Here is a 288,358-nt window from a genome sequence, read left to right as displayed (position 1 = left end):
TAATTTTATTATTAAAATTAAGAATTTTAATTTTAATAATTAATTAAAATTATTAATCCAAAAGAATGCAGGAAAGGAGGCAAAAAGGAAGACAGAACATATGAACAAATATAAAGCAAATAGCAAGATGATAGACTTAAAGCTAAACACATCAATAGTTACATAAATTTACATTAAATTTAAATAGACTAAATGCTCCAATTCAAAGGCAGAAATTTTCAGCCTGGATAAAAAAGCAAGCCCCAACTACATGCTGTCATCAAGAAATGCTCTTCAAATATAAAACACAGATAAGATTGAAAGTAAATAAATGTGAAAAGATATGCCATGCAAATAGTAAGCATAAGAAGGCTGGGGTAGGCAAAGATTTCTTGGGCACAGAAAGCATGAACCATATAATATTAGTAAATTTATCCTCCTCAATATCAGAAACTTCTGCTCATTGAAAGACACCATTAAGAGAATGAAATCCAAGCCACATCTAGGAGAAAATAGTCACAATACATTGTGTGACAAAGGATTTTTATCTAGAATATATAAAGAACTCTTATAACTCAATAAACAAAACAATTCAATTTTTTTTAATGAGCAAAACAATTGTACAGACACATTCCAAAGGAAGTTACACAAATGACCAATATAGAACTGAAAAAGTGCTTTACATTATTATCATTAGGGAGATGCAAATGAAAACCATAATGAAATACAACTATAAACCCTTCAAATAAGTAACATTGAAAAGATGAATAGCTTCAAATGTTGGCCAGGATGTGGAGTTACTAGACCATCGTGTACTGCTGACAACAGTGTAAAATCGGTCAACCACTTGGGAAAATGGTCTGGCAGTTTCTTATAAGGGTAAACATATACCTGCCCGGCAATTCCACTCGTAGGTAGTTACGTGAACTCACAAAAAGACTCTGTGCAAGAATGTCCTAGCAGCTTTATTTATAATAACCCAAAATGGGAAGCAACTCAAATAGCCATCAACAGGAGCATGGATAAACAAATGACAGTATATCCATACATGGAATACTACTCAGCAATACAAAGGGACAAACTACTGCTACACACAACAACATGAATGAATTTCAAAAACATTATGCTAAGTGAAAGAAGGCAAACATAGAGTTCATACTATATGAATCCATTTATGTAAAATCCCCCAGGCAAACTGATCTATGGTGACAGATATCAGAGCAGTGGTTGCTTTGGGGCAGGGGTAGGAAGGAGAATAATGGATAGAGTCTAGGAAAAACACACTATGTGTTCCTTTACTCTCACACTCACAATAGTTCTGACAGACAAGCTATAAATCAGGTTCTCACAATGCCCTCCTAGGGTTCAATAATTTGCTAGATTGGCTCACAGAACTTAGGGAAGCACTTATTTACATTTACCAGATTATGAAGGATATAATAAAGGGTATAGATGAATAGCCAGATGAAGAGGTACGTGGGGCAAGGTCGGGGAAGCACGGGCACTTCTGTCCCTGTGGAGTTGCGATACTCTACCCTTCTGGCACATGGCCGTGTTCACCAGCCTGGAGCTCTCTGAACCCCCTACTTCTGGGAGTTTTATAAAGGCTTCATCACGTAGGCGTGATCAATTAACAACTCAATTTCCAGCCCCTCTCCCCTCTCTGGAGACGGGGGTGGGGCTGAGAGTACTAAGCTCCTAATCACAGCTTGGTCTTTCTGGTGATCAGCTCCCATCCAGGATCTCAGCAAGAGTCTCCCCGTTAAAACAAAAGATGTTCCTATCACCCAGGAAATTCCAAGATGTTTAGGAGTTCTGTGTCAGGAACTAGGGTCAAAGACCAAATATTAGAACAAAAGATGCTCCTAACACCCCAATTTATAAGGGCTATAGAAGCTGTGTGTCAGGAACTAGAGGAAGAGACAAATATATATATTTATTATTTCACAAATAGAAAGGAGTTTTCTGGGCTGTGGGCAATCTATATCTTGCTGAGGGTATGAGTTACATGGATATATACACTTGTCAGAGGTCATCAAACTGTAAAACCATTTGTAAAGCAAAAACTTTGAGATCTGAGCATTTTACTGTATAAATTTTACCTGTTAAAAAAATAGAAATAAAAATTTTAAATAAACTTAATTATGTGTGTATTTGGTGGCATAACCACACATAGAGAAATATCCCAAGTGACTTTAAAACACAATAATTTGACTGTACATCTTTAACAGTATATACTCCAAGGACAAAAATAATTGCAAGAAAAAAATCATAATTATCCTTAATTATCCAGCTAATAAATGAAGAAGAACATTACCACTTTGCAATCCCTAATGAATTGTGAATGTGGCAATGGATAGCAGCAGCTGTTAACGTCACAAGCAAGTCAATCAGACATTATGAACTTCCTAGTAAAAGAACACAGCACCACCTATGAAACAGTCTTGCTGAAAAAAATTGAAACCGAATCTGACCAAGCCTCTAGATCTAACTTCAGAGGACAGAAGAGCACGTTAAATAACACCATGCAGATGCAATCTGTAAAATTCATTCGTCTATAGGACACTCTACAGGACAACTTGGTTTCTTCAGCAAACAAACTGCAAGGCAAGAGAGCGAGAGAAGCTATATAGATTAAAGAGACTTAAGTGACATATCAACAAAACCAAATATGTGGACCTTATTTGAATCCTAATCCAAATAAACAGAGAAGGAAAAAAAAGCATTATGAGACAATTGGAACTGTGAATATTGACTGAAAATTTAATAATATTAAGGAAATATTATTAATTTTCAGATGTGGTAATATATTGTAGTTTTTAAAAGAGTTCTTGGTTTTAGAAATACATTCTGAAATTTTTACAGATGAAATAATTGTAGGGGGTTCGAGGGATTTGGGGACTGATAAGGAAAAACATATGACCAAGAGATGCATTAACCTACAGTGAGCATTATTGGGAGACGCTTGGACATTGCATGAGAGGGGAAGTCCGTCACAGCATGAGACTGTCCAGAGCTTAGGGCAGGGAGGGGGCAAGGGAACAGCCAGGGGAGAGGGGCATCAGAGAGGGGGCATAGACGTCTAGACGATGTCTGTCACTCATCAGTACATTGGGGAGTCTCTGGGTCAGAGAACCCGGAAGGGCAGCTTGGGGTCTCATAACCACAAGGCTCCATCTTATTAACAGTCAGCAGACGCCAGGTGAGGTTTCCAGAGTGTGCAAAGCAGGCAGTCTCTAAGTAGCTGAAAATCTGCTTGTTTGGGATGTTTTGAAAACGATTGGATATGTGAAAATTTGAGTTTGGCTCCTGTGGGCTTTTAAGCTAATGGATCTTAGTCTACAGTGAGGAAATAAACAACTTAGGAGCCAATACACAGAGGCCGTCTTTGGCTCATTTATAACAATATATAGCAATATACGATTTCTGAGATTTCCTTCAAAGTAATCTGGGGGAAGGGAAGTGGGGACAGTAATGAAACAAGATTGGCCATGAGTTGCTAATTGTTGAGGCTGGGTGATGGGCACATGAGGGTTCATTAATACTCATTATACTTTTGTATAGGTTTGTAATTTTCTCTAAAAAACATTAAATATTTCCTGGTTTTTGTGACCCAGGGAAGAAAGCACAGCTGTTTCTCTCTCATCACAATCCAGGTCTGAAAAGCCTTCCCAAGAGGCTTGGCTTTCCTCTGGGGCTTGAGAGTTGTTTTTCTGGATACTTCTAAATTTCAGTGATCTGGGAGAGTATCTTGAGCACCTAGTCCCTTGGCAGGGATTCAGCGGGGCGCGAGCTGAGAATGAAAGGGGGGAGCAAGAAGCAGAGGACCAAGTAAGATGTGGGATATATAGGTAGCCAGGAGGGAAAGGGAAGGAGTGAGGCACAGCCCATCACCACCACCAAGGCCAACTTTTCTTTCATTATTATGCTCAAGGTCAAGCCCAGGCAAGGGCACCATAGCAAACCATTCCTTCAAAGAAGTCTGGGAGGGGGACGTGGGTTAGAGTAATGGAACGAGACTGCCCATGAGTTGCTAATTGTTGAGGCTGGGTGGTGGGTAGATGAGGGTACATTAATACACTGTACTTGTATATAGGTTCACTGCCAGCCATAGACTTGCTGTGTAACCTTAGGCAGATTCCCTCCCCTCTCTGGGTCACCACTTCCTCATCAGTGGTCTGACCTCCTCATTTACAGAAAAGGCAGAATGGTTATTTAGGGGTGCAGGGCAAAGGGCTTGCCCAAGGTCATACATTTTATGAGAAATGTTTTTCATTGAGAGATCACCAAGCAGTAGACTTAGGGAAAGAAGAGAGGGCTGATGGAAAAAAAGAGGAACGACGAGGAAAGCAGAGGGGGTCAAAAAACCAACAGAGAAGTTGCCAACTATATTCCCAGCTAGATAAGGAGGGAGAGATGGAGGCATGGGCATAATTTAGAGAAAAACTTCAGTGCAACAACGTAATAGAAATCACCTCATCCCTGCTTGGCTCCCCAAGCCTGACTCTTGAATCATCAGTGAGTAATGGTGCGGAGCCCTGCAGGCAGAGACTCGGGTCTGGATTTGAGCTTCAGTCCTTTGATTTGTTTTCATTAACACTAACAGTATTCCTGCAGGCCCTTCACTTCAAAGCCCTGGGAAGTTGGTTGCGGATGGCCTGCAGCTACTGCGCAGACAGAAGGAAAACAACCCAAAGAGTTGTTGCCACAGGCGGCAGGACGAAATGTTTTGGCTTCCCGGCTAAGGTTCCAGCTATGGAGTCAAATCCTAGCTTCGCCACTTCCCAGCTGCGTAACCGCTGACAAGTTTCTTAAACTCTCAGAGCCTCCTCATCTGGAGGCCAGGTTACTTAGAGTTCCCAATTCAGTGTCCTGGTGAGGATTAAAAGAGCTAATGTACACAGGGCACTTTCTCCACGTTAACCGTTATAAGAAGGTAAACAAGCCACAGTCTGTGGCAAGGAACTCAGATCTGGTGGGAAAGATTAAGCTGGGGACACAAGTGGCAATATTGGAAGGCATAAACTGCTAATGTCTCAAGGCTGGAAAAGATAAAGTGTCATGTGAGTATAGAAGAGAGAAAAGATCATTCTCACAGCCAGAGGCAGGGCAGGCTCCCAGGGGTGGTGACATTTTAGCTGCACTGAGGATGGGTCAAGTTTGGGCAGCAGAGGCCAGATGGCGAGAGCAAGAGAGAGAATAGGAGCGTGAAGAGGCTTCCTGGCAGAGGGAGGTGCGTATGGAAGAGTCAAGACCCCGCTTAGCTGAAGAGTAAGGTCCGCAATGAGACGTGTGGGAGATAAAGCTGAGAAGGGGCTGAGGCTGGCTTCTGGATTAGGCTATTTTGGGTGCAAGGAGCAGAGAGACGCTCAAGCTCGCTTTGAAAAGCCGAGTTATTTTGGAGGAGAGGTGCAGGAATCCCCAGGGAACAGGGGGACTAAGGGTTTTAAGAGTGTTGAGTATTGTGGAGGCTGGGTGGTTTGCTCATTTATTCAACAAAGGGCTACTCAGTACCAGTGGGTACCCAACAGTGGTCCAGGTGCTGGGAACAAGGTCCCTGCCCTTGTGGGCAAATAACAAACATGGAAACACATCAGTAAGATAATTTCACATCGTGATAAGTGTTCTAAAGAAAATAAAAAGCAGAGTAATGGGATAATGACTGGCAGGGGCAAAGGGATCAGCATTGATGGGGGAGGGGACAAGAGGGGGCGGGTGGGGGGAGGGATTAGGAAGGAGCTCTCTGAGCTGTGACCTGAGTGGTGGAAAAGCTATTTAGCAAAGGTCTGGAGGGAAGGGATTGACTGCCGGCCTAGGGAACTGTGAGAGCAGAGGTTGAGGCCAGAATGAAGGATCTTGGACTAGCAGGAGAGGAGGCCGGAGGAAACCAGGTGGGCAGGGCCAGATCATGAAAATATTAGTCTTGTTAGGCTATGGTAAGAGGTTTGGAATTTATTCTAAGAGTGATGGAGGAGATTTAAGTGTTCTAAGCAGAGGAGAGACCTGATCCGTTGGGCACGGTTGCAGGCTGCTGTGCGGGAATACGTTGTCAGGGGAAGGCCTGGAAGCAGGAAGGCCAGTTAGGCTGCTGTCCCAGGGTCCATGCGTGGGATGGCGCGTTCTGGGTCCAGAGAAGCTCTGGGGTCCTTGACAGGGGAAATTTGTGCATCTTGCCAAGTGGGGACCTGATAAATAATTCATGGCAGAACTATGAAATATTCTGTAGCCACAGCCATGGTGCAGATCTGAATACATTGCCAAGGAAAGACATCCCCGGACATGCTGTTTGAGAGAAAAAAGCCTATTGCACAACTGCACAGATATGTTATGAGCCCAACTATGTAAAATTAAATACTCATTTCTGTATCAGTTTATCCACATACAAAGAGACATCTGGGAAGATATTCACTAAGTTGTTATCAGTGCTTTTTCTGAGAAGCAAGGGTTTTTGTTTTTGCTTTTGCTTTTTTACTTTGTTCTTTGAACTTTTCAGAGTTAAAATTTTTTGGGGGGTGAGTATGTGTCATTTACACAAAAGCCTGATTATTTTTGTAAAAAAAAAAATAGGAGTTAGAGAAGGAGGAGGAAAGGAAAGAAAGGAGGGAGGGAGGGAGGGAAGGAAGGAAGGAAAGAAGGAAGGAAGGAAGGAAGGAAGGAAGGAAGGAAGGAAGGAAGGAAGGAAGGAAGGCAGAAAATAAAAGAAAGACCAATCCCTCTGTTCCCCTAACCCTGCTACAGACACACACACACACACACACACACCAGCAACACAGGGACATGAAAGGCAGCTGGACTGACTCCAGATGTGTATCTTCGAGGACATCACCAGAGCTCCGGAGAGTCTCTCGCAGAGAGTATGATTAATTCAGCTGTAACAGGCTCAGGCGCCCAAAGCAAAGATCCTTCACTCCTTGAGAGGCCGGTTTTGAATTTAAGAGACAGGAAGCAGAGCTGGTGCCTTTGAAGGCCCCCCTCCCCGCATATACACACGCTCTGAAGCTGCCAAGCTGCCTTTAACCACCTGTAGAGAGTTGCTACGACATCCATGGGCAGGAGGGACATGTCCAAGTGGAAACAAACCAGAGTGTGGAGAGGGCAGGACACCTGCAGTCCCGAGACCCAGGCTCAGCTGGGTGACCTCATGAAGACCTCTCCGTCCTCTCGGAAGGAAAACTTGGAGCTCACCAGGCAATGGGGTGGTCAGGACAGAAAGAGAAGGGGAGAAGGTGGAGGAGGCGTGCTCATCCGTGCAGCTTAGGGAGCGACTCCTAGGTGCCAGTGATTGTCACCCGGCATCTGTGGTTATAAGCTCCTAGCCCTCCAGATGTGTTTTGTTTGACCCACAGTGTTTAAAAACTGTGAATTAGTTGCCAAGGTCTAAAATTTGGGAGTTTTTGCATAAAAATCTGAATGTCCGGGTTTTTTTGGAAAATTGAGAAAATGCTGCTCCCTGGGCCTTCCTTCCCACAGGGGAACAATCAGGTGGAGCTAAGGGGCACCTTCCCCTTTAGTAGGGTGCTCTCCTGCTGGCCGCCATGACGATCGCTCATCTCTACTACTTTCCTGGGCCATGCAGGCACGTGCCTTTGCTGCCCCTGATATTTAATAGCTGCTTTACTCCTTACACAAACCTATGATGTAGAAACTATGTCCATTTTATGGAAGAGGAAACAGAGGCTCAGAGAGGTTAAGTGACTTGCTCAAGACCACACAACTTTCAGAGGCAGAGCCAGGATTCAATCCCGACTTTAAAGCCTATGCCCTTGGCAGTGGGGCAAAGTCACAGAACCAGGAACCAGTGAGTCATCTCCCACTCTGATGGCCATGGTCTCTTTAAGATTGCTTTTTCCAGAAAGAACTGGTCCTCCAACCTAGGACAGCACTGAGCCCCAGGTGGCGGCCAGCTGGCCCCTGCTGAGTACAAAGGAATGTAGACACAGCAGCAGTGGGCCGGAAGAGTTCTCCACCTATAAAGTGGGGAAGGTGAAGGAACCTAAGGGTTTTTTTTTTTTTTTAATAATTTTATTTATTTATTTATTTATTCCCCCAAAGCCCCAGTACATAGTTGTATGTCATAGCTTCACATCCTTCTGGTTGCTGTATGTGGGACGTGGCCTCAGCATGGCTGGAGAAGTGGTGCGTCGGTGCATGCCCAGGATCCAAACCCCAGGCCGCCAGCAGCGGAGCGCACGCACTTAACCGCTAAGCCACGGGGCCGGCCCAACCTAAGGCTTTTAATCTGTAATGAGACCTCTGTTGCCTGAGGTGGAGCCTGAGCAAAGGGAGGGTGGGCATAATCTGAGTGGGGGGGGCACTGTGCTCCCATTCCCACTTCCATACTGGGACCAGAGTAGCTTTCCTTTTTCTCTTTTCTGTGTCGGGGTTCCATTTAAAACCTCCTTTGGGCAAAAGCGGATTTTGCTCCTCAAAAATAATTTGAAAAAATTTGACATTTTGAGCTTGTGTGGAAAAGCCATGCATATATATTTTTTGTGTGGCTAAGAAGCTATCAACAGGAACTGTCAAATGAGCCCCGTGGGCCTTGGCTAGCCTCTTATCTTCAGCTTTCAAGAGGGGCCTCCTGCTAGATTCACTTTCCTCCATGGCTCCTGAAATGGAATCGGCCCTCCCAGGATGCCAAGCAGGGCCCAAAATTTGTGTTGATTTGCATAAAAAGCTTCACTGAATGAGATTCGCTGAGATTCACTGAACGCAGGTAAGATCCACAGAGTTCCCCAGGGCAATGATTTTCTCTTTGAATTTCATTTTCACTTGAGAAGCAAACACTTCACTTCTCCAGCTTTCTCCCTCCACTAGACCTGCACTCCCTTCCTGTTCCTTATTCCTGCGTGTCACACACACACACAGACACGGATACCCATGCGTGCACACATACACATGTAAACACCTGTACACGTGCATACACACGTGCATGTGTGCACACACATAAATGCACGTGCACACGCACCCAAAAAGCTTTAAGTCACTGAACAAATGACTGTGTTGGTTCTATCACAGATGGATCCTGGAGTTGGACTCTGGCCTGTAGTGAAGTCTGGCTGGGGTGCAAAGGAAAAGCTCTCAGCCCCTTTGCCTGAGAAGCACCTGTCTGGTTTGGGCATGGCAGCATGGGCATCTCCAAGGAGATGTTGGTGAGACCCTGCCTGTGTCACTGAGCCAGCACTGGGGGACTGAGGCCCAGGGGTCTCTGCTGGGACATCGGGAGAGTCTGAAGGCCAGGCAGCTTTGGGGCTCCTGAGGAAAACCCTTCCTCTGTGTTCCTAGGTTGCATCTAGATTCTTGGCAGAGAACTTCAGACATGGTGTCACCCAGACACTGTCACCGGCCCTGCACACAGGGAGTGACTCCAACAGTAAGGAGTCTGGCATCACCACAAGCGATGGGGTGGAAGCATTGAATGGACCCTCCCAGCAGGCTGCAGCATAACATGGAGATATCTGCCACTCATTCAGAGACCCAGACCTGCCAAGACACCTAGATGGCTCTGTCCCTGGGCACTGAGGGTGGGGTGAATGGGATTCCCACCTCACCAACGTGCACCCTGTTCCTGGCTGGACCAGGCATCCTGGGGGAGCTTCATGGGGCTCCCTGCTGGTTAAGGCTCCAAGCCCACCTCTGTCTTCTGGGCGGGGTCCCTCATGCCCCTTCTCTCATTCCATATCATCCCACCCCCAGCCCAACCAGCCCCATTTGTTCTCCTCTTCCTAGCCCCCTCACCTCCTCTGTCTCCTAGGTGTCTGCCCACCCCCACCTTCCTCAGTCCCCACACAGCTGGTGGCCATGTCAACTCCCCTCCAGACCCCATCCCCAGTAATGTTAACCACAACAATAACCAACATTTATTAAGCACTTCCTATGTCCTAGGTACTGTTCTTAATTTCATTTAATTCTCACAAAAACCCCGTGAAGTAGGTCTGATTATTACTACCATTTTATAGATGAGGAAACTGAGGATCGACAAGGTGAAACAACCTACTCAGAGTCAAACAACTTGTAAGTGGACAACTAGGCTTCATATTTGAGTCTGTCTCATATATTTCATACCCCTTCTCCCTACCTGGCATTATATTACACATTTATTGATTTGGCTGTTATCAATCTAGAATGTGGGCTTCCTGAGGGCAAGGACTGACCTACTCACCTCTTCTTATATCAGTGCCTGGCACATAACTGATGCTCAATAAGTATTTGTTAAGTGAATAAATGAATTGATGGCAAAATCCACACTCTATTTTAAAGATTGTTTATTAATTTTCAAAGCAACAATGCACATGGTTAAAAAAATCAAGTACAAAAAGGTACAGTAAAATTTAAATCTCCTTCCTAGACACCCGGTTCCCTTCCTCCAGGGTTACAAGGCTCTTATGTATCCTTCCAGATATTTGAATATTTGAATATTCTCTGCATGTGCGGCTTGTACAAGTATGTATGGAATATATGCATGTGGTATCACACCATAGAAAGCATTCTGCAACTTGATTTTTTTCACTTCATATGTCTTGGAAGTGTTCACATCAGTATATATCTACACAGACACAAATCCTTACGTTATTAACCGTCATGCTGCACTTCATACCCGTCATGTGAGTTCCAGAGAAGCCCTTGGAGACTTTTTCAGGCTGGGGTAGTAAGTGTGAGCTGGCATCATGAATGACTTAGAATCTTGGAGCAGGGAGGGACTTTTGAGATGGTCTGGTTTAACCACCTCATGTTACAAATGTGGAAACTGAGGCCCAGGGGATGGTGATGGTGGGAATAGATATTCCCAGAATCACATAGGGAGTTAATTGCAGATCTGGGGCAAGAACCAGGCCTCTGGAATCCTTGGCCATGCTCCTGCTACCCCAGTCTCCTCTCCGCTTGGCAAGCTCGGAAGAAATCATAGCCAGTTCCCAGCAGACAGAATGCCTGGTTGGGCTTTGTCACCGGCAGTGCCCTCCCAGGCAGGCTGGGGCGAGAGTGATTATGTAGGTCGCTTGGTAATGAGAAAACAGAGCTCAAGCCCTTTAAATGCCGGCTGTTTCATTTGGTCCCAGAAGATTGGATTAGCATCAATTGTCTGCACTGAGCTAGTAGATAAAAGACCCACACCAAAAGGGAACATCGGCCTGTAAATATGAACCAAGGCACCTCACTCTCAGTGCAGCCTCCACTCTGGCATCTGGGACTTCCTGAGCGCATCACAGCTTCCAGGATTCTGTGCCTTTCCCTCTAGTCAGCAAAAGTGGGAATGGGGCTGGGAGGGGAGAACAAGCCAAGAAACAAAGCTGGGGGAGCAAAGAGTCAGGGAAAGGAGTCTCTGTTGGGATAAATGCTCTTATCTGCAGGTGCCTTCTCCCAATGCCTCCCATCCCCATCCTTCAACTTACCCTCCCGACACACACACACACACACACACACACACACACACACGCACTGTGAGCTCCATGAGGGCAGGAACCTAGTACACCTTCTTTGCCATGGTTCCCAATGCCTAGTGTAATACCTGACATGTTAGGTGCTCAATAAATATTTGTTGAAGCAATCAATACGTGCGCACACATACACACACTGCACATTCCCTTCCTCTGGATTATTGTTAAACCATATTTCTACTCCCTCACCTGTCTTTTTCCTTCCTTGTGGCTGCAGGTCCAGCCTCCTCCAGGAAACCTTCCCTCTACTCCACCTGCAACGGCCTCTCCTTTCCCTGAAGTTCTTTTAGGTTCAATGAGGAAAGCAATCACATCTTCCCGACTCCAGACCCAGATGTGGTCTGGTGGGTATTCATGATTTACAGGAATGACGAGACAGAGAGTTTAAAATCCAGACCGTCACAGGAAATCTATGTTGAAAATACAATCGATACTATACAAGCAATTGTTAATTCTGTGCAGGTTTTTATGTAGAGGTAGGGTGCGGTAGTGGAAGGAGCCTTGGGTTTGCCTTCGCACAGACTTAGGCTCAAATCCCTCCTCTGCCGCTTGCTAGCTTTGCAACCTTGGACAAAGGGGTAATAAGATAGGATGATAAGACCCTCCTCACAGGGCTGTAAATACGGAAGGAGTGAGCACTAAAATGTAATCCCACAAGAACAATGATTTTTGTCTGTTTTGCTCACAAATGTATCCCAGCACCTAGAACAGTGCCTGGCACATAGTAGACACTCAACAAGTAGTTGTTGAATGAATGAACACTAGTAGTAATAAAGGTAGCTATGATTTATACCCACTCACTGTGTGTCAAGTTTCATGCTAAGCATTTAATGTGTATTATCTTATTTAATTTTTTTCAGATGAAAAAAATGAGACTAAGCCACAAGCTTCATAGCAAGTCTTCAATGAGGGTTTATTCCCTTCCCTCCCCCCACACATTGTCACTTCTCTCTTTCCTCTGTTGTTAGCCTTGTCTCCCTCACTCAACCCTCAGCTCTTCAGCAACTGCAGTCTCAGTCTTGTCCCTTGAGGGTCCTAACCTCAAGCCCTCTGCTCAGGGTGCATGGTGCAGTCTATACTTACATCCAGACAGGGAGGCCTTACAGGGCCAGACGTAGATGCCCATTTCCCCTGCTCCATCTCTCCCACTGGCTACAAAGCAGCTGCCTGTGTTCCAGCCCTCACTCTGCAGTCTCCTCCTCTGTCCATCACTCTAGCTATTCACTGACTTCCAAGACTTAGGCATTTTTCACCTAGACTAAACCTTTGCCTGGAACACCCTTCCTGTCTTCTTCACACGCAAATGACTAGATATCTCAGGTTAAGGGTAGCATCCTCCAGGTAACCCTCACTAACCCCCCTCCTGCACTGTGGCAGGGACCCTCCTTCTGTTGCCAGGCTCTGTGCATCCCCCCCATCACTCTGTATTGTCATTGCCTGTTTAACTGCCTGCCTCCCCCTACTCCCTCTTACTGACTCTAAGTTCCTATTTGAGGCCAAGAACCTTTTTCACCTGGCCCGCTGCTGTGAGCTCCACACCGTGGTCAGGGTCAGGCACAGAGCAGGGCTCACTAATGCTTTGTGAGTGAATGGTCTACTAGCTGACTTCACGCTCTGCCAGGACCCGCAGTTCTGCTTTCTAGTTCTGGTGCAGTCTGCAGCCCTGCAACCCTGCTGGCAACCCCTTCCTCCTGCTGACCCAAACTCCCAGGTTTGGCCCTTTCTTTCCAGGCCAGGCCGGTTTCCACCAACACTGGGAAAATTCTTCCTTACTAGTTCACAGAGTTTTTCCAGGCTCTTGGGGAAAAACAGAAATGTCTCCCTGGAAGAGACTTAAAGATCACATAGTCCAGCCCTTTGATTGTAGAGAACTGAAGTGGACTGGGGTGGGGGTGGGGGGACTGCCCAAGGTCACACAGTCTGTTTAGGACAGGGATGAGAACAAAACCCAGGTTTCCCAACTCAAAGTGCAAAATCTTTTCTCTGCGTTTAGCTCACGGTACATACAAAGTCAGACAATGAGAATTGTTTAGATGGGATTTTACAATCATAAAAATCAAGACCACACCTTGAATTTGGGATTTTGTAAGTCATTAGCATTATGTCTTCTGCCCCGTTGCGTGTTGGGAAGCAGGATAAAAAACATGGGTAGGACTTATGTGTTTTCACTCTGGCCTCATCCCTGCCGCTAATGGGCAAGCCGTTTCCCCACTGTGCTTAGAGGACAGTGAATTGGACTGTAGTATTAGCATTAGAAGAAGAAGAGTGGCAAATAAGGCTGGAAAGAAAGGTGCAGCCCAGCGAAGGAGAGCTGGGAATGTCCCGGTGAACAAAATGTTGTCTGGAAAGTAGTGGGGAGCCTCTGAGGGTCTCTGAGCAGGAGATGACCTGCTCAGCCAAGGCTGAGCCCCTGGGGAACACGTGGCTAATAAATCTGGGTAGAGAAGCGTTCATTTCACCTGAGGTTGTAACCCTACCCACCTGCTGGGGAGGCTAATGTCCCAGCGTCTCTACCTCTCAGGTAATAGCCATATCCCCTAACGACTCTTATTTCACAAGCTCAGATTTCCTGAGGGAGAGATTTGAGCAAAGCAGAAAGATTCCCCAGGTAAGTCATCAGCAACGTGGCTGAAATCTCCCTGGAGAGCTTTGATGAATGAATCTGCGCCAAGAGGCCAGTCCTTGCCAAAACCTGTCATGGGGCTCTAGGGATCTCACCCAGTTTGTGCTGCAGAGCCTGGCCTTCCAGGAGGGGACAGAGAGTGGAGCCAGAGAAAGGCCGCAGCAGGACCATTTCTTTACCCAGCCCTGTCTGCAGGGAAAAGATAATGCTTCCTGCAGAAGAGCTCAGTCCAAGCCAGAATGTTGTACCACCATTGATGCTTCTGCTACCAACCTGGGCTGTTACGGGGATGACATAGGGAAAAGAATCTTGGCCTACAGAAGGCAGACCTGCCACTAATGGGCTGCATGTCCCTGGGAAAGTCATTTCATCTCTCTGGGCTTCCATTTCTGTAACCGCTGCAGGAAGTATTTGGACCAGTTCAAATACAAAAGAACAAATGTGTTCCGTCTTCCCTTTCCAACTCTGATCAGTTGTTAGTGATTGCCGGATGTGTTGTGTTAAGAATGATTCTGAGGCTACATCCAGAAAAGAGCACAGCATTCTATTAGGTTCTCTAGAAGAAGGAGTAGTCTGTTGTGTTAGTTTCCTGTTGCTATTGTAACAAATTACCTAAACTGTGTGGCTTAAAACAACACAAATTTATTCTCTTACAGTTGTAGAGGTCAGATGTCTGAAATCAGTTTCACTGGGATAATGTCAAGGAGTTGGCAGGGCTGGTTCCTTCTGGAGGCTCTGAAAAGAGAATCTCTTTCCTTGTCTTTTTCAGCTTCTAGTGGCCCACCTGTATTTCTTGGCTTGTGGCCCCTTCCTCCATCTTCAAATCACATCACGCCAATCTCTGCTTCCATCATCACATCGTCTTCTCCTCTTCTATAGTCAAATCTCCCTCTGCCTCTTATAAGGTCCCTTGTGATTATACTTAAGGCCCACCCAGATAATCCGGGATAATCTTCCCATTGCAAGATTGTTAGCTTAAACACATCTGCAAAGTCCCTTTTGCTGGGTAAGGTAACAGTCACAGGCTCTGGGGATTAGGACATAGCTATCTTTTGGGGAACCATTATTCAGCCTGCCACACCTGACATGTGACACAAATTTGCAATCCCTACAATCAGCCTAGAATTAGAACTGGAATAGAATAATGGGATAATTCTAAATTAGTGTGTGAGGCCTGGCGTACGGGAGCTATAACAGAGAAAAAGACTGCATGTGGCATTGTCCCTGATTCAAGAATGATGCCAGCCTCATTGAAATTCCACATCCCACCGCCTTCTCCTGACACTGTATCATTTACAGTGCTCCCGAGGCTAGTACAGTGACTCATTATTATTAGTTAATGAAGCATCTAAGCCCAAACCCAGTCAGCAGCTGAGATAAAGAGGCAGGAAGGAGCTGGACTGAAGGGAGGCCTGTAGCTGGGATGTAGACCGGAGGAGACAGAGGCAGTGCTGGCCTCGTGCATTCATTTCACAAACATCTACTAAGCACTTAGTATGTTCCAGGAACTATGGATACAATAGGAATAAGGGCCACATGGGTGGTCCTGACCCCAAAGAACTTGCAGGCGACAGGGACAGATGTGTACATGAGAAAACCAAGACACCCAGGAAAAATGCTCAGAACGAGGTGGTGTTGGGGAACATGGAGGACAGTCTCTGCCTCTAGAATCAGGGGAGGCTTCCCAGAGGAGGGGACAGTTGACCTGGGTCTTGAAGCATGTCTCAACATTCTGAGGTTGGAAAAGTGTAGGGAAAAGACTTCGGCAGAAGAAACAGGTGCTAAAGGGGAATAGTGACAAGGCGTGGTTTTTCACAGCAGGCTGAGTAAAATGCAGAGATATTCTGGCAAGAGGAAAAGAGGCCCTGAGAAGTTTGCCTTTAGACTGCAGTGGTGGCAAGGAGGTGACATTTGGCTGGTAATGGGAACATGGGCAGACACTGTGGGGGAGTCGGCTTAGGGAATAAAGAGCCAAACCAAACAACTCTCAGAGTAAATTCCGGGGGGCTACAAGGAGAGGCCAAATGCTGAAGTAGTAAAGACAGACTTGGGTTCAAACCTCAGCTCAACCACTTACCAGCTCTGTATCTCTGGTAAGTTCCTTAAGCCCTCTGAGCCTCAGTTTCCTCATCTATAAAATGGGAAAAATCATAAGCACCTGTGAGGATGATCGTGCACCAGGGGCCTTGTCTGTCTGCCTTTCTGCTCTTTACCCAGCATCTGGGAAATGTTTGTAAAGTGAATGAATAATCTCTGGAAAATGCTTGGCAGGCTGTCTAACAAATAATAAATATTTAGTGAATTAACTAATTAATTTTAGGGGAAAACATTTAACGATCATCTGGCCCAGCCCCCATGTCTCGCTGGGTGCTCTAATATTCCTGATAAGTAGTCACCTCCTGTGGAATCACGGCAGCTGGAACCATGGGAAAGAGCCCTGAACCTGACTGGGGGAGGGGGTGGGCTTTGGTTCCAGTCCAGACTGTCACTGATGAACTGTGGTTCTGGGCACACCCACATCCTGGCCCACGCCCTGTGGCTTCCTGCAGGCCACACCCCGACTCAGCTCTGCCTCATTCCCCGGCAAGGTCACTGAGGGCTGAGGAAGGACACCAGGCCATTTTGGCTTCTTGATGAGCTCCATGCCCCTTCTGTTCCTTCTCAATCGGCAGCAACAGAACATCCAGGTCTTTCCATGGGTCTTGCACCATAGAAAGAGCATGGTCTCTGGAGCTATGCCACCACTCACAAGCTTTGTGACCTAGGGCAAGTTTAACCTCTCTGACCTCAGTTTACTTACCTGGATTTGAAACCTAGTTTCAAAATTCTTTAGTGTGTGACTTCAGGAACTTAACATCTCTGTCCTTCAGTTTCCTCATGGTACCTTGTGCATAGTAACACCTCCTCCCAGGGTTACTGTGAGTATTGGTCCCCACAGCTGGTGTAACTAGACTCCCACCCAAAGACTAGGTCCTGCCCCAGGCTCTCAGATGAGTCCTGCTCTGGGCTGTCCAGCTGTTGATGCCACCTGTGCTGAGTCTCCTGAGTCTGGGTACCAGTGTTTGGGACCCCGGGCCTGGGTTTCCCGTCCAGTCTCATGATGGAACCTTGTCTCCTTCCCTGGGGCTGGGAGAGTCCCTCCAGAAGAAGCCTCTGAAGGCTGACCCTTCCACTTCCTCGTCAAGTGTGGGTGGGGCTGGGGGCCTTGGGCTAATGACACATGCCTTCCTCCAGAGAGCACTGGGCTAGGAGAAATAAATATTTTGAAAGAAAAAGCTTTGAAGGGAATCTGCTTAATCCCTCTCTGTCTTTAGATTTCACCTTAATAAGCTACCATTGTAGGATCCCAAAAAGGAAACCCAACTCCAGTCTCGGGAAGGCGCGGACCCACAGACACAGGAGACCGAGCTTGATGCAAACGCAAGAGGTTTATTAAGCGGAGCTCCGGGTCGACACGTATCTCTCGCAGGAGACAGAGGGGTTGACCCCGGACCTTAAAGGGCAAACTCTTATATAGGGTTTGGAAGCACAAAGCGGGAAAAGGTTGGCGCGGTCTTACATGATTGGCTAATTTAAAACATTTAAACAGTTACATTTTATGGCGCGAATTGCTATGGCGCGAAGCGATTATCAGGTAACACACACGCGTCCCCATCTGGACCCCCTCCACCCCGACCCTCCCAAACTTATCCCTCTGGAGCACTCTCTTGTTCTCAATTTTCCCCGAACAGTTTAGGGCGAGTCTTCCATGAATAGAGTCAGTCAGGATCGATAAACGTTCCCCCTTATACCAGGAATCCTTAGGGTGTGGAGGTGCCTGTCTCTAAGGTATTAACTTTTAAATTTTTAATATAATTTACTTCCTTCATTCCCCACTTCTTCTTTTGTCTCTAGTTCTAATCTTAGAACTTAGTTTTCGGTGTCTACTATCAGTGGCTCATTGCGTGGGAGAGCTTGGTAATGGCGTTGGAGCATCATAGCATGCCCTGCATTGACCCTTTTTCTTATGAAAGCAGTAATTCTATTGAAAACACACGGTCCGAAAACTAAAAGTAGACAAAGAATCAGCAAGGGTCCTGCTAGGGAGGATAGTAAGGTCGTCATCCAGGGGGACTTAGTGAACCAGGATTCAAACCAGCTCTGTTGCGCCTCCCTGCTCTGCTGCCTCATGTCTAATCTTTTCTTTAATCTTTGCATTGAATCTCGGATTACCCCTGTGTGATCTGCATAGAAACAGCAGTCTTCTTTAAGGGCCGCACAAAGTCCTCCCTCTCTTAAAAACAGCAGATCTAATCCTCTTCTATTCTGGAGCACTACTTCAGACAGGGAGGTGAGGGACTCCTCTAATTTAGAGATGGACTGTTCTAAAGTCCTGAGGTCTTCATCTATAGCATTGCTCAAGGCAGTTAATCCCCTTTCTCCTGTGACTAAGGCCGTAGTGCCAGTCCCTACGCCCACGGCAACTCCCAGTCCCAGGAGTACAGCCAGGGTGAGGGATACTGGTTCTCTTTTCCATAATCTGGATCTCTGGTCAAATTCATCCTCGAAACTATTGGCAGTATGATAATAAATTCTAGGCACCAACTGCACAAGCACGCAAAAATCCTGTGACGAATTAAATGCGCCAGTTGAGATGCAGGGGGTCAGGCCTGTGGAGCAAGCCCACCACCTATTGGGCCCTGGTATCAGAAAATAACCAGGTGTGGTCGGAAGGCTGACCTCAGTCTTATTACATAGAGCCTGGTAGCCCGGGGGAATTTTTCCTAAGCATAGTCCTGAATCGGTCCCCGACACATCCGTTAGGGTTAGCCGCCCTTCTTTGCCCCAAAGACAAGTCGTGTGGTCTGTGGTGTTATTATAGACCCCCATGGTGGCAATTCCTTCATAATAAGGGGGGCTGACCGCTAGGCATAGCCAGCATGCTTCAGTCATTTCAGGGTTGGAGCCATTTAAGGCGTAGTAAGCTCCCCGTACTAAGTTAAACAGTCTGTGCCATCTTTGCTCAGTAGGTACTGCGGGAGGTGGCGTAGATGGTGGTCGCAGAGCAGATCTGGTGACCATATCTACGGTCCCATTTAGGGTTATGGACTTTGCCTGGGGGGGTTTGGGGCTATTTAACCCTATCGGTCTGCTGGCGGGGGATTTTTGGGACGGAGGGGGCCTCCGATCGGCTAGGATCCCGTTTGGCCCTATTGGTCTGCTGGCGGGGGGTTCTATTTTTAATCTAATAGAGAAGGTCAGGCCATCATCATATCGTTCTTTGTATAATCTTATTCCCCATGAATGACCATTCCCGATCCAGGTTTTAATTGTTTTTCCTTTTTCTGTGAACTGAATGGTTAAGGGGTGGCACCAGGTATTGCATTCTGGGCCCCAATTAGTTGTTCGCCCTCCCTTCCATGTCCACTGACTTATCTGGTGGCTGTAATTTGCTCTAACCCTGATTAAATCCCAAGAAGAGGAGGGTTTCCAATAAGTAGTCCCACTGGTTTCACATCCCCAGTTCTTACAGTAGAAGTCTTCCTTGCCCCCGCACCAGGAGTTAATTGAACGAGGTCTGTGGTAACCGGGGCACACATAAAAGGGCACTGCCTGTAGTTTAGTCCGGCGACCGGGGCCGCCGCACCCTCCGACCCGTCTCGACGACTTAGGGGGTCCCGGAGGGGGTGTGGCCCCCCCGTCGAGCCTTTCTAAGTCCCATACCTCCCCGTCCGGAGCACCAATAGCTAGTTTACAAAGGTCAGGGTATAAGTCTGGCCACCATGTCCAAGGGGGAGCAGTTTTTTGGATTGACCAGGTTATATCTCCTACCTGGGAGACGACCTGCCATGTGAGCAGTTGAGGTGCGTGGGGATTAGGATTGGACGATCTGCTCGCCGTTCCCATGACGCAAACGCAGCTTAAGAGGGTTATCAGTCTTTTCCACCTTCCAGAGATCTGCAGCATTCTGGGGTGCCTTCTTTACGTGTGTGGCGTGAACCCAAGAGGTTATACCGTCCACCTTGACTGCTGTGGGCGTAGTGAGGAGCACCACGTAGGGCCCCTTCCAACGTGGCTCTAATGACCCCGTCCGATGTCGTCTCACAAGGACAGAGTCCCCAACCTGGAATTGGTGCGGGATGAGCAGATCACCAGGCTGGTAGGCCTCTTTTAGCTGGTTCCAGATGTCGCGCCTGACGGCCTCAAGTGCTTTCAAGCGGGCTGACAAAGGTATAGAAGGTATAATGTCAGGGTCATGTATCCCTATTTGTGCCAAAGGGGGAGGGGTTCCATAGAGGATCTCAAAGGGTGTAAGTTTTAAGGGCCCTTGTGCGGTGTTCCGGGCGCGGAACAGGGCAAAGGGCAGGAGGGCTGTCCAGTCGTCACTGCCGGTCTCTATGGACAATTTAGTTAGGGTCTCTTTAATTGTTCTATTCATCCTCTCTACCTGGCCTGAGCTCTGGGGTCTATAAGCAAAATGTAATTTCCAATTGATCCCCAGTTGACTGGCCAGTCCCTGACTTACCTGGGCAACGAATGCAGGACCATTGTCAGATCCAATTACCTTTGGGATCCCGAATCTCGGGAGGATTTCTTCCAATATCTTCTTGGCTACTACAGAGGCCATCTCTTTTCGGGTGGGGAAAGCCTCTACCCATCCCGAGAAGGTATCTACAAATACTAGAAGATATTTATTTCCATACCGGGCTGGTTTGATTTCAGTAAAGTCTATCTCCCAAAAGGTTCTGGGCCTATCTCCCCGGAGTCTATGTCCAGTGCGGTATTTGGTAACTGCAGCATTTGTGAGAGCGCAAGCTCTACAATCCTTATAAATTTTTTCAGCCGCCTTTCTCAAATCTGGTACCTGGTACGGGGAGGCCTCAATAATTTTAATTAGTTTCTGAGGGCTCAAGTGGGTTAGCCGGTGTAGATGTGATAGATATTCTCGCCCTTCTGCAACGGAAAGGTCTTTCTCTTCTTTAGTTAGTTCCCCACCGGAGACAGTTTTGTTGACCTTAGCTCCCTGGAGAGTCAGGACCATAGGTCCTAGTGCCGCCCGCTTGGCTTCCAAATCTGCTAAGCGGTTCCCTTGAGCTATGGGGTCGGTGCCTTTCTGATGACCTGGGCAATGGATGATTGCCACCTTTTTAGGCAAATGTATAGCCTCTAGGAGGCCCAGAATCTCTTTTTTATTTTTGATATCTTTTCCAGCCGAGGTAAGCAGCCCTCTTTGTTTATAAATAGCCCCATGAACATGGGCAGTAGCAAAGGCATACCTGCTGTCCGTGTATATATTCACAGTCTTATTCTCAGCTAACCTTAACGCCTGTGTCAGGGCGATAAGCTCAGCCTTTTGTGCAGAAGTCCCTTCCGGCAAGCTGCTTGCCCACAGAGTCTTTTTCCCGTCTACCACAGCAGCCCCAGCCATCCTCTTACCTTCTGCCATAAAGCTGCTGCCGTCGGTGTACCAATTAGGGGCCCCAGCCCATGGCTTATCCGGCAGATCGGGTCGGGTCCCCGTTTCTGATGCCAGGATGTCGCCGCATTGGTGAACAGGTATTTCATCATCCGCTTCGGGCAGTAGTGTGGCCGGGTTTAAGATGGCCGGTGGGGCAAAGGTAATTCTCTCAGTTAGGAGCAGACTTTGGTAGTGAGTCATCCGGGCGTTAGTCATCCATCGATCTGGAGGCTGTCTGATAATGCTTTCTAAGGCATGGGGGGCTACTACGGTTATCTGTTGGCCTAGAGTTAACTTATCTGCATCTTTCACCAGCTGGGCAGTGGCGGCGATCGCCCTTAAGCAGGAGGGCCATCCACTGGCTACCGGATCCAGTTTTTTTGATAGATATGCGACTGGGCGCTTCCAGGGCCCAAGGGCTTGAGTTAGGACTCCCCGGGCGATTCCCTTTCTTTCATCTACATACAAGGTGAAGGGCTTGGTCAAGTCTGGTAGGGCCAACGCGGGTGCCTCTAATAATGCCCGTTTTAGAGTCTCAAAAGCCTTCTGGTGCTCTAAAGTCCAGACAAAGTTCCCACTTTCCTTAGTCAATGGGTACAGTGGAGCAGCCAGGGTAGCAAACCCAGGGATCCACAATCGGCAGAAGCCGGCTGTCCCCAGGAATTCCCTTACCTGACGAGCGGAGGTTGGGGCCGGAATCTGGGTCACAGTCTTTTTCCGTGCGTCGGTTAACCACCTTTGGCCGTCCTTTAGTGTGTAGCCTAAGTAGACTACTTTTTCCTGGCACAACTGTGCCTTTTTTTTCGACGCCCGGTATCCCAACTCACCCAACTCGGCCAGGAGGCGCTTGGTCCCTTCTTCACAGTCTCCCGGGGTTTCCACCGCCAATAGTAGATCATCTACATACTGTAAAAGAGTCACTTGAGGGTTTTTAACCCTATAATCAGTCAAGTCCCTGTGGAGGGCTTCATCAAACAGGGTAGGGGAGTTTTTAAACCCTTGAGTCAGTCTCGTCCAAGTCAGTTGTCCAACGATCCCCATATCAGGGTCGCGCCACTCGAAAGCAAAAAGTAATTGGCTTTTTGGGTGAAGCCGTAGGCAGAAGAATGCATCTTTCAGGTCCAAGACAGTGTACCATTTTCGTGATGGGGGGAGGGAGCTGAGTAGGTTATATGGGTTTGGCACGGTAGGGTGTAAATCCTGCACTCTCTTATTTACCTCTCTCAAATCCTGGACCAGCCTATAATCATTAGTTCCAGGCTTCTTTACAGGCAGGAGGGGGGTGTTCCAAGGGGACTGGCAAGGAACTAAGATTCCTTGTTGGAGCAGCCTCTGAATATGGGGGCGGATTCCCTCTCTGGCTTCTTTGCTTATCGGGTATTGGCGCACCCTTATCAGGAGGGTTCCAGCCTTGAGATCTATCATGACTGGGGGAATTCCCACAGCCATCCCCAGTCCCCCGGTTTCAGCCCATGCCGTTGGAAAATCGGTCAGCCACTTATTGATATTGAGCAGAGCTCTAGGCTTAGGCTGCTGATGGAGCCGATATTCTTCCTCTAGCTCCAGGGCCAATATCATGGTGGTAGGTGCGGACCAGGATACTGTAGGCCGAGGTTGAGCAAAATCTATTTGAGCTTTCAGCTTGGTTAAAAGGTCTCGACCTAGCAATGGGGTCGGGCATTCAGGAATCACTAGGAAGGAATGAGACACCTTTCCTTTCCCCAAGTCTACTGTCCGGGAAGTGGTCCATGAGTATTGTTTCTGCCCAGTGGCTCCAACAACCAGAGTCTTTTTAGTTTTTAATTTCCCTAAAGTTTGCTTCAGTACTGAATACTCAGCTCCAGTATCGATCAGAAAACTCACAGGGGGTCCCCTCAACAGTTAGGGTTACCCTAGGCTCGGGGAGGGGGCCCGAGCCCCGTCCCCGCTATTCTTCGTCTTTTTCTAAAGACAACACTTTGGGTGTGTCCCTTTTTTTGGGGCATTCCCTTGCCCAGTGTCCTCTCTCCTTACAATAGGCACATTGGTCCTTGTCCAAGGGTTGCCGTCTGCATGAGCCTGGTCGTGGGGCTTTGCCCAGGTTCCCTGACTGTCTGTGATCTGGCCCTGTCGACTCTCTTTCTTTTTCTCTTATCACTGCAGCCAGTATTTTAGTTAGATTTTTTTCCCGTCTCCTGTCTCTCCTGTCTTCCCTCTCCTCAGCCTCCCTTTTCTCTCTTTCCCGCTTTTCCTCTTCACTCTCCCTTTTATGATACACCTTTTCGGCCTCCTTTATTACGTCCCGCAGGTCGTAGTCTTGCAGCCCCTCTAGTCTTTGCAATCTCCTCTTTATATCTGGGGCTGACTGTCCAATAAAGGCCATAATGACAGAGGCCTTCTGCCCTTCCGAGGATGGATCAAAGGGCGTATACCTGCGATAAGCCTCCATCAATCGTTCCAGAAAAACGGAGGGGAGTTCAGTGGGTCCTTGCTGAATCTCTCTTACCTTAGCCAAATTGGTGGGCCGCCTTGCGGCTCCCCGGAGACCCGCCACTAGAGCCCGGCGGTAAGCGGACAGCGACTCCCTACCTTCAGCCGTGTTATAGTCCCAGTTGGGTCGGTTGTGCGGAAACCCTTCTTCCGCCTCAGCTATCGTTGCCGGCTGCCCATTGGTGCCTCGGATGTTCTTTCTTGCTTCCTGTGTGATTCTTTCTCTCTCCTCCGTGGTGAAGAGCGCCTGTAAGAGCTGTTGACAGTCATCCCAAGTGGGCTGATGGGAAAACATTAGGGACTCTATCAGGGCGGTTAATCCGGCGGGGTTTTCTGAAAAGGGGGGATGGTTATTTTTCCAGTTATACAGGTCTGAGGAAGAGAAAGGCCAGTATTGGAGGGGTGACAGCTGGTTGGGTCCCGCAGGAGCTCCGTATTCTCTTAGCGGGAGCGCCACCGTGGTATCAGGCCCGTCCGGAGTAGCTCCGCGGCGGCTTCGGGTTCCAGCGGAGGGACCCGAGCCAGTCGCCCTCCGTCCTGATTGCGATCCTGGAGCGGGGGAGGGGTAAGGGGGAGGCGAGAAAGGGGGCCACTCGGGGGGAAGCTCAATCTCAGGGTAGACCCCGGGGGGGGGTCTCCGACTCCGCTGTTCGAGTTGATCTCGGTTTTTGCCGTGTCTCCGCATCCTGCAGTGCCAGGACTCGGGGGCTTAGTTTTTCTGCTTTTACCCATGGCTTAACCCAGGGGAGTGGGTTCTGCACCAGATCCTGCCACACTGTAATATATGGTTGTTGGTCAGGATGGGACCCCGGTCTCTCCTGGAAAACAATAGCCCTCACCGCGAGAATAACAGTTAGATTAAACGTTCCCTCAGGGGGCCAACCCACATTGAGGGTGGGCCACTCAGAAGTGCAAAAAGCCCGCCAACGCCCTTTTTTTATTTCTACCGACAAATCGTGCGCTCTCGCTCTCACTTCAGTCCAGTGGTCTAAGGTCAAAGAGAGGGGGGTCGTCATAGTCTGTCCCATCCCGTCAAATGAGGTCCACGTAACGAACAAAAACAGAACAACGAACACCAAAAACACACCAAAACATAAACAACCTTGCCCGGTTGGTGTCTCTACAAGCCAACCGATGGCGGTTTCAGATGGGAGGGGTTTTCGTGTCCTCCCTGGGAAAAAGAGTGCCGTTTCTTTTTCCACCTGAAAGGGGGTGGTCAGGCTTTCCTGACTCCCCTTGTCCCTTGGGGCGTCCCCCAGGGTTGCAGCCTGCAGTTCCCAGCACGTCTGCCACTGCAGCCGCTCGGTCCTCACGGCCCGAAGCGGCGGCTGCCCAGATACGGACCAAAACAATGCTTCGCGGCGCCGCACACACTCACACACCCAGTCACTCAGGCTTACCTCCAAGGGGTCTTCGGAGTCTGGGGTGACCGCGCAGATCCCGGACGAGCCCCCAAATGTAGGATCCCAAAAAGGAAACCCAACTCCAGTCTCGGGAAGGCGCGGACCCACAGACACAGGAGACCGAGCTTGATGCAAATGCAAGAGGTTTATTAAGCGGAGCTCCGGGTCGACACGTATCTCTCGCAGGAGACAGAGGGGTCGACCCCGGACCTTAAAGGGCAAACTCTTATATAGGGTTTGGAAGCACAAAGCGGGAAAAGGTTGGCGCGGTCTTACATGATTGGCTAATGTAAAACATTTAAACAGTTACATTTTATGGCGCGAATTGCTATGGCGCGAAGCGATTATCAGGTAACACACACGCGTCCCCATCTGGACCCCCTCCACCCCGACCCTCCCAAACTTATCCCTCTGGAGCACTCTCTTGTTCTCAATTTTCCCCGAACAGTTTAGGGCGAGTCTTCCATGAATAGAGTCAGTCAGGATCGATAAACGTTCCCCCTTATATCAGGAATCCTTAGGGTGTGGAGGTGCCTGTCTCTAAGGTAGTAACTTTTAAATTTTTAATATAATTTACTTCCTTCACCATTAATTCTCGTGGTCCCTCAAGTAAGAGAAGGCAGCGGCTTTCCCTGTAAATGTCTCAGGAGACTGCTCCCTTCACGTCGCCAAGTGCTGCGTGGAGGGATAAGAAGTAGTCTCCCGGGGCTGCGTGGAAAAGGACTTGGTCAGCAGCCACCCCGCCACTGCTCACTGTATTCTCTCTCTCTCTCTCTCTCTCTCACACACACACACTCATATACACACTTAGACATATTCACTCTTACGGTGGGTGAACCCCTCCTCTATTTGTGCGTGACCTCGATCCTAAACCAGAATAACACAGTGGTGAAGTGTTCAGGCTCTCAGTGATCTGGCCCATGGTAGGCATCCCAGCTCTGCCTTTTCCTAGCTGGGCAGCCTTGGGCAAGGTCCTCAACCCCTCTGTGAGCTTCAGGGTCCTCATCTGTAAAAGGGGAAAATAATAGTACCTACATGATAAGGTTGTTGTTAAATGAAATGAGACATGTAAATAAAGCACTGAGCACATGGTAAGTGCTCTTTAAATAGAAGTCCTTGGTATTATTATTGTTGTTGTGTTATTATTATTATTATTATCTCCATGAAAAGGTAAGCTCTGTGAAGATAAGGTCGCTATCTGCCTTGTTCATCACTCTATCCCCATCACCTAGGACAGTGCCTGGCATAAGGTCAGTGCTCAATAAATACTTGGAAAATTGATTAATGTTCATCCGTCTTCTTGGAAGCATGGCTTATTCTCCTCCCATGTGGTTTCAAGAGCCCTCCCCTGGACTCCCACAGCACCAGGACTCAAGACTGATCACAAGGGCTTCCTATGGCCAGACACTGAGCGCAGGGCCTTGTCCTACATTGATTTTCTTGCCTCTGTTCCCCTTATCTTGTGAATTCCTTGAGGAGAAAGACTCAGAGTTCTAACCCAGAGTAAGTACTCAGCAAGTATTTTCTGAAAAACTGGATAATCGAGCAGCCCGCTTTACAAGTGAGGAAACTGAGCCCCAAAAGTTTAACGCATTCACCCAGAGCTGGAGGGGAGCCCTGGTCCCCAGAGGGCCAGACCAGCACTGGGATGGCCCCCATCACTGATGACTCAATGTGGATGGGTCCACTACGGCAGCAGACAGTGAGCTCATTTAGCAGAGGAGGAGAGACCTGGATGCTCCTACATCAGTTCCACAGACACCTGCCTGATCACGTGTGAGGGCGACCTACGCCACGGTGATGTGCTTTTCATTAAAGTGGGCTCCTTCACAAGTAGTTTTTGAAATGTCAATTTTAATTAAAACCCTAATCCTAATAAACACACCATAGATTAAACCCAGCCAGAGCAGCTTCCTGCTGGGTGAACTTCTCACACGCTTCAGTGGACAAAATTGTCTCCGGTAAAAGGGCTTGTTTGGGGACATCCAGTCCACCAGGCAGCCTCACTCAGAGAAGGGCCTTGGCCACGGTCCCCAGCATCGCTGACTCCAGGCTTCCAAAGACACAGCCCAGAGAGGCACAGCTGGATGCCAGTCCCAGATCAGCTGCTGAGACGAAGTTGGTGCTTAGCCAAATAGAGTCAGAGCATCATCAGCATCTGAAGGGACTCTGGAGATCATCCAGTCCATGTCATTTTACAGACGGGGAAACTGAGTCCTAGAGGGAGGAACGGACAGAGACCTGTTAATAGCAGGAACCCAGATCTCCTGCCTCCCAGCTCAGTGCCTTCCCCACTCATCGCCCCAGCTTTACCAACTGGTAGCTGTGTAACCTTGACCAAATCCATTTCCTTTCTGAGCTTCCAATTCCTTATCCGTAAAATTGAAGAAGTTGGACGAGAGCAGTGGTCTCAACCTTGAGAGCACATTAAAATCACCTGGGGAGCTTTTAAAAATCCCAGTGTATAGGCTTACCTGAGACCAATTCACCAGAGCCTCTGGCGTGAGACCTGGACGTGAGTGTTGCATAAAACTCTTCAGGTGACTCCAACGTGCACAGGATTGAGAACCATTTTATGAGTTTAGAATTCCTCTGCCTGGAACCTTCTGTGCATCACATACTCCCATACCCCCTTGCACACACCTACCCCACAATTGATTTGAGCAATTCCTTCTCATACTTCAAGTCCCAGCTTAAAGATCCCTTCATTATTCTGAGTGAGGGAGGCATTACCTGAGTTCCTCCCCTCTCACAGCCTGAATCACACTTCACAGCAATTAGATTTTGTGGCTGCCTTCCCTGTAAATTGAGTCGCAGCAGAGACCGAGTATAGTGTACAGAATCTAAGATGGCCCCAATTATCCTCATCTCCTATACTCATCCCATGTGTAATCCTCATCCCACCACCTTGAGTGTGGGCAGACCCTGACTTGCTTCTAACCTATACAATATGGCAAAAGTGATGGGATGTCAATTCTATGATTAAGGTACATAAAATTGTGATGTCTGTCATGCTAGGAAACTCTCTTCTGCTGGCTTTGATGAAGCAAGTGGCTGTGTTGGGGAGGGCCACCTGGCAAGGAACTGAGGGCGACCTCCAGCCAACAATGAGCTAGGAACTAAGGCTCTTAGTCTTAGCCTGCAGGCATCTGACCCCTGCTAACAACTACATGAGCTTGGAAGTGGATCCTTCCCCAATCGAACCTTCAGATGAGAACCCAGCCCTGGCTGACACTTTGATTGCAACCTTGTAGAGGACCCAGCTAAGCTGCGGCCCGACTCCTGACCCACAGAAACTCTGAGATCACAAATATGTGTTGTTTTAAGCTGCTAAATTTGTGGTAATATTGTTACATGGCATTAGATAATGAATACACTGAGCCTATCTCATTCAACTATTACATCCGTGCCATCTAGCACAGTGCACGGTGCATCATAGATGCTCAAAAATATTTGGCAAACAAAAGATTTAATTAATTAATGTAAATGACATTAAGTCCTTTGAATCTAACATTTGCCCAACTCTTTTTTCTTTCTTCCTCCTAGTGACAAGCTAATAGCTCAAAATTTAATGTCAGCCCAACAAACAAGGGCTGCACTCTCAAACCTTTCACTCTTCAGAGGGAAAGTGGGAAGCAAACACTCTTATTATGATGATAACTGAGCCAGCCTTAATGAAATCAACATGTGGTTAAATAACTGTTTGCTGAGTGTAAATCGTTATTGTTATTGATGGACCGTTTCCTTTACCTGATAAATGCAGTAGAGTGCTCCAGGCAAGGGAGCGGTCATGGCTTTATCAATCCATAATCACTCCACAGCTGCAGAGGATGCCATTGGCCACTGTGAGTTGGCCTTCCGATGACATTTGCCCTCAGTTCAGCCTACACCTGGACTCTCCCACGCAGTCCTGGCTTTCAGGCTTGCTCACGTCAGTTGCTGGAAGCAAACTGCCATGAGGTGCAGTTCTGCCTGGGCATTTATTGCTGCTTTTGTGGTCTGAACAGCAACAGAAACTTCCAAGAGTGAAAAAGCAGAGAGCACGCCCACTTTTTCTGCTAAGGCTACTGCCAACCTCATGCCCTCTGGCCAGTCTCCACGGGGCTGTGACAGGTCTCTGCAGGCTCAGGAACCGTCTATGAGGTTGTCAGACACCCCAGGGTCACTTGAGGAGTCACCCGCAGAGTGTAAGACAGGATCACAAGGCAAGACTTCACTGGCCTCTGCTTGATTTCAGGGCAGCTTACCAAGAACACTGCTGACTGGCAATCGGACAAAATTCAAGTAAATTGAATGTAACTAGGTCTTGAGAACTAGCTGAAGTACTCCTTGGAGCCTGCTGAAAGCACGCTGGAGGTCCCCCGGGAAAGAGTGGAAGGACTTTCTTAGAGAACAAGGGGCAGAGGGACTTGATTAGAGAACATTTATGGCTGATGCTGGGAAGATGGTATGTGGTCAGAGGCGGGGGTAGAGAGAGTTGTCTGGGCCTCTTTTCTCACCCTCACTCTGCTCCTTAGTCTTTTTTTTCCCCCCCCAAAGCCCCAGTAGATAGTTGTATGTCATAGTTGCACAGCCTTCTAGTTGCTGTACGTGGGATGCGGCCTCAGCATGGCCGGAGAAGCAGTGCGTTGGTGCGCGCCCGGGATCCAAACCCGGGTCGCCAGCAGCAGAGCGCGTGCACTTAACCACTAAGCCACGGGGCCGGCCCTCCTTAGTCTTCTTGATTCTCCATTTCCTCATCACCTCTGATTATGTCTCAGGCCAGTCATTGCTCCCACCCACACTAAGCTCTCTGCCCAAAGGCTCTGGATTCAAGGGACTTGCTCCTTCCTCCCAACAACTGGGCCTGCTGAAGGAGTCCTCCAAGGGGACAGGAAGTACTCACAGCAGTAATAGCAGCAATAACAGGACTTCCCATTTTATGACCACTTAGCATGTGCGATGTTCTAGGCTCCTTATGCACATGACTTCTGTTAATACTCATGACAATCAATGAGAACATCTTATTCCTGTCTTACAGACGAGGAAACTGGGCCTTAAAGAGGTCTAACACTTCACTTCATGTCACACAAAACACAGAGCAAGGATGCCTACCTGTCTCTATATGGCTGACATTGAACTTAAAACTCCCCAATTCTCCCACGTCCTCACCTGTAAAATAAGAGTAATACAAGGTATAAGGATTGACACATCATTTATTCATGCAGGAAGAGTTTACTGAGAATTAGGCACTGTTCTAAGTGCTAGAGACACTGCAGTGAGAAAAACAGACAAGCGTCTTCCCTTAGGGAGTGTACCATGAAATTAGTACACAAGGATGTATAATGTTTAAACTGTAAAAAGTGCAATGAATGGTACGCATATAGTACTATGGAAGCATATAATCATGAGAATTGACCAAGAAAAGGCAGTTAGGAATAGATTCCCTGAGAAGTTATGCTTGAGCTGAGGTTAGTTAACTAAGAGAAATAAGAAAGGAAAGACTTTCTAGGTGGAGAGAAGAGCACTTGCAAAGGCCCTGTGGTGACAGGGTACAGGGAAAGTACAAAGGCTAGAAGAAGACCAGTGAGAGCAACAAGCAGAGAGGGAGAGAAGCATGTGGTATCAGATGACAGTAAAGAGAGAAGCCTAAACTGTGCCTGGTCAGGGAAAGAGGCTGGGGTCCTCACAGTGAGCAAGATAAGGTCTCTGCTCTTATGGGGCTTACAGCCTACCAGGACGATTAAAAACAGACAATGAATAAACAAGAGCTTTTCAGATGTCAGTAAAAGCTATGAAGAAAATAAAGTGAGGTGATATGATAGTCAATAATGCTGAACTAAGGAATTCAGACCAACCCTCCAGCCCTCCATCTGAGATCAATAAGAAAAGCTAGACAGTATTTTTTTTTATCTGCTTAAGTGTATCCAAGTACTAATGAGGGTAGTGAAGAGTCACTGGAACAAATTCAGGGGGAGGGAAGTAGGGGGACTTAGAGATGTGAGTCCAGAGTTGTGTCCTAAAGGACTTTGCTGATCCAAATGAGGTGACTGAAAGCGTCCCCAGTGACACATTGCTTTCAAAAGAGCAAAAATTAGACCAACAGCTCACATCTCAAGGGAAACAATGGAAATCAGAAAACAATGGAAGAATGTCGTTAAAACAACGAAAGAAAATACCTGCCAAAGTAAAATTCTAAACCCAGCAAAAATATCCTTCAGAAATGAATATACAATAAAGGAATTTCATACAAAGTAAATTTTGTCTGAGAAAATTTATCACTAGCAGACCTACACTAAAGGAATTAGTAATTTGCATTTTCTCAGGCTCAAGGAAAATATCACATACAGAAGGTAAGAGAAGTCAGAAGGGATGACATCTGAGGCTAAATCTAAATTATTCATTACTGTATAAAGATAATGAGGCTACATTTATATGAAAGTCCAAAATAGGGAAATCTGTAGGGCAGAAAGTAGATTAATGCTTTCTTACGGCTTGGGGTAGAGACAAGGGGAAGGGGCAGGGGATAGCTAAAGTGTTCAGGGTATCTTTTTGAAGTGTTGAAAATGTTCTAAAATTGACTGTGGTAATAGTTGCACATATCTATGAATATACCAAAAACCATTGAATTGTACACTTTAATGGGTGAGTTGTATGGTAGGTGAATTATATCTTAATAATGCTGCTTAAAAAATAAGGACACATTTTTATGGTGTTTAAAATATGCATAGAATTAAAATACTGAACAACAATAGCATATAAGTGGGAAAGAGATAAAGTGTTCTGAGTTTCTTGCAGTGTCAGAAATAAATATATACAAATTTAGATATAGATATAGATACTGATACAGACATTAGATAGAAATGGTCTAAATGCTCCAGTTAAAACAAAAATTGTCAGTCTAGGTTTAAAAAGCAACAACAAAGGCATGTAGTTTACAAAAGCCATATCTAAAATTTAAGACTACAGAAAGGTTGAGAGTAAAAGGATACAAAAATAATAGTAAAGATGTACCATGCAAATACTAATCAAAAGAAAGCTGGTGCGGCTATGTTAATAGCAAGTAGACTCTAAGAAACACTATAGATATAAAGAGGGGCTTTTCTTAACGATAAAAGACTCAATTAGAGAAAAGGGTAATAAATTTAAATTCATATACACCTAATTACATGGCCTTAAAAAATAGACAAGCCATAATCATAGTGGAAGATTTTACCAGCAACTGATTTTTAAAAAGCTGACAAAAAATCAGCATGAATACAGAAGATTTAACAATACAATTAGCAATATCTACCTAAAGGGCAAAAATAAAATTCAAAACTACAGGATATATATCTTTTCAAGCACACACAGAACAATTACAAAAATTGGCTATATATTGGGCATAAGGCAAGTCTCAACTAGTCTCAAAGTTTAGAAATCATATAGAGCATATTCTCTGACATGCCACAATTAAGCTATAAATCAATAACAAGCATAACTAGAAATCTCGATATATTTTGAAAATAAGAAATACATTGCTATATATTCCATAGACTCAAGAAGCAATCATAATGGAAATTAGAAAATATTTTGTCCTGAATGTTAATGAAAATATGACACATTAGAACTTTTAGATACAGTTTGAAATGTGTTTAGAGAGAAATATATAGCCTCAAATACACATGTTAGAAAAGAAGAAAGGTTTAAAATAAACTAATTAAGTATTTATCTCAAAACAACAGATTAAATCCCAAATAAATTCAAAAAAATAAAAATAAGAACAGGAATTAATAAAATAGAAAACAATCATACAATAGGCAGGATCAATAAAGCCAGAAGTTGGTCCTTTGAAAAGACTGATAACATTGATAAACAGCTGGAAAGACTGATCAAAGAAAAAGAGAGAGTAGGAACAAGTAACTGATGAAAAGGGGGATATCACTACATATTCTGTAGAATTAAAAATATGATAAAATGATAATATAAACTATTTTACACCAATCAATATGAAGTAAATTAGATAAAATGAACACATTTCTAGTAAAACACAACTTACTGAAACAGACACAAGAAGAAATAGAAAATCTGAATAGGGCTATTCATAATTCATAATTAAAACTCTCTCTCAAAGAAAATTCTAGACCTAGATGGCTGCATAGGCAAAGTCTATCAAATGTATTATACAAACTCTCCCAGAGAATAGAAAAAGAGGAACTAATTCTCAACTCATTTTTTGATCAAAATACTTCTCAACTCATTTTATGATATATAGTTTTGGTACCAAACCTTAATAAGGATAATACAAGAAAGGAAAATTACAGACCAATCTCACTCACGAACATAAATACAAAAACCCTAATCAAAATATTAAGAAAATGATTCCAGTGATACATAATTAGGATATACATCCTAACCAAATTGAGTTTATTCATGGATGCAAGGTTAGTATGACATTAAAAAATTAGTCAGTATAATTCACTATGTTAACTGAATAAAGGAGAAAAATCAAATGATAATCTCAACAGGGACAGAAAATGCATGTGATAAAATTTATTATCTAGTCATGATATAAAACTTCTAGAAAACCAGCAATAAAGGGGAACTTAATTGAATAAAAAGTATCTAGAAAAAAATCTTAGTGCAAACATCCTACTTAATGGTGAAATACTGGGAGCTTTCCTTTGAGATGTGGAATGTGACCAGGAGCCCGCTATCCTCACTTCTATTCAACATTATACTTAAAATCTTGGCCAGTGTGATAAGATAAGAAAAAAAATTAAAGACATAAGGACTGGAAAGCAAAAAATAAAACTATCATAATTTACATTTGATATGATTATAAATGCAAAGAATTCATAACAATCCATTGATAAATCACCCACATATAAAAATCAATATCAGGGAGCTGGCCCGGTGGCATGGCAGTTAAGTGCGTGTGCTCCACTTCGGCAGCCCGAGGGTTCACAGGTTTGGATCCCGGGTGCGCACCCAACACACCACTTGTCAAGCCATGCGGTGGCAGCTTCCCATATAAAGTAGAGGAAGATGGGCATGGATGTTAGCCCAGGGCCAATCTTCCTCTGCAAAATAGAGGAAGATTGGCAACAGATGTTAGCTCAGGGCTAATCTTCATCACCAAAAAAATTTTTTTTAAAAATCAATATCAGCTGGGTTACAGGCATAAATCCAAAAAGCAAAACAATAAAGCTTTAAAAAGATAACATAGAATAATTTTCCTAAGAGGGAGAAATCTTTTTAAAAGAATACACAAAAAGCACTATTCATAAAGGAAAAGAAGTACAGATTTGACTACACTAAAATTTAGAAACTCCGTTCATCTTATGATATTATTAAGAAAATGAAAAGGCAAGCCCTGCACAGAGAAGAAGAAATCTGAAAAAATTGTAACTGACCAAATGGTCATACTGTGAATATGCAAAGAACTGCTACCAATCAATAAATAAGAGACAACTCAGTAGAAAAGCAGACAAGAATCTTGAACAGGAATCTCACAAAGGAGGTTATCCAAATGATCAAGAAATACAAAAAATCTTCCCAACCTCATTAGTCACCAGAAAACGCAAATTAAAACAATAATGCAACACTACCGTATACATATATGTGATAGCGCTGTATAGCCACCAGAATGGGTAATATTTTTTAAAAGACTCATAATACCAAGAGCTAATGAGAATGTGGACTCTTACATACTGCTGATGAGAGTATAAATTGGTACAACCACTTTGGAAAAGTTTTATTGACATTCCCTATGACCTAGAAATTCTTTTCCTACGTATATGTCCAATAGAAATTTGTGCACAATTGCACCAATAAATACACATAAGAATGTTCATTGTAGTATTTAGTATTTGTAACAGCTAGAAGCTGGAAACAATCGAAATGTCCACCAAGAGGAGAATGGATAAATTGTGACATGTTCATACAATGGAATATTACACAGCAATGGAAATGGATAAACTACAACACAACACATGCAACAAACATGTTGAATGAAAGAAACTGGGCACCAAAGAAAAATAAATACTGTATGATTCTGTTTAGCTGAAGTTTAATATTAGACAAAACCACATTTTGGTGTTTAGGGATGCATCCTTAGGTAGTAAAAGCATAAAAAAAGCAGAGAAATTATATGAGTCAGGGTCCACTCATGAAACAGAGACTACCACACAAGTTATTTTGACAGAGAGAATTTAAAGACTCATCCACCAGGTATTCAAGAACTGAGAAGGCGAAAGCAGTTCACAGAGGTAGTAACTGCAGGAAGCAGCTCTCTGGGGGAACAGAAGAATGAGGTTGGAATGATTAAAACTTAGCAGCTTGGAGCTGGGACTAGCACCTGTGAGGAGGGGGTGCTGGCCAACTGGCAGGTGTCTCTGAAAGGGCACCATGAGATTGCTTCTGTGAGTATTGGAAAAACTACAAATTGGAATCAACTTCTGCTACTGAAACAAACTGCCTTGCTGTGGTGAAGCTGACAGGTACAGAAAGCAAATGGAAAAAGCGAGTTCTTTCTCCCTCTTCCAGGCTTGCCGTCTCCCTCTAGCGCTCCCTATGGTCAGCATCTAAGAGGAAACTAGCTCTTAGAGGAGAGAGGTAGCTTGCAGGGTTTCAGCCTTAGCATCAGATATCAGAAGATTAGAATGGTGGGCTTGAACTGGGGAGACAATAGCTTATTAGCACAAACATGATTATGAAAAGGTCAAGGTAGTGGGTACCTTAAGGAAGGAGGGAGGGGGTCTGCCTGGAAGGAAACATTTAGGGATGGAGGAGAGCTTCTTTCTAGGGTGCAGGCAATATTTTATTTCTTAATGGATGTCTGGTTACATGGGTATTTGGTTTATAATCACTCACCATGCTGTACACCTATGTTCCATGTACTTTGCTGTGTGTGTGTGATTTTTTTACAACTAAAAGAGAAGTGCAATTTTTTTATTGATGTTTTAATAGTTTATAACATTGTGAAATTTTTTGGTTGTACATTTTTCTTTGTCCATCACCATATACATGTCTCCCTTCACCCCTTGTGCCCACCCCCTACCCACATTGCTCCTGGTAACCACAATATAGTTTTCTCTGTCCATGTGTTTGTTTATATTCACATATGAGTGAAATCATACGGTATTTGTCTTTCTCTTTCTGGCTTATTTCACTTAACATAATACCCTCCAGATCCATTCATGTTGTTGCAAATGGGACGATTTTGTCTTTTTTTACGGCTGAGTAGTATTCCATTGTATATATATACCACATCTTCTTGATCCAGTCATCAGTCGAGGGACACTTGGGTTGTTTCCACTTCTTGGCTATAGTCAATAATGCTGCAATGAACATAGGGGTGCATAAGCCTCTTTGGATTGTTGATTTCGGGTTCGTTGGATAGATTCCCAGCAGTGGGATAGCTAGATCATAGGGTATTTCTATTTTTAATTTTTTGAGGAATCTCCATACCATTTTCCATAGAGGCTGCACCAGTTTGCATTCCCACCAGCTGTGTATGAGGGTTCCTGTTTCTCAACATCCTCTCCAACATTTGTTGTTTTTTATCTTGGTGATTATAACCATTCTAATGGGCATGAGGTGATATCTTAGTGTTGTTTTGATTTGCATTTCCCTGATGATTAGTGATGTTGAACGTCTTTTCATGTGCCTATTGGCCGTCTGTATATCTTCTTTGGAGATGTGTCTGTTCATTTCCTCTGCCCATTTTTTGACCAGGTTGTTTGTTTTTTTGTTGTTCAGTTGTGTGAATTCTTTATATATTATGGAGATTAACCCCTTGTCAGATATATGTTTTGCAAATATTTTCTCCCAGCTGGTGGGTTGTCTGTTCATTTTATTTCTGGTTTCATTTGTCTTGTAGAAGCTCTTTAATCTGATAAAGTCCCACTTGCTTATTTTTTCTTTAGTTTCCCTAGTCTGAGTAGGCATGGCATCTGAAAAGATTCCTTTAAGACCAATGTCAAATAGTGTGTTGCCTGTATTTTCTTCTATGAGTTTTAGAGTTTCAGGTCTCACCTTCAGGTCTTTGATCCATTTTGAGTTAATGTTTTGTGAATGGCAATAGCAGATGGTCCACTTTCATTCTTTTGCATGTGGCTGTCCAGTTTTCCCAACACCATTTATTGAAGAGACTTTCCTTTCTCCATTGTATGTTCTTAGCTCCTTTGTCGAATATTAGCTGTCCGTACACGTGTGGTTTTCTTTCTGGGCTTTCAATTCTGTTCCATTGATCTGTGTGTCTGTTTTTGTATCAGTACCATGCTGTTCTGATTACTATTGCTTTGTAGTCAGGGATTGTGATGCCTCCAGCTTTGTTCTTTTTTCTTAGGATTGCTTTAGCTATTCAGGTTTTTTGTTTGTTTGTTTTTTGCCCCATATGAATTTTAGTATTCTTTTTTCTATTTCCATGAAGAATGTCATTGGGATTCTGATTGGGATTGCATTGAATCTGTAGATTGCTTTAGGTAATATAGACATTTTAACTATGTTTATTCTTCCAATCCATGTACATGGGATGTCTTTCCATTTCTTTATGTCATCATTGATTTCTTTCAATAATATCTTGTAGTTTTCATTATATAGGTCTTTCACCTCCTTGGTAAGATTTATTCCTAGATATTTTATTGTTTTTGATGCAATTGTAAATGCTATTGTCTTTTTGAGCTCTCTTTCTGTCAGTTCGTTATTAGCATACAGAAATGCAACTGATTTTTGTAGATTGATTTTGTACCCTGCGACTTTGCTGTAGTTGTTGATTATTTGAATAGTTTTCCAATGGATTCTTTAGGGTTTTCTATATATAAAATTACATCATCTGCAAATAGTGAGAGTTTCACTTCTTCGTTGCCTATTTGGATTCCTTTTATTCCTTTTTCTTGCCTAATTACTCTGGCCAAAACCTCCAGTACTATGTTGAATAAGAGTGGTGAGAGTGGGCAGCCTTGCCTCGTTCCTGTTCTCAGAGGAATGGCTTTCAGCCTTTCCTCATTGAGTATGATGTTGGCTGTGGGTTTGTCATAGATAGCCTTTATTATGTTGAGGTACTTTCCTTCTATACCCATTTTGTTAAGAGTTTTTTTCATAAATGGATGTTGTATCTTGTCAAATGCCTTCTTGGCATCTATTGAGATGACCATGTGGTTTTTATTCTTTGTTTTGTTGATGTGGTGTATCACGTTGATTGATTTGCGGATGTTGAACCATCCCTGGTATAAATCCCACTTGATCATGGTGTATGATCTTTTTAATGGATTGCTGTATTCAGTTTGCCAATATTTTGTTGAGGATTTTTGCATCTATGTTCATCAGCTATATTGGCCTGTAATTTTCCTTCTTTGTATTGTCTTTGTCTGGCTTTGGTATAAGGGTGATGTTGGCCTCTTAGAATGAGTTAGGAAGTGTTCCATTTTCCTCTATTTTTTGGAATAGTTTGAGAAGGATAGGTATTGAATCTTCTTTGAATGTTTGGTAAAATTCACCAGAAAAGCCATCTGGTCCTGGACTTTTATTTTTTGGGAGGTTTTTGATTACGATTTCAATCTCTTTACTTGTGATTGGTCTATTCAGATTCTCCATTTCTTCGTGGTTCAGTTTTGGGATGTTGTATGAGTCTAAGAATTTATCCATTTCGAGAAGTACAATTTTTAATGGAATAGCTGGGGGAGGAGAACAGTGTTGCTGTAGACTGGGAGGTCAGAGGAAACCTCTCTGAGGAGGGGATATTTAAGCCCAGCTTGAATAATCAGAGGGACCAGCCATGCCCAGAGCCATGCACAGCCTTCCAGGCAGAGGGCGCCAGGCACCCTACGGCTTATGCACACAAGCCTGGTGGCAGTGTGCAGGGTGGCCTGGAGGAAAGGGAGGACCAGAGGAAGGGAGGCAACAAGAGGCTGCTGCTGTGGAAATTTTGGGGAGCAGGCAGAGGTGGGCCCGGCTTGGGGGTGGCCCAGGTGGTCAGGTGCAGACAAGGAAAGCACCCAGAGACTGAGCAGCCCTCACCCCCTGGAAATGCACCTTGCCACCTGAACACACACTCTTCTGTCCCAGCCTCCTGGAAAACATCTCTAAGCACAGAGAGGTGATTCTGGGACAGAGAAGCCAGCAGATGGACTGGCTCCAGAGAGAGTCTCTGAGGTTTCTGAACCAATTCCAGTCTTCATTCCTGGAGCTGGCAGACGCTTCCAGAAAAAACAGCAAGATCTGGTCTTGTGCTGTTTCATTTCCTTCTTTCCTTCCTAACTTCCTTCCTCTAGCCTTTCCTTCCTTACTAGTTTCTTGCTCTTCCTTCCTCCTTCCTTCCCTCCCTCCCTCCTTCTCACACATTAACCCATGATCAGACATAACACCCATGTATAAAAACATACACACCCACAGGTCCACCTCCGACACACACATTTTTCATATCTACCCCTCAACACACACAGACACACACACACACAACTGAAACACACACGACAAATGCAGGTTCATTCATACACGTCTCAGATATGTTCCTCTTACACCTACAGAGCACTTCAAAGTTCAGCTTTCAAGTTCATAGCCTCTTTGCAAGTCATAGCAGCCCCATTTTACAGGTGAAGAACTTGAGGCTCATAGAAGTTGAAGAATGTCTTCAAGGTCACAGAGCTGGGAAGTGACAGGGTTGGAACCAGCATTCAGGTCAGCCTGGCTCTGTGCTTCAGCCACACTCTGCTGTCCCACACAATTTGATTGCCCTGCGAAGTGGCTGCACCCACCAGCAGTGGTTGGGAGCACACATTTCTCCATACCCTCACCTACGTTTGATATTATCAAACGTTTTTTTGCCATCTGATGGATTAAAAATGGCATGCCATTGTTTTAATTTGCATTTTAGGGGGGAGCTTTCTCAGAAAAAGAGATTCCTAAGTCCCAATCCCAGCCATTCTGATCTGAGGCTCAAGAATCTGCATGATTTACAACTCTCCCAGGTGATGCGAATTGAAGTTTCGGAACTAGTGTCCTGAGGACTAGTGACGTCCCTTCTAGCTCCATGATTCTGCACGTACGGCCTCCTCCTGGGCTCAGGACTTGTTTAGGCCCTGTCCACACCATCTTTGCAGCTTATGATGCTGTTTTCTCCATGATGGAAGATTTTTAAGACAGAGGAAGTCCTGGCAACTGTGGCCATTTACTAAGTTGGCTCTTGGAGCCATATTTCAGGTGTCACACTGAAGAAATCTTACCCCTCAAAAAGAAGAGACTAATACATGAGAAGAATCATGTTGTTTGCTGGGTACAATGCTGGGCTTGCTGCACACAGCTGCTGTAAGTTCATTTAAACCTCACAACAACCTTGGGAAGTATTATTGTCCCCATTTTAGAGAACTAAAGCTCAGAAACTTAATAATTTGCCCGAGGTCACACAGCCACCAACGGGCCCCTATCCCAGGTCTGTCTGGCTCTAAAGCCTGTGCTCTTTTCATTGTTACCTGCCTACAAATCAGGGTTTCTTAGGAGAGAGAGACCATAAGTGGCCAGTGTCTCCTTTCCACAGGTACTCAAAAGATTCTGCCCACTTCGGCTGCCAGCTCTCTCACCCTTCCTGCCTGAACTGCCCATGTTCCTGACTCCTGGAGGTTTCTGGAAGGTACAAGTATTTCATGAGAAGACTATTATTTTATCTTCCTTAGCATGCAGTAGCTTATTTGTCCAATCCTGGAGAATTTGTTCCTGAAAATATGGACTAGAGGATATGGACTGGGGTATGAGAGAGAGGGAATAAGTTCTGCCTCTGACCATCCCTGATGCTTCCAACTTCTGGGATTAATGTGGAAGAAGAGAAGTAAACTAGTGACTTGTCCCACTGAATTACAATCAACAGTTCAATTTCTTGAGCTTTTTTTTTTAATTCTGGGAAATTTTTAAAAAACAGCGTGTACCAAATAACCAAGTATCAACCTTCTAAAAATGACTATTCAAAAAATTTTTGTCAAATTTCTTCAATTTCTTAAAAATAAAATAAGCAACATATTGCTCATCTAGAGATGAAACCCCCTTGGTTCTCCATTCCAGATTTCATTCCCCACCACCTCATCCCCTAGCCACCTCCATCATAAATTTAGATTATTTCTGCCTAATCCATTTTATATTTATATCTGTAAGTATGTGTTAAATACATGTATTAGGAACCAATACAAATAAAAAATTGAGTTTATTGAAATGGTATCATACTATACCTATTATTCTGTTCCCTGCTCTTCCCCTCTTTATGCTGTACCGCTGAGAGCTCTTTACAAGTTAAGCATCATGTCTTATTTAATCTCTGCATCCCTGGTGGCCTTGTACATTCTGAATGCTCGATAAATCAGGAAGGAAGGAAAGAAGGAAGGAAAGAAGGAAGGAAGGAAGGAAGGTAGGAGGGAAGGAGGGAAGGAAGGAAGGAAAGGAGAGAGGGAGGGAGGGAGGGAAGGAGGGTGGGAGGAAGGAAGGTTAATGGGGTCAGTCTTTTGAGTCAAGTCTTTTGAGTCTTTCTTGTGTGGCTCCCAATCAGAAGTGAGGGTAATTAGAAAGGCATTCTAAGTCCCCTGTATCATGATTTCCCTGACTGAGAACTGTTTACGTCCCATTAGAGCAGACAGCCCCTCCACCCTTTGATCTGCTCGCAGTCCTGTTCTCCCAGGGAAGTCCCAGGCACAGCTTCAAGAAGTTCCAGGCCACACAGCTGCCTAATGTGCTTAGCTCCAGTGCAGCCCAACTCTCGCTGGTCGTAAATCAACCAGCCAAGGTTGAAGCCTGCATTACTCCCTATCTCTCAAAAACCCTCAAGGATTTGGGGAATTAGCTGCCAGTTCAAACACTTGTCTTCCCTCCTTTCCTTCTCCCGCTCTGTCTTTGTCTCTGTCAGTCAGAGCGCCCTTCTCGATGACTCTCTGCCTTGCTGAATGTCTTCTCTCTGAGTCTCTCTCTCTCTCTGATTCAAAACTCTGCCTTTCTTCAGCCCCCGCATCTCCCTTCCTGCCCCATTCCCACTTCCCTCCCTGAGTCTAGCTGCAGCCATAGATCCAGGGTCCCAGCTGGGCCATACATCTCTCCATTACTGCTCTTCTCTCCCTCTCACTTTTAAGAATGCTTTTTATGGTGGCTTCTACACAAACAGCTGTTGGAGCCTGTTTGAGAAAACCTGTGGGAGCAGATGCTCTAGCAGTCCTTCAGATTCTTCTTTCCTCTGCAATCTGAGATGGATTTGAGAAGAAATTCATCCATTCATTAACCCATTAAACAAATATTTATTGAGCTCCTATTATATGCCAGTTACCGAGGTGGACACTGGGAGTATAGCAGTAGGTAAAACAGCCCTTATGGTGTTGACAGTCTAATGGGGGAGGCAGATATAAATCTAATAGCCACTTAAATATACAGCAAGTGGTCATCAATACTATGAGAAAATGGTCCACAGTGCTCTAATAATAATAATAATGTCTATTGAGTGTTTATTATACAACTGGCATTACTATGAGAATTTCAAATACATTTATCTTCACAAAAACTTCCATTATCCTCTTTTACTTAAGATGAAACTGAGGAACAGAGTGGTTAAACCACTTGCTCATGGGCACACAGCTTGTGAGTGAGAGGGCCAAGGTTTAAACATAGGATGGGGATTGGAGGAGCAAGAGAAGGGAAGCCTTTCCTGAGGCTCAGTTCCCTTCCATATACGAATAGAATTTTCTTTCCCAAGATCACATAGAGAATAGAAGGCAGAAACAAGACTAGAATCCAGCCTCCTGGATCCCAAACTAATCCAGTTCTAAAGTCAAATAGGCTAGAGTGTGGTGGCTGGCTCTGTTACTAGAACTATCAAGCTCCATGAGATTTCCCAGAAAAATAAAGAGGAGTATGGGGGTGGGAAGGTGGTGGGAATAGACACACAGATGCATGAGCATCTGCCCAGGGATATACTTAGGGATGGTAAGCTCCTCGAAGGAAGGACCGTGTGGTGTTCTCCATTGCATTCCCAGCACTTAACACAGTGCCTGAAGCACAGTAGGTACTTGATTGTTATTTATTGAAAAATGAATGAACGAATGAGTTGAATTAAATGTAAAAGAATTAAGTGAAAAAGGTAGAACAGATGGAAGCTCCTTTTTTCTTCCAAGCTAGGGGATTATGATTCCAATACTTCATCTCTTTCTGCTCTCATTAACGCCAGCCAACAGGGCGGCGAGATTCTGCCAGGTGTCTAGGTCAGTTTCTACCCTTTCTTTTCAATCTGCATATCCAAAATGTTTTCCTGCTGTTTCATAAAACTCCCTTTTTAATTTTTTTCAGTTTTTGCTGATTCAATTAAGAGCTGAGTTTGATCTAGAAACCTTACCTCTTAAGTCTCTTTTGATAAAACAGTCCCCAGAGTACCCGTCTTTTGAAGCCTCTTTATGAGTTTCAGAGCTGAGTAAAACGCCGATCACTTTCAGGATAATTACACTGGAGCAAACATATTGTTCCTGGAATCTGTTTCCCAATCTGAGTAAACAGAGCCTGGTCTTTTTTATATTCTTATAATATGCACTGCCTTCTCCTTCATTTTTCTCTATGTCTGGAGAGCTGCCTGTGGGTTATTTAATCTTTGGACCAGGGAAGAGGGAAGGACTTGGTTGGGAAAACATCTTCCACAGGAAATTTGGGGCTATGAGGGGGCCTTTGGCTGGACTGACTCTCGGCTGATTCTGGCACACTCAGCGGCTCTCCTGTCCCACAAAGAGGACAGGGAAGACAAGAACCACTCAGCAACCTTAGAAAAGAGTAAGGAACCAAATGTGCCCACCAACTCAAGAAGCTTTAGGCTGAAACAATCAATTAAAGCAATGCCCGCTGTGGCATCTTTTTTTACAGTGATGTGTTGGTTAAGGACACACACAAATGGGTTCTAGTCTCGACTCTGCCACTTAAATTAGCTGTGTGACCCTGGACATGTGACTTAAGCTCTAGTGGCATCAGTTTTCTCATCTGTGTAATGGGACTAATAATAGCATTTCTCTCAAATGCTTATTATAAGGATAAAATTAGATAATACCTTCAGAACAGCGTCAGGCATCTAATCAGTGCCTGACAGATGATGATGATGATGATGATCTGTGACATGCAAAGTACTGTCACATCCGTGCTTGCATTTGATCACATTTCCTTGCTCTCTTGGCAGAGAACCTGCATCAGAACCGTGTTCTTCTGACTCTCAGTGTCTATGCTCGTTTATTCTGGGCCATTCCAAAGGAGTTTGACTAATTCGCTGTGACTCCCAGGACAAGGAGGTGGAAGCTACAGGAAGACAGATTTGGACTCAAAATAGGGATATTTATTTTTAATAGTCAGAGGTATCAAAAAATGTCTACCTTCATAAAAAGGAGTGTGTTTCCTGTCCCTCACGGTACACATGCAAAGGCTGGCCAGCCACCTGGAGAGGATGTTGTAAACGCAGTGGAGAAGTTGGACTTGGTGGCCTTCCAATTCTGAGAGTCTGAGTGTCTCATATGACCAGGAAGTGTCTATTTCTGCCAGCCCTCCACCCCCATACTCCTCATTATTTTTCTGGGAAATCCCATGAGTCTTAAGAGTTCTATTTGCAGATCCAGCCCTTGCACTCCAGCCTATTTGACTTAAGAACTGGATTTTTTTGGGATTCAAGAGGCTAGATTCGAGCACTATTTCTGCCTCTTATTCTCTAAGTGATCTTGGGAAAGAAAATTCTGTAGTTTGTGCCTGCCCAGCACCAACTCCCATTCTCTGGTAACAGTTCGTCCACTTCCCTTTGGGGACCAGTCCTCTCCTACTCTCAGTCCATGGAGTCTAGTGAGATTGTCTCATCTCCATGGTCAGCACACGACCCAAGTCTAACCACAGGGTGTTCCAGCTCCCTGGCTACAGTAATTAGTTCAGGAATGGGCACCTGATTCAAGTTAGACCAATCAGACTCCATCCAAAGACTTTTGCTAGAACTGTTGAGAAAGAGATGCTCTTTCCCTGGAGGCTGCTAAGCTGGTAACAGGCAAGCCTGGATGTTCTGGGGTCTGCCACATGGGCAGAGCTTGCCTGAAAACAAGGTCAACACAGAAGAAAACAAAGCTAAGAGGTGGTGAGAACAAATCCTGATGACATAATTCAAATGCCTGGATCCGACAGTACCTGAAGTTCGACCTACAGCTAGGGTTCTCAGTTATGCTAACCAAGAAATTCAGGTCGTGTTTCGTTTTTAAATTTGGGGTTATTGCATTTATTTATTTGTTTGTTTGTTTGTTTCTCAGATACATTTGACTTGGATTCCTACCACCTGTAACCAAGAGTTCCAGCCAACACCTATCACAGTGCGCTGAAGTGAGGATGGAAGACTTCCTAGAGAAGGTAAGTCTTGAGCTGCAGTCTTCTCTGCATCAGGGTATACCTAGAAAAATCCTTGGTAAAGACTGTTGATTATTTAATGTGTCACTCTGTGCAGAGAACCATTAGGGTCTTAACCAGAGCTATCAATGCCTTAACTAGGGTAAAATTTGGGACCACTTCAATCACTGTCATAGTTTATCTCTTATTCTCAATTTGCATAACTCTAGATTTTACTACCATTTCCAGGAATTACCCCTCCCCCCTTTTTTTAGAGAATGAAATTGTCATTCATCCACCAGCTATTGAAAGCACCTACTATGTGCCAAGCATTATAACAAATTATGTTTGGAATACAAAGGTGTGTAAGATATTAAGAAGCTCACAGTATTCCACTGTGCCACAGTGGAGTCAGCATTTATAGCTAACTTTTATGTAACCAACCCAATGTGCCTGGAGTTTTATTAATTTTTTTTAACTCACAATAATACTTTATTAGTTTCCTATTGCTGCAGAAATAAGCTACTACAAACTTGGTGGTTTAAAACATATGATACAGTTCTGGATGTCAAAAATCTGAAATGAGTTTCACTGGGCTAAAATGAAGGTGTCAGCAGGGCTATATTCCTTCTGGAGGCTCTAGAAGAGAATCTGTTTCCTTGCCTTTTCCAACTTGTAAAGACTGCCTGCGTTCCTTGGCTTGTGGCTCCTTCCTCCATCTTCAAAGCCAGCAGCTTAGCATCTTCAAATCTCTCTCTCTCTCTCTTTCTCTCTCTGACTCTAACACTCCTGCCTTCCTCATGTAAGAACCCTGTGATTATATTGAGCCTGCCTAGATAATCCAGGATAATCTCCCCATGCCAAGATCCTTAAATTAATCACGTCTGCAAATCCCTTTTGCCATGTAAGGTAAGATATTCACAGGTTCTAGGAATTAGGATGTGGACCTCTATGGGGGACCATTATTCTGTTTACCACAAATACAAAGAAGTAGGTGTTATTATTATTACTCCATCTTACAGAGAGAAAAACTAAAGCTTAGAGTGGTTAAAGGAACCCTTCTGATAAGTAGTAAGAACCTTGATTCATATCTCGGGGGTCTGATCCAGATTCCACATGCTTATTCGCTGTATTTTCCCTACCAACTCAAACAATTATGGATTTTAAAGTCCCATAGACCTGGACAAGTCACTTTGTCCTATGCGTTACTTTTGTCATCTGCAAAATGGAGCAAATAGTTTTATGTTTATGAATATTTGAGGTTATGCATGTGGCACCCTTAGCACTGTGTCTGGCACCTGGTATGTGCTCAAGATGTGGCCACCATTCCTGAAACTGTTATTCAAGATAAAGATGGCAGGATCCTGAAGACAGATTCACTGCCTTTGAATGGAGGAGGGGGTCCCATCCAAGGACAAAATGCTCCCCTTTGGCTCAGAGGAGTTGGGTCTCCAGGAACAGCTGTGGGGCTCGGGTGGGGGTGACACTTTCTTCTGGCTTTTAGAACACGGGTGAGAAGACACCTAGCCAGTTTCAGACATCTGGAGGAGCGGGCCTAGGGCCAGACAAGGCTGGAATGTGGGGCTCTCATTGTGGACTGTGGTGAAATGAGCAGATAAAAAAACCTACCGCCCTCACCGACTACTTGCTCAGATTCTTAACAATTAGCATGTCAACTCATCCACTCCAAACAAATTGCTGGCCAGGCCCCAATTGGGCAGAATGCACTTGGGGAGGACCCGCAGACCTCTGCTGCGGAGTGCGACCTCCCCCTCGTCTCCTGCTGGGCTGGTTTGCTGCAGGGGGCGTCTGACAACAGAAGGACAGCAGGATTTATCACTATCCTAACTTGTCCATTTGTCTTTGGCTCGGAGGGAACTGACAGGGGAGTTTGCAGGGACCGCACTGAAGCAGACACGGGTTCTTGACAGAGACACATGGCGGTGATTACATGCAGCGTTAGGCACAGTTACTGCAAGGCGCGGCAGCTCCAAGTCCTCTCCTGAGCACGGTCTCAGATCGACTCTACAGTCTCTTTTGCCTCCAACTCCGTTTATAAATTACATGTGGTGATGGAGAAGGGGGGTGTAGGGGGTGCACAGAGGGCCGAGGGCAGGGCTTCTCTTCCCAGAGGCTGAGATGGGGGTTCCCTCTGTTGTTACAGTTGAATGGGGCAGCCCGGAATGATCATTGTCACCAGCTTCCTGTCCTAGGACACAAAAGCGTTCGTTCCATTCTCAAACATGAGACTCGAACCAAGATCTCCCTCGGAAAGGGAGCATGGTGCCACAGTATGAAGGACTGACAGAGAATTTCCTGAGACGGAAAAGAAGACTGAATTTCAGAGAGTCTCATGGCCATAAACCCCAACACCTGAGCTAAGATTTGAGTCCTCCCCTATCTCTGTCAGGTATTTATCCGGCATTTGCCTGCACAACTTCCTTGACACAGGGGCTCACTACTTCTTAGGGAAGCTTATTCCTTTCTTGGGCAGCTTTGACTCTTAGAAAAGCGCTTCGGATTGAATTGGAATCTGTCTCCCAGCAGCTGCTCTTGATTCAGCCTTTCAGTCTGCTTTCCCAACCACAGTGTTTCTCGGCGAGTTGCCTCTTGTATGAGAATCTCTGGGGAGCTCGTTAAAATGCAGATACCTGGGCCCAACTCTGACCTGGTGACTCAGAATCTCTGAGGCAAAGGCCTAGGAATCTGCATCGATAAGGATGTCTGATCTGTAAGATGAGAGTTGTGGGCCCCTGAAGTGAATTGGAAGGGTGCCCACAAGCAAAGAATGTCCAAAGGGAAAGCCAGCAACCCAGAGGACAAACTTCTCCAACTTGTCAAACTCTGCCAAGATGGGGCTGACTGGGGAGTAAGCCACATTAGATAGGGATGAACTAACCAGGAAATCACAAATAACAGCTAACACTTACTAAGTGTTAAAGGCTTTGGCATAACCCCTCTATGTGTAGGCACTACAATCATCTCTATTTAACAAACAAGGAAACTGAGGCTTAGAGAGGGGACTTGCCAAGGGAATACATATGGAAAGTGGCTGTGCTGAGGTTTGTCTAACTCCACATCCCTGACTGCCATCTGACAGCTTGATGGGAACCCCAGATCTCTTCCTTTATCTCAATGAATGAAGTTGCTGTCATTTCACTGTGGAACCAGTTTTCTTCACCCTTACATCCTAGCAGAAGAGAGATCCCTCCAGGCACTTTTGAGGAGTACTGGCCAGTTCCCAGGAAGACAAGGCTACCTAAGGCTTCCAGATTATGATTCCGGCCTGGGGAATAGTGCAGACTCTCAGGGAGCAGTCTTGCTTCCCTAGGCTGCCCACCTCCCCTGGTCACTCCTGCAGTCAGGCCCACCCCAAACATTTGCAGGGCCTGAGCAAGAGTATAAACAGAGGCCCACATATCACATGTCTGAACAGTTAAGGTAACAAAAGGTAAAAAAGACACATGTTCTATCTTACTATCTTGACAAATGTTCTTTCATTGTGGCCTGAAAGTTCAAGTACAAATTTAGGATTTGAAGGAGCTCTTCCCTGGAACATGGCAATGTGGGAAGAGCAGGCCCCCAGCCCTGGCTCCTGGCATGGCCCCCTTCCCTTTCCACACTCGACTCTGCCGCACACCCTGAAGGCCTCACGGGTATGTGTGTGGACACCACAGCCTGCACATCCCAGTTCTGTCCACATGCCCTGCAAACAGCTGCCCCTTGGACCCCGTAGGGCTGGGCTGAGTCATTTTGGGGAGCTCTGTCTTGCCGTGCCTGCTCGGGTCATGGCCCCTATCCAGCTGCCTCTGCCCCCTGAATCCATTCGCAGCAGCAGCTCATCATGGGAGCTGAGAGGGAGAGGGCTCTGGACGCTGCAGCTCCTCTGGCCACCTGCATTAGTATGCCACTCAGCAGCCTGCGGGCTGCAGTCCCTGCTCTCAGCCTGGCACCAGGCGTGGCAGGGGGGGCTTGGAGCCAGCCCCTCCCACAGTAAATGGAGCACAGGGCAAGGAAATGAAGTCTTGAGCTATTGCTCCAGGCTGCAAATGAGAGAGAGAGAATCTTGTACTTTAGGCAGGGAAGGAGTTCACCTAGATCATGAGATCATATCTGCTTCACAGCCCACCTGAAATTTGCCTATTAAATCTTACTATCTTTGGATTTTAAACATGTTATGATGCATCTCACTTGGGGATGATATCAGCTACAATCCTCCAGGTCAGTGATCACCAAAGTGCCGTCTGGACCAGCAGCATTAGCTTCACCTGTTGTTAGACATGCAAACTCCAGGGCCCCAGTCCGACCTACTGAATCAGAAGCTCTGGAGGGGGCCCAGCACTTGGTGTTTGACAGGCCCTCCTGGTGGTTCTGATGCTCACTGAAGCCGAGAACCACTGATGAAGGTGATACAGCCACCGACTGTTTCGGAGCAGAAGAACAATTCCATGAGCGCCATGTTCACCAATATGTATTCATGCAACGAATATTTATTGAGGGCCAAATACTGTGTTAGGCCCGGGGATTTCAGATAGAGTCTCTGCCCTCCAGTTGCTCTCAGTCAATCTCAGGAGCAGGCAGGTAAACAGACCACTGCAATAGGATGTGACAGATGCTAACACAGGCCTGGTGGAGGACACTGTGCGGTGCAGAAGAGTCAGATAAGACTTCCCAGAGGCAGCTCTGGAGAAGCAGGAATTGTCAGATGCAGAGTGGAGCACATAAAGTTCCTAGTGACAAAGACTCTGTCTTTTTTCTCTTTTTTTTTGTGAGGAAGACCAACCCTGAGCTAATATCCAATGCCAATCCTCCTCTGTTTTGCTGAAGAAGATTGGCCCTGGGCTAATAGCCGTGCCCATCCTCCTCCACTTTATATGGGATGCCGCCACAGCATGGCACAGCAAGCGGTGCATCAGTGTGCGCCCGGGATCCAAACCTGCAAACCCCGGGCCACCACAGCAGAGCACGTGCACTTAACCGCTGTGCCACCAGGCCAGCCCCACAAAGACTCTCTCTTTGACCAAACTTTAGTCAGGCTCCTTTGAGCCCTCTTCTCAACTAGGCCTCCACCTTGGCCCCCATCCTGTCTTTGATCCAACCAGCCCAGTCTTAGCAAAGAATCCTGCTAAGTCATCCCTTCACCTTTGAGATCTGATCACCCTTGATATGTGATCAGATTCCTCATCCCTCATCCTTGGTGTCTTAGCCCTTGACCTGCCTTTAGCAAGAATCCTCTTAGGCCAGTTTAGCAAGAATGCCCCCAACCTTGATGCCCTCTCTTAGTAATTTTCCACCCACTGACCCCTTCACTCTGCTCATTGGCTATAAATCCCCAGCTGTCTTTGTTGTATTGAGAGTTGAGCCCTCTCTCTCTCCCTTATTGCAAAACTCCTATTGCAATAGTCCTAAATAAAGTCTTCCTTATCAGTTTAAGAAGTATCAGAATAAATTTTTCTTTAACACTGGACAGGAGAGCAGTTGTGCAGAGGCCCAGGGAGAGGAAAGAACATGGCCTGGCCCGTTCAGGCCCTTAGTATGGCTCCCACGTTAGAGCAGAGTATGAGTGAGGATCGACCAAGGAGGTGAGCCCGGAGAGGTAAACAGGGCCTGTGAGGCTAACCTGGAGCTTGGGGTTCGTCCTGAAGGCAGTGGAATGTAGGGGGAAGCTTAAAGCAGAAGAGTGACAGGATAGGCTTTTCTTCTAGAAAGATCTCTCTGGCAGGCCGCTCATGGTGAATGGATTGGAGGGCCCAAGCCTGGATCCCCCCGAGACCAGTGAGGAGACTGATATCCCCGGGGAGAAGAGACAGTGGACAGAACTAGAGGAGGGCAGGTGGCTAGAGGGAAGTAGACATCTTTGAGATCAATTTAGAGAGCAGACTGCGCATCAGAATCACCGGAGAGAATTTTTAAACATACACTTGCCGAGGCCCCCATCAGAACCCTGAATCAGAGACTCAGGCATCTTAAGGTCCGTCCCTGGCCAGCCAGCCGTAGCCAGGGCTGAGAATCACTGAGGTAGGAGGTGAAGAGACCGGGCTTGGTGACAGGTTGATGGGGAGGGCGAGAGTGTTGGAAAGGAGAGACTGTGTGTGTGTGTGTGGGGGGGTGTCCCCCAGGAGTCTGTGTGAGTCATCAGAGGTGCCAGTCACTGCACGTTCAGAAGGTGAATCACGGGACTGGACGGGATGGTCAGGGTCTGAAACCTTCATCCTCTTCTTTCTGGGTGTGAAGGAGATGCCGTGTGTTGAGGAGGCTAAACCTCATATATTGAACCATGTGATTAAAGGGGTTGAAATAAGACGCATTCATTCACTCCTTTAGTCATTCAAGAAATGTTTTCTGAGCACCTACCATGTGCTGAGTGCTGTGCTAGGTGCAGGCATACAGTGGTGAGCAAACTTGGAGATGGTCCCAATCTAGTGGGTGAGGCTGACTTTATACAAGTAATGACTCTAATAAATGTAAAGTTACAACTGTGCCAAGTGTCATGAGGGGAAAATACTTAGAGAACACATAATAGGGGATGTGAGCCAGCCTGGGGGGTCTGGAAGTCTTCCCTAAGACAGCATCACCTGACCCAAGGCGCAAAGGATGAGTAAGCATTAGCTAAGCTAAAAGGGGGGAGGTGCTACAGGCAGGACAGCAGGCAAAAAATCCCTAGGCCAGAGGCCATTATCCCCACAAGTTGGGCTCTTCACAGGTATGTGGGCCCAGATTCTCCAGTCTGTGGGGGAAGCCTCTCCAGGTAGCAGCCCCTGACACCCCTTTCATAAAGCTCACATTGGAACTGGCACTAGCAGAATACCCCACGTTTCCCATGAGGGGGTGTTCCCTGGTGGCCTCCTGCAGGCTGGCAGGACGGGCCCAGATGTGTGAACCGAGAAGACCTTGCAGCGAGGTCATCCTGCAGGGAGGTCATCCACTGTCTCCACTGTCTCTCCTGGGAGAAGTGTTTCCTGACAGCTTCTCTGAAGTGATTCTCCTTCCATTTCCATTTTATAGCTCCTTGTTCCCTCCTCAGCAGGAAGCTGTGTCTCCAAAGATGTCAGGCTGACATTGTAGGCTGCAATTACCGTGCCCTTCGCCTGGCTGAGATTTCCTGGTCGTCTCCCACCTTTGGTGCTGCTAAGTGCCTCTGCATTTATTCTATTGCACAGGTATTTAGCAAGCATCCACTGGGTGCTAGGTGGATGGGGATGGATAAGAAGAAAATTTGGGATGGCTTTCCATCACCCAATTCGCAGGTGACCCCACACACCCAATTTGCAGGTGACCCCTCTACAAACCAAATATTTGTAGAATAGGAAAAAGGAAATGGGTTTATGCATATTATTTAAAGCCCTGAAGGTACCCACAACAGAACTGAATATTGCAACCTATCCATCTAAAATTGGTAGGCAGAAGGCAGGAGAGTTAAGTGAGCTAATCCTCATCAATCATATTAAGAAGTCAATAGATAGTCTAGAGTTCATAAATCAAGGAGCACAGAGAATAAAGCTTTGACAAGAACCACCAGAGTATGATGATGAAGAGCATTTAGGTGTCTGGAGTCAGACCTCCTGAGTTGAAATCTCATTTCTGTTGCTTACCAGCTGTGTGACCTTAGACAGAGCACTTAACTTTTCTATGCCTTAGTTTTCCCATCTGTCAAATGGGCATGATAAAGGTACCTACCTCCTGGGGTTGTGATGAGCACTCGTGGAAACAATGTACATGAAAGGTTTAGCACAGGGCTTGGCACATGGCAAGCACTCAATAAATGTTAGCCGAAGCTAAAAGCAGAAAGTTAAAAAAATGTTGGTCTCTGGGGAGTAGGACGGGGTGTGGGGGGAGTTGCTTTTTTTTTACATTCTCTGAATTATTTCATTTTGTAACCATATGCACACATCACATTGCTAAAAATAAAATTTTAAAAAATATATACAAACTGGGTGATTACTATAGCACACTGGACATTGACTAAACTTTTTTGGCTTGAGTGTCTCTGCTCCTGCCAATTCAAACTCCTCCTCCTCCCCTCCCATATTCCTCCTCAGTCTCGCCCTACCCCTCCTTGTTCCCTGGCTTTCTGTTTGTCTTGATTGTCACCCACTCTTAACTGCTCTCAGTAGGGCTTGGTGTCTGTATTAGTTTGTTAGGGCTGCCATTACAAAATACCACAGACTGGGTTTTTTAAACGTAGAAAGTTAGAGCCAGCCCTGATGGCCTAGTGGTTAAAGTTTGGGGCTCACCACTTCGGCAGCATGGGTTCACTTCCCGGTTGCAGAACCACACCACCTGTCTGTCAGTAGCCATGCTGTGGCAGCGACTCACATAGAAGAACTAGAATGACCTATAACTAGGATGCACAACAATGTACTGGGGTTTGGGGAGGGAGAAAAAAAACGAAAAGAGGAGGGTTGGCAACAGATGTTAGCTCAGGGTGAATCTTTCCCTACAACAACGAAAAAATGGAAAGTTATTTTCTCAGAGTTCTGGAGGGTGGAAGTCCAAGATCAAGGTGTTGGCAGGTTTGGTTTCTTCTAAGGCCTCTCTCCTTGGCTTGCAGACGGGTTCCTTCTCTCTGTGTCCTCACACGGTCGTTCCTCTGTATGCATCCAAATTTCCTCTTCTTATAAGGACACCAGGGGATTGGGTTAGGGCCCACCCTAATGTCCTCTTTTTAACTTAATTACCTCTTTAAAAGTCCAATCTCCAAACACAATCACATTCTGAAGTACTGGGGGTTAGGGCTTCAACATATGAATGGGGGTGGAGGTGTGACAATTCAGCCTATAACAGTGTTCTTGAGTCATCCGCTCCCGGGGGCCCAAGAACTTGTTGCAATGGTATTATGAGGCCTAGGGCCAAATATCAGGCACATGTCTGGGGTAGATGGTATCACCTGGGTTTGCAGGCTGTGGCATCTGCCACAGGATGAGTGGCCCCAGGAGCTCCTAGAATGCCCACATCCCTTTCCAAGGCCTCTCTGTCTACTCAGATGGGTGACTGCTCACTGCATGAGGGTCCTGGGATTCAGGGCACCAGGACTCCCCCTGGACTCTGCAGCTACCAGGTTGTGTGACCATGGACAAGTCACTTCCCTTTGGTGAGCCTTGATTTCCTCCTTGATAAAATGAAAAAGTTGTTTGTCCTGAAAGACTTGAATTCTAATCCATACTCCTCCTTCTTCAATCTCTGCAGTCTAGGAACCTTGAGCTCTGGTCTTCTGGCCTCAGAAACAGACAGCAATGTGTGCACAACCCAACTATCTGGGGATTCCTCCACCCCTGATGAGACAGATGCTTCAGGATCTGGTGATCTTCCCTACCCAGCATCTGTCCATCCTTCCTCTGGACATAGGACCCTGACTTGCCTTTGGGGTAGGGTTGAGCAGGTGACCAGACCTAGCCAATGAGACTCAGTTCTGGGATTTTTAGTGAAGGTGTTGGAAAAGAGAAGTCAGCTTCCCCCTGGCATTGTTAGCTGTCATGATAATGTAAACCCAGAGCCCTGTCACCGGGAAAGGGTAGGCTGCCTGAGGACAAAGAATATATAAAGAAGAAGCAGAGTTGAAAGAGCTTCTGGGGTTTGATGACGTTTTTGAACACCTGGATCTTGCTGTGTCTGAAGGCATATCTACCAAGGATTTTTCAATTAAATAAGCCAGTAAATTCCTCTCGTTCTTTTTTCTCTTCCTCTATTTACTTGTTTATTGCCTAAATCTTTTTTGAGCTGGTTTTCTGTTACTTTTTGAGAAAGAATCTTGTCCTTGAACATTGTTTATCTTTAAGAAGTTATTTCCCATGTTTCTTCTTTTTCTTAGCAAATTCCTGTACATCCTTTAGGATCCACCCAAACATCACCTCCCCTGTGACCTCTCCCATGTGTCCCTCAGCAGAATTGGAAGTTCCCTCCTCTGGGCTCTCGTGGTGGCCTGTAAATTCCTCCAACAAAACACTTACTGCATTATATTGTCTTGGCATACTTGTCTGTTCAGATCCCTGTGTTTAAATGCTTGTTCGTCTTTGAACCCCCAGTGCCTGGATCAAGGGCTGGCACACAGTATGTGTTCAGTGAATGAGAGAATGAATGAATATATAACCTGAATCCTTCTGCTGTGGCATCAGCCCTCTTTTTGGTTACTCAGAAGAAAGAGAAACCAATTTGTCACTCTGCTCTACAAGGATTAGTCACAGTTTAATCAACTACAGGGCGGTGTGATATATTTACTGAGCTAAGTAGATGCTAAATACAATTCCAATTTTAATGCTGAATTGTCAGTGTTTTTATGCACTTACCCTATCTCGCTACTCATCCCTGTTGTACTTACTATGGAGGCCACATGGTGCAATTAGGAGACCTGGGTTCTAGCCCCCACTTTCTTCTATGAATTTGCGGGGGCTCCTCATCTTCATAACGAAAAGACTGGAACAGATCAAGAGTTGCAACTTCCAAGGCCCACAAGGGCTATAGTGACAATTTGGCCTCAGTGCCACTCAGCCCAGCTTGTTATGGCCATGCAGGAAAACAGGCCCTGTGTTGCCAGATGTTGCAAGTTAAGAGGAGCTGGGAGTGTAGGTTTTTATACAAAGTGTATGCTTTTAAAAAATATTATGTGGGCCTAGGCCGTAAAGAGTCAGGTACTCTTTTGGAGCCGGCCCCGTGGCGTAGCACTTAAGTGCGTGCGCTCCGCTGCTGGTGGCCCCGGTTCGGATCCCGGGCGCGCACCGATGCACCGCTTGTCAGGCCATGCTGTGGTGGTGTCCCATATAAAGTGGAGGAAGATGGGCACGGATGTTAGCCCAGTGCCAGTCTTCCTCAGCAAAAAAAGAGGAGGATTGGCGTGGATGTTAGCTCAGGGCTGATCTTCCTCACAAAAAATAAAAAGAAAAGGAAAAAAAAAAAAAGAATCAGGTACTCTCATACATGGCCAGTAGGAGTGCAAAGGATTTGACCCCTATAGTGGGGAATTGGGCAATATCTTTCAAAACTAAAGCATGTCTACACTTTGATTCAGCAAATCCTACTTCTAGGAATTCCCCCTGAAGATTCACTTCCACACTACAGAACAAGAAACACACAAGGTATTCATTATGGCATTATTTTAATAGCCCAAAACTGAAAACAACTCCAAATGTCCACCCGTAGGGAACTGTTTGAACCCTGGTTTAGTCACACCCTGGAGTACTTTGCAACTGGAAAAAACAATGGGATAGTTTCTATGTATCTATATGCAGTGATCTCCAAGATTGTTTTCACAAAGAAAGCAAAGTGTCGCACAGTATATAGAAAAGTGCTCTTCAAATTCGAATCCCCCAGCTGAGGACAGAGGGCATTGGCAAAGCCCATTACATTGGCTCTCTCCCCACTCTCTCTGTGGCTGGGGGTAAGGGACAGTGGAGCCCCCAAAGTGTGTGTGTGTGTGTGTGTGTGTGTGTGTGTGTGTGTGTGTTTGAGCCTGTGCATTCCAGCCTCCCACAGTAAGTGGCAGGGACGTGTTTACTGCAGAGCCCCTACAGGGACAGCATTGCCCAGAGGGCCATTGGCAAACCCAACGTCCCATTAGAACAGCCCAGGAGAGTCTTGCTAGTGTAACTTAGCAGAAAGAGTGTTGGACTTGGATTCCAATAGTATTAGGTTCTAATACCAGATCCGCCCCTAACAGCCCTGACGACCTTTCTCCTTCCTCCCACTTAATACAATTGCTATTTGTGTGTTCATTGCTAGAATGCCTTTTCCACCACTAAACCATGAGCCCTGTGAGACTGTGATTGATCTGTTTGCCACCACTGAATATCTAGCACTTGCTATAGTGCCTGGCACATAGTAGGTTCTCAGTAAATGTCTGTTGAATGAATGACCAAAATGAATAAATGGGTGATGTCATAAAGAACTTAGAATAGTGCCTAGGCCTAGTTAGTGTTCAATTACATGTAATAGTTGTTTACTTAATGTTAGGGTGGTGGTGATTACAAGTTGTATGGCCTTAGGCAAATTAATGAAATCCCTGAGCCTTGGTTTCCTCATCTGTATTATGGATGCAATAATACCTGTTTCCAGGTGTTATTGTGAATGTTAACGAGATAACATATGCAAATCATTCAGTGTATGTCTCGGCACATAAAAGATAATAAATGGTGGTTATAACTAGAGAGAAATAGCATAAAATAAATAAACAGAAGAATCAGGTAAATCCCTTGAATGATGTTGCAATGTGCAGGGCAATGCAGAAGAGGCTCTCTCTGCACCTTCCACTGTCCTCTTCCTTAGGGTAGCCATGCATTCTTCTACAAGTGCTGGTTGAGCAGATACTATGTGCTGGGCACCATGCCAACTGCTAAGAGTAGCATCAAAGAATGAGCGATTAATGAACGAGTCTCTTTTGGGGGTGATGAAAACGTTCTAAAACTGATTATGGTGGTGGTTGCATACAAGTCAGTGAGTATACTAAAAACCATTGAATTGTAGACATTAAGTGGGTGAATGAATTGTATGGCATGTGAATTATATCTCAAGAAAGCTGTTGTAAAAAAAAAAGAAATGAACAATAGATCTGAGTCTACCACTTCTCACCTGTGTGACTTCGGGCAAGTCGCTTCACCTCTCTGCTTCAGTTTTCTCTTCAGGAAAATAGGAAAAATAGTAGAACCTACCTCATAGAGTTTTGGTTATGACTAAGAGAGATAAAGTTTGTAAAGTGCTGGCTTAGAGTTTGGTATGTAATAAGGGCTCCATAAATGTCCGCTAACATCATCTCCGTCATCTTTATTAATATGTAAATGCTAAAATAGAAATTACACAAGCAGTATGGGAAAAAGAGGAAGGGGATCTTAGCTCCACTGGGTGGAGAAGGGAGGAGTCAGTGAAGACATGAAGGAGCAGGAGATGACGGCGAAGCTGAGTAAGAATTCATCTGCACAGAAAGATGTGAAGAGTAGCACTGGAAGGCGGAACAGCATGAGCAAAGGCATGGGGGTGACAGACAACATGGCTAAGCTAAGGAACTACTAGCAGTTTTGCACAAAGCACAAGGCCAGCAACTTGACCTTTATTGTGAAGACAATGGGGAGACCACCAGCAAGAAGCAACACAGCAAGTTTGCATAGCAGAATAGTCACTACAGTGGGGAGGATGAATTTTAAGGGATGCAGGACTGAAGTGGCAGAGGAGTTAGGAGACTATGGCAACAATTCAAGTGAGAGATGATAAAGGCTTTAACTTGGACTTTGAGATTAAGGTATCAAGGCCAGGGCTCCTTTGATCATAAGGGACAGAGACTCACTCCTAACTTCAGGGAAAAGGTATATAGCAGGAAACCTCACAGAAGCCGTAGGGCAGGGATCTGGGCAGGGATCCAGGCAGGCATCCCAGAAACCAGGACGGAACTGGAAAGCTTATCTTTGAGCTTTCTCTCTCAGCATCTCTGCTCCTTGCACCTCTGCTCCATTGTCTTCTTTTGACTGCTGCACTTCCTGGGTTACTCATGGTTTCCGCTTTCCCATAACTTCTCCTTGTGGCCCACCCTATTGCTAGCTGAACTTCCACCTTCAGGGACCACCACCAGCTGCCTTCTTCCCTCTATGCCATTTGATTTCAATTTCTGAGACAGAATCTGAGTGGCTCTGCTCATCCTTTTGATCCAGGTCAGGCGAATCATGGGCCATGGGCCAGCCCATAGATGAGGGCGGGGTCCAGTCCACACGATAGAGTTGGGCCATTTGAGGTAGCAAGGCTCTGATCAGGCATTCTTTCTGCAGGCACCTGAAATATGTCTCATATAGTAGGCCTAGACGGGAAGGGATAAATTTAAAATTTATTAGGCAATAAAATCGGCATTATTAGGTAATTGTTTGGATGTGGGAGGTGAGTGGAGTGGAGGCAAGGATGACGTCATGGGTTGGCTCGGGGAACTGGATGATCTCTCAGCTCTACTTTCCTCTGTGTTGGTGCCGTTCTCTGGTTCTCAGGAAGCTTCTCCAGTTGATTCAGTCAAGGTCTCAGCAGAAAATGGATGGCTTTCACACTGGGAAAGGTGAAGAGGGTTTAGTAAGAGGACAATGGGATAGGGTACAAGGTAACCACAAGGGACAGTGCAGTGCCCCGGGGCTAGAAACAGCGGGGTGCCGTCCAGCCCTAGGCCTGGAGGGTGATGGGAGGGGCAGTTATCAGAATCCAGAAAGGGAGGCCTGCCTGACCTGAGCTGTGGCCTTTAGTGGCGGACACAGCCAGCCTGTGGCAACGCCCCAGTAAAGGAGCTGGGAAAACAAACACCCTGACTTGGCTCTTCTCCCTCCCTCCCTCTGAAATCCTGCTCTGGCTCTCCAAACACCAACCCCAACAGGAAGACAGAGAGCAAGGAAGCCCACTGATGTATTCTATGTAGCCAATCCTCTCAACAATCCGAGCTGGAAGAGGCCACTACTTCCCGATAACCTTTATATAAAACCCACATAATTGAAACGCGATTATTTTAATTTGCCTTGGGTAGGTCAGTTATCCATCCTTGGACCAATCACTGTTGCAGAAGGTGATAGTGTGCTCTGATTGGCTAAGGCAGAAGCTGAGGGCGGAGTCAGCTCTGATCCAACCTCCCCGCTAACGCGTGGGAAGTAAATCCCCTTGGAAAATCAGTGTGTGATAACTGACCAGATAATGGGGTTCGTCGACGACTTTTGAGTGGAGGTTTGCTGTTCCTGCTGGACGGACCGGAGGGAAAAGACCAGAGTGCAAAAATGAATGGGTGAGCCCAGCCGTAAAGGAAGGAGCTGCCCGCTCTCCAGGCCTCAGTTTCCTAGCAGGGACGAATCTCAACCTTCTGTGGCTCCAGCGCTCACCAGCAAGTTGTTAACCAACAATTCAGCCTTCTTATCAAGAGTATGGATCCCTCGTTGCCAGTAAAGACCACCAAGCCTTGTTTTCTGAAATCATTCCTTAAAGTTAGACCTAGAGGAGACCTCTCTGGATCCACTGAAGTTTGCTGGAAGGTGCCACCTAGTGGAACATCAGGTGACCTGCCGCTTAGACAAAAAACCTTAGGAGGTTTTAGAGCCGAAAGCCACTGAGCAGTGGTTCGCTCAAACTTGGCTGCAGCCACCTGGGGATGGCTGAGTCCTACCCTCAGAAGTTCTGACTTAATTGGTCTAGGGGGCGGGGTGGGCATCCAGAGTTTTAAAAGGTCCCCAGGGGATTCTATGTGCAGCCAAGGTTGAGACCACTGGCTTATAGAGTATCCAATGCTTGATTTTACAGAGGTGCCCACAGATAGGAGCCACTTTTCCAAGAGTCTCAGACTCCTAGGAAGCCCCCTTTCCTCTGCACCCCACCACCTCTCTATTTGTGTTTTCGTATAACTTTTTTCCTTTGTGCAAAAATGAAAAGTAATTAAACAGGAAGCACTCTCATTTCCTAAGCCCTGATACTTATTTTAGTGGCAGTGTGTGGAGGAAGATGGCTCCCTATGCACCTGATATTTGCATCTGACCCTTCTGACTAATACTCTGTTTGAGATGTACCCACCCAATGATGCAGTATATTTACTCTCTGAGATTTATGGCCTTCTCTGTCTGCTCTTTCAAAAGATCCTACTTGAGGCACCTTCCACATCCACTGTCTTGGTTCAATAGCATTCCTTTATAGTTGGCAGGATTGGTTTAATTGGCATCTCATTGTGGAAATGACAAAGTAGACTCTAAGAGAGACAGGAAATTTTCTGTTTAGAGGTTATTTCAAATAGGCATCCTGCAAATCTTTTCTATTTATTCAAACTAGGAGCTGAAATGCCACTAAATGCACACACTGGACTGAGCCACCTGAGTGGTGTTCCATTCTTCCCTTCCATTGGACTTCCCTTCTCCCAATCCTTGCAAGATTGAGTCTCAGAATTTTAGAATTAAAAAAGACCTCAAAGAGCATCTGGTTCAGCTGCTTTGTTTAATGCAACCGGAATCTATATTTATCTAGACATCTCTAATTCCTGCTACCCCATACACTCATGGACCCATACATGATAAATTTGATGCTCAGAGAATTTGAGCAACCTGTCTGAAGCCACACAGGAAGTTAAGGGCAAAGTCTGGACTGATCCAGCCTGATTAGAGCCAGGTGGGGAAATTTGAGCTCCAGGACTTCTGTTCTCTTCCTCTATATTAGAAATTTGAGAATTGTTAAATGACCAACCTGGTAGAGATAGCAATTTGGGTTATTGACACCAGTGGTAATAAGTTTCCTGAGTGTGGGTTTTAAAGAGGTGAGTGCTTGATTGATTAATTGATTCATTTCCCAAATCTTTGTTGAGAACCTGTTTTGGGCCAGGCACTGTACTAGGCATTGAGGCTATGCTGGAGAGAAAAAAAAACAAAAACGCACAGTCTCAGTCCTTATGGGGCTTATGGTCCATTGGAGGAGACAGATATCAAACAGTCACCCAGTAACTGTAAACATGGTGACTGTTAAGGAAAGGCCTTGCTAAGATGTCGCATAACTGGGGAGCTTAGTCTGTTCAGGGAGATCAGTCAGGCTTCTCTGGAAATGCATGATGATCTTGACAATCTCCAAGGAGAGGAGGAGCAAGAAGGCTTTAGGCTTGCAGCAGACACAGAAGTCCAACACCCGTAGCTTCTTGGTTTTTGCTTAGGATCAAGCAGACCTCTCTCTCACCAGCCTGGAAATTACATCATTACACAGTCACGATTATCCCCATTTCGCAGATGAGGAAACTGAGGCTCAAAGCATCTAAGGAACTTGGCTAAGGTTAAAGAGTGTTGGAGGTAGACTGACACACAGACCAACACCTTCTGACTTGTTGATCTGTTCTACTTTCACACCGCCTCAGCTCAGGACTAGGCCAGCCCAGCCCAAGGGTGTATCCCTTAACAAATGGGGTCAGCAACAAAAGACCCTAAGAAAGCCAAGGTGAGGACATCTAGTAGGAAAGGTTTTCACACCTTCATCAGGAAGGCTGAAGGCCTGCACCTGTCACCTCTCTTCTTGCTGAAGTATGTCTTAGGATACTGAAAGATCTGCCTGTTACTGATGACAAGACAGAAAACTGAAGAGTGAGCAAGAGAATAAACAGCTCATTTAAAAAAAGAAAAGGAAGTAAAGATGGGAAGATAGGGGAAGAGAGGAGATGCTCATCATTCATCAGATGTATGTATTAAACCCTTTCTGTGTGCCAGGCACATCTGTTCCAGGATGTGGGGACACAGGAGGGAAGGAATATAACTGCCCCATGCAGCTGACATTCTATTAGCTCAATAATAAACAAGTAAATAAGCAAATAAATAAGATTATGGCCAAGAGGGATATGCACCATGAAGAAAACACAGCAGGATGTAAAGTACCAGAGAGAGCACTTCAGGTGGGCGGTCAAAGAGGGTCTCTGTGAGGAGGTGGTGTTTAAGCTGAAATCTGAGACCAACAATGGAGGAAGATCAGGGAAAACAGCGTTCCTGGCAGAGACAAGGGCTAATTCAAAGGCCTTGGGGCTGGAATGAGCACAGTGTGTTCAAGGACTGGGAAGGGACTGGGAGTGGCTGGTTTGGAGTGAGTGACAAGGAGAGTGACAGATGAGACTGGAGAGGCCCAGGCCAGAGCCGGAGGTTTTTGCTATGCAACTGAAATCCTGTTCTTATTGGTGTTGGACTTTTATTTCACCTACAAGTACTAGTTATGTTAGGCCAGCATCTGTGGTAAGACCTTTATATACATTATCTCATTTAATGCCCACAATAGGCCTAGGACAGCTCAGTCTGAAGGTAACACTTCTTGTTCAATTTCAATCAATGACCAGATCAGTTTTCCCAGGAAAACAGCCAGAGCTGAGGTGCTGCCCACATGGCTCAAATGGTATTGTCTCAGTAAATGGGATAAAGCCCCAAGAGGATCCCCCACCCCATGCCTGGTGCCTCCCACATTGTAGAAAATGTGGTCAGAGTCCTGGGATTAGAGCTGGGTTCGTGAGCCAGAGTTTCCATTGAGGGCTGACTGGGCCAGTGTGCAGCTTTGATGAAATCACTCAGGTAAGACACAAGAAAAAGCTCAAATCTAATTTCGTCCAGAATCCTCTAGGGAGCTGGAAGAGGGGGTGGGGAGGAGAAAGACACTGAAGATCTTCCCATACATAACCTCAGCTGCTATGTACTTCACTCAACTGGTAATTATCGAGCACCTACTGTGTTGCAGGCCTGGGAGGGGCCACAGCTTAGCTTCACGTGGTTGAGCTGGAGTATGGCTTGAAATCCATGTGCCCTGGCCACGCCAGCTCTGCTGTGGCCCAGGGAGAGGAAGGCACCCTTTTTGTAAATTCTTCCACCTGGAAAGAGCACAGGTTTTCTGATTCTTAAAAAAGAGAAGTATGTGCTAGCAGAGCAGAGTATACCGTGGAGGACAAAAAATACAAAGTTCCTCCTCACTTGGAGCTCACTTTCTAGAGGGGGAAACCAAAAATTACACCTCTTCTGAAGAAAAATCAAGCAAATGGAGATGATGGGGGTGCTCTTTGATATTTTAGATCAGCTGATCAGGGAAGCTCTCCCTGGGCGACATTTGATTTGGTTCCAGAGAGATAGGAGGGAGAGAACCAAGCAAAGGTTTAGAGGAAGAGATTTATAGAATGGCACAACAAATTTGCAAAGGCCCTGAGGCCATCTTCAACTTGGTGCATTTGAGGAATACAGTCACACGCCACATGACGATTTTTTAGTCAACGACGGACCGCACATACGACAGTGGTCCCATAAGATTATACCATATAGGCTAGGTGTGTAGTAGGCTACACCATCCAGGTTTGTGTAAGTACCCTCTATGATGTTCGCACAGTGACGAAATTGCCTAACGACACATTTCTCAGCATGTACCCCTGTCGTTAAGGGATACGTGACTGTATATCAAGACAACCAGTGTAACTAGAAGGGAAGGAGAGAGGGCAATAGCTAGAAGTTGGGTCAGATCATGTAGGGCCTCACAGACTATGGTAAGGATACTCATAGATTATTCTAACATGAAGGGAAGTCATCGGGGAGTTCCCAGGAGCAGGCTGAGCTTCAGGTTTATAAAAGGATCACTCTAGCTACTCCGTTCCTAGCATTGTGCTCCGTGCTGTGAAGGCACATAAAATAATTCTGCAACATTATTTTTTCCTCTAGGAACTTCTGCTTTCCTCAAAGAGACAGGATGAAAATTCAACTACATAAATAACTGTGTATCAACAGCAGTATAAAAAACATTCATAGCAGGGCTATTCATAGCATCATTATTCACAATAGCCAAAAGGTGGAAACAATCCAAATGTCCATGGATGGATGAATGGATAAACAAAATGTGGTATATACACGTAATGGAATATTATTCAATCTTAAAAAGGGATGAAATTCCTTTTTTACATGTTACATGTTACAACATGGAAGAAACTTGAAAACACACTGTGAAGTGAAATAAGCCGAACACAAAAGGACAAATATTGTATGATTCCACTTATATGAAATACCTAGAATAGTCAAATTCATAAAGACAAAGTAGAATGGTGGCTGCCAGGAGTTGAGAAGAGGGGGAGGTGGGGAGTTAGCGTTTAATGGGGACAGAGTTTCAGTTTGGGATGATGAGAAAGTTCTGGAGATGGATAGTGGTGATGGTTGACAACAATGTGAATGTACTTAATGCCACTGAATGGTTAAATGCTTATGTTATGTATATTTTACCACAATAAAAAAAAATTTTTTTAAAGGCATAGGGCTAGGATCTAGGGATAGAAGAGTGGGCATTCTAGGCAGAGGTAACAGCAAGTGCAAAGGCCGGGAGGCAGCAATGTGCCTGGGGTGCTCTGAGGAACAGCAAGAAGGCAAGTGGGCTGGGGCACAATGAAGAGAGTAAAAGGTGAGGGTTGTTCATATATAGCCTTGAAGGATCTTGAAGTTCCTTATAGGAATCCAGTGGGACGTGGGAAGCCACTGGAGGGATTTGAGCAGAGGGGTGAGGCTCTCTGACCTTTGTTAAAACAGGACCATTCTGGCTGTGGCTTTCTTTAATATGAGTCTCATTTGCAAAGGAGGACAAGGAAAGCACCTACGTCACAGGGTAACTGTGAGCATTAAAAGAGGTAATGCATGTCAAGGGTTTAACATGGTGCCTGGCATAGAGTAAATATTCAATAAAAGGTAAACATTACTGGGACAGAAATCCACAGAAAGACAGCAGCCCCCTGAGGAGGAGTTTTGGAGGACTTAATAGAGGAGGTGGCAGTTTAGCTAGACCTGGAAGGTTGAACAAGATTTCCACTGACTTAGAGGGGAAGAGGAGACGGCCTTCTGGGTGAAGGAACCGCGTAGTCTACAGCACATGAAGGAAAACAGCCAGCAACCGGGCAGGGCAGAGAGAAGGAGAGAATGTTAGATCAGCCCTAGCAGGTCACAGCGAGGAATGTGGACCCTATAGCCGAGGTGAGGGGAGCTCTGAAGGTTTTGCAGCAGATGTCAAGATCCCAGCTGTGATTTCAGAAAATTGAATCCCCACCGCTACAAGAACCGGGAGGCAGGAACTGTGGGGACGCTGGTCCAAGGGCTGAGCTAGAGAAGCAGAGAATCAAGAGGACGCATGCGGGGGTGGCAAAGAGGAAGGCAACGAAGAGGGCACTTCGTCCCTTAGCATCAGAGAGGAAGCAGTTAAGTGAAGAGCACTGAGGAGCCACAGGCGTCACCATGGGAGTCCGGCTCCGCGGCCCTGCGCGGCGCCCCGGCGGCCCGACTTTCTCAGAGCCCTAACCACGGTGATAGACACAGTCCTTGGTCTAACGTGATTACGTGTCTAATGTTTCAGCTCCCGGACAAAGGGTCTGTTTTCATTTCATTCTGGTGCCTGGTACAGTGTCTGCATACAGTAGGCGTTCGCTGATGGTTTGCTGAGTTGCTGAAAGGGAGACAGAAACCCACAAGAGGTTTCGAGAAAGGGTTCCGTGAGCTGAGCGCCTAGAAGCACACGTGGGACTGGAAGGCATTCCCACTCCAAGGAGGTTTGGACTTGCGTGAGAAAAGGTCCTGCGGAAAGGCTTCGGTCACCTCACCGCCGGTTTGCAGGGACAACAGATGGGTGGCGGCCGGGGACAGCACTCCACAGTTTACAGAGGGCGTTCACACCTAACGCCAGGAGCTCCGAGAGGAAGAAAACTAGGGCCACCTAGCAGAACGGTGCGCGTGAAGCACAGGTGTGGCCCCATTTCACACCTGGGAATAACAAGTCCCCGGAGTCAAAGTAGGTCCGCCGGTCCTTGCGGCCGAGTCCAGGCGGGTGAGAAGCGACAGTGCCGGGGGCTGCAGGCGCGGAGCATCCGCCCGGGCTCCAGCACTATTTGCATATCCCCGGGGAGTTCGCAAACTCTCGGCTGGAGTCCAGAGCAGAGGTTGCCGGGCTGGGCTTTGGGGTCGCAGGCCCGTCCCAGCGCGCGAAGGTGCACCCTTACCCAGCCCGCACCAGTTAGCGCCCAACTCGCCAACTCCGGACTTTCGCAAAGCTCCCGCGGGCGGGGGAGCCGCCGAGGAGCGGGCCGCACCATCGCGGCCCGAGAGGGGGGAGCGGTCCGCCCCGCGACCACGCCGCGCCCGGGTGGACCAGGGAGAGCCGCGAGAAGACGGGGGCCCGAGGCGCACAGCGCTCGGCAGCCGACACACGGGAGAGCGGCCTGCGGGGCGCGGCTCGGCGGGGCTCGGGGGCGGCGGGGCGGCTGCGACTCCCCCGCGGCGGCGGCGCAGTGGCGGCGCCCGGCTCCCCGGCGGGCGAGCGGCGGAAGTGCCGCGGAGTTGGAGCGGGGCCGGCGCCGCGGTCGCTTCTCCTCGCAGAGCTGCTGCCGCCGCCGGGCGGGCGGGCGGACGCGCGGAGCTGGGGGCGGCGCGGCGGGGTCGGCGGGGCGCGGCGGGGCTGACCGGCCCCGATGAGGCGGAAGGAGAAGCGGCTTCTGCAGGCGGTGGCGCTGGTGTTGGCGGCCCTGGTCCTTCTGCCCAACGTGGGGCTCTGGGCGCTGTACCGCGAGCGGCAGTCCGACGGCACCCCCGGGGGATCAGGGGCGGCGGTGGCCCCAGCGGCCGGGCAGGTGAGTCCCCCAGTTGCCATGGGGTTGGGAACACTCTACCCGAATTCACTTCTAGCCTGCAGTTCCTTCCTCCACCTTCCCCTGTCTGCCTCCTCACAGTCTGTGCCGGAGACTCTTTTGTTCTTCCCATTTATTGGAAGGGAAAATTGAGGCTCCGAGGACAGGGACTTGTCCAGGGCCTCACGCCAGTCAGACAGAGAACCAGAACTAGAAACCAGGAGTCCTCTATTTCTTGCCGTAGATTACAATCCTATCCCCTCACCTCTTCCAGCATCTTTCTCTTTTGAAGGGTCCTGTCAGCATCCCTGTATCCCAGGATGACTCCTTTTTCTGAGATGGCTGGTTCTTCTATTTGGTGTGCAAGTCTTTCTGCTTTTACCCCCACCTGCTGATCCCTGTGTTCCCTTTCCTGTTCAGCCCCTTTCGTGTTTTCCCATCTACCCAAGGAGACATCTGGGCCTCCCTCCTCTCCCCATTGGTTCACCCTCCCTCGTTCCCAGCCTTATTTCTTTCTCAGATCCTGTGGGTTCCTTGGAGGATGCAAAGATCATGCTCCTCTTGGAGCTTCAGGCCCTGGGTGTGGGAAAGGGAGTGAGCTCCTGGTCCTTGAGGGGCCTGCTACCTTTGACCTTCTGAGAGTCCAGAAGTGGGGCTCCGGTGGAGGGACCCCGCAAGTTTCCCAGAGGCTATTTGTGCCCAGTGCCCTGAGGATGGAACAGCAGATGCTTTCCCTGACCCTTCTCAGAGTACCCATGACTCCTTCTGAACTTGTCCAGCCTGATTAGGTGTGGTGGTTCTTGTAGATAAGACTGGGGTCTTAGTTGTTTCTGCCTCCTCTGAACTCACGCAACTCTGTGTGTGTGTGTGTGTGTGTGTGTGTGTGTGTGTAGGGGGTGTCACCCGTACGTATAGACTGATAGCGGAAGCTCTGTCAGGTCACTCCTGCCTCCCAGCTCCTGGCTCATTGGGTGCCAGTGAGCGTGTACATGCTTGAACTGTCTCAGACAGTGGGACATTTCAGGTTTTCTTATGGGATTTCCTTGGTCCCGTGGAAAGTGGACAATTTGTGCATCAGGGTCAAACTTAACTAATGGTTGGCAAGACGAGGGAAGAGGCTGACTTTTGAGATTGATGGTTTTCCTTTCTCTTCTCAGTATCAGGCTGCTGTCTGTGCAGTCTGGCATCTTGAGCACAGAGGGCTCTTTGCAACAGGGCTGACAATTTGAGTGCAGCCTGTCACTCTATAATTGTTGCAAACCATTTTGGAGAGCCTGGTTGATCTTTCTGGTAGATCTTACTGTTTGGAAACTAAAAGCCCCAACTCCTTTCCTAAACCCATGGTTCAAACCTTGACAGCCAACGTAGGTCCTTCTCCCTTAAATTCTGTATCCATATGGGTTTTTCCTTCATGAAATCGCCTTCTTCTATTCCCACCCTGTACCAGCGTCGGGGTCAGGAGGTCAGGGTTCTGTCCTCAGCTCTACCATTAACTTGCTGTGTGTGTCCTTAATCATCTCCCATCTCCCTCTCTGAGCCTCCCTTTCTCCATCTGTGAAGTGTGGTTATTGGTCCAGCTCCAGCCTTCTGTGATACTGTCAATGAATCAATGAGGACTACCATGGCTACTTCTTTTTTCTTTCCTGAGTGAGAAACCCCTTGTAGCATCCCTAGATGTGGGGGCTCCATCCTGGACACAGCCCCAGGTCAAGGGGAGAGCATCCTGCCCAAGTGCAAACTCTCCTTTGGAATCACTATAGCCAGTTCTAAAATAGCTCCTGACATTCTGCCTCTGCCTGGAGAAAGCCCTCGTATTTCATTTGCTGTGGATGCCAGAGACGTCCTGATTTTCATTTTCTGTAGACCCAGATGTGTAGGGAGAAGGTCAAGGTTAACTGCAGTTTGGCCTGAGCTTTCAAAGTAAATTACTCACTTGTGCAAGAGGGAATTGATTGAGTAAGGCAGCCTTTTGGGCAGAGAGAGGGGAGCAACAGCTGGATGCTGCTCGGAACCCTTAACTAAAATGGACAGATAGGCTCATCTGGGAGACTCATCTGGGAAGGTCTAGTTCTTGTTCATTTCTTTTTCTCTGGAATATCATGAAGAGGAAGAGGAAGAAGTGATAAAAGGGTTTGGGGTGGGGGAATGCCAGCTGATTATCCTTGCTTTAAAGAAAATCTCTTTGCCTTCTAAGAGCAGTAGTATGGAGCTGTTTCCCCAGTGGTAAGCTCTTCTAGGTACTGTAGGATTCAGCATTCATCTGCTGCCTTTCAGGAGCGCTCTGCCAAATTTCCACACAGCCCCTTTTTGTTTCACTCTCCTGCAGATGCACAGCACTGGCTTGGCCCCCAGTCCCTTGTTTGAATGTCAGCTGGCCTTGAGGGGAGAGGCTGACTTCTCAGAGCGATGGTGCTCCATCCCTCATCCCAGTGGACTGGAATGTGCACATGTCAGGCTGCTATCTGGGAAATCTGGCATCTTGAGCACACAGAGCTTCCTCGACAGGGCTGACCAGTCCTGAGCTCAGCCTGTCGCTCTTGTAATTGTTGAGAATTATCCCAGAGCACCTTGTTGATCTTTCTGGTGGAAATAACTGCAGAGGCCCTGGAGGGAAGTCTGACAGGACTTTATCCAAATGAAAAATATACTCCTTGTGGGTTGGAGAGAAGTTTCTTTGCGGGTAACATACCCACTGTTTGAGCAGTCCTTTAACTCCTCGATTTCTCCACTGGATTGAAGAGTTTCAGATTAAGAGCCTTTATTGTCTGCTGAAACGTAAGTAACTGTCATGCTAGCTCATCCTGGGTATACCTCTGGAGCTGGGTCGGGCAGCTGATTATAAAGGACACATAATGCTTCTAGGATTTCAGCATTCGTCTGGTCAGACAGCTGGCTTCTTGGAAAGCTGCAAAACCAAGCAAGAAAAGCCAGTCTTGAAACCATCATTTTAATTTGGTGGTAGTGGGGTCCCTCTCATTCCTAGCCCCAATCTGTTTAACATCTTGATGTAATTCTACAGTCTGTTTCATATTCCAGGTTTGGGCACTGGCTATTAAAAACCCATATTAGGAAGTGTGATGCGGTTCCTCCCCATTTCTGAGCCATAATCTCTTGTGAGAAATGACTTCATTGGCTAATAGTGACTGTGGAATAGAAATTGGTGGGATAATGGAATACCAATGACTTTAATTTCCAAGTCTCAAGAGTTTTTCTCATTGTATCAGAGCTGAACTTTGTTCTTAGAACATCCAGAAATCAATACTTTTTTCCTCCTTTTTTCAGTTTTTTCTGGTGCCAGAGCCTTACCCTTCAGAAAGTTAAGTACTATAGAAATACAGCCTTGGAATGATTTAATTTTCCACAGAGGGGCTAGGATCCTTTAGATTGTTAATCACGTCTCTGTCTGCATGCCCAGCTGAAATCTGATGCCACTGGGAAGGGTAGTTGATTTACCTAAGTAAATCTGGCTTCCTGCATTCTTTCTGTCATCCTGGGTTTGCAATCTCCCAAGGAGCCCAGCTGAGGAAGGCCTGGGAACAGAGGCCTGGGTTCTACTTCCCTCTCCTGCCCTAAACTCACTGTGTGACCTCAGAAAAGTGGTTTAACCTCTCTGGGCCTTGGATTCCTCATCTGTGAAGTGAGGGTTTAGACTCAGAAGGGGAAAGGTTAATGTGTGTCACGGTGCTTCCCCTTCCCTGGCTGGGGCAGACATTTCTAATCTATCTGTTTCCCACTAAGGCTAGACCTGGCCTCAGGCTGTTTCTCAACACTGCTATTCAGTGGAGTTAATGGCATATTGAAACTCATTTGCAATGCAGGGAATAGATACTTTGTTAGGACTTTTCCAACTCAAACATCCTGGTGTTCCGTGAGTTTGAACATCCTGGTGTTCCGTGAGTTTGGAAGTGTGTGTTGGGAAGGCCTGGAAAGTAGAAGTGTGTTTAAACAGGCCTCCGTATCTAACTTGTGATAAGGCCACCATTTAGGGATATGTTCATACTCATATGCCTTCTCTCAGGCTGTGGTCTAAGGATGTTCAGCCTTTAATCTGTTGGCTCCAGTGACACAATAACCAATAATGGAATCAGGAATGAAAAAGCTAAGGTCCATTTAAAAGATAACCATCTAGCTTCCTAATTGTACCTTGTCCACAGTTAGCTCTTACACAGAGATGGCATCAAGATCTCATCACTGAAAAGCATCCTGAGACAAACTTGGCAGCCAGAAGTATGTCCCATGACAGCCAAATGCTCATGATGGTGTTTGCAGTGGGTTCTGTATCTTGTATATATCTGATCCTCTGTATCCCATATATGTGTCAGAGCCAGTCAGGGAAGAGTGGATGGGTAAGGCTCTGCCCCCAGGAAGACTTAAATAAGAGTCTTGTTTCTCAGGGAACCACTGTCCTCATGTGCAGTGGAGTGGGGAAAGGAGGTAGCCTGTACAGGGCTGAGTTCCTGTGGCCAAGGAGTGCACTGTGGGAGCCACATCCTCTTCTAGCACATGGCATAAGGTTTGACGCTTGGAAGACAGTCACAATGTGTTTGCTGAATGATCAATATGTGTCAGAGCAGGAAGAGGGCTTCCTCATCTAGTCCGGCTCTCACATTTTGTAGGTACAGAAACTAAGGCCCAGGAGAGGGGAAATCAGTTCTCAGAGGGAGGATTGCAGACCAGAACCAAATTCTTCTCCATGTTCTTGTTCCATTTCGCCATGATATTTTTTCCCTCTACATCTTAGTAATTTGATCCTTCTCTACCATTATTTCCTTTATGAGCCAAGATTATCACTCCCAGTTTTGGAGGCCAGTACTTATTGAGACCAATTATCTGCTGGAACTTACCTGGCTTTTTTGCAGATCCATTTTTGTAAACTTTCTTCCCAAATTTTTATAGTTTTAAAGCAAGTAAAATGGATTAATTTTTAAGGTGGCAAAGGGATCCAGCGGAGGAATAGAGGTATTAAAAGGATGCATAGCCCATGGCACCGTTGCTGCTGTCAATGGCAGACAGAGCTAATCTGAGTTTAAGAGCCACCTCAGATCCTCTGTCAGTTGCAAGTAACAATGAATTCAGCCACGTGGGCTGAAATGAGTAAGGGAGTATATTAGCTCCTGTAATTGCAGTTGACTGCAGGTATGGTGTGATCCAGAGGTTCTGTCCTAGACTGAGCCTCCATGGTAGCAGAAAATGGTTGCAGCTCGTTCTGACCTCATATCCACACCCATAACCTGGAGGAGAGAGTCTGTCTCCTCTAGTAGCTTCTGTGGAAGAGAGAGGAAACTTCTTTCCTATAAACTCTAGCAAGATCTCCTTAGGTATTATTGGCCCAGTTTGGAGCTAATGTGCTCTCTGAACCATTCACAGCTGTCGGGAGGATGGCCTATGCTGATTGACTTAACCCACCCTGGAGCTAGGGGTAGGGTGGGGCCACCCAAATCATAGGAAGAGTGGTTCCCCAGAGAAAAATCTGGGTGCTCTTGTGGAGAGGAGGGGAAATGAAATCTAGGAAAGCCAACATATGTCCACTCCAGAATCCTGCTGATGCAGTGTCCCAGGCAGTCACTCCTGGGGGATCAGATTTGGTCCTCGAGCTAAAACCTCTTTGCCATCCCAGGACTCAGTTTTGATCACTGGACCTGCAGTCTGGAGGTCTGTATTCTCATCTCAGCTCTGCCTCCCATTCCCCTAGATGATTAACTGTGTGGGCCTCAGTTTCCTCCTGGGGAAAGCCTGGGTGCAAACGCTTGCCAGCACAGAGCAGAGGGTTGAGATGAGGAGAAGTTGAAAGCTGCCTTTATTTAATCTTATTTGTGAGTTCTGCAGCCACCTTCCTTTCCCCTCACAGGCGTCCTGAGAGCTGTCTCTCCCCCCCACCCCCACACACACATTAAAAGTCAATTCATTGAAAATTTCTCTCAAGCTGAAAAAGAACTTCTGTCTCTTCAGCTTCAACTCTTTTTCTGCCTGGCCCTCTTAGCTGGAGGAGGCGGAGTGTTCATACTTTGGAAGCTGGAGGAAGCTAAACAATTCCGCTTGCTGTGGAGGGTGGGTGTGTATTTATGAGTGTGTAGCTTTCTCTCCATGTGTCTCTCTTCTCTCTCTCTTATCTTTGGATGATTCCTGTTTGCTGCCCTCTGCTGAGTATAGATAGGAGAAGGAAGGGAAGAAAGCAGGCCCAATTTTTCCTTCCCTTCTGTTTTGAGAGAATTCTGAGCTTTAGATGCTGAATTTTCTTCAGTTTTCTCAGGTGATAAAAGCCACAGCATAAAATGACACTAATAAGAACGATGATGATGTAGATGATGGTAAGGATGATAACGTTAATAATCGTAATAGCAGCTGCCATTTATTTAGCGCTTATTCTGCTAGGCATTGGACTAATGAGCCCTTTACTGTACATCTTGTTAAATACTCACAATTATAAACAGGTAGAAACGAATGAGGGGACCAAGGCTCACAGAGGTGCAGGTACTGGCCTGAGGATGTACGCCTGACAGGGTTGTGGAGCTGGTATCTGAGCCTGTGGGTCTCTGACCCCACGCCTAAGCAGGACAAAGGACCTGCCCCCACCCTGCCCCTTCACCCCCTCCTGCGAGGCCACTATGGGAGCCCCAGTGTCTGAGCTGCGTGGAGAGACTATTGCTTAAAGACTGAACCTCTACAGTGGCCGAGGAGGAACCCACGAGGTCATTTGCTGGTGGTATGACCTTCATGAGGAACCCTTGCCCCACACCTGCTGAAGCCCGACGGGCAGACTGACTCCCTGATCCTCCTAGAGTGAGACACTGTGGGGCGGTGTGTAGGGCTCTAGCTTTGGAGCTCCGCTGCCTGACTCATATCCCTAGCCTTGGGCCAGTCTCTTAACCTCCTGCCAGGAATTCTTGGTCTGTAAAATGGGAACAATGTTGTCTATATTGGGGGGTTCTTTTGAGGGTTGAATGAGTCTCTGTGGGTAAAGCCCTGAGCACAAGGCTTGGTACAGAACAAGTGCTCAGTAAATGTGTTCATGTTGCTGCTTCTGGGAGGTGCCTGGCTTATAGAAGGGACTCAGTTCTTCTACAGTAGGGACTCAGCTTCCTGTGGCAGAGATAGGGAGGGATGCCTGTGTTGTCATTATTTGAAAGGTGAGCAATCTGAGGATAGGTGGTTGTCCTAAGGGCTCAGGGATCAGAAGTTGAGCAGAGCCAGACAGTCTCTGATGGCTGGGGGTGGGGATGAGGTTGTGCATGCACAGGCTGCTCTTTGTATCCCACTCCCTGACTCTTTGGAATCTGAAGCAATTGTTGGAGGTACTTGCCCACTTCCTACCCTGGGAGAAAACCCAGATCCTTTGCATCCTTCTAAGAAGTCTTCCTTGCCACCTCCAGGAAGTATTCTTTGGTCACTCCCGACCCCAGGGGTCACTCAGTAGCCTTAGTTCCCGGAGCCTTGGAGCCTTGATTTCCTCGTCTGCCTCCTTAGATCAGAGGCCCTTCCTGGAAGGTGTGGCCTTGTGTTTCTGCTTCTCCCTCCCTGCACCTGTCAGAGTGTTCTGTGGGCCTCTGGGCCTCCACACACACTACTCCCTTGCCTCTGACACCCTTTTTCTCTGCTACCTGGCCCCTAAGCCTGACTCACCTGCTGGGGCCACCTTGGGTGGTGTTCTCTCCTCTGGGGCCCAGAGCCCCTTATATAAATGTCTCATGCAGTGTAGTAATCGTATTTTTCTGTCCAGACTGTCTGCTCCTAAAGGCAGGAACTAACCTCTCTTTCAGTCACCCAGTCTTCTTTGTCCAGAATATTTGCTGAATGACTGAAGAAGCAAGCGAGTGAGTGAATGATATGATTGGTACTTAGTACCTGCTGGCCGAGTGCGGGAAGCTTAGCCTTGAGGAGTGGTTCTTTTTGAACTTCAGGGTGCTTCAGAATCCCCAGGGAGCCTGTTAACGATGGAGACTCCATGGCCCATGGCCAAGTTGCATGATTGGGCCAGTCTGGGGTGGGCCAAGGATCCACATATTTAACAAATCCCATTGAAAGTCAACCAGAACTCTCTTCTCTTCTCCCACTCCCCAGCTTATCAGCACCCCAGAAGGTAGACCTCGCCTTTGCCAGGGGCCCACTCCACTCTCCTCAGGCGTGCCTCAGGACCTGCCTTTGAACTTCTGTTCCTGGGGAATGTGTTTATCTGCAGTTTCCCGAGTTGCCAGCCAGCACTCCCAGGGGAGCTTTGTGGTTCCTGTTGGTAGTGGCACCTTATCAGATGCAAGCAACTCAGAGTTGGGACCCGGGACCCAGGACCTGGGATCCGGGATGGGCGGTGCACTTTGAAAGTCCCTCTGCCGTAAGTGGGCTGAAAGGACTCTCTGGGGCCCTAGAGTTTTGTTTTCCTCTGATGCCCGCGGTCTGTTGCCCTTCCAGGCTGGGTGCTCTGCCTTCTTGCTGTGGGGGCAGGGGTGAGATGTCTGTACGTTGGGGGTGGGGGTACTCAACTAGGGGCCTCTTTGAAAAGGGATGGCACAATGGAGACCCCACAGACCTCTCCCTTGAGCTGGAGAGAGTGCGAGATTGGGAAGCAGCCCCCCTGATTCCCAGGCCCAGCTCTGCCACCTGATAGCTCTGGGTCCAAGCTCTGGAGCTTCAGTCTTCTCCTAAAATGAGCACAGTGTCACTACTTCATAGTGTCGTTGTGATGGTTACATTACACTGATGAGAAAACTGAGGTGCAGAGAGGTTCTGTGGCGCATCCAGGGCCACACAACTAGGAAGTGATGGAAACAGGCTTCCATCCCATGTGTCTCGGTCTGCACAGCCCCAGGCTTCCTTCTGTTGCCTCGCCACCCACTGGCCCTGTGACCTCGGGCGAGTCCTCCCTTCCCCCGGACATGAGGGGGCCGCAGTGGGAGGTTATGGCTGAGGGCCCCACAGGCCTGGTTCTTAGCTTCATTGTGTTGGCTCTGGAAAGCCTTTCCGTGAGCTGAAGGCCCAGGCGGCAGTGCCAGGGCAGGATTACCACGGGTCCCACATGCTGCCTGGGAGCCTCCCTTGGGCAGCCTCCCAGGAGCCCAGTTAGCCAGGGTTGTGTGTTTGTGCGGGTCTCCCCCGTGAGTTACAAATGTCAGACTCCTGGAAGAGACTGGCTGCTTAGCAGAGGGGGCTGGCGGGGCCGCTGGAGGAGGGGGGTTTCTTAAAGGGAACAGGTTGGAAACATCTGGTGGGGGAGTGTGTGTGAAAATTACTTCCTGCTGCTGAAGCACATTGTATGTGCTCAACTGAAAACTGTTATTTTTGCATGTTTCCTCCTGAGTATTGATCAGAGTTAGCTGCTGACAGTTAAAATGCGTATGTGTGTGTACGTCTATTTGTGAAATAACCAGTTTCTAAATTTGGCACCTAACGTTAGTGAAAAGTTAATGATTCTATTCTTGGGACACCAGGGTCTGTAGTTTGTATTCCTGGTTATTTTATTGATAATAAACCTTTATGGCTGTCTCCTTCAGAGAACTTCTCTTATTATTTTATTTGACCTTTTTATTATTTTTTTTAAAAGCCTCATAACAAAGATTGCTGGTGGCCTATGGGCCACATGTAGCCCAGAGCTATGTTTTATGTGGCTCACCCACTGCTAGACCGTAGATGGTTGAGTGTGTTTATTTTTCAATGTTAGTAAGTTGTCAGTACCTAAACATTGGAATAGTTCACATTTTTACAAAATTCTCATTTCTGGCTTTTGGGGAAAAATTGAAAAGTCTGGCAGCTGGGCCCAGGTTCCAGTATCACGAAAAGTAGCTGGATCTGAGTAGCAGCTGCCCCTCTAGAAAGGCCCAGCTCTCCTGTTGGCCACGGCCCCTGCCACACGTTGGGGTCTCAAACCTGGGTTCTTCACCCTTTCATGTAACTAGCCTGGCCTCTGGAGATGTGTGAGTTTGGGAGCCCTGCTTTATAACCTTATAACCTTCATCCAGTTTGTTCTCTTTATCTCATGGTGGAGGCAGGACAGGGCTTATGGCCCCACTTTATAGATGAGAAAACTGATCAAAGAACATAAGTGACATGGCTAGTCACAGAGCCTGTAAGTTGAGGCTGGTCCTTCTGACTGTAAGCCTAATGCACTTTTCAGGAAAAAAAAAGATGGTTACTTGGAAATATAAATATATGTACCTTAGGCTCTTGAGCAAACTTACTTAAGTTTAAATCCGGTTGATTCCTGCTCTATCTGAGCCTAAGAACCACTTACCTTGCTTCCCTGTGCCTCTTGGTATTCTGAATTTGAGGTCTAGCCTGTCTGGTAAAGTTTGTTCCGGCTGTGTCAGGGGCTGCTGGAGGTTTGGTAGAAACGATGCGAGCACAGGGTCCACTTTGTTTTCTGCCGTGTGCTTGTTGGCATGTCAGGAAACCCCAGAATGTGCATTCCAGTTATCGCTGGAATGTTAGGAGTCTGAAATGAGAGGACAGACGGCCTTCCCAGCAGAAATGGCACATGCCACGTTCTCTTGTCTGAGGGGGCCTCAAAGGCATCTGGGGGCATTTCTGGAAGAGAGAGAACCTGTGTGAGGGCATTTGGGGGCCGCCCAGAGCTAACTGGGTGAGGCATTTCAGCTGAACACAGCCACCCAGGTCTCTGAGTACAGGGCCCTTTTCCAGGGCAGGAGTGGCTGCTGCTCCACTCCCCTTCGGGAACCTTCCGTTAGAGGTTCCGGGTGGCTGCTGGTGTGGCCATGGGGCATGGGTGTGGGGCACAGTTGGTGTGGTGGCCAGTCCTGGGCTGAGAGTTTGCGCTCTCTTTGAGCCCTGGCTCCATGGCAGTAACAATAATGATGATTCCTTTATTGAGCTCTTGCTGCATGCCGTCCACTGTGCCCGTTTTGTTTCTTCAGTGTTATAAGAGCTCTTACTCCGGTCATTTGGCAGATGAGAAAACTGAGGCTCAGGAAGCTTAAGGCACCTCCCAGGCAGAGGAAACAAGACTCAGATTTCTGAGTCTCAGACTTTGCTGTTAACTACCATGTTTTGTTGATGCCTGTGGCAAGTCATTTAACCTCTGTTGGTCTCTGTTTCCTAGCCTGTAAAGTGGGGACAATACCTTCCTGGCATGTGAGCAGAGCACAGAAGAAAGGGACTCGTCAGCTTTCGCACCTGTAACTCTCTGCCCCCTCGCTTTGGGCAGTTGTCAGCAATTGCTGTCCGCTGTGTTTGCTTTCCTGTGGGGTAGGCAGGGCTCTCTGCTCCTGAACGACAAGGGTCTCCCCGTGGAGTCAGCCCATGTGTGTGGGCTACATCTCCCCGTACCTCCCTCCCCACCTGCATCCCGGCTGGGCTACTGCCCTTCCCCTCCCCTGGCAGTGGGAGAGGCAGCAAGGGCCCTGCCAGGGAACAACGGGGCACATTAAGAAGGCTGCCAGGTGCCGAGTCAGAGGTATTAAAGGGACATTTGACTAGTTTTAACTGTAATTGTCAAGCTTTTGTCTCTTTCTCTGTGGCATTTAAGGAGGAGGAAAGCCCGGTGTGGATTTCATCCCTGTGGTGTGTGTGGACTCTGACTCTGGGTGTGAGGGCGCCTCCTTCACCCCTCTCCTATTCTCACCCCTCCTTTATCTCTGTCTGTGCATGTCTCTCTGTCTCTCCCTCCACCCCGACCCCACCCCAGCTGTCTCTATGCTTTGTGCCTCTCTGTCAACAAATATGATGAGAGGTGAGACTGAAGAAGCCATAAGCCTACCACTGTGGAATCCACGATTCCAAGGGACTGTCTTTCATCTTGCCCTGTCTCCCCCAGCCTCATCCTTGCCAAATGGTGAGCCATCTTTGGCTTGAACACCTCCAGTGATGGGGAACTCACTGCCTTTAGCTCAGCAGAGTCCTAGGGAATCTGCTATGGCTCAGGGTGGCTTAGAGGGTTTCTTGAGTGCCCACTACCCATCTTTTCAAGCTCCTCTCAAATCTTCCCTTTCCCAGAAAGTCTTCTCTGATCTTTCCAGTTAGAATTAATCTCTGTCTCTTGGAAACGCTGATGGAATTTAATTTGTACAACTTTGGTGGCATGCATGTTACAGTGCTCTGTTTTGCCATTTCTCTAGGCAGAGGGAAAGTAGTATTGAAGGAGCCTTCCCAGCAGGACAGCCCTTTGGGTGAGGTTCCAGCTGGAGAGAAGGGATCCCAGAGAGCTGCCATGTGGGCCTAGGCCTCCTCTGTGTCTAGAAGTTCCATCCCCAAAGTTGACCAGTGTATTTTTTGTGTTCTTTTAGTCCAGACAATACTTTAGGCTTGTGGACCGTAGGCTCTCTGCTACGACTGCTTAACTCTGTTGTAGTGTGAAAGCAGCCAGAGACAATGCTTAAGTGAATGAATGTGCTGTGTTCCAGTAACACTTGATTTGCAAAGTCGGGCAGCAGACTGCATTTGGCAAGCTGCGGTTTGCCCACGCCTGTTCTAGTCTCTTCCTGGTGGAGGAACTGCCTTGAATTACTATGTGACCTTGGGTGGGTCTTTCTCCTAGGACCACATCTTCCATTACGTGGATGAATGGACTATTATGGGTTGAATTGTGTCCCCCAAAAGAGATGTTAAAGCCCTAATCCCCAGTACCTCAGAATGTGACCTTATTTGGAAATAGGGTCATTGCAAATGTGTTTGGTTAAGATGAAGTCATGCTGGAGGAGGGTGGGCCCTTAATCCTATATGACTGTCTGGTCTCCATGTGAGAAGGGGAGAAACACAGAGAGAGAAGACAGCCGTGTGAAGGCTGAGGCAGAGCTTAGAGTTATGCTGCCCTAAACCAAGGAATGCCTGGGGCTACCAGCAACTGGAAAAGGCAAGGACGCATCCACCCCAGAGGCTGTGGAGGGAGCATGACCTTGCCAACACCTTGATTTTGAACTTGCAGCCTCCAGAACTGTGACACAATAAATTTCTGTTGTTTAAGCCCCCCAATTCGTGGTGCTTTATTATGGCAGCCCTGGGAAACCAGTACATGGACCATTTTCTCATCAGATTGTTTTATGTGTGTGCATGAGTGTGTTTGTGTGTTGTGTTTGGGGGGAGGTAGATAAAACACTCTTTGCAAAGGCAAGGGTAATGTCTTAATCTCTTTCACCTACTTGATTCCTTTTTAATTCACAGGAAAAATCCTCCCTTCCTATGGAGGATTAGTATATCACCCTGCACGTATGTATTCTTTAACTAAAGCCACTCTCCTTGTTAAGAGATGAACCTCTTTTTTTTTTTTTAACTTAGCCACCAGCCTTGAATACCAATGAGTAACACATGCTACATACTGCGTTTTTTTTTTTCTTTAGTGATGTTTTAATAGTTTTTAACATTGTGAAATTTTGGGTTGTGCATTTTTGTTTGTCCATCACCATATATATGACTCCCTTCACCCCTTGTGCCCACCCCCAACCCCCATTGCCCCTGGTAACCACAGTACAGTTTTCTCTGTCCATGTGTTGGTTTATATTCCACATATGAGTGAGATCATACAGTGTTTGTCTTTCTCCTTCTGGCTTACTTCACTTAACATAATACCCTCCAGGCCCATCCATGTTGTTGCAAATGGGACGATTTTGTCTTTTTTTATGGCTGAGTAGTTAGAGACTGCCTTTTACTTTACTGTATTATCTTTTCTTTTTCTGAGTTCTGACTACATTGGTGTCAACAGTTTATTTTTGTTATGGGTCCCAACTCAATTGATTTGGGGGATTACTCTGTGATAGGTACAGAACACGGCCCCTGGCTTCAGAGAGCTCCCAGTCTACAGGGGACATGATCAGGTCCACACGGATGTAGTGCACCAGGCAGAGCATACTTGTACTGCCGGAGGGGTCCGTCAGGCGCTGTGGGGTGCCAGGAGGAGGAGATTGCACTTCTGGAAGGTGGTGACTTTTAAGGTGGCCCCAAGGAAGGTTAGGAATTTAGCAAAGTGTACATACTAGGATTGGGGCCTCTCAGGTGGTGGAAAGGGGGGAACCTATTCCAGGAACAGGGAGTAAGCCAGAGTCACTTAACCTGTAGATGTCTGTTAGTACCTGCAGGGAGGTGAGCACCGGATCACAGAGGCTCTCATTGGGTGGCTGGGGAGGCTGGACTTTAGGAGGCAGAGAAGCCATTGATAGTTTTGGCACTGAGGATGACCTGATCAGAGGTGTGCCTCAGAAGGGTGGATATGGCAATGCAGGAGGCACTGGAGGCCAGGGGACCAATTTGGAGGCTATGTGAGTGCCGGGAAAGTAGATCCATTCATTTATCCACTGTGCCCTGCTGTGGTCCAGACGCTGTGCCAGGTAGTGAGGCCACCAAGATGTGTAATAACTTGCAGCTTCTGAGCTTCAGAGACTCATAATAGTAACTTCTCTGCAGGCTGCTTTTGCCAGGTACAGTGTTAAGCACTGTACATACATTATCGTTATTAATCTTCACAGCAATCTTCAGTGACATACACGCTATAAATATCCCCATTTTATAGATGAGGGCACTAAGCACCATGGAGAGAAAATGTTTCCCCCAAGGTCACACAGCTGGTCACTGATGGAGCTGTGAGTGGCCTGCACCACTACCCTTGGCTCCAAATGGCAAACAGGCCAGTCAGAATACAGCGGGAACTCGCTCTGGTAGCCGCAGGTGCAGGGTTATATGTGAGCACCTAGGAGAGCCAGTTCATCCAGATGGGCAGGTGGGTGAGCAGGAAAGGCTTCCTGAGGGAGGGAATCCTGGCCTACCTCTTTGAAGGTGAGTGAGGTGGTGTAGCCAGGCAGGGAAAGGGATGGGGGAGGGGTGTGGAGCGTGGGGATTCCTGGCAGAGGGGACAGCACAGTCAAAAGCCCAGAGTGGGGAAAACAGCATGGGGTGTGCAGGGTGCCCCAAGTTCAGTGTTGCTAGCCCCTAAAAATAGAGCCGGGGACCTGCCTGGTGGCATAGTGGTTAAGTTCTTGTGCTCCGCTTCAGTGGCCCAGGGTTCTCAGGTTCGAATCCCGGGCGCGGACATACGCACTGCTTGTCAAGCCATGCTGTGGCAGGCATCCCGCATATAAAGTAGAGGAAGATGAATACGGGTGTTAGCCCGGGGCCAATCTCCCTCAGCAAGAAGAGGAGGATTGGCAACAGATGTTAGCTCAGGGCTAATCTTCCTCACACACACACACACACACACAAAATAGAGGCAGGAGTGGGCCTGGGAGAGGCTGGAATGCAGGTGTCCCAGGTCCGTAGACTGGACTCTACCCTGTGGTTCCTGGAGACGTGGAGGGTGTCTGGCAGAGAAGTCACATGACCAGATTTGCTTTCTGATGGGTCCTGGAGTTCAAGAGTTGAAAAAGACCCAGGACGTCATTTTCTCAGCACTGTCAGATATCTGCACGTGATGGCAGGGGAGACAGAGGAGCTCCCAGGACACGACTCCTGAGGCCAGAGCACTCCAAGCACGAGACGTGACTCAGAAGGCTCAGCCTGTTGTTTAGCTGGCATTGGGGTCTGTAGTTCTACTTCATTCAACGTGTCATTTATCCAACAGATTTTGATTGAATACTGAACATGCCCAGGTTGGCTCTCTGCTAAGCACTTGACGTTCCAGGAGGAAAAGACATGGTCTCTGCCCTTGAGGACCAGCTGGGCCACTAGGCAGATAGTTCCAGGGCAGTGGGATGCGAGCATCATTGGAGTGGGCACAGGGCCCCAAGAGCATGGTGGAGGATGCTCGATACCCTTTGAGCCAATCTCCCTGCTGCCTCCTCTCTCCTTGCCGCCCCCCCACCCCCACGCTTATAAGGCCACAAGTTTGCCTGGGTTTGAATCCCAGCTGTGTGACTTTGGGAAAGTTACTAAACCTCTTTGTTTCCTCATTTCCTCTGTTTTAAAACAGTTACAATAATAGTACCTACCTCACAGGATAGTTAGCAGGATTAAATTAGTTCACATGCACAGAGCACTTGGAATAGTGGCTGGCATATAAAAAGCGGTCCATAGATGCTATTATTGTTTCAGGGCCAGAATCCTTTAACCTAAACCCTCTGTATGAGACACATTTGAGGATTCAGAATTAGGTTCACTCAGGAGAGAGAAACCACCCAGTAATCTGAACACAGAACATTTAATATAGAGAATTGTGAACCATGACAGGAGATGGGAGTAATGAAGGATTGACTATTATGAAGTAAAGAGAGCTCTAAATATATTCTAAAGAACATAGGAATAGCAGATAGGGGAGCAGCCACTACCCCTATGGCTGAGACAGAGCACCAAGGAGCATACTCCCCACCCACCATTGAGATAGAGTTCCTAAGGAAGATCCCCTCCCAGGGCTGAGATAGAGTGCTCAAGGAAGGGGCCCCCAGGCTGAGATCTGGACTTTGTTGGAGAGGGCACAGCTGTGCTTACTGAATGGCACAGAAGTAGCTGTGGTGCCACACCTGTGAAAGGTGCTGGGGAAAGCCATTCACAGTGAGGTGTCTCGTGGAAGGCACTGGGTTGCAAAACTGGCCAAGGGAGTGGGTGCTGGGGGAAGCTGCTGGATACCACTGCTCACTGCAGCTGGACAATGGAGAAGCTGTGCTTGCTCAGGAGCCTGGTGCCGGGGAAGCCACTGTGCTGCCTGCCTGGCGAATACATCAGAACCAGGATGAGAAGAAAAACCTTCCTCTGGCAGTGTCTCTCCAGCATCTTCCACTAATCACTGTTAACAACATCATGTTAGCTGGCAGGGGAAAAGTGTTTGAAGGGCCCAGATCCGTTTTTGCATAGCAGTTAATGAAGGTGGATTTGAAGTTGAGAAGCAATAAATCGATAAGTGGCACAAGAATCTCTGATTTAGGAAGGTTAATACAATGCATATATTGTATTACGTAATAGCCCCAGCGGGGTCTACAGTAACTCCCCATAATCGTAACATTATTTTTTTCTGTGGCAAAAATGGAAGAATATTCACACTAGGTGGATAAATAAAGACCATAAGTGGCCTCACATTCATTCAGGTCAAGTTTTGTCACTAAGTGAGTTATAAAAAAAAGTTATGAAAAAAGCTTTTGGATTCTGAAATCAGGACTAAGGGATTGTTGACCCATGTTATTTTCCTTACCTTTCTCCACACAGCAGCCAGAGTGCTCTTTTGGAAATATAAATTATGCCTCTGGCTGTTGTCAGTGGCTTCCTGTTGTTCTAGGTTAAGACTAGCCACCAAGTCAAGGCTGCCTCCCCCAACAGTGCCCTGACTTCGACTTCGTACTGACGTACTGACGGGTGCATCCCCCGCACAGAGCCTTTGCACATGTGACTCTCACGGCATGGAGTGCTTTTCCAGTGACCCGGCCACACACACACAGACACACACACACACAGCCCTTGGCTAACACTGCCTCACCCATCAGATCTCAGCTAAGGTGTCCCAACCTCCAGGGAGCTTTCTGACTCCCTTCCCTTCCACTCCTCAGCCCTCATTCCAATGGGGCTTTTTTCTTTAAAGCATGTCTTAGTTTGTGATTACACAGACTTATAATTAGTGTGATTATTTAATAATTAATAATTTGATAAAGCGCCGTGAGGACAGTGGCTGTGTCTGTTTTTCTCCTTCATTACTTGATATCCCCAGTGCTTTACACAATGCCTGGAATATGACAAATTTGATAAATGAGAAAATGAATGAACAGTCTTGGATTGGATCCTGAACCAGAAAAAAAAAAAAATTAGCCATAAAGGACATTATGGGAACAATTGGCAAAATTTGGATATGGACTGTAGGTTAGATAATAGTGTAGTATCAGTGTTAATTTCCTGATTTTGATGTCCTTATTCTTAGGAAATAACACACAGGAGAATTTAGGAATAGAGGGTTCTCATGTCTTCAACTTTCTCTTTAATGTTTCAGAAAAAAATTTTAGGTAGATGGGGGAGAGGGAGAGAGAATGATAAAAGCAATGTGGAAAATAGTAACAACAAACATGGAGAAAAGATGTATAGGAGTTCATTGTGCTAGTCTTGCCTTTTTTCTGTAAGTTTGAAATTATTTCACAACAAAAAGTTTTTAAAAATTTAGTGAATAGAAATAAATGAACAAAAAAGGAAGGGGATGCTAGGAGGAAGACCCCCCAAGGCAAAGGCAAGAGGGCAGGAAAGGGCTTGGTCCCTTTGAGGAACTCGGAGGAGGACTGTGTAGCTGGAGTGTGGCCCTGGGCTGGGGTAGGAACAGCAGGGATGGAGCTGGGGCCTCATCTGGTCAGCCGCCCTGTCTTCTGAGGAGTGCTGAGCTCTTCAGCCAGCCTTAGTTTAAATCATCTACAGTCCCCCTCTCTACCTCCCTGTGGTGATTTCTGAGCAAAAGCCTGAATGCATGAGTTTAGCCCATCTTGGGTCTTCTGCCTGATTTCTCTGTTAGTCATAATAGGGAAGCTCTCATCCAAGTGTGAGGATTACTCCTTCTACCCCTAACTACAACTTTCCTCTTGTCTGCTTGCTGTTAAACTCACCACATGGTTCCTGTTTTGGTTATATTGCTGTATAACAAATTGTCCCCAAATGCTTAACACAACACACATTGTCTCACAGTTTCTCTGGGTCAGGAATTCAGGCTTAGCTGGGTGGTTCTGGCTCTTGGTATGTTTCTCATGAGATTACAGTCAAGATGTTGGCCACGGCTGCAGTCATCTGAGCATCTGAGTCATCTGACTGGGGCTGTGGGATCTGTTTCCAAGATGGCTCCCTCACATGGCTGTTGGCAGGAGGCCTCGGTTCCTCAATGCCTGGACTTCTCCACAAGGAAGCTTGAGTGTCCTTACTGCATGGCAGCTAGCTTCCCCCAGAGCAAGTGATCTGAGAGAGAGAGCAAGCAGGAATCCACAGTTCCCTCTTTGACCTAGTCTCTGAAGTTGCACATCGTCATTGACACTTTATTCTTAGTTAGAAGTGAGTCACTAAGTTCAGCCTGCATGCAAGGAGAGGAGAATTAGACCCCACCTCTTGAAGGGAGGAGTGTGAAAGAACTTGTGGACATTTTAAAGCCACCACAGTTCCTGAGGGCCTACTGTGTGCTGGGCACTATAGGTGGTTCAAGCCTCCAAGGCATGGATCAGCGTTTTCCTGGCAGAAGTTTACATCTGCTTAGGGAAGTATGACATGCTCTGAAATCATTCATAAGAACCAAGATACTCCATGGCAAACTAAGTCAGAAGGACAGCAAAGGAGCTGTCTTTGGGACAGGTGACACCTGAGCTGGGCCTTCACGGATGAGCAGCTCTTCCCTTGGTTCTTGACCCTGATTATTCGCGCTGTCATGCAAGGATAATGAGTACTGATGGTAGTGTTTGAGCGTTTCCACCATGGCAGGCGCTGTGCCAAGCACATTTCTGTTTGTGAATAGCATTCTTTGGAATTATGCAATGGGGCAGTCCTGATGCCAAGCACTTCATTTATGTTATCTCATTTATTGCTTTGAACTGCCTTATGGGGTCACTATTATTATCTTCATTTCATAGATTACAAGAGTAAGGTTTAGAGAAATTAAGAAACTTATGGAAGATCACACAGCTAGTAAGTGACAGAGGGGTTAAGACCACAGGCACCTGTGGGTTTCAATTCCAGCTCCCCTACTTTAGAGCTTTAGAGCCTTGAGCAAGAGACTTGAACCTCTTTGTGTTTCGGTTTCCTCATCTGTAATATGCATATAAAACTGTTTAATGTTAGCACAGTGCCTGGTGTATGGTAAGCATCAGCCACTACTGCTGCTGTTAGCAGCTCAGAGTCAGACACAGGGCTGTGCTGTTCTCAAGTTCTTTGCATTAGTTTGTTATAAAGGGTTGAGATAAGAGAAGCAACTAGTAACTACAGCTACACCCATTTTATGTGTAGAGATTACAAATTTGAAAGGAAAAACAACTTGTCCAGGCTAAACATGCCAGCAGGTCTTAAATTACTGATTTTGCCAATTCCAGATTTACTTTATTTCCATGAGGATGCAAATGCTTCGAGGGATGCCTGCCCATTCCCCTCTCTGTGTAGGCCTACGTGGTGGCCAAGCTGGGTTTTAGGAAGCTGAACTTGAGTTGGCAACTTTCTTTTGTTTTGTTTTTGTAATTTTTTTTTCTTTATTTTTTTCCCCCCAAAGCCCCAGTAGATAGTTGTATGTCATAGCTGCACATTCTTTTAGTTGCTGTATGTGGGACACAGCCTCAGCATGGCCGGAGAAGCGATGCGTCGGTGCGCACCCGGGATCCGAACCCGGACCGCCAGCAGTGGAGCGCATGCACTTAACCGCTAAGCCACGGGGCCGGCCCAGCACCTTTCTTTAGAAGTGTTTTCCCTATTGAGAAGCAAGGAGCCCCGGGCTGGATTATCAGTCAGGATATAAGTCTGTGCTGTGTGTTCTTGAGCCAATTACTAAACCTTTCTGGGCTCGAAGAGCCTCTTTTACAAGAAGGGCTTGGCAACCCCTCTCCTCCAGGGTTCTCCATCAGAAAGAAGATGGAGAGGGTGTGTTTTGAAAACCATAAGACTCCGGTGCAAGGCTTTGGGATTCCTCATTCCCTTCCAATCATTTGAGGAATTGTGGCTTCTTTAAGCAACTGGAATACAGAAAGGCTGTGTGATGGGAGTTGCTCCTCCCCACCCACTGCCACCCACACCCTCTTTGCTAAAACATTTTTGAGAAAAATCAGTTTTGATCTGAATTCTGAGGATCAAAACAGCCTCCAAACAAAAGCAAGAACCAGGTGGTTCTCTTTTTGAAAATTCAAACCTGATAACCAACTTGGGGGACTTATCTTTTCGAGTTAATCTTTTTTTCTTCTTTAAGGAATTGGCGTTTGTCTCCTGCGCTGGTTTCTTACGGAATTCGTACGAACATTTCATTCACTGTGATCTCCGAGGCAGCATGCACTCTCTCACCACCCGTGGGAATGACAGAGCCGACTTTGGGGATAAAAAAATCTTCCTCCTTTCATTTCCTCACTTTAGACTAAAACTCTTCCTTTTTTAAACTTAAAAAAGGGACTAATTTTTTCTTTTTAAAATTCAGATATGCATGAATGAATTTCTAAAAAAAATTATCACACGTCTCAGTATATTCATTCCCCACCGAGGTGATGAGTAAGTCCTCCGTGAATCATCTGGGGGCACAAAGTGGCAGGAGGGGATTCAGTCAGTTACCTGGAAAGGGGCTCGTTCGCAGAGTCTCTCCTCCATTTTGCTATTGTTGAACGGTACTCCCCAGAAGACGGAAAGGGGAGAGGATGAGAGAAGAGGAGGAGGAGGAGGGGAAATGTCAGAGAGGAGCCTGGAGCTTCAGCGATTTCTGCTCCCCAGCAGTCTGACCTCAGAGCAGTCCTTAACCCCAGAGCCCCTGTCCCACCCCTACAATGAGGATAATGACGGTACTAGCTGTGTTGCAGGGCTGTGGGGATGATTACCTGAGAAAATGCGTGTGGGAAAAATGCCTTGTAAATGCTGTGATACCACTGTTGGTACTGAGATCTGATGGCGTACATGTATAACTTGTGGGATTTTTTAAAATAAATTTTAAAAGAGTTGCTTTTATTTTTAGAAACAGAGTTTGAGTTGGAAGGGAACCTTAGGAATCGTTCAGTACAACGTCTCCCCCTGGGGAGGAATCCTCTCTGCAGCAGCTTTCAAAGGTAGTCAGCTAGTCTCAGCTTGAATAGTTCCAGGGACGTGGAGGTCACCACCTCTCCCTTTTCTTCTTCTTCCTAATCATCCCAGCCCGTTAGTTCTTCTAGATATATGGTATACCAATGATTTTTTCTTTTCTCTAAGATAGACAGCAAAAGAATAATGTCATGGTTAAAAATGAATAAACGTGCCACGGCATGCATTGTGTGGATCTGCCGTCTGTACACATTACTGCTGGAGGTGTGTTAGCTGGTCTCCGAAGTATTTGAATTGCTTGTTTGGGGGGATCTGTATTATCTGTAGCAGAAGCTACTGAGTTATCAGTACTAAGGCTGCAGCCCTGGAGCACGAGGAGGATCTGGCAGGGCCCTCTTAGCTCTGTGCATCTGAGTCCCTTTCTCTTTTTCAGCTGGTGGTTTTTGTAGCTGTAGGTAGATGTGGGTTTACCTAAGAAGGTACAGTCTGTGGCTTAATTGCTACCTGCTCTCCCTCCCCTTCCTCGCTTTCCTCTGTGAAATGGTGGGGGGAGCACTTGGTGGAAAGCCTGTTTGCTTCAGGCCTGCTTCTGCCCCTGGGGTTTTCATTCCTTTCTGTTCTAGATGGCATGGTGAGGAGGCAGGGGCCAGAGCCGGGGGAACCTCAGAGGCCATCCCAGCGAGCACTTTACAAACTGTCTGTGGAGGTCCCCGCGGGTGCTTCAGAGATTCTGTAATCATTCTTTCAAATTGTGTTAACTATTTTTAAAGCTGTAATAATAATATATTTTTTTAAAAACCCACTTATCGGTGTTATATACTGCATTTTTGCATCTCAAAGGTCACCAGCTTATTCTCCCAGCATCTATTTAATTGAAGAGAACCTGAGATCGCAGGGCAGCCTGTTTTAAAAAAAATGCATCTACTTATTCTGTAAACACCTCTACTATCCATTAAATCAGGAAGGTTTTCTCAACATTGGACAACTACAGCAAAATAGAGAAATGGTGGCTTGAGGCAGATGTAAGTTGCAAGCTGTTGTCTCTAACTCCTAAGGTCAAATTATTTACGTTCATAAAACAACCTCATTGTCCTCATTGGTTAACTTTACAGTAAGGAATGTTATTAATTTGAACATTTAAAATTTATAATAATAAAATGCAACTTCCTGGGCTTAGTAAGGAAAGGCTTTACTCACTGAAAACCTACCACCCTTTCAAAGAACATAGACCTGGCATCACTCAGAGTTGTTTGGAACCCTCTTCTAGTGCATCATCACTTACTTATTAAATTATGTGCCAGGTGGGTTGAATAACAACATGATATTTGCATTAGAAGGCCTACCTACTGGCAACTGCATTTATATTTTCGTGTTCATGTCCAAGCAACTGCTTTTTACTTGTGAGAGGACCCTGGCAGATTTTTCCCTTCTAGGTTTTGTTGACTCATGAAAGATTCCCCTCTCCTGTCCTCATGTGTGAGAAATTCTTCCCTCTACCCAGCCCCAGGCGATCATGCCTTAATTATAAGACCAGAACCTTTTACCTCCTGTCCAGTTTCTTTCCCATGTGCTCAGAGGCCTGTTAGGCAGTTTGCCCATGAAAATCATTCCAGCAGCTATGGAGCACCTAGAATGATAAATAGATCATCACTAGGCCTCCTCAAGGCCGAGCGACCCCCATTTCCTTCCTCTTCCTCATCTCGCTGGATCTGTTTTCCGCATTCTCGGTCTGTCTGGCAGACCTCTCTGACCCCACTCCTATTCTTCCCAATCTTTGTGAACTACAGTGGCTTCAGCATAAAGCCCTGTTCTCCGTCCCAATGATGCTTATGGAGCTCAAGATTTGTATGTTCTGTGACCTCTGGCAGGCCAGGCCCCCCTTGTGGAAGATGAGGATATCCCCCCACCCTTCCTGCTCACAGGGTCTGTTGTGAGGGGCAGGGGGCAATGGTAGTAGCAGGCACCTGAGTGCTGTGGGAATTGGAGGTTGTGCTGCCTCTTCCCTGTGGATTTGGGGTCTGTGTTCTTCAGCCCTTCAGCACCCAGCCCTGTCTGCTAGTATATCTGTTCCCTCCTTTCTCATCCTGAGAGAGCAGGAAGTACAGGAGTTGGAGAGAGTTCCAGCTTGTCTTCTAAATGAAATAAAATCTGTGAAAGTTCCCACCTACACAGAGTCAGCACATCCCTCCTTCCCTGTCATCAAAACAAACCTGGTAAGGGGACCTCTCCCGCAAAGACCCCCGCTCCTCAGGCAGAACCCAGGCTCAGCAGTCAGAAAGGCCTGGATTTGAATCTCAGCTCTGTCATTTGTCATAGTTGTGTGAACCTTAAGGAAGATGCTTAACATTTTTGAGCCTCAGATTTCCCACCTGTAAAATGGAGATAATAGTTACCAACTTCATAGGCTTATGCTAAAGATTCACTGTGGGGCTATATAGACACGGCTTGTGCCTGGTGCTTTGTAGGGGCTCAAAAATAGCTATTAATTTTTTGGTGATAGTTTGGAGCCTGTTTTCGTTTCTAGAGATCAACTGTGGTTTCACTTACCTGATTTTCCCTCAATAGAAATGTTGGGAGTGGGGATAGAAGAAGGGGAAGCATTCCATGTGATCTGTCCCCTCTGCTCCTCCTGCCAACTCCCTTCCCCACCCCAGCCTGGACTCTCCTGTTCAGTTGGGAGTGGGATTAGTCCCACCTCCCGAGAGCAGAGACGGGCCTCCACTCTGTAGTCTCAGCCTTCTTGGAGTGGGCGGTTTCCAGCAGCGGTGACATTTCCTAACAGACTGGCAGCATCTTCTCCCTCCCCACCTTGTAGGTCCCTCTCTCATTTCAAAAGTCCTCCCAGGACTTCAGAATGAAACACTTCCACGCTGGGCAGATCGTTTTCATTGCATTCTCCAGTTTGCTGTCTCCAGTACTGAGGAGAGACATTTTAATTAATTACAGTCCCCGTGGGCTCAGGGATCAATAGCAGTAAAGAGCCGTGGGATGAATTCCTAGTCTCTGCTCTGCTGCCATCTCTCTCTGTGACCTTGCACCAGGTGCTCAAGCTCTCTGGGCCTCAGTTTCCTTCTCGTAAAATGGGAGTGCCTATTTCCCAGGAGCGTTGAGAGCCTCCAAAAAGGTATTATGCTCGAAAGTGTTGCAAACTGTAGAGTGCTAGCCACAAGTAACTTATTGTTAAGATCGTATTTATATTCCCAAAGGGCAAGCATGAGGGATGTTTCCCTTCTGAGCCATTTCTGGAAGCTTCTTGCTTTTGTTCCTTGATCCCTTAAAACCAACTAGCAGGTTCCATCTCCCTTTCAGAGCCTGAGAAAAGCAAGCAGCCCAGACAGAATTAGGCAGGGGGGTATGTAGGTGGGAAGAGAGGTTCCTGCTCTCCCAGCCCCAAGTTTCTCTAACAAGGAAAAGTGATCATACTAGTGGGACCTAGGATAAGAAGCTGAAAGCCTGGGATTTTCCCTGAGAGTCAGGGCCCGCAACCATTCTGACAGTCACTGCACTGCCACCTCTAACACTGAGGCTTTACAGCCAAAAAGAGAAGCTTTGTTTGTTCTAGCCTCTTCTTCCTTCTTCCTGCTTTCTTCTCCTGCAGTGTATTCTGCACACAGCAGCCCGAGTGATCTTTCTAAAACAGTCTGGTCATTTCCCTACCCTGCTCAGAGCCCTTCCATGGCTCCCTGTAGCCTTTAGGATACAGTCCAGAGTTCTTTGTGTGGCTACCCAGGCCCTGCTTGACCGGGCCCCTGTCAGCTTCTCCAGTTACCATCTCCGGCTCTCCCTCCAGCTCTCTTGGGTCCAGCCGTAGCCCATCTACTCTCCAGACACACATTCTCTACCTGGGCCCCAGGCCTTGGAGGTGCTACCAATTTGGGCTTCCCCTGGCCAGGTCCTACTCTTGCTTCTGGTCTCTGCTGAGACATCACCTCCCCCAGCAAACCTTCCCTGACTACCCTGCCTTCCTCAGTCTCGGAGGGTTCCTGTGGCTCCCTGTGCTTATGGGTGTCATGGCCCCAGCCATATCCGGGGACAGTCGTCCATTTCCTTGGCAGCCTCTGCTCACCTACCACTCCCTCAACTTGCATGAACTCCTTGAAAGCCACACCTGTGTGATTTGTTTATTGTCATGGCCCCAGGCCCCTAGCACACCTCCTTCTGCAGAATGCATGGCAAATAATGGAGTGAAAGAATGGACTTAGAACATTACCACTAGACGATAAACCTGGGAGTTCAGAATCACCTGGGCACTTGTCAGTCTTCAGCTTCCTGGCCCTACCCCAGCCCTCCAGATGCAGAATTTCTGTAGGTGTTCCGGGAAGTCTGCATGGTTAACAAAGGACACACCCAGGTTGTTCTGATGCAGATCTGAGGACCTCTTTACAAAACAGGAAAGTGAGATCCAGAGACAGGAGGTGACTTCTGCAAGCTCTCAATCTCTCCCTCTCTTTCTCTCTCTCTCTCTCTCTTTTACACACACACACACACACACACACACACACACACACTTGTGTGAGATGAAATAAAGGCCCAGCGATTTTTCCACTCCCAAGATGTTGATCTTCCAGAAAGCCAAGGGAAGCACAAGAGAGAGAATTTTTGTGCTTGTTCTAACCTTAGGTCTGAACTGGGGAATCTTGGCATGTTTTTTATTTCCTTTCCATAAAAGGTACTTAACCTCAGAATATGGGTTACTTATCTTTTAAGTTCTAAACAATCACTTTCAGTCCAAGACTTACGTAATTTTTTTTTAAATGTGGGAAATCCCCAATGTTTCATTTTTCTGTTTCAGAAATGATTTGTAGAGAGAGTGAGTTATGCTGCCTGATGCTATGTGGTCTATTTTTATCAATATGAGGATGTTGAGACTAAAACGCATTTACGTTGCTTATAGTACCCGGTGACACCGGCTCTCTTTAAGCCACATAGGCACGTGTATTCGTAGTTAATTTGACCTGCCCACTAGGACAAAATGGGAAGGAAGAATCCTCCAGCTCCACATGTGACATGGATAAAGTGGAGCATGTTCAGAAGAAGGCCCTGGAGATGCCAAAGGATGAGGAAATTGTGTCTAAAGGGAGGGGCTAAAGACACTGGGCGTTTAGGTTTCCGTAGAAGAACCAGTGGCTGTAAACGCCTGAAGTGCTGGAATGTGGGGGAGAGAGACATGAAGGGAAAGCAGAACCCAGACCTGAGGGTGGGAAAGACCTTCCACTTGAGATAAGGAAGAACTTTCCCACAAATGGAATCCTGCCAACGAGCGTCCTCAAAGGTAATGAGTTCCATCATCAAGAGAAATGTTCAAGGCTCGGGCCACTATACGGGCCTGTCACTGAATGTCCTGAGTGAGGGGTACTCTGGACTAGATGAAGTCCGGGTCCTTTTCTCACTGACTCAAGAGCAGACCCAGATGCCCACAGCCCCAAGCCAGTGACCTACTGAGTGAAGGGGTCTCTGGTTGGGGCTGTGGGCAAGTGAGAAAAGACTATCGTTACTCAGCTCCAGCTGATTGCTTGGGAGTGTGGGTCCAGTGAGGCCAGATCTTTGGGTTTTTCAAGAAAAGACAGACTTCTGGATGGAGTTTCCTGAGTTTTAAATATTGTGTGAGCCAAATAAAGCCATCTGTCCCCGCTGGGTCTTGCCCATGGTCTGCCAGTCTGATCTCTCTGTTCCAGGATTCTCAGGATTACCTGTGCTTCAGTCCTTCCTGTGGGTGTGGGGGTGTGTGTGTGTGTGTGTGTGTGTGTGTGTGTGTGAGAGAGAGAAAATGAGTGAGGTGGGAAGGCTTGTGATTCCCTCTTCATCCAACAGATGGAGAAACCAGGGCACCTGGAGGTTCAGGGGCTTCCAGAGAGACCCAATGCAAGATAATAACAGACCAGGGCTAGAATCAGGGTGAGCAGGATGAATGAATAAGACAAAGCACGCACTTTCCTCTCTTGCTGAGTCCACTGACAGTTCACTTTTAAGCTTTTCTCTTAAAATAACGTTTGATGAAGGGGCACTGAGAAGGCCCAGTACTTCCTGGAGTTGAGGCTGGAGCAGGGAATTCAGCCTCGCAGGGGCACATTCCTCCCCCTGCCCCCCATGCAGCGTTCCAGGGGCAACACATGCTTCATGGTGAGTGTGAATGGCGCCCCTGGGATTGTGCTGAGCTGAGTCTGCACATTCCTGCCTGGAGCCAGGCGAAGCTCTGCCTCTCCTTTGCTCCAACGATCTGTGTCTTTAGGCCTCCAGCCGTGCCTGAAATCCCCCATTATCACTCTGCTTTTGGGTGAAGGCTTCTCAAAATGCACGCAGGAAAAGAAAAAAGACCACAGGAATGCAACCTGACATCTATCTCAGGCTCAAAGTATTGGACTGCCAGAGACTTGGGCGCTGAATAAATTAGCTTTGCCACGAAGCCAGCCTCAAAAAGCCAGTCATATCCAAACCACATTTATGGCAGTCTTGCTGCAATCTGAGGCTTGTCTGCCTAGTTTCCTGCCCCGTGGCCTTCCTGCCACTCTTTATGCTGAGACTGAGCTTTCAAGAGCAGCTTTCAGACCAACCTTAGGCTTTGCCTACTTCCGCAGTGAATGGCCTGCTTGCTGTATTTTGTTTTTAAGAAAAGTTTTTAAAAAAAATAGTCCTTTTTTCATACAACTTTGTTGAGGTATATTTAAAGTACAATAAACTGCACATACTAAAAGTGTATCACTTGATCAGTTTTAACGTGTATATACCTGTGAAACTATCATCACAGTCATAATAAACATTTCTGTGCCCCTTTGTAACCCATCTCTTCCTCTGTCTTCACATAGCCACTGGCCTGCTTTCTCTCACTCTAGATGAGCTTGCATTTTCTAGAAATTTTGTGTTCCTTTTTGCCTGCTTTTTTGCTAAGCATGATGATATTGAGATTCATCCATGTTCTTGTGCGTCAGTAGCTCGTTCCTTTTTGTTGCTGAGTAGTATTCCACGTCGTGGCTATACTGCAATTTGTTTATCCGTTCACATGTCGATAGACGTTTGAGTTGTTTCTAGCTTTTGGCTTTTACAAACAAAGCTGCTATGAACTTCTGTATACATGTCTTTGTGTGGATATATATTTTTGTTTTTCTTGGATAAATACCTACAAAACAATGGAATGGCTAGGTAGTATGGTAGGTGTTATGTTTAATTTTTTAAGAAACTGCCAAATTGTTTTCCAAAGTGGTTGTCTCATTTTGAATTCCCACCATCACCGTATGAGAGTTCCAGTTCCTCAGCATCCTTGACAACACTTGGAATGATCAGTCTTTAATTTTAGCTATTCTAGTGGGTATGAAGAAATGAAGTTAACATTTATCACATGACATCTACATGCTCTCATGGAGAGCATCTCTTCATGTGTTTATTGGCTATTTTGTATCCTTTGTGAAGTGTCTGTTAAAATCTTTTGCCAATTTTTAATTGGGTGATTTGTTATTACTGAGTTTGGGGAGTTTTTTAATACATTCTACAATACGAGTCTTTTGTCTGATATACAGTTTGTGGAGATATTCTCCCAGTCTGTGGCCGTGTCTTTTTGTTTTCCTGATAAAGTGTCAGTATGTCTAGTAAATCTGGAGCATGTGGAGTTTCCAGGGATAAGAAGGACATTGAATATGTAACAAATGCAGTAAACCTTAAGAATCCTGGGCGCCGGCCTGGTGGTGCAGTGGTTAAGTGCGCACGCTCCGCTGCGGCGGCCCGGGCTTCACAGGTTTGGATCCCCGGCATGCACCGAAGCACCACTTGCTAAGCCATGCTGTGGCAGCGTCTCATATAAAGTAGAGGAGGATAGGCACGGATGTTAGCCCAGGGCCAATCTTCCTCAAGAAAACAAAAGGGGAGGATTGCCATCGGATATTAGCTCAGGGCTAGTCCTCCTCACAGAGGAAAAAAAAGAATCCTGTAGAACCTGAATGTGGTACCAACATGAATGAAAAATCATATTTAATATCATATTGCCTCTTGGTTTGGAAATTATTTCACATAATTTGAGAAAAACACCGTGTAGGGCACCAAACTGGGTATTAGAAGGGATAGAAGGAAAGGTAGAAACATCAGACATGGATACTCTTCTCAGGGGGCTCGCATCTATTGAAGAGGAGGCAGAAGGCGTGTATTCTGATAATAATAATTATTGTAGATGCTATATGCTTTATTGGCATGATCTCATTTAATCCTCAGAACAACCCTCTGATATAGATTTTCCCCATTTTGCAGAAGAAGAAACTGAAGGTTAGAGAAGTTAAGTAACTTCCCCAGTTCATACAGCTAGGACATGGAAGACCTGGATTCAATCCCACATCTCTCTGACTCCCAAGTCCACGTATTTAACCTTTAGGCTAAGTTCCCTCCCAAGTAGAACATAAGATAGCAGGTGTTAAGGATCATAAGAGAGTTATAAACAGAGCGTTATGGAACAAGGAGTGAACAAAATTATTTTGGCTCTGTGCCAGAAAGCACCATGGCGGAGTTAACATTTGAGTTGGGCCTTGAAGAATCTTCACAACCTCAGGAATAAAGATGGCAGAGGGGAATGACAGTTGAAGGGAACAACGTAGGGTGAGAGGAACATGCAGAGGTGAGAATGGTCATGGGATCTATTCACTAAAGCCTAGTATTCTTCAGGAGGAATGGTGAGAGAAAAGGTGGTGAAAATCAACTCTCAAAGGGCCTTGAAAATCAGGCTAAGAGGTTTGAATTTGATTCCAGGAGGCAGTTGTGGTCCGTTGAAGCGTTTGAGCAGGAGGGTGGGGGTAGTGATACCGTGATGGCTGTGTATCATGATGGGATGAAGTCCAGATGGACAAGGAAGTAGAGGAGGGACAGAGAGCAGGCGAGGACCTTGTGGCCCCTACTGTAGGTGTTGAGGGCCCCAACTAGGGCATTAGCCATAGGAGCGGACAGGAAGGGATAAGTAGTCACAACTAGAAGCTGCCTCCCATACGTGATTTTTATTCTATCAACTTTCCTATAATCTGGGACTAATTTGACCCAGTCCCTTGCTGCCTCCTCCTTCCTTGTCCATCTGTATTTTGCGTACTTCACTGCCCCCAGACAGTGGCCAGGGAGAAGAGAGAAACTCAATTTGTCCTGCCTGTAATTTGTTGGCTAATTCTGATAAGTGAAGTGCCTGGAGAAGGCTGAAACTTTTGGCCAAAATGAAGTTTTATATTATTTGTACATTTATTCATTCAGCTAACCAGATTCATTCATTTACCATTCTGATGTGTTTTTTCCAACACCACCAAGCAATTCTCCAGTTCTCAGTGGACACTAACTGGGTGTCCTGTAAATTTAACTCAATTCTGACACTGTCTACCTGGAGTTAGCATCAGACCCCACAGTTTAAGGGCTCAGTCCCACAAGACTGCCCCCACTTCAGACACCAGTCACAAGTCCAGTTTGTCACCAGTGCTTCTGACTGACTAGAAATCAGAGGTTCCCACGACCCCCTCCTCAGGTTCGATTAATTTACTAGAGCAGCTCACAGAACTCAAAGAAACATTTATTTGTTTACCAGTTGATTATAAAGGATATAATAAAGGATACAGATGAACAGCCAGATGAAGAGGTACATAGAGCGAGGTCTGGAAGGGTACTGAGCACAGGAGCGTCTGTCCCCGTGGAACTGGGGTGCACCACCCTCCCCTGATGTTTGCCAACCCAGAAGCTCATCAAATCTCCTCGTTCAAGAGTTTTTGTAGACCTTAATCTGCAACACCTCCTTCCCCCTTCCCAGAAGTCAATGGGTGGTCTTTCTAGTGACCAGCCCCATCCTAAGGCTTTGGTGGGGGCACCCTAAGTCATCTCATTAGCATAAACTCAAGTGTGCTCACAAGGGGCTCCTTATAAGTGACAAAAGAGACTCCTATCACTGGAAATTCCAAGGGTTTTAGGAGCTCTGTGCCAGGAATCTGGGACAAAGACCAAATATATTTCTTATTATACCACAACTGGTCATTCATCTAAACATTTATTTATTCACTCAGCAAACTCTCAGTCATTTGACATTTATCAAAGTATCTAATATGTGCCAGACACTGTGATAGGCGCTGAAAATACAGTGGGTGGCATAACAGCCTCTGTCCACAAGAGGATCACATGTTAGTGGAGGATTACTTCTGCATCTTCTTCAGGATTTCGTTTTGTCTCACCTTTTTATGTTTCTTTTCCTCTCCTTTCTTGCCTTCTTTTGGATTTTTTTCCCCATTTTACTTTTTCCTTTATTCTACTAAGAAAGTTCAGGATTCTGTTTCTACAATTTTTGGAATAATGAACCCCAAAATTTTAACATGTATTCTTGAGTCTAAAATTAATCAGTACACTTACCCTACTCCTGGCCAACTTAGTGAATGCCTCAACGTTGATCACCCCCTCTCCTGACTTACATGCTATTGTTGTCATTTATTTTAGTTATTATTTTTAATTCCGTAAGACTGTACTCTTATTGTTTCACGCAGGCCTTCCAAATGGAATCACTTCCCTTCTGCCTGAAGCATATCCTTTTCAGTTTCTTTGAGTGAGGGTCTCTTGATAGCAAACTCTAGGTTTTGCTTGAGAATATCTTTATTTTTCTTTTGTTCTTGCTGGGTAAACAGTTCTAGTTTGACAGTTGTTTACCCTAGTGTATTCAATACATTATTCTCTTGCCTTCTGGATTTCTATTATAGCTGTTGAGAAGTCAGGGGTCATATAATGATTATTCCTTTAAATTAAATCTGTCTTTTCTCTGGCTGTTTTTAAGATTTTATCTCTGTTTTTGATGTTATACAGTTTCACTATGATGTAGACTTTTAAAAACAGCTTTATTGGGCTGGCCCTGTGGCCTAGTGGTTAAGTTCAGTACGCTTCACTTTAGTGGCCCGGGTTCGGTTCCCAGGCATGGACCTACACCACTGGTCGGTGGCCATGCTGTGGCAGTGACCCACTTACAAAATAGAGGAAGATTGGCACAGATGTTAGCTCAGGGTGAATCTTCCTCAGTAAAAAAAACAAAAACAAAAAAGCCCCAAGAGCTTTATTGAGATATAATTGGCATACAGTTAATTGCATATGTTTAAAGTGTATAATTTGGTAAGTTTTGACGTGTATAAACCCATGAAACCATCATCACATCAAGATAATGAACATATCCATCATCCCCCAAAGTTTCCTTGTGTCCCTTTGTATTTGTGACATCTCCCTCCTGTCCCTCCTGCCCTCCTCCATTTCCCAGGCAACCACTGATCTGTTTTCTATCACTATAGACTACTTTGTATTTTCTAGAATTTTACACAAATGGAGTCATACATACGTACTCTTTTTTAAATCTGGCTTCTTTCACTGAACATGATGATTTTGAGATTCATCCTTGTAGTGTGTATCAATAGTTTATTCCTTTTAGTATTCCCTTGTATGGATATACCACTGTTTGTTTATCCATTTACCTCTTGGTAAGTATTTGGGTTGTTTCCAGATTGGGGCTAGTACGAAGTTTTGTGAACATTAATATACAAGTCTTTGTGTGGACATATGCTTTTATTTCTCTTGGGTAAATACATAGGAGTGGAATGGCTAGATTATATGTTAGGTGTATATTTAACTTTTAAAAAACTGTGGTGGTACCATTTTATGTTCCCAACAGCTGTGTATGAGTTTCGGTTTGTCCACATCCTTGTCAACACTTAGTATGATCAGTCTTTTCAATTTTAGCCATTCTAATAGGTGTGTAGTTGTATCTCACTGTGGTTTTAATTTGTATTTCTCTGATGACCAGTGGTGTTGAGAATCTTTATATGTGCTTGTCTGCCCTCTGTATATCTTCTTTATGATGTGTCTGTTCAAATCTTTTGCCTATTCTTTAAAAATAGGGTTGTTGGTTTTTCATCATTGAATTTTGAGAGTTCATTATTTTCTGGATACAAGTTCTTTATCAGATATATGCTTTGCAGTATTTACTCTAGTCCGTGGCTTGTCTTTTTATTCTCTTAACAGTGTCTTTTGAAGAGCAGAAGTTTTACATTTTGATGTAGTTTGATTTATCAGTTTGTTCTTTTATGGATCATGCTTTTTTTGGTGTCATATCTAAGAAATCTTTGCCTAACCCAAAATGACAAAGTTTTTTTTTCTTATGTTTCCTTCTAGAAGTTTTATAATTTTAGGTTTTACATTTAGATCTGTGATCCATTTGAGTTAATTTTTGTCTATAAAGTATGAATCAAAGTTCTTCTTCTTTTTTTTTGCATATTGATATCCAGTTGTTCCAGTATCATTAGTTGAGTAGACTGTCATTTCTCCACTTAATCACCTTTGCACCTTTGCCAAAAATCAGTTGCCCGTATATGTGTGGGTCTATAGCTGTACCCTCTATTCTGTTTCATTGATTTGTTTTTCTTTATGGTAAAACACACCATCTTAATTATTGTCACTTTATAATATGTCTTGAAATCAAGTGTTAGTTATCCAACTTTTTTCTTTTCCAAAGTTGTTTTGGCTATTCTAGGTGCTTTGCATTTCCAGATGAGTTTTAGAATCAGTTTGCCAATTTCTATAATAGAACCTGCTGAGATTTTTAGTGGAATTATATTGAATCCGTAGGTCAGTTTTAGAAGAATGGACATCTTATCAATAGTTAGTCTTTTGACACATGTACATTGTATAGATAGCTTCATTGATTTAGTTTTTTATTTACCTTAGCAATGTTTTGTAATTTGCAGTCTTTACATCTTTTTCAGATTATCCATATGATTTGATAATTTTTGATGCTCTCATAAATGATATTTTAAAAATTTCAGTTTCTGGTTGTTCATTGCTAATACATTGAAATACAGTTAGTTTTTTGTATATTGATTTTGTCTCCTGTCATCTTGCTAAACTCACTTATTAGTTCTAGTATCCTTTTTTGTAGATTCCATCAGATTTTCTACATAGACAATCATGTCCTTTGTGAATAAAAATAGTTTTATGTATTTCTTTCCAATCTAGATGGCTTTTATTTCTTTTTCCTGCCTTATTGCACTGGCTAGAACCTCCAGTACAGTGTTGAATAGAAGTGGCGAGAGTGGAGATACTTGTCTTGTTTCTGATCTTAGAGTGAAAGTATTCAGTCTTAATGGTGGCATTGTATATGATGCTAGATGTAGATTTTTTGTAAATACGCTTTATCAGATTGAGGAAGTTCCCTTCTATTTTCTAGTTTCTTGAAAGTTTTTTTAATCAGGAATAGATGTTGGATTTTGTCAAAAGCTTTTCCTCCATCTATTGAGATGATTATTTGATATTTCTTTTTTAATTTGTTAATATAGTGGATTACTGTGGTAGATTTGGGATGCTAAACCAACCTCGTATTCCTGGGGTAAACTCCACTGGTCATGATTTATTATCCTTTTTATATATTGTTGGATTTGATTTGCTAAAATTTTATTTAGAATTTTTATATCAGTGTTGAAGAGGGAATTTGTGTGTAGCTTTCTTTGAATGTCTTTGTCTGATTTTGGTATTAGTGTATTTTTTTTTTTAATCCTGCTTGGGATTAGTCGTTTGGAATCTTGGATTACTATCTTTTATCAGTTCAGCAAATTTCTCAGCCATTATCTCTTCAAATATTTCCATTGCCTCATTTTCTCTTTCCTTTCTTTTCCTACTGGAACTTGAGACATTTTTTAGATCTTTATGCTCTATCTTCCATGTCTCTTGACTTCTTTCATATCTTCCTTCTTTTTTCTGTCAGTGCTGCGTTTTGAATAATTACCTCAGAATTCTCTTCCAGTTAATCAGTTCTGTTTGAGCTGTAGTTAGGCTACTGTTTTACCTACCCACTGAATTTTTTAAAAATTTTCTATTATTATAGTTCTAAAAGTTGTATTTGGATCTTTTTCAAATCTGCTTTTTCTTTTTCATAGTCTCATTATTTTTTCATATTTTTAATCCTTTTCATTTATGAAAGCATATTAAATACATTTTATGTCTGGTAATTTAAAGTTTTTTTGTGGGTCTAATTTTGCTCTTTGTATTTTTCATTGCTTTTCTGGTACTTCATTTCTTTATATACTTTGTGTATTTGTTTGTTTTCTGGTTTTTTGTTTGTTTATTTTACCGCAAACTCTTATTTCTTAGCACCTTTTCTGTGGGGTTCTTTGAGGGCTGGGTGAAGGTGTGTTCCTCTAGAAAAGATTGGCATTTGGTTCTGCCACATACCTAGTGAGGTCACTTTATGCTAAATTCTCAGCTTCAAGTTTTTCAGACCTCCCAGCTGCTGTGATTATGGACCACAAACCTGTATGAGAGCTGCTTGTGGCAACAGATTCTCAAGAGAGACTCCCTCCCACCCCGTTTACTCATTGCGAAAATTTGAGCCAGTCCTCTGGTGAGGTGGGTTCATTTCTAGTTTATTCTTATAGTAAGGGTGTAGGGAGTCCCAGCTATATGTGAGTGCTGGTGTAGAGTGGACCCCTATCAACCTCTCCACCTGGTGTGGACTCTGGCTTTGTCCTCTGTGTCCTGTGTTCTAAGAGGATGTGTGAATCAACACTTGCGTTAACCTAGTTTATAAATGCCCTCAAATAAAACCCAGTTTCAGTTCTCCACTTACCTCTGGGTTCCTATTTTCATTTGCTTTTTGAGTTTCTGATTATTTTTTACTTTCTTGCAAGCTTATTGATGCATTTTAACATATGTGATTTTGTTTTTCTTGTTGCTTTTTATTCTCTCTTTTTAGTTGTTTTCAGGTAGTGGTTTGGTCAGGGCGTCCAGTCCACTATACTGCTGGAAATGGAAATTGGGCTTCAAACTTTTTACGGTGTAGTTGTTAAAAATTGTTTCTTCTGGGGGCTGGCCTGGTGGTATAGTGGTTAAGTTCACGCGCTCTACTTCGGCGGCCTGGGGTTTGTGGGTTTGGATCCTGGGCGTGGACCTGTGCACCACTCATCAGATCATGCTGTGGCAGGCATCCCATAAACAAAATAGAGGAAGATTGGCACAGATGTTAGCTCAGGGACAATCTTCCTCACCAAAAAAAAAATTGTTTCTTCTGTGGGATTAACTGCATTTGTGTCACTTTTTGTTATTTCCTTTGGTAAGCACTGGAGACCCAGGGGAAGAAGCTGTTCACTTTTCCTATATTGGTGATCCGTACACCATGGTATTATGACCACCTAATGAACCCCTGTGCTGTCTGTCTTTCCCTTTTACTAAACCGTCTGTGCCAGCAGAGGTGAGGTTTTGTTTTAGGATGATTAGACTCCTGCACTCCACCACATCTGGAGTCAGTCTCTTATAAACTCTCAAACTATTCTCTACCTCTCCTTTAGATTATTTATTACAATTAAAGCAATATGATTATTTGAATAACTGTTGGACAGAAAATCTATCTTCTCTGCTAAGAACCTAAGTTTGTGAGATCAGGGACTAGGACAGTCTTACTCCCCGTAGCATACCTGTTTTCTAGCACAGTGCCTGGCATATAAAGAGCATTCAGTAAACAAAATGAATGAATGACAGGGTTTGTCAGAATACATCGAGGAAGCAGAAATTTGTGACAACTCAGTTTAGTTCAACAGCCATCTGTGGAGCCCCTTCTCTGTGTCATTCTCCATGCCAGGCGTATCTAGAGGGTTCAGAGATGTCTCACCCTCAAGGAACCCACAGTCCAGTGGAGAAAAGGTAGTGTTTACATTGTTAGAATGTCCAAGTTCAAATGATGAATTCCTCATCTTGTGCCTAGACTATGTTGGGGTGTAATCTCACTATTGTTAACTATTCAGGGTTTAAATACTGTAATCCTGTGTACAGTTTTGTGTCCCTGAAATAGCCCCAGATGGGCGCCTTGTGCTGAGATGGCCAAACACCTGTCTCAGCCCTCTTTTTAGTTCAGTTAGCTATCAAGTGCTTCTCTATGCCCAAGACTGTATCAAATAGTTTGGGGAATTTTAAGTTTAAAATAAAACATTGATTCTTGTCCTCAAGGAGTTTATTTGTTTGGGAATGTGGAGATCAGGCCAGCAACCTCTAGATCTGCCCATAGAAGCCCTAAGTGGACATAAATAGAAAATTCCTCATGGCTGCAACATAGGGCACAGATAAGGGGACCCTGCCCCTTGGTGTACAGCAGGACTTACAAGGCTGCAGATCCACATCTTAGGCCTCTGTGTCTGGCTTGCTGAGGTACAGGTTTGTGGTCCTGGAAGTTGTTTTCTAGGTGTGAAGAGGCTAGAGAAATAATAGGTAATAAGTCCACAATTCGATGCTTCTCAGACCTGCGATTGTCCCTTGCACGGGGCTGCCTAGATCCCTGGGCCCTAGACGTGCCCCTGAGAAAACATGAGGCAGTGGGGAGCTATGTGTGCCCACTGCATCCTTTCCTCCTGCGTGTCTCCCCTGCACCACTTTCTAGCGGCTTCTGGGGTAAACCGAAGTGAAGTGACTCTGAACTTAATCCAAGTTGCAATTCTCACTCTTTCTGGAACCCAGACCAGCCCTGGGGTGCCTAGCCCAGGAAGATAAGATGCGACATTTGGTAAATAAAGGAAAGTCAAGCTCATTTGGCATATCTTTTATGCACGTGTCTTCACAGATGTGTCAAGGCTGGCTTGCAGCTCCTGAGGGCCTGCCGCTAACCAGCTTTGTGAACCTCCGGGTGGTCTTTTCCTTATTTGTAGATGAGGCAGATGGGCTGGATCCGCGATTCCTAGTCCCTGGTCCACAGACTCATTCTAGTTGTTAAAATTCTCACCAGTCAAAGGTAAAATGAAAGAATAAGTGAGGAGAGAGCAGTTGAGTTCTGTCTAAAAGCTCAGTGTGTTACTAATCCTGAGTGGATGGCTTTCCAACTTGGTATACTATGTCCTTTATTTTATGAAATATGTCCTATGTGTCCTTTATTTTATGAAATGATAGTGGACTGTAGGTCGTTTGCCATCTTGGTTGTTTTGAAGGTACTTACTGAACAGAACACAAAGCAGACAACACTGTGTCTCTTCCCAACATTTTTTTTTGCAGGAGGAGGGATCTTTTCAAGTCCATTGAATTCAGAAGTCAGGGAACTGCCAGGTTAGATGACTTTGAAATCGACAGCCTCGGCTTTTCCAATACATGGATTATGGGGAGGGGGAGAGTTGACTTTCCCTTTCTTATTATTAGCTATAATAATAAGATTATAGCTTATAGTTTTGATTAATTAATTTTTTTTTTTTTTACCCTGGGCATATTAGAATGAGAGTGAAGCCTGCTCCTTGGGAGGAACAAGGCTATTGCGGGGCAGCATCTTGGTCCATCATCTCAAGGTCGTGCACATATTTTCTAGGTCGTGGGTTTGGTAGGAATTTTAGTGCTGGCATCTCCCTGCCTTTGTACACCTTTTAGCTCTTTGGGATACAGATGAGTCCTTTGACACTTGCTTGCCTTCTGAATCCTAGAAACCCAGGTTTTTGTGCCCATCAGCTTTTCTGCACAGGATCCTGGGTACATCAGGTTGTGGATTAGCTTCACCCCAGAGAGCCTGTTAATTCACATTCTCTTGCAGTATGTCAGCTCAAAGAAATGCTGCAGGCATGGGCGGCTCTCTGCCCTCCTGGGAGGAAGAGCCAGAGGACTCAGCTAACAACACAGTGACGTGCGGGAATCTTTAAGGCAGTGGGAAGAAACTGAAGGAAAAATATTTTAAGCAGAGTTTTATAAAATTTGACAATGTTAGAAAGCCAAATCATAGGTGGGTTCGAGGCCCAGCCCCCTCTTTCATTGCTGTGTGGTTTCAGGCAAGCCAATTAATTTCTCTGGGCCTCTTATTTTCATCCTTAATAAAAATAGAAGGCTGTTATCTGTCCTTCTATCTTTATTTGATTATTGTAAGGTTATTTGGCTATTGTATGTAATTTGGTTATTATAAATGAGATACTATATAGGCTTTGACAATGGTCAAATGCAAATAAGATTATTTATTCAGGGCACTTATTACTAAGTGCTTGCTATATGCAAGGCATAGTCCAAGGAATGGGGGGTATACTGGTGCAAAAACCAGACCCTGCCTTCGGGAAGCTTACATTCTAGTGGAAGAAATAGTCAAGCAAATAAGCAAATACATTAATAAGACAGTGATGATGGGTGCTGTGAGGAAATAAACAGGCTGGTTGGTGTAAGAGAGTCAGGGGAGCGGGGGAGGGGAAGTCTTTATGAAGAAATGATGGTCAAGCTGTGACCTGAGGCTGGGAAGAAGCCAGAAGAGTGTCCAGGAAGAAGGAATAGCAAGTACAGGAACCCTGAGGCTGCAGAGAGCTGGCTTGCTTGAAGACTGGAAAGGAGTGTGGTGTTGCTAGAGGGCGGTGACTTGTAACAGACACGGTTAATTTCATAAGGCGTGGCATAGCTTCAACTTCCTTTCATGCTTTTCTTCCTATTTTTCAAGCTCATGTGTCTTGGGGAACAAAAATTAATTTACGGATATGTTCTGGATATTAAAATTATTCTTAAAAATACCTTTGGAATGTAGAAGGGAGAATATTGCATAGTAGCTGGAGTATGGGCTGTGGAGTCAGTTGCCCCCCGGGTTCTCATCAGCTCTGCCACTTACGAGCTCTCTGACCTCGGTCAAGTTACTCAGCCTTTTTGAGCCTCAGTTTCTTCACCTGTAAAATGAAGATAATAAACCCTGAGCTCCATCCCTCAGAGGATTGTTATGAAAATAAGATTTTTTAAGGAAATGGTACATGTGAAAATGCTTGGAATGTTTGAAGAGCATCATTAATGGGAAAGAGGATGTCGTGACTCCAGGTTGGCTCTTTGCATCCTGGGCTGGTTTGGCTGTCGATAATTGGACACCCTCAGAGAGTGATAGCTTGCAAGTGGGAAGCCTGTTCCAGGGCCATGTCCTTCGCGTGCAGCAGCAATGGTATTACAAGGAAGTAAATGAATAATAAATGAAGGGCTCAGAAGTCAGGCTGCTCCTGTAAGATCTCTGTGGATAGGAAACTCAGCAGAAAGGACACGGCCTTATTGTGCTATCCCTACAAGGAGAGGTGGGCTCTCTGCTGCTGGCACTGGCAGAGCAAAGCCTCTGGTCTCTGAAAACCGTGTGCAGTCCCCAAGGGATGGAGGCCTTGTCCTGGGTTGCCCAGTGGGTTTAGTGACAGTGCTGGGATGAGATTGTAGCTCTTCTGAGTGCCATCCCAGTGCTCACGGCACCCCAGCCATCTGCCTTTGGCATTCTGAAACACTTAGTCCTTCAGCAATGCGTGGCTTTGAGCACCTACCATGCTTCTGATACTGTGCTAGCCCTGGGGTACAGGGTAGACAGAGTCCTCCCTCATGGCACTTACAGCCTAGCTGACAGACAGACTGCTAAGCAGTGTAATGGCAAGAAGGTGACAGAAGCACTTTCGTGGGGCAAGTAGAGGGTGCAGTGGGAGCACACAGCAGGTACCAAAACCAGGTTTATTTTCACTTGGAGGGGTCCAGGGAAAGCTTCTTGGGAGAAGCATCATTTGAGTGAACATCAAAGGATGAGTTAGCCAGGTTAGAGTGTGGGATGAGGAGAGGGTTCCCTGCAGAGCATCCTGCAGAGGTGTGGCTTTTCTGACTGGGGCTTCGCCCTGAAGGGCCGAACAGTGAGGTTTGGGACCAGAGAGGGTAGGGATCTAGGAAGGAAGATATGGTCATGGTAAAGAGTTTAGGTTTTATCCCAATGGCAGTGGGAAGGCATTGGCGGGTTTACGTGGTCAGGTTTGCATTCTACAAGGGTCACTGCGGCTACTCTGTAGAGAGAGGCCTGGAGGGGACAGGGGTGGTAGTGTGGCAGCCACCTGGGAGGCTGTGAAGCCCAGGCAGGGGATCATGGAGAGAAGTAGATACATTCAAGGGTTAGGATGGACAGGACTTGTGACAGTCACTAGCTTCTTGGGCAGTTTACTTTTCTACTTACTATTTTATCCAGTCAGCAGATATCATGGCCTATGGTGGTGACCAGCATCAGATTTACCATGAAGCTTCAGAGCCCCTCCCTTCCAAGGCCCTGGGAGGGACCCTAGCAATGTGTTTCATGGTCATATGTTCTCTTAAGATTCGTAAAAGCAGGCTGGTTTAACAACACCTAGTTAAGACCGCTGTCTCTCTCAACTCTGACTTCTCCTCTTGTTGGGTGATGTTGGGGTGGCCACAGGCAGTTTTAGGATCCTGCAGTGGGAAAGTGGGGTTGGGACTACATCTAGCAGAATGTAAAAAATACATTATGTGCATGCCTTCATTCCATATTCTTTTTGTTAAAGAGTCTCTCGCTCACCCTCAACCCCACTCCTCAATGCATAAACATCAGGTCCCACAAAATTGGATCTGCCCATGGTAGTGGCTGCAGGTTTTCTCACCTGTGGCCTTAGTGGCTGGCAGTGGTGGCAGGAGCCAGCAACTTTGCTCCAGGCGAAGAGAAGGCTCACGGTGCTGTAAGAGCCATCTGCAGATATCAAAAGGGCTGGCAGGGAGATTGCTATCTGTACTTCTTTTTTCTGTCTGTAGTGTGCAACTTGGCATGAAAATGATAGTATTTACTCCATGCCAGGCACTATTCTAAGCATTTTACAAAGTGACTCATTTAATCCTCAGAAACAAGTTCATGAAATAGATATTATTACCTCCATTTGCACTGGTAAAATGGTCAGTAAGTGGGATCCAGTCCCATGGAGTCTGCCATCAGAATCAGGCCACACGGGCTGCAACCAGTGCAGTCCCACAAGGCCCTGTGCTTAGAAGGGTCCCGTGCTTAGAAGGGCCCTGCACTTGGTTTATTGCTCCGCTGATGCCATCTTGAAATTCTTAATAATTTTTAGACAGGTGCTCTTTCATTGTCATTTTGCACTGGGCCCCACAAGGTATGTCATCAGTCCTGGTCGGGGTCAATGCTCCTAACCTCTCATTATAATATTTTGACAATAGGCAGAATGTGGAATTAGCTGCCTCAGGAGGTAGCGAGTACCCCAGGCTTGGAGATATTGAAGCAGAGGCTGGATGACCCTTTGGCAGGAATACTTTAGAAGGGACCTAAGTGCCAGGTGGGAGGAAGGGTAGCGGGCAGGAGGTTGGAATAGACAAGCTTTAGCCTCTGAGATCCTCTGAGCCCTAAGATTCTGATTCTACAACTTTCCCTTCCGCAGCTTTACAAAAGTCAGAAAATAGAGGAAACGGTCTGAGGGACATGGTCCCATGCATAAAATTTTGTGAAAAAGTGGGACAGTTCCCAAAGGAGAGAAATCCGTGGAAGGACAGGGAACCTGGAGACGTTTCCTTAGAAAGCTGGCGATGGCGCTGAGCTCCGGTCCCTTCACAGCCCAGCACAGGCCTGCTTCTGTCCCCACTCTCCTCGGAAATGCCCCTGACCAGCTGCAGAGAAATCAAATGGGCATTAATTGGGGGGGGGAGGGGAGCGGGGGGCTCTTGGTCTTAGTGAGTCTGCGGGTTCTACCCTCAGGTCCCCGGCCGCTGCAGTAGCTGTAAACACTGCGCTTAGGGCAGCACAGATGGGGCCTTTTCTGAGTCCTCAAGGTCCCTTGTCCTCTGAGGCTGCGTGTGGTCTTTCCCTACTACCTGGAGACGTGAACACGGACCTGAGCTTCAGCACTAGGAGGGGACCTTCAGGGCTGACTTTCCCAAGAGTTCTCAACTGTGTTCTCTGGAGCCCCGGTGTGTGTGTGTTGGGGACTGAGGGTGGAATTGAGAACAGGAGAAACTAATGGCCCTCCAGACCCTCTGTTGTGGCTGTGCTGTTGACTTGCAATTCTGTGACCCTGAGGAAGTTAGTTAATCTCTCTGAACTTCAGTTCCTGCCTCTGTAAAGGGGACATGAGAGAATGAATGTGACTTGATAAATTTTACCTAGGTATTTTTATTAATAATACAGTTTGTACAGTGCCATGGGGTTTCAAGGAAACCCCATATGTGATCTTACCAAAGTGTCCTAACAGCCAGAAGCGAGATCACCCCCATTTAACTGAGGCTAAAAAGTCAGGCCCAGAAATTCACAATTTCATGACAATAGGGATCCTTTGTATTTTCTCGAAGTTTGTCCTTTTGTTCGTTGTGCTCACGACAGGTTCCTATAGTTTGACACTGACGCAGTCCGCACACCTCTCTGAGTGCACAGTGGTGTTTTACTGAGGTTTGGGGGCCCTGGATGTGCCCCATCATAGATCTGCTTTGACTGGAGGGAGATGAGCAGGGTCGTCTAGATCCTGAGCTCTAAAGCTACAACCCTCGTGTTCACAGCTCCAGTCTGGCACTCACCAGCTGCATGCCCTGGGACAAATGGCTTAACCTCTTGGAACCTGAATTATCACGTGTGTAAAATAAGGACAATCATAGCATCTCCCACGTGGAACTATTGTGAGAATTCAATGAGATAATCCATGTAAAATGCTTAGCCCAGTGCCTGACCCAAAACATCTTAGCTGTCATCGTTACCATTGCTATAATTATTGGCACTTTCACACTAAATGTATCCATCTTCAAATGAGCCACTTTCCATATTTTGGCCATTATACATTAAACACATTTTTAATAAACTTGTTTTAGGCTTGAAATGGTAGGGTCTTCTGGTTTTCTTTCTAGCATCTGTTGGAAGTATTTTTAAAAGCTCTGCCCGAATTCACAGGGAGCCCCTGTAAATCCACTTGAAAGCAGATCTCATCACTAAAAACCCACAAAACACCTCAGCGAGAATGGAGGAGTCAGACTGTAATTTACGGTGTCCACTTCTCGCTGCCATTTGGCATTTTGCAAACTGCCACTGCCATTAGCCGTCACTTTTGAGTATTTATGATCTTGCGGTTGGAGCACTTTGATTCTCATAACAGAAACAGGGTCACATGTAGAAAATGTACTCTGTGTCTAGCTAGAAAATTAGATCCCCCAGGGTGGCTGATCAATGAGGCCGCACAGAGACGTGTGGCCTGCCAGCCAGGCTGAGCTGTGCCCTTTCTGTACACCCAAATTGCAAGCTGCCTTTGTGGGCTTTCTGCTTGGCCGTGGCCAGTGGGCTGGGGCAAAAGACGTGTAGCTAAATACTGAACTATTTTCCATGTGGATGCCCTTTACAGCCACGAGGTTGGCAAAGACAGAGCTAGGATTTGGCAGGAATTCCTCCATGGTCCTAAACTGGCTCTTTGTGTCCCAGGTAGTGGACAGAGTTTTGGATATTGTAAATGAGCAAGTGTGAGTTAAGTGTGGCGCCAACAGACTGAACTGGCAGTAGGCAAGACACTGTTTCCTACTTCGGGTCTCAATTTTTCTTCTGCTCAATGGGAGGATTTGGTCTTGGTGAGTTCTGAGGACCATCCTTCCAGCCCATTGAATCTCTTGATTCCCATGAGGTGCCTGGCTGCCAAATTATACAGGATTTTTGGTCAAGAGAAGTTGAGGGTTTTCAGAGGAGGAAGGCAATTGCATCTACGTGGCAAATTTAAAAAAAAATTCAAGATATTGACTGTGTTTGAAAGGGAATACCATCTCCACCATTCTGTAATTCATCAGCATGCTTGGGAGAGTCTATCCGTTAGGAGAGTCTGCGAGACCTTGGACGGGTCTCTTCTCCTAGACCCCTTTCTCCCTCTGTAAAACCCCTCCAGAGTACCACATTACATTAAATTGCCATGACTCCTTAGGCTCCTCTTGGCCATGACAGTTTCTCAGACTTTCCTTGTTTCTGATGACCTTGACAGTTTTGAGGAGTTCTGGTTGAGTATTTTTTGGACCCTATTGGGATTTGTCTGATGTTTCTCTGATGTTTAGACAGGGGTTATAGGTTTTTGGGGGGAAGACCACAGACCTAAAGTGACATTTTCATCACATCATATCAAGGGTACATACTGTGAACGTGACTTATCACTGTTGATGGTGACCTTGATCGCCTGGCTGAGGTAGCCTTTGTCAGATTTCTTCACTGTAAAGTGACTCTTTTTTCCCTCTTTTTCATACTGTACACTCTGGAGGGAAGTCACCATGTGCAGTACCCTTGCCCTCCTCTTTTGGAGTCACTCGTTTGTTTCATTGCACATTACTGACTGACTACGCCCTCTGTGCCCAGCACAGTGTTGGGGACCAGGGACATGGAGGTACCGAAGATGTGGCCTCTGCCCCCAGGGAGTTCGGGGTCTAGAGGGCAAAACAGGCAGGTGGGCTTGCAGTCACTACACCATGTGGTAAGTGCAGCGGGAAGGTTCCACAGGGGCACAAAGGAAGTCCCCTCACACCAGGCTTCCGATTTTATGTTCTTGTGCCTTAAGTGAATTTTCCTAATGCCGTCCCTTTCCTTCAACCATAAGATTTTAAATGTTAAAAAAAAAAAGAGGCTAGCTTATTTCCTTTCCATATTTACCCTGTGACTCCTGGATGTTGTTATTTTTTAAGCATTTGCATAGCACTTTCCATGTTGAAAGCACTTTTTTAGTCATTAATTACTAATCCACATTAATATGCAGATTGAATTAATCTATTTCAGGCAGAAGTTTGTCTTGAAGAAACAAAATAGCTTAAGTGTTATCCTCCCCACCTGCATCTTTTCTTTCTTCCCCTACACTTTACCCCGATCATTATGAGGATTATTGCCGTGATTATTACACGTTGATGGAGCTCCGCAGACTCTGGCGGTGCTTCGAAGAGCCCGGAGGAGCGCACGTCCTGCGCTCTGGGCTCCGAGCTGCACAGAGGGTGCCGTGGGGGGTTCATTAGCACTCGGAAGCTGAAATTGACCTCATAAATAGTCATCCTCGGGAAACAGTTTCGGCTCTCCCATTTTTGTTTCAGTTGCACTAAGCTGAATTCCTTTTTGGCTCTGTTATTGTCTGAGGAGGTTGGCTTTTACCTCCAGAAAAAAGTGTGTCCTTCATAGTAGAACTATCATTTATTGAGGTCTTACTGTGTACCGGGTGCTCAGCATACCTTATATTTGATTCACGACAACCTCCTGGGGGAGGCTCTGTTGTTTTCCTCCTTGTAGAGATGAGGCCACTGAGGCTCAGTGAGGTGAAATCGCAAGGCTGGTAAATGTCAGAGCTGGGATTTGAACCCTTGACTGTATGGCTCCAAAGCCCTCCCTCTTAATGCCTCTCTTTGGTCCACCATTCAAGGCCTTCCCTGCCCTGCTGCCCACTCTTCCCCAGTATCATCACGTCCTCCCTCCTCTCCTCATCAGTCTCAGGTAGGTAAAGGCTTTCCAAGGTGTTTCATTTCTGCCTCAGGGTAGGTACTGTCTTCATCCCCATTGGGAGGTGAGGCTGGCTCAGGAGCCCTCTGCTGCACGGCTCAGAGAAACACCATGCTGGGCAGAAAGGTCTCCGTCATCATCAGCCACTTGTTGAACATCGTTTAGGCTACTGCTGGGATCGCAGATATAAATGTCCCATCCTTGCCCTCAGTGAGCTCACGTTTTACTAGGGGAACAGAACACCTTGAGTTCCAGGTGTCGCATTAATTGGGCACTTCTGTTTCTGGCCTTGCAGTAACAGATGTCTGTGTTTTAATAGGCAATTGCTACATGCCATACCTTCTGCTCAGAGATTGATATCCCTAAGTCTTGTTTATTCCTCACACCTTCCCTAGGAGGTGAGTTTGCTGGAATCCCCATATAACAGGTGAGGAAGCTCAGAGAAGACAATTGCTTGAAGGAGGGGCACGTAGGACATGGCAGAGCTTTTATTCAAACCCAGATCTGTCTGAATCCAGTGGTTCCCTTCTGAGTTACTTTGACTGCTTCCCTTGTAGTGTTGACTCTGTGTGTGTGTGCGCACGCGCGCACATGCGTTCACAAGCCTACACTTACATATATCAGGTGCAGGACTAGGTCAGTGAGGGCCACAATCCTGAACAGGATGCCATCCCTATTGTTATGGGCCTGCAGGCTGATGGGGTAACAGAGAGACACAAATGCAACCGAGTATGATGGATACTACAGGGCAGTTCCTGGTTCTGGGTGACCTTGGGCGAGTCTCTTAACTTCTCTCAGCCCAATTTCCTCACCCGTAAAATGGTGAGGTGTGCCTCGCAGGGTTAAGGTAAGAAGAGGATGTAAAGCACTGGTATATGGTAGGTCCAATAAATGGTAACATTTACTGCAGAAGTGTTAGTGAGACCCTAATCCCAGGTTAGAGGACTCAGTAAGGGTGGGGTTGACACAGTTTTGGAGACCTCTCAGTCTGTTGGTCTATATCCACAGTGAGATGTTTAGATGCTTAAGGGCATGGACCACTTCTGATAGTTTTTGCGTCCTGGGTTGAGTGTGAGTGTCCCCAGCACAGGGAAGACGTGTACTCAATACCTAATAAATGCTCCCTGATTGATTGAGAACAACTATTCTATTTTGTGGCTGGGAAACGGAGTCTGGGAAGTTGTGGAAAGTCATGCAGGGGTAGCTGTAAGTATGTTACTTAGGAATCTCGAATGTTGACAAGAGTCCAGCTCCACGGCTGAGGAAAGGGAGATTCAAGGCCGGTTCACCAGGGTCTGCAAAACCAATGAGAAGATGCTGTTGCATTGTGGTGTGTAGCAGATAGACCTGGGGGTTGAGTCCCTCTTGGCTACTTCCCACCTACGTGACCGGGGCAAGATATGGCAGAGCCTCAGGTGTCCTCACCCATAATTTGAGGGAAAAACACCTGCCTTGCAAGATTGTGGAGATCAAATAAGGTGATGCTCAGAATGCGTTTAGCACAGCCCTCCAGTGCAGAGCAGAGCTTAAATGCCCAGTCAGTGGCTAGGGGTGTTACTTTGAGGGGGCTCCTTGCCAAGATTCTGAGCCCCACAGAGTTCTGCCTGATGGATGGTCTGTTTCAGACACATGTCATTCTTGCTTTTGACTGAGGTTCTTTCTGGAAATGCCCATGGAAAGAATGTGTTTGTGCCAGTTAGAGGAGGCCCCTGTGGAGAGGCCCCACCGCAGCCCATTCCTGAGGAGTTTGGGTTTGGCAGTTCCTCGGAATGCTGGGCCCCAGCTAGGGAGCAGGATTAGCCAGCCCAGAGTCCCTGGAATGTGGAAAGAGACATTTGGGAGGAGAGCGAGGATGTTGTAAAATGCTCCAAAATGCAGATAAGCAGAAATACAAAAAGATAGTCCCAGTGATTATCTGGACCGTGTGTTATTAACCACTATGCAGTAATGCCTCCTTTGATTAAATCTCAGAGAGCGGGAAAGCTGTTTACGTGGGAAGGCACTGAAGACTCCAGGAAGACCCAGGTCGTCCTGGCAAACGGTCCTAAGCTAAAGAGTACCTGAGTGAAAACAGGGAGAGTCAGGTCATGTGTTCACAGAATACTGTATTTCTGTCTGTCCCCCAGGTGAACTGCAAAATGCTCAGAAGGGAGTGAGGGTGGAAAGCAAGAGTCACCCCTGTTCTCTTCTTCTAAGCAGCATTTAAATTTCTGAAGTGTTAGAGCTCTGAGCTCTAAAGGGTGCTTAGAGAGCTTCTCGCCCATAGCCCCCGTTCTACAGAGGAAGATTCCCACGCAGGGAGGGAACTTGCCCGGGTCACTCAGCAAGTGAGCGGCAGCACCAGGAACTAGAAGCCAAGTCTCCAGCCCTGTGCGCGGACCATGACAGCAGGCTCTTAGTTTTCGTTGCCACGTTCCTCACTGGCTGGGGATGAGAAGGCTCGTTTTCTCCTGAACTGGGGACTTTGCCCATGCTGGGAGCTGAATGACCACCTGGTGATGGATGGATTACACAGTTAGATATATTCACATGGCCTACTCTACTCATTGCACAATCACAGCCACATTTGCGTGGAGAGTCGTTCCAACCTGCTTTGTAAAGGAGATAGAATTCCAACCCCTCAAAGGCTTTCCTGGGGAACACCAGAGCAGGTTTTTTCTGTGAGCCCAAAGGGCAGCGCTGGGACTGGTGAGGTTGGGGGAGTTCAGCGTTTATCCATTTAATAAGTAAGTTTAGAATGCCTTCTCTATGTCAGGGAGGGTGATAATCCAGCAGACAGCAAGGGCGGCAGATGTGAAGAATGTAAGCCCAGGAAAGTAGAACAGGGGGTGCGAGAGGAGCAGGCGCAGCAGCCAGAGAGGGCACAGGCAGGGTCAGTCACTTCCACCGCAGAGCAAGACTTCAGGGAGGCGCCAGCTCTGGGCTGCATCTGGAAAGATGAGCGTGTAGTTGCCAGGCAAATGGAGGTCGGCATTTCTGGCAGAGGGAACAGCACAGTGGTATGAAAAGTCCACAGTTCTCATGGTCCCCAAAGTAGTTAGGTGTAGAGCATGGGGTCAAATAGGAGGACCCCAGATGTAAGACCAAGATGTGGGGTGCTGATCACCAGGGGTCTTGTGGGTACTGCCCGGGAGCTGGAACTCGACCCTGATGATCATGGGGAGCTACTGCAGGGGTTCAGGAAGCTCGTGCAGCAGAATGAGCGGCTCAGCTTTGCAATTGAGAAAGCTCCCTGGGCTGTAAGCCTGGAGAGCAGACTGGAGGCCAGGAGACCTGTTTGAGGACGTATGTGGCGGTGCAGGGAGACGAGATGAGAACCAGAACTGCCACTGTGCCAGTGGGGATGGACATGCAAGGACAAAGAAGAGAAGCCAGATATGGGAACAGTCAACGAGGCGGAGGCAGCACGACTTGGTCACCGGCTGGACGTGGAGAGGAGACGGGCAAGGTGATGTTGAGGACAGCAGTGACAGCTGACATGCATCAAGCACTCAGCTGCATGCCAGGCACAGTGCTGAGCGCCTGACGGGTTATTTCATTTCATCCTCACGACAGGCGCTGTCTGTAAACTTGCTGGCGTCACATTACAGCAGAGGAAGCTGGCTCAGAACGCTTACAGCTTGCCCACGGTGACATGGCGAACAAGTCTCGTGGCTGGGGTGTGAACCCCGGCAGTCAACCTCCTGGGCCCCTGCTTTTAATTGCTCAGCTCCCGGTTGCTGGAGTTTCTGGCTTCAGTCACTGGGTGAACCTGGGCACTTCCCTGTAATGCCGGCCATACGGAGGAGTCAGAAGAGGAGACGGTGCCCTGGTCCTATTGCCCCACAATAGAAATGGAAGTGTTCGCGGCTCAGCGTTCCAGATAAGTTGCTGGTATGCAGAAGTACTAGACATGGTTAAGAATGGTTTTGAAATAGCTTGCAGTAGTTTTGCTGCTTTGTGGCTTTGCTTCCTTTCTGATGCAGTGGAAAGGCACCAGGCTGGGGTCAGACCAGCTTCTAGCTTAGCCTCTGCTGCTTTCCAGCCACGTGATCCAGAGGAAGTCATGTTAAGTCTCTGGGCCTGCCCTTTTGCCCGTACATGATGAGGTTGTTGGTCTAGTCTTCCTGTGCATGAACGTCACCTGGAGGCCTTGTTAAAACGTAGATTTCTGGGACCCACCCTCAGAGTTGTGATTAGTTGGCTTGGGGTGGGGCCTGAGAATTGGCATTTCTAGCCAGTTTCTAGGGGATTCTGATACTGCTGCTATAGGTGCTTTCTCTGTTCTCTTTGTGCTTAGGGCTCCCCTCTGGTGGGCAGGGGCACACCAGGCAAGTGTACACTCTGATATTCATACCAGAGATCATGAGTTCCAGGCAGAGAGCATTAAATATGAAAAAGAGCTGGCACTTAAATGACAACAGGGTATGATCCACCCTGCCCTTGCCTCCTCTTCTACTCTTTTTTAACAGCGACCCCAAGTCCAGACCCCCCAAATAACTTGTTTCCCTGTGTGAATAACCTGTTTCCCTGTGTGGTTTTCAAGATGGATGGGTCAGTGGAGGAGCCCTACATGCTAGCTGTTGTCAGAGCCAAGACACCTGCCCTGAGCAGTTGATGAATTGAAGACACCCAGGACAGGCGCAAACTCCCCGGATCTCAGGAGCTCACTAGCTTGAGAGATGAAACTCCTAACAGAGTAGCCAGTAGGCTAACCTTCCACCTTGGTTGCAGTGGCCTCTGACCTGAGTATTGCCAGGGCGAGGAAAGGACAAACTTCCATTTCGCTCTCCCCCAGATCACCTGAATGGTCTCCTTGGACTTCAGGGGCGTATAAGGGAATGTTTTTTTCCTGACCACACTCCAGGCATGAGCAGCTTCGCACCTCTGTGACCCTGTGCCAGAGATCTGATGAAGAAATTCCAGGGAGACAAATGGAGATTACATGGAAATCAATCACGCACAGCTGGTGTTCTCTGCAGGCAGCTGTTCAATTTTATTTCCTTTTCATTTTTCTCCCCGTTCCCTGGGATCAACTCCTTTAAGAACTTGACACCAGCTAGACTTGTGTGATTAAGTGGCAAACTTAGGCTGGCTGCTGGAACCGTCTGTGTGTTTCTGCAGAACTGGGAGATTGTTCAGGGCGACCAATGGGTCATGAGCCCTCTGGACCGCTAAGGATATGAGGACTGTTTAAAGGCATTTCTTGGAGTCTTATCTATCAGTGTTTACGTGCGCTTTGTTATTATTTCCCCTAAAAACTCATTTATAATTTTGGCTGCTTTCAACTGCAAGTAATGATATTTATTACTTTAAATAAGATTTATTATTTCATGTAACAAGAACTCTAACAGAAGGGCAACGGCAGGATTAATTAATTCAGTGGCTCAGCAATATCATCTGAGATTCATATTCCTGCCGTCTTTTTGCTTTGCCATACTCAGCATGTTCTCCCCAGGTTAAAGTTCCTCATTGTCCCAAAATGGCTGCTATAGCTCCAGACATCACATGTAGACACAGAAACCTGCAGGGTGGATAACTGGACAAAATCAGAGTTCTGTTAGGAAGGAGGAAGGTGTTGGAGTGAGAAATGACCACTGGGGTGGCTCAAGCCAGGTGTCAATCCTTGTTCAGAAACATTTATCCTTTCTTTTCTGCCTAAGACATTAAGTGTAAACATCTTGTCCTGGCATAATGAGACTTCCATAGTATGCCCTCAACTTACATTTCCTAGTTTTATTTCCTGCTATTCTCTGTGTAGAGCCATTGGGCAGCCAAATAGGACCACTTGCTATTGCCAGAATTTGCCACATACCTCATTTCTCCTTCCTTGCCTTTGCTTAGGTTGTGTCCTGTATTTGGAATACACCCTGTCTATGATCCCTGTCTCTCAGCCCAAAACATGTCAAGGGACAGGGATAGAAACAGAGCCTTTCTCTTCTCCTTCCCATCCCTGTCTTTTAAGAGCAGTCTTTTTATTGCAAAATAAAATACCAGGTACAGAAAACCATACAAAACAACTGCACACTTAATCATTATAAGGTGAACCCCCTTGCAGTGTCCACCAGCCGAGAAATAAAACGTTCCCAGTCCCTCCAGAAACCCCTTCTTGTGCCCTGTCCAACCACCGTCCCCTCTTTCTCCCTAGTAGTAACACGGCTTTTACAGCCGTCACTTCCTTTCATTTAAAAATAGATTTATCACCCAAATGTGCATCCCTAGTAGATTAGGCTCACTCATTTTTAAATGTGATTTTAAAGTCTCTTTTAACCTACAGGCTCCCCCTCCAATTCTTTCTTTTCCTTATAGTTTATCTATTGAAGAACCTACCCTGTCGAGTTTCCCATAGTCTGGATTTGCTGATTGCACCCTCATGGTTCAGGTTAACATGTCCCTCAGTTTTCTTTATTTTCTGCAAATTGGCAGCTGGATCCAGAGACTTGATCAGACTGACAGAGATCCCTCTGGCAAGAATACAGGCGCTGTTCTGCTTCTTCCTTGGGAGGCACACAATGTCTCCTGGTATTCTGAAGCTATCATTTCTTCTTCATTTATTCAATGGGAGTCTCTTCGAGTTGGATCCTGAGTCCTATGGCATGCCCCACTAATCTTTGATGGCTTCCTTGCTCTCTGCTGTGTTAAGATGTTCCAGATTCACCTGGCACATTTCCTGCCCTAGACGTGAATCAGTCATTGCTCTAAGAAGCTACTTGGTTTCTTTTAGGGGGACATGTATTTTAAGACCATAATATGGGTACCAGAGATGCTCTTTGCTACTGGACTTGCTCCTAACCCTTTCATTGGACAGGGGTAGGAGGTTATAAATATGTTTATATTTATATTTTATTTACATATAAAGATAAGAAACCCCATGAATTCATAAATATATATTAATTTAAACTCAAGACTCTACAGTTTTTTCTTTTCCTGATTACGTCTGTTTATCTCCTTTCTTCACATCAAGAACCCTGGTTTTCAAGGACAAAGGAGATAGTAGAATTAGGCTCTTGTCTCATGCCGTATTATACACACAGCAATATCAGAGTAACAATACTAATACCACTACAAGTATGAGTACCTAAAACATGAAGACATCTTTTTCGCATGTCCTTGTCACCGTCTCCCCCGTGGTTTTTATAGTTGTCCTATATCCATGTGATAGTGCTCTTTCCCTCTTGACTCTCAGTCTTCGTCCTACAGCTAACTCTAGATTTAACGGTCACCGTCTGTCTGTATGTTGATACCTCTCTGGTCAGTTTGGTTGTCTGAAGCTCTTTCTCCAGTAGATTCCTTAGGAAGGTCTCATGGGAACAATATTTCTTGAATTCTTAGATGTTGATGACAGTTGTGCCCTTTGTACTGGAAAGTCAGTTTTGCTGGATATAAAATTCTTGGTTTACATTTTCTTTCCTTGAGTATCTTGAACACATTACTCCAGTTTCTTCTGGCGTAAAGTGTTATTGTCAAAAAGTCTGGTGATAATCTAAACTTCTTTCCCTTATAAGTACTTTGCCCTTTTTTTCTTTAGATACCCAAAAGGATACTCTCTCCCTACTTCCTCTCTTCCTTCCTTCCTTTCTTGCCAGTAAATTAGCCAATTATGCCTTAGTGTTGGTCTTCCTGGATTGATAGTCTTAGTTATGCAGTATGCTCTCTCTCTGTCACCTTTTAGTCAGTGAGGAAATCCTTCCCCAACCCCTGCCTCTGACCCCAACAGACCCCTCAATTGGCTCTTTCCTTGAGCCAATCCCTAGTAAGGAAAATGGGACTACCAAGATTGGCACAGACTCACCAACGTACATTCCTCGATTATGTGAAGGAAATCTGGTAACTATGTCAAAATAAGCACTCTGCCAGCATGGTAAAAGGGGAAAATAACTCTTAGATAAGCAATTGCAGTGCTTGCTACAATGAGGAGTGTCATGCTTGATTAACTATGTCTACCATGGGTGTAGCACAGAGACATGGTGTCCTGTCCTGTGTTTGTTGCACCTGGTGCAACCCTTCACAGTTTAAAAAAATGCTTTCACATCTCTTGTCTCTACTGTTGGTCAAAACTATTCTTGATCTAAGCAATTCAGGGATTATCATCCTTATTTTATAGTAGTGACGTGGAGACCCAGAGAGGCACATTGACTCGCACCAGGTTGCACAGCCAGGGAATGACAAAGCAGGGTTTCCTGACTGCAGATCTAGTATGCCTTCTACCTTCCCATATTTTCCAGCTCTAGTAGCTGGCTGAAAGCCAGGGTCCTTTTCCAGTGGGCATGAAAGAGACACTGAAATGGAAGCTGGGAGCTTACCAAGGCTAGGCCTTGTCAGTGCTGCAGCCTGGTCGAGGCCTTGCCCTACAGGAAGACTTTGTCTTCTTCTTCTTCCTCCTTCTTCTTTTTCTTCTTCTTCACAGCTTTATTGACATTTAATTCACATACCATAAAGGTCGCCCTTTTAAAGCTTACCTTTCAGTGGTTTTTAGTATATTGACAGAGTTGTGCGTCCATCACCACTAAGGCCTTCCTTTCTTAGTAACCCTTGTACCTTTGCTTCTGGAATGGGAAGGTTGACAGAGGAAGAGCCTGATGATGGCTTCCTGAGGTCCCAGATCTACTCCCTTCTCATGGGTAACAAATGCAGATTCCTAAAGGGGTTCAGGAGGCCACTTGTATTAGTGATGCCTGCCTGTGGGGTGAGTTGGGGAGGGGGCAGGTAGGTTGGAGAACATGCCCCCCATCTAGAGGGGCATCCACTGGCAACTTAGCTGCTGCCAACTGCGGCCATGCAGGAACACGGGGCTGGGTTGCCAGGTCTTCTGATTATTCAAGAGAAGCTGGACATTTGGATCTTTGAGAGAACTTTCTGGATTCTTAGTAGTTGGCAATATATGTTTTGTTTTGTTTTTAGAAAGCACTGTATATGGTCCCTTGTAGATTGGAGGTGACGTTGGATCGCCAGTTTGAGACCTCTTTTCATTGATTTGATTTATCTCATTTTATTTCATCTATTGTCATTGTTTTTTCATTCATTTCTTTATTATTTCATATCACCAAGTGAGTGAGGTTTTCTCGGTGTATCATGAGAGCCAGCTTTTAAAAACCTAGTACTAGATAAGCCCCCAGAAGTTCCATTAGTTGAATGTAATTGTGTTCTTACATGTTAGGAATAAACAGTTCCATGAAGGAGGGAGGGTTTGTGATGAGGTTTATACTCAAATGTCTGGTTCACATATTTGTCTTCAGACACTGTCACACCATCTGGGTGAGAGGGCTTCATTCCCCCCTTGTTTCAGTCAGCTGCAGATGTTTTCGATGTTAGCACTTCTCCATGGGTTCCAACAGCTGTCTCCCCAAACCCAGCTGCTCACATCCTCCCCTCCCATCTTACTTTGCCCCCCAGCCAAGGAAAGAAATGTCCTATCTGATGGGTCACTGCTTTGCTTTTATCCATTATGTCTTTGGCTTTTATACCAACCCTGTGAAGTTTATCACTCCCATTTTAGGTATATACAAACTGAGGCTCAGAGAGATTTAGTAATTATTCAAGGCCCCTTATCCAGACTGTTATATTCAAAACCAATGTTCTAGTGACTTCTTTATGCTTTCTTGCCCTTATGACATTACTTTTACTTGAGTGGAATTGCCTGACCCTGGATCTTAAAGTTGAATTTTAGAGATTAGAAAACCCTACTTCATCTCTGCCTCCCTAATATTTTCTTTTTTTTAAAGATATTTGTCTTAGGACTTTTTCAGTTGCAAGTGACAGAAACGCTTCTCCAACTGACTTAAGCAAAAAAGGGACTTTATTGGATTATGTAACTGAAAAGAGTGGGGATGCACGGCCTTCAGGCATGGCTGGATCCTGGGCTTAGATATCTTCAGTAACCCCTGCTTAGTGTGGTTGCTTCTCCTCAGACTGGCTCTCCCCCTCATGGTGGCTAGAGCTCCTGCAGCTTCAGGCTTCCTTCATGCAGCTTGGCAGCTCCGGCAGAAAGAGAAAGGCTCTTTCTTGATCCTTGTAGTCAAAGTCATTGAGCCAGCGTCCTGTGTCCACTGGGGTCATGCACTTGGCTCTAAACCTCTCATGTGGTCAGGAGGATACCATACTCTGGTGTGTGGGTCAAGTCTCCACTCATGGAACTGAGGGAGGGGCCAGCCCCCCTAAACCTCATGCGCTGACAGTGGGAGAAGGCTAGCTTCCCGAGATCAGAGTGTGGTTCTAGAAAAGCAAAGCAATGAGACTGGGAAAGCAGTTGCCTACTTTTATAATTGAAGCAGCAGATGTTTAATGTTCATTAAGCATCCTGAGGACCAGGATCCTTAACAAGGATCCTGGCTTTCCAAGAAAAAAGGGCCAGATAAAGAATTTTAACACCACTTCAAAAACAGGTAATTTGTTACCAGCAGTTTAGATGTTCTCTTTAAAAAAAATGAAAGGACTATTAGGACATTTGCCAAACCCACACTTTTCATAATAGAAAAAGAAAGGGCAAGGTTTATTTTCCCATGCATAACTAATATACGTACAATATAGATTTCCTAGGGTCTTAACACAACTTTGCAGTAGAGCAATGCTTCATTTATCTGACATCATTAGGGAGTGAGGTTTTCTGGATGAGTGGATTTCGCAACTATGTTTGTGCTTTTAAGATTTAAATCTGTAAAAAAAAATCTTTCTTAAAACACTTCTTTGTATTAACAGAATACACTGATACAATGAACATAAGTCCACATTTTCTAAGCCATTTTACACCATGCTTCTGGAATTTAGGGTGTGTGCCAGTAGGTATAAGAATCCACAGAATAAACATGACCCTTTGGACATGATGTGATGGTGGTGGTGGGTATAGGGGAATGACCGTAATATTTATACGAAAATAAACACAAGTACATTCTGGAATAGAATGCAAAATTCTTAGGAAGTTTTTCAGGAGTTGATTCACTCACGCCAGCCAGATTCCACCCTTCCCTCCTCTCCCGTCTTTTTCTCCTGTTCATGCCCACGTACCTTAGGGAGAAGTAGAGCTCTGGTGCATTCAGAGGCTGCTTAGGCTCTTTGCCTCAGTGTCTCCAAGCTTCAGTGCATTTTTCCTTCTTCAGTGTATATTGTCTTGAGATATTCTCCGTCACTGCTTGGTCTTGGGAGTAATTGAGCATCGCCAGGAGAAACCAGGTAGTCAAGCTTTTTAAAATGAATAACATTAAAACTCACACCTCTACCTAAGTTAGTAGACTTGGCAGGACAGGGGTTCGATTATTTTTCTATAAAATCAATCCAGAGGCCCTGGGACTGGTCCAGTGTGGACTCACACTGGGAAGAGATTGGTGAAGTCTTTGGGACTCTGACCACCAGATAAATGGGACATCTACTGGCCTGGTCTGTGCTTTCATGGCACTCGTGCAGAATGGTCAAGCTGCTCATCTTTGTGAACGATCCTTATTTACTGCTCTTTGGAACTTTTCTTCCAGGCAGGCGTGGGGCATTATGGCCTGGCTAGTCTTGACTCTTCAAAACTCATAGCTTTGATCATGGGGTTGAATTGTTGTTGGCCCCCAGCGAGGCCTGCCTCTGGCAGATTTGAAGATCTGTCCAAAAGTCCAATTGTATTTCTCATGGATGGTGATTTTTTAAACTTTATTTAGTTCAGAAACTTTTTTTTACTTTTTATTTTGAAATAGTTTTAGATTTACAAAAAAAGTTGCAAAAATAGTCCTTTGTAAGTCCTTCACCCAGCTTCCCCCAATGTTGACATCTTACACAACCATAGTACAGTTATTTAGACCATGAAACAATATTATTAACCGATCTATAGGCCTTATTTGAACCTTGCCATTTTTCTCCTTTTTTCTGTTGCAGGATCCCACGTTACATTTAGTTGTTATTTATCTCCTTCTCCTTAGGCTCCTCCAATCTATGATGTTTCATGAGTCTTGTCTTTGTTTTTCATGACCTTGACGCTTTTGAAAACAGCCAATTATTTGGTAGAATGTCCCCCAATTTGGGTTTGTCTGATGTTTTTTCATGATTAGTTTGACACATTTTAGCAAGAATACCACAGAAGTGACATGTGCCCTTCTCAGTGCATCGTGTCAGAGGTACATGACGTCTTATTACCAGCCATGTTCAGGCGATGTACGCCAGGCTTCTCCAGTGTAAAGTTACTGTTTTCCCCTTTGCAATTTATAAGTATTTTGTAGGGAGGTACTTTGAGACCATGTGAATATCCATTTACAGGAAATTTTTCTTCAGAGAATGTTTTATGTGAAGGTCCAGCGTAGAAAAAAGATTGACGTGAGTTGTTTTTATTGAAATGGACATGGGATGGGGGCAGCCCAGCTGGTCCCCCCCCCCCCCCCAACACAACCCGAGTCACCTCTCTGAACCACTAGCCTCTGTGGAATGCTCTTTGAAAATCACGACTCTGGACCGTGGCTTTCGGCTTTTGGTTTTTACAATACTTACATGTGCTGAAACCCCTGCACTCAAAATATTCTGCAAGATAGTATTCTTCCAAATTGAAATTAGCAAAGTCAGATTTAACTTAACACAAAGTGTAACCGATGCCGGTCAGCCAGCATTTATTTAGCACCTCTGTGGACCAGTCACTGTGTTAAATCCAGGGAATATAAAATTCATAAAACACAATCCCTGCCCATTATCTCGCATCTTTTCTTTCAGAACAGAGAGAACATTATAATCTAGACCCAAGGAAGAAACACGAAGGGAAGAAACAAACAAACAAAAATTGGATTTTTGGGGGAAAAAGATCCTTGAGGATTTTGGGGTTGTGTTTGGAGTGAGTGCAGGGGCCACTTTGACCTAACTAGCTGGCACGTCTTGGTCAAAAGCAGTTACTTTCCCTCTGAGACGCATATGTACTTTAGAAGGAAAAAAAAAGAAAGAGAAAGAGAGACAGTTCTAACCACTCCCCCACCCAAAAAAAGAGCCACCCTTTGGTGCCTTTGATTCTCCTTCCCATATTTGAAAGACTCCAAATTCTTATTCTTCATGGCTGAGGTGCCTTAGCTGTCCATAATTACATTATTATTCCAGATGCTGTTGGAGCGCTTCTCGCTGCGGCAGGAGGGGTAGGCTGCGGAGGCTGGAGCGAGCCTGCAGCCAGTCATCTGCCCCGAGCCTGGCAAAGGAGATTACACCTCTGGAACGGAGGGTTCTGGCTGAGCCTTTGTTACTTAATTAGTCTCCTGTCTCTCTTCCCTTTATGACGGTGGCAGGATCCAGGACGCACCCCCTTTTAGATTAATGCAAATACCTCTAATGAAGTTTTATAATCATTCATTTTAAACAAATCAGAAAATTGTCAAAACCACTCTAGTCGCAGGGAATTGAGGGGTAGGAAATAACTTTTAAAGGCATATGTTTCTCAAGGGAGTAAAGTAGCAAATGCCATCTCTTTAAATTCTGTTTAACATGAAGCCTTTATTGACTGCTCATGATGGTTCTGCACAATTTAATGCTCTTTTAAGTGAATATTATTTAGCTTCTTCACGCAAGTCAATGCAGCCTCATGGATCTGTAAATTTAGATGCTGATCACAACCAGAAGTCAATGTATAAAACGGTTACAATTTAATTAACTGGTAATAGATCTTATGCAATGTCGGGTTAAAGGGAATGTATAAATATTGCTTTATGAACCAGCCTCTGCAGAAAGTATAGATACCGGCTGCTCTCCCCCCTCTCTCTTGCATGGGATGAGTTATGGGACAGCCCTGTTAACCGCAAAGGAGTGTGAGGTCGGGTGGAGGGGGGAGACCCATTATTAAACAGCTGTGTCCAGACATCAGCCTTGAAGAATCTGACTTCAGAGGTCAATAAAGATTCATGACACTGTTAATTTCATTTTATGAGACACCATTGAAATGCGTCGACTCTTGCTTTATCCTCAGCTTTTGATGGAGAAAGGAAGAGAGAAAGTTTTGAAGGTTCATAAGCAGATTTGAACTAAAGAGCAAGCATTAGTTCAACCTACTCACCTTATGGGGCCGGGGGAGCTGAGAAACTGAGGTCGAGAAGGAGAGGGACCTGGCTCTTGGCCCTGACCTCAGGGAGTTTACTCAAAGCCTAAAAGCCCTGGGGAGTCTTGCCCAGACTTGTTGTCTCTTTAGGAGGTGAGGCCCTTGGGCACCAGAGTTCATTCATTCTGCAGCTTTCTATTCAGCACCAAGAGAAAACGTGTCCCACTGCCCTTCTTCCACCAGCCAAGGAGGCCCCAGGCAAGACTCTTATTCTACTACCTGAGGCGTATATCTCCCGCCACCTTGGAAGACAGGAAAGAGCCCTGGCCTAGGAGTCAGAGATCTCAGTGCCACGCCCTCTGTCAGTGACACCTGAGCCACATCGCTAACCCAGGTTAGGGGCCCTGCAAGGACACCCTGCTGCTCTGTCAGGTTAGGAGGGCTCACGTTTTGTTATTGCTTATTTAATTGTCTTCCCCGCCCAACTGAAAGTTCAAGAGGGAAAACTCCTCCCTGTCTAGCTTGGTGTTGTGCCCCCCCAGGGCCTAGCACAGTGCCTGGCACATGGTGGATGCCCCACGATTATTGTTCAAGAATGAATGAGTTCACCTCAGATCTGCGAACTGTCATCTGCAAAATGGGAATGATAACTCGACCTCTTTCTACCCCACACGGGAACAAGTGAGATAATACATGCGGAGGAGCTGTGAGTGCCATGTACACATGAAGGGACAGTTCACGTGAGTTACTAATAGTCTTGGGATGTCCTAGGCTGTCGCTGTATGGCATTTAGCTCTTCTTGCTGTGATCTCCCTTTGATGAGAATGCATCCGAGTTATTGTCAGTAACGTTGACTGACAGTATCCTGCCTAGAATGAGAGACTCCTAGACTTTAAAGAAACCTCACGTGTTCCTCTCCCCGACATTATAGATTAGAGAGGGGCCCAGAGAGGTTGATTTACTTGCCTGGTGTCATGCAGGGAATCTATGGCTAAGCCAGGACTAAGAGCCAGGTTCCCTGATTCTGCCCCCCCACCCTGCCCCAGTTCAGTGCTTCAAGCCTTCTTTCCTGTTGGAGAAGCTGTGGAGTATTTAATTAGCTCCAGTCCAAGATGTGATACATGTCAGCGCTCGTTACTGTGGTGGGGCTGATGGGTATTACTCTCCAGAGCTTCCCCTGTTGTAGTTCAGCCACTCCAATTAACTCCAGCACTCAAGACAGCCCGGCAGGGCAGGCGTCAGGGAAGGCCGCTTTGAGGCAGGCACCCAGATTCCCCAGTGCCCCTCAGACCCGCTCTCCTCCACCTCAGCCTGACCTACCGTCCTTCCCCTGAGCTTTGTGTTGATGCCGAATGGAAGCCTTATGATGCTGAGAACGTTTCCCGGTTAGGAGGCATGAGATCGTTTTGCTCAGCGCTAAGCTGGGCCCCAGCCAGATCTCTCACAAGGCTAGCGTGGTTATCTCTTAGAGGCTGTACCCTCAGCACCCCCAAGCTGTTGATGCAGTGGGCAAGAGAAAGCTGCTTTAGGATCCATCAGAATCAGAGATGAATCCCTTCTCTGGACAAGACTGTTTTTATTCTTTTAATGTTAACATCAGGAAAGGCGAAAGAAGGTTGGGGAGCTGGTCCAGATTAAAGAAAACAAGAGACGTGGCAAGTAAATACGATGCAGGATCCCTGAGTGGATCCTGGTTTGAGGGAAGAGTAGCTGTAAAAGGAGTTTGGAGACAGACAATAACAAGTGTTGGTGAGGATGTGGAGACATTAGAACTCTTCTACGATGCTGGTGAGACTGTAAAATGGTGCAGTGCAGCCGCTTTGGAAAACAGTCTGCAGTTCCTCAAAGGTTGCCTATGGTTACCTAAGGTTACCTGTTGTCACCTTAAAAGGTTAACATGGAGTTACCATGTGACTCGGCAATTCCTCTCCTTGGTATTTACCCAAAAGAAATGAAAATGTGTGTCCATACAAAAACTTGTTCATGAATGTTCATAGCAGCATTATTCATAGTAGACGAAAGGTAGAAACAACTAAATGTCTATCAAATTATGAATGGATATACACAATTGTGTATGTCCATACTATGGAATAGTATTCAGCTGTACTGAATGGAATGCAATGTACTGAAAAGAATGAAGTACTGACCCATGCTACAATGTGGGTGAACTTTGGAAACACTATGCTAACTGAAAGAAGCCGGACACGAAAGGCCACATGTTACATGATCCCATTTACGTGAAATGTCCAGAATAGGCAAATCCGTAGAGACAGAACACAGATTAGTGGTTTCCAAGGGCTGGGGGGAGGGAGAAATAGGGAGTCACTAATAATGGTACAGAATTTCTTTTGAGGGTGATGAAAATGACCTAGAATTAGATAGTGGTGAAGACTGCACAACCTCGTGAGAATACTGAAAACCACTGAACTGTACGCTTTAAGAGGGTGAATTTTATGTTATGTGAATTATGTGTCAATTTAAAAAATACAAGTAATTTGGGGCACAAGGGGACAATGAAGATGGAGAGTATATTAGATAATAGTTTATCAATGTGATAATGAAGTTGTGATTATGTCGGAGGGCTTAGAGATGCATGCTGAAGTACTTAGTGGTCAAGCATCATGACATCTGCAATTTACTTTCACAAGATTCAGCAAAAAAATGTGTAGATAGGTTAGCGAGCAAATGTGGTAAAATATTAGTCATCAGTAAACCTGGGTGAAGAATTTACTGGTGTGTTCTTTTTACCATTCTTACAACTTTTCTGTTGAAATTGTTCAAAATAGTGGGTTGGTAAATAATATTTTTAAAAGACAGTGACGTGGAAATGTTTGAATACCAAGGGACAGAGACAAGTCAAAAGGCTTTTTGGCTGTCCACCTTGACCCTTTAGTCTCTGTCTAGGACGAGGCTAAACAAACACTTGCTTTAGACTTCCTCGGAGGAAATTAATTCCATTGCCAAGCACTACAGACCCCAACTCAGCTGTTCTCAGAGAGCACCTGAACCCACAGTCACACGCTGCGGGCCCACGTGTCGCCTGTCAAAGAGGAGACTTTCTTATGACCTCCAGTGGGCCAGAAATGATGGCCAAGGGGACCGCCAGTCAGAGTTCCCTTCCTGGCCTGATTCCAGGGATGGGGCAGACTTTTTTCTCTCTTCCCTAAGGGAAACACTAAAATAGCCAACAAGCATAATTTCTGAGGACAAAGACTTCTCAATGAGTTATCTAAACCTTATGTGTTCTTCCCGTGTTGGCAATATTTATATTTTGGGAAGGGATGTATGGAGCCTTGTGGTAACTTGTCAAGTCCCTTCTTTCTTGTCCCACTCCCCCAAGTGTGAAGAAATCAGCAAGGTCTCAGGCATCTTTCGACTCGTGAAGGAGAACTTGATCACATCCCCTCCAGAACAAATGGTAAAACCAGTCACCGAGAATGGCAGACCTGGAAGGAACCTCGGAGCTGCTTTGTTTTCCTAATGTAGACGAGGCCTTCCACAAGTACACCCCACTGCTCTCACACTTCGTGCCTACCCAGAAAATATAGTCAGGAGCGTTTGCAAAAGCCTTTAAACCAACAACTGCTTTCACAGTCTGCAGGCTGATTTTTCAATGTGCAGATTTGCTATGAATTTATAGAGTGTTTTGATTCTAAATTCACAATGTGCATCTTTAATGGCTCCAAGTTTGGATAATTTCATGCTGTTTATATCCTAGCAGCAATGGTTTATGCATATTTCCCAAGTTATTACCCTCCTAGGAGAAGAGTGAACAACCTCCTTTCAGAAAAGATAGTCCCATATGTCCTGGTTTAGTGCATCTTTCTTCACAGATCATTTTGCATTGAGATGTGAGGAAAGCATGACAGCTGGGTGAGGGACCCACCCCAGTTCCCAGGCAGGTGGGTTTGCGGGTTTCCTGGACCCTCGCACCCTGCTCCCAGATTTGAAAATCTCCGATGAGGCACTTTGGAGTCACCCGGAGTTTTTCTGTTGAGACATTTTTTAACTTCGTTAAAAAAAAAAGTAATGTTGCCTACCTTCCTCTGTTCCCATCAGGAAAGAACTTTGTTTACGTGCAACGAGAGCCTTAAAAAAAAATGATCTGGGAATTTTCTTTCTGGGAGTCCAACCTAAGGAGGTATGAGATGTTTATTGAAGCTTGAAAAAATTTTTTTTGTAGTAAAATATATATATAACATGAAAAAAAAATTTAATAGTGGAAAATTGTAAGCAATTAAACATCCAGCAGTAGGAGATATGATTCATCCATGTATTAGAATATAATGCACCCTTTGAAATACTTTCAAAGAACTTTTAATAACAGGAAATTTCTCTTGACACAGTGATAGGTGAAGAAAGCCAGTTCTTGACTTCCAATTAGGTCTTCAGATTTCAGACACATGCATGGAAACAAGATAAAAAGGGTAACCACAAAATTATTAAGAGTGGTTATTATTGAGTGGTGGAATTATGGAGGATTTTTTAAATTAAGTTTTTTATTTTGAGATAATTGTTGATTTCACATACAGTTGTAAAAATATTACAAAGAGATCTTGTGTATCCTTTACCCGCTTGCCTGTATAGGGGATTTTAATTTTCTTCTCTGTGCTTTTCTCTTTTCTAAATAATCTACAGTCGGTGAAAATAAAACTAAAGGCTATCATTTGAAAAAGAATAAAAAACTTACCCATCCTTTTGGAGACCCTTGCTCCAGACTTGACTGATCCCCCTCTCCCTGTACACCTCAGCTCACTGCCTGGCCTTTTGGTCGTCTGTAGCTCTTAGCGCCTGCTAATATTGCGGTTAATGGGATCTTTGCCTATGTGTGGGCTTTCATACAGTGAGTTCATGCTGGAGAAGCAAGGCATACCTTCCAGAAGCATCAGGTTTGCTCAAACTGTTTGGAGAAGAGAGGAAAGAAACACGTTTTTTTCTTTAATAATTTTATTTATTTATTTATTTTTCCCCCAAAGCCCCAGTAGATAGCTGTATGTCATAGCTGCACATCCTTCTAGTTGCTGTATGTGGGACGCGGTGGCCTCAGCATGGCCGGAGAAGCAGTGCGTCGGTGGGCGCCCGGGATCTGAACGGGGGCCGCCAGCAGTGGAGCGCGCGCACTTAACCGCTAAGCCATGGGGTCGGCCCCAAACACATTATTTTTATATTAAAATAAAGTTACAATAAGACATCCATATCATAGGATGGGAAGTAAGATTTGAGATACGAGATGAATATTTAAGATAAAGCAATGTGGCTGTTTGAGAAACACTGCTAGTAGATGTCGAAGAAATGCTTCTTGAATTGAATTATGCCATCTGCTTCTTCAGCTGCCTTCTTGTTCCAGCGGGGTGCATGTCAGGGAACACACAGCCCTGTAGGAAATCATTGGGGAAGAGAATGACTGGAGTCGCCCTCCTTCCCTATTTAGATTTTCTCTCTGCCCTAGGGCCACGTCTTGCTGGAATGCACAGTACTAGGGATTCAGGGGCCCTGGGTTGGATTCTTGACCCCAGCATTGAGCTCTGCAGGAGCCTGGCAGGACGTCTCGTCTCTGGGCCTCCTTTTCCTCGCCAGCAGAATGAGCTGTTCAGATCATCGCTAAGGGCTTTCTAACTCTAAGATGCTAAGGTCAGTCAGCCTGAAGCAGTGACTTTCCCAGGCTCCCCAGACTCCTTACACCTAACTGAAAGTGCACAATGAACTTGCAAGGATTTTAGCATCCTTAAAAGTTAGTCTGCATTGATTTGGGTATTTCTCTGCCTCCTTGGTGAACCTTCCTGTCAACACCTCTCTTTTGTCATTAAAAAAAAAAAGGTCAAGAGAAAGAAGGTTGTAGAAACTGATGAAGAGAATACCCCTTGTTTCTTTCACCTAAAGATTATCTTGGGGATGTCAGAAGCAATTTTTATAGGCAGGTTGGTCTTTTACAGGAGAAGTGTTTACAAAGCATGAAATTAACATTTTTGCACAGAGCCAAATAATTGCTTGTAACATAGTGACTTTAGTAGCACGTTTGCAGCTTGAGCAGTTATTAGCAAGGTCAGATGGTACGTGCAGTAATGCAATTAGCAGACTCCGTCACCAAAGCAAAGTTAGCCAGTCACCTTGTGAGGAAGCAGGTCCCTCCCCCTGAGGAGTTCATCCCTGAAGTCATTTCAGATGTTGGAAGCAACACAGTGCATTGACATTGCGGTCCACCAAAGACTACAGTGTTACAGGGCCACCCCACTCCTGGAGCTTCAGATGCCTACAAGTCTGCCATACAAGGTTACCCTCCCCAGAGGGGCTGAAGAGCTTCACCAAACAACATCCAAGCACTTTGCTCCTTACAAGAGGGGTGGCTTCACCCTCAGACTAAACATCACATTAGAATGAGGGAGTACCAGCTGACAGCAACCAAGGGGAAGACAGTAGAGCAGACAAGTCTGGGCAAACAGCTTGCATATTTCAGTAGCAATTTAGAACATCCTTAAGTTCCTGAAGGTTGTAAGAGAAGATTAAATTCCATTCAGGAAAATCTGTTCAAGGAAGCATGATTTTGGACTTGCATTCTTATGGGTAATGTTAGGGGGCATAACAGATCAATCCTGAAACATCAGTGTCGTAACCCCACAGAGATTTTTTTCTCACTCAGAAATTACACTCTGGCCTAGGTCTCAGGAGCACTCCAGAAGGGAGAGGGAAGTCAGGGGGAGATGGGATTATTGAGAAGTTAGTTCCCAGGGGACTTGGCTGAAATTCATTTGGGGAAATATAAAGAATCTGAGATGCTCTCATCTTTTTGTGGCTCAGATCCAGGTGTGTGGAGAGAAGAAAACTCCCTTCCTCTGTGTTCACCCCACTGGCAGAGTTAGTACTCTAAAACAAAGGGAACGAATAAATGTTCGTGATGTCCTTTACTGCCTGGCTGGGGATCGGGTTTTGCAGAGTAAAGAGTACAAGCATTGAAGGGCCAGCCTGGTGGTGTAGAGGTTAAGTTCATGTATTCTGCTTTGTTGGCCCGGGGTTCGCCAGTTCAGATCCTGGGTGTGGACCTACTCACCGCTCATCAAGCCATGCTGAGGTGGCGTCCCATATAGAAGAGCTACAACTCCACAACTATGATATACAACTATGTATTGGGGCTTTGGGGAGAAAAAAAATAAAGAAAAAAGAGGAAGATTGGCAACAGATGTTAGCACAGGGCCAATCTCCCTCAAAAAATAAAAAAATAAAAATAGTACAAGCATTAGAGTCAGACAGACCTGGCTTGAAATCCTGGCTTTACCACTTGCTACATCTATGGCCTTGGGCAAGTTACTAAACCCTAGTGAAATCCTAGCTACTGTCTGCAACTTGGAGATAATAATAATACTCACCTCGTAGGGTTGTTCTGAGGGTAAAATGAGATAATGCATTGAGAGGGAATTATTCCAGAGACCAGCACATAGTATGTACCCATTCATCCACCCATTCATTCAGTTTATTCAGCTAACATTTATTGAGCACCTGTATGTGTCTGCTGCCGTGCTAGGTGTTAGCAAGTCAGGTGTCACGGTGATCCAAAACAGATGCTGCCCCTGCCCTTCTGGAGCTTATAGTCCAGGCACAGATATGCATTAATTAAATAATCACTCTAAATAAAGGTTTACTTACTAACTTAGTGCTCTGAAGGATAGGACCACACTGTGTTTGCCAGAAGCCTAGACTAAGAAGTCAGGGAAGACTTCTCAGAGGAAATGCCATCTGAACTGAAATTGAGGTCAATTTGGTGGAACAGGAACAGGGTATGACAGGTGTTCTTGAGGAAATAGCATGTGCAAAGGCCCCGTGGTAGGAAAAAGTGAGGTGCCTTTGAGGAACTTAGAGAAGTGACTGGAGCTCTGAGACTGTGGGGTGCATAGTGTAGGCTGGGCTGGAAAGGTGGGCAGAGGCCAGGCTGTGAGAACCTTGTAAGACTGTTAAGGAGTTTGGTTTCATCTTACGAGCAATGGGAAGCCAATGAAGGTTTTTAGCAGGGGCTTAAAAACTATTAAGCTCAATAAATGTTAGCCATTATTTTTCCTTTCCAGGAACTTGCATACTTCATCCCAACAATATTAGCTCTCTTACTGGATTCTGTGAATACGTAAATTTAAAAAACCAACAACCCTATTGATCCATTTGGTGGTCTGAGAGCAGGGTCTGTAATATGCCAGAGCCATTTGGTCCATTATGATGTGATTCCTCCTCTGTGTAGTATCGGAAGGACCCTAAAAGCAAACTGGATCCAGGACAGAAAGGTGAGGCTATGAGAACTGGAGCAGGGAGTTGGAACAGGCTGGGCGTGGCGGAGACCAGCAGGCTCGACAGGTCTGCTGGCCCAGATAGGCTCCCACAGCCCACTCCAGGCCACCTCCATGCCTCTGACAGCGAGTGGGTGCAGGCTGGTAGGAGGAGAAGGGTGCCAGGGGAGGGAACCTGGCACAGTTGAAGCAGACAGGACATCAGCATTAGAGTCTGGGGTATCTGTCGGGAGGGAGCTCGGAGCTGGACTGGCAGAGGGCAGAAGGAACTGGGCTGTGAGTCGCAAGAGCAGGTGAGGGAGGGCCCTTGTCTGAAGGAAGAGGAGCGAGTCTGGGCACTGGAGCTAGTGTAAGAAGTCCAAGTGTCTGACCCAGATGAGGATGCTGAGTCCCCAGATCTGGGGTCCAGTGATCTTGCTCTTTCTCCTGCCAAAGGCCAGACTGATGCCCAAGCTGGGTGGCTTGGCTGCGGCTCCTGGTGGGGAGTCAGTGAGCCCAACTCTCAGAACATATTTGACTCATCCATGTATGACTGCACGTGATCTGGGGTGCTCTCGTCAGCTATCTGGCTTAAAACTGGAGCCCCTGGAAACTCTGCTGCCTGACGAAAGCTGTGTTTTACTTCTTTCAGCCTTTACCTTCACTCACCTGTCTATTTCCTGTGGCGAATCCTGAAGTTGGAACAGGATAGCATGTATTCCTCATGCCAGATTTTTATCTAGCTCCAGGCTAGTTGTGTGACTGGATAACCAGTTTTAGAGTTAACCATATTTAGCGTCATTCTGCCTAAGAACAAGAACAGGGCCAGGCTGGAGGTGGCCTGGACCTGCAGGCTCAACAGGCTTTTTACAGACAAAAAGCGAGGGGCAGAGTGGTTTCCACATCCTCAGCTGAACCACGTGAGACCACTGGCTTCACGGGTGATTCGGTTCAGAAGGTGATGATGACCACTTCCAGGTATCTGGCCCTTCATAGTCATACATGCCTTCATATACAGAGTCTCCTTTGAGCCTCCATACAGCTCATGAAGTCGCCTGGGCAGCTGTTACCCTCCCCCTTCTACAGATGGAGAAACTGAGGCCTGGTTATTAAGTGCTGTGCTCAGGGTCACATGTGAAGTCACAGTTCTTGGGACATCAAGTAGCCAGTCCACTGGGAGCAGCTTGTGTTGCTCACTCTATGGCTTAAAAAAAGAGAGAGAGATAACTTGGATTAGTGACATGATTGAAGAACTAATGGCCTGGACAAATATTGAAATCCTGTGAGTGGGGGTGGGACTATGTGCAGAGCAGACAGTGCTTAGTGTGGGGTTTAACAATAGAGTCCTGGGCTTCTTTAGATGGCTTCGCTGCATTCCAGCTTCCCAGGTCCAAGGGCGTGTGTGGGTGGGTGTGTCTGTCTGTCTGTCTGTCTGTCTTTGTGTCCATTTCTATCTGACGAGGAAGCTGAAGTTAATATGTCTGTACATTTTATGTTCTTTGAGCCCTGACATATTTCAGACGATGACCCAGTAAGTGCCACATGTCCAGTCACCTGTGACTCCTTTAGGAAACTAAAAAGCACACCAAGGGAGGAGAGTTGAAAGCCAGAAATCAAGTAGAGTCCACACTAGATTCACGTCTGCCAATAGAGTGTGTTTCTTAGAAAATAAGCCCTCTGCAGTGTGAAGACTGAGGGGCTTCCCTCCTCCTCTGCCTCCTTCTTGTGTAATTTTTAAAAGCATGAAAAATGAATTGAGGCCCTTTGCATATGAGACAGCTATTTGCTCAGGTCTCACGCCTTCCTTTTGAATAGCCTGAATAATACAACTTATAATTACGCCTTGCCTGGCAGCGTATTTTTGCCTTCTGAGTGATAGCTGAAATTTCTTGGCAAGTGAACGCCATTGACAACGAGCCTCTCTTTTCCCACCCTGGTTCCAGGTGGCCCTCGGTGGCTGTCTTCCTACCCTCAATGGCCTTGAGGGCTGCCTGCCTATGGTACCTCAGTCATGTCAGCAGGAAGGGCTCTGCAACTCCCTTGCTTATCCCAGGGACACAGGGAGGGCCGAGCACCCCTCCAGAGGGAGCCACGCCAATCTGATTAATTAAGGTAAACAGGGGAGTGATCTGGCAGTGGCTTAAGCTCCAGGCAGGTAACCTAGGCAACGGCAGGGAGTCTGCACCTCTGCTGACAAGTAACACGGAATTAATTTCTTCACAGATCCATGGCCTTCTCTTATGCTGAGAGTCCACTTCAAGAGCCTTGAGAAGGAGCTAGGCTGTCAGATGACAGGGGGAGGGGAATCTAAGAGTCTGCTTGGATTACCATGGATGTTTTGTCCCTTTCAGAAACATCATGTGGGCAGCGTAATGGGTAGACGTGACATCAGAGGCCTCAGGGTCAAAGGCAACTCCTTAGCTTTAGGAACTTGAACAAGTCCTTCCTGAGCCTTGGAGTAGCCAGCTCCACATTCGTACGCCAGCTACCACTTCCTAGTCAGTTTCCTCACCTGTAAATGGAATGATAATAATAGTGCCACCTTCTAGGCTTATTGTAAGGGTATGGCCTGGAAATTGCCCAGCACAGCCTGGCACGTAGGAAGCCCAATAAATGTTGGCCCTCTGGGTCTTCTCTAGGAGAGAAAGAGGCTCTGGGTGCTCTGTCTTCTTATATGCTCTTTACTCCCAGTCAGGAAATGGGCTCAGCCTGGAGATGGGTCCGGAATGGAAGGCAGGTAGGAAAAGGGACTGCAGATGGGGAATGCCAGGAGGACGACTGAGGCACAGGAAGCAGGCAGGAAGGTTGGGAATTGGGGACAGCAGCCTTGAAGGCCAGGAGACCAGTACAGAGGTTGGCAATGTACTCAGAGAGGAGCTGAAGCTGTTGGAGGATCTCTTGAGGCCAAAGATCTGGAAGTGTTGCCCCTTCTGGGACTTTGGTTCAAGCCTGAGTTCCTGTCCAGAGGCCCAGACTGCTTGCTGAGCACTTTTACAGCTGCTGCTCCTGGCTTGAACACTGGCCAGGTGAGAACACGATTCTGGTTGTTACTCCAACATGTGAAACAAAGACCATGGGGAAATATGGTCACATAAAAAGACGTGAAATTTTCCTGTTCAATGCGTGAGGCCAGAAGATACATAATGTATGCTTTCTGAAACTGCAGGTGGTGTGGGGAGAGAGTTTGCAATCTTTGGACACATTTAAGACTTTTGCAGGTTATAAAAGGAGAGAGAAATGCCAGCAGTATAATGTCCAGTAAACAGCCCTGGCTGAATAATCTCAGACGAGCCAACCTCAGGGACTCAGTTTTCTTATTAAAAATTCTGGGAGAAGTACTCAAGAAATTGTTGATACTGGTTCTCTCGAGGGAGTTGGTCTTGGGGTTGGAAGTAGGGAGAGATTTTTACTTTTCATTATATACCCTTTTGACTTTTTGAATCTTTCACCACGTGCCTTTATTGTTTTTATAATTGCAAATCAAATTATAGGGTTTGTCTTTAAAAAATGGAATGAAGGGGTTGGCTTAGATCATTGGTTTTCAAACTTGTTTTTTTAGCAGTGGAACACTTGTCACGTATTCTTACTTGAAAGCCTAATGAATGTGTGACAAAGAAGAAATCAGAGCCCTCCTGCTGGGACTCCCCTGCCCCCGACTCCCAGCTGCAGCATCTCCAAGGGATCCGTTGAACATAGTTTGAAAATAACAGGTCTACAGGATTTCTCTTAGGCCCCGCCACTTTTCCAGTCCTATGCTTCCCTTCTGTTTAGCAGAGGAAGCCCGGCGGGTATTCTAGCCCTGTGGCACAAGCTACTGCTTTTACTGCTGTAGCTGCAGACCCACCGTGCCCCCTGTGGAGTTGGCAGTTCGGTTGGATGGGCTTTGCACAGGCTGAGTGTCACTTAGACTCTGGGGGACAGGAAACAAGTCACCCTTGGATTGCTTCTCCTGGGTTGAAATGGTAGAGAAATGTTAAAAGGTGGATTTTACAGGCATTCTAGGTAAAAGTGAACCTGGGGCTTTGATAGGCGGGATGCTAAGGGGACAGTGAAGTGGTGTGAGGTGGGAGAAGACCCATTCATTCACCTTGTACAGTGTGGTTACGAACACAGGCTCACTGCTTACTTGCACTGTGATCTTGGCAAGTTACTTAGCTTCTCTGAGTCTCTTGCTGAATGTGTACAAAGGGGAAATACTAGTGCCTACTTCCTAGGACTGTTGGAGGGATTAAATGAGATTGTAGGTCTAAGTGCTTGGTGTACTGCCCTGCCAATGGTAGGTGCTCAATAAATAGTGATAATATCAAATTCCTGGACAGGCCAGAAAATGGCCTTGCCACCTCTTCCTGTATATTCTTGGTTAAATCTGTAACCTCTCAGGACCTCAGTTTCTTTACCTGTAAATTACAAGTACACAGGAATTGCAAATTGGTGACCTGCTGGACCAAATCTAGCCTGCAAACATATTTGTTTATCCAGATAATATATTAAAAATCAAGAAACAGTCTTTAGAAATCTGAATTTTCCAGCTTCTCTTTAAAAACCGAACATCTCTCTTCACTTGCTCTCACTTGGCGACAGTCAGCCGGGGCTGCGGTGGCAGCTGCCCCCCTCATATGGGCGTGCAGACACTTGCCTTTTCACCAGCCTCCTTCCCTCTATATGCTCTTATGCCTGGTCAGTCCCTCTTCACACTTGGCAGTTGGGTTGGCAAAGCCTAGATTAGAAGGTTGCGGGAATTCTGTGCCTTTATCATGGCTCTGCCATCAGCTCATCCCGTGACCGTGCATGTATCCCGTCATCTCTCTGGACTTCCACATTGCCACCTGTAAAATGAGTGAGTTGAGCTTCCAGCCTTGGCTTTTTTTGGGTGTTCTATTCAGTCCATAAACATTTACTGAATCCCTCCTATTTCTAGGAATTCTAGCAGGCATTTGGGAGGATGCAGAGATGAATAGGAATGGGCCTGGCCCAGAGTGTCTCTCAAAGTGTAGTCTGCAGAATGGCACCAGTTTGCAATGAGATGAATACAGAAATTGAAGATAAGCATTTAAAAACCTTTATGGCAATTTGACATTGCTGTGACAGCCAAGTGCATGCTCGCTGGACACATCTTGTTGGGTAGATATAGATCAGTTCATGTGCTGTCAAACTCACGTGGTGAATTACATGAGGTGCAAGCTGCATACTCGTTCTAGTTACTATTGCTTCTTAACAAACTGCCCCAATACTTAGTGGCATAAAACAACAACAGTCATTTATTTGCTCACACATCTACAATTTGAGCAGGGCTGGGCAGAACAGTTCGTCTTTGTTCCACACAGTGCCTGCCAGGTGGCTCCGCCGGGGCCAGAGGGTCCACTTTCAAGACGGCTCATTCACATGGCTGGCAAGCTGATGCTGGCTTTCAGTTCCTTTCCATGTTGACCTCTCCATAGGGGAGCTTCTTCGTAGCATGGTGGCTGGGTTCCAAGAGCGAATATCCCAAGAGAGCAAGGCAGAAGTGCATGGCATTTTTATAGTCTTATCTCAGAAGTCACGTTGTGTCTCCTCTGCCAGACTCTGTTGGTTGAGGCGTTCACAAAGTTCTGCCCAACTTCAAAGGGAGGAGACATAGATTCCACCTCTTAGTGGGCTTGTGGAAAGGTTCTAGAAGAACACGTAGGACATAAGATTTTGTTGCAGCCACCTTTGGAAAATATAATCTGTCACACCATACAGAATTGTATTAGTGTTCTGTTGCTGTGTAACAATTACCACAAATTTAGTTGCTTAAAATAATACACATTTATTAGCTCAGAGTTTTATAGGTCATGAATCTAAGCAGATTCAACTGGGTTCTCTGCTCAGGGTCTCACAAGGCCAAAATCAAGGTGTCAGCCAGGCCAGGCTCTGGTCTGGAGGCTCTGGGGAAGAATCCACTTCCAGGCTCATTCAGGTTGTTGGCAGATTAAGTTCCTGTGGTTGTAGGATTGGGGCCCCCGTTTCTTTGCTGGCTGTCAACCAGGGGTTGCTCTCTACTCCTAGAGGCTACCCACACATGGCCCCTCGATCTTCAAAGCCAGCAATGCCACACTGAATTCTTCTCACTCTTTGTATCACTTTCACTTCTTTTTATCCTGCTAGATGGAGAAAACTCTCCACTTTTTTGTGTGATTAGATTATGTGGACCTGGATAATCTCCTTTTGCTATACAACACAGCGTAATCAAAGGAGTACTATCTCATCATATCACAGGTTCCACCCACACTCAAAGGAGAGGGGAGAGTAAGAGGATGAGGGTCATTGGAAGTCATTCTTAGAATTCTGCCTACCATGGTTTGATTCACAATGAATTGGAAATTAAAGTGGTTCTTCATCATAGATAGTTTGAAAGCACTGGTTTAGAATCCAGTACAAGGAATGACATGTATACAAATGGCTATAATTTGAGACCTTAAGGGCTGACTTCCGAAAAGAGAAGGGTAGAGAGAGAGCAGTGACAGGTCAGTGGGAGGGAAGATTATTATTTCAGTAGAAGGGGAGAGAATCAGGGTTTCTTGAGGATATGGTATTTGAACTGAGGGTTGGAAGACAGGTGTGATTTGGATCTTTAAAAAATGAGGCAGGAGGGGCTAGCCCCTTGGCCTAGTGGTTAAGTTTGGCGTGCTCCACTTTGGTGGCCTGGGTTCAGTTCCCAGGCATGGACCTACACCACTCGTCAGCAGCCATGCTTTGGCGGCAACCCACATACAAAATAGAGGAAGGTTGGCACAGATGTTAGCTCAGGGCAAATCTTCCTCAGTGAAAAAAAAAAAATATATGAGGCAGGAGGACAGGATTCCAACAGTTATTTTCTATTTCGGCACCCTTGGATGTGAACACAGAACTGAACTGAATCCTCTGAATCTTCTTTAAGGTCATTTTATTGCTTTTCTACTACCACGAACAATGCTGCATAAAAAACTACCCCAAAGTTCAGTGACTTCAAACAACAACTATATATTATCACTTTCAGGTCTACAGATCAGGTGGGTGGATTCTCTGGCTTGGGCTGGGGTCTCTCATGCATCTCTGGTCAGCTGTGGGTGGCTAGGCAGCTCTGCTGGCCTTGGCTGGGCTCTCATATCTTTAAGGTTGGCTGCCTGTTGGCTGGTGTGGGATGAGCTCAGTTCTTCTCCACATGTCTCATCTTCCACTTGCCCCTCACATTTTCTAACACACTAGCCTGGGCTTTTTCCCTTAGAGGAGGCAGAAGAACAAAAAACAGGGTGAAGGAGTGCAGGTCTCTTGAGGCGTAGGCTCAAAATTGACACACTGTCACTTCTGCCTCATTCTTGTGGCCAAAGCAAGTCACAAAGCCTGCCAATTCAAGGTGGGGAAACAGACTCCACCTCCTGATGGGAGGAGCTGCGTTTGATTCCATTGCAAAGGACATGGGCACAAGGAGGAGTAGAGGATTGGGGCCACTTTTTCAATCAATCTACCGCAGTCATCCTGAGAAATCTTCCTAAATTCTCTAGAATAAAAACAAGAGCCTCCATCCCAACTTCAAATGCATTGTTTCTCAAGCTAAGCAAGGGTTTCTTGAGAAATTTGCATATGAGAACCCATTCAGAAAATGTAAAGTGATTCGTTAACCAGAGTTATAAGAAGCCAGGCTTATAAAACAGTCTGTGGTCTTCTGTGTGAGTAGAAGACAAAAGAGGAACATTTCTAGGCAACCTTATCACCGTTGCCCGTGCAGTGCCTTCACCAGCCCGTGTTATGCTCAGCCTTCAGTGCCCAGTCCCAAAGCCCCCTGCAGAACTGTTCCCAGAACAATTATTCTAGAATAAGTCATAGTTCTTCTCCCAGGTCCAAGTAGCAATTTTTAGAATGAAATTATCTCAAATCTGGCCTGTACCATAGACAGAAACTGTGTCTTTTATGATATTGCCTGAAGCCCCTAACCCAAGGCCAACAAATAGTAGTTGCACAATAAATGTTTATCAGATTAATGGGTGGGTGGGTGGGTGGGTGGGTGGATGGATGGTTGAGTAGACACATGGATGACAGATGCTTCAGCAATCAACTGAAGCTTTCTTTTAGAAAAATATTATGCTATCATAAACTTTGTTTCTCTCCTTCCAAGTCAGTATGTCAGCTTGAAATCGTTGTATAGTTGTTCCACGTCTACATTCTTTAAAGAAAAAACAAAAAACTGATTGCACCTTGCAGAGGTGAGGAACCGTGTTCTCCATCATATACCCTGTCGTTATTAGCCTCTCATTTCAAAATGAGGTCCATGCGTTCCCTAGGATGTTAATCATTCCCTGGAGGGTGGGAGTGGGTGGGGGAACTTCTTATCAAATAAATTTGTGAAATGCTGAATTAAACAAAGTTAGGCAGGTTTCTTTTCTGTCAGACTTCACAGAGCCTGAATATGTTAATATACGTTGTGAATCTCCAAGACAGTATTAGAATATGTAAGTGTTGAAAATTGGAAGGCTTTGGGGCCGGCCCGGTGGCTTAGCGGTTAGGTGCTCGCGCTCCACTACTGGTGGCCCGGGTTCGGATCCTGGGTGCGCACTGACGCACCACTTGTCTGGCCGTGCTGAGGCCGCGTCCCACATACAGCAACTAGAAGGATGTGCAACTATGACATACAACTATCTACTGGGGCTTTGAGGAGAAAAAGGGGAAAAAAGGAGGAGGATTGTCAATAGATGTTAGCTAAGGGCTGGTCTTCCTCAGCAAAAAGAGGAGGATTGGCATGGATGTTAGCTCAGGGCTGATCTTCCTCACAAAAAAAAAAAATTGGAAGGCTTTTCTAGGGGTAAAGAAGAAGGAAGGAGGTACAATTTTTTTTATTGTGGTAAAAGATACATAACATAATATTTATCATTTTAACCATTTATAAGCATACAATTCAGTGACATTAAATACATTCAAAATGTTGTGTAACCATTACCACTATACCCAAAACTTTTTCATCATCCCCAATAATAACTCCTTTTAAACAATAACTCCCCTTTTCCCCCTGATAACCTCTATTCTACTTTCTGTCTCTATAAGTTTACCTATTTTAGGTGCCTCATATAAGTGGAATTATATAATATGTGTCCTTCTGGCTTATTTCACTAAGCATAATATTTTCGAAGTCCATCCATGTTGTAGCATATATCAAAATTTCATTCCTTTTTATGGCTGAATACTATTCCACTGTATGTATGTGCCATTTTTGTTTATCCCTTTATCTGCTGATGGATACTTGAGTTGTTTCTGCCTTTTGGGTATGTGAATAATGCTGCTATGAACATTGGCATAAAAACACCTGTTTAAGTCCCTGCTTTCATTTTGTTTGGATCTATACCGTGGAGTGGAATTGCTGGGTCATGTGATACTTCTATATTTAACCTTTTGAGAAACTACCAAACTGTTTTACACAGTGGCAGCACTATTTTACATTCCCACCAGCAATGCAAAAGGGTTTCGATTTCTCCACATCCTTGCCAATGCTTATTTTCCATTTTTTAGATTATAGCTATCTAGGAGGTGGAAAGTGGTATCTCATGGTGCTTTTGATTTACATTTCCCTAATGATTAATAATATTGAGCTGTAAGAGTTCTTTATGCATTCTGAATATAAGTCCTTTATCAAATACATGTTTTGCAAATATATTCTCCCAGTCTGTGGCTTACCCTTTGAAGAACAAGGGCTTTTAATTGTAATGAATTCCAGTTTATCCATATTTTATGCTGTGTCCTATTTAAGAAACCTTTGCCTAAACCAAGGTCACTAAAATTTGCTCACATATTTCCTTCTACAGATTTTGTAGTTTGGCTTTTACATTTAGGTCTGTGATCCATTTCAAGTTAATTTTCGTGTATGGTGTGAGGTAAGGGTTGAGGTTTATTTTTAGGCATATGGATTTCTAATTGTTCCAACACTCTATGTTGAAAAGATTATCCTTTCCCCATTGAATTTCCTTACCCTTTGTTCAAAATCACCTGATTAAACACCTGGACTCTTCATTCCTTTCTTAGCGATCACAGGTCTTTCCTTACATGAGTACTACACTCTCTTGGTCACTGTAGTCCTAGAGCAGGCCTTGAAATTAGTATATATTAAGCTCTCCAACTTTGTTTCTCCTTTTCTAAGTTGTTTTGGCTATTCTTCTAGGTCCCTTGCATGTCAGTTTCTACAAAGATTACATTGAATCTGTAGATCAATTTTGAGAGGATTGACATCTTAACAATGTTGAGTCTTCTGATCCGTATACATGATATATCTCTCCATTTATTTAGATCTTTGATTTCTCTCAGTAGTGTTCGGTAGTTTTCAGTGTATAGGTCTTGCACATTTTTGTTAAATTTATCCCTCAAGTATTTAATGTTTTTGATGCCATTCTAAGTGTTATGTTTTATTTCAGTTTCCAATGTTTCATTGCTAGTATTTAGAAATACAATTGATTTTCATATGTCAACCTTGTATCCTGTGACATTGCTAAATTCACTAGTTTTCCTAGCTTTTTTGTAGACTCCTTAGCACTTTTTATATAGATAATCATGTCGTGGACAGATATTACTTTGACCTCCATCTACAGTCAAAGAATGGAAACCTAGAAAGACAAGAGACCTGCCTACTATCTCACTCTTCATAAATGCAGAGCCCGGAGTCTGAAACCTGGGTCTTCTGGATCCTCCTTCAGGGTCCCCTCCACCACACTAAGTTGCTTCACAGGCTTTTAAGCCTCGAGAGAAGTTTGTATCAGTTAAGATTAGATTTTAATGACTTAAACATAATAGAAGTTTAATTTTCTCTCACTTAAAAATCTGGAGGTTTGCAATCCAGGGCTGATACGACACTTCTCCAGAAAGTCCTCAGGAACCCAGGCTCCTTCCCACTAATACCTTCACCATCCCTAGGGCGTGGCCTCCACCTAGTGATCCAGCATGGTGGCATTTGCATTCTAGGCAGCCAGATAGAGGGAATAAAGAAGAGGGGCAAGGGCGTACACCAGGGATTTCTTCAGGGAAGTTCCGTGGACTGCCACACAACACCTTCCCTCACATCTCGTTGGATGGAACCCAGTCAGGCCGCATTCAGCTGCAAGGATGTCTGAAAAATCATCTTTCTCTGAGCAGTCATATTCCCTACTAAAATTTCTATTACTGTGGAAGAAAAAGAGAACAGCTCCTGGGGGAGATACAGCAATTTCTGCACAAACCTTAAGGTTAGGAATCCAGAAAGGAAATAGTTTGAAAATGAGAGAAGGAAGAAGGTGGGAGAGTTCAAATTATGTTGCATCTTTTAGAAATCATTTTAGGATCAAGTGAGCCAGCTCTCTTTAGAGTTTTGTAGTCCATTAAGTTGACTCGAAGCCATTTAGTTACAGGATAAAGTTAATCCTCAGAACCCCTTTATGGTATTAAATCCTTAGGACTATATTGGGCATGTCTAATCATGGATGACCTTCCTTCATCGAAAAAAGATAAAACAAAAGATGTCTCTCCGCTCATTCATTCATTCAACAACAATTGCTATTTCCTACCCTCATTGAGCTCACAAGTTGAGAGGAGAGAGACAGTAATGAAATAATCACCCAGATGAATGTGAAATCACCGAGGAGCGGTAAGGATGCTATAAGGGACTCTTAGGGACTGTGATCGAGTCAGGGAGGTCAGGGAAGGCCTGAGAGTTTGGATTCATTCCTGTAGGAGTGTCTGCTTTCATAGCAGAGTGATGTGTTCTGAGAAAACCACCCCGTGTGCTGTTGTGGTTACACCTCATGTATCCTGCCTGGCGTACCATATGCCCAAGAGATCATTATGTAAGAACAAGATTGCCAGAGTGAGGGCAAGGTGGGGGTGGGGGAGGTCGTGAGGTTGCTGCTCAAGGAGGTTCAGAGCCCTTTGTGGCTTCTACCCCAAGAGAAATGGAGAAGAATTCAGAGATTCTAAGATGGCAGGTGGAGGAGGCCAGGATCATAGGCCACAGTTGAGACTTGCTTTTTGGGCCAGGAAGGAGCCCAAGGAGCTAAGTGCCAGAAGGAATTTTCTAATAACTGTAGCCATCTGTGTGGAGGAAGGGAGCTTCCTGTCCCCTAAGTGCCCAAGCTGGTCTCAGGGACCATCCATGTGATGTAGCAAAGAAAGGGTTACTGGGTCCAGTGGACCATCAGAGGAGACAACATCTCAGCTCCCATTCAGCAAACAGAGTGTGTGGCTCTGAGGCATGGCACAAGGGAGGGCCCTGGCAGTTGTGGGTGAGGGGAGGGCAGCACCAGAGGAGGGGACAGCCATCAGTCACCTTCTGCTTCCCCACCTTCCCCCCCACCCCTGCACTGGGGGACCTTTGCAAGCAGTGACCAGCCAGCCAAGCTGAAGATCTAAGATTGCGGAAATCAACCAGTGGATCACAACCTACTAGGTGTACTTGGGAATTCCCTCTTCTAGCTTGAGGCAGGAGTGGCAGATGGGTCCTGTCCTGTGGCCAATGCTGGCTGACTGATGAGGGCCGCTTGGAGCACAGTGTTGGGAAGGATTCTCAGAGTCTGAGAATATTATTATAGGTTGGTGATGCCTTCCTTCATCCTAGCGTGATTGTAGTGAAGAAATGGGATAATATATGTAAAAATGCTTTGTAAATTGCAAAGTACTATCCAAATAATAATCAGTAATGGTAGCTATGATTTTTAGTGCTTCATAAATACCATACACTGCTAAGAGCTTTACTTGCCGCCTCTCATTTAATCCTCACAATAACCTTTATGCTAGGTACTATTAATACCCCCCATTTTACAACTGGGGAAGCAGGGCTTGGGAAGACGGCATAACTTGCCTAAGGTGGCACAGCTAGTAAGCAGAACTGTGACACCAGCCTAGGTCTTTCTGACTCCACAGCAAGTGCTCTTCTACACTTTGTTTTGCCATCTTCAGAATGTAGGGGTTATGATTGTAATTATTACTATTAATAAAGCAGCTACTCTATTATGTGGTGGCCCAGTCTTAATTCCCCAGCTGGGAGACTGATGGGATGCGTTTGCCATCATTTTTCGGTCCCACGGCTTAGACCTGGCCTTCTCTTCAGCTCGCCTGTTTTGCCTGCCTTTCTCTGTGCCCATCTGCATCTGCTTTGCAGAGCGCTGTAATGACCCTGTTGTGCTCTACTCGCTGAGCCTGTGAGAAGAACACTTCTCTGAGGGTTTCCTGTGGTTGATCACACGTCACCTAGACTGAGATTTTCAAGACCCCTCGTGAACAAGGCACAGAAGTAGGATTCACTTCAGCATGTTTTCCTTTCCTGAGAACCGACTGTGTTTCTAGTGTCTTTCCAGACACTGAGATGTGGCAAGTGGGCAGGTGCGTGTGGTAGGAACTATTAGCTGTGATGATTACACTCATGGGGTGGTTGGCAGTTTTCATATCAATTTTCTCTCCAAGCCTCAGTTTTGTCATCTACAAAGTGGATATAATGACAATAATAATATAGGAAAGTCTCATCTCGTGAAAGCGTTAGGTTATAATAAACTCACCACTTGAGGGGAAAATAACATAAAATTAGAATCACACTTGACGATCGCCCATGGAATATGAAGACAAACCACCTTTCAAAAGTCCTGTTTAGGCAGTTTTTCCTCCAGCATTAAAACCAATGACTATTTCTTTGGTTGAAGTCATCACAGTTCCTTCTGAGGTAAGGAAAATACTTATCTTCCAAGAATAGGCTCATTCAGCACCAAAGTGCTCGCACTTCCAGAGGCGGGAGAGAACTAGGCCTGTGGGGCCACCATCCAGGCGCAGACCCACTGAGCATGGGGATGGAGGATCACCAGCCTTTCCAGTTATGGTTTCTTTCTCTTTCTTTTCAACCACATGCCGTTTAATTCCTGAAGGTTAAGTGTACATGTGATAGAGTTCTGTTAGGTCTGATTTCCTGACTTGCTGTCTGTGAACAGGATTAAAACTTGAAAGTAACGTGATGAAACAAACAGCAGGGTAGGTGACGGGAGATCTGCACTCAGGCCCCAGCTCAGCACCACCTGCATCCATGGGATTTGGGGCTTATGAAGCTTAAAGATGAACTTTTCACCCAAGTGTCCAAGTTCTCAGGCTGCATTTCTTGACTGTAGACCTACAGGACCCTTGTGACTCTATTTAGAAAAAAAAAAAAATCTATGTATGTCCATCCCCACTTCTGCCTTCCTAGCCCAAGCTGGCATCATCTCTGCCTGTACCACTGTGCCAGCCTCCTCCCTGGGGTCCACACTTCCTCTCGGGCTCCTGTTCCCTTCTCCACTTGGCTACAAGAGAGCTTTCCAAATGCAGCCTGATCTTGCCACTACCTTAATAAAATACAGTACTTGGATTTCCAAATGCTTCTGGGAGAAAGACAGAATCCTCATACCTGCCCACCTCTCCTCCCCACCAGGCTTCCCCTGCTTCTCAGTGCACCACACATACTGCTCTTCTTTCAGTCCTTCTTATGTTTCACATTTACCCAGCCACAGGGCCTTTGCACAATCTCACTTTCCCCCTCTATCTGGAATGCCCTGTTCTCTCTCTCCTGAGTTAACTCCTAATCATACTCCATCCATTTCCTCAGGAAAGCCTTTTCTGACCTTGCTGACTAGGTCCAACCCCTCTGATCTGATCTGAAAGAAAGGAACTCTCTTTGCACTGTGTACCTTTCTTTTATGCACGTACCACTGTAGCTATTTTAATTTATTTGTGGTTCTGGATTAAAGTCTATATTCCCCCCAGCCATACACACTACTATAAGCTCTATGAGAGCAGGCCCTCGTCTGTCTTGCTCACCAGTGTATCCTGGACACCTAGCACACAGCTGACATGTGCTTGTACTCATTAAACATTTAAGCGGATGGATGGATGGACAGACAGATGGACAGATGGATGGATGGATGGATGGGTGAGAGACTCAAATGAATGTTATCAAATTATCAATCAGAGTATTGTGGTTTTTTTCCCCAGTAATAAAACATTTGGGAACTTCCTCTGAAGAAAATGGTACAAGTTGCGATTGTTCTTTTAGAATGGAAGAGAAAAGTTACTAAAGGTCCCATTTGCCCTTTAGATTACAAAATATCTTGGCCTTTTTTCTCTCTGCTGTATAAAAAGTCTTCTAATGAGCTTGCACACCTTAAGTAGCAAATGACCTTTTCTAGAGCCATCTGCACAAAACAAAGAGTGAATTGGACGGGTGGAATAGTTCTGCCTTTGGAAGTACAGGATCTGCCTTTTCAAACAATGGTTCCTATCTGTGAGCGACTCTGCCCTCTTAGGAGTGGGGCCCCGTCCAGATTTCAGATTCCAAAAGCCTGGTGTTGAGACGAAGGAGTTACTGGAGCGAGGAAAACTGATGCCCGATTGCTGGGTAGAACAGCAGGACTGGCTTCACGTGGGCCCAGCAGACTTGGGCAGTCTCGTGGTTGCCGGGTTGTAGTGTCTCTATCCACTCATAAACAGGACCCTTTAGGTTTGGTTGTTTCCTCATGCAGCTTGGTCCCGGTGGTGGGAAAGGTAGGTGTTCTCACAACAACAGCCTACTAGGTAGGGGCTGGGGTTAGGTCAGCCCCATTTAAGTCTGACTTGTGGAATGCCAGAATGAGAGTGGTCCTCAGCCCACAGAGAGGGAACATTTCCTCTGGATGAAAACAAAATTGTCTTTCTTCCTCCATCCCTCCCAGGAAGAGGAGGATTCTGAGATTAGTTGCAAATGGATAGGTAGTAACCTATTTTATTTTTGGAGCTCTGCTGCAGCCTGTTCTTTGCTCAGAGACCTTCTGTGGCTCCCACCTGCCAAACGGCTCAAATGTGAGGCTTTCTGATTCCAGTCCAGACTTCCTGGCCTCATTGCTTATGACTCTCTCTTACTCCCCACTCACTCCAGCCCAGTCAGGCTCCTTGCTGTTAGGTAAATATGTCCCTTACTTTCTAACCTCCATTTCTTTGCACATGCTTTCCCTCCAGCTGGATTCCATCCCCCATTGCTACCAGTCAAAATCCTACCCATCCTTTCAGGCAACTCGCAAAGACTCTGCTTCTACGGGAATCCTTCCCTGATATCCCAGGTAGAATTTAATCTTTGGCTCTTGTAAACACCTGTAGAATTTATCTGTACAACTTTCAAGGCACTTATGTTACAGTGTTGTGTATATTCTCCTTTCTTATGTACTTGTCTCATGTCTATGCTGTTTGTTGAGGCCAGGGACTGTCCGATTTATCTTTGTCTCCCCCACAGTTTTTTGGACATAATAGGTCATCAGTTCATCAACAGAGTCATCCTCATTTGTTGGATGAAAATAAATAAAAACAATCCAGCTCATGTCCTCAAAACTCATGAAGAAAGTACGTTTATCCCGTTGTCCAAACTCCCTTGCTTAAGGTCACTTTATGTACACTTTTGGCTAACTTAAGCCCTACCTGGCCTTCTTTGAAGTACTATAAGTACTATAACCTTGAAGGCAGCCTTGAAGAGAATGCTTTCCTGTGTGCATGCGTGCATGCATGCATGCGTGTGTGTGAAGGTTATTAGAACAATCTACTTAGCAGAGGGGAGCGAGAGGGGGGTACGCCACCCTAAAATCTGCAGCCAAATCTGGTCTGTAATACGTCCTCAGGCTCTGGAAGAAGAGGGTGACCTGCTCGGTTTTCCTTTCAGCATTGCCGTTTCAGAGTGTCCAGTCCTTTGCCATTATGTTGAAGACACTAAACGTCCCGGCCAGAGACGCAGGTGTCCGCTCTGAGCAGGAGCTGCCGAGTCTACGGTGTTGGGATCAGAGTGTACACTTCCACAGATCTTTCTTCCTGGGCAGAATACGGTTGGCTTGCTCCACCACCTTCCCTCCCTCCCTCCAAAGGGGCCCAGGCATGCTAAATAGTGATTAAACAAAAGATTAAAATTCCATTTGTGTGTGTGAGTGTGTGGCTGTTTGAACACTAATCGATTGTCTCAGTGGAATGTTAAGTAAAAGCACGCAGATACCAGAAGCAGTTATTTAGAGCAGCCCATCAAAATCCATTTCCAATTTGTTGTTTAATGTGGTTTCTGCATTAATTCTGCCAGCCTCCTCCACAGACTCTCCCTCGCCTCTTTTGCTGTGCTCCTTCCCAACTCCTTTGCTTCCCGTAGCAAAAGGAATTCTGGAAACAGAGGGCAAGAAGCAGTGAAAGATGATTGCTGAAGTAAAGTAATCACAGCTTTTAGAGACAAATCTTTGAGTCTATACAATTAAAGAAACTTAAAATTACCTCCGATTGAAAATCCACAGGTGCCTCTTTGCATAATATTAAGTGACTGCTATTGCGTAAGAATTGCTGTCTTTTGAGAAGCGTTGTTTGTGCCTTTCTTGTTACTCAAGGTCGTGTGGCATTTGTGTCTATTGTGGAATGCCACTATTAACTAAGGACTTTTTTCTTTCCCACAGAACACTGAATTTCCACGTGGGCATATGACCTCTTGTTAATGAGGAAATTCTCTAAATCTGGTTATCAGCAATAGCCAGTTGAAGTGGCTCAGGTGTTAAATAGGTTGCCTCTGCAGGGCTCATGGTTTTATTATTAGATCCCTGTCCCTCTCCTATGCCCCAACATAGCCATCACAAACACTGGATTGTAACCCTTCTCTGAAAGTACTGTACTAATAGGAGCCTTTCTTTACAAGAGGGCCTGACTTTGTGCTGACACTCAGCTAGATGCTTTCTGGAGATTTGCTCGTTCATCCTCCCAATAGCCCGCAGGGTATTCTGTTCTCCCTATTTATCAGCCAAGGAAGCTGGGGTCCACCTGCCCAGGACGTGAAACGGACGTTTTCTAACTCTAGAACCAGAATGCTCTGAATCATTAAAGTAAATTACCTGCCCCATTGATGAGCAGTCATTTATTCATTCCTTCATTCATTTATTCAGCTGATATTTATTGAGGACCTAAGATGAGCCAGGTATTGGCCTAGGAATGTGCAGTGAGGAACAGAAATAGGCATGCCCTGCCTTCAGGAAGCTCACAGTCTATCCCAGGGGAAAAAACACTCAGATCTGGTTTGGTCTTTGGGGCTGACAAGCCGTGGGATTTAGTCCGTCCTACTCTGCTCGCCTCAGATTTTATATCTAAAATGAGGCAGCTGCATTTAGACAAGTGGTTTTCCACTTTTGTTGTAAATCAGAATCACATGGAGAATGTGTTTAAAAATGCATCTTCCTGGGCTCCTGCCCCCGGATGCTTTGATTTAGTAGGTTCAGGGTGGGGCTCAGGAATTTGCATCTATAATGAGGGCCCAGGCACCCCCGAGAACCACCCTTTGAGAGAGACTGATCTGGCCGTAAACCCCATTAGCACCTACATGGGGTCTGTGCTGTCACACTTGTGTCCCCTGTGCCTAGCAAAGTGCCTGGCACAGAGTAGGTCTCGATAAACATTTGGTGATAGTTTGAATGATCTGGGGTTTCCATGGATGGACCTCAGAGACTCCTGAACCACCTGAAATTGACCCCAGTGTCTATTAAGTTTTGTGGGTAGGATTCTAAGGGCGCTTTGGGCTCTGAATACTCTGATTTTAGGATTGAAACCAGTTTTTTCTCCTGCCAAATGCTCAGACCTATGATTGGAAATCGTTTTAACCTATATAGTAAAATTTAACCTATTTAGTAAAAAAAAGAAACCCTATATCAAGGTGATTTGGTGAGAAGATGTCAATTTACAGCAGATTATTAAAATCTTGAGAGTTGATATCCACATTCTGTGTAAATTCTGAGAGTTTATATTCTCAGGATATACTGTTGGTGATTTTCTCGGTTCATTTGAAAGCACCTTTTGGGCAAGTAATGCTGTCTGCATTTTTCAGGTGGGAAAGTTGAGGTGCCTCTGACTCCTGTAGCTTGTCCAAGGGCTCTCTCCGCTAAAAACTAGCGTGGGAGTCAAAGAACCTGGCTCCTCTCCTCTTGCCTGCTTGTGTGGCTTTGGTTGAGTAGCTTGGCCTCTGTGGGCCTCAGTTTCCCCATCTGGAAGATGGGAAGGGGTGAACTAATTGTCTCTGAGCAGCTGCTTAGCTTGGATATTTGAGGACCCTCTAGTAACTACATGCTTAGACATGCAGAACTCCCTGTGTCAGCAAGCTCTGACATCCTCTTAGTTTCTGGAAGATGTAAGGACTAAGGAGACCACCTAAAACAGCACAGGTCATCTCTGCAGATCATTCCAGAGGGATGCACATCATTAACGCAAAGGCAGTGGAGGTGGTAGAAGCCATGGGTGTGAAACTCTCAGAATTTTGGAACCTTAATTCTCTACCCTGTCAGTTTAGAAATTCACAGGAAATTTACTTCTATGAGGTCACAACTGTGAGATTCAACCCTGTGCCCCCTTCCCAGTAGTGTGGGAAGCCTTGCATGAGGATGTGGAGGAAACATTGCCCTTCATGGAATCTTAGACTCTTGAAATGTCCTTTAAAGGTTGCCTAGCACTTGCTACTCAGAGTGTCCTTCGTGGACTAGGAGCATCAGCATCACCTGGGAGCTTGTGAGAAAGGCAGAATCTCAGGCCCCACCCAGCCCTCCTTTATCAGAATCTGCATTTAACAAGATACTCGTGTGATTCTACTACACAGTAAAATTTGAGAAGCACTAGCCTTAACCCAGCACTTGATTCCCCTCCTTCACACCCTGACGAACAGTCAAGCATCCTATACCTGGCCTCTAACATCTTCCAAGTGGTCCTGTTTCATCCTAGCACCAATCCAACTCTTGGAATTTCTTCTCTATCTTAAGCTAGTCCCTCAGTAATTCAGTAACATCTGCCATTAGCATTCTCTCTAGCCTCAGGACCTCATAGAATAAGGTAATTGCTCCTGTGACCCCCTCAGCTTCTCATCTCCTAGTCCTCCTCCAACATAGTTTCTAATCTTCATCATCCAGGATACATTCCTGTATATTGCAGCACATTGCAGACTCGTTGGGGCCAGGCAAGTAGCACAAATGAGAAGTAAGAGCCAGGTGAAATGCGCTAAGGAATGGTGGGGACTGTGGCAAACTGGAGAGACATGCCCTTCCTAAGCAGGGCAGCTGTGTTGCTCAGTCCCGCTGACGGGCTAAGGGAACTCAGTCTGAGCACTGACATGTCTTTTGAGTTTTCAGAAGCCAAAAATCTTGATAAAATAATAGGGAATCTCCCTATTTTTTCACATTGGCAATTAAAAAAAAAAAAAAACCCTCAAAAGCTACCAGATTGTGTTTGCTACCAGACCATACTTAAGGTTTTTGTGACCATCCGTGATAAATATCTGCTCAACTTGAACACAATAGCCCAGGTTTGGTCTGACTAGCACAGAGCAGTCAGAATTATGGCCGTCTTAATTCTAGACCAGTAGTTCTCAAACTTGAGCATGTGTCAGAATCTCTTGGAGGACTCATTGAAACATGGATTGCAGGGCCCCACCCCCAAAGTTACTGCTTCAGGAGGCCTGGGGTGGGGCCTGGGAATTAGCATTTCTAACAAGTTCCCAGGTGGTGTGGGTGCTGCTGTTTCAGGGACCACACTTTGAGAACCGCTTTAGATCGGTGCCTTCCATTAAGGCAGCCTCAGTTTGCAGAGCCTCTTTGTTCCTAGTGACCTAACGTAGTCAACTGAAGTTCCCCATCTTTGGGTAGCAGAAAAGGGAAAGGAATTGGGAGGGAGGGCTGGAGAAAAGATGGCTCAACAGCCCTTGACCGATCAATCTTGACATCTAGAGGTAGAATAATTACCTTGGGCAGGTCCCTGACCCACCCCCAGGCTCAGTTTCCCTGTCTGTGAAATAGGGAAGTGGCCCTGGCTCCATTTCCAAGTATGTTTGTTCGTGTGTTTGGAGATTTGACTGTCTATTTGTTTTTAGCAGAGGACCTTTTTAAAATGAAATCCCACATGGAACCCCAGTACAGAAAACAGATGCATTGCAGATCTGATTGCAGAGGGTCAAGCTCCTACTCTCAGCCTCCCTCTTCCCAAGGCAGTGCTGAGGTGTCTCCTGTGGAAATGTAGCTCAGCACAGTGGAAACCTGCTGAAGAAACTTCCAGCTCAGCTCCTGTGATTTCTAAGAACCCCAAGAACAGTTTTGCAGGCACATGGCCTTTGTTTCACGGTTTTCTTTCCCTCTCTAACCAAGACATCTGGCATGCCAGCTTTCGGAATTTTCTCTCTGCAACTCAGAGAGGTCTGTAGGAGAGGGAATGCAGAGGATTGTGATGATCATTAGAGCTGTTGTAAGGATATTGAGCCGTTGTGGAAAATCTGCTAACACAAGGACCAGCCAGAGACTTAATAAATAGTCATGGGGATGCTTTTATTCCGGTGGCTTCTTGTTAGTGCTAATGTTCTAGCACGCCACACAGGCAAGGCCTTCGTAGTTAATTACATAGGAAATAGGACTATTGGATTCTGCATGCCACAGTGGCAAGAGCAAGTCTGCGGGATTTTTAATGGGCAAGATGATGTGGAAAGCTGTTCTTGTTTACGTGAACATGGGAGATATTTAAGCAGCCGTGTGGTGCACTTGAGAAGTGCACATGGGGAGACTCTGAGCCCAGAGGCTAAGTCTTTAGACTTGACTGTGGGCGTGGGAAAGCACCTGGCCCCTTCTGATGACCCCAGACACTGGAATGCAGCCTCCTTTAATTAGGGAAACTGCTTTCTAATGGGCCTACCAGGAGGGGCTCACCTTCCCAGACACATAATAAACACCTTCAGAGCCTCTGGGGGCTGCTCTCTTGTGGCTGCTGAATATTCCTGTTTTCTTTCAGCCATCCAATTGCTTGTTCATACATTCCACACGCAATTGCCAGATGTTCACCGTCTTTGAAACTGGGCCGTCTTTGGAGCTGTAGAGATGACCAAGACCTGATTTCCACTCCTGTGGTTGGTGCTCCTCAGGCCAAGCCCATCTCTGCCACTCTGCACCTGCACCTGGAAGTCTATGCGCGGGCGCTTTGCCTTGCCTGCCTCTCATTTCTGCTTATCTGAGGCCCAGCCCAAGTGCCCTCATATCCGTGAAACCTTCTCCGGTTCTCCGAGGAGGAAGCGAACTCTTGTAGCACTTTCTCCAGGCCTCTCATCTAAGGTCCACTTACCTGCCCTGTCCAGCACGTAGCCACTAGCTGCCTGTGGCTATTGAGCCCTTGAAATGGGTCTGAAATTAGATAAACACAAGTGTAAAATACACACTGGATTTCGAAGGCTTTGTACCAAAAAGAATGTAAAATATTTCAACAATTTTTTCCATTGCATGTTGAAGTGATAATATTTTAGAGTATATTAAGTTAAATGAAATATTTTATCAAAACTAACTTCACCTGTTTCTTTTTATTTTTTTTAATGTGAATGCTAGAAAATTTAAAGTGACATATGTGGCTCACATTTGTGGTTCACATTATTCTGTTTCTGTTGAACAGCACCACACTTACCACTTTCTCTCTCAGGTGAAAGGAATGTCTGTCCATCTGTTTTCTCTCCTGCTCGTTTGTGAGTTCCAGGAGGGTGGACACTGTGTGCCCATCATCTTTCTGACCTTTGCACACCTGGCTGGCACGTGGCAGGACTAACAGGTATACTGAGGGAATTAATAACTGAACAAATGATGACAGACGTTCAATCAATACTAAAAGCTCCCTTACGCAGTGTAATTTCTGAGTCTCTGTTATTAAAACTTCTTTGCCCGTTTCTTCTTTTTCACAAGTTATGTCTTTTTTTTTTAAGGGCCCACACAATCAGCAAAAGAAGACATTTTTCTTGGGAGATGGGCAAAAGCTGAAGGACTGGCACGACAAAGAAGCCATCAGGAGGGACGCTCAGCGCGTAGGTACGGAGAGCGGGAGCCTCCACGGGCGGGTCCCGTGGAGAGTGTATGCACCTGCGTGTGTGTGTGTGTGTGTGTGTGTGTGTGTGTGTTTAGTGGGGGTGTCTGGACCTCCCATTGACTCCCTCTCCTTTTGCCATCTTTCCTTCCCTGATTCCCGAGATGCCCCCTCTTCACCTGTTAGCTGACTGCTAACATCACCAGATCCAGTGCCTTCAGGATTTGCCCTGTCACCTTTATTGGGTGATAGAAAATGTCTCCCCCTTATAAGACATTTTACCACTGAAATGAGGAGCAATAATAATAAGAGCCAACATTTATTGAACACCTAGAGTCAGCAAGGCCTGTGTGCCACACTTTGCACATTTCCTCAGTGAATCCCCATATCAATCCATTTGACAAGAAGGGACCTGGGGCTCAGAGAGGTGGGGTAATCTGCCCACAGTCACACAGTGAGAAAGAAGCAGGCTTGGGACTTAAACCCAGGTCTGGAGAGCAGAGTTGATCCCTACCCAGCGCTGCCTCCACGAGGTTGAATTAATTTAGTAGGCTTCAGCTCAAGGTTTCTTTGGCTAATTAGCCGTAGGAGCAGTTCCTGTTGCACTGGGGAGTTGGGAAGGGCTGGAGTGGGGTGGTACAGAAATTATGTGGAGAGTCATCTCTAGAGAGCCTGGACCAGGGGTCGGGAGAGCAGCTCTGACACCACTTATCAGCCATGTGACCATCAGAGAGGTTCCATACTCCCTGAGCCTCAGTTTCTCCATCTGTCACTGGGGTTCATGCTTCCTGCTTTGACAACCTCAGGGTGTTGCTCTGAAGGTGACTAGTAAAGTGATGGGGATGAAGTAGCTTTACAATACTGGAAAGCACTGTAGAAATATAAGGGACTCGTATTTTATTTATTTTTGTCTCAGTTAAAGGCACCCACCACTATTGATTTTTTAATTACATATGACAAAACTAGATTACAACAAGGCTCTGAATAGAGCTGATATAATAACTGATGGTCAGGGAAACCCAAAGACATAACGACATGCATTTTTCTGTATGCCAGTGATTTAAAATGAAGAGTTGGGGAGGCGGGGCTGATTAAGAAGGGAAACATTTGAAAAGAGTTGATTTGCCAGACAGTTATACCGGAATGATCAGAACATGAGGCTAACTAGCAGGAAAAGAGTGAGCAGTGGAGACATCATTCAGGATAATAATAACCAGTGCTAACTATGTGCCAGGCCCCTTGCCCTGTATTACCTCCTGAATCATCGCATTGAACCTTCTTATCCCAGTTAATACAAAGGGCAAAACCCGAGACTTAGAAAGGCTAAAGCATGCTCAAGATGACAGAGCTGGGATAGCAGGGCTGGGCTTTGAACCTCACTCTGCTCGGCTCTGGGGCCCGAACTCTAAATTGCTCCCCTGTACTGCCTTCCTGAAGCTTCCCTCCCCAAGCAGATGCTTCTGCTCTTCTTTTTCTGCTTGTTGCATTTGTGTCCCTTGCAGAATCTGTCCTGGGCACTAGCCAGCAGTGTTTGTCATGGAGCATTACAAGTTACAGACGGTGGAGTCCTCTCCCTCGTCTGGCTGAATGGGAGTAGCCACAGCCCTTGGGCTCCTCCTCTCAGCTGGCACTTGCCCATCAAGTTGATATTATCAACATTTACTTTTCAAACTACGTGGGGTGTGGCTCAGACTGCAAGCCCCAGAAGAGGAGATGCTTTTTTAACCAGCTAATTTTATTGCCATTTCTTCAAGACCCTCGCCAATGGCATTCTTGGGCTATTATTGCAGGGTTGATGTGGACATTCCCACTCACCATATGCACCCTGCAAACCCAGAGAATAACTTCCTGGAGCATCAGGGACTCTTTCCCCAGATGGATTCTGCAGAGAGAGGAAAGCTAGCTGCCCTTTATCCACCCAAATCTGTGACTCAAAGCAACGCTTTTCAGGCAATCCTGGCGAAGGCTAGGCAGATCTTAATTTGTTTGCTGGCTTAAAAAATGAAAGCATCTTTTATCGTTTGTGGCAGTTTTGATTTACATGTAAAGTTTGCCTTGCCTAGAAAGTAATCATAATATTTCCTCATATTTATATAGTGTTTCATAGTTTACAAAAAAACTTTTACATGTGCAGCCTCTCACTGGACTCTCTTAACATGGGTACCAGAGGGGAGCCAGCTGTTGTTCAGAGAGGCAGTGTGACTGGCCCAAGATTGATCAGCTCATATGTGGTAGACCTGGTCTCCCATCCAGGTGGTTAGACTCTCCAGTCTGGGGTGTTTGGGGCTCCTGGGCAGAGGGGAGGGAATATGGGCTTTGGAAGCCATGGACCTGGTTTTATAACCTTTCTAAGTCTCATTTTATTCGTCTGTACAGTGAGGGCTGTCATGTCCATCCTGCATGCTGGCTGTAGAAATTACTTGAGAACAAGGTCTGTAAAGTGCATGACACAGCTATGGCTAAATAAGTGCTCATTCCCCTCCCTTCTTTACACTGCCCCTGCAAAATCTGGAGGTACACTCTGTATCCAAGTATAAAGTTTTATCTTTGTGGTTTAATCATTTTTTTTTTATCCTTCTTCCCCTAGTCCATTCAATTAGCAACACTGAATTTGCTCTTTGCTCTTTACTTCTAGGAAATGGAGAACAAGGGAGACCTTACCCCATGACCGATGCTGAGAGAGTGGATCAGGCGTACCGAGAAAATGGATTTAACATCTACGTCAGTGATAAAATCTCCCTGAATCGCTCTCTCCCTGATATTCGGCACCCAAAGTGAGTGTAACATCTCTCATCTGGGATCTAAGGATTTTGCCCTTGGCTCTTGTTGAGAATTAATTAAAGAAACAGATACATGAAGCGCTGCTGCAGGAGATTCCCTCCTGTTTCACAGGGCTTTTGTGCAAAGGTTTGTGCGATCAGATTCTCCTAGAATTTAGAGGTGTTGTGGCAGAGGGACAATGTTGTCTCCCCAAGGGAGCTGGTCTCCTTTCTCTTTTCAGGCAGTGGGAACCATGGACCCTCTGCATTTCTCCCTTTTGGCTCTGGCCCACAGGGAAGTTCAGACCTCAATTTAGAAGACAGTTGCAGTGACAGTTTCAACCCTCACTCTCCACTTTCTGTGTGTGGTATTTTTATTTCTATTTTTTAAAAAATTTAATCTTTATTTTAGCAATCCTGTGCACCTATATATTTATGTCTTTGTTATAAGCTATCTCCAATCATTTTGGGAGAGGACATATTGTAACAATTATAAAGATGATACAATGGCAGTTAACATTCTTTGAACAGGTAGATGTGCCAGGCACTTTGTTTGCATCATCTCAGGTGAGGTAGGTCCTATAAGGATGCCCATTTTACAGATGAGGAAACTGAGGCTTAAAGGAGTGTCATAACTCAGGTAAGGCTACAGGTGACTAAGAAGCTAAACCAGGTCTTAGGTTCCAGCTCAACCAAAAACTATCCTCTGGACCTTAAGCTAGGTCCCATCCTGGGACCTTAAGCTGCCTTCCTGCACATGTTCAACAGGGTTGTTGTGGTGGTTGTGGTGATGTTCTAGTAGAGCAGTAGTTCTTTAAGTTGATGTGGATTAGAATCACCTGGAGGGCTGTTAGAACACAGGATATTGAGCCTCACTCCCATAATTCCTGATTCAGTCGGTCTGGATTGGGGCCCAAGAACTTGCATTACAAACAAGCTTCCGTGATGCTCACGTGGCTTCTCTTGGGTCCACACTTAGGGAACCACTGCAAGTAGAGGATTTCGAAATGGCTTCTACGCGAAGGCAGTACTGACTAGCACTGGAGAATAAAGTCTTTTGCTCGGGGACTAGGAAAGTAGAGCCCAGGGAGAGAGAATAACAGCTACCACTTATTAGGTGCTCACTGTACGCCAGGCATTGTTCTAAGCCAGTGGTTCTCAAAACGTGGTTTTCACGCCAGTGACATCAGCATCACCTGTGAGCTTGTTAGACATGCAGATTCTCAGACCTCAGCCCAGATCTACTGAATCAAAAGCTCTGGGGTGGCACCCAGCAATCAGTGTTTTAACAAGCCCTCCAGGAGATTCTGATGCACACTTAGGGTGTAGAACCCATGTTGTGGGTACTTTAAGTGTGTTCACTTAGCCAAACCTTCCAAAAACCCTGTGAAGTAGGTACCTTTATTATTACCATTTTACAGATGAGGAATTTAGGTACAAAAAGTCAAATAATTTCCATTAGATGACACAGCTGGTAAGAGGTGGCTCCAGAATTTGAACTTGGGGATTCTGACTCTAGAACCCTGTCCTTAAGCACTGAGCCATAAGGTCTTTCCACCTATGAGAACTCAATTGGTAGAGTGCAATAATAAATAATTAATCTCGGCAGCATGTTTGGCTACTTACAAAATGCTTTCAGCCATGTTACCTCTTTTAGTTCCTGCAGCAATACTTTGAGATTGGCGTTAGTATCATCTCTCTACTCGGTAGATGAGGAGACCACACAGCTGGGAATCCCCAACCAAAAGGTGTGCTTCTTACCCAGCACTGGGCCCTGTTCGTAAGGATTTCTTGCGGTGAGGGGAAGGAGCAAGGGGAATGTATGCCCATGGGGTTTGTGGTTTATTTCATGGTCTTCGCTGTCAAGCCCGAGAGTTTTTCATCTAAGTCTGAGAATGTAGATCAGATATTACTGATGTTGCTGGTTTCAGAACTGTGACCTGACTCTGAGGGTCGGAAATTCAATTTATGTTTAGCCCCTTGCGGAGTTCAGAATTCTGCACTAATTTCATCTTTCTGGGTCTAGGAAAGAAGTTCATCTGGGAGCATTACACTCTCCCCTCAGCCGCTGTTCTGGGATACTGTGGGCTCGCAACTCTGGCTGTGCCTGGGGGGTTTAAAAAATCCAAAGGCTGGGACCCCACCCCGACCACTAGAATCTGAATCTCTAGGAGTGTGGCCTGAGTCTCAGTATTTTCTAAAATCTCAGAAAGCGATTCTTACATATAACCAGTGTTGAGAACTGCTGGCGTGAAATGAGGAATATTTTTACAGTCAGAGAGAGAAGCTAGGTGTGGTCACTGCTTTCATCCATCCATTCATCGGTTCATTCTGTAAATATATATCAATGGTCTTCTCTGTACCAACCGCTGTGCTTGACACCAGGAACACGGTGATAAATGAGCCATTGTTGCTGCCTTGTGCCAGGGGTGGGACAGATGGCATAAGAGGTCATTACACCACAGTTGAGAAGACCAGTAAAAGGGTAGGCCTGGAGTGCTTTGGAACCTCAGAGGACGCCCCCACCCTGTACCAACCTTTGTAGGAAGACACTGCAGGAAGAGAACTGCTTGGGAAAAGCCCTCCAGGCAAGACAGTGCACAGTCTTGGGTTTACCAACTAGAAGGATGAGTCTCCCAGCTGGTTAGAAGTGGAGCCAGGATGAGGACCTGGCCCCTTTGTCTCCCAGTGCAGTGCTCTCTGCCAACAGCCCAGTAAAAGAAAGGTCTTCTTAGCCTAGGGGACCTGAGGTCAATGGGTGAGCCCATTGAGAGAATTCAGAAGGGTCTATAAACTTGGATGAGAAAAACATTGCATTTTTCTATTCATGAACCTGTAACTGAAATTTGGTGTTCCCTTCAGTTACGAATGTAGGCAACAAAGCCTATGATGTCATCACCAAAATAAATCATTTACTTTCTCATCACTTTACAGATATCTTGAAATGTCACGGATACTCATCACTACTTTGAAATAAAGGTAGTTTTTAAAACTACCACTAGATCTTGTTGTTTAATGTGTTAATAAAGAAGCACATTTATTACTATATTTCAAATTATTATTTTTATAACAATATTTCAATCTAATTGGTTTCCTTTATAATCTCATGTCTTTTATTTTATGCATTATAAACTTTGCTCTGAGAAGTGACCATAGGCTTCACCAGCCTGGCAGAGCAGTCCAGGGCATCCGTAAGGTGAGGAACCCCTGTTCTGGGTGGATGTGAACTGAGCCTGAGGACGCCTCAGGCTCCTCTGTTACCAGCCCATCCACCCAGCCGGCATCCAAGTTACCATGAAGGGTGTCACTAAACCCAGCACTCCTGACACCCCCTTCTTTAGAATCCTTGGTTGTGGAAGCTGACTTTTCAGAAATTAGTTGACAGATGTCTTGAATAGCTTTTCTTTTTTTCCAAGGGCGGATCTTTCCTGCAGTTTGACAGTAGAAATGTGTGAGGAAATTAGAGCAGTCAAGCCGCTCAATCCCTCTGGTTTCTTTGAGCTTAAACAACTTCTCCAGCAGGAGCTGAGGTTTATGTTTGCTTTTTACTCCTTCAAACTGAACTGTGGCAACAGCGTGTCAAGAACAGGATTGAGGGGCTGTTTGTTTGTGCCAGCTGCATTCGCTTCCACCAGAGGCTGCACTGGGGGATGTGCAACCACAGAGAATAGAAACTAGGCAGTTCGGCCTGACTTGCTGGGTTTGAGTGTGGGAGGCGGCCAGCTGGCTCTGAGTGGGCCTGCCCTCTGCACCTCCTGCCAAGGGACTGGGAACAGAGGCTGGCTGGTGGTCTGGCCCAGTTTCTCTGTACCCCAGGGGGTCCTGCTGGGCTGCTTGGCAACCTCACATGGAGGCCCCTCCAGGGCACAGAGCTGATGGCAATGGAGCCCCAACTGCTGAAGTGGCCCGGGTCTAAAGATTCCTGTGCAGACCCCTCTGTTGGGTCAGTTTCTCCTATGCAAAGATCATCCATGGTGGGATTGAAAGCAGTCAAACATTATCCGTGGTGGGATTGAAAGCAGTCAAACATTATCCGTGGGGAATGGAAGCAGTCTACAGTCCTGACCTGCTTTCTCCAGTCGGTGGGTTTAGCTTCCAGTAATGAATGAACCTGAATGGAATCTTTGTTGCAATAAGAGGCCCAAGTCTACCAGATTCCTGGTTCTATGCTCCTTTTTGCATTTTTACTTTTGGTTGAATTAACATGTTATGTGCTGAATTTCCTCAAAAGAATTTATAAGCCCATATTGTTATAATAGACCAATATTCTGTTGAGTACCTTTACATCCCTAATAGGTTACAAAAACAACAAGGGAGTTATAGCCTATTACCTTTGACAAACATTTATTAAATATATACTATGAAAAAAATGACAGCTTGCCAGCATAGGAAGTTAAAGTCAACTGCATTTTTAGTAGTAGTAATAAAAAATAATTAATAATTAGTAATAATTAAATGTTATTATTATTAGTGCCCCAATATGAATGTACACATAGACATTAAAAATGCTATTGAGGGCCAAGATGGAATACAAGGGACCAGATTTACTCTCCTGCCTGAAACAACTAAAAAACATATATGTATGAAGCAATGGTTTTTAAGACACTGGACATCAGGCAATGAAGGACAGTAATCTCCAAGAGATGGGAAACAAATGAGGTGAGCCCTACAATTGCCCCAGCTTATTGCCTTGAGAGACTTTCCAGGCCATGATGCGGGGAGGGGGGCCCAGATGGAGCCCAGAGGACGTCCTGAGTTGAGGAGATGGAGCTGAGAGTCCAGGGAGACCAAAGAGGCTGGAGTTCACAGGGCAAGGTACTGGAGAGGAGAGAGCTGCAGATCTATGGAGGGTGCCTCAAGTATTCAGCAGGTTACTGATGAGTGCCTGCCTGTGAGGAGGCTACCTGAGGCTGGGAAAGGGATCACCCAAAAGGATTAGAAGGAGCAGTGCCTGGCTCTCACACACAGCCGAGAATAGTGCCTCTTCCCGCCACTCAGACTGGAAAACCTCTTAATTCGTAACTCATGGAGGATTGAGTAGCACACTTAGAAAAGTTTTGCCTCAGTGGGAACTAATTAACTCTAGACTGAACAGTGCTCTAGACCAGTCTAAAATATCATTAATTATGACCCAAAAGGATTAAACTGTTTCCAAGTAACTTAATAGCATCTGAGAACAAAGCTCAAGAATATGTAAAGAAACACAAAAATATTCAGCACTGACCAAGGTAAAATCCCGTTGAAGATTATCAGACATGAAAAGAAGCAGAGAAACTTGCCCATAATGAGGAAAATACTTAATCAGACCAACCCAGAATCAGCACAGATTTTAGAATTAGCAAAGAAGGACATTAAAACAGTTATTATAACTGTATTCTATATATTTTAAAAGTTAAGTAGAGACATGGAAGATATAAAAAGACCTAAACTGAACTTTTAGAAATGAAACCAGCAATATCTGAGATGAAGAATACAGTGTATGGGATTAATGGCAGATTAGATATTGCAGAAAAAAGGATTAGTGAACTTGAAAACATGAGAAACTACTCAAAACTCAGGGAGAAAAGAGCATTTTAAAAAATGGAAAGAGCCTTAATGAACTGTGGGACAACTTTAAGTGGTTGAATATTATTGTAATTGGAGTCCATGAAGGAGAATAGGGAAATAATCGTCAAAAGTTTTCCAAATTGAATGACAGCTATAGGACTGCAGATCTAAGAAGTTAAGTGAAATCCAGTCTCAAGAAACATGAATAAAATGACACCAAGGCACATCATAATCAAATTACTGAAAACCAGTGATGAAGAGAAAAAATTTTATAGCAGCCACAGAAATAAAACATATTATAGACAAAGGACCCAAGATAAGGATGACAGAATTCTGTCACTGGAAACAATGCAAACAGGAAAATAGTACAGCAACAGCTTTAAAGTCCTGAAAGTAAAAACTCTGTCAACCTAGAATTCTATACCCATGGAAATATCTTTCAAAAATTAAGGCAAAATAAGACTTTTTAGACATAAGAAAGCTGTGGAAGAATTCATCACAGCAGTCGTGTACTATAAGAAATGTTAAAGAAAGTTTTTTAGGGAAAAAAAAAATTCCAAATGGAAATAGTAACTATGCGGGTAAATATATACTATTTTTTCTTATTGTTTAAGTCTTTTAAAAAGATAACTGACTGTGTAACCAAAAATAATAATAATATATTGGTGGGTCTAAAATGTATGTAAAAGTAAAATGTATGCCAACATAAAGGTTAGAGGGGAGAAATGATAATATACTGCTGTAAAGTTCTTGTACTAGTGAAGTGATATAATATCATTTGAAGGTAGACTATTGAAAATATATACTATAAACACTAAAACAAGCACTAAAATAGCAAAACAAAATTATACCTAATAACCCAACAAAGGAGATAAAATGGAATCATTAAAAAAATTCAATTAATCCAAACGAAGGCAGAAAAAGAGGGAAAGGGGAACCAAGATCAGAAAGGAGAAATAGAAAGCAAGTACCAAGATAAAGGGCTTTAACCTAACCATTTCAACAATCACATTAAATGTAACTAATCATTTCAGCTAAAAGGCAGAGATTGTCAGATTAGATGAGAAAGCAAGATCCAACTACATGCTGTCTGCCAGAAACACACTTTAAATATAAACATACGAATAAATTTAAAGGATAGAAAAGATCTACCGTGCTAATACTAGTCAAAAGAAAGCTAGAGTGGCTATGTCAATATCGGTCAAAGTAGATTTGAGAACAAAGAATATTACCGAGGATAAAGAAGAAGGTCATTTCATGATAATAAAGGGATCATTCATCAAAAAGACATAGCAATTCTAAATGTTTGATGCACCCAAGAAGAGAACCTCCAAATATATGAAGCAAAAAATCATAGAATTGCAAGGAGAAATAGACATAGCCAAAATTACAGTATGAGATTTCAACACCTCTTTCTCAATAATTGATAGAACAAGTAGAGAGAAAATCAGCAAGGTTATAGTAGACTTGAAGAGCACTATCAACCAGTGTGATCCAACTGATATTTATAGAACTCTCCACCCAATAGCAGCAGAATATATGTTATATTCAAGTGCAAATGGAACATTTACCAAGATAGACCATGTTCTGTGCCAGAACAAGTCTCCATAAATTTAAAGGATTCAAATGATATGAAGTGTGTTCTCTGACCACGAGGGAATTAAATTTAGAAACCAATACCAGGGGCCAGCCCGGTGGGTTAGCGGTTAAGTGCGCGCACTCCGCTACTGGCAGCCCGGGTTCGGATCCCGGGCGCGCACTGATGCACTGCTTCTCCGGCCATGCTGAGGCGGCGTCCCACATACAGCAACTAGAAGGATGTGCAGCTATGACGTACAACTATCTCCTGGGGCTTTGGGGGTGGGGAGAAAGGAGGAGGATTGGCATGGATGTTAGCTCAGGGCTGATCTTTCTCACAAAACAAAAAAAAAGAAGATAAAAAAAAAAATAAAGAAAAAGAAACCAATACCAGAACTGTCTCTTAAAATTTCCAAATGTTTGGAAACTCTGTAGCTCACTTATGAATAACAGATGAGTCAAAGAAGAAATCAAAAGGAAAATTAGAAAGTATTTTCAACTGAATGTTAATGAAAACAGAATATATCAGAATATGTAGGATGTCACTAAAGCAGTACTTAAGGTGAAATTTGTAGCATTAAATGCCTACATTAGAAAAGAATATAGATCTTAAATTGATGACATCGGCTTCTACTTTAAGAAACTAGAAAAAAGAGAAAATTAATCCAAAATAAACAGGAAAGAAAATTTAAAAGATCGAAGCAGAAATCAATGAAATAGAAAATAGAAAAATAAGAGAGAAAAATCAGTGAAACCAAAACCTAGTTCTTTGAGATGGTCTAATAAATTAACTTCTAACCAGATTGATAAGGAGAAAAAGAGAGAAGACACAAATAACCAATATCAAGAATGAGAGAGGTGACATAACTATAGATTTTATAACTATTAAGAGAATAATAAAGGAATATTCTGAACAACTTTATGCCCGTAAATTCAACAACTTAGATGAAATGACAAATTCTTTGAAAGACACAAGCCACCAAAGCTCACTCAAGAAGAAACGATTAACCTGAACAGCCCTATATCTATTAAAGAAATTGATGTTATAGTTAAGAACCTCCCCACAAAGAAAACTGGCCCAGATAGGTTCACTGGTGAATTCTACAAAAAATTTAATAAATTATACAAATTCTACATAAACTCTTCCAAAAAATTAAAGGGAATGGATTACTTTCCACTTCATTGTGAAACCAGCATTACCTGATACCAAAACCAGACAAAGATATTACAAGAAAAGAATATCGCAGACCAATATCCCTCATGAACAGGTTGAGCAGGTGCTGTTATTACCATCATCATCATTTTTTCAGATCAGCAACAGAAGAATCCAAGGGGTAAAGAACGACTTGTGGCCAAAGTCACACAGGTACGCTCTGGGCAGAGTTGTATCTGGTGTCCGGTTGGAAATGGATTTGTTATCCAACCATTGCAGTATCCAAAACACACAGATAAAAGGGTGGGGAATCAGGAGAAGGGAGAGAACCGAGGGGAAATGGCTCCCTGGGCCCAGAGAGCTGGCGGGTAAGATCCTCTTCAGGGACCACCGCCTTCCTCCCATGATAATGTGGCCTTGGTGATGCTGAGGACTTGAGAACCAGGAAAGCCTGATCTTTATAAATACGAATAGTCCCAGAAACAGAAGAGGAATCTTTTTGAAGGGTGGTGTAAGCCTGAGCAAGAAAGATCAAGGGTGTAACAAGAATTGAGCTTTCCTGACCCGGAAGGCGTCGCCAGTTGTGCATCCGTGTTGGGGACCCTGGGGGCTAAGGGAAGCTGGTGGCAGAGCTGCTGCCTGTGCTCTTCAGCTCCTGCCCTGCGTGGCCACCTCACCAATGTAACCAGAACTACTTAAATCAGGAACTTAATCTAAGGTAACTGTGTGTGGGTTAGGGGCTTTTTTCTCACTCCTCCACCCCCATCTGTAGCCCACCCAACATGCAACTAGCCCCTATTCATTTATACTAAAATGATCAATTGTCAGTCCCTACCTTGAAGAGATCTCAAACCTGTTAGTCATTTGAAACTGTCTCTGCAAGTCATTCATTCATTCATTCAGCAAATATTTATCATGTGCCTACCATGTGTGCTTATTGTGTAGGCTAGTTGCTGGGGAAACAGCAATGAACAAAATAGGCAAAATTTCCTTCCCTCCTGGAGCTTACATTCCATGGGAGGGAGGTCATAAACAAACAAATAAATATATTAATTTTTCAGTTGGTGATAAGTAATGTAGGGGGAAAAATGAAGCAGAAAAAGGGGTAGAGAAAGTGATGGGAATGGGATGTATTTTATTCCAGTGGTCAGGAAAGGCCTGTGATAAGATGACATATGAAGAAGTGAGGGGCCTCGCAGGGCAGTTTACTGGGGGAAGAGCCCTGCAGGCAGAAGAAACAACAAGTGCAAAGGCCCTGAGGCCATCATGCTTGGCTTATCAAGCCTGGTGAGCCAGAAGGAGAGTGATGAGAAGCAAGCCTGAAGAGGTGTCTGGGGGTGGTCAGGGCCATAATGGGGCTTTGGCTTTTACCAAAGGGAGTAAGATGGGAAGCCCTGGATGGTTTTGAGCAGAGACCAGCATGATCTGATTTTCACTTTCAAAGGATCACTTTGGTTGCTGTGTTAAGAATAGACTGTAGGGGCTGGCCCGGTGGCACAAGCGGTTAAGTGGGTGCACTCCTCTGCGGCGGCCCAGGGTTCACCGGTTTGGATCCCGGGTGTGCACCAACGCACCGCTTGTTAAGCCGTGCTGTGGCAGCGTCCCATATAAAGTAGAGGAAGATGGGCACGGATGTTAGCTCAGGGCTGGTCCTTCTCACACACACACAAAAAAGAATAGACTATAGGCGACCAAGGGTGGAAAAAAGGAGACTAGTTTGGAGTATATTTACAGCAAGGCAGAAAAGAGTGACAGTGACTCAGACCACCGTGGGAGTGACAGTAGCAGTGGCCGGATTCTAGACATATTTTAAAGATGGAGAGGACAGAAGGACAGGATTTACTTACAGGCGATTTGGATATGAGAAAAAGAGAGGAGTCAAGGATAACGCCTACATTTCCGGCCAGAGCAACTGGGGAGGTGGAGTTGCCATTCACAGACACGAAGACTTTGGGAAGAGCAGGTTTGGGGGAAATCGAGATTTTGATTTCAGTCAAGTTTAAGACGTTATTAAACATCCAAATGTCGACGTCAAGTAGGCAGTTGAATCAATGATGCCATTTGTGTAGTGAAAAATGGAAATGGTGACAGGATCCCTTTCTGAGTTGCTGTATTTTTATTGTGATTTTAATTAACTCACTTTCCTTGAATAGCAAGAAATGCCTGAGGCATAACAGATAGTAAATCTAAAAATGACCCAAGATCAGCTGTGGCCTGTGGTGTGGTGTGTGGGAAGATCCATGTTCAGGTCACAGTGAGGGCGGTGCACACCTCCTCCCACCCTCTGCAGTGGGAATAAATGGTTGGAGTCTGCACCCACCCCCACTCCTCTCCTTTTCTTACCCCCCAGAATGCCGAGCCGATTTATCAGACTCCCCTAGAACAGTGACAGGGAAGTCATGTTTAGTACTTGGAAGACATGTTTAGTACTTATTAGCAGTTTTTTACCCTTTTTATCATGATTCGTGAGGTGGAGTAAGCTCGCTTGACACTTTTATAACGGAGTACTTGAGTATAAGATTAGCGCCCCAGAGATGCTCAGGATGTGAGTGATGCAGACTTCCTAGTTTGGCAGGTTGTTAGCGAGGCAGTTGTGTGGGGAGAGGCAGGGGGTGGAAAGAGGGGCTGTAGCCAGAATGATTTGTGAGCTGGGAAAGGAAAAAGTCCGGGTTTCTTTGGAGCATCACTGATTTTTCAGGAGATTTAAATAGGCTCTCCTCCTCTGAAATTAAATGATCTCCCTTCTGAACAATGATGTATCTTTCAAGACAACAGTTATTGATCCGTTGGACCTAACATTGGGATTTAAAGATGCTCATAAGCCTTAAAGTAAAATGACAGGCAATAAAATTTCTCAAATTGACTTCTTTTCTGTAATTTTTAAAACAGATTTCAGTGAATTCAGCCCTTGGGTTGAAATAGCAGAGATAAATGGCTGATACGCAAAAACGGCTGCCTGTCAACTAAACATCAAATGGGCCTTTATCCCTTACGATTTATGCAGGTAAAAACCACTCGGCGTCCATGTGAGCTGATGGCTGGTTTGTGTTCCTTTATCATTTCTGCAAACAGTTGCATTTTCTGAGTCTTCTAGAAATAGATGCTGTGTTGTCCATTAATAATAACAGTGCCTCCCATTTATCAGGTGCTTGTGTGCCAGGCATTGTGCTGAAGCCTTACCATCCGCATCTTACTTGCTCCCACTTTGAGGTTTTGTGTAATGATACTTTTTTCGCTTTGTGTTTTGACATTGTCTTCTCCACAAAAGCACTATCACAACTCTTTTGTGATTCCAGCCTCTCTGAAGTTGTTTGTATCAAATGGTGATCACTAGCTCCATTTTACGGATGTGCAAGCTGAACCTCAGAGAAGCTCAGCTCTATGCTCCAGTTCACACAGCCAGTGGAAGGCAGAGGAGACTCAAACCTGGATCCAAGCATGTGCTCTTTCTACCGCATCACACACAGATGAGACCCATTCCTCAAAGAGAAGGAGGAGACATTTCTAAATTCTAATCCTTTGTGCATGAAGGTTCTTGGACCAGGCATAGCGAGCAGGTTGGGCCAGATAAATGGACACAAGCAGCAGACTACTCAGGTTGCATTTCATTCACCCTGCTGAAGGTAATATATGCTTGGCCAGGAGCAGATAAATAGCACTCAATAAAATTGGTTACAGAGATGAGTTTGATTTCTAAGTGGTGTTGGCCTTGAAAGGGTTTAAGGAAAAGGAGAATAATGACTGGAAGATAAAGGCAATTATTAATTCTCTCCCTTCATTAAGGTGGTATCAAGGGCAGCATGATGATAAGGCAAGCAGACTAGCTCATCTTAGGAGCACTGTTACGCAGAGTAGAACATCATTCCTTCTGTTTCTAAGCCTCCTTCTCCTCACCTTTTTTGGGGAAAGAAATCAGTAGTCGCCTGACGCACACCTCAATCCTTAATCTGCCCAGGTAATAAATGGTAACAGCATAGCTTTCTGTAGTTTTTTCATTTGCTTATGCAACATATAGAGACATATGAAGGGGCTTGGGTTTTTGGTTTTGTTTTGTTTTACAAAAATGTGGTTGTGCTATATGTATTTTATTCCACAAGTAGCTTTTTTCACTTAATATACTATGGTCACATTTCTAAGACACTTCTAATAGCTGTGTAGTATACCACAGGAATATAATCTGCTCAACAATTCCTCTGTTGATGGGCATACAGGTTGTTTCCAGTTCTTTGTTTCTGGAAACAGTGTGGCGAAAACATCCTTGAACACGTATCTTTACATTTTTATTTCTTTTCATCTCTTTTATAAATCATCACGAATCTTGATATTAAAGCCCATTTCCTCCTAACGACGTTTGCCTGGCGCCTGGCCTCTACCTGGGATCTGAGGTGTGGTCCTTACGGTTGTTATTTCGTGCTGATATTCTGAGCACCTTGACTTTACAAGCCGTATTCATTAACCAGAGTTTCTGCTGCCTGCGGTCAGCCTATGTTTAAAGTTTGAGACGTGGAATACATTCCATGTTGTATCTGTAGGAGCACCAGTTTTATCATGTGGGACAGCTGTGTAAAGAAACTGTTGGGTTATGTTGTGTGCTTTTTAAAAATATTTTATTGTTTTTACAACTGTCTTAAAACTAGATATGGGGGCCGGCCTGGTGGCGCAGCGGTTAAGTGTGTGCATTCTGCTTCGGCAGCCCAGGGTTCGCAGGTTCGGATCCTGGGCACACACCGACGCACTGCTTATCAAGCCATGCTGTGGTGGCGTCCCACATAAAGTAGAGGAAGATGGGCATGGATGTTAGCCCAGGGCCAGTCTTCCTCAGCAAAAAAGAGGAGGATTGACATTGGATGTTAGCTCAGGACTGGTCTTCCTCACAAAAAATAAAAACTAGATATGCTCTAAACAAAGGAGTTTCAAAAATGTGAGTTCAAAAGGGGAGGAAAAGACAGGACAAACCAAGATCCTTTAAACACTGCTTGTGTCTGATGTCTCTGCAGGTCAGGGGGTACAAAACCAGATGAACTGACAGTACAAAGATTCATAATTAATAATCACAAACCTTTGCTATTCTGCCAGCTGTCTATTGAGAAGAGGGACTAGCAGGTGGATTCGGCTGGCTCTCAGCACAGTCTCCCCTGAATGGAAAAAGACCTTCATAAAAACGTCAGCCTTGGCACATGTTGTCACACTTATCTTCTGGCTGCTCTGATTACAGCCAGACCGTGTTAAAGAGAAAGCCAGTGCCTGTCTCAGAGAGGGGTAGAGAAGGGCTGGGGAGCCGAGCCCCAGCTGAGGACGGAAGGTTTACTGGCAGGGTGTATAAGGAAAAGGCTTAAATCTGCATCTGGAAGGAGGATAGGGTAGGGGGGCAGGGACTCTTCACAGTCTACCCACTAGGACCCAGTTTCTTCCTTTTGTTCCAGAGCCCGGAGCTATTTATAAGCTCTGCTTAACTTCTTGGTGGCTCCAGAGCCCATTGGACATAGTCTTTCTGAGAATGTTCTATTATAAGAGACTGTCCTTTATATAAAATAGACAGAGGAGAATTCCAGAATTTTGAACTTAAACCATTTGCTGGGAAATGACCTATACTGTGGCCTCTGGGAGGTGGAAACTCACATTTATGAGCCAGATGCTATACCAGGTGCATTTACATATGGTATTTCTTTCACTCCTTGTTCCAGCCTTAATAGGAAAGAATTATATCCCCATTTTACCCAAGTGGAAACTAAGCCTCAGGGAGGCTGTGACTTTCCCAAGATGACCTAGCTGCTAAGTGACAGAGACGGGATTTGAATCCAGATCTGGATTCTTCAGCCCACATCCCTTCCCTCACCACACCTGCAGTCTCAGAAAGTACCCTTCCTCGAGGGCCATTACTTGGGATGGAGGTGTGCCTCTCACTCTGTGACCTTGGGAAGATCCCTCCCCATTCTTGGCCTCAGTTTCCTCATCTATAAAACAAGGAGTGCAAACAAGGTGAGAATAAAGCCCTTCCAGCCTTTGTATTCAGTGGTTCTCTTTGGCTTTTCACATCGAAGCTGTGCGTGTGGCCGGAGAATGGTAGTTGGCCTTCTGCCTTGTTCCTCAATCCAAAGATCCTGGCTTCTGATACCCCCAAAATACACAAACCAGCTCCAGCAGGCCCCTTCTGGTCAGTGGAAAATCCAAAATTGTCATCTGTTTGGCGGAGGAGGGTATGTTGGATTTGGTTCCTGTGAGAAGGTGTTAAAATGGTGCCTATTTCTAGAATAAGATTGTTTATCTAAGAGTACAAGCACTGGGAGCTTTCAAACAACAGTTACTCCACAAGGATTTTTAAAATGATCATTCTCTTAAAAAAAAACACCGAAAACTCATCCTTGTAGTCACCGAAGAACCATTTGCTGTAGTGTGCAGAGCATCGTGGTGGTGAAGTGCCGTGGGCTGCAGGTAATTTGCTCGTGACGTCATGGTGGCCAGTTGGCATAGTGTTGATAGAGTGTTGCTAATCATGTAAAACAACGACAGTGTCCCCAGCAGTCTCAGTGTCCATGACCAGAAAGTCCACATTTGCATGTCAGTGATATTTCTGAAGTTTAGAAGTCTTAAATCTATTAGAGTCTCTTCTTTTCAAAATAATGAAGAAAAAGTAAGAACACTTCATCCAGCTCTAGTACAACTTTTGGATGCTCGTTTTTTGTTTTTCTTGCTGGGGAATGGATTTAAGAATAGGATGGACTTCCTTGGCTGCAAGGTTACTTCAACTAACGGGATGTCCCCATGCAAGGAGGCAGGAGCACTGAAGGAAATGGGAATGTCGGCCAGGAAGAATGTGGGAAGAGCCAGACAACTCGGCTCTCCGGGAGGAGGAGGGGAGCCATGGAACAGCCGGGCCTCCCAGTACTGGAAATGGAAAGATCTTTCCAAGTCTGGTTTCCAGGTTCTCTCATGACCTCCTCAACAGCAGAAATTTCTGGATCCCATCGTTAAGAGGCCTTAGCTCTTCTCTGTGTAGCTCTGTGTCTGCTCTTCTCATTAACTCTGGGACTCCCTTTCCATACATCAAGGCTGTGTCCACAAGAAAGAGAATTTTGTTGGCCTGGTGAACCCCTTTTGGGCACAGATTTCTTGCTAGGCCATTGACCACTGGCAAGTCAGTGGATTGACTGCTTGAGTCAGCGCTCTGCTCCTGCTCCAGACAGCCATCGTGGCCAGGGAAGGGGCGGTCATAGGGCCCAGCCAGGACTCCTTCCTCAGCCAGGGCTGTGGGTGTGGCCATTTCTGTTTGAGGAGAAGGTATGGGCAAGGAAGGCACCATGAATGACCTGACCAGCACAGATGTTTCTTTTTAGACCAGGATGGCACGTGATGCACCCCAATGTTTATAGAGCACCAACGTGTTCCTTTCCTTTTCCTTTCTCAGCTCGAACCTGCTTGTCTATTTTATAAAGGAGGAAACTGAGGCTTGCAGAGGTTTGGTAACTTGCCTAAGGTTATGCGGCTAATAGGTGGCCTTTTCACCTCCAAGTCCATACCAGACTACTTCTGATAAATGAGAACAAACATCAAATGGACATCAGCGAGCATATTTAAAGCATCCACATTGCTACTAGTGGGAGTTTAAATGCTGAAGTTTGTCGAACCCCCCTGAAAATCCCACTTCTCTAGGCAGCGTGGTCCACTCCCCCCATGGACCTGCCAAGCCAACAGGCAGCACTTGGAACATGACAGCAGATGCCGGCTTCTTGAAACTACGTGTGATTTAGATTTTCATTTACATCCACGGTCTCTGAACGATTTTCTCTTTGTGTTGTGACCAAACTGAAGAGCCAGCCCCACCCTCAAGTTCAACACCAGCTGGCCATGTGGTCTGGGATCACCACTTAACCTCTAAACCTCACCCCCTTACTTGGAAAACGAAAGGGTTGGACTAGGCGCTTCCAACTCCAGTTCAACCCAGCAACCATTCGTCACCTGCTCCCTATTGACAATGCACAAGGCTGGGTGTGAGGATGCGCCACTCACAAATGCCGTCATTCTTTGTCTTTCTAGGTTGTTGTCACTCTACGCTCACCTCACAGCCATAGGCAGGGAGGCAGGAAAAAATTATCATTTATTACTGCTTATATTATTTGTCTCCCCAAACCCCCCCGTCTCATTTGACTCTGTATCCCGTGGGACAGGGACAACGACTTGTTCCTCACCATTGTAATCCCAGGGCTTAGCATAATGTCTGTCATAGGTAGGTGCTCAGTAAACATTTCTGGAATACATGAATGATTGAGGGAGTGAGAAAATGAGAACGTTCTGAGCCGTGAGCTAGCTGAAGCCTAAAGTACCAGGAGTGGGGTTCATGTCCACCAGAGCAGATCTCTTATTTAAGTCTTACTGAAGCCCTGTGCCCTTTCCTAGGATGGCCATCCCTGAGTCCGAGAAAACCGAAATCAGAGCATTCTCTTTGCTGTGAGTTCTCCACATTTCCCTATCTCCAAGGACAGAGCTGTCTACTTCTCCCTCCACATGGCTGTTTGTTGTTGTTGTTGCTGAGGAGGATTCGCCCTGAGTGAACATCTCGCCAGTCTTCCTCTATTTTGTATGTGGGTTGCCACCACAGTGTGGCTGATGAGTGGTGTAGGTCTGCACTTGGGATCACTCGGGATCCGAACCCACGAACCCAGGCCGCCAAAGCAGAGCGTGCTGAACTTAACCACTATGCCACAGGGCCAGCCCCTCCACGTGGCTTAAATCTACTGTCTTGCCTCGTTCTCATGGTGTTACCATCCTCATTTCACAGATAAGGAAACTGAGGCTGAGCAAAGGATGGAAGCCTGCCCCCGGTCTCACAGCTGCAGAGTCACAGTCAGGATTTGAACCCAGGTCCAGAGCACTCATGCTCCCTTAGGCACATACAAGATGAGGTTTGTTCAGTTGGCTTGCATTTCAGTTTGGTCTGGGGATGGTATCGCATGCTGGAGAATTAGATGTTTTTTATAGTTCCCTTTAAAAATGACTGGATTGTTCCATTTCAAAGTTTACTCAGAGATTTTTTTTTTTTTTTTTTTGCTGAGGAAGATTGGCCCTGGGCTAACATCCATGCTCATCTTCCTCTACTTTATATGGGACACCACCACAGCATAGCTTGACAAGCAGTGCGTCAGTCCATGCCCAGGATCCGAACCTGTGAACCCCGGCTGCCAAAGTAGAGCACGCGAACTTAACCGCTATGCCACCGGGCAGGCCCCAAGAGAAGATTTTTGAAATGCTTCCCTTTGATTTTGATTTTTTTTCTTTTATGTTCTAGTGCTCCAGTATATTAGATTCATCTTTGTGTGTGAAGAACTCAGAATCCTGTAGGGAATATTAAGTTTGCGGCTGCTCAGTCACAAGTGAGTTCAGGTATCTTCCAGTCTTCCCAGTGCCTCCCCCCACCGCAACCCTCAGCCAAGACACTTGCGTGTAGTCAGTGAGTAAGTGAAAGTTCTCCTGGAGCGGAAGAGAGAGGCTGCCCCCTACAGGTCAGAGGCAACTCCCGGGAAACAGTTTCTGTCTCTTCCTCCTTCAGAGCCGTCATTAGGTCCAAAACAGAGTCCTTCTACTGAAAGGGCTTAGAGATTGTCCAGTTATTTCAGCAAGGATTCTTTTAGTTACAAGTGACAGAAACCTAACTCAAACTGACTTAAGAAAAGAAAATGTGTTGACTCATGTAACTGAACAGGCCAGGAGTAGACCTTGGCTTTAGCCACAGCTGGATCTAGGTCCCTAAATGATGCCAGCAGGAACCTGTCTCTGCAACTCTTGGCTCTATTTTCTACTCTGTTAACTTCATTCGAAGACAGGGAATAGTCCACATGGTGGCCCCAGGCAGACCAGGCTTGTATCCTTTCATGTTCAGTTTCAGCAGAAAAGAGCTTGCCTCTCTCCCAGTTGTCTCAGCAAAGATTTATTCTGATTTACGGGTACCCATCCCTGAACTAGTCACAGTGGCTGGGGAGATGCAATGCTCTGATTGGCTGAGCCAGGCTCCCTCACCCACCCTCAAGGCGAGGCAAGGACCTCACCCCAAACCCTATACAGTTGAGCGGTGGGAGATTCCCCAAGGAAGATCAGGATGCTATTACCAAGAAAAGGAGAAGGAATGTAGAGCAGGCAGGTAAGACTTGCCCACTGCATCCGTCCAGCTCCCTTATTGACACAGGGGAAGCTGAGGTCCAGCGACAAGAGGGGCCTTGGACTGTTGCACGGCAGAGCAAAAACTAGAAGCCAGGACTTCAGACTCCTGCTTAGTTCCCTCAATTTTTATTTTTTATCCATTTGTTCTTCTTTTTGCTTGTACATTTAATAGCACTGATCTATTATCCCTATAAAAATATTATATATAAAGGGCAGGTGGGTTTAAATCCAGGCTCCAGCCCTTACCAGCTATTTGACCTTAGGCAGGTTACTTAACTTCTCTGTGCCTTGTTTCCTCCTCTTTGTAATGGGAGTAATGATGGTCCCTAATAGTCCCTACATTGTATGAGTATTGTGACAGTTAAATCACTTAATGCATATAAAGTGCTTAGAAGTTGCCTGGCATAACGGAAATCCTTAACAGATGTTTTCTGTTATCAATGTCATCTTCTACCTTATTTTTTAACTGCTTATCAGTATTCCATAGTTTGAATTTTTCATCATTTGTTTAATCTTCCCCTATTGATGGACACTCACTTTGTTTCTGCTCTTTTCACTCTTTGATGGTGTGTCCAGGAGCCCCCTGACTGTTCCTCTTTGTCCTCACGCCGTGCGCGTCTAACTAAACTGTGCCCTGTCGGGATGGGACCTCATCAGCATGTGAACCAGCTGACAGTGGAAGTGCTTGTGCAGGGGATAGGATGTTTTTCACTCAGGTCTTAGCTGTAAGGTTCTAAACACCACAGGTGCCTCTTTTATGGTGCCATCTGGGGCCAGAGTATTGAGCCAAGAGGGCATCAAGATTGATGTCGTATGCTGGAAATTTCATAGTGCCACTTCTTTGACCCTCTGTGGGGGCATCGCTCTGCCCTATCCCGCCCCCAGAGGGGCTCTTCCAAGTGTCTCAGGAGGCATGCTGCATCTGGGAGCCCACAAAGACTTGGCTGCCCTCAAGCCGGTGTACAGTATGCCGTGCATGTTCAGGAAAAGCACAGAGGAAGATGTACCCTAAAGGTTTAACAGAGGTCAGCCCCAGGGGTCAGTGTCGGGCAGGGTGTTGCTGTCGTTATCAGTTGTCCTTGAGCCTGTCTGTGTTTTCCAGACTTTTACACTGAGCAATTGTCACTTTTGTCATCAAAAAAAAACATTGTAAATGTTATTTGAATTAAATACTACCTAGATTTGAGTCCTAGATCCAAGTCACTCTCTGGGCTCTATTTTCCTTATCTGGAAAATGGGGTTAGCACTCCCTGGTTCATCTCCCTCCCAGGGGTGTGGTACAGATTAGAGGAGAGAGAAAGAAAAGCGCTCTATAAACAAGGCATGATGAACCGTGGGAAGGCAGAGGTTATTATTGTCTGGTCATAGCCAAACCCAGCCTCTTTCGTTGGGAGCAGCGCCCTAGTTTCCCCTTCCTGAAGACCACATTCTCTGTAGCTGCTTTCTGAAGCCTTTGGGCAAAGGGATGCTTTGTGTTTATCATACACAAAAGAACAAGGTATACTCCACCATCCAGTGTTGAGATCTCAGGACCAACATGCAGACAGATCTCAAAGGAGACTGCTGAGATGGGGGTGTTACTGGGGTGGGTGGCAGCCTTCTGTCTTTCTCCTTGTGATCCCCAGGCCTCCTCTGTCTTCTGCAGTGCGAGACCTAATGAAAGGATGAGAAACAGGGCTTTCTGTGTGAGCTCCCCACAGGAAGGTGGCCTGTGGGCAGGTCTGTGGAAACCAGGTTCCCCGCCGGATACTGGAGAGAGTCATTTCAGCATGTCACACAATTTTTTATTTAAACAAAGAGCCTCTACTAAGCTGGGACCAAACTAATGACTAGCACCCTTGGCAAAAATTGAAGTGCCGTTTTGTGTTTATTTAGTAAATAAATGAATGGATCCATAGAGGAGGGGAAAAAAAGAGAGTAGACCAAAAGAAGAAAAAAAGGCACATATTCAAGGCTATGATCCAAGCTGAGCCTTTTATTTGGTTATAAATAATCTTTAATTCCACTATTGAATTAAATTAGAAGTGAATTTAGTCTGTTGTGGCATTGTCTACTTCCCTGAATATACGACGGTGTTTGTGTATCTCCTGGCAGGTTGTGGGGCCCAGCTCTGGGGTTTGAGAGAGCCAGGGCTCTCTGCTGGGTAATAACTCTGTTGTATTTCACCCCATGTACTCCAGGCAATTTATTACAGCTAACCCCCCTCCAACCCTGCTTCAATCGAGCAAGCCTCCTGTGAAATTGGATAGAAGGCAAGAACTTTTGTAGAAAACTAGGTATTGCCTGTGTTTCTTGGCCACAGAGGACTCAGCCAAGTTAAGGGAAAGAGATTTTTAAGAGAGGTGCTTTCGTTTATTTGTGAAGGCAGGCACAATGAAGTTGGAGAAGGTGCCCAGAGAAGGCTGGCTGAAGTGATCAAAAGGATTAGAGAGGTGGGGAACGAGTGGGGGAGGGCTGCATGGGGCCTGGATAAAAACAGTCCAGCAAGATGGACGGGCAAAAAGGGACGTGAAAGAAGTCCAGAGATCCCAAGGGGAAAGAGAGAGACTGACTTGTCCTTCAGAATTGGCCTGCCAGAATTAGGGTAGTCCTGTCCACACAGCTGGAACTGAGCTCACTACCAGAAGCCGAGGGTTCGTTCTAGCCCACCTTCCCCCACCAGCTCCCCTTGGTGCCTCTAGGAGAGGAAGAATTTGAAACTCAGGAGGCCGTGGACCCTGACCCGTTTTTTCCTCCAGCATTTCTTTCTGAAAATTATCACACACAGAAAAGTTGAAAGAATTTCACGCTGAATGCTCATGTTCCCACCATTTAGATTCTGCAGTTAACGTTTCTCTACTGATTTTATCACATATCTGTCCATGCCTCTCTCAATTCATCAATCCATTTTGCTTTTTGATATGTTTCAAAGTAAGTTGCAAAGAGACCCTTGTGCATTTTGACAGTTGAACAGTGGATTGCAGTGGCGTATAAAAGGAGAGGTTTTATTGTTATGTTCATTGCTCCAGATGTCACAAATTTTTCCCAAAAAACTTAGCAGTCTTTTGGAGCTTCTTCCCTTGATGCCTTTTACTTCCAGGCTCTCAACTTCAGATGTCTCCAGGGGCATGAGAGAGAATGTAAGGGAGTGAAGCAGCCCTGGTGTAGGACCATGGGGAGTGGTGAGAGCTGAGGTGACCTGGAGAGCACCTGCCCCATAGGGAGGGGCATCCCCTGTCCACTCCAGCCTGTTGTTGCCGTGTGAGACTCATGAGGGTTTTTATGTGAAGTCTTCCACTTTTTAAATGTTTGCAAACAATATTACATACTAGGCAAAGGGTGTCAGGATGACTCCTTGTGTTTTGAGTTTTCTATAGGTGCCGTAACAAGTTACCATAAACTTAACAGCTTAAACAACACAAACTTATTCTTACAGTTCTGTAAGTCAGAACTCTGACATGGGTCTCACTGGGCTAAAATCAAGGTGTTGGCCAGGCTGCGTTCCTTTCTGGGGGCGCTAGGGGAATCTTGCTTATCTGGGTTGTTGGCAGAATTTAGTTATGAGGAGTGAGACTCTCATTTCCTTGCTGTCAGCTGAGGACCGTTCCCAGCTTTCAAAGGCCACCCACCTTCCTTGGCTCATGACCCCCTTCCTCCATCTTCAAAGCCAGTAATAGTGGGTTGAGTCCCTCTCACACTTCAAATCTTTACTTCTTTCTTCTTATCTCTCTGACCCAGCCAGAAAAGTTGTCTGCTCTTAAGGACCCTGTGATTACATTGAACCCACCTGGGTAATCCAGGCTCCTCAAACCCATCTCAGGGTCCTTAACCTTAATCACATCTGCAAAGTCCCTTTTGCTGTGTAAGGTAATATGTTCACAGCTTCCAGAGATTAAGGCTTGGACATCTTCAGGGGCCGCTACTCTGCCTGCCACTCCTGGCTTCTGGCTGGACACACAAGGCAGACAGTTCTCTCATTCCCTCTGAGCCTGCCTGGTCCTTGGGTCCCTTCTTCTGGGCTCTGAGAAAATCCCCAGTATCCCTAATGAAATATACTCCACAGATGAAAAGAAATGAAGGACAAAACAAGTCTTAAATTTTCTATAATCATACTGTTAGCGATAATATTGGTGTTGTTCTTCTGAAACTATTATATGTTATAGGAAAAAGCACATAAATAACTGTGTTAATGTTAAGAACCTAGATTTTGAGCAAAGGAGATAAAATGTCTAAAACCAGACAAAGACATCACAAGAAAACTGTATACCAATATCCCTTATGAATAGATGCAAAAATCCTCAGCAAAATACCAGCAAACCAAATTCAGCAACAGATAAGGATTATACACCATGACCAAGTAGGATTTATCCCAGGAATGCAAGGGTGGTTCAACATATGAAAATCAATCAGTGTAATATACTATATTAATAGAATAAAGAACAAAACCCATATGATCATCTCAATAGAAGCAGAAAAGGCATTTGACAAAATCCAACACTTTTTCATGATAGAAACATTCAACAAACTAGGAATAGAAGAGAACTTCTTCAACCTGATAAAGGGCATCTATGAAAAACTCACACTAACATTATATTTAATGGTGAAAGACTGAAAGCTTTTCCTCCTAGGATCAAGAGCAAAGCAAGGATGTCTGCCCTTGCCAATTCCATTCAACATTGTATTGGAGTTTATAGCCAAGACAATTAGACAAGAAAAAGAAATAAAAAGCATGGAGATTGAAAAGAAAGAAGTAAACACTCTCTATTTGCAGATGACATTGTCTTGTATGTAGAAAATCCTAAGGAATCTACACACAAAAAATTACTAGAACTAATAAATGAGCTCAGCAAGGTTGCAGGATACAAGCTCAATGTACAAAAATTGATTGTATTTCAATACACTAGCAAGGAACAATCTAAAATTGAAATACAGGGCCGGCCCTGTGGCTTGGCGGTTAGGTGCATGCGCTCCGCTGCTGGCGGCCCGGGTTCGGGTCCCGGGCATGCACCGACGCACCGCTTCTCTGGCCATGCTGAGGTCGTGTGCCGCGTACAGCAGCTGGAAGGATGTGCAGCTATGACGTGCAACTATCTACTGGGGCTTTGGGGGGAAAAATAAATAAATAAAATTATAAAAAATAAATAAATAAATAAAATTGAAATACATATTTACTGGACATTTCTCCGGAGAAGATATACAAATGGCCAATAAGCACATGAAGATATACTCAGCATCATTAGTTATTAGGAAAATGCAAATCAAACCATAATGAGAAACCACTTCCCACCTACTAGGATGGCTATAATCAAAAAGATGGATGGTAACAAGTGTTTGTGAGCATGCAGAGAAATTAGAACCCTCATACGTTGCTGGTGAGAATGTGAAATGATGCTATTACTTTGGAAAACAGTTTGGCAGTTCCTTAAAGTGTTAAACATGGAATTACCTTATGACGCAGCAATTCCACTCCTTGGTATGTACCCAAGAGAATTGAAAACATATGTCCACACAAAATCCTGTACATGAATGTTCATAGCAGCATTATTCATAATAGCCAAAGGTAGAAACAATAAATAAAAAGTGGTACAGTAGTCCCCCCCATCCACAAGGGATACATTCCAAGACTCCCAGTGGATGCCTGAAACCGCAGGTAGAACTAAACCCTTTACAGTCGGCCCACAGGTTCTGCAGCCACAGATTCAACCAGCCATGCGTCAAAAGGCCTACAATGGTTGCATCTGTACTGAACACATAGACTTTTTTTTCTTGTCATTATTCCCTAAACAATACAGTATAACAACTGTTGACATAGCATTTACATTGTATTAGATATTATAAGATACCTAAAGATCCTGGGAGGATGTGCATAGGTTATATGCAAATACTGTGCCATTTTACATAAGGGACTTGAGCATCCACGGATTTTGGTATTGGCCAGAGGTCGTGGAACCAATCCCCCATAGATATCGAGGGACAACTGTATATACTATGTTTTTTGCTGTACCTACATATCTGTGATAACTTTATCATATTAATTTATACATGAGGTACAGTAAGAGATTAACAATGATAACTAATAATAAAATAGAACAATTATAACAGTATACTGTAATAAAAGTTATATGAATGTGCTCTCTCTCTCTCAAAATATCTTACTGTACTGTATTTTCAGACTGTGGTTGACCATGGGTAACTAAAACTGCAGAAAGTGAAACTGCAGATAAGGGGTGACTACTGTATATCCATACAGTGGAGGAATATTCAGCCATGAAAAGAGGGAGTACTGATGCCTGCACAACATGGATGAACCTTGAAAACGTTATACAAAGTGATAGAAACCGTACACAAAAGGCCACATATTATACGATTCCATTTATATAAAATGTCCAGAATAGGCAAATCCATGAAAAAAGAAAGCAAATTAATGGTTTCCAGAGACTGGGAGGAAGGGATAATGAGTAGTGACTGCTAATGGATGTGAAGTTTCTTTGGGGGTGCTGAAAATGTTCTCGAATTAGGTAGTGGTGGCGGTTGTACAACATTGTGAATATATTAAAAACTACTGAATTATACACTTTAAAATGGTGAATTTTATGATATCTGAATTATATTTCAGTAAAAGAGGAGATACAGTATAAAATAAAGTTCAGTAAAACTCTGTAATCCTATATATTAAATATAAAATTTCAGCATAAACTCATGATGTACCTATTAAAATATACTTCTAGCTCTGACCACTGTAAAGGCATAGAAACTGTAACCAACCCAATAGTAATGATGCCCTTAATGCCCATGTTGCAGTATTTAAATGGTGCTATTGATGATAGTAAGGAGCCAGGGTTCCTTGGCAGAATGGCTCATTCCAGGTTAGGGCAGGAAATGTACAAGTTAAGCCTGGAGAATCTTTTGATAACTTTTATCAGAAAGCAGGGAAACTATCAGTTCTCTGTGGTCATGTCCAAAGGACTAGGAGCCACCTTGAGAAGACTCCCTTGGGCTAAAGATGGGCTTATATGGGAACTAATAAGAATAATAACTGCATTGAATTGAAACATGTTAATTATATTAAAATGTATGAGTTCATAATGAAAACAAATAATTGGCCACCTTTGGAGGATGCTAGGGAACCAAGTCCTTCTGAAAACTGGTAAATAAAGAATCAAGAACTTATCCTGTCTTTCCTGTACTTCAGGGCAACCAAATAGTTGATGTGGCAAAGTTTTTCTCTGTAGAGGTATTCCAGCTTGTAAAGGAAGAATGTTAGAATTAGAGTATCGCCATTTGAAAACCCCTGATGAAATAAAGGATTTAGGCATTTATCACCAATGGCCACCAGCATCACAAAAGGAAAGAAAAATGGATATTATGTGTTTTCTAAGGGATGCTCACACCACCACCTATGAAGAAGTTGCCAGAATGTCTCATCGAATTAGGTCAAGCCTCTAATCTAACTACCAGTTTACAGGAACCAAAGGGGGCCGGACAGAGGAACATATTCAAAGACCACAGAGACGCAAGCAGCGAAATGCAGACTGTGGGGGATACTGTAAGACAAATGGCCCAGTTTCTTCAACAAAGACACTTAGGAGACACATCAGCTAAAGGCAGTGTGTGGGCCTTGTCTTGATCCTGATTTAAACAAACCAACTGTAAAAAGATATGAAAAGGGGCTGGCCTGTTGGCATAGTGGTTAAGTTCACACACTCCGCTTTGGTGGCCTACGGTTTGCGGGTTCGCAGGTGCAGATCCTGGGCGTGGACCTGTGCACCGCTCATCAAGCCATGCTGTGGTGGCATCCCACATATAAAATAGAGGAAGGTTGGCACAGATGTTAGCTCAGGGCCAATCTTCCTCACCAAAAAAAAACACATAAGAATAAGAAGATCAGGGAAATTTGAATACCAGCTGGATATTTGATGATGTTAAGGAACCGTGTTAATTCTTTTGGGTGTTATAATGATATTAAAGGCCTACAGGGGCAGGACCTTCTACCCCCAACCTTACCATGGGGCTGGTGGAGAGCAGAGGATGGAAATGTGCCCTCTGCTGGCAGAGCCCAGGGAGGGAGAGAGGAGGCGATGAGCCTGTGAAGCCCAGCTTATTCTTCCAAACTTGTGGCTAAATGGTTTCTCCTCCATTGGAGAGGAATGTACAAGGGGTGGGGAGAGAGGCCAGGTTATTGAAGGGCTGTCCTCCACATGGAATCATGAGGATGAGCAACCGTGTTCTTGTCACAATTGAGGTTTAAACAAATTAGTGCATGTAAATCACCAAACCTGTACAAAGCTGATGGGGGTGGGGGGAGGGCCTTGTATACATATCCCTATGCACTGTATGTGCAGGGATGAGAGGCAGGACTTCAGGATGCCAAGGAGAAGAAAATTCTAAAGTGACTCAGGGTCCCTGGCTTTCACTCATTCCCTAAAGGCTGGAGAGGAAGTGGGATTTGCAGTTAGCTGAATTGTGTACCTGAGTTCTCTTGGCAAGGTGAAAACTGAACCTGTCCTCTCCCTGTCCCCTGTGTCTCCCTCTAGCTGCAAGAGCAAACGCTACCTGGAGACACTCCCCAACACCAGCATCATCATCCCCTTCCACAACGAGGGCTGGTCCTCTCTCCTCCGTACTGTGCACAGTGTGCTGAACCGCTCGCCCCCGGAGCTGATCGCCGAGATTGTGCTGGTCGACGACTTCAGTGATCGAGGTAGGGCCTGCCACACCCAGCTTCCTGCCCCCATGCTCCTTCCAGTGACTCACCAAAGGGGTGACAGGTTTTCCCTTCTTCAGCAGCACCAACATGTGGGCCACCATTCACTGATGCTTGCTGTGTGCCAGGCCATGAATCTGGCACACTACACACATTTAGTCCTCACAGCAACCCATGAAGTAGGTTCTGTTTTTATCCCATTTGTATCATTGTAGACATGCGTTAAACTGCAAATAACTGAAAACTTGATAAACATTAGCTCAGACAAGCAAGGGGTTTGTTCATTCATTAATTCATTTCATAATAAGATCCAGGATTGGTACAGCTGCTCGAGGCTACCATCAAAGAACCAGGCTTCTCTCTTCCTGCTTCCTCATCCTCATGATCACAAAATGGCTGCTGTACCGCTGGAAAGTCTACCTTTCAGGTAGGAAGGAGGAGGAAGGGCAAAAAGAACAAAGCCTCCTCCTTACCAGACTTTGCCTTCTTATTTGGGAAAGTATTTTTCAGGAAAGACTTTTGGCCAGAACTCTGACATCCAGGCATCCCTATGTGCAAGGGAGGCTGGGACTGTGAGTGTTTTGAATTTTGCCCCTTTTAGTAAAGGTAGGAAAGGGAGAAATGGATTAGAGAAGGTGTTGAGTGAGCCCACCTACAGTATCCACCACACCATTTTACAGATGAGAAAACTGAGGCTCAGAAAGGTTAAGTGACTTACCCTTGGTCACACAGCTCTTAGGTGGTGACGTGGTGACAGAACCATGTCTGTCTGGCCCCAAGCATGTGGTCTTAACCACTAGACCACACTGCCCTCCAGCCAGTGGTCTCAAGCTTATCCTTTGCATCAAAGCTTTCACCAGTTGCAGCAAAATCAAGCGAAGCCCTTTCCTCTGCTCACCATCTTGCAGAGGCACCAATAAGGAGTGAAGAGAGGGAGTCTAAGTGTACCAGAATAATCTAAGCTGACCTGCCTGTCACCCCCTTTTAATTCTGCACTCTTGATTACACGCCTTTAGTACAGAGGTCTCACTGGCGTGTGTGTGTATGTGTGTGTGTGTGTGTGTGTGTGTGTACACACATATGCATACGTACACACACATCGTGAGCTCAGTTCTTACCATCTGTAAGTCTTCCCTAACTCTTTACATACACTCATTCTCGTGGGACCCTTTACTTCCTTTATAGCTCTTATCACAGGCAGAATTAAGACACAAATCAGTGTGAAGTATAAACATGATGTGTGTAAATGTTGGCTTGTTGCCTGTCTCCCCTGCTAGACTCTACCTTCTGAGAGCAGGGCCCTCCACACAGGCCTTGTTCACCACGTGTCCCCAGCTCCTTAGGCATATAGGAGTGGATTAATATGTATTTGACAAAGGAATAATCCGAGTTTGTTTCCTCTGTTCCCTTAGCGCTTCCACCAAGGTTACAATAGCATCTAGCGCCTTGTGTGAGATTTATTTGTGTCCCTGGAGCGAGATGTGTGAGCCCAGTGAGGGCAAGGGTGTGTCTCCTTGTCTCTGTAGCCCTGTTCTTCAGTAGAGAGCCTGACAATAGTTATATCTTGATCCTGGCCTATCACTTGCTGGCTGTGTGACCTGAACCCAGTCACTTAACCTCCCTGTGCATCAGTTCCCTTATCTGTAAAATGAGATCACAATAGTACCTACCTCTTAGGTGGCTGTGGCTTTTAAATGAGTTAATGCACGTAAAGTGCTAGAACAGTGCCTGGCACATAGTGAACATTAGAGAGAAACATTTAAACTTAGTATTAATATTTTTGGCATTATTTATGGCTGGTTTGTAGGCGAGGGAGTCAGGGATAAAGGTACAGACATGGAGGTGCAGGTACAATCCCCCTTTCTGTGGGTGAAAGGGCTTTGTGAATCATAAAACCCTAAACAAATGTGCCTTTGTCTCACCTTCTACCCAAATTGCCTCCCGTCCGTTCACCATTTAGGAGACCCTTTCAGTGTGTTATCTCATTTATTCTTGACAACAACCTCTGAGGGAGGCCTTGGGATCCCTGGGTCTCCGAGGAGGAGCTGGGGTTAGGTGACCTGCCCAGAGTCACACAGTGAGTGGAACACCCAGGCCTGTGGACTCAAAGCCCAGGACTTGGCTCTGCTGCTGCCTTTTTCTCCCTTTCTTCTGCTTTCCTTCACCCAGTCTCCCCTCCCAACAGCAGCCTTCTCCCAGTTTGGGCCCACCACCCACAGGCTAAGGGCCCTCAGCCGGGCAGTGAAAAGGCAATAAATGAGCACATCGCTCAAGTGATTAATTGACTTCCATTTCCTGTGCTGCAGCATGAACAGCCTCTGCTCCTGGGGTGAACACCGCGCCTTCCCTCGGGTGTGGCTCCTGCTCCAAGCGGGCTCACGGCCACGGCCGTGCTGGAGGCCTCGGCAGTGTGGGCTGCACTCACTCTCCAGCTCCCCGTCTGTGTACCAGCCGTGGCAGGGCCCTCTGTCCTAGAGCACGCCCAGCTCCCTCCTGCCTGGACGTCCTCTTCCAGCTCCTCCCACGGCTGCTCCTCTCACACCATCTTCAATTAGGTCCCCCACCACTTCCACTGTTCACTGTTCCCCATATGTGACTGCGTGGCTATTTGTTGACCTATTCATTGTCAGTCTTCCTCTTGAGCCATTTGTGGTCTAAAAGCAGGTGATTAATAATGCTTGTGAATTGGTGAATGAATGAACGAGGAAGGAGGGGAAAGGAAGGAAACATATGGCAGCTACATCCACACACACTGAAAACCGTCACTAGCAACAGGGCCATCTTCAGCCAGCGAGATAGGTGTGGCTGCGGGAGACCCAGCAGTTCCTTCAGTGACTGGCACTGGCCCGCATCTTTGTGTTCCAGGCTCAGATCCCTGTCACCTGTTATCTGAGGCTTCAGCCATCCTAGGGACAGACCCGCAACACTTGGTGGGATCCCTCTCTGAGCGTCACAGGGCATTAGTCCTCCAGAGGTAGCATAAACTAAGCATCAGCTGGGTTAGAAACTGTATTTCTCTGTTCAGTTAGAAAAGAATTCCAAGGTCATCTAGGCTACTGGCTTTTACCTTGCACCTCAGAGCAGGAGAGGGCCCACGGATGCCTCGGGGAGCACTGTGAGGCGTATGGAGAACCTCACAGGTGCAGGTGGGGTTCAGGTGCCTCTCCTGGGATGGCCTATATTTGGTTTCTAAAAAAACTGTTCACTAAGGAGAGCTCCACTGCTTAAAATTGTGTGAAAACCACAGATATAACTCAGCCTGCTCATTTAACAGATGGGGAACCTGAGGCCTGGAGCAGTGGCCAGGCTGAACTAGGAGCACACAGCTAGCTGGTGGCAGAAGAGGGACACGAATCCCCTCTCTAAGCTCCCGGTATAGCCCTGTCCCTCCTCACCTGAGGTTACGTGAAACATCTGCAGGAGTGTATTACTCCTTTTCATCTCCAAAGACACTTCTCAATAAATTACTTTTCCATTGTATTAAAGAGCAAACTTCTTGGCTAAAACGAGCTCATTATCAAACATAGCCAGTCTTGGACTATAATGGTTTGCACCTCTAATATCCCAGTTTCCTCAATGTTGTACTCTGTGATAAAAGTAACGTGACCCTCCCCCCATAAAAAAATGTAGCAATCTTGAAAAAGAAAGGTAAATTTCAGGAGAATGACATTCTCCAAGTGCATCTATTTCTCCAGAGAGCAAATATATTAATCCAATGTGGTGCCATTCCCAAACCCTAATAAAGACAGAGAAGAGAACGAATACTGTCCCATTGCACGGATGAGAATGAGAACTATTATTCTCTTATTGTTGTCCCTTTTTCTCAATGAATCAGGGCTGGAACCCAGAAAACTCTTACCTCACACCCCTCAGTCTCGCACATTTGCTGTCAGATTTTGCAACCTGCATTTTTCAGAAAAGCAATCATTATTCTTGTTTCAAGAAGAAATTCTCAAGGCAGCTTTGGAAGCAAACTTGCTCAGCAGTGATTGTTGTAAAAATGAGATTTGGGAGAAACAATTTCAGAATTATGGAGAGGCCTGTCTAAAGTATGGCAAATATGGGCCATCGTAAAAGACAGATTTCTCTGGGCCCCGTGAGCAGAGGCAGTTCTCGGAGTTGAAATTCATAGATGCTAACTACAGGCTAGATTGGCACTGCCTAGCGGAAAGCATTTTCCTCTGAAATGAGTCTATTCCAGGATCCTCAGGGCAACTAATTATAATTCAGCTAAGGGTCGAGACCTCGGGTAGGAGACAAAATTGGAGCAGATGAATTCTTGAAATGAGATCCAGAGCTTCACGCAGGCAGCACTGGGGACCAGAGTGGAGCAGACGCTGACACCGGAATAATCCCGGCCCTGCTCGTAAATAGAGCCCTGCAGAGTTTCCCAGGGTCTCCGAGAGCTCTTCCAATGTGCGAGCTCTGCTTGAGGATTATGAGGACTTGGAGGTGTTTTTGCATCAGTGGGAGAGAGGGGAGAGGTTGGAGGGTGGCAGACCTTCCTCTAGACAGAGTGCACTGCCCAGACAGGAGATTTTTATCAGGAAAAACAAGAGAGGCCTTGTTCATTTGTTTCTTTCTTTTCCTCTTCTCCTTCCCCTCCCCACTTTCAAACAGTGTTGGTTTTCCAAAAAAAATAGGATATATGGTAATGGGAAGGGCTGTTGTCTCTGGATGAACTCTGGGCTGCCTAGAATGATGAGGTTCAGAAATGAAAGGCTGTGGTATGATCTCCCTGATAACATTTTCCCCAACTCAGCTCCTTATCAATAAACAAACCAGTAAAAACGCACACAAGGAATGGTTCCCTACAAGGAAGTTCTTAAGCAGGCGTTTGCAGAGCTGTTGGTAGGTGTTGGCAGTGATTGGTGCTGGAGAGTGTGGACATTGCAAGGCCCATTAGTTCCCACGGTACAGACTGCACCAATGAGAGCAAGGTCAGAGGTCTTCCTTCCTTGATGGGCTTATTAACTCTGACCTCACTCCCACACCATGCCAGTCATGGAGACACATCAGGGAAATCTCTTTGCCCTGACCCTATTTGCATTTCAACATACCACTCTTGACACTGCCCCATAAGTGTCTATTCCTCATTTCCTGTCATCTCTCTCACAGCCTTAGTTTGCTTCCCATACCACCACAACTGTTGGGGTGACCATTCCCCACTTTCACTGTATTGCCTGGGTTCTTTCACCTTGAGTTTTGTGTAGCTTATTTTGTTTTTCTCTATATTGTCCTGATTTAATTCATATTCATATGTTCAACAAAATTCATGAAGTGACTGCTGGACGCTACACTAGGTGCTGGGGATACAACGGGAGTAAAACAGACTTCCCTTCAAAGGCTTACATCCAATAAGGCAGGCAGACAGGGTAAGGAGCCATCATAAAACCATGGAATATGTGCCACTCGGTGGAGCACGGAGAAGATCAGGGAAGACTTCGCAGAGAAAATTCCAGCTAAATCTTAATCCTAAGAGATAAGTAGATATTACTCCTTGGGGTTTAGGAGGGAGAAGAATGTTCCCAACAGAAGGACTAGCAGGAGCACAGGCTAGGAGTCAAGGAGAAAATGTGGAAATTGCAGAGTCATCCATAACCTCATCACCTGGAGGCAATTACTATTAACATTTAGACTTTTTCCCCCCCAGTGTTGTTGTTTTTTAGTAGACTTTATTTTTTAGAGCAGTTTTAGGTTCACAGCAAAATTAAGCTAAAGGGTACAGAGAGTTCTTATACACCCCTTCACCCCCTAACATACACATAGCTCCCCTCTCTCCCATCAGTATCCTACACCTGCATCAGAGTGGCACATTTATTACGGTCGATGAACCTACATTAACACATCATTATCACCCAAAATCCCTAGTTTATATTAGGGTTCATTCTTGGTGTTGTACATTCTATGGGTTTCGACAAATGTAGAATTACATGTATCTACCATTATAGTATCATACAGAATAGTTTCAATGCCTTAAAAATCCTCTGTGCTCTGCCTATTCATCCCTCCCTCCCACCTAACGCCTGGGAACCACTAACCTTCTACTGTCTCCATAGTTTTGCCTTTCCAGAATGTCTAATGTAGTTGAAATCATACAGTATGCAGCCTTTTCAGATCAGCTTCTTTCACTTAGTAATATGCATTTAAGTTTCCTCATGTCTTGTTACGGCTTGTAGCTTGTTTCTTTTTAGCGCTTAATACTATTCCATTGGCTGGATATACCACAGTTTATGTATCCACTCTTCTACTGAAGGACATCTTGGTTGCTTCCAAGATTTGGCATTTATGAATAAAGCTGTTATAAACATCCATGTGCAGGTTTTTTGTGTGGACATAAGTTTTCAGGTCACTTAGGGAAACATCAAAGAGTGCAATTACTAGATCATATGATAAGAGTATGTTTAGTTTTATAGGAAACTGCCAAACTTTCTTCCAAAGTGACTGTACCATTTTGCATTCCCGCTAGCAATGAGCAGGAGTTCCTGTTGCTCCACATCGTCACCAACATTTGTGTTGTCGGTGTTTTGGATTTTTGCCATTCTAATAGATGTGTAGTGGTATCTCATTGTCGTTTTAATTTGCAATTCCCTGTGACATGTGATGTTGAGAATCTTTTCATATGCTTATCTGCCATTTGTATATCTTCTTTGGTTCTCAGTATCTTTTCATTTCCATTTTCTTTTTCATACCCTCCCAATCTCCCTCTAGTTCCCCCACAACAGAGGTGACTGATGTTAACAGTCTGGTGTGTATCATTCTAGACCATTCTGCATAGTAATACTAACATGTAACAGCATATAATAACCAGAGCTAATACTTTTTGAGCCAAGTGCAATACTTACTCTCTGCAAAGTGCATTTGCTCATTCATTACTACGGCACTATCGTGGGTTCTGTCATTCCCAGTGTGAAAACCACTGCACTAAATGATCTCAAACCTCTTTTCTACTTAAAAAAAAGTGATAATTTTTATTCCCACTTTACAGATGAGAAAACTGAGATAGAGAGAGGTTAAGTAAGTGGCCAATGGGTACTTAGCTCAAAGAGGCAGAGCTTTGGTTTAAAACTATACATTCTGATTCTAGAACCTTTACACTTAATCTTTACATGTTTTTTTCTCCTTTTAAAAAGAATCATACTGTACACATTACTCTTTTGTTTTTTTTTTTCCTGTTAATGTATCACAGACATCCCTCAGGTCAATAGATATAGAGCCAGCTCATTTGTTTTTTAATAGCCAGATGAAGTTCCGTAATGTGAATCTACATTTTGTCCCTTTACACTGCACTTTGTGGAGTGAACGTCCCATCATATTTCACGTTGTATCTTGGTTTCTTTCACTTAACTTTCTACAGTCATTTCCCCTTGTCATTATAAAATGACTATCACGTCTCTCCTCCTCTGCGTCAATTTTGAAATAGAATCAGGGGTCAAGTGACACTAGAATATTAGCTGCATTGTTGGAGAGGCTGATCCAGAGAACACAACATGGGTCTGTTCCTACTGCTCTCCTCCTGAATTAACTGGCCCGGGGGCAGGCTTAGCAGCTGAGGCAGTGTGGGCCTCCCTGGCAGGTCAGAGCCCGTGCTGATGTGCACACACACCGCAGGAGGAAAGGATAAAGCAGGCCCTGCGGGCAGAAGGACTGTTCTTAACTTTCGCCATCAGCATCACATCACCCCAGAAGTGAAATATTGTTCCCTGTATAGAAATATGAGGGCAGGGGAAGCAGTTCCATCTTACAGATGACAAAACTGAGGCTCAGAGAGATTGGTGGTAGGTGGCCTAAACTGCCTACCTGCCCTTAGAGTAGTCCCCTGCTGGTTGGTAATCCCATTTGACAGGAGAGGGTTGATCTCCCTACAATGGGTTCCATAATCCTAAGAATCCCACATCTCAAGTATCAGTCTCTAGGGCGTCTCACCACTGTCAAAATCCGCAGGCTTCTTGATTCTCTTCTCCTTTAATATCTTTGACATCCTGAACACTTCAGTCTGAGACTCCAAAGGAGAGAACTGCTAAGAAGATTAAAGCTATTACAGAATATCAATTAGTTTATAATGAGGGAAATCTATAAACCTTTTGGTGGGTATCTGGCAGGAACACAGGATGCAGGGGTCGATATGTTTATGGAATATTTTGTGCATCTTAAAAAAAACAGGATTTTGTGAATCAAGCACTGTATAAATGATTTACTGAGATAGCAAAAAAAAAAAAAAAGATCAAATAAATCGCTCCGATTGCTTCTGAAACATCAAAAACTCTGATGTTTGGGAAAGAATTGTTTCTGTAGTGGAAAATAGCTGCATTATATTTTCAGAAAGGTGATGCTTCTATTGAGGTGGGTGAGCCTTCTACATTTTAAAAACTTGGTATGGCAAAACTGTGCTAAATTGCTGATATTCTCCTGATTTTCTTGCGAGTATTAAAAGTCTAACCTTTTCCACTGTTTTAGTGTTTCCTTAAAAACGTAATGGGAAGAAGCAAAACCCAATGGAGCAGGTTATTGGAGGTCCTTGGAATAAGGTCCCCAGAGCTGTCCCTCTTCTGTCATAGTCTGTCTCTACAAAGCTCTTGGGCCTCTCCACCAGCTTAGTTCTGACGTGACTTGTTATTTACTCAGATCTAGAGGGAGATGAGATTTGAGGCTGAAATAAAAGTAAGAGGCTCCTTAGTACCTAACTTGATCTAGTGCAAACCAACCAAGTCCTTTTCACATCACTCACATTTAGCTCCATAAGTGGGGAGCTGAAAGGGCTGATGTTGTCTGCGTCACAGAGGGGAATAGGCAATAGCAGCAATAATAGTAATGCCACATAGCACATATATAGCACTTACTATGTGCCAGACACTGTTGTAAGCGATATAAACATATTTCTAATTTTATAGGAAGCCTCTTAATAGCCAACATTTGCCTAAACGGAAAAATTCACATTTAGTAGAGAGTTCAAACCACAGTACAAGAAATTTACCTCCTCTCCATACCCCATCTCCTAAATGAAACAACTTTTAGATAAAAACAACAACAAAACTTAGGCAAATATACGAAATGCTTAGTCATGACGTTTGATACACATCCATATGTCCAAAAAAGTATGTTCTGCTGTTTTCATTCACTATAAATATTAGCCAAATCCTCCAAATAGTATTGGTTCTAGCAGGTTAATAAAGCACATTGGCCAAAAAGTAGGCATTAGCTCTAACCTACTGCCCGAGACCTGACCCATGGGCAGCCATCAAATGGACCCCTTGCAAAAAGATACTTCAAGGGTTCTTCCCAATTTCCTTGCAGAACTTCCAGCCCCTGAGAGGTTCAGTCACGTCTTTATCAGGCAACCACAGTTCCAGAGCCAACTTTGGCTTGATTTGAATCCAGAGGCAGCTTCAGAGCTGTAAACACCAGAGGCTTAAAATGTTACCAATTTTCACAGCCAAAAATAAGACAATGCTTGACAGCTCTGAAAATCAAGAAGACCAAATCCACACATTTATATGTCATTTTATTTACTGCAAAAATTAAAAGGAGACAATTGCAGTCAATCAATATAGTGTGCGTGGAATTAAAAGTTCAATTTCTCTTTTCTCCCTCTTTTTTTCTCTTGCTTTATTATCTCAAATAGAGAAATCTTATGAAAATGTAATTTTTGCATCATCATATGGAACAAAGAGATAGGCACATGTGAAAGCCACAGTAACATCCTTGCCTCGTGTGAGATTTAGTGACGTTGGTTCCTGTAGAGAATTAACAGATGCAGACTGCCTTTTCCAACCTGGGCATCCTTGTGCACAGTTAGTTCCTTCTCCTGAAAGGCCAAAATGCTCATTCCTCCCAAAATAATAAAATTTAATTTTATTTATGAGCATCCAGGAATCTCAAAATAACCAGTAACTCCCACCATCTACTGTTTGTACTCTACTCCTGCTCCTGTTCATGAAGGGGATTTATTGGGCATTGCTAATAAACAGGGGCAATGGTAAAGCTATGCTTTCTGCCCAGTCTTCTAAGAAACTTAGGTTTTTTTTTCTGTATGCTGTCAAAATATGTGGTCTAGAATATTCTAAATCATAACTTCACTCCAGTCTCTATTAATGGAAAACTCAAACTAACAATTACCTTCCCAGAACCTCCATGACAGCCAGCAGATTTGTGTTAACCAGGCAGGAGGAAAGACCAGCCCTGACCTTGCCCAGGAAACATGTCCCTGCTGCCCTATGACAGAAGAAATGGCGTTTTAACTCATGAGTGAATGCAAATGACCTATAAAGAGACCTTCTTCCTGAGCAGACTTGACTCTAAATATTCTTTGAAGTAGACGCAAAACCCTGTCTCCTTCCCCCTTTCCAGCTGAGGGAAGCTAGGGGACGTAGTCAGTTTGGTGAAATGCTCCTGCCTGCTGCCCATTCCTTGTGATCCTGGAGGGACAGCCAGTCAGTAATACCACCCAGCTATGGGGACAGCTCCAACCCATCTGGCCAGTGGTATCCCATCCCCATGGCTGTAGTGATTCATCCAGGGGCCTCTCCTATGATGCCAGCTGAACCCAGCCTAATCCAGATGTATGTCAGGCCAGTTCCACCCCTGTCCTTGCCCCACCCCATGAGCCCATACATTCTCTTCTTGGGTAAACTAGTTGGGGTTGGATTTCTGTCACTCCTGACCCAAGAGTCATAATGACTCTCCTCCCTTTCATGGGTTGGGTGAGCATTAAATGAGATAACACGCTACTGCAGGGCCCGGCACGTGATCGGCATTCAGTAAACAGTCCTTGTTAATGAGACTGTTATGATTATTACTGTTAACTGAAACACAGGATGATGAGTGCCAAGCTACCCCATCTACCTCAAAGTCTTGTTATAGAGATTAGATGAAATTAGAAATGTAAAAGAGTTTAATGAGCTAAAAAGTGCAATAAGGACGTAGAAGAGCATGCTGATTTCCATGCAAGGAAAGAACCCCGAGGAGAACCTTCCAGTCTGGTGGCCAAGGAGAAAGTGACCTCAAAGGCAGACAGCCCACACGTGGAGTGTGTCCCCAGCAGTCTCCATTTCCAGCTGGGTTCAGGCAGTGGTTCTTAACTCTTGTCCCTATCAGCATCAGCTGAGGAGCTTCTTAATGTGCAGGTTACCAGGGCCCACCCACAAGGATTCTGATTCATCAGTTCTGAGGTGGGCCCCCGTAGTCTGCATTCTTAACAGGCATCTCAGATTATTTTGATAGAGTTGAAATGACGCTCAGACTTGGAAGACCCTGGAATTATAGGAACGGCAGGCCGTATACCACAAATATTTGCTTTGTGATACCGTTGGATGGTGATTTCTTTGAATGTACACCCTAGGTTACTTTAAGTCAAAAAACACATGCCCTCATGAGGGGAGATGAGATGCCTTCAGCCTCAGCCAGACCCCTGTTTTCCAGGATGCCTTGTCATAAATAATTGCCTTGCTGTAACAGGCCTGTGTGGATTTATGGTCTCACATTTAATTTCAACCGCTATTCATTAATCCTGATGATCTTACTTAAATTATTAAACAGTCATATTCCAATTTCGAGGGCACTAATTATATCCTTGAGAGGCTGTTATTATCTGGATGATCACATACACTCAGCCAACACCAGACATTTTCTTCCCACTCATCAGAATTTTATACTTTCTGAGGATTTTTTTAGTTGCTGTGTGTTTCATATGACAATATCTCAGAGCTGAGGAGTTATGAAATACTAGAGCAGGGGTTCTCAAATTTTGATGTGCATGAGAATCACTTGGAAAGTATGTTGCACATGCAGATTCCCAGGCCCCGTCCCAGCAAGATTCCAGGTTCTAGGTCTGGGTGAAGCCTGGGAATCTGCATTATAACCAGCTCTCTGGGGACTCGATGCAGCTGGTCCCGGGACTACCCTGGGAAAACTGAAGCTCAGACAGGGGAAAGCTCTGGTTCAAAACCCCACTGCAGAGCCACAACCTATATCTCTTGCCTGTTGTAAGGATCAAATGAGATAATAGATGGGAAAGCACTTTGGAAAGTATTCAGCAGTCTATAAATACAAGGAGGCACTATTATTTTCATGCTGGAACGGCCTTGTGACAGAAATGGCTTGGTACTTTCTCTCTAAATTACCATAATCACCTGTTTGAGGCCCCAACCAAGCTCATAACTCTAAATTCACCAAGCATGGAATAAATTGCTCCTGAAATGTCCAATAAAAATTTTTTTTTTTTGATGTGAGAATGTGCTTGGGTCCCTGCCTTTTCCTTTGCTGGGGTCATCTATTCTGGAGTAGACCAACATCTCAAACCTGGGGGTACCTGATTTAAAAGCCATGCTCTCCAGCACATGTATTTCTCTCCTTTCCTGGGACATTTAAATCTCACCTGTGAACATTTTTGCCCCCAAAGTGCTTCCTCCATATGAGCCCACTTCGAACCACTTTCATGACTTTGGAAATAGAAAAGCTCAAATCAAGCCCCCCGCCCCCCGCCCCCCACCCCAGGTTTTGGTTCTTTTGGCTCAGTGTGCGCACCTACTTATGTTTGCTGCAAGTGTCCCATGAGGCTAGGTGGGTGATCCTGATGGGCACCTCTGTGTGCCTGTGACACATCTGTGCTGCTGTGTCAGGATTAACTGGACAGCTCTTAGGAATGCGTTTCCTCATATTGAATTAAAATCATCCTCCTTGCAACATCCATCAACAGGGTCTGCTTCTACCCTGATCTTCCCACAACTCCCTCCAGGTTTCAGAAGACCTTGTTTGTATCCCTACCCGCCATGTTCCTTCTACTGCAAAATAAATTTCTAAAAGATGTGGCGGTAGAGTAAGTTCAAGAAGAGACACTCCAGTTCTATTCACATTGCAACCTTTATTTTTAAATATTTCTTCCACACTCCCACGGATCCTATCTCTTAGTGAGCTCGCCACATGCAAAACCTCAAGTTCAGGCATTTGCAAGTTACCCACACAAAAAGCCTATTTTTAAATCTGGAAGAAATCAAGGCTTTCCAGTGATGGTAGGAGGCCTTGGTTCCCAGGCAGCACAACTTCAGAGTTCAGGGAATTTCTGCACTGCTTTCAGGAATCTTCACCCAGCCCACACATGTTAGAGATGAGAAGTGGAGGCCCACCAGGCACTCCAGTCGTATGGCTGGTAAATGATAAAGTCCTTCTCCCATTCAGGGAGCACCAGCTGCTGGCTAGACACAGTCCCCACAAGCTGTCGATCGCCTCCAGAAGTCAGGCACACAGTCCTATCCTCCGGTCCAGGCTGTCCTCAGTGGGTATGCTGCTGCCGGCAGGACCATCCATTGTGCTCAAAGGTCAAGGCTGCAGCAGCAAGCATAGACACCCCAGTTATGTCCTCTTTTTTTTCCTTCACTAACTTAATATATGGGCCAAAGTTCATCCTGGAATACATTTCCCGACTAGTGCAGTTGAATATCCTCCCCATCTTAACATTTTAGCTAATTACTAACACAGCACATACAGTGCACTCTTTCAACAGGACTGAACAGCATTTTTCCTCATCTAGGAAAGGCATTTTCTCTGATGACAGTTTCTTTGGGTCTCACCAGTGTCTGTAGCTAACAATTACAAAAGCCCACCTGGTGTTCACCAGTGTCTATAGCTAACTTAATTACAAAATTGGGCTACTTCCTTAAAGAGTTGTGCAGATTAATTGAAATATTGCTCGTAGAGGGCTTAAAACAGTACCTGGCTCAGAGTAGCCATCTGTTAACTGTAACCATAACCAGTAGCCTGGATACCATAACATTCTTTGATACAAAACTCTCTGTGTTCATCTGTCCCTTCTTTTTCCTTCATCCCCCTTTCCAGCTACACCGTGAAGACCCAAAACTTAAACTATCATTATTAATGACAATAATTTGTGAAAACAATAATAAATGACACTGTTTATTAACACTTGATATGTGCCAGGAACTCTTAATTCATGATCTCACTGAATTCTATGAGATTGGCATTATCGCCCTGATATTACAGGTGACAAAACTGAGAATTAGAAAGGTTCACTTCACACAGCGAGCGAGTGGCAGAGTCAGGATCCAAACTCAAGTTTATTTGGATCCAGAGTAATACCCTCTTATGATTACCTCCTCTGTGATGGTAGGAATAATGTGTAAGGATTTAATGCCTTATATTTTTCTCATTTATTTCTCATAGATCCATTCACTCGTGGCTCTGTGACTTTGAAAATCAGGGACAAGGTTGAGCCGGGACGAAAGAGCCACCTATCAGGAAAAAGAATGAAAAACCGGGCATTTTTCTGCCAGAATTCTCACAGTTGATTTGCTGAGGGTTTTTCCCCCTGTAAAAGAGAGTGTGATTTTCTTTCCCTTCAACCTTCATGCCACTGGAAAATTTTAAATTATTTAAGACATTGAAGGTTTATTATCTGCTATAAGGCTGTAATGTAATTGCAAGGTATCATTTAAAGAGCTGTCTGTCTGTGTGAACCACCTTGTTCTGAATACCTGCTCTTGCATAGGGCGGGAAGATGTGTATTTATTTATCAGTGGTGGTTTATAACTGCCTTAGATCAGTCCTGTTATTCTTCCTTCATGGCCCAAGCCCCAAAATAAATGTCTGGTGTTGCACAGAGCATTGAAATCATTTGTGTATCATCTGTCATTTATTTCTCTTCTGTCATTTGCATCTTGATGGACAGCCATGTGTTTGGGGGATTTCATTTTCATTACAGATCAAATCACATTGCCCATGTGTAATACCAATTTGGATATTATTAATCACCCCAATTAGAGAATGCTCTTTCAAATATACCACCCCCAAGTCGTGCTATTCACACCATATTCATCATAAAGATATAAATGCCGACTCTTGTTTCATTCTTCCTTTTGACACCTGTTTCTATAGAGAGAGGTAGCCTTCCCCAGTGTTTATCATCAGTGACGAGAGAAAATATCTTTGTGTAGGGGGGTGAGAAAGATACATTATTTTTTCCTCCATAAATGCCTCATCAGTTCAATGGCATCATGGAGTAAAAAGTGCAAGTGACTGTTCCAGGTGTTGGTATAAGAACAAGTAGACCAGCTTTGCTTCCAGCCCTGCCTGTAAATAGCTTTGTGACTTTGAGCAAATTACCTCATTTCTTTGGGCTTCAGTGTCTGCATCTATAAAGTATGAATGACTTCTAAAATCCCATCAAGCTTTAAATCCCAGAACCTTAGGATGACGTTCCTCACCTCTTCCCCAGAGTTTAGAGTTACAATTTGATGCCTTATAGTTGTCTTAGTGAATATTGGTTATTTAATATAGCATCACCCTCAAGAACTACTGACATCTGGAAAAGTATTTGCTGGTGCACAAAATGATCCAGTGGCTCTGTTTTCAGAAGCTGAAGTTTGGTGTTTATATTTTTTTCTTAATCTTCTCTTTTTCTACATGACTCTTACATGATGCTTACTTCTTGTCACTCCCAGTGTGTCTGTCCCCAGGAGTCTTTTTTCCCTTCTAATTTGCTATTTCAAATTATCTTTGGAATAAGAAATCCAGTTATTAAAATTATTCAAATTTTATCTAAAATAGGGGTTAAATAAGTCCTCAGTGGGTGACTCAAGGCTCTCACTTGTGTTTAGGCTTCATGAGCCATGTTTAGTGGCCACAGAGGGTGAAGCCTTTAATTCTAAATGGGAATAATCAGGGAGGGCTTCCTAAAGGAGGTGTCATTGCCTAATGAAGGAGGTTCCCTGAGCTAAGGGAATAGAATAAGCAAAAGCACAGAGGCAGGATGGTCTATCAGCAATAGATTGATAGTGATTGTTGGGAGACTGTACCCCTTGAGTGACCGACCTCTGTGCTTTTCTGCTAAGCTGGGAGCTCAATATTTCCCAGTCCCCAAGGGAACATATAATCTGGCAAAGGATTCCATGTAGAAAATGTAGTCCGAGAGGATGTAATTTAAATTCTGAAATATCAGAATTTCCAGACATTTAAGAAATTCCAGTATGTCAATGTTTATGGGTTAGTGGGAACAGAATATTTGACATCAGAGCTGGTGCCAATAATGCAGGATCTCTGGTCACCATGATTGTTAATTATAGAAGAATTATAAGCTACTGATTATAAGCTCCTGAATCCCTAGAGCTGTGCTGTCTAATACAGTAGCCACCAGCCACATGTGGCTATTTAAATTAATTAAAATTCAATAAAATTAAAAATTCAGTTTCTTGGTCACACAAGCCACATTTCACATGTTCGGTAGCCTCACGTGACTAGTGGCTACCATATAGGACAGCACAGATACAGAACATCACAGGATATTCTCTTGGATAGCGCTACTCTAGAGGGCCAAGTGTGAACCGCGGAATAGCAGCTAACATTCACCCCCACAGAGCTGGGGTGGGGGCGGGGCAAGCGGGACGTGGTGCTTGGTGTGAAGTGTCAGGACTTGCCCTGTTCCTCAGCAGAATCCTGGTTCCCAGTCCGTAGCTCAAAAGTCCATTGTAGCTGATGCAGGGAAATAGACTTATTCCTGCTCGCCTGGTGGGAGTGTAAGCTGACAGTATGTATCAAACTCCTTAAAAATATCCTTGATCTAGCAATTCCATCTCTGGAAATTATTCTAAGGAAACAATCAAAGATGAGCAAATAGATGTGTGTACATGGATGTTCACTGTAATGTTGTTCGTAATAGCAAAAACCAATGGAAATAGCCAGTCGTGTGTGCTGGTAAAAGTTAACAACCAGTTGGGGTGGAGGTGGGGAGCCGTGATTTGTAGCATTTGCTGATTTCTGTGATGTAAAAACTCCCTCCGTGGCTGATTTCAAGCTCCCAATGTAACATAGAGTTGGGACAAGATGCTTACAATGGCCTCTCGTGAGCTGGTACAAGCCCACTCCAGCACACCACTATATTAGCAAATAGCCCAAATGTCTGCAAAGAGGAAACTGATTAAATAAATCATGGTAGAAAATGCTGTGAAGCCATTGAAACCAGTGGTTCTCAAATTTGAGTGTGCATGAGAATCACCAGGAGGCCTTGTTAAAACCTGCTTGGCTGGGCCCCACCCTTAGAGTTTCTGATTTAGTAAGTCCAGTTCTGGCTGAGAATTTGTATTTCTAGCAAGTTCCTGAGGAAGACTGATCCTGCTGGCCCTGAGTCCACATTTGGAGAACTGTTGTAGAGGAAAATTTGATGACGTTGTTACCAAAGAGATCCATTTTGTAAATAAAAATTTTGTGAATATATGTGTATAATAATATTAATAGCTATATTTATTGAGTTCTTATAATGTCCTGAGCATTTAACATGCATTACCTTATTTAATCCTCACAACTATTCTATGAAGAAAGTAATGTTAATATTATCCCCATTTTACATTCAAGGAAACTGAAGCTCAGAGAAGTGAGGAATCTTCTCTGGGATCACACATCTGGTGGGAGGTGGGACTAGTTTGAACTTGGCAGCCGACCTCGGGGCTGCCCTTGGACCCCTCCTGCATGCTGCCTCATGGACGCTCTCCTGTGGCTCAGCGGTGGCTCACCTATGGCAGCACAACACTGAAACACGACCCAGTACGTGTGGTTATTTCTAGATGATGGCGTCACAGGAGATTCCTGTGTTTTTCTGTGCGCTTTTATGTGTTTTCCAAATTGTCTATGGTGCAATATTTTTCTAATCAGAAAAAATATCCAACACAGTAAACATTATAAATAAGAAAGGCCATGGTACCCTTGGTTCACTGTCCACACACCTTGGCCTCGGCATCCTTTGGGTTGGATGCTTCCTTACCTCTGTACCCACAGCCAGCTTGGCTCTGCTCAGCCACCAGCATCTGTTTACCACTTTACAGTTTACCAAGTTTTCACTTGGAGTAACTTGCCTCCTTATAGCATCCTATAGCTTAAGTCACCTTTCTTCCATTTTATCGATGAGGCAGCTGAGGCTTAATAAAGTGAAGTGACTTGTCCGAGGTTACACACCTAAGTTGAATGGTTTTCCCTTCTGTTATGACTCGTTTATTTTGTGGCTCCTGCTCCTAGTTCATGGTGTAATTCAGTAGCTACCATTTATTGAACACTTACTTTATTTGAGGTATTTTACTTACAGGACTGCACTAACTTCACAACAACCCTGAAAGGAAGATATTATTATCGCCTTTTTAGAAATGAAAATGAGACTCAGAAAGGCTAAATGCCATGCACAAGGATAACAGGCAGTTTTATGATTCCAAAGCCCAGTGATTCATTTGGAGAACATTTACAAAACACCTACTGTGTATCTGTTCATCAGATACCTGAATTTCTGACATCGGCCATTCCTGGCCGGATTCTGCACCCAGCACCCCCACCTGGGCCCCGTGGACTGTTCCCAGGCAGGGCTCACAGTGGGAAGGCTTGCTCTGCCAGCCCTGGGCTTAGACCGCTCTTAAGCACCCTGAACTGAACATAGCCTCCCTGATGAGAATAACTCTGAGTACTGACTGCCCTCCCCAGGTGGATGTAAAGTTCACCTGTTAATATGGGTTCTCACCTGAGGAACCTGGCCTTTGATTGAGTGCTTACTGTGTGCCAAGCGCAGTGTTAAGTGCTTTGCACTCATTTCTCAATAATTCTTCACAGCAACCCTATGAGGTGGGGAAAGTATGATCCCCATTTCTCATATGCAAACATTGAGGCTGGGAGAGGTGAAATGACTTGCCCAAGGTCACACAGCTAGTAAGTGATAGAGCTGGGAGCTTCTCTGGGATAGGCAGATCCTGGGTCCTTACCACTACTTTCTACCATTTTGCTGCCTGCCCCCAGAGGCCTTGCCCGTCAATCAGGCAGCAGAAGGGAATTGGCCTTGGACCTGTCACTGTCACATGCCATTTTTTTCAGTTATGCCAATTATATGTCTCTTCATGGAGAAGCCTGTTTGGTGGCCCTTAATGCTACAAAACCTTGTAAATGGCTAGCGTTAATTGGGTAGAGCCTGAGTTGAGTGGCACAGACAGTGGCAGGTGTGCAAATGGTGCATTGGCCAAATTAAGTGAGGCGATGGGAAGCTCTGAGCCCTGGCAAGTGCCTGAACACTTTAATTCAGCCACCGAGCAACAGCTGCACTCATTTATTATTTTCTTGATATTTCAAGGGGCCAAACTTCCTTCGCAGCTGCTTAGGAAATCTTATTCACGTTTTTGCGTTTAAGAAACATTTGGTCCCACCAAAGTCTTGTATCAGGACCTAGTAATAGCAGGGAAGAAATTTCACAGGACGCCCCACTCAGGCAGCAAAAATGTGAACTTGTTAGAAAGAATGGAATTTCCTTCTGTCTCAAGGTCTGTGTCATCTGACAGTGACACGTGGATCCTGGGACCCTCCCGGGCTCTGGCCTCCCCTACTCCTCTCTGGTGACTGCCGGCTCTCCAAGCCCAGGAGTGTGTTTAGCTCTGGGTAGTGGTGGGGGCCAAGGGGGCTGGAGACTTAGTTAGCAGATGTTCTTTCAAATGCTTTACTTATGCCAAGACCTTGCCTTTTGCCAAGAATTCGTTTTTGTTTTCTGATGTTGGTCATGACTTCCATCTTCAGGGGTGATGGAGGCCGAGGCATTTTTGGTTTTGTTGGGGTTTTTTTTGGGGGGGGGGAGTGGAGAGAGTGAAGCAGCAATTGTGAGTAAAAATGGATTAGCAATGATGCCACTCCCCCGAAAAGAACTCTTGTAAATATTACCCCACCACATTTGATTTACCATTTACCAAATCCTTGGCCAAGGTTCCCCCAGGGGAAGCACTCTCCACTCCACCCAGAGGAGTGAACAGAGTTGCCGAGAGGGCTTTCTCACTCCTCACCCCCGGCCCCATTCCCAGAGAAAACCTGGTTCTGGGGAGTCTCGTGGCCAATGGGAAGGAGTGAGCAGCATCCCTCAGGCACACTGGGTGGAAGGGAGAGCTGGAGGTCCCTGAGCTAGGCTGTCTGTGTCTTTCCATGCTCCAGAAATCTCTGCTGAGCCCCTGTTGTGAGCCAGGCTTCCAGCTGGACTTGAGGGTTATTCCTGATAAACATGACGTAGTCCCTGCCCTGAGGGGCTGGGATTCCTTAGGGAAATGAAGTCTGTGCTTCCAGAAAAGCATAAGCAACAGGCAGTGGGAGGTCAGAGGTAAGAGTCTTATTCCCACTCACCTTGTCCTCCTGGAAGACTCCTGTTCACCCTTCTGGACCAAGCTCTGTGAAGCCTTCCCCCATCTCTTGTCCTCAGCCAGTGAGGATCCTTACCTCCTTTATGCCCCCCTCCTAAATTACCCAGCTCGCTTGGAGCAGCTACCCCAGCATTTACATGTCGACTCCACTACTCAAAAGTAGGTTTCTTGAGGACACAGACCATGTCTTAGTTATCTCTGTGTCCCCAGTACCTAGCACAATGCCAGACACGTAGCAACGTCATTAAATGTCTGTTGAATTAATGAACAGATACAAGAGCACCTTTGAGTACTTGAATCAAAACCCACCAATGCCCTCTATTCTCATCTCATTCTCTACTACAGTGTTGGGACGTTATGGGTTGGGATGTGTTATAAAGTGTGCCACAAAATCATTTTGTTACTGGCAACTGTTAAAGCACCAACATTTGTGAATGACTTACTTTTCTTATGCAAATTAGAGCAAATGTATGGTTATTCTTTGTCTTGCTTAGCCCATGTCCTCTAGAAAACAGAGCCTAAACAATGATTAAGGCGTTGACACTACTTGGGAGGTACAAGCCCAAGACAGTAAGGGTGAGAATAAAAAGGGAAAATGAGGCAGGAAAACATGAGGGGCAACTACAGCAATGGTCCCACATCACAGTCAACTCCAGCACAGCAGGTGTGCTCTTTCAGTGGGCGGGACTTCTCCCCTCGGTTGCCGGGACGAAGAGCATCTTGGAGTAGTCCATGGATGGGAAAGAGGATGGGAAGTTTTTCTACCTGTCTTTCTCTCATCTCCTGTTTCCTGTTGGTCAAAATTCAAACTAACTTCCAGCCCCTTGGTGGCCGCTCAGAAAGCCAGATTCCATTCCCCACCGTGATTTATGATGTTTCATCTAAGTCTCCTTGTGACCTGATGTGGATGGGGTGCCGAGAGAGAGAGAGACAGAGAGAGGAGACAGTTACGGACCTCTGAGAAAACACATAGCTTTGTGTCTAGTATATCCTTATAATAATGACACACGTTTGCTATGCCCCGTGCTCTCCAGGGTGGGAAAAAAAAAATGATGGCATTACAGCTCTTAGAGCTCCAGGCACGAGCATTGTGAATGACCCTGGGTATATCCATGTGATCCTGTCGCTTCATAAACACCATCAGTCATGAGTCATCTCAACTTCAAGTCCATCTGTTAAACTGGGCCTTTTTGCTGGTCTCATTCTCATCTCAAACCAGATTGTCAAGTTGTTGTGGTACTCTTAGTGGATGGTGCTGAATTATGAGATTTGCATGATAGATGTAGGATGTTCCTTTGAAATGTATTGAACGTATACTGTCTGGCTAGCACTCTGTAGGGCTGGGGTGGGACAGATGAGCGATGGGTGCTGATGCAGGTCGGAGTCAGGTGTCTCCTGACTCCCGTGCCTTCACAGGGCAAGACCTGACATGGCCAGGAAACCAAGGCACAGAGCCCAACCTGCCTGTGCAACCTCACCCCCTCCCCAACACCTCCCTCTGTCCTCATCATGTACTTCCTTTCACAGCTGTTTGCACTTCTGTCCTTCTGCCTCCTCACATTGCTCCCCAGCCTCCAAGGCCCAAGTTGATCAGGTCCTCCCACCTCTGAGAAGGCTTCTCTGTTGCTCCAGCCCGTGCTGGTCTCCGTTTCCCTGGGGGTCCCGAAGCTTGAACACTGAGCCTGCAAGGTGGACCCTCATTGTTTGGTCCATCGGATTCTAGGCCTAGCACCTGCCCCTCCAGTTGGAGAGTGAGCAGCTGAGGGACAAGAGCACAGTGGAGGTGGCCTTAACAGCTTGTTGGCTATGTCAGCCCTTGCTAAAAAATGGTGTGTTTGAGGCAACAACTGCTGTTTTGTGTCAAAGAATTGATTTTTTGGTATCCTAACTTTCTTTTTTAGTGAGAATCTCTAATACCCTCACTACTCTTCCCAGCATGAATAAGTAGGTTTGCCCCCATTTTGCAGATGAGGTAACTGAAATGCAGAGGGTAAGTGACAAACATGTCACACTGACTCCAGACACCATCCCTCATCTCCATTCTCGCTATAATCCAGCAAAGTTGGCTACATGGTGGTAGCCACATTTTAGAGATGAGGAAATTGTGGCCCAGAAAGGACAAATAAGTGTTCTAAGGTCACACAGCAGGTTTGAGGCCAGACTCACTAAGGCTTAGAACCCAGGACCTCCCCCACTTCTCAGCCCCTTCCTCCTCCATGTCACAGACCCAGCACCTGAGTGCTGTCATGAGACCTTTGGCTCCAGGACTCAGGGAGCCTTCATTTCCTAGATGCCTCTGTTCTGATGTTTAGAATGGGAGTGGATTCTAAAGTTGAATTCATTTCATTTTTCAATGGAATCATAAAGTTGTCTCCAGCTAAGATTATGTCTTCATTTATAGACCTGCCGACTATACCAACCCCCTGTCTCGCATATGCTGGAGACTTCATGCATGTACATCTCTGAGATGATTCCACGGTTCAGTCTGGAGACTCCCCCACATTGCACAGATCGCCCCTTAAGCTTTGTGTCTTCCCATCTGCATGTGAGAGGAAATACATAGGGACATCTTGAAAATTGAAGGAGCCGATGCTTATTTTGGGGAGAGCAAGGAGGCAGGGTAGACAGGAACACTGAGGGTTCGGGGGTTTGGGGTGAGAAGGGGTCATAGAGAGGTATCTGAGACATAGAGCTGAGGGAGAGAGCCCCAGACCATTAGGAAACCTGAGTCCTCAGGCCCATCTGTCACTGAGTCTCTGGCTGCCCAGCAAGCTCTGTCCCTGTCTGGATCTTAGTTTCACCATCTGTGAAATGAGGAGAATGGCCTACATCTGTGATTCCAACTTTTCTTTTATCAGTAGTGAAAACTTTTTTCGGAAGAAATCTTACCCAAGAGCCTGATGTAGAAAATAATTTAAAGTATGGCTTGTCCCCCTGAATGTGGGAGGAGACCCTGGGTTCAACTCCGGGGCTCCAGGGCACACAGGTGAAACCCAGTGACCTCTGGGGTTTCTAAGCTCTGGGGCCTGTGGGAAGGAAGGGCTGGCGGGGCCGGGCCCAGACAAAGAGGAGCTTCAGAGCCTGAACTCATGAGGACCTTGGGCTCCGAGGGACCCGTTATTGTGCCTTAGATAGTGTTTCTAACTGGATCCAAGAGTTAGCCTGGAATTGTTTAATTTACCTTTTCATTTTGATTTTTAATCTTTTAAAAAGTTATTTTACCAACCTAAAAGACACTTCTCTTTGCAATGGAAATTCATACTTGGAAGTCAGAAACCTTGGTTTCTTTGGTAGTATTTCTCAGATAAATCTCTGGGTGTGTTTATGGACAAGGCCACAGTAATTTTTTTCTTTTAAGGGGTACTGTTCATCACTTAAATTTGAGAAACGTCAGCCCACTCCATCCCAGAAAAACTGCCAAGTGAGCACGTTTTGACAGGGAAGAGGGTTTGGTGTCAGAGAGCTGCCTGAGGAGGACAAGGTGCAAAGATGGCTGCAGCGTAGGGGTGAGTGCAGGAAACAAAGGCTGCAGACTGGCACGCACACCTGGGCCCGTGCCTATGAAATACGGAAAGCCAGCAAAACATCTGTGACCAGATAGATATAGATATAGATATAGATATGTATTTTAATGCTTGAAAGTACATAGATCAAAATGTTAACAGTGGTCTGGATGGTAGAAACAGTGGTCTGGTGGTTTTTATAGTCTTCTTTTTTCTGATCCATTAAACTTCTTTAGCCTTAGAGAACTCCATTTGGTAAATTACTCCTCTGCTCTAGGTCATAACTTCTGGCTTTGAAGAGTTTATGTTCCTTTCAAGGTGCTGGATACGGCCCTATAGATCTGCTTATTTGACCTTCAAAATAATTTTAAAAATCTGATTGAATTGCTAATATTCAATAGTTGGGAGAATTCCCATAAAAACCTGGTACTCTGGTTCTCCTGACATGATCTCTGGGCCCACATTCCCATGTGACCCCACTTGGGTTTGTGGGTTTCTATCTGGTCCATTTCACACATCCCTTAGCTGCCTTGGAGCATGTGGGCCCCCCCTTTGCTCTCCATCCTGGGGGCCCTTGAAGCATCATAGGGTCTGCTCCCCCTGTGAGCTAAGGTGAGGACTTACATGAGGGCCCAGGGTGCTCCAAAATTTAGGACTTAGGGACAACAGTTGGGTGGGAAGAGAAGGCTTTGAGACCCTGTTTTCACAATGCTTTACATTAAGATGAATTGAGGGGAAAAAGCAGAGTGGTTGGGGAGCCTCCTCTGACTGACATCCTCATTAATTACTGAATTTTAAACAAAAAGCCTCAGCGAGGTACTGGAACCTCTACCTTGCAGGTCGTATTTCTGAAAAGGCCAGAAGGAAAACAGTCTTTACAATTTTTCTCCCTAAATGACACTCATGCAACACTGGGAAGGAGCTCTGTTTAGGACAGCCGGCTGCCCTCTCTGGCCTTGATTAATTAGAAGAAATGGAATTTGAAATGATCTGTATGGGGGGAAGTGTCTTTAGAAAAGGTAAAGTGGGGAAGTGGGGTTTTCTTGGGGTCTCCAAGACCGATGCCATCTTTCCTGGCTTGGTGTAACAACAACAATAATAATAACCACGGCTAACGGTATGGATGCTCAGTCTGTCTCAGACACTGGGCTTGCTGAGCATACATGATCTCATTTCATCCTAACCCCCTAAGAAAGGAGGTTCTATATTATCCCCATTTTTCAGATAAGGAAACTGAGGCTTAGAGAAATTTAAATAACTTGGCAGAGCTGGTCTGTAGAAAAGCTAGACATTCGACCTAAGTCTGCCTGATTTTGGAGCCTTGCTCTTAACCACTCTCCTGTACTCCTGATCTTATCTCTGTGCCCCTACCCTTTCATTTTTACTGCTGCGGATAATAATGATGTTCCCATTCTCTGCATCTTTAAGCACCCTCCTATACAAACATCCTGCCTAGCAAGCAAGCAAGGGATTACTATCCCCATTTAACAAGAAAGTGAGAAACTGAGGACCAGAGAGGGAAAGTGACCTTTATGGGGTCACACAGCTAGTCCTCTTCCTAATTCCTCAGTGCATTCCCAGGATATTTCCCCTCATTGATCGTGGCCGTGCTCTCCCACACAATCACAGTCCTTCAGAACTTGTTTTTAAAAGCCTCTGCCTCATTGGATGTGCAGTCGTCAGAGTTGGGGTTTTCTTCCCCCCTGTTTTCTGCCTGTGTGTGTGTGAGCCTTGCCACAAGAGCCTTATTAATCATTCGGAGTTGAAGGTTACCAAGAAAAATATGCCAGAGTGTGACAGGCCATTAGTATTTGTGTTGTAAGGAAACCAGTAATCATCTTAATTGGTGCACGCTTTGGAGCAGAGCGGGGCTCTGTTCCGAAGGGTTGTCTCGCCTTCACATACCATTAACACGTTAGAAGACCCGGGAAACGCGCCTTCCTGACACTGCTGTCCAGAGGCAGCTTTTACCACAGAACCACCTTTCGCCCTTGACATTCTGGGCCGCCCAGCTTAGACAAGCCTTCTTCACTCGGACCAGCCTGGGCGGCAATGTTTGACCCCAGGAGAGATGTATGAGGTCGGTGGAGCAGCCTTGCCTCTGGCCTGGGGAATTCATGCCCAGTGTCGTGGTTTTGACGGTGACCAGATTTGCCTTCGGAAACACAGGTGGCCCTGGAGGCCAGGAGCAGCCCAGGAAGGAGTGGAGTCTGCCTGCCTGGTCCCCTTCTTCCCAGGCCCTATTCAGTGACCCTCCCCCATATCCTAACAGGGCTCTATTTTTTCCTTTTCCTTTTTTTTAAACATTTACTTCCATTTAAACATGTGGATGTCCTATGCTTTCCCCACCCTCACCAGAGATTCCTGGAGGGGCAGGGCCCGGCTCTCCTTTGAGAGCCGTCCTTTCACATATCACCCCAAGTCAAGACTCTGTCCAGTTCTTCTTTATCTAGTTTGTATTATGAAAACAGTGGCAATTTTTCTAAATAATTATTTTATTAGATCAAATATGCCATTTAAAATATACCTCCTCTTTTCATTCCACCCCATCTTCCTTCCCAAGATACTCACTCTTCTACACAGGAACTGCTGATTGGGTCTAAAAGTTGGGAAAGCCACTTTGGAGGGCAATTTGGAAGCATCAAAAAAATTTTAAGGTGCATATCCTATAATCCAGGAATTCCATTTCTCAGTGTCTGTCCTAGAGAAATATTCACCATGTATGCCATGAGGCACATAGAAGCTTGCTCACTGCAGCACTGCCTGTAATAGGACCAAATTTAACAACTGAAGTGCCCATCAATAGGGGAAGAGGCATAAACTATGACATATCGCTAATATGGAATGTGATGCAGCTATTAAAAACAATGCACTGGATCTACATGACAGAAACAGAGCTCTGAGATGTATTATAAAGTGAAAACAGGCAAGCTGTAGAACCATTTATGTAAACCTACACACACACAAATACTTTACAGCAATACTTTGTGTTTTCAATGTGTATGCATATATGTGTGTAAACATATAGAAAAAGGCATGGAAGGATATACTCCAAACTGCTAACAGTGGTTACCTATGACACAGGGGAATGAACCAGGATCAAGGATCATGGCAAAAGAAACTGTACCTCCTCTTGTATTTGTAGTTTTTTGGCTTTTGGGCTTGTTTTACAAGGAGAACATGTGTATTATTTCTCATTTAATTAAAAAATAATACTAGCTTGAAGAAAAGAAGATGGTTGACCTAGTAATTTATTTCCTGCAAGATTTTAGAGATTTAGCATGTTCCCTTTCTGGTGGGGGTGGGGAGGATTTGTGTCGTAATCCTTTATAGGCTAAATTTTTATTTCTCAGCAAAGCCTCTATTTGATACTCATACATACTTAAGAAATGCTCCTTTCAATGGAAAGAAATCATGAATTACATTTTCATTGTTTCTTAACAAGATTCATGGTTAGTAAGAAGATATTGGACTCTTATCTAATTATCTAAGTATTTGACTGTTTTCAGACTCTGTTTCCTTTGCATGCATTGTTTTTTCTGCCTAGAATGTTCTTCCCCACCTTACTACCCTAATGATTCTATTGACACTCTGTTTGGGAGGCCTCTACTCTTGGTCTCCCTCCCTAAAGTAGATACATTCCTAGGTGCTGCTGCTGGCCTTGGCACATGCTTCCACTACTAAAGGAAGGCACAGGGTTAAGAGCACATGTCCTGGAGTCAAACCAGCCTGGATTCAAATGCCTGCTCTGCCACTTACTAGCTGTGTATAACATCCTCTAACTCTCTGAGCCTCAGTCTTCTCATCTCTAGAATGGAGATGAAAGTCCCACCTTGTAGGATTGTTGTGGACATTCAGTGAGATAATACTGAATGCTCGGCACTGTGTCAGGTACACAGTCAGTCTCACTATGTGTCAGCTGTTCATGTTCTTCTTGTGGCAGAAGTATCTTCTTCAGTAGACCTGGGGCCTGAGCTTAGCTGTCCTGGTGTCTCATAAGCTCACGCCGTCCCTGGCACATACTGGAGGCTCAGTTCAATGTTATTTGGCGCTGAACTGTTCAATAAGGAGTATGGAGGGATGACCTTCTGGACCGTGGGGATTTTCTACTAAAAGGTCATGAAAGCCTCAACAGACCATAAAATATTGCAAGAATCCACCCAGCCGGTGGGTTAATTGGGTGATATTTCATTTGTTTTTGCATATCTGTTTTTTCAACAATTTCCGAAATGAGAATATATTATTTATATTATTTTTTTAAATGCTCCCCTCAGAGGAAGGCAGTGGTAACCCACAGGAATAGGGTCACCAGCGGTAGATAGTCAGGCATTGTGACAGACCCAAATAGAAGAGGTACTGAGGAGCCGGGGAGCATTGCCGGCATGCCTCAGATCACACCACCTGGCTTCAGGGTGATACGGGTCATCTGTGGCTCTGCAACCCAGATAGCCATCTGGGTCCCTGCATGGGGACAAGATGCCTCTCCAGGGCTGAGAGCCCCTCGTCACCGTGGGCCCTAGTTTTAAATTTATACCCCGGCCATAAGCAGCTGCTTCCCTTCTCATAGGACGCCCCAGCAGTGAGCATTAGGGGTGTATGTGGGGGGGGGGGGTGCGTGCGCACACGCACGTGTGTATTCGTGTTTGACCACGAGTTAACAAATCAGACTACATGGGCATCAGGTGACTCATGCACAACCAGAGGACCGGAAAAACTGTCCAGCGCTGTTCTGGGTTCAGAAAACAGAAAACTCCTAGCCTACATTGTCTCACACACCCACGTTTGTGGAGTTGCCTTGAAGGCAGCATTCCGTGTGTTTTCTGGTTGTTGACAAATAAAACAAATACAACATTGAAAAGTAAAAGTTGCTCACAGCTAGGACTGGAAGAAAATTACAGGGCTACATAAAATAGGCTAGAGCTTATGAGAAGAAAACCACATTCTCTCTATGCTGATTACTAAATGCATCTCAGAGGAGCTGTCGGGTTAAAGAAGTAAGTCCTCAGAGCTGGATTTCACCATTCTTAGAGCTGGCTGTATGCACGGGCATGTCATCTTGGAACCATAGAATCATACACTCCCTGGATGGAGAGGACCTTCAAGACCACGTGATCTTTCTCTAACGTTTGAGTTTTTTCTATGGTTTGCATAACAAGTTCAGCCTCTGATTGAAGTCTTCCAGTGAGGGACAACTCACTGTCTTACGAGCTATCTCATTCTTTTACTGGGCAGCTCTTATTAGAAAGTTCTTTTCTTATGTTGAGCTGAACTAGAATGCTCTGCAAATTTTTTCTTCTGGTTCTAGCCCTTTCTTCTGAAGGCAGACAGCACGGTGTCAGAGAAAGGGCCTGAGCTACAGAGTCAGAGAGCCCGGTCTTCTAATCTACCAGGCATTGTCTTTGGGCAAAGTACCCCACCTCTCGCAGCCTTAGTCTCCATGTCAGGCAAGATGGTGCCCCTTCCCTCACGTGGGCTGATTGGAGGATCGAGGGAGATAGTGAATAAGAGGACATGCTAGATCTACATGTGCTGATATAGAAAGATGACTGTGACATATTGTTACGTGGAAGAAAAGCAGGTTTCAGAAGAAATAAACACAGAAACATTGGAAAATTGGGCGACAAATACATCGAACTGTTAAGTGTGGCCATCTCTGGTGGATGAGGCTAGAGTGGCTTGTCATTCAGATGTTACCTTCCTCCATGATGGTTAAAAATTTTTTTACAACAAATGCATCACATGTAGAATCACAAAAAATTGTAAAGACTTTTCCATTTTAGAGAGGAAAAAAATGAAATATCCAGAACACTTTATATCCAAAAATGGAGTCCACCTGTATCACTTGTGGTGTTTCTTTACCTGCAGGTGTCTGAATTTTTGAGGCATGCCCTAACAGGATTCTGTGCAGTGTCCCCTACAAGAAATGACCTTAAACATTAACCAAAAATATCAGTGACTGCCTTAGGTCCTGCCCCATCTGCCTCAGGGCCTTTGCATTTGCTCCTCCTTCTGCAGCAGCTTGTAATCAGTTTATGTTATATTACTGCAAGGTCACATCTGAAATGCAGCCATCTCACAAACATGTGAGATGTGATGAGCAGAAATATACCCTTTCATTAGTGGGGAGTGATGTTTGAGTGGGAATTCATGAGTGATCAGTTCATTGATAAACATCCTGCTGTTTAGGAAGGAAGATGACTTTTGCTTCCTGATGCTACCTCCTATGTTTGGAGACTCACAACTGAATACCTAGATGACAGGGACCCCCAAACATGCTTGACATCTTCCCTTGGGTGACACATTGAGTCCTTTGAAAGCACATTGTGTGTATGGATTTTAAAAAATAAAAGCAGCAAATGACAAGGAAAATATATCAAGTCAGGATCATTCACCAGACATGTTCGCACCTGCCGCAGTGCATGTGCTGTGAGGGACAAGGAAAAATCACTCTCGGTCCTGCCCTCAAGAAGCTTGCTGCTGGGCAGACAGACACGTGTCCTGAACCAGAACGTGCATAGAATGCAAACAGAGCTGTGGTTGGAGCATAATCAGTGCGCATTAGAGGAGAGCATCATTCACACTGATGGTGATTCAGGAGCACTTTGAGCTGAGCCCCGAGGGAAGAATAGGATTCCCTGGGACAGAGAAGAAGAGAAGGATGCTCTGAGCTGAGGGATTTACAAGAGTAAAGGAACAAAGGCAAGAAAATTAATCGAGTGGTGTCTGCCAAGAGAGGATGGGGTGCAGGGTTCAGATGGGAGATGGGTCTGGAAAGATGGGCTCTGGACATTGCTGAGAGGCCTGAAATGTCACCAGATGATGTCGGTAGACCTATGCTGTGGCAACAGCGTGACTGGGATGAGAAGTGAGGGATTAGGGGCCGGAAGACCTGGGTACCCGGATTAATTCCTGATGTGGAAATTTCTGTAAACAGCTGAAGATCCCACTGTTGCTGCTCTGGCGCTACCTAATGAAGACGCGGAGAGGGCAAAGGCCCCGATGAGAAGTCTGCAGGACCTGGCGAAGCAGGGGTTTCCAGATAGTCAGTGCTGGGCTAGGTTGGGGTTTTTTGGGGGAAGGGGGTGACGGTAGTTAGAAGAGGTGGTAAAGAAAACTCTGACATATGTTCAGCTTTCTCTTCCTGTGTGGTGAGCAGGAAAATCTCCCCCAGGAGAATACTTTGCCCTTTAACAAATATGAAACTGACAGGCTGAACACTGTTGCTGAAGTAGAAGAATTTTTTTTTTTTCTTTTTTAATAACACCTTAAACGATAGGCATGGAAGCAGGCCTCTTAAATGAAATACATGTTGCTTTCCAACTCCTGACAACCTGGCATAATATGTGAGAGCTACCAAGAGCCCACAACTGGAACTGCCCGTGAATCTGCTCCCCTGGATGGGCTCCAACTGGGTGAAAAAGTGGAGTGGACCAAGTCCACAGGACCCGGTCTTCTCTTCTCATTTGTAGCTGATGGGTGGGGAGTCGCTTTCAGAGAGCGGGGGAGGCTGTAATTAACTTGATAGTGGTGGTTTCTGGAGTGTTTTTATTCGTCACCTGATTATTAAACAGATTTATGGCCCTGCCCACCCGCTGAAAAGGGACGAAGGCATTTAGTTGAAATTAAAAGCGCAGATAAGGCTGCCTGTTTAGATAATAGCATCTCTTTTTTTAATAGATTACTCATCTTCTGCGAAATAGGGGAGAGGAGTTAATTTGTGTGATGAAGTACTTTCTATTTCTGGGAGCTGGCTGGTGGATGTGATTGCTTGAGGAAGGAGCGTAATTCATTCTTAAAATCACCAAAAGCATGTTCAGGCCAAATACCTGTGCCTCGAGGAGTTAGGTGATTTGTAGTGTGATGCCAAAGAACAGAAGGGCTGGTGGTTTCAAAGCAAATGTTTGGGGAAGGTGTACAATTTATCTTTAGGTCGGAGGTCAAATTCCTATCTGTTCTCAGAAAAGTGCCAGAGAAATAAACTTAAAATGTTAATGTAAGCCGTCAGACCAGGAGGCCACTGATTGTAAGGGATGGTGAAAAGACACAGAGTTGAGCTTGAATTCTGGAGAAACCACTACCAGTTGTGTGACCTCGGGCAGTGGTGGATCCTTCGAGAGTCTGTTTCCGCGTCTGTAAAGTACGGTTAACCCACATAGGGTAGCAGTGAAGAATGTGTGTGGGATGGAGCCAGCAAGTGCCTAGGGTAGTGCCTGGCACCTAGCACCGAGTCGGCTGCCTCCTTGGCTTCTGGCTTCTGCTCCAGAGACTCACTCTGTTTCCACCTTGGATGGAGAGCCCCCTGAAAGAATCCATGTGAATAAAAGTATCAGGGAAGTCTTTAGACTTGACTGAACACTTGATGGAAGAGGCAGAGGAGGGGTTTTACATCACATACTCCACAGCAACCCACTTACAACTCTCAGTAGACATTCCTGTTCTCCCAAGGCCTCTGGGCCACACCACTGGGGGCTGTTGAACTCATTCTTCCCTCCACACAATGCCCAGCCTTACTGCTTCCCCTCTCCTCCTCCCTAAGAAATGTATTTTGTTACTGGAACGTGCCCACGACCATTTTTTCCAACATCCTCCTCCCTCCCTCCTCCCCTATTGCTATCTACCACTCACAACAGCTTACAGACACGTGCAGTGCCCAAGGTGAATTCTCTCCCTCCCCAGGTACACCACTGCCCTGACTTTTCCGGGAATACGAGTATATCAAGGGAAGATTGTACTTGTTGGGGTTGGAACTCCATCAGAAGTTGTTCACTGTTTTAGGACATTACATCATCAATAGCAGAGCTGCTCATGGTACCTGAGTTGCCAACCCACATACCCGTACCAGTCTGTGAGGTGAACTAATGTATATTCCAGTAGTGATAGTTGTTAAGTCCAAGCATTTGGCTACTTCTCTGTCTTCTTGTAGTCATCTCAAGCATTTACATATTGAAACACGTTATTTTATTATTTCTCCTTTATATCACAGTTGGGGCATTGTATAGAATTTTCTCAAATTGTATTAAGTAGATTATCTTTTTTTTTTTAAATTTTTTTATTTATTTTTCCCCCAAAGCCCCAGTAGATAGTTGTATGTCATAGCTGCACATCCTTCTAGTTTCTGTATGTGGGACACGGCCTCAGCATGGCCGGAGAAGCAGTGCGTCGGTGCGCACCTGGGATCCGAACCCGGGCTGCCAGCAGCGGAGCATGAGCACTTAACCGCTAAGCCATGGGGCCAGCCCTAAGTAGATTATCTTATTTATGAATTTTATTTTAGGATATTAAAGGGGACTATACAAAACAACTGTTACATAAAGGGACATTGAGTAGGGTAGGGTTGAAACCCCTGAATCAGAAGGTGAGTCAGCCAGATGTTAGAGCTATGTAGGCTTTTGACAAAGGATTTAGGCCCACTTCCCTTAGATCTGCTGTGTCCTTGATATTTTCCAGCTGCTGAGACAACAGGCCGATAGATGCACGAGCCCTGATTCACATGTTTTCCTGGCACCTCTTATAGTGAGAGGAAAGACACCTAAAATATGCTCTCTGGAGTCTTTGGCAGAAGGAAATTGGCCATCTGGGAGTAATGACTTTCTCCACCCCTGTAGTATTCCAGAGATCGCAAATCAGTATCCAGGAATTCTAGTAATGTCCCATTGAGGTAAGCAATGCAATAACAGTCCTGTTTATAGAACTGGACCCTGGATACATTTTTGTGCATTCTCAGAAGCCCAATAATAATAACAATAACAGCAATGGAGTGTTTTTAAGGAGCACTAGCCTTGGATCGGGGACCATGGGGCCATGGCCAAGGACCTCAGGGTCAAGTGGGGCATCTTTTTTAACACAGTAGGTTCCAGACTATGATTGTAGTAGACTCATGGAGGGTCATGAAATCAGTTTCTAGGGTCATGACCAGTTTTTTTTAACAAAAATGCAATACAGGAAGGTAGAAGAGAAAAAAAAAAAAATCCGAGTGCATCACACCTTGTATTTTAGTCATGCAGATGTGTCTACCAGGTCATGATGTAAAATGTATTTCTTTTTATGGGTCATAGTTAAAAGATTTGAAAGCCACCGTTGGCCGACATATCAAATCAGAATCTGTGAGACCATCCAGGCATGTGTGTGAAACCAGCTCCCCTAGGGATTCTTAGGGCTAAGATTTGAGAACCCTTGCTGTGAGTCTATCAGGAGGTGCATTCGTTTGTCAGATCTTTTCTCACTTGAAGGTGAGAGGAGGTTGGGGAGGGGGGTGCAGGGGAGGCCAGGCCACGTGGGGACCACTGTGAGTCTGAGGAGGAGGATGGGAGGCACCCGAGTCAGCACCCATCCCCTTCACCATTTCATTGGGGTCCAGCAAATAGCCTTGGATTCCTTGGAGAACTTCAGTTTTTCTGTTTTTCTAGCAGGAAACCTGGGGTTCTGTGCCTAATCATTTAGAGATCCTAATATGATCACGGTGGCCTAGGTTTATTTCTCTGAGCTCACCTTCTGTATTAAGTTAGATCGTTGTTTCTCAAACGTTAGCACGCATCAGCATCACTTGGAGAGCTCATTAAAATCCAGGTCAATGGGCCCCACTCATCTGACTCACTAGGTCTAGGGTGAGGCCTAAGAATTGGCATTTCTAATAAGTTCCTAGATGATGCTCCTGCAACTGGTCTGGGGACCACACTTTGAAAACTACCATGTTAGATCAACAGAAAGGAATGTACCCAGCCTTGTTCCTGACAGACAGCAGGAGTGCAGCAAATGCTTTCTTGATTAAGCTGAACTGAATTCTGCCTGGCAGAAATGCCTTCGCTAAGGTACAGCTGGTTCACTACTTTCAGCAATATAAGAAATGGCTGGTTGACATTGAATTGTGTGCTTTAAATGGGTGAATTCTATGGTATGTGAATTATATCTCAATAATGCTATTATCAAGAAGAAGAGGAAAGTGAGGAGGAGGAAAGGAAAAAAGAAATGGCTGGTTTTTCAAAACCACACATCAAAAGTGTCTGTTAGGCCTTAAATTGTCTTATGAGAGGACCCATGTCAAAGGAGAATGAAAAAGTTCTTCTAGCTGAACTCTGAGGCCCCTTTCAGCTCTGCCACGCTCTGAAATTCCTTCCTGGGACTCAGGGCCAGAAAAGTATGTCTCTCCTGAAAGGCTAGTCTGTTTTCCTTTTCCAAACAGCAAATGATGCTTAAATGCCTGTGCATTGCACCTGCCAAAACTCATCCTGGTACAATCATAGCTTTCCTTCCCAACCTCTCTTTTTAATTTTCTTCCTCTTTATATTTACCTGTCTGTAAGTTTTTCAAGTAAGTGAAAGCCCTGGACATCCCAGGGGTTGAGAGAGAGGGTTGAAGTTGTGGGATTGGAAACTGGTACCCCCCAGGCAGATTGGAGAAACCAGGGGCATCGTGGGGTGGGGTAGTTTTGTTACCGCACCAGGTCCGTTTTTCCTGCCACCCAGAAAGCCAATCACCGAGACGACGAGATTGCAAAGAGAGAGGGTTTAATCACAAGGCAGCCAAGTGAGGAAAACGGGAGAACAAGTCTCAAATCCCCCTCTCTGAAAATAGGGACTCAGGGGTATTTATGGGGAAGGGGGCGAGGTGGTCTGAAATGATTGGAGGAGAGGAGAGATGAGGTAATTGATGATCTGCGAAAGCATAGTCAGCCTTCATGTCTCTTCCTAGGACACGTGTTCACAGAATGGCAGCATCAGCATGCCCTGCGGGTGGAGTTCCAACCTCTTGCCATCAAAAGGGCCCAGTTGATGGGTTGGTGGTCTCAATCCGGCCTGAAGTGAACAAGGGGTTCAGTTCCTGAAAAAAAATAGCTCAAACACCCATTACCATGGTAACCCAGCCTCCAGGGAAATGTCATCTATAGGAACCTAGTGGGAGTCAGCATATTGTCCAAACAGCACAGTTAACAATGAGTAAGTTTATCATGCAGATTTAAGTCCTCGCCTTCCATTCTGATAAGTTTCTAGGGAAGGCCATCTCCCCCTTCTTCCTGGTACAGGGAAGAAGATACCTTTACAAATGGAGATTTTCTTTACAAATGTAAATGTCTCCTATAAAGGGTAGCCAGAACTAAGAATGGGCTTAGCACGACCCACTCAGGTACCCCAAGATGTCTATGGTAATGGCCTTTTGGGGGGCAGGCCTCCCATCCCAAACTCCTTTGGTCAGTTAGTGGCGGTGGGGGTCAAAATGTCATTCAGGCAGAGACATTTTAAGTTGGCAGATTCCAATCCCCCATAGTTACTAACTGCTTAATCATCAATGGCTGTTTGCCGGTTTCAGTTTCATGGTTAATAATGCCAGCTTTGGGATCAGAAACACCTGCTATGACTCCTGGCTGTCACCTGCTAGCTGTCAGAACATAGCTTAGCGTAGAACTTGTCTGAGCCTCAGTTTCCCCTTGTCTAAGACAGTCAGTAGTGCCTACCTAGTAGAGTTGTTGTGGGAATGAAATGAGACAATGTGTATAAATAGCAGCACCTTATGCTGGGCCTGGGCACACAGTAAGCACTCGGCAGAAATCATGACAATGACACTGATAATAAAGAGGAGGGTCCACCTCATCTTAACAGTTTTCCTTTAGCTAGCAACACCTGAGTATCAAAACAGGACAAAGGGTGACACTTTGACTACCATGAGCCCTCCCCTCCTCCAAATGGGTTGGCAGTGCCTTTGAATAACTGAGACTTACAAGTGAATAAATCAATCGTAGGAACAGATGAGCTGTGGCACTTGAACAGCCAGAAGCCAGGTGGAGCTGAGACATGACAAAACCCAGGGCATCTACAGCTCCCAGAAGCCAGCCCGAGTGTGTGGAGGGCAGCCTCTCCCACCACAGCCTCTGCATTATTAACACCCCTGGAGGCCAGAGCACCAACAGTGACACAGGGGCAATGCTGATTTATCTAGTTTGTGACTTGCTCCTTACTTCCCTCCTCCTCTTCTCCTCCTCTTCCCTCGCAGGCCAGTCCATGGGGCCCTCTCCCACACGCTCTGTGTCCTGCCAGAGCGTGGGACACACAGAGCTCCTTTGTTTTGATGCTTCTCAGCAGGTGTCTCTGCAAGGCTCGATGGCACCAGAGATTGAAACTCTGGTGTTCTACTTGGGAATTAATTTGATTACACACAGCACTAGAGCAGAGGTTCCTGAACAGACTGAACTGGATTTGAGTCCTGTCTTCATCACTTACCTTGCTGGCTGTGTAACCTTGGACCAGAAACAACGTCTTCTGAGCTTGACTTCTCTCGTCTTGAGGATGATGAACCGTGACCTGCTTCCTTCACAGGGAAATCAAATCAAATCAAATCAAATCAAATGAAAGGAAGGAGGAGGAAGGCATATGGATTCAGCAGGGATTTGCAGATCTCTGGCTCTAGGCACGCAGAGGGACACACTGGTGAGCAGAGCTCACCGTCCTGGAGCTTAGAGTTGAGGGAGACAGAGGAAGTAATTCCACGAATATGGAACGATGACCTGAGCCGAATGGTGTGAAGGACAAGTTCCAGGGCTCCGTGACAATCTGCCCTAGGGACCTGCTCTGGTCCGCGAGTTCAGGAAAGGCTTTAGTGAGGAGTTGAAGTTTGAGCCAAGATCTGAAGGATGAACAGGAGTTAACTAGGGGGAATTTGTGGAGGGGCATGGGATCTCGGCAAGCCAGGCAGAAGAACCAGCTTGGACAGAGACCCTGAGGCTGAAGAGGTCATCATGGGGCCTTCAGACACCTGAAAAAGATGGCACGGGGGGCCGGCCCCGTGGCTTAGCGATTAAGTGCACGCGCTCTGCTACTGGCAGCCCGGGTTCGGATCCTGGGCGTGCACCGACACACCGCTTCTCCAGCCATGCTGAGGTGGCATCCCACATACAGCAACTAGAAGGATGTGCAACTATGACATACAACTATCTACTGGGGCTTTGGGGAAAAAAAGGAGGAGGATTGGCAATAGATGTTAGCTCAGAGCCAGTCTCACTCAGCAAAAAGAGGAGGATTGGCATGGATGTTAGCTCAGGGCTGATCTTACTCACAAAAAAAACCAAAAAAAGATGGCATGGCAGGGGGCAGTAAGGAAGGGAGGGGCAAGACGAGGCTGGAGAGTGGGCAGGGCCGACCATGCACACACAGCCTTGTCATCCCTCGTCAGGATTTTGGACCTCTTCAAGAGCCATGGGAAGCCATTGAAGAGTTTTAAGCAAGGAAATGGAAGGGTGACAAGATGCAATTTACTTCTCTTTTGGGAAACCACCTGAACTGCTTCGTGCAGACTTAACTGAAGAGGGACAGAGTGGAAGCAGCGACAGCAGCCGTGGCTACTGCAGTTGGCCGTTGACTGCAGTGGTCCAGACAAAGGACAGCAAGGACCTGGACTGGGGCCATGTTCTTGCTGTGTCACTGTTACGATGCCAAGGTGTGAGAACCTTACCCTTCTGTCTTAGTGTCCTAGGGCTGCCGTAACAAGGTACCACAAACTGCGTGGCTTAAAGAAGTTTAGCCTCACAGTTCTGGAGGCTAGAAGTCCGAAATCAAGGTGTTGGCAGGGCCATGCTCTCTGCAGGGTCTAGGGGAGGATCCGGCCTTGCCTCTCCTTAGCTTCTGGTGTTGCTGGCAATCCTTGGTGTTTCTTGGAGTGTGGACACATCACTCCAATCTCTCCCTCCATCGTTACATGGCCGCCTCCTGGTGTGTCCAAATTTCCCTCTTATAAAGGATACCAGTCATTGGATTAGGGCTCACCCTAACCCGCATGACCTCATCTTAATTTGATTACATCTGCAAAGACCCTATTTCCAAGTAAGGTCACATTCACAGGTACTAAGGGTTAGGACTTCAGCATATCTTTTTGGGGGACACAATTCAACCCACAACAACTTCCCTGAGCACAACTCCTCCTTGCCAGAACCTGCCAGGTAGAGGCATCCTCAGTCCTAACTGCCCTTGAGACCAGACAGGAGGGAGAGGCTCCATTTCAACACTGGAACCAAGAGGGCTACAGGCCCCAGGGAATCCTGTGTGTGTGTGTGTGTGTGTGTGTGTGTGTGTTCAGCAGGGCATACACAGGACCCTGGGAAGCACAGGCTCTGAGTTCTGGTCCTCACTCAGACCTCACAGGCTGAGAGACTTGGGGCAAGGCCTTCCCTTCCCTGGGCCTCAGTTTCTCCTCTGATAACACCAGAATTGATGATATCTGCCCCGCCCTCCTTGTAGTGGCTTTCGGGGGAGTCCAGTGAGATAATCAACAAGTATTTCCTGACAGGATCCTGTGTGTCCAACATTAAGATAACTCATTGGGACAGTTCTTGGGAGAGGGATGCATGCCACCCAGTTTGTGGTACCTTATTATGGCATCTCTAGGACTCTAAGACAGAAGGGTCAGGTTCTCACACCTTGGCAATGTAACACAGTGTAACACGGTGTTCCAGTGGGAGTTGCAATATCCTTCCACATAAATTCCCTGGCTTTTCTCCTCTAACAGCAGGATGGTTGTGAGCACAGATTCCATTAGCGCCAATATCATCGAGTTGGCAGGGGCAAGGATGAAACATGAGTGACCAGGAGTTTCTGAAGCTGAGTGATGGGTCGATGAGGGGGTTCGTTGTTCTACTTTTTTAATATGTTCAAAATGATTCTTAATTTAACAAAAAAGTTTAACAAAGAAGACTACAGACTGTGGGGCCAGTCTGACTAGATTAAATCCAAGATCTGCCACTTACTATCTGTGTGGACCTGGGGAAAGTTACTGAACCTCTCTGTGCCCCAGTTTCCTCATCTGTAAAACGGGGACACTAATCATGACCTGCCTCGTGGAGTATTTGTGAAGATGAGATGAATAAAGTCCTTGGGTTAGTGCCTGGCATAGATGGATGAGTACCACACGTGTAGTAACCATTACTTATAGAAACCGGCCACCAAAGAACAATATGTTGCTGAGCTGAAGTCATCACTGTCAGCTTCAAAGAGTCACACAGTCATCTTGCAGATCCTCTAAGTCTTACCTGCTACTTGGAATTTATCTTAGTTTGTGTTTCCTGAAGCAGATCCTGAGACAGGATTTGAGTGCAAGTAGTTAACTTGGGAGGAGATTTCGGGAAACATTAGCAAGAGAGTGAGGAAGTGAGAACGGGAAGGGGAGCAGCTAGTAAGGGTGCCTGTGACCTGCCAGCAACTACGCGTGATCCCACTGGGAGTTCTGGGAGCCAGCACGGAGCGCGTGCTCAGGGTTATCCCACCTGAGGACCGAGGGAGCTGGGGCGGTTAGCCACCCACACCGCAGTTCTTAGTTGAGGTCCATCATGTGGGCACAGATCCCCAGGCAGAGGCAGGGGCTGGCAGGTGGAAACAGGCCAGCAGACGTGGGGAGAGCAAATGCTGAGGGGATGTGGGCCAGGGACACAGAATCCACCTGATAAGTGCTCCTCTAACACCCGCTTAAAGCCTTACACTGAAAAGGCGGGGGGGGCTTCCTTCGGAATCAGCCTCACCTGTTGTTGGATGGCTCTGACTCATCATTAAATTCAGAGTAATAGGGACATAAGCAATTCTCTATTGCTTTACAATCAAAGCAGCCATGGAATAGGAATGATGAGTATGTGCCATTAGGGCTGCTGCCTCCCTGCTGCTTCAGTGCAGACATCACTTCTCAGCCCTCGCACTTTCATGCTGAGCCAGGGTATAGCCTCAGAGTCTTTCTTAACACAGCTTTAGGTATCCATTACAAACCCATGAGCGTAAGCACTTTGATGAAGCCTGTTTGCCATCCCTGCCCTAGAACTTATGAAGCTGGGGGAAACTCCCAGGGTGGAAAACGCTGTGTCACAGACTCACTGTATGATTCTGGGGAAGACATTTAACTTCTCTGGCCCTCCGAATTCCCCTCTGGGTAGAATGGAGGGACTGACTGAAGTGAGGCAGAGACGGGGTTAGCTGCAGTAGGAAGAGCCTGCTCTTTTACAGTCAGGCAGGGTTGGGTTGTAGACCTTGGCTTCATCATTTATAAACTGTTCCTTTCAGGTCACATCACTCGCTCTGAGCCTCGTGGTATCTTCTTCTATAAAATGGGGCCATAATACCTCACTTGTCATGTTGTTGTAGGTGTCAGAGGTGATGTATATGAAGCAGGGAGCTCTGTGTGTGAGCAGGGGCTCGGTAATTGTTCCCGATAACTGTCATCATCATAACCGTCATCATCTTCCTCTAAAGTCCCTTCCAGCTCTAAAATTCTATGCCTTTATGGAATGTCCTCATCCGAGAAGAAGTGTGGTGAAATAAGGCAACAGCTCTGATTTTGTGTAAATGCACTTTCTAATAAGGACCGGAGGAGCATAATGGCCCCTAAATAATTGCTCCGACTTTACCACAAGCTGTCAAAAGGCCTTAATTGGTCGCTCTGTAATGACTGTGGCCATCTGCGTTCGGGGAGATTTAGCGACGGGGCTCTGCCCGAGCGGGACCCTCAATGATTAGAGCCGGACGGGGTGATATTTCACCCTCTGATGGGAGTAGCGGTGTGTAGTACAGGAGATTATCTCACCCTTGTTGTAATGACCTACCAGTTGAACCCAGCCAAGAAGAAGCGCTGGGCACAGACAATGACTACAGATTTTTTTTCTTTTTTTAAGATAGTGTTCCTGCCCGAACAGCAGTGTATCTGGAATGTGATCATGCCTCTTGCTGTCTTGTCTCGCTGCCCAAGAAAGTCTCTTTGGAAAGATTTAGTCCCTCAATTAGGGAAAATTGATTTCTGTTTTCTACAGAGTCACTGTTCCAAAGAGAAGTGGGAAAGGGCAGGAGCAGCCATATTAATCTTTGCAAGAAGGCGACCTGCAGTATTTTTCAGCCTTCCAGCCTCAGGCTGTGTATGTGTAGATAGTCTTTTCTCTGTATATCTTTTAATTGCTGCGACCTACAAGAAGCCAGGCAACACAACATGAAACACACTTCACCTCACAGAAGTTTCTGGAGACTTAAGTGACTGGAGCAGTGTTTCCCTAAGTGTGCCAGTATAAAAGTGATTTTAAGTGGTACCTAAGATGCTCTCAGGTAGCTCAGAGACTTTGCATTAAGTAGCATTGAATCATGTGGAGAGAACATTTTTGTTTTCAACTCTCTTTGGTTTCTTCTGATTACCTCAGATGGAGGGTCTCGGTTGGTTGCCCATATCTCTCTTCTTGACAAAGAGAGAGCAGACTTGAAACTCCTAGTCGGGGGGAGGCAGGAGTATCTGGCTAAAATCTGATAACATTGTTAAATTTTCATTTCTTTGGGTTTTTTATTTATTAGTTTTTTATCACAAATAGTACTGATTTTCCATTTATGGTGTTTAATGTTTCCTTTTGAAATAAATGTAATTAAATAAATTTCAATTTAAGAAAGTGAATTGATTTAAAAAAAAACAAAACCCGAGTAAATTGTAGTAGAGTAGGTAGAAGTGGCAAAGATTGTGCCAGTAGTATATAATTGGGAGAGGTTGGGGAAACCCCACTAGAAGGGGGAAAGCATCGTGTTTCTACAGAAAACCCAGCAGTGTATTGGCTGTACCACCTCAGGCAAGTTTCTTAGATTCTCTGAGCATCGATTTTCTCATCGGTCAAATGGGGAGAACCATAATGCAGAGTATGATTTTATGAACCAAGGGAGATAAAATACATGGATCAAATCATCATCTGCCTTACCTGCAAAAGTGATTCACTTCCATACTGGGTTAGAAAAATAAGAGGTTCAGTAGGTTCTGGACCAAGCAACCAGGGGACCCTGGCTTGAAACACAGCTCTGCTGTTAACTGTGTGCCAGAGGTGGGCCCTTCCCTTCTCTGGACCTCAGCTTTCTGTCTATAAAATGAAGAGACTGAACTGCTCCAGTAGTTTCCAGGCCTGGCGGGGCATCAGAATCACCTCTGGGTCAAGTAAAACAAAAGATGCTGGATGCTACCTTAGGCCCACCAAATCCCGGTTGCCTGGGATGATGCCCAGGCAGCTGTATTTACAGCCAGCCCACCAGGTAATTCGGGTGCACTCTCTGATTTAGGAGGGCCCTTCTAGCTCTAAGCTCTGATGGAGTGAATTCAGAGCAGGATTTAAGGGTCGGGGTAGGGAAAGTGATCACACCTAGGCAGAGAGCCCGGCAGCGCCAGTCACGTGCTACCTGGGCTTCTGCAAGGCCTCGGCGCAGGGCCCTTGAAGACCTTCTGGTCCAAATCCTGATTCAGAGACAGCACCAAGGCCCAGAGGAAGTCAGTGATGGGCCCACTGTGCCAGAGATAGGAGCTCAGCCCAATTCTCCTGATTCCCAAACAGTGACACTTCCACTATGCTCCAGCTTTCCCAGCTGAGAAAGAGAATCTGTGTTTTGACCAGTATTTTTTTTAATTGAGGTAAAAGTTACAAACAGTGAAAAAATGCACAGATATCTTAAGCATACAATTCCATGAGGTTTAACAAATATATACACCTGGGAAGCCAACACCCAATCAAGATATAGAAATTGCCTCACCCTGGAAAGTTCCCTCGTGCTCCCTTCCAGTCAGTCCCCACACCACACACCCCAAGGACAAACACTGTTCTTAATTCTGTCGTCGTAGGTTATTTTGGCTGTTGATGAACTTCGAATGAGTCATACACTATATTCTTTTTTGTGTCTGGCTTCTTTGGTTCAACATAATAATTTTGAAATTCATCCATGTGGTTGGGTGTCTCAGTAGTTTGTTCATTTTATTGCTGAGTAGCAATCTATTGTGCAACTCTACCACAATCTGTTTATCGATTCACCTGTTGATGGACATTTAGGTTGTTTCTAGTTTGGGGTTATTAGGAATAAATCTACTATGAAACATTCTCGTTCTTTCTGTGGGCGTATGTTTTTATTTCTCTGGAGTAAATACCTAGGAGTGGAATTCCTGGGCGTAGAATAGTTCCACGTTTACCTCTATAAGAAGCAATCAAACAGCTTTTCAAAGTGGTTGTACCGTTTTATATTCCTTCTATCAATGAGTAAGTGTTCCAATTGCTCACCTCTTCTCCAATACCTGATATTGTTCCTGTTTCTAATTGAATGGTATCTCATGCTTTTAATTTGCATAACACCTTTTCATATGCTTATTGGCCATTTGTCTATCAGTTCTTAGTGAAATGTATTTTCAAGTTCTTTGCCCATTTTTAAAATTGGTTATCTTTATATTATTGACTTGCTCGGAATTCTTTGTATATTCCGGATACAAGTCCTTTGTCAGATACATATATTGTGAGTATTTTCTCCCAGACTATTGCCTGCCTTGTCGTTTTCTTACTGGTTTCTTTTAACAAGCAGGTTTTTAAAGAGCAAGTTCTTAATTCTAATCAAGTCCAGTTTATCAATTTTTTCTTTTATGGATTAGTGCTTTTTATGTCCTAAGAAATCTTTTCCTACCCCAGGCTCCTGAAGATATTCTCCTATGTTTTCTTCAAGAAGTTTTATAGATTTAGCCTTTATGTTTAAGTCTGTGATCCATCTAAAATTATTTTTTGTGTATGATATAAGGTGGGGGTTGATGTTCATCTTTTTTCATATGTTTACCCAATTGTGCTAGCACACGTTGAAAATTCTTTTATTTCCTCATTGAATTGCTTTGGTGCCTTTGTCAAAAATCAGACAATAATGTATACGTGGGTCTACTTCTGACCTCTCTGTTCTGTTCTAGTGACCCTTTTATTTATTTATTTATTTATTTATTGAGGTCATATTGGTTTATAACATTGTGTAATTTGAGGTGTACGTTATTATATATCAGTTTCTGTATAGACTGCATCGTACCCACCACTAATAGTGTAGTTTTTATCCATCACCATACATATGTGCCCCTTTACCCCTTTTGCTCTCCCCCCACCCCCTTCCCCTCTGGTAACCACTAATCTGTTCTCTTTATCCATGTGTTCATTTATCTTCCACATATGAGTGAAATCATACAGTGTTTATCTTTCTCTGTCTGGCTTATTTCTCTTAACATAATACCCTCAGGGTCTATCCATGTTGTTGCAAATGGGACAATTTTGTCTTTTTTTTATGGCTGAGTAGTATTCCATTGTATATATATACCATATCTTCTTTATCCATTCATCAGTTGATGGGCGCTTGGGTTGCTTCTACATCTTGGCTATTGTGAATAATGCTGCAATGAACATAGGGTTGCATATATCTTTAGGCATTTGTGTTTTCAAGTTCTTTGGATAAATACTCAGTAGTGGGATAGCTGGATCATATGGTAGTTTTATTCTTAATTTTTTGAGGAATCTCCATACTGTTTTCCATAGTGGCTGCACCAGTTTGCATTCCCACCAGCAGTGTATGAGGGTTCCCTTTTCTCCACATCCTCTCCAACACTTATTATTTCTCGTCTTGTTAATTATAGCCATTCTGACAAGTGTGAGGTGATATCTCATTGTAGTTTTGATTTGCATTTCCCTAATAATTAGTGATGTTGAACATCTTTTCATGTGCCTATTGGTCATCTGTATATCTTCTTTGGAGACGTGTCTGTTCATTTCCTCTGCCCATTTTTTGACCGGGTTGTTTGTTTTTTTGTTGTTCAGTTGTGTGAGTTCTTTATATATTACGGAGATTAACACCTTGCTGGATATATGATTTGCAAATATTTTCTCTCAGTTGATGGGTTGTCTTTTCATTTTGTTCATGGTTTCCTTTGCCTTGCCGAAGCTTTTTAGTCTGATGTAGTCCCATTTGTTTATTTTTTCTTTTGTTTCCCTTGCCTGAGTAGATATGGTATTAGAAAAGATGCTGCTAAGACCGATGTCAGAGTGTACTGCCTATAGTTTCTTCTGGGAGTTTTATGGTTTCAGGTCTTACGTTCAAGTCTTTAATCCATTTTGAGTTAGTTTTTATGTATGGTGTAAGATAATGGTCTACTTTCATTCTTTTGCATGTGGCTGTCCAGTTTTCCCAGCACCATTTATTGAAGAGACTTTCCTTTCTCCATTGTATATTCTTGGCTCCTTTGTTGAAGATTAGCTGTACGTAGATGTATGGTTTTATTTCTGGGCATTCAGTTCTGTTCCATTGATCTCTGTGTCTGTTTTCGTGCCAGTACCATGCTGTTTTGATTACTATAGCTTTGTAGTATATTTTGAAGTCAGGGACTGTGATGCCTCCAGCTTTGTTCTTTATTCTCAGGATTGCTGTGGCTATTCAGAGTCTTTTCTTGTTCCATATGAATTTTAGGATTCTTTATTCTATTTCTGTGGAGAATGTCATTGGGATTCTGATTGGGATTGCATTGAATCTATCGATTGCTTTAGGTAATATGTACATTTTAACTGTGTTTATTCTTCCAATCCATGAGCGTGGACTATCTTTCCATTTCTTTATGTTGTCTTCGATTTCTTTCAATAATGTCTTATAGTTTTCAGTGTATAGGTCTTTCACCTCCTTGGTTAAATTTATTCCTAGATATTTTATTCCTTTTGTTGCTATTGTAAATGGGATTGTATTCTTGGCTTCTCTTTCTGCTAGTTCATTATTAGTGTATAGAAATGCAGCTGATTTTTTAAGTTGAATTTGTACCCTGCAACTTTGCTATAGTTGTAGCTACTTCTAGTAGCTTTATGGTGGATTCTTTAGGGTTTTGTATATATAGAATCATGTCATCTGCAAACAGCAAGAGTTTTACTTCTTTCTTTCCTATTTGGATACCTTTTATTTCTTTTTCTTGCCTAATTGCTCTGGCCAAAACCTCCAGTACTATGTTGAATAGGAGTGGCAAGAGCGGGCACCCTTGTCTTGTTCCTGTTCTCACAGGGATAGCTTTCAGTTTTTCACCATTAAGTATGATATTGGCTGTGGGTTTGTCATATATGGCCTTTATTATGTTGGCATACTTCCTTCTATACCCATTTTATTGAGAGTTTTTATCATAAATGGATGTTGGATCTTGTCAAATGCTTTCTCTGCAGCTGTTGAGATGATCATGTGATTTTTATTCCTCATTTTGTTAATGTGGTGTATCACATTGATTGATTTGCAGATGTTGAACCATCCCTGTGTCCCTGGAATAAATCCCAATTGATTGTGGTGTATGATCCTTTTAATGTATTGCTGTATTTGATTTGCCAATATTTTGTTGAGGATTTTTGCATCTATCTTCATCAGCAATATTGGCCTGTAATTTTCCTTCTTTGTGTTGTCCTTGTCTGGTTTTGGTATCAGGATAATGTTGGCCTCATAGAATGAGTTAGGAAGCGTTCCATCTTCTTCAATTTTGGGGAATAGTTTGAAAAGGATAGGTATTAAATCTTCTTTGAATGTGTGGTAGAATTCTCCAGAGAAGCCATCTGGTCCTGGACTTTTGTTTTTTGGGAGGTTTCAATCTCTTTACTTGTGATTGGTCTATTCACGTTCTCCATTTCTTCTTGATTCCATTTTAGGAGGTTGTATTTAGGAGTCTAAGAATTTATCCATTTCTTCTAGGTTACCCAGTTTGTTGGCATATAGGTTTTCATAGTCTTCTCTTAATCCTTTATATTTCTGAGATGTTTGTTGTAATTTCTCCTCTTTCATTTTTAATTTTATTTATTTGAGCCTCCTCTCTTTTTTTCTTTGTGAGTCTGGCTAAGGGTTTGTCAGTTTTGTTTGTCTTCTCAAAGAACCAGCTCTTAGTTTCATTGATCCTTTCTATTGTTTTTTTAGTCTCTATTTCATTTATTTCTGCACTAATTTTTATTTCCCTGCTTCTGCTGACTTTGGGTTTTGTTTGTTCTTGTTTTTCTAGTTCTGTTGGGTGTTGTTTAAGATAACTTATTTGGGATTTTTCTTCTTTGTTGAGGTAGGCCTGTATTGCTATAAATTTCTCTCTTAGCACCTCTTTTGCTGCATCCCATAAGAGTTGGTATGTTGTGCATTTGTCTCCAGGTATTTTTTGATTTCTCCTTTGATTTCTCCGTTGATCTAATGGTTGTTCAGTAGCATGTTGTTTAGTCTCCACATATTTGTGACTTTCCCAGCCTTTTTCTTGTAACTGATTTCTAGTTTCACAGCATTGTGGTTGGAAAAGATGCTTGATATGATTTCAATCTTCTTAAATTTATTGTGGCTTGCTTTGTTTCCCAACATATGGTCTATCTTTGAGAATGTTCCATGTGCACTTGAGAAGAATACATAGTCTGCTGTTTTGGGGTGGAATGTTATATATATATATTAAGTCCATCTGGTCTAGTATTTCATTTAAGGCTACTGTTTCCTTATTGACTTTCTGTCTGGATGATCTAGCCATTGATGTAAGTGGGGTGTTGTGGTCCCCTACTATTATCGTGTTGCTGTCAATTTCTCCCTTTAGGTGTGTTAATAGTTGCTTTATATACTTCGGTGTTCCTGTGTTAGGTGCATATATATTCATAAATGTTATGTCCTCTTGGTGAAATGTCCCTTTTATTATTATATACTGCTCCTCTTTGTCTCTCATTATCTTTTTTATCTTGAAGTCTGCTTTGTCTAATATAAGTATGGCAACATCTGCTTTCTTTTGTTTGCCATTTGCTTCGAGTATCATCTTCCATCCTTTCACTCTGAGCCTACGTTTGTCTTTAGAGCTAAGATGTATTTCCTGGAGGCAGCATATTGTTGGGTCTTGTTTTTTAATCCGTCCAGCCACTCTGTGTATTTGATTGAAGAATTCAATCCATTTACATTTAGAGTGATTATTGATATATAAGGGCTTAATAGTGCCATTTTATCTCTTGTTTTCCAGTTGTTTTATATTTCCATTGTTTCTTTTCCCTTGTATTTCTGACTGCCATTTCAGTTTGGTGGTTTTCTGTGATGATTTTCTCAGTTTTCTCTTTATTTATGATTTGTGGCTCTGCTCTGATTTTTCGTTTAGTGGTTACCATGGGGTTTGTATAAAAGATCTTGTAGATGAGATAGTCCATTTTCTGATAGCCTCTTATCTCCGTTAGCCTAAGCAGGTTCCATCCCTTTCCTCTTCCCCTTCTGAGTTTTTGTTGTCACAAATTGTTCTTTTCTGTGTTGTGAGTTTGTGACTAAATTGAAGTGTTTATATTTAATTTTGATGTTTTCCTTCCCTGTGTCTTTATGTTATAATTAAGTGTTTACTAACCTATTCTGATATAGACCTGCCATTTTCTGGTTCTATCTGTCTGTTTATCTCCTTGCTCAAGGTTTTGTAAACCTTTGCCTTTTTTGTTACAGGTAGGAGGGTTCCTTTCATCATTTCTTGAAAGGCAGGCCTAGTGGCAAGTAACTCCCTCAGTTTTTGGTTTTTTGTCTTTTTGTTTGTTTGTGTTTTTGTGAGGAAGATTGGCTCTGAGCTAATATCTGTTGCCAATCCTCCTCTTTTTGCTGAGGAAGATTGGCCCTGGGCTAACTTCCATGTCCATCTTCCTCTACTTTATATGGGATGCCGCCACAGCATGGCTTGACAAGCAGTGCACCAGTCCGCACCCGGGGTTCCAAAGCTGCGAACCCCAGGCTGCCGAAGCAGAATGTGCGAACTTAATCACCACACCACCAGGCCGGCCCCTCAGCTTTTGTTTATCTGGGAAAGCTTTTATTTCTCCATCGTATCTGAATGATAGTTTCACTGGATAGAGTATTCTTGGCTGAAAGTTTTGTCTTTCAGTATTTTGAATATATCATTCCAATTTCTCCTAGCCCATAAGGTTTCTGCTGAGAAATCCACTGAAAGCCTTTTAAGGGTTCCTTTAGGTTATTTTCTCCTGCCTTGCTGCCCTTAATATTTTTTTTTTGTCATTGACTTTTGCCAGTTTTAGTAGTGTATGTCTTGGAGAAGGTCTTTTTGCATTGATATAATTCGGAGTTCTATTGGCTTCATGTACTTGTAAGTCCAGTTCATTCTCCAGGTTTGGGAAGTTCCCAGCTATTATTTCTTTGAACAAGCTTTCTGCTCCTTTCTCCCTCTCCTCTGCCTCTGGAATACCTATAATCCTTTTGTTGCTTTTCCTAATTGAGTTGGATATTTCTCAAAGAATTTCTTCATTTTTTTAATTCTTAATTCTCTCTCCTCCTCCACCTGAAGCATTTCTATATTTCTATCCTCAAAATCAGTAATTCAGTCCTCCATAATGTCAGCTCTATTTTTTATGGATTCTAGATTATTTTTTATGTCATTCATTGTGTTCTTCTTATCCAGAATTTCTGGGTTTTTTTTAATAGTTTCAATCTCTCTGGTGAAGTCTTCCTTCTGCTCATTAATTTTATTCCTGAGCTCACTGAACTGTCTTTCTGAGTTTTCTTGTAACTTGTTGAGTTTCTTTATCATAACTACTTTGAATTCTCCATCATTTAGATTTTAAATTTCTGTGACTTCAGGATTGGTTTCTGGAGACTTGTCATTTTCCTTCTGCTCTGAAGTGTTACTGTAGTTCTTCATGGTGTTTGATGAAGTGATCCTTTGCCAGCACATTTGTGGTAGCATCAGGTCACAGATTCCACCTGCCACCACTGGCAGGAGCTGTGTTTTCTGATCATGCCCCATCAGCTGGAAGTTGTGCCAGTAGGACTTCTCTGCATTTGCACGACAGCTGCAGCTGCTTGGCAGGTCATTCACTCACATGCAGGCAGGCCCTCTGTGCTCTGCTGGCAGTTTGCTCTCATGTGGGGCCACTGTACTTGGCAGGTGGGAGGGGAAGGGCCCTTTCTTTCACGTGCAGGCCAGCTCTGCACTTGCAGGCAGTTTGGCTGAGCTGCTGCACTTGGTGGGGGTTCCTTCACAGGGGCTGAGCTGCACCACTCATTGGGGAGCATTCCCATGTGCAGGGCTGCTACAGCATGGTAGGCGGTCTCACAGGCCAGGGTACCACTCTGAAAGCCTTTGTGCACAGGCTGGGCTGCCCCCATCTCCTCTTACAGTCGCGCCAGCCGCTGTATAAGGACCTGCAACTAGATCGCTGCCACTGGAGCAGGGTGAGGGGTGGGCGCTGCTCATCTAGTTCCACTGCCTCCCAGGGATCCAGTCCACCCGCCTTCAGATGCATGGCTGCGTGAATCTCTCAGACATCATGTTGTGCTGTGCAAGGAATCCTCTGCTGGTTAATGAATGTCCATTTAGTTGTAACTTAGAGGAGAGAGACAAAGGGAACAACTCACTCCACCATGATGCTGACATCACTCTCCCTTTGTATTTATTCTGTGCCACTATTATTTTAGCTTAATAATAAGCTTTGAAATCAGTATGAGTCCTCCAACTTTGTTCTTTTTCAAGATTGTTTTGACTATTCTAGGTCCTTTGCATTCCTATGTAAATATTAGAACCAAATTGTCAATTTCAAAAGTCTGCCTTGATTTTATTGGGATTGCATTGACTCTGTAGATCAATTTGAGGAGAATTGACTCAACAATATAGAGTCTTCCAATCTATACATATGATTTATTTCTCCATTTATTTGGGTCTTTATCTATATGAGGCTATTATAAATGCTGTTTTTATTGTACTTTCCAATTGTTCTTTGCCAGTGTATAGAAATATGTACAATTGATTTTTTTTTTTAGAATTTAACAGCCTTATTGAGGTGTAATTTACATGCCATAAAAATCACTCATTGTAAGTCTGCAGTTCAATGTGTTTTTATGTAGATTTATATAGTTGTGAAACTATTACCAGAATCCAGTTTTAGAGTATTTCCAGCACTCCAAAAAGTTCCTTTTTGCCTGTTTGCAGTCTCTCCCCACTCCCAAGCCAGCTCCAGGCAACCGCTGATTTTCTTTCTGTCTCTGTAGTTTTACCTTTCTAGAAATTTCATATAAATAGAATCATATAATACCTTAGTCGTATATGTCTTACTTCTTTAACCAGCATACTATTTTTAAGGCTCATCATTGCAATAGCTCATTCCTTTTTTATTGCTGAATAGTATTCCATTGTATAGATATACTACATTTTGTTTATGCATTCATCAGTTGATGGACATTTGGATGGTTTTCAGTTTGGGGCTTTTATGAATATTGCTACTATGAACATTAGTGTGCAAATTTTTGCCTGAACATATATTTTCATTTCTCTTAGGTGTATACCTAGGAGTGGAATTGCTGGATTATATGGTTACCATGTTTAACTGTTTGAGGAACTGCAAGACTGTTTTCCAAAGTGGCTGCAACATTTTACATTTCCACCAATAATATATGAGGATTCTGGGGCCGGCCCGGTGGCTTAGCAGTTAAGTGCGCGCGCTCCGCTGCTGGCGGCCCGGGTTCGGATCCCGGGCGTGCACCGACTTCTCCGGCCATGCTGAGGCCGCGTCCCACATACAGCAACTAGAAGGATGTGCAGCTATGACATACAACTATCTGCTGGGGCTTTGGGGGAAAAAATAAATAAATAAAATCTTTAAAAATATATATATATATATATATTTGAGGATTCTTATTTCTTAATATCCTTGCCAACACTTGTTATTATCTGACTTTTTCATTATAGCCATCTTAGTGGATGTGAAGTAGTATCTCATTGTGGTTTTGATTTGCATTTCCCTGATGACTAATGATGTTAAGCATCTTTTCATGTGTTTATTGGCCATTTGTATATCTTCTTTGGAGAAGAGCCTATTCATATCCTTTACCCATTTTTTTATTGAGGTAAAATTCACATAACATAAAATTAACCGTGTTAAAGTGTACAATATCAGGGGCTGGCCCGGTGGCGTAAGCGGTTAAGTGCACGCGTTCCGCTGCGGTGGCCGGGATTCCCCGGTTCGGATCCCAGCACGCACCGATGCACCACTTGGCAGGCCATGCTGTGGCAGCGTCCCATATAAAGTGGAGGAAGATGGGCACGGATGTTAGCCCAGGGCCAGTCTTCCTCAGCCAGAAAAGAGGAGGATTGGCAGATGTTAGCACAGGGCTGATCTCCTCACAAAAAAAAAAAGTGTACAATATCATGTTAAAGTATATAATTCATTGGCATTTAGTACATTCATAATGTTGTGCAAACATCATCTCTATCTAGTTCCAAAATATTTTTATTACCCCAAAAGGACACTCCATACCCATTAAGTAGTCACTTCCCAGTCCCCTCCACCCCAGTCCCTGGTAATCACTAATCTGCTTTCTGTCTCTATGGATTTACCTATTCTGAAAATTCATATAAATGGAATGATATAATATGTGACCTTTTCTGTCTGGCTTCTTTTACTTAGTATAATGTTTTCAAGGTTCATTGTAGCATATATCAGTACGTCATTCTTTTTTATGCCTGAGTAATATTCTATTGTATGGATATATTCCATATTTGTTTATCCATTCATGAGATGATGGAAATTTGGGTGATTTCCACCATTTGGCTATTGTGAATAGTGTTGCCATGAACTTTCATGTATAAGTAATCAAAAGATTTTTTTAACTATTCTAGTTAATTAATTTAACTATTCTAAACTATTTTTGTAACTATTCTTGATCCCTTACATTTCCATAAATTTTAGGATCAGCTTATCAGTTGTCAATTTCTGCAAAAAAGTCTGCTGTGAGTTTGATCACGCTGAATCTGTAGATCAATATAGGAGGTATTGCCATCTTAATACTAAGTCATCTGATCCATGAACAATTTTTCCATGTTTTTTGGTCTTTAATATCTTTCTTTTCTTTTTTTTTTTTTTTTGTGAGGAAGATCAGCCCTGCTAACATCCATGCTAATCCTCCTCTTTTTGCTGAGGGAGACCGGCCCTGAGCTAACATCTATTGCCAATCCTCCTCCTTTTTTTCCCTTTTTCTCCCCAAAGCCCCAGTAGATAGTTGTATGTCATAGTTGCACATCCTTTTAGTTGCTGTATGTGTGACGCGGCCTCAGCATGGCTGGACAAGCGGTGCGTCGGTGCGTGCCTGGGATCTGAACCTGGGCTGCCAGTAGCGGAGCGCACGCACTTAACCGCTAAGCCACGGGGCCGGCCCTTTAATATCTTTCAACAGTGTTTGATAGTAGTTTTTAATGTATACATCTTCTTTTGTTAAACTGTAACGGGTATTTTTACCATTTTTAATTGCATTTTCCAAATGCTTTTTTATTTGCTGGTATACAGAAATATAGTTGATTTTTAAACGTTGACTTGTATCCTGAAATCATGCTAAGTTTACTTGTTAGTCTAGTTTCTTTGTAGCTTTCTTAGGATTTTCTCTGTAAACAATCATGTCATCTGCAATTAAAGACACTGTTACCTTTTTCTTTCCAATCTTTATACCTTTTATTTTTTTGTATTACCAATTGCACTGTCTAGGAATTCTAGTACTGTATTGAATGGAAGTGGTAAGAGAGCGTACAGCCTTTCTCCTGATTATAGGAGAAAAGCATTCAATATTTCATCATAGTTTTTTGTAGCCATACTAGAATTCTCATAGAGGGCCCTAATCCTGGTTAAAATCAAGAGACACCAGCATTAAGGCCACCATCGTTAGTAGAAAGAGGTTGCCTTTGAGATTTATTCAGAACAACCTTTCCAGGCATGGGGTGGGAACACAACCCACATTAGAATAAGCGAAAAGAGTAATTTGTTGTGATGTGTAATAAGAACATCTAGGAGTCTATCTGCTTCAGGCACAGGGGGATCTGGGGAAGCAAAATGTCATGAGGATAATAGCTCTCTCCATCTCTGGACTCTCTTTTTACACGTTGACTTCAGTCTCAGCAGATCCCCCCACCACCTCTCACCACCTCATTTTGCCAAAGATGTCACCAGCAACTTCAGACTTATTTATGGCCAACCATCTTAGAACTCTAGCAAAATAAACGGGCCTCATTTTTCAACAATTCTGAACAAAAGTATTTGAGGCAACTCAGGTCACATGACCATCCCTGAACCAGTCACTGTGGCCAAGGGAATGGAATGCCCTGATTGGTCAGCCCTCCCCATTGGAAGCAGGGGATGGGGCCAGCCCCACCCAAGTCTGATGGAGTGAGAAGGAGAAGGGCCATTTCCCAAATAAAAATCAGAGTATTGTTGCCAAAAAATGAGGGAATGAGTCCCAGCCAGGCATAAACCACAGCTGCCCGCAGCCTCGTACAGAAGATCTCTCTGTGTTCCAGGTCTGGCACTGTCACTGGACCTCTGTGAGCTTCAGTTTTTCCATTTGTAGCACACAGGTGGTGATCCCTGCCCCTCTTGGCCCTATCTGAAAGATCCAGTGAGGCGCTGTACTGGAAAGCTGTGTCTAAACTGTAAAGTGCAGTGAACATGTAAGGGGTCACAAGAATGATTACTAAGCAGCCGTGCTTACCCATCTGTCCATATGTCCTCTTCTGTCTCCCACACAGAACACCTAAAGAAGCCACTTGAAGACTACATGGCCCTTTTCCCCAGCGTGAGGATTCTCCGAACCAAGAAACGGGAAGGGCTGATAAGGACCCGGATGTTGGGGGCCTCAGCAGCAACTGGGGATGTCATCACATTCTTGGACTCACACTGTGAAGCCAATGTCAACTGGCTGCCCCCTTTGCTTGGTAAGAGAGCCTCCCAGAGCGAGGTGGGCAGCCTGGAATGAGCCAGCCGCCTGCAGGGAGTCATCTGCAAGGGTTCCCTTGTCTGCTTGAGGTGCACCCAGCACAATGCCAGGTGCCATTGAAGATCAGAAGTTCAGGAATGCTCAAAGAGACCTTAAAAATCCATTCAGTCTTACACCTTCATGTTACAGAGAAGGAAGCTGAGATTCAGAGAGGGGAAGTGACTTGCCCAAAGTCATATAGCACATTAGTGTCTAATGACATGATTGCTGCCCCCAGATTACTTCAAGTTTTTTTGGAAAGCAAGCCAGGCTGTCTACTGTTAAGAGCCAAATTGTGGGGGACCATCATCATATCAATGTAGAATAGTTACCATTCACTGCATTGCAGCTCTGAGCCAGGAAGGTTGTAAGCATTATCTCTAATCCTCACAAAACCACGCCAAATCGAAAGTATCCTCTTTTTATGATAGAAGAATCTGAGGTTCAGAGATACTGAGTGACTTACTTGTTCCCTTGGGCCATAAGTGTCAAAGTCACCATCTTTCTCGCTCCCAAGTTATCCTGTTTCAAGATTCCAGACTGCCTCCCTAAATGCATTCCCTCTTAGGAAAGAGTTTCTGGCAGCTCTCAGGGAAGGGCTTTAGACAGAGGGCAGCATGAAGCAGGAGTTGTCCACTCTAGCCTTGTGGACAGAAGGGAGGCATGAGGATTGGAGGCTGGGCAGTGAGGTGTCTCATAGCAGGCTGAAGAATCAGGCCTGAATCCTAAAGAGTTCAGCTTTGATGAAGGCAGTGAGCTGGTGGTGACAGGTGGACCCTGAAGGGGAAATGTCCTCTTGAGACTGGGAGTCAGATGATGGACAGGGGTGGAGGCAGACTGGGGAACAGTTATCAATCTAGAGAGAAAAGTGAACTCCTCAAAAATGGATAGGTACACTCTCCCTAACAGAAAACTTAGGAAGCAAAGAGGATTGAAGTTTAGGGCAAACTGGAGTGTGCATCAGAATCACCTGGAAGACTTGTTAAAACAGAGTGCTGGGCCCCACCCCAGAGTTTCTGATTCAGGAGGTCCGGGATGGGGCCTGAGAAGTTGCATTCCTAACCAACTCCCAGGTGATCCCAGTGCTGCTGGTCCAGGGACCACAGGAGCCCTGGGTAGGCCGCCATTCAGGGGTGAGGACAGAAAGCAAAACCCACACAGTTACATGGGATAATCCAGCAAATTGTTTTCTAACACAGATCAGCGTGGAACATTAGTATTAGATTATATATGCTTCTGACCCCAAGGGTCCAGGATTCCACTGAGTTAGGAAAAAGACATAACTCAGATTTCCTGGTAAACTGTTTATTTAATTAAACCAACAGATCTTCTGCATCTGCCTCTCTTTACTGAAAGAGAACAAAAAGAAAAAAGCCTCATCATAAATCATCTAATTTATAGTCCTGAAGGAACAGCCCATTTGTTGGGTCATTCAGTGACTTGTAAAGAGAATAAAGTGGTGGGGCGTGAAGCTCAGCTTGTAGTCTAAATAGCTCTTAACTCTGTTTCTATGGAAATATGTGAAAGTAATTTTCATAATCTGCAGACATACATGGAAGAAACATTCCCCCTCTTTTTCTTTTGTCTTCTTCCATTAGAAATGTGAACCAGTGGTGTAGATTTAAAAGTCTGTCTCTGCTAATATGAGCAGCTGACAGAGCGCCTCATGGCTGTTGTCTCTGCAGCCAGTAACACCTCTCTGCAGAGTTCACTCTGCCTTCTTTGGAGAGTAGGCATTTCTGAGCATGAGACGGATTCAGCCGCCCCAAAGGAAAGCCACTGGTGATCATCATTTTCTTCCTCCTCATCATCGTGGCTCTGCTAGTCCCTTAGCTTTTTAGGCCACATCCACATTTGAATTTGATGGTTGCATGGTAAAGCAGGCAGGCTAGGCATTATTATCCACATATTGCAGTGGGAAAACTGAGGGGCAAAGAGAATGAGGGAGATGCTCAGCCTTCCAGCTCCTGCTTCTGAGCTTTCTTCAGCAATTCTGGTTACAAAGAACGTTGATGGAGTGCTGATCACACGCTAAGCTTCTTGGCTCCATTGTCCCACTCGGTCTTCACAGAGACACCATGAGATAGGTGCTGTCTTCCTCTGTTTTGTCAGCAAGGAAGCCGAGACTCAGAGGTGTCAGATAACCTTTTCCAAAGTTATACTGCCAGTAGGTAACAAAATCAGGATTTGAACCTGGACCTTCTGTCCCCAAGTGAGCACAGCATGGTGGAATGCTGCCTCTCTGATGCTACCCTTGACCTCCTACCTCCCACAATCAGCCAGCAGCCAGCAGAGCACTGTGCCCTCAACCCAAACCCTCCCTGGAAGGGAAATCCCCCACAAAGCCATGAATAATTAGGAAGGGGGACCCTTCTCTAGATCTTTCCCTGAAGAAGATTCTGAAGCTTCATTAAGAATCCCCAGAGAGCCTGTCCACAAGGCAGATCCAAGCTCCACCCCCAGAGATTCTGATGCAGTGGGCCTTGGGGAGGGGGTGGCCCCAGTGAGGTGGGGGGAGGAGGGGGTTGTTAAACACACTCCAAGTGCATCTAGCACTGGTGGCCCCAGATCCACACTTGGGGACACACTGCCAAAAGCAGCAATTCTCAAACTTTTTGACCACATGCCAGAGTTAGAAATACATTGGACATCTCAATCCAGTACGCAAACGCACACCCATGCAGTATGACTGAAACACATTTCCTGAAACACTACCCTCCCTTATCACCTAGGATGCACCCTGATATTCAGTATTCTTTTGTGGTTCATTACAAACACACACGCACACACACACACACAATCGATTTCCTGACCCACCTATGGATCGTGTCTTACAGTTTAGAAAAAGGCAAAAATGCTGCTTTCTCTCCTGAAAGAAAAATGTGCTCTAACTTGATGAAGCTTGGGCCCTAAGCAACTGCCAGCCCACTCTGGCCCTACCAGGCTCCCCATTCCAAGCCTTAAACTTGACCCCTAGCGCAAGCAGCCAGGTTCCCCAGCACAGCACACTTGCCCCTCGTGGCAGATCACCTGCCCCGAACACTGGCACCCCCTGGCTGCAGTCAGGGCTTCTTGCAGGAGGAGCAGTGAAGGGCAGAGCAAACCAAAGGTTAAAATTCTGGTTGGTAGGTTGGGCAGAGAGTGAATTTTATAGAATCAGCTTCTCCCAGGCTTGATAGAGACTGTAAAGCCATATGGGTCAAGGCCTCCATTTGCCGTCCTGAATCACCTAGCCTATGGCATAGGGCCTCTGCCAGGCCCTGCTTGCATGCCTCCAGTCGTGAGGAACTCACAGCTTCCTGAGACAGTCCGTTCCCACTTCCGCAGTTCTGACTGTTGGAAAAAGTGAGCTGCTGCCTCTCACAAGGAGGGCCATCTGTTCACTGACTGCAGCCAGGAGGTGCCAAGGAACGGTCAGGGGCAGACAGTCTGCCGTGAGGGCAAGTGCTGGGGTACCTGGCTGCTTTGGGCCATGAGTCAAGTTCAGGACTTGGAATGGGGAGGCTGGCAGGGCCAGAACAGGGCCCTCCCAGAAGGAAATTAATCTCTCTTTCTGTAACGATGCTGATCGTTACAGGCACCTGGGCTGAGCACCTTCAAACATTATTGTACCCAGTCCTCATAACAACTTGTGAGGCAGAGTCTGTTCTTCTCCTCATTTCATAGAGGATAACGCTGGGGCTTGGAGATGTTATTTACGGAGCTGACCCAGGGCCCTGTTGTGGGTGGCAGGACTGAGATGGGAGCCCTGGTCCATCTTAAAGCCTGTGCCCTTCCTTCCTCTCTGTGATTTTCACTCCAGTGTTCAGAGAAATCACCCAGGGAATGCATTTAAAATGCGAGTAAGCTGCAGAACAGGGTCCGGCACCTAGCTGCTCCCCATCCTGCCTCCCTGATGGGCATCTCTTGGCTTCTTCAGACCGCATCGCTCGGAACCGCAAGACCATTGTGTGCCCGATGATTGATGTGATTGACCACGACGACTTTCGGTACGAGACACAGGCAGGGGATGCCATGCGGGGTGCCTTTGACTGGGAGATGTACTATAAGCGGATCCCGATCCCTCCTGAACTGCAGAAAGCTGACCCCAGCGACCCATTTGAGTAAGTATGAGCGACACAAGCTGGTCCCAGTGGCTGACGCAGTGACCCCTCGCCAACACACACACAACTTGGGATCGCCACCTGCTTCAAATGTGCAGTGCAGAGGGTCCAGGGCAGATGTCCCCAACCAGAGGCACAGCCCCTCCCAGCTTGTCACAGACCCTGGGCTCACGGACCACCAAGCTGGTCACCTCTTCCTTGCCCCCCTCTGCACAGTTTGCCAGGATTGCCAGCGGGGGTTAATGGAGTCATTCACACTCTCTCCCTCAAGCCTGGCACCCAGTTGTCATCACCACCACCACTTATTGAACACTTGCTAAGTGCCAGGCACAGTGCTGAGCACATTGCACCCTGATCCTCTTTAACCCCCAACAACCATATATAGTAAAAATTATTGTCCATGTTTTCCAAATGGGGACCCCAAGGCTCCAAGAGGTTGAGCAACTTGCGCAGGTCACACAGCTGTGAAGTGGCAAAGGCTGGGTGCACGTGCAGGTCTGTCTGCCTCTGGAGCCAATTTTCCCGTCATTCTGTTACACCCATTGGAAGTATTAGGAAAATAACAGCTTGTCCCACAGTGGGAGTTTGGGGGGTGTGGATGGACTCATAGCACCTAGAATGTGAAAGCTGGAGGGAGCCTTCAGGTAGTGGACTCCAACCCCTTGCAGATGAGGAGACTGAGGCCCTAGGACAGGGCGGGCCTCCTGGGGTACACAGTGAGTTAGCAGGTAAGCCAGAGAGAGAGCTAGGCCCTCTCTGGTGCCTCAGACTCTGGAAAGGGTCTGTTCTTCCACAGTGGGCTCACCATCCCCGCAGCTGTCGCGTGAGCCACTCTAGCTCTCCTGCCAGCGGGGTGGAAAAGATCTTTAGATACAAGGCCGAAGGCTGGGCTCTCCTGCTGGATTAGTTTCCTAATTATTACTGTGGTAATAAATTACCATAAACTTACTGGCTTATTAAACCAAGACACATTTATTCTCTTAAAGTTCTGGAGGTCAGAAGTCTGAAAGGAGTCTTACTGGGCTAAAATCACAGTGTCAGCAGGGCTGCATGCCTTCTGGATGCTCCAAGGGAGAATCCATTTTCTTGCCTTTTCCAGCTTCTAGAGGCTGCTCACATTCTTTGGCTCACGGCCCCTTCCCCTGTCTTCAACGCCAGCAACATAGCATCTTCAAGTCTCCCTCCCCTCCCCTCCCCATCCTCCTTCTTCCTTTCTTCCTCCCTATCACTCTCTCCCCCATCTCACTCTCTCTCCCTCCCTACGCCTCTCCCCCTCCCTCCCCCATCTCTCTCTCTCCCTGTCTCCTGCTTCCATCATCACATCTCCTCTGATTCTGACCCTCCTGCCTCCTCCTTTCACTTATAAGGACCCTTGTGATTACATTGGGCACCAGGATAATCTCCCATCTCAAGATCCTTAACTTGAATCACACCTGCAAAGTTCCTGTTGCTGTGTAAGGTAACATATTCACAGGTGTCCGGAATTAGGACATTGATTTTTTGGGAGAGGGGGGCATTATTCTGTCTGCCACACCTGCCTGACCACAGTTTAACCCAGTGAACCACAGTTCCTCTGTGCCTCACCCTCCACATCTGAGAAAGGGGGCTGTGTTGGCGGCTCAGCCATCTTCATGGACACAGTGCATACCCAGGGTTCCCAAAGGGAGCCCCTAATGCTGTGGGCCCCAGGGAAGGCTCAGAGGCAGGAAGCGGTGGGCTTCTCTGAGGAAATGGACGGTGGCCGTGGCCGAGCATGAGCCGAGAGTGGAGGGCATGAGCAGAGCCCCTGTGCTCCTTCAGCAGGTCAGACATTTGTGTGCCTCTCCTCACCTCCTGTATCCTCAACAGGGTCAAACACTACTATTAGAGCCCCTGCTAGTCCACAGATGTGGTTTAGCCAAGACCACATCATGCAGTCAGCCCCCCCATATGCCTCAGAGTCAATCCCCAGTCGCCCTGAATTCTTGGAGAATACTGCTAACAACAGGAGTAACTAACATCTAGCCTCAGTTGGCAAAGGAATTCCATTTGACGTTACCATGCCCGATCCTCACGATAGTGCCCTCGGGTGAAAGTGGAATTCTCCCCATTTGACCAACGTGGACCCTATAGTTCAGAGAGGAAACGAGACTTGCCCAGGATGACACGTAGCAGAGACTGAGGTCGGAATGGACTGCTCCAGAAAATGGAATTTTCAGGGTAACCAGAACCCCCTTTATAGCTTTAACCTTTGCCATAAGCTGACTCGTAGGCCCTCGATTTGAAAGGTACATAAGGATGGGTCTTGGCCCCTCCATCCCCCTCACTGCACGACGAGGAAGGGGGAAGTTCAGCCCATGCAGTTAGTTAGTAGCAGAGGCCCAGCTAGTTTCCTCTGGGCCTCAGTCTCCTCATGTAGATATTGAAGGGATTGGCCCCACCCTAGAGCAGTGGCTTTCAACCCTGGTTGCACGTTGGGGGTGTGTTAAAAAACAAAAACAAACGCCCAGGCCATCACCCCCCAACAGAGGTGGGGTCCAGGCATCGATGTTTTTCAAAGCTCTCAGATGATGGTGATGTGTGCCCAAGGTTGAGAGTCACTGGCCTAGATGCTTCCTGAGGGACTCTCCATCCTTTGTACCCTCTGATTCCTTCCAGAAGTCTCTCTTCTGTATTGTACTTGGACAAAACCCACGGGGAGAGGCCACCAGAGAAATCCTGGTCATTTTCTGCCACTTCCCCACCGTCCCAGCAGGCGGGCAATCTGCAGGCACAGCATGGTCTAAAGATGCTTGAAAGACTCGGGCTTTGGTGGCAGGCACCGGTTTGAATCGCAGCTCATCCACTTACTAACTGCATGCCCTTGAGCGGAGTATGTAGCATTTTTTGAATTTCACATTCCTCCATCTGAATAGGGGGCTAGTAATGGAGCTTTCTGAGAGCTGGAAATAATGTCGGTAAAGTGAGTGGCACACACTTTAGACACTCAGAATTCTTATTATTGTTATTGCTGAACACAGCAGAAAATAGACCTGGCTGGAGGAGAGGCCTCCCTCCGGAGGCAAGCCTCGAGCATCCAAAATGCCTTCAGGCTAATATCCTGCGTCTTCCGGGGCATCTCCTCCTTGGCCCCTGCCACAGCCTCCACCCAGGCTGGTTTCGTGTGTGGAGTCTTGGGTTTAATTTCCCAGAAAGCACTGAGTCCCAAACCCTCTCTGCCCCTCCAAGCAGTGTATTTATGGTTCCAGCCAAAAAACCCCAAACCCCACAACCTTCAGAAAACAAAGGAAAGTTGATACTAACGACACTTTATTTTCTTGTAGTACTCAATACTTGTAGAAATATACTAGCAACGTGAGCTATGTCTCCATTGTGTAGACAGGGAAACAGGCTCAAAGAGGTTAAATCAGAGCCGTCTAGTAGAAATATAATGCCAGCCACATATGTACTTTTAAATTTCCTAGTAGGCACATAAAAAAAGGTAAAGAGAAGCAGGTAAAATTCATTTAAGTAATATATCTTATTTAACCCAATATATCTAAAATATTCACATTTTAACATGTAACCTACACTTTGAAATTATTGAGATCTTTTCTGTTCTTTTCTTCATACTAAGTCTTGGAAATCCGGTGTGTATCTTACACTTCCAGCACATCTCAGTTCAGACAAGCCACATTTCCAGTGTTCAGTAGCCACATGTGTCCAGTGGCTCCCATACCGGGGCAGCACTGGGTCCAGTGGTTAAACACGTCATCTCAGATCACACCGCAGGTTAAGGAGAGCTCAGGTTGGAGTGAGCGTTTCCCATTTCTGATCCCCTGTCCTTTTCACTCATCGCCTGCTTCCCGATTGTTCCTTCCTGACAGGAGGCAATATATTGTGGCCGTGAGGGGTGTGGGCTATGGCATAGATTAGAGATTCACATCCCGGCAGTGCTGCTTAGGAACTGTGAAGGCTGGAGTACCTGTCTGTACCCCTGTTGCTACCTGCATAAATGGGGAAATAATAATGAGGTTCACCTCATGAGGTCAGTGTGAGGAGTGAAGTCATTTTGTTAATAAGTTACAGGCACACCTTGTTTTATTGTGCTTCACTTTATTACGCTTTGCAGATTTTGCACTTTTTACAAGACCCTCCACCAACAAAATGATTACAACTTGCTGAAGGCTCAGATGATGGTTAGCCTTTTTTAGCAATAAAGTACTTTTTAATTAAGGTATGTGCATTGTTTTTTTTGACATAATGCTATTGCACACTTATTAGACTACAGTGTAGTATAAACATTACTTTTATGTGCACTGGGAAACCAAAAAATTTGTGTGCCTTGCTTTATTGTGATACTCGCTTTATTGTGGTGATCTGGAACTGAACCCACACTCTCTCTGAGGTGTGCCTGTAGTTCAGCACCTGGCATATTCCAGCCCTCAGTCAGGATTCAAGGGGATCCCCTCTTAAAGGACTCCCCTCCTGTGCTGTCAAGGTTCATCTGCTAAGGAAGCTTGGGAGGCGTGTGGGTTAACTAAGCTCTTTTTACGTCAGTCTGCTTCCCGTGAGCTTGCAGTTCCCGAGGGCAGGAGGGGTGTGGAGGTTGCTGCTGGAATGTGTTTTGGTTTGGGGGTTTGGAGTTTTCCAGTGGAGCTGGACAAGGACATGGCCACTCTGAGAGATTTTCACACAGCAAACACTGGTGGCGCCCCTCAGGTCCCCTACCCCATGGGGGACTCAGGCAGGCTTGGCATAATCCCGCGCTGACTGCCTGTTCCCCGTGGCACCCCATGATTTATCATCTCTGTGCCCCTGCTCCTGTTGTTTTCTCCTCCCGGGTGCCTTCCCTCCCCCCAGTTCCCCCCTGTCCAAACCCACCTGCAGTGCCACCCCCTCTGAGCACCCTTCCTTGACTCTTGCCCCCAGCCAGGCTCCTCGCCCCCAAAACCTGGAGGCAGACACTCCCTCCTTTCACACTCCTGTAGTGCTGTCTGCACCTCCCGTAGGCCCTTGTCACACCCGCCTGTCTTCTGGATCCTTCCATCCTGAGGTGGCTGCCCCACCCCACTGGCATCCCCTGAAGTTCGACCCTGATTTACCTCCATATTTTTCCAGTGTCTCCTTCTCAGCTGGCACTCAATCAATGAACTAAGGAGAGAGTGAATGAGTGGAGATAATCTCATCCCAGTTTAACTGAAAGAACATAGACTGTGGCTTCTTCTGTAAACTCTCAGCAGAACAAATGTCCGTGCTGGGCTGACTGAGCACGAATCATCAGAGGCGCCTGCTGGAAAACACAGCGTCCTGGGCTCCATCCCAGAGACTGTGTCGTCAGTCCGGGGTAGGGCCCAGCCGGCTGTATGGTTTTTCATCTCTCTAAGACATTCTGCAGCCGAGACAGGCTTGGAAAGACCTGATTCGGACCATTTAACTAGTGGGAGGACTATAGAGATATATATGATGCAGCTACAAAGCCCACGGAAAAAAAGTGCTGTGATTTCATTTCACAAGTGTTCTTAGGTATTAACCATGTAAAGGAGCTTTGGGTCCGTTTGGTTAAAATGTAACATTTATCAAGGGAAGTGTAGGGGAGAAAGAAGAAAGCCTGGGCCCTCACTTCACAAAGGAAGGGCCTTGGATTCCCTGCTGGACACGTGGGCTGTGTTCACAGAGCAGCCTGGAACAGCATCCCTGGGGAACAGCAGGATGAGAGTGCCTGAGGAGCACGTGGCCGGACATCCCCGTCTTCACACCACGCTCTTCTTCCCTGACAGGTCTCCCGTGATGGCCGGTGGACTGTTCGCCGTGGATCGGAAATGGTTCTGGGAGCTGGGCGGGTACGACCCGGGCCTGGAGATCTGGGGAGGGGAGCAGTACGAAATCTCGTTCAAGGTGAGCCAGCCCTCGGGAAGCCCCCTTCTCGGCACAGCCCCCCTGGCACCTGTCCTGGCAGGCTGTCTGCCTGGTGTCTGTCTGCGCCTGGACAGACTGGAGGCCTCAGGGCTCCGCAGCCCTCTGCTCCCCAGGTGAATAAGTCAGAAGCCGCCGGCCGCTGCTTACTGTGTGTGTGTTGGGGGTTGGGGGGGTAGGTATGCCCAGGCTGCCAAAGGCTGGCCTCAGCGGAGGCTCCGACTGCCGTTTGCCTTACATTGTCCCTTCTTAAGATCGCAGTGTTGAAATAAGACAAGTCTCACTTCCAGTAAAGGTGGCGTGTCTCCCATTGAGATGTCCAGCAAACCAGCAGTGGGGGCAGAAACCAAGAAGGCCAAACAAGACACACAGGCCAGGAGGGATGCTCTGCTCTGGGAATGGCTCCCTGGCCTCACAGATGCCAAGTTGGCCTCAGTGGCCACCCCTCTCAAGTTTTCCCTTTTGTGTCTGTCACTGCCAGGGTTTCACGTAGAGACCAGAGGTTAAGAGCTCCACTTGTGGAGTCAGAAAGGCCTGGGTTCAAATCCCAACTCCACCACTCGGTGCACTGTGACTTTGGGCAAATTAGATGACCTCTCTGAGCTTTCTTTCCTCATCTGAAATAGGAGAATAATAATACTACCTACCCTACAAAGCTATTGTGAAGATTAAATGAAAAATATCTAGAAAGTGCTTAGCATACAACCAGCAATTAATAATTGATAGAAATTATTAAAGATTCAGTGAATAAATATTTACTGTAACCTATTAGACCAGCATATGTGCTGTAGAAGCCTTCTGACAATGGTGGGAAAGGAGATGATGGTTACTAGTTAACCACCCAAATTTCTGAGGCCACCTTCTCCCCTTTGTTTGTGGAATTCTGTGAAGAACAGAGGCTTGGTCCCTCTAAGGGGAAGGTTAGCTTGTCCTGTGCCCTTGTTCAGCCAGCACCTGCTTCTGACATCCCCAGAAGCCCTGCTTAGGCACATCCCCAGCTCATGAGGCATGGCAAGTACCGTTACTAGGCCAACCCCTGTGAATACACGACCCTGATGTCCCCCCCGAGTCAGGCATCAACGTTTTCTGCAAAGGACTGTTGTCACACACAGCGAGTAAGATTTCAGTGCTGGGGTCAGATTGCCTCGGTTAGATCTAGCTCTGCCACTGCCTACCAGCTGTGTGACCTTGGACAAGGAATCCTCACCTCACTGAGCCTCAGTTTCTGCTTCCATGAAATGGGTTTAATGATACTTGCAACTCACAGGGTTGTTGAGAGGATTAAATGAGACCATGCTTGTTAGATGCTTCCTAGTAAATACCCTAAAGATTATTTTCATTATCGACGTCGTTATTGTCATTATGTATGCCACTGGTTGAGCAGTTCAGAACTGGGGAACATGCATTCCTGATTAGCAAGAAAACAACCACTTGAGGGGCTGGCCCGGTGGCACAAGTGGTTGGGTGCGCGTGCTCCACTGCGGCGGCCCGGGGTTCGCCGGTTCAGATCCCGGGCGCGCACCAACGCCCTGCTTGGCGGGCCATGCTGTGGCGGCGTCCCATGTAGAGTGGAGGAAGATGGGCGCGGATGTTGGCCCAGGGCCAGTCTTCCTTGGCAAAAGAAGAAGAGGATTGACAGATGTTAGCACAGAGCTGATCTCTTCATGAAAAAAAAAGAAAAGAAAACAACCACTTGGAATTCTACTGAAACATTACTTTGGTTTGAAAAGCAGTCTGTGTGTGTTTTACCTCCAGAGCTCTGAAGGTATCTCCCATAAGGGGACCAGCCCCCTAAATAACACTAATATTAATATCCAGGGGTGAGATTCAAAGTATTTAACAACAATGATGGCACATGCACCAACCAGTCAGAGCGATGCCTGCCGTAAAAACTGTGTATCCACCCTGGTGTGCAGCAGCTGAAGTCCAGCCCTGCGCCAAGCCCATCACACGTGCTGGCTGATTTAATCCTCACAACCCGAGGAGGGGGGGGGTATCATTATTGTACCCATTTCACAGCGAGGCAAGTGGGGCTCAGACTGAGGCCCCACACAACTGGAAGTAACAGAACGAGGACCTGAACCCAGGTCTGCCTGACTGCAGAGCCCGTGCTCTGACCTGCCCTGTTTCGTAGGCCTCTGTAGGGACATGAGAGAAAAGCACTTGAGAGGAAAACTAGCCTGAGAAGTTGGCGGCAGTCTCTCACCATTTCTTCTCAGTTTTTGTCTCCTCCTGGCATTATTCTTAATTTTCTGGGATATTCTGCAGCCTCTCAGTGAAGTGAATTAGTTAACGGTTTAAGTCAGAAACTGCAAATAGGTTTCCTCTCCCAGGTGGCTGTCATCCACAGCCGCAGTTCTTTGTTGATATGTGTTCTGAGGCTGCATCTGAGCTTATTGGAAAAAGAGTGTTGATTGATTAGTGATGTCTGCCCTGGGTGCAGATTTGGTGAGGGATGGCATGTATGTCATTTATTTAGTATCCCTAGCCCATGCAATCTAGTTTTCCAAATGTCACATCCTTATGGGTACAGTGAAATCACACACACGGAATCAGAAGAGTTTAACCGCACAGTTCCTCCATCCATCAATTAAACTTGATTTATGACATTTTCTACCATGTTTATTCCCCGAAATGGGCACATCTGTGTTCTGAGTTCTCAGCAGAATGTAAACTTAGTAGGGTAAGGATCTTTGTGTGTTTTACTCCCTGCTATACCCCAAGTACCTAAAGGATTGCCTGGCACGGAGAAGGCACTTAACAAATACTTTTGGTTGAATCCTCAGAGCAGGTGTGTCCCTGGCCAGAACCAGCCTCTTGGCCAAGCTCCTTGGTCAATAAGACCCCCTTCAGAAACTCCCTCTGTGGAGAACAGTGAATGGAGAAGGATTTGCACAAAGGAATTTCTAAACCCAAATTGATTTCATTCTGTGTGTTTCAAAGACCCATCTAATGATGCTCATCAGGCAATTACAGCAGAACAAATGGCATTTTTCTCCACAGAGTTTATTTACAGAAGACTTGGTAATGAAGCCGTGTTGGAAGTCTCTCATCCGGGAGGGGAAAGGAGCTTGGCTCCTGTTACCGTTTGATCCGATTATGTCCTTCACTCTCAAGAGGAAAGGAGATGGTATAATGAGGAGGCTCCCAGGTCTGGAAGGGAGACTTTTCTCCCTCGGCTTTCTCTCTCCTGGCTTTGAGAGCGTGAGTTTCCGGAGCTGGTGACAGCCCATGTGCCAGTGCATTGTCTCCCAGGCCCCTCTGGAAGGCCTGCCCACAGCACTGAGGGGACAGGAGAGCCCATTTGTCTGCTGGCGATGCCTCCCTGAAATGCCCGGTGTTCAGTTTCAGCCAGAGCGGAGCATTCGCAAAGGGCCAAATTCCCTCTGATTTATCTCTGCTGAAATCCCTTTTCTTCTTGGTGACAGAGAAAAGAGATTGGTCTGAAAGGCATGAGCATATTTTCAGAAATTAAGATAAATTGATATGTGCCATCAGGGCTGATGGATTAATAATTTGGCTCCAATTCCAGACCAGACCATCTATCCGGCTGAGAACCCCAGAAAAGATGTTCCAAAGGCTCTGAAATTTCTAGAAGAGTCACTGACTTCCTTTTTCCTCTCTCTCCCTTAGCCAGCAGAGCTTTTGTTTCCAAAAGGCACATCACACTATCAAAGTTGTCCCGCTTTGTGGTTAGAATCTTCCCAGTTGTAGTGGTTGGTAAATCTTTAACTCTGTAGCTGGCCCACACCTACATGAGCTGACCCCTGCTCATCCCTCCATCCTCCCCCTTGTCCTCTTACCACATTGCATTAGCCTGGACTCTTGGTTACAGGTAACCAAAATCCTAGTCAGTCTGATTTAAGCAAAAAATCAGAATTGATTGGCCCATACAACTGAAATTCCAGGGTAAACCCTCCAGGCCTGGCAGGATCCAGGCACTAACCCATCTCATGCAGGCTCCATCTCTCTCAGTCCCTGGGCTCTGCCTTCATCTAGGTTGGCTTCCCATTCCGACAGGCTTTCTCTCCTGGAAATACCCAGCAGCCCAGTGGAAGGAGAGTTTCTCTTTCCCATCATTCCTGTAGAAGTCCCCAAGTTGAGTATCACTGGCCTGCACAATCAATCCCTGAACAATGTTCTGATTGGTCAGCCACAGTCACATGCCCATCCTGGAGCCAGGAAGGTGGGGATGGGCCCGTTCCCCAAAGAAAAGTCCAGGCACTGTGCCCAGAAGAGGGAATGGAGGAGAGGCAGGGCAAACCCCAGATGTCCACCTCGCCCAGCCATACAGAACTGCTCACAAGCCCCAGGCTCACATGCCAGGCCATCTTTGGCAGCATCCACTATTCACTCTTCCTGAAATGCCTTTCCTTAGTCTGGCCAACACATACTCATCCTTCGGGCTCAGCTCATGTAGATGGTCCCCTCTCAGCCTTACCTGAGCTCCCTGTGCTGATTAGGGTGCACCCCAACACCACCCGCAGCATGGCTCTGAATACCTTGTGTTGACATGACCCAAGGGTCAGCCTCTCTTCCCCACTGGACTCGGAGCTCTCTGGAGGCAGGGAGTGGGTCTTGTCTATACCCCAGTGTCTGGCCCATAATAGGTGTTTTAAATTACTTTGTGGCATCAGTTCCTACCTGATAAAACTTCCTTGCCCTGCCCTTCCCAGACTCATATCACCATCTTTGGGTAATGGTGGTGTGGTGGGAAAGGTCTTGGTGAGAAGGCAGGGCACTGGCTTCTTATCTCCGCTCTCCGTCCATCTGGGGCCCTTGGACCAGTTGCTTGACTGGTGCTGATAAAGAGTTTTCCTTCCTACCCCATGAGATGGGATCAAACAAGATGTTGTGAGGAAAGCCCTTTGACTTACACAGGTACGAGGGGTGGTTTGGATTAGAGGTGGTGGTGGCAGGACGAGCAGAAGGGGACTGCACAGTGTCCCCAGGAGGCCAAGGTTAAGATAGTTTTCAACTCTGAATCCAGGAGAGAGGAGGTATCCACAAGACAACATGGCTGAGCTGGAGTGAGAAAGATAGAGGCTTTGGGGCAATGCAAGTGGTGCTTTTGTTAATAGCAATTTGGCAAAATCCATTACATTTCAAAGCAAGCACATTCTTTCACCCAAAATTCCATGCCCAGGAACTTATCCAAGAGAGATAGCTGCAGAGATGAGCAAAGATTTAGCTAGAAGCTATTTGTTAAAGCGTTACTTACAATAGAAGAAGATTGAAAATGACCCAAATGTACATCCTTAGGGGATAAATAAGTTAGAGTATAGCTAAACAATTGACTATTATATAAAAGAAGTTAGATGCCTCCAAAATTAAGTTTTAAAAGATAAGTGAAAAAGAGTATATGTGTATATATATATACACACACTATTATTATTATATATACACTATATATATATATATAATACAATCTCATGTTTAATTTCTAAAAATACAACAAATGCAGAGAAAAAACTGAGAAGACTGTCCCTATACCAGCTAACGTTTCCTGAGCACTCACACTCAGGAATGCGTGGGGCCCTGTGCGTGGCCCTTTACATGCACCGTGTCATTTAATCCTCATGATACACCAAGACCGTGCTCTCACTTTCCCCATTCTATAGAAGAGGAAACTGAGGCTTGGATTAAATTACTTCTGCAAAGTCACGCGGCTGCAGCCCTGCTCGTCTGACTTCAGGCCGAGCCTGTGCTCTGATGTGCTCTGACCCACGGTGCCATGGAAGCTGCCCGTCCCTCATAGCACTCTATGCTGAGAATGGCTGTCCCTTTCTACTAATGTGTTTCTGCAACATTGAATGCGTTCATCATAAGTACGTATCACTTCTGTAATTTAAAAAAAAATCTTAATTTTTTTCGTAGCTTAGAAGAAGGAAAAATGTTGGTTTTTCCACCCTCCCAGCCCACCCGCTTCCCATATACATCCTAATGCTTTGTTTGGACCATTTGCAAGTTCAGGGATGAGACTTCCCCCAAGTAAGGCGTACAGAGAGTCACGGTGAGGAGACCCCAAGAAAGGACTGAGCCCCCCGAGTGCACCTCTGCAGGGTCTGCTCCAGGAGGCAGAGGCGGCAACTGACTGCCCTTGGAGACAGTCTGAGGGTCCCGTGGGGCAGGCTCGGGTAAACAAGGGAGGGATGGAAAGCCACATGAGGGGACGAGGGAGAGCCCAGTTCTGAGAGGGAAACCCATCACACCAGAGTTAGAGGCAGGAGGCCTCTGGGGAGCGGGGTTGGCTTCGACAGTGATATAGTTACTGAAGGCTAACCCAGTCCCAGACTGCCTTGGGAAGATTTTAAAAAAGAAAGACTCGCGCGGGGCCGTGGCTTAGCAGTTGGGTGCGCGCGGTCCGCTACTGGTCCAGGAGTCAGGACCAGCCCTGGGGGGGGTTAAGTTGCCACAGGGGAGGGAGAAATGATTTCCTAAGGCCAAGGGACAGGTGGTCCAGGCCCACCGGGCAAGCACCTGCATGACAGAGCCTTCCCCATCCCTTTCATCGCCCCATTCTAGCCCCCTCTGACTCAGACCAGCTGGAGCATCGCTGCCGGGAACCTGGTGCTAGCTCCTTCTTTGCTGGGTTACCCAGGATGCTGGGAACATGCTCTGCTGCGTGCAGCATTCTCCTCCTGGCCCCGTGTGCCCTAAACAAGAGCCGTCTGCCAGGAACAGGGAAGACATTCTGCTCGTGACTCTCAGCCAGCCATGTGAAATTCTGTGAGTGTCTCTGTCTGGGGGAGCTGCCTCTCCCACTGTTACTCCAGGAAGATGGCTCACCTGTCCTACATCGCTCCCTAACCAGCACACACCTGTCTCTTCATGTCTCGGTCTTTCACACTAAAAATGATGATGATAACTTCTTCAGAGGTTTCTTGTAAGAACCAAATAGGATAAAACATTTATTTGGCCTGGAGCCAGGCAAAAAGGAGGCACTCAGTGAGTGGTGGCCATTCTGATCCAAACTCTTATGTGAGATAGAACAGCGTGGAATTAAGTCCATGGGCTTCAGAATCAAACCGCCTGGGTTCTGGTGCAGGCTCAATAAGCTAGTTGCCGTGTGACCTTGGGAAAGTGACTTACCCTCTCTGGACTTAACTTCTTCATCTGTAAAATGGGGATAGAATAATCCTTACTTCATAGTGTAGGTATGAGCAGGAAGGATATTAGTCACACTGTGTTAAAAGTTTAGCTCAGTGTCTGGCACATAATAATGATCAATGAATGGTGACTGTCGATGCTGGCATTGTTGTGGTTGACGTACGGGCTGTGGTTGCAGGAAGACAGCAGTGGAAAGAGCTTTGAGGCTGGCAAGACAGAGGCCGGAGAGGTTGGCTCCAGCTCCGCTCTGGAATGAACTCTCAGTGAGACCTTGGACAGCTCACCTGTTTTTCCAGCTGAACGTTTATTTCCTCATCTGCACTGATCGTACCCCGAGCTCAATGGGCTCTCAGACACAGCGTGAACTGGCAGGCACCACTGTCCTGAGAGGGGCTGGCACTATGCCAGTATGCACTGGTTCTCAGAGCGTGGTCCCCGGACCAGCAGCTGCAGCATCGCCTGGGAACTTGTTAGGAATGCAGACTCTCAGGCCCCACCCCAGACCTGCTGAGTCAGACACTCTGGGGATGGGGCCCAGCGGGCTGGTTTAATGAACTCGCCAGGTGACTCTGATGCTCACTCAAAATTGAAAGTAGCAGCCGTAATGAGCAGGTGAGGGCTTGTACAGAGAGGATGCGCAGGCTTGAGTGCGGAAAGGACAGAGTCCATGGGCAGGCTGGTTGGCAGGTTCGCCAGCAGGTCCCGCCACCTTCACCCAGCTTTCAAGGCTCTCTATCAGTGGGTCCACCCTTGGCAGCCAGTTTCTCCTCCATTTCTTCCAACAGGGTTTTAGAACAAGGCTGACCAATGACTAGGCCATGTGTGAATGAATGAATGAATGAATGAATGTGTGTACTGGGCTGCATTCTTCATGGAAAGAAAAGCACATGTGCCCAACGGAGCAGAAAAGTGAGTGCCCGCAGCTGGGTCTCAGCAGCATCCATGCCTGGGGTCCAGGGGTGTGGAGAGGATCAGAGGTGACCGGAACAGGTGGCAGAGGACCTTGATTGTAAGCTTGACTGTGACCCTTTGTTCTGCAGGCACTACAAGTGCTGACAGGCGTCTTTGTGGAAGATCAGGATAGGGTCAGGACCAGCCTTTAGAAAGGCTGAACCAGGAAGGTGCAGTCTCCCTGAGGGCTCAGATCTCCTAGTTCTGGGGGACCCAGCCCCGTTTCCACTCTGGGCTCTGCCACTTCCGAGCTGAGGAGCCCTGGGGAAGGCACGTCATCTCAGCAGGCCTGGTTTCCTCACCTGAGAAAAGTGATCATACCTCCCTCACTGGGTGGTGGTGAGGGGGCTCTATTTCCAAATGTGAGTCAAACCTAATGTCTCCTGCAGCTTTACTGAATTCACTTATTAGTTAAAGAAAAAAACCCTAATGTAAGGCAGCCACCCCCAATATGTTGGCCAAGTTGACTGTAAACACCTAAGGATATTGTTGAAATAGTCAAATATTTAATTTATTAATTTAGATACACATATGCTTAGAAGCATATTGTATAAAATAATATATTAACTTAGAGGTAAATTTAAATGGATTTTTAAAAGAAAGTAAACCTGTTTTTTCCTACTCTTTTTACCAACTGCATCCAGTAACCATTATAAACATCCAAAATAGCACAAATGAGGTCCTTTCACGCTGGGAAGACTTCCCGAAACAGTGTCTTCTTGTTCAAAACAAACTAATGTTCAAGACAAACTAATATATTCAAAATAATATGAACTTCTGGAAAACGGGGATATAACCCTGTTTCTTCTTTTCTGAGGGGAATTGCGTGGCATATGTGCAATGCCCACCACCAGTAGCAACAGCTGCCATGGGTCCAGGTGACACCATTCAGATTGCACACAGTCGTCTGTGCTTCAGGATGACCTCATGCAGCCTCATCAAAACCCTGGGAGGTTGGCACAATAATTCATCCCATTTTGCAGATGAGGAAACTGAGGCTTTCACAAAGCTTGCCTAAGAGCCTGGATTAGACCTCAGTTCTGTCTGATTCCAGAACCGAGCCCATAACGGCTACCCTGCGTACCTCCTAAGCACACAGATAATGCAGAATAATCAGTAGTGATTATTATCATATTATTTCCCCAAAGTGCAACTGAATAGCGTTTGAACTCCATAGGGGTCCTCAGCTGAGATGCCAACAGCAAAAGACATGGCTGGCTGCCATCTTCTCCCCGGCTGTTGGCAGGCAGGATGGCCGTCCCGTTCCTGGTTGGCTTCTAGGCAGCCATGTCCTTGACAGAGGGAGGGTTCCCTCCACAGGACGCACTCTCCACCGCTCTCTCTCCAGGTCCCATTGTTTCTCCCTGATGCGCATCACCACTCGTTTCTTTCCCCCTCAGTTTAGGAGATAAGCGTGAGAAATTGTCTTTTATAGACACTGTAATGAAGCCTGTCATCACACAAAAGAAGTTTGCTAATAAAATAAATCAAAGCAGCAATGAAAATGAATGGAGAGCAAGCTTTTACAATTAGATTTGTACTTGTCTAGTGGCAGGGTGCTTCCCGGAGAAGACTGTTCCACAGGAGGAAAAAGGCAACAAGAAACAAGCTGACAGGCTGTGTTTGGAAACTCCTTTTGGTGGCACAGCAAGGCTCCCAGAGCAGGCAGCAGCATTCCCCGTGGGGGTGGGAGCTGGGAAGGGCATGGAGGGGGACGGGGGGAGAGAGCTGACAGCAGTGAGGGGCTGCAAGGATGTATTCTCAGTGGCCTGTATTTGTCCCCATCCAAATACAATGGGGTCCCGGCCAAATGCGATTCTGGCTGCTGCTGGCACTGCAGCTCCCTCTTCTCGCTGCCACCGGGGGGACTCCTCTTTTAGGATCTGGAGAGCGCCCTTGGGCAGCCGGGCCCCAGGTGGTACCCCGTGACTGCGCCCCACCCCACCTGGCCCTGTCATTCTGGTGAGTTGCAGGCTCTGCCACCAAGTCAAGTAGAAAACCTTGGTCTCGTTGAGCCTCACTTTCTCCATCTGGGAAATCAGCCATAGGATGAGAAAACATGATGATGTTGGGCAAAAGGGCAAATGCCATATAATTTCAAGGTGGTGGTATTTCTCATCCTTTTGCAAGTAGAAATGCCTAACGTTGATCAGGTTTGCTGTAGCCAGTCATAAAGCTAAGAGCTTCTCACGGGTTGTCTCAGGCCATCTCAGCCTTGAGAGGTAGCAGTGACTGTCATCCCCGGGTCACAGGTGAGGAGAGTGCGGCTCCCCAGGTGAATGCCTTGCATGAGGCCACACAGCTGCACAAGGTGGCCGTGAAGGAAGGGGGAGGAGGGCCCTAAAGGTACAAAGGTAGGTGACCTGGGATCCAGACCAGCTCTGGCCCGCTGCCCTGCCCATGGCGAGTCATGACACCATTCTGTGCCTCCAACTTTTATCATGTCCTTGGAAGGAGAGTCCCCTCCAGTCTTGGGATTGTGCCAGATAACCAGCGAACACCATGGGGGATGTTGACCACTGTGTAAGATGCATTCTGAGTGGCCAGAGGGAGTTCTGAAGACTTGGGTGTGCCCCGTGATGGGCCCTTCTCAGGTGCTCCCAGAAGACTCAGGAGTTGGCAGCAGCTTCGGCTGAACAGGTGTCTGTCTCTCTGAAGGCAGTTCACACTCTTGAGTCAGCCGTCAGTGAATCACGTCCAGGGCAGGGAAGCCACGGTGTAAACCCATCATCCAAAGCCAGGACTCCCCTGGGCTCTGGACGTCCCGGGAATTGGAGGTCATTTTGGATGCCTCACACCTCTCAGCTGATCAAGGTCACCCTGTCCCTCAGGAACCTTCAGGCTGATGGCCAGTGTGTTCAGGGCCAAAGAAACCCAAGGTCACAGCAAAGAGAAGGATTTGGAAATTGATCATCCGTCGGCATAAAGGAAGGTTCCCTGCCAGGCAGAGCTGGAGACGCAGCCTCGTTAGCTAATGTGAGTTTAATATGGAATTGAGAGAGCTGGACGCCAGCCTGGTCAACTGCCCAGGAGACGTTCAAAAATAGAGCAGGGTAAGGTGTCCCCCACCTGCTCAGCACTTCTCCGCCTCCCGAAAGGCAGGGGCAGCCCAGCGGCGACCTGGGCAACATCCGCCAAACAAAAGCATCACTTCCACATCAGTCACTTTGTATAAAGGAAGAGTTATTGTTATGGGATGCTGGCGCCTGATCAATATCTCCTGCTTTGAAAATAAACTTCTTGGCTTGGCCTTGACATTAATCTACCATCAGGAACCCATTATCTCAAGACCAATGTTCTGTTCTATTGACTTGCTCGATTTTTTTTTCTCCCCCAAGATCAGAATATAATTGCATTTCTCCAGACAGCACTTCACTGATTGCAGCCCCATGAGTACACATCCCCTCGGGAGCCCAGGACAGAGAACATCTGGGGTGGGATGTACAGAGCAGCGGCTGGCGGGAGGTCCTGGGAGACTGAGGACCCCGCAGGTGCACAAGGTGAAAGAGTGGCCCTTCTGGAGCCTCTGAACTAATCACAACATGAAGCCAAATCCCCAGTGTCCCATTGAGCAGTTCAAGCTGAGGAAGGCTCTTCTGCACAGAATCCGGGTTGTGGCTGTTCCCATCCTACTCCTCGTTCCCCAAATGAGGGCATATGGTAACAAGATTAACAAGGATGTCCCAAATCCAGCTGTGTCCCACCATCACCACAGTCCCACAAACCTGAAGCCGGGACTGCCTCCCAGGCCTTCCCTCCCCCAGCCTGCACCCTATAGGCTGTTCTCCACTCCACAGCCAGAGTCGTCTTTGTAAAATAGATATTGGATTCTGTTGTTTCCCTCACTGAAGACTTTCGGTGAAGACTCCTTATTCTGCCCTGCAAGACCCTTATGATTGTCCCCATGCACCTCTCTGACCTCCCCTCCCATCACGCCTCCCTTTGCTCCCTCCGCTCCAGGCCTCTGGCTCCCTACCCCAGGGCCTTTGCACTTGCTCTTCCCAACACCTGTTCTCTCACCCCTCTGATCTTTATGTTACGTTTACCTTCTCATCATTTAAGTCTCTCTCAAATAGTCCCCTCTAAGTGAGGCTTTCCCTGACAGGTGGGGTAATGTGGCATCCCAGACATCCACACACTGAGTCTATCCAGTTACCTTGCTTTGGCTTCCTTACAGCACACATCACCATCTGAAACTGTCTCCCGGTATTATTTATCTACTGCCATGGGAAAAAATAATCTTCAAGCAGTAATAAACAGTATCTCAAAGTCTGTGTGGGTCAGGGATGGGGGAGGGGCTTAGCAGGACAGTCCTGGCTTGGGTCTGTCGTGAGGTTGCAGTTGGGGTACCAGCCAGGGTATCACCTGAAGGCTTGATGGGGATGGAAGGATCCACTTCTCAGATGGCTCATTCACATGGCTGGCAGGTTAGCGCTGTTAGCAGGAGGCCCCAGCTCCTCACCTGGACATCTCCGCAGGGCTGCCTGAGCGTCCTCACAACATGGCAGCTGGCTGCCCGGAGCAAGTGATCCCAGGGAGTGAGGCGGAAGCCACAGTGTCTCTCATGACCGTCATTTCTGCAGCATCCTGTTGCTTACACAGGGCAATCCTCATGTGACGCATTTGGGAGGGAACTATTAAGGGCGCAAATACCAGGAGGCGAGGATCATTGGGGGCCATCTTGGAGGCTGGCCACCACGCTCCCCCTCCATGAGAGCAGGGACGGTGGCCGACATTCAGTGCTGTATGTTTGGCATGTAGCAGATACTCCATAAATCTCAGTCAAATATATGAATTAATCATTGCAGTATGTAACACTGCTGTGAGGATGTGCCAAGTACTTTACATGCAATATCTCATGCCCCAGGCCTGCCTCACTTAATCCTTTACAGATGAGGCAGCTGAGCCTCAGAGAAGTACCCTGATCAAAGTCACGAAGCTGAGTAGTGGCTGAGTCAGGATTTGAACCCAGGACTGCCTGAGTCAACGTTGGTTGCACTTGTTAAGAATTCCCAAATTACTGTCAGACCAACGTGCAGTCAAACTCAGGAGCTCTCTGTGACGCCAGATATGGAGGGAGACACAGGAGAAACATCAGGTCCCACACTGCAGCCATACCCAGCTGCACGGCTGAGCACGCCAGCCTGCAGAGAAGTCAGAGCAGGGAGCTGCTGCCACTGCTCAGGGCAACCCCGCCAGAGGCTCACAGATCGAGGAGGAAACTCCAGAATCTAACGCCAGGGTCAGGAAATGTGCAGAGCCTATGTGCCACCTTGTCCCTCTCATACCTGTGGCAGACATCACTAAGCCATCCCCGCAGTCCTTCCCACTGAGCCCCGATGCCGCCTTAGAATTCTCAACACAGTACTCCAAGCTTCAGACTCTGGAGTCAGCTAAAGCTGGGTTTAAAATCTGGCTCCACCACTTAGTAACCTTGTAACCTTAGACAGGTTTCTTAGCTTCTCTGAGCCTCAGTTTCTTCATCTGTGAAATGGAGCTCTGTTACTTCCTACTGGAGAGGTTTTTTGATGAGGTGAAATGCGTCTGAAGCTCGCAGCACAGTGTGTGGCAGTGAGGAAGCACCCATGCTGTCAGCTCTTTCTACTGCTCTTGTTATTACTGGGTTTTCCTACGTCCCTGGTTCTGTGAACGGGGCTTTAGTACACAATCCAGGCTGACGCTTTCGATGAACACTCTGGGTTCCTGGGTTCACTCTGGCCAGGGACACTGGCCTCTGAGGGGCAGTGAGCTGGAGGCAGAAACATCATCTTCTCTCTCGTCTCCTGCAGGTGTGGATGTGTGGGGGCCGCATGGAGGACATTCCCTGCTCCAGGGTGGGCCATATCTACAGGAAGTACGTGCCCTACAAGGTCCCCGCTGGAGTAAGCCTGGCCCGGGTAAGCTGGTGGCTTCCCCGGGGGCGAGGGGGTTGGCCCAGGCCCATCAGCAGAGCAGAGGCACCCAGGGCCCCAGGCCAAGTAATCCCAGGTGTGAGGATGTGCCCCACCCCTACTCTCCAGGTGAAATCCAGTTTAAGAGAACTTAATTAAAGCCCTGCTTAACCACTTACTAGCTGTGTGACCTTGGGAGGGTTGCTTAACTCCTCTGAACCTGTCTTTCCTCCTTTGTTTAAAGGAAACTAATTCTTTCTTACTCTTAGCATTGCCAGGAGAATCAAGGAGATGACGCAGTTTCCCAAAGTGTGATGGACAAGATGATTTTAGGTGGTAGACATAGGAATATTTTTTATTTTCATCTGTTTAAATTAATGTGAATTAGAAATTAATAGGTATTAGTGTAGCAAACTTGTGATTTTACAGACATTATTACTTAGGATAAAGCTAAAGTCGGTGCAAAGTTAGACCAGGGGTGATTTAAGGAAACATGTTACATAAATATTAATACAGGTGGAGTGGTGTGTTTGGGAAAGCCTCAGACAAGGTACTTAAAAGTTCCTAGCACAGGAGTGATTAATAAATGTGTCTCTCTCTTCTCCCCAGCCCCTCCCCACTTTCATTGCCAAAAATTCTGTGTCAGACTATTTCATTGCCTTAAATGGTTTGTATTAATCATTGCTTGAATTAAATTGGCCCCTGGCTACACATGGAAATCTGTTAGCCAGAGTTTTGTTTTTATTTTTGTATTAACGATATCTCACTAAACGTTAATAATTTTAAAATATGTATTTAGTGTCTTCAGAAAAAAAAAATCAAGGTGACCACAAAAGAAAAATGAAGAGAAGGGAGGGTCCCCAGAGGGTGAAGAGGGAGGCTGGAAAGATCACCGGCACAGCATTGCCTCCTGGAGACCCCCCCTACCCCGCCCAACGGATCCCCCCACCCCCGCCCCGTGCGAGCCTGTTTGACGTCTGTCCACACAGCCTGCTTCCGCCTAGGCCACCGCCTCCCCCTCCCTTGTCACTTGACAGTCGACGACGTGTAGAATTGTAGCCCCTGGGTCCGCGAAGAGCCCTTGTCCTGCGATTTACAAGGAAGACGAAGAGGCTCGAAGAGGCGTCGGGTCTCTCCAGGCTCCGTCCGTGGGTGGGGAGCCGAGCTCCGGAGGCGGCAGGGGCTGCCATGGGAACGGCGTTGAGGGGAAAGAGAGGCGGCAGTGCCCTCTAGTGGTCGAAGAGTCTAACGACAGCCGCACCAGCCGTCCCCGCTTTGGACAGCCCCGTTGGACGCGGGGGGCGGGTTCTAGATTCAGCAGCAGAGGCAGGAATCACATTTCATCTGAAATACCATTGGCAATCCCAGAGGAAGGTGCCAGGCAGGAAAACAGCGCAAAGTTACTCAGGAAGCCCAAGAGTGCAACTCGTTCAGCTACTAGGGACAGTGAGACCATGGGGACAGCTCTTACCGCTGAGCAGGACCACTCCCAAAGCATCCTTTCCCTACCCAGAGCTGTCATTTATAAGACTGGCTTGGTAAAGAGACACTTCCACCTCTTGTGTATTGAGCCACAGATGAATTCAATGGATAATAGCTAACTGTGGTAACATAACTTCCTGTGAGCCGGACGTTGTACAAAGCGCCTTACATGCTTATCACTTAATTCTCATTTGTTTTTAATCCCGGTTTTAGAGATGAGGAAAGTGAAACATAGAGACATTAAGTAACTAGAGCCAGATTTCAAACCCATTTAGGTCTCACCTGTGCTGGCACAGAGCAATGGTCCCTTAAATAGTGACTGCTATTGTTAGTATAGGATTAGTGTCCGCGTCAGTATTAGCAGGACTTGTGATGCTTCAATCACAGACGCCAGACCGACAGCCAGACAGCCGTGAGGTAGCACTTCAGGAAGGATGAGCTGACCACCAGCTTGCCTGCCTCAAGAACAAGTAGCCAGTCTTAATTTGCTTACTAAATTTGCTAAAATCCTTCTTTTGTTTGCCTCTGGGAAAGGAGTCTTAGGGAAGGCAGTAACAGAAACCACTGAAACTTGGCGAAACAAAAGGGGAGACTTGTTCCAAGGATCTGCGCAAATCTCTGTAATCCACGCACAAGGAGAGCAGGGGGCCTCAGACAGGACCGCGACCTGGAACTAGGAAGGTGGCAGGAGTAGGGAGAACAGGAGCACGCCACCCACTGAAATCCCAGAGTCCTTTTCATGACTCTCGCAAGGGGAGATGTAATAGAAGTAAACGTAAAATCCTTTACTTGGGTCCAAACAGTCAACCGTACAAAAGTTCAAGGTCTGGGAGAAATGGCTTATTAAGCCATGTCTGGAAAATGCAATATTTATTAAAATAGTCATTTAAATATTGCTTAAAATTAAAATATGTGATTTGATCCTTTAAGCATAACACTGGTGAATGTCAGCACCTTTCCTTGATCAGATTGGGCACCCTTGCCTGTGGTTGGAGAGAAAACTCCAAGGGTTCCTCGTCATCCCTGTGGCTTGAGTGGATTAGCCAGTGAGCCAGAGGACTTGGGCGGGCAGACGAGAAAGGAGAGTGGTCAGGTGTGCAGGCCCTTTCAGCTTCTGCTGGGCACAGTTTTAAATTAAACCCAGCCTTATGCTGTGCCGGGGCCTGGCAGGGAAAACCCTGTTCTTGAACTGTTTTCTGACCCACTGTCGACCTCTTCAGCACCCAGGGAGAAGGAGGCAGTGGCAAGGAAGTTCTGTAGTTTGCTGGTGCCAGACTCAGAGCCAGCAAAACTGAGGAGCTGGTGAATTTTGTCTTAGGTTCCAGGGCCTCCTTCCCGTTGGCTTCCTTCCTCCTTGCTCAGAAATTGGCAAACTGGTTTTATGTAGCCCGGGAGTTAGGAATGGTTTTTACATTTTTAAATAGGGGGAAAAAAATCAAAAGAAGAATAATATTTTGTGACACATGAAAATCAAATTTCAATGGCTATAAAGTTTTATTGGAATGCAGCCACACCCATTCGTTTATGTACTGTCTAGGGCTGCTTTATAGCGACATCAGAGTTGAGACCATATGGTTTGCAAAGCCTAAAATATTTACTATCTCGCCTTTTACAGAAAACATTTGCTAACTCCTGCCTTACCTTCTGCTTCTAGAGCAGTCATTTACACTGAGGTGTGAATCACTGATAACAGCGTAAAGTGCTAACTGCCTTTTACCCTTCAGAGGAAAATCTGAATTGCAGTAGGAAAAAAAACTCTGTGATAAAGCCTGGAGAGTTAAATGTGAGAGGATTTCTAGCAATAGCCAGGAGTTGGAGGAAGATATTTTGGAGCAGGGAATTTCCCCTGAGCCCTGAAGGTGTGCTTGCCCAGTGCCCGCTGTCAGAGGTTCTCGGCAGGTGGGTCTACTTGCAGATGGAATGAGGAGTTTTCATCACAGTTACACAGAAGAGCTCACTCTTCCTCCATCTCCAATCTGCTCACAAACAAGATGTTCCCTCACCTGCTACCTCTACTTGCCAATAATGTGGTTGTCATTGTTTTTATTGATTATCCACGTGCTTCATAATAAAAGTAGCAGCAGTCTTGGCACCTCAAAGAATTATTTAGAAGTCCAGTGACTGATGGAATTATACCTTTTAGTGGCAAATTATAATGTTTCTACCATGCAACTTGGTCAGCAGTCTTAGTTGAAAATGACAGAAACCCAACTCAAATTGGCTTAAGCAGAAAATGAATTTACTGGCTTATGTAACTGGAAGGTCCTGAGGTAGTTCTGGCTTCAGGCCTGGGTGGATTCAGGTGCTAAAAGGAGGAATGTGTTCCTCGCTCTAGTCCTCAGTTCTGCTTCATTCTGAGTTGACTTCACCCTTGGACAGGCTTTCCTCATAGTGTGGCCATGTGACCCAGCAGCTCTGGTTGCCATCTTACCCAGAAGATCTTAGCCAGGAATCCAGGCAGAAACAGAGCAATTCTTCTCCCATAGTTCCAGCAGAAATTCCAGGGCTAATGCCCATTGATTCTGATTGACTTGGCTTAGGTCACATGCTCACTGCTGACCAATCCTGTGTCCAGGGCTGCCTGTGTTCCCATTAGCAGGGCTGGGTTATGTACCTTGCCTCAAGCCACATGAATTGACAGTGAGGCAGCAGGGGGTTCCCAAAGGAAAATCGGTGGTGGCTATCAGTAGAAAAATAGGGGATGGAAGATGGGCAGGCAGGTAAAAACAGCAGTCTATTATTCAACGGTAAGTTGTAGAATCCTTAAAACATACATAATTGAAAAATAGAAACATAGAAGGCTTAAAACCGCAGTGGGGTAGGGTCTTTGCTGCAACATAAAATAAGAAAGGTTGACCTCACCCTCCAGGACCCTTTGCACCCCAGCCCTTAGCCTCGGCCCCTCGGAGAACCTGACCGTTGCACCTGCCTGTCGCCCTCCAGAACCTGAAGCGCGTGGCGGAAGTGTGGATGGACGAGTACGCCGAGCACATTTACCAGCGCCGCCCCGAGTACCGCCACCTCTCTGCCGGGGACGTGGCCGCCCAGAAGAAGCTCCGCAGCGGCCTTAACTGCAAGACTTTCCGGTGGTTTATGACCCAGATCGCCTGGGACCTGCCCAAGTTCTACCCGCCCGTGGAGCCCCCAGCCGCAGCCTGGGGGGAGGTGAGTCTGGAGGGCAGGGCCAGCTACCAAACTGGGGCCCCGTGCAAAATGCACATGTGGACCGCCCCACCCCACCTCCCATTCACAGACAGGAAGAAAGTGCTGTTAAAGGCATAAAATGTAAAACGTATTCCGTTCTTTCCTGGTCTCTCTTTAGCCTTGTCATGGTGTTTTTTCATTTGCTGTTTAATGTTCTAAGTACAGAAAAATTAAAACTTTAAATTATTAGCATAAATTTTACCATTCATCTTTACATTATGCAGTGCCGGTTTTAAATGAAGACAAAAGAGCATTTAACTCGTGTGCAGAATCAGTGAAATTTCACAATCTGTGTTTTAAACCTTGTACACGCGTAGGTATTTCTTGCCGGAACAGTGGAAACACGGCACAAAACTAAGGCAGCTGTATTTATTTCACTTCTGGATAATGTGCACCTTCTACCAACACTCTGCATTCAGCCTACTGATGAGTGAGGAAGAGCTGAGGGAAAAGGAGCCATGGGCTGCCCTGTCCTTCCCTTTCCTCCTGCTGCTTGAGTGGTTGGCTAATCCAGGGAAGTGACACAAGTTAGAAAGGACACGATGGAGCCCCTCCATCTCTCTGTCTTAGAATGCCACTGCCCTTCTTCCAGCCAAAGGCAAGTTCTGGCTGGAAAGGAAAGCGTGTTCTCTTAGACCTGCCAGCGCTCCCACTTAGTCATGATGTAACCCACTCACCCTGTCCTCACTTTGAGTCTCGGTGAACCCCTATGTGTGCGGGACCCCCTGGGATTCTTTGCTTGTGGGGCCTCGCAGAAACTGTTCGTGATGGCGACAGAAAGGAACAGCGGATGCTCGTATCCACCTCTGTTCACACGTGCTCCATTTTCCCATCAGATTTCACTTACAAGTCCAAAGATAAAATTAAGAATTTTAAGGGGCTGGCTCCATGGCGTAGTGGTTAAGTTTGGCATGCTCCGCTTTGGCAGCCCGGGTTTGCAGGTTCATATCCTGGGCGTGGACCTACACCACTTGTTAGCTATGCTGTGGCAGTGAGCTACATACAAAATAGAGGAAGATTGGCACAGATGTTAGCTCAGGGCTAATCTTCTTCAAGCAAAAAGAGAAAGATTGGCACAGATGTTAGCTCAGGGCAAATCTTCCTCAAGCCAAAAGAGGAAGATTGGCACAGATGTTAGCTCAGGGCTAATCTTCCTCAAGCGAAAAAAGAGGAAGATTGGCAATGGATGTCAGCTCAGGGTGAATCTTCCTCAGCAAAAAAAAAGAATTTTAAGACAATGACAGCAGAGCTTTAAACTAAGCACAGCCCCTTTTGAGGGCGGGGCCCTGTGTGACTGCTCATGTCACACACCTTGAAGCCAGTCCTGCTGGAGGAGGCAAACAGTCTTACCAGGGGGAGCGGCACTCCATCACCGGATCCTGGGTCTCCGAGCTGAGAGGACCCGCTTACTTATAGATGGATAGATTAGGAGTTGGGGAGGGGGAGCGGTGGATCTCCTTCAGTTGCAGGTGGCAGAGTCCAATTTAAAGTGAAAAAGGGGAATTTGTTGATTCTCTTAGGAACCTTGGGTAGCTGTGGCTTCAGACACACCTGGATCCAGGGCCTCAAATGATGACAGTCTCTTTTTCTCCTGCTTAACTCTGCTTCCTTTTGTGTTGGCTTCATGCTAAGGGTAGCAAGATGGCTTCCAGAAGCTTCAGGCTGACAAAGCCCCAGTTTGGCCAACCCAGCAGGAAGTATACGCCTCTTTCCCAGTGGAGCCAGCCAAGGTCCAGGAATTGAGTCTTATTCTTGGATCTGCACCAATCACTGGCAGTTGACGGAAGGGGCAAAGCAAGGGGAGGATGGGTGCTCTGGCCACAGGGTGGGCAGGAGCAGTGGCCCCCTGGAAAATCAGGGTGTTGTTACCAGAGGAAGGAGGGACTCATGGTGGGCCTGCAGAAACACCAGCTGTGACTTGTTCAAATTCACACGGCAAGTTAGAGGGACCTTTCCTGACTAAGCTGTCTGGCGAGCCCCACCCAACACCAGCATGAGTATTCTAGAGGAGGTGTTGTGTTGACTTCCTCGTGAAGCTTTTCTTTTCTTTGTCAGTTTATTGGCTTTCTCCCCTGTGTCAGTTCAAGTCCTGCAAGAAGCAGACACCAAGATGGGATTAGATGTGCAAGGGACTTGTGGGGAAACCTGAGAGAAAAAGTGAGCAGGGAGCTGGGGGAGGCTGGAAGAGCCGTCCAACCGTGATGCCCGTCTGTGCTCTGGGAAGGGGAGAGGAAAGGAAGGGGGGGCCAAGTAGGAAGAGTCCCAGAGCAGTGAGGCTCTAAGGAAGTCTGCCCGGGTTAATGAGGAGTCTTCAAGCCAGGTGTCCTGTCAGAGGAGTCCGGCATCTCCCAGGAGTGGGCCTGCCACAGTATCCCTGCCTCCCTTGGTCATTAGCTGGAAGCAGCCCTGGGGAAGCGTGGCCTCCACTCAGGCACAGTGGTGGATTCAGAACACAGCAGCTGGGTGGTCAGGCTCCCTGCAGTGTGGAGTGGCGTGTTTTCACAGCCACCACACCGCCCCCCCCCCCACCCCTCAGACAAAATGGGAGCGATATCTATGAGGCGGGAACTACATAATGTGACCCCAGCACCCAGCATGGTGGCCTGTCCATAGTAAGTGCCGGCTATGCAAGCAGCCTAGGCCTTCACACTCCCCACCAGTGTTCCTCCACCACACCACGCCTGTCTTCATGAGACCGCTGCTGTTCTTTGGATCCTGCCACCTCCTGCCATTCACCTGCCCTAAAAGGCTGAGAGTCCAAGACCCTACAGCAAAGATGTCATGTCCTTTCCTAGGGTGGTTTTCAAGGTGTGGTCCCTGGATCACCTGGAATGGGGGTAAATTAGGTTTCTGGACCTTGTGGGTCAAGTTCTCTGGGAGTGGGGCCAGGGAGTCCTCCTTTTAACACCCCCTCACCTCCAGTCTCATCCCCACCATCTCCCCGTGACTCCATGTGCTCTAAGACAGCCGGGTTTAGAGGAGCTCCTCTGTGGACTGAGTATTCCTTTATTGAGAGGCTCAAGGTACTTCCACTAACCCACAGCAAGCTTTATAGACAATTCAGAGCTCAGCCCATCTGATGTCTCTGCCTTGGTTCCCTCGTGCCACCCCAGCAGGGGCCCAGGTGGGTGTCTCAAGGTGCCTCACTGGTCCACTCTTTCCCATCCAGATCCGCAATGTGGGTACGGGGCTGTGTGCAGACACGAAGCACGGGGCCGTGGGCTCCCTGCTGAGGCTGGAGAGCTGCGTCCGGGGCCGAGGGGAGGCCGCGTGGAACAACATGCAGGTAAGGGCCTCTCCTCGGGGACTGGCAGCCAGGCTCTCTGTGCCATCTGCCACCTGGAGTGCTCACGTGGTCAGGGCTGGGCAGGAGAGGCCACAGGTCAACAATAAGTGACAAGTCAGCCCAGAGGGTGACTTATAAGAGCTTCCTGAACACCTCGGAGAGAGAAATCCTTCACATTGCAATAAAACCATCAATCTGGACTTTGTTTACGGATGACGGACACCCAGCCCAAATGGCCTCCACAAAAAGAGGGAGTTATTGGCTTATGTCACTGAAGAGCCTAGATGATGTCATCGGGATCTCTCCAGAGTCTCAACCCTGCTTTCTCTCTGTTGGCTTCCTTCTTAACCTACTCTTCCCAGGTGGTGGCAGATGTGACCACCGGCAGCAAAGGCTTCCGTCCCCCCATGGCAAAGCATGTCCCTTCGCAGAGTTCTGGGAAAGCCCTGGGGCTCTCACACGTGGGCTTTCCTGAGCCAGTTGTGGTGAGGATGTGATACAGTCCTCATATTGATCGGGCCTGGGTCACACACCCACTCCTGGAGCCTGGGGTATGGTCAGCCTCACCTGGAGGGCGGGAAGAAGAGTGAGAGAAGGCTGGCTCCCCAAGGAGGTTATCAAAAGAATGAGGAGTGCAAGCCAGCCATGCAGGAGAAGCCGCCACTCTCAGGAAACTGCATTTAGCTTTCCGAGATCCCTTCCTCCAATCAGGTAACATCAACGGTAAATCACACAGCACCTGCTGAATCTTGGTTGAAGGATACATTTTTAGTCTCCTTACAATTTTCTGGGATTTTGGAAGTGTACACTGATATAAGCCTGTAATGTGGGTCCTCTGAACAACAGAACTCAGAAGGGGTGCATACATACTCACTGAGAGTCGACAGCGCCACCTCTCACACGGGCACAGTGCCCAGCCTGGCATAGCTCCCCCTCCCTCTGAAATGCTTGTCGCTCTCCCTCATCCTTTCTTGATAGCAGTTCTTATTAGATAGTGGCTCTCCTAGACTAATTCTTCTGAATTCTCCAAGGCAGTGTGTGGCTGCTCCCCACTCCCATCTCACCCTGGGGCCCTAGAAAAGACCAAGAAGAGCTTGGGGCCTGGATAGAAGGTGCCCAGGGAGCTTTTCCTCAGAACAGCCTCACTATGTGGCAGAAAGTCCACATTAATGCCTGAGGAGTCACACAAACAAGCAACAAAATGGTACCTGGATGTGGCTGTGCCAGACTCCACCCTCTGAAATGGGAAGCACGGCAGCCCAATTGCCCCAGTGGGATCTGTATACCCTGGGGCCCTCAACCACCCTGAGCAGAGAGCGCTAGTGAGCCTCTAAAGGGAGAAATGTGTGTCTAAAATATAGTCCTGAGCTGGAGAAGGCCTGGGAAATAAACAGGAGGCAGTAGCTGGTGATACCATTCTTCTGTCACCACAATGTCCACTTCTGGCAAAGATGGAATAACGGGCTGGATCAACCCTCATGCCAGAAACAGCCAAAAAAGGGGACAAAATACGTGAAACAACTGTTTTCAGAAGAGTGGACATCTGGCAATGAAGGACAATAATCCTTGAGACAGAGGGAGCAAGCAAGGTCAGCCCTGTGATTGTCCCAGCTTCCTTCCTTGAGAGAGTTTCCAGTCCACAAGTCAGGGAAGGGGAACCAGGAGGAGCCAGGCAGACTCCCTGAGTTGAGGAGACGGAGCTGCATGTGCAGGAGACCAAGGTGGCTAGAATCACAAAACAGAATGTGGGAGAGGAGAGAGCTGGAGACAGACAGGACTTCTGAGACCTACCGAGTCCTCCTTGAATGTTCAGCAGAGACTGGGCAGTGCATGCATGCGAGGACACTTCCTGGGCTGGGGAAAGAGCCACCTGAGAGGATTAGAGGGAACAGTGCCTGGGCCTCACACAGGGCCAGGAATGGTGCCTGTTCTCACTAGCCCGAGTGGAAAACACCGTGAGCCTATTAAAGAAATTGACATTGTAGTTAAAAACCTTCCCACAAAGGAAAATCCAGGCCCAGCTAGACTCACTGGTAAATTCTACCAACACTTAAAGAAGAAACGTTACCAGTTCTACAAAAACTCTTCCAGAAAAGAAGGGAACACTTCCCAATTCAATTTGTGAGGCCAGCATTGCCTTAATAGCAAAACCAGACTAAGACGTTATAAGAAAACCACAGACCAATATCTCCCATGAACATAGATGCAAAAGTTCTAAACAGAATTTTAGAAAATCATATCTAACAGTATCTAAAAAGGATAATACATCATGACTAAGTGTAATTTATCCCAGGAATGCAGGGTTGGTTTAACATTAGGAAATAAATCAATGTGATTCACCATGCTAACAAACTGAAAAAGAAAAGCCTTATAATCACCTCAATACAGCCAGAAAAAGCATTTGACAAAATCCAACATCCATTCCTAGTAAAAACTCTCAGCAAACCGGGAATAAAGGGAACTTCTTCAACTTGATAAATGGCATCTATAAAAAAAACTTGCAGGGCCAGCCTGATGGCTTAGTGGTTAAGTGTGCGTGCTCCACTACTGGCGGCCCGGGTTCAGATCCCAGGCGTGCACCGACGCATCGCTTCTCCGGCCATGCTGAGGCCACGTGTCACATACAGCAACTAGAAGGATGTGCAACTATGACATACAACTATCTACTGGGGCTTTGGGGAAGAAAAAAAGGAGGAGGCAAGGCAACAGATGTTAGCTCAGAGCTGGTCTTCCTCAGCAAAAAAAAAAAAAAGAGGAGGATTAGCACGGATGTTAGCTCAGGGCTGATCTCCCTCACAAAAAATAAATAAGTAAATAATAAAATAATAATAAATTTTAAAAAACCTACAGCTAACATCATACTTAATGGTAAAAATCTGATGCTTTTCCCTTAAGATCAGGAACAAGAAAAGGATTCTGACCTTATCATTTCTATTTGATGCTGTACTGAGGTTCTAACCTGTGGCAAGAAAAAGAAATAAAAGTCATCCAGATGCAAAAAGAAGGAAAACTGTCTTTATTTGCAGACTATATGATCATCTTTGTGGAAAATTCAATTGAATCTACAGAGAAGCTACCAGAAGTAATAACTGAGTTTTTAAAAGTTACAAGATACAAAAGTCAATTGTATTTTTATATATTAATAATGAAGAACCAGAAATTAAAATTAAAAGCATTTACTATGAAAAAAATATGAAATACTCAGGTATGTAACTGACAAAAGATGTGAAAGACCTGTACACTGAAAACTACAAAACATTGCTGATAGAAATTAAAGAAGTTCTAAATAAATGAAGATTTATACCATGTTCATAGGTTGGAAGACTCAATATTGATATCAATCCTTTCCAGATCAATATATAGATTCAACATAATCCTAACATCCTAGCAGGCTTTTTTGTAGAAATTGAAAAACTGATTCTAAAACTCATATGGAAATGGACAGGACCTAGAATAGCCAAAACAACTTTCAAAAAGAAGTACAAAGTTAAAAGACTAACACCACCTAATTTCAAGATATATTAAAGTGTCAGTAATCAAAACAGTGGTATTGACATAAAGAAAGATCAATGGAACAAAATAAGAGAGTCCAGAAATAGACCCATACATATATAGACAGCCGATTTTTGCAGAGGTTCAAAGGCAATTCATTGAAGGATTTCAACAAATGGTGCTGGAACAATTGGATATCCATATGCAAAAAAAAAGAATTTCAATACCTTATATATATGCAAAAATTAACTCAAAATGGATCATTGACCTAAACGTAAAACCTAAAACAAAATCTTTTAGAGGAAAACATAGGCAAACGCATCTGTGACCTTGGGTTAATCAGTGATTTCTTAGATTCAACACCAAAAGTACAATCCATAGAAGAAAAAAAATTGATAAATTAGACTTCTTCAAAATGAAAAACTTCCGTTCTTTAAAAGACACTGTTGAGAAAATAGAAAGGCAAGCCACAGTCTGGGAGAAAATGTTTACAAAGCATATATCTGATAAAGGACTTATATCTAGAATATATAAAACTCTTAAAACTCAATAATAAGAAAATCCAATTTAAAAATGGGCAAAAGATTTGCACAGTCACTTTAGGAAAGAAGGTATATCAGTGGCAAATAAACACATCAAAAATGCTTAACTGCATGAGTTATTAGAGAAATGGAAATTAAAATTATAACCTATTAAAAATATTCACCATACCAAGGGTTGGCAAGGATGTAGATGAACTGGAACTGTACACTGCTGGCGGGAATGTAAATGGTACAACCATTTTGGAAAACAGTTTGGGAGTTTCTTAGAAAGTTAAACATTGATCTATCATATGATCCAACCATTCCACTGCTAGGTATTTATCCAAGAGAAAAGAAAGCATACGTCCATACAAAGACTTGTACACAAATGTTCATAGCAGTTTTATTTCTAATAACTAAAAACTGGAAACAACCCAAATGTCCAAGAACAAGTAAATGGATTACCATGCGTAATACTGCTCGGCAATACCAAGGAATGAACTGTTGATAAATGCTATTATGACATGGATGAATCTCAACAAAGTTATGTTGGTGAAAGAAATCAGACAAAAAAAGGATACATGCTGTATGATTCTTTTTATATAAAATTCTAGTAGATTAGCAAAATCTAATCTTTTTATATAAAAATCTAAAGAATCTCGAGTGATGGAAGACAGATCAGTGGTTGCCCAAGGGCCTGGGGGGTGGGGAGGGACAGGAGGAAGAGATTACAAAGGGGCAGGAGGACACTTGGGGGAGTGATGGATATGTTCATTACCTTGATTATGATGACAGTTTCACAGGTGCAAACTTATGTCAAATGCATCAAATCATACACTTTAAATGTGTGCAGTTTGTCGTATGCCAATTATTCTTCAATAAAGCTGCTGGAAAAAAAACCCTTATCCCTCAAATACAATATGGGGACCTGATCTGGATCCTGATTCAAACAGACTAACTGTGAAAAGAAATTTATAAGACAATCCAAGAACACTTGAATTCTAGATATTTGATGACATTGAGGACTTTGTGGTAACTTGTCATTGTTACAATGGCACTTACTGAAGTATTTACACCTGACATGATGTGTCTGGGACTTGCTTCACAGTAAGGTGGGGGTCAGGGGAGTGCGGGGATGAAGCTGTAGCAAGATTTGCCATGAGTTGGTAAGTGTTGAAGCTCAGTTACTGGAACAGGTGTGGGCAATATACTCTTTTCCGGACCTCTGTGTTTAAAATTCTCTGTAATTACAAAAAAAGGAAGTCCCCTGGCTTTGCTGTCCCTATCATGATGTCCCTGTGTGTACAGGTGTTCACCTTCACCTGGAGAGAGGACATCCGGCCTGGAGACCCCCAGCACACCAAGAAGTTCTGCTTCGACGCCATCTCCCACACCAGCCCAGTCACCCTCTATGATTGCCACAGCATGAAGGGCAACCAGCTGTGGAAATACCGCAAAGTAAGCCGGGATATGTGGGGGGAGCGGGGCAACCGGCCACCTCACTCCTCCCGCCAGAGCCCACTCACTCATGCATTTGTTCCACAAACCTACCACGCCCGACTTTCTAGTCATTTAAGAGAAGCCAGAAATCCAGATTTTTATGTGAAATCTCTAGAATCTTAAATGTTGGCAACTGAGTCCATTAAAAAAAAAAAAAACACCATGAGAACCAATGAAATTTGACTGGAGACAGGCAGTGACTAGGGCCCAGGCCTGGAAGGGCATGCTTCACTTATGCCCGTATCCCATTGACCAGAACTCAGGCCCATGGAGAGGTCAACTGTGAGGGAGGTGGGCCGTGTCTCACTGTGTGCTCAGGAGGAAAGCCCAACACGTCTGTGAGCGGCTGGCCAGTCACGGCCTCACTGCCTCGTTGCTGTTTTTGCTGCTGCTCTCTGCTCGTATCCCAGCACGGCCTGGCTGATAACCTCCCTGTTTTGCAGGACAAGACCCTGTACCACCCCATCAGCGGCAGTTGTGTGGACTGTAGTGCAAGTGACCGCAGGATCTTCATGAACACCTGTAACCCCTCCTCTCTCACACAGCAGTGGCTGTTTGAACACACCAACGCAACAGTCTTGGAAAAATTCAATAGGAACTGAGCCCCCACGTCCCCTTGGCAGGCCTGGCGGGGTCCTCTCCAGCACTCACTGCAGCCTTCATCTCCCGAGGGAGGCAGGGCTTCCGTGGGCACCGTGATGTCAAAGGTGCCGGCCAACTGGTCCAGGGCGAAGGGGGCTCTGGAGGCTGGAGCAAGGTGTCTGCCTGTCCTGGAGGCCCTGAGCTGCGGAGGTGGGGTGGAGAGCAGACCCCACAAGAGGCCGCATGCGAGAACAGAGCCTGCTTTAACCCTGGTGGCATCACGCGAATCCAGGAGGGCCTTTTCAGCTTTGTCGCCATGTTCCCTTGAGCATTATGCAGGAGGAACGTCAGGGCAGCCCTAGGCCACCCAAAAATGCTCCTACAGGTTGTCTGGCTTTCAGATGGCTCATATATGACGGTCCTTTAGAAAGAGAGGCAAATTTGCCTGTTTGGGGCAGCTTTGAGCACCTGTGCCATCCATCTGCAGCAGAAGGAAAGGAAGTTTTTTTCGGGGCCACTGGTTTCAGCCTTTTAGTTTTTGCCTGTCGTGGGGTCACTGCAATTACTGCCGAGCTTCTGTTCTCTGTCACAGCCCCAGGCCATGCAGTCGAAGGCCACACCTGGGGCCCTCGGAGTGTTCAGTGCTGATCGCTAGCCAACTGCCAGGCCTGGGGCCAGAAGCGGTACCCCCAGACATTCCTGTGCAGCCGTGGACACACGGGATGTCTCCTCTTGCTCTCCACGTACTTGAAACGCCCATTTTCGTGCTCTCTGGCCACAAGCACAGCCCAGCCACCAGCCATTCAGGGCTGTGTGTCAGGTGGCCTTGGGCCCATGGTAAAGGCCTAGTAGAAGACCTCCAAACTATAAGTTCTGGCCAAATTTCCCTGACTGATCAGTGCTTCCATTTTCCTCTCTCTCTCTCTCAGGCAATTACCTGCCTCAGGAGAGGAAGAGAGGTGGAGGTGCTCACCTCACGGAGTCTGGGGGACTCCTGGGTGGACCATGGGCGAGATGCCTAGCCTCTGACCTCATCACAGTTCTAGTTCTCATGTAAAACTCCAGAATTTTTAAAGAACTCTAGAATTTGATCACAAACTAGAGTATACATAGGATTCTGGTATTCTAGCATCCAGTATGGATTTCTAGAATGCTATGATTATAGGAGCCAGCCAAATGTAATACATTCAAGGCAGTCCCCAGCCTAGAGACAATCTGTGAAATCCAAGGTTGGTGGTGTTGGGGGGAGGGGGCGGGGGACCTGTGTCCATCAGCTCGTACTGGAAGCCTTGGTACCACACGGTCCTCAGGGCAGACCTGACGCCCTGCAACCTCCCACCATTAGCACAGCTGCAGTGGAGAAAAGAACCCCGTGTCCCATGAACAGATGTACACCCAGCTCCATGCCAGTCCTTCGTGTTTAGTCCTTTTGCTTTGTTAATTGTGTGTCAGACTCCCAGAGGGTTCCCAGACTAATAGGAAGCATTGCTGTAACCAATCTGCTCCCCCAGATTCAGAAATGGAAATCGCATTCTACAACCTATGGCTTCCACCAGCTAGCCCAGGAAATACTTGAAATCAGTATTCCAATTAGAGCTGGGTTTCTCGATTGTGTCGTTTACCAGTTAAATAACTGAGACATAAATCTGGGAACAGAACCACGAATCTGCCTTTGAGATGCTGGCAGATCTCAAGGCCATCAATTTTCTGGGGGAGAAATAAACACTCCCAACTACTACCACTCCAGTTAAGCGTGTAGCTGGCAAAGCGTCACTTCCACTTCTGCCCCAGCACAAGCCCTGCTCTGGCCACCTGTCCACAGGAGAGGTGGCCCCTGTGCTTGCAAAGCTTGCTTGTTGATCCCTCATGTCTTTTCCAAATGAGTGCTCTGTCTTTAGAAGTGGCCCTCTGTAGGAAGGAGTCAAAAGATGAGGCCCCTTCCAGAATCTAGGATAATAAGAACGTTGCAATTTGGAGAGTTGAGTTAGGATTCATCATCAGAGAGCAATGCAGCATCATTAAAATAAAAACTGTGCCTTTTCAAAAGAAAAAATGCAAATGTACAGCAAATCCCTAAACTTGAACCATTTCCTAGTGCCTTGCTAGATAAACATAAAGGGGCAGGTTTGGGGGGAGGGGAAACGTGTTTGGTGGTGTGTGCACTTCCTGTTGGATGAGTGTGTGTTTCTTAATGTCTAATTTCAGGCAGGAGACGTTGGTCCTAGAGCAGGATCTGAGACAGGGATGCCCCCCAAGAGCCAGAAGCCAGAAGTTGTTCCAGTTATTGCAAGGAACATTCCAAATTTAAAAGGGCAGCTGGACAACTCGTTTAGTCCGTGGACTAGAAAGACCTCAGCAGCCCCTGGGAGAGGACTCTGTGTGGAGGCCATGCCTGCAGTGCCCCTCCCGGCCTCCAGATGGAGTGTGGGGCACTGGCTAGATTGCCAAATGGTCCCACTCCAAGTGGGTGACAGTGTTCTTGGCAGGACCATGCTGAGAGCTGAGAGACCAGCTCGGCAGGACTCGTGCTGAAAGCAGGAGCAGCAGCAGGCAGTCCTGGGCCTTCCTCTTCCGCATCCTTTGGTTCTCCTTTAGAATCTGGTTTTGCACACTCCACAGGGATGGGCGGGTCCTCTGAGCACTCTGGCATTTGTAATTGCTGAGCCCACCTGTGTAAGTGCTGGGACTTGACAAAGTGTGTAATGGGGGAAGGAAGGAGACAAGTTCATGGCTTAGCTGACCAACTAACTGATTGCCAGTACTGGCCACTCATTGTTTTGGCCTCATTTTGAAAACCACCTGTCTCGAGGATTCGGGTTCCTGCTCACACCCCCAGCTGATGCTCAGTAAAACAGCCAGGAGCCTGTGGGGGTGCTGTCAGCCAGGTCCTGGGTGAGAACATGGACCCCTTTTCCTCTAAAGCCTTTTTCTGAGCATGAGGTCACAAAGCACAGTGTGGACCGGGTGGCCCACCAGCAGCCTTTCCAAAGGGGGACTCCAGAAACATTTCAGAATGCCAAGAGCATCTTTGCCCTAAGTACAAGGCCTTTGGGAGTGGCTAAATGTGCAGGCACATGTGTGAAAAGCCATTCCACCTTGTGCCTCCAATTGGAGCTTTCAAGTTTTAGAACAGCCCAGGAACTGTTGATTCTCCCCTTTAGGAAGAAATAGCTCAGAGGCAGAAGGGAGTCCATCCACAGGAAAGGTCTCACGGGGATGTGATGTTAGGTCCAGGGGAGAAAGAGCAGGTCTTGGTGAAGACGTAGCGTATGGATTCCCAAAGTCCACATTATATTCACTTTTCAAACCTCCTACCTGTTGAATTTCTCTTTCTTCTTAAGAAATAGGTGATGTCCTTGAAAGTGGCTCCGTATTTCTTACTGTGCATCTCCATCTTACTAGTCTCTGGAGTCTCAAAAGAGTGGTAAAGCACCTTTCAGTAATGGCTGAGAGATGTGGTTTCCTTGCTTCAATGGTCTGTAGTTTGTACAGATTGCGTAATCTTTTCTAATTCCCAGGAGGCAATGCATTTTTAATGTTTTCTGAAGATGAGTAAGTGTGGGAGAGGGGCAAGGAGTCCAGTTCTGTTCAGAATTCTGCTTTCAACTGAAGCTCTTTGTGAAAATCCAAGTAATATTTTAGTTCAAACTTGATCTTGAGCCAAGGCCACTGCCCCCTCTGGGGTGGGAGTTGGACCTACATTCCAAGTGACAAGGTCCTCTTAACATCTGCCCCCAAAATGGTTTTGATTCAGCTGAGCCAGGCGACAGGGTTGGGCTCCTGCTCTGTTATTGGCTTGAAGACTGGGATCCCAAAGGGATTACAGGCAGGCAAGATTTGAGAAGTCAGACTGGGATTCCATAGAGAAAGCTCAAGACCACCAGCCTCTCTTCTCCTGCCTGGAAAAGTGAGCCTTTGTGAAGAACTGACTTACCATGTACAATTGTGACTGTGATTGTTGTTGAGTAAACCTCCAGACTTTCTCTAACATGGTCTCTGGTTTATTCTTTGTCGTGCGCCATTCTCCATTCCATCATTCCCCACGTATTCGTTGAGCACCTACTCGGTACCCAGGCCCTCTGCTGGGTACTGATCAAATTCCCAACAGCCATTGTTCTGGAGAGGAAGGCAGATCTCAGACAACTAACCAAGATGATTTCAGATGTGACCAGGGCTATGGAGGACATAAATCAAGATATTTTAGAGACTAGAGTGGGGATCAACGTCAGATAAGATAGTCAGGGGATGCCTCTCTGTGAGACCTGAAAGACATGAGGGAAGTGTGAGCCAAGAGGCAGTTTGGGGGAGAGAGTTCCAGGCAAGGGGAACAGCTAGTGCAAAGGCCCTGATGCAGGAAGGCGTCCCTGTGTTGGAGGCACAGAAGGAGGTGAGCCCAGAGTTAGGTGGGATAGCCCACGAAGGGTCTTACAGACTACACCCCAGGAATGGAGGATTTCATGAGGGCAGTGATAATACAAAGTAAGCTTAGCTCATTTCTGATGCTCCCCCATCAGGGCTACAAGTAGGGCTACAAGTCCCTACTTGACAAAACATTTGGATGCTTTTTTGAGTATTAGATTTGTGTAATACCATGTGGTGGAAAAAGCACTTGCTGGCCTGGCTGTGCCACAGGCTCAGTGATATCTTGTGCAAATCCCGCCCCCTGTGTAGACCTCAGTATTCTGCAGTAGAATGAGAAGGGATGATGCTCCCAGCTCCACGCGTGGTCCTATGGTTGAGTCTTGGTGTGAGGCTACAGGTGACCATGAGCAGAAGCTGCCTGCTGGTGCTGTCTCTCTGGGCCCACCAGAGGGCGCTGTGGACCACGGCTTGGAGAAGGCTGATTAACAATAAGGGGGAATCTGTTCCCTGGCCACCTTGGCAGGCTTGAGCCCTGGAACCAGAGGGTCGATATTTTCTTTTGTAACTTCCATTATTTTTCGTTTGAAAAATCTTTCACCACCCATGAATATGATAATTTTCCATCTACATTTTCTTCTAAAACTTTTAATGGTTCCTTTAAAAAGACTAAACTCTTATTCAGAAAAAAAAAGAAGAGAGGGAAGAACATTCCAGGTGTAGAGGCAGCATGGCTGAAGACCCTGTGGAGGGAGCATGACAGACAAGGAGGCAGGTGAGGCTGGAACGGAGTGGGAGAGAAAGGAGAGACAAGGAGAGGCAGGCAGAAGCCAGACCCTGCAGGCCCTTGTGGCCCTGATGAGGAGTCTCTGGTCTCTATTTTAAAAGCAGTAGGAACCATCAGAGTTTTAAACTGGGCAGAGAGAGCAGCATCCGATGTGCCCTAGGCTGATGTCTAGAGCCAAGAATGGCTTGCTCAAGGTGCTGGGCACATGGGCACCCAGGGCTACAGAGAGAAACGAATCCAGGGCGCTGGCCCTTGGGTGCCTCCTCAGGGTCACTGACCGCTGGGAGGGAAGGTCCCTCCTCCCTGGAGCAGGTGGGAGGATAGGAAGATTACGTTCTCACTCATTTTAGCTCCTTGTCCTCCCAAGCCCACAAGCAAGTCCAAGGTATCTAAAGTACTTGGCTGGACGCAGAGTGAGAGCTCTGTTGGTGGCGGGGGAATGCTTACTGGATACAGATTCAGAGAACTGGGCAATTCCCTCCAAGTTTTGGATCCTCTTTTTCTCTGTATTTAGTTGGGATTGGGGCTTCAGGGCTCCTGGCACTTAGTAAGGGCTCAGTAAGTATTTGATGAATGGACAAATGGATGAATAAGATAGTTTAGGCCTTTTTTTCCTCCACTCACAGCCCACAGATCTGATCGATTCTGAGAGTGCTTCTACATTTGCTCTCTGCTCCGTGCCCTTGAGAAAGTCCCTTCCCTTCCCTAAGCCTCAGATTCTCCATATGGCAATGGGGAGAAGGGGAGCA

General features: G+C 45.7%; 1 protein-coding gene across 3 annotated transcripts; it reads left to right on the top strand.

Moving 5' to 3' along the window:
• The first annotated feature begins 67,512 nt into the window (after window positions 1-67,512).
• Window positions 67,513-286,451, top strand: GALNT10 (polypeptide N-acetylgalactosaminyltransferase 10). 3 transcript variants are annotated; one of them, XM_004428615.2, is made up of 12 exons: window positions 67,514-67,720; window positions 159,349-159,451; window positions 162,082-162,220; window positions 189,149-189,315; window positions 244,241-244,426; window positions 248,387-248,570; window positions 254,309-254,426; window positions 268,295-268,402; window positions 272,822-273,043; window positions 276,252-276,368; window positions 281,690-281,839; window positions 282,325-286,451. In XM_004428615.2, exons 1-12 carry the CDS (start codon window positions 67,562-67,564, stop codon window positions 282,481-282,483), a joined length of 1,812 nt encoding a protein of 603 aa, XP_004428672.1. In that variant the 5' UTR covers window positions 67,514-67,561; the 3' UTR covers window positions 282,484-286,451. The 3 variants fall into 3 exon arrangements, with proteins under 3 accessions (XP_087285644.1, XP_004428672.1, XP_087285645.1); XM_087429519.1 differs by lacking the exon at window positions 67,514-67,720 and adding an exon at window positions 159,080-159,197; XM_087429518.1 differs by lacking the exon at window positions 276,252-276,368 and having other exon boundaries at window positions 67,513-67,720.
• Window positions 286,452-288,358: the final 1,907 nt, after the last annotated feature.

This window comes from Ceratotherium simum, chromosome 4 (genome assembly GCF_057802395.1).
Source record: "Ceratotherium simum simum isolate JZ-2026a chromosome 4, ASM5780239v1, whole genome shotgun sequence".
Classification (NCBI taxonomy): Eukaryota; Metazoa; Chordata; class Mammalia; order Perissodactyla; family Rhinocerotidae; genus Ceratotherium; species Ceratotherium simum.
The sequence above is the reverse complement of the archived record's forward strand: the minus strand, read 5'-3'. Positions and strand labels throughout refer to the sequence as shown.

Bases quoted from the DNA above. Each gene is read 5' to 3' on its own strand.
- GALNT10 (XM_004428615.2), top strand. From the start codon at position 67,562: ATGAGGCGGAAGGAGAAGCGGCTTCTGCAGGCGGTGGCGCTGGTGTTG. The intron at 162,221-189,148 runs GTGAGTGTAACA...GTCTCCCTCTAG, and splicing joins CCTGATATTCGGCACCCAAA to CTGCAAGAGCAAACGCTACC. The intron at 244,427-248,386 runs GTAAGAGAGCCT...TGGCTTCTTCAG, and splicing joins CTGGCTGCCCCCTTTGCTTG to ACCGCATCGCTCGGAACCGC.